The following is a 288,358-nucleotide window of genomic DNA, read 5'->3' as shown; positions in this document are numbered from 1 at the left end:
CTGCTCTCCAGCAGCACCTACTGGAGTCTGCATGGAACTACAGTCAACATGCACATACTTTACAGATCGGTACAATCTGTATCACATTACATTGTGTATAAAGTTGTGTTTACTCACTCCTGCTAATTCAAAGCCATATGTACAGTCACCAACATAATTCCTTTATAATTTGTTATGTGATTAAAGGTGTGAAGACTGTCAAGAAGAACGAGCAAATGTGTGTGTGTGTGTCTGTGTGTGTGTGTCAGAGAGAGAGAGAGAGAGAGAGAGAGAGGTTACTGCTGCAGGTTGAAAAGATGAGGATTACTGTGAAGAGAGGATACTTGAGCTGTATAAACTTTACTTCATCATGTTTTTTAACCTTTCCATGAATAATCTGAGCATGGCATGGAAACACAGTACAGCATGTAGGAGAATTAAGCCAAATTATAATGGTTTTATGCTTATAATTCATTAAAAATACAACCTCCCCACCACCACATGAATTACAGCCATACTTAAAGGTTCACTCTGCTGGGTCAGTTCAAGGAAACATGCAGGGAACAACATTACCCAAACAAAAATCAATCATTATCCATTTGAGGGTTATGGATAGTGACGAAGAGAGAATATTGTGTGCTTGAGTGTGTTTGTGTGTCAGTGAGAGAGAGAGCAAGGTGAGAGAGGGTATGAATGTGGGGCATCCAGAGGGATGCTGAATACTCCTAATGTGCGTAAGCTTGTCTTTATTTATTATGGACATTTAGAGTCAATGTCTTGGAGACCGTCCATGCACGTTACACGCATATTCCCGCCGCACATTCAGGATACGATTATGTGTGTGAAAGCAGCTGCTTCTCCCTCTGAGGACAACAGCCATCACTCTCTCTGTACAAAGAAATAGTGGTTTGTTCTGTTTGCCAACTCATTCTTTAAAACTCATGTCAATTTATGATCAAACATCATGTTGAAAATGGACAGCCTCTGATGAGAATTGAGTAAGTCGGTTTTGTCTACATTTTGTCTGACGCCAGGGACCTATTGTTTCACAAAATATGAATAATTTGTACCTGCAAATCTTCTACAATTTTATTCAAAACTGCATGTGCCACATACAGTCAGGAAGCTTGAGTAGGTAATGCAATGGCACTAATAACGGTCAATTATGTGTGTGTCATCCCCCCAAATTAACAAGCACCAGAGACCTCTTGAAAGGCAATTGTTTTTCTCCAGGTTTCGCTTTTCGCTACCATAGTCCCTTTGGTTAATGACTTGACTTACTTAAGTGATGTTGATCGATTCAGCCCGGAGGTAAACTTGCTGAAGTTACTGTCTGCCCTGCTTTCAGCACACCTCACACCGGCAAGTAGTAAAGACATGAGACTGACAGGACAGAATGGGTTGATCCATATGTATCATATGTGATACATTATGAGTGTGACCTTGGTGATGGAGAACAAGCTATCCAGACATCAGCATTGAGTGGTGCATTTTGTAGAAAAGGTAGTCTTGATGGAGAGGGAATGGGTTGAAAAATAGAGGACGGATGAGAAAGACAACAAAGACAATTGAGCAGACAGAAACATAACAACTAGCAGATAGAAAATATACTTCACAAAAAGATTCATTGAAGGTACTTCAAATAAAGGGTAAAACTGAGTGCAGTTTGGAAGTGTGTAGCATGAATGCAAAAAGGATGAAAGATTTTTTTTAAATTATGTGTGTGAGACCAGTTGTGGGAACGATGTGGCTTTTTTGTCCTTCCTGTCGTCCATTACTGTAAAGCCAAAGGCCCTGAAGGAGCCAGATCCCAGTAGACCACCGTGGTGGTTGTGGGTTTTTACAGCTTCCTGGTCTGTGTGTGTGTGTGTGTGTGTGTGTGTGTGTGTGTGTGTGTGTGTGTGTGTAGTATGCCTGATTTCTGACACTTGTAGTTCCTCATTTAAATTTCATCCTGGGAAAAACTCATCTAAATGAGTTAAATACATGACTGTTGTGTTTTGTTTTTTTCCCCTGTCAGTTCTACCTGTACTTAAACATACTATGAGGAGTTTTTAGTTGGTTATGGAACAGTCTCAATACTATACTACGATACCATACTGGCTTTACTATACTATACTAAAGATCCGTTATTTCTGTGTGGTTATTTTTCATGTCTGCCACTGGGTAGCAATTCCTGTGAAATAATAAGTCATAAAATTAAACTTTTTTTTTTCGTTGCGTTACCTCATGTCGCATGTGTCAGGGTCAAACACAACACTACACTACTGTCGACGACTAACTAGCATGTACCTTTTCTAATCAAATCTAAAGAGCCTTCCAAATGTGTGCCCTCTTAACTTTAGTCATTTGCTTCTTTTCCTCATTGATGTTTTTCTTCTCTTGCACCAACCCGCTTAGAGCCAATCAGCCAATCAGAGTGATTTCTCTCACCAACAGGTCAGTTGGCTGAAAAGTCGCTAGCAGTGTGGCACAGACCACAACAAGTGGGGAAACAGGCACTCACCGGTGGCCAAACATTAGCCGACCACTGACCATCAACTTGATGTGTCAGAGTCCTGACACATCAAGTGTGTGTGTGTGTGTGTGTGTGTATGTGTGTGTGTGAACTATCACAGCTTCAGTCACTACATAAGCTGAAGATTCTAGTGATGAGATTCCTCTCTGGTGTCACAATCTTCCTTGGCTCACACTTCTCAACACCAGCGATAGTACAAGAGGAAGAATCCCTCTCCCTCTCTCTCTATCTCTGTCTCACACACACACACACACACACACACACAGATACACAGGAAGCAGAGGTGCTGGAAAAGCCTCCTTTAAACAAGAACAGTGCCCACTTGCGTATCTTGTACACACTCAGTCTTCACGTTGCTTATATAAATGTGAAGAAAACTTGTAGGACAAAACCTCAATAGCCTTGTTGCAAAGGTTTTTTTTTTTGGCATGTGCACTGTGTGTCAGGATACTAGCATTTTCACTTTCTGATCCAGAAAAAAAAAAAAAAAATCAAAAGCGGGGAGGACTATTTTACTGGGATTCATATATTCACTCTAGACAGCTACCACACCCTTATCAAAGTGTTTTCTTGTTTTGCAACTCAAACCAATACTTTCTCCTTAATGCCCACAAAAAACCTTACTTCATATTCCACAATCATGTAGATTATGATATTGATCGTCCCTCTCTGTAAAAGCATTATAAATATAAAGAGCATTTCTCCATTAACGGAGAGTAGGAAGCTGGCTAATGCTAATGAGCCTCAGAGTGCCCATTCCAGTCCATTAAGGGCTCTTAGCGCAGGGAAATGATTGTGTTTTCGCAGGGAGAAAAACTAACACGGCCACGCACACCCACAACTTGCACACAGGGAGGTTAATGATAAATGGTACTAATGGACTTTCTGTACATTTGAGGGGAGAAAAAATAGGAGATTGGAAAATGGGGGAATGTATTTGTTGGTGTAAACTTGAAATACTCTATTTATTTGAGGATCTAATCTGATCTCTAAAGCATAGCATCAAAGGAGAAGGAGTTTTATGAAGCTCAAAAAAGTTATGGTGATGTCATTCATTTTTGAAAAGTTTTGATGAGATTCACTGCATTTGGTATGTAACTTCTGGGACCTTGAGCCTTGTAAGTATTCATACTGAGAAGTTGCAGTGATATGAACTGACACATGAGGATGCAAGGGCAAGAGGACCTTGACTAAGGAGCAACAGGATAATCCATCAAACAGAGCTGATAAAACACCAAATAATTTCAATCAAATCCTGTCAAGTGAGCAGGGAGACAAACTCTGAGGACAACAATGTGTTGTTTTGGGAATCTTAACAATCATTATTAAAGATTTATGTTAAGCTTATCCAGTTGTTTTCACCTAAATGCTTTGTGCTCACCAGTTTTCGGTGGGATTGGTACAATAAAATAATAAATTATTCTCAGCTTTACTAATCATCAATGGAGGAGGATTTGTTTATTACATTTTCCAGGTCTTAAGGCTTGTAGTGAAAAGGTTATAGTCACAAACACAATACATGGTCTTTGTGGAATCAGTTAAAACAACCATGTATTGTTCAATGAATATCCTTCTTGAGAAAAGGTTTGACAAAGGTCAGTGCATTAAACAAAGGAACAGAGTGAACGCTGTGTAATGAGTGGTGTGTTTGGGGTGGGGGGGTTAGGCTGCTTGTGCTTAATACTGAGTCAAAGGAATGCACATGGGGCTGTGTAAAAAGAGGGGACTGGTGAAGGTGGTGGGGGCAGAAGGAACTACCTATCTACTGAATCAACAGGAGACTGAGCGGGTGAGACAGAAAGAGCAATACAATGAGAATAGAAGAACCAGGGGGGAGAGAAGAGGAAGAGAGAGCGGACAGGGGTGAGAGCAAGCATGTGAGAAACAGCGATGAACCTGGTGTGTTGGTGTGTGTGTGAGAGGGACAAATAAATGCAGGATGTGGGGAGGAGGTAACTACCTGTCTGGAAAATCAGTGTTCCCCTCCGACCTGAAACGTTACTCCATCTGCATTGTTCAGTGAGGGACAGAACAAGACACAGTCAAGAACAGCCAGCAGAGCTGGGGTATCAAATTATTCTCACAGAGGAAAGATTTACCCTGAACGCCCCCACCCTCCCGCCCTCATCTACCCACATTCTCCCTTCTTTTTCCTACTTGTCTCTCTCTCTCTCTCTCTCTCTCTCTCTGTCTCTCTCAGCCCCCCCTCCCTCCCTCCCCTCTCTGCTACCTCTAAAACTGAGGAGAAATTTGAAACAGCGTGATCCCCAAAACATTCCTGCTAAATCTCAAAAGTCAATGCATGTGCCTCACCCCACTGCACCCCCGCCCAGCCCGCCACACACGCACTCACACACACAGACGTGCACCGACAAACACAAAATTATATAACATACCAACACACACTTGCATACATGTTTAAACATGCTCATTAAAAGCACTATATATGTACACACATGCATACACACACACACACACACACACACACACAAATGGACGAGAAATGAGACTAAGAAATTGAGAAGAAGCAGATCTGTGTGTGAGCAGCAGCAGGGAGGTCTGCTCTAATCCAGGGCATCCAAGAGGAGGAGGAGGAGGAGGAGGAGGAGAAGACCATCAACAGAGGGACATCATTCAGACACCTACGTGAAAGTAATACATCCATGGAATTATTTTTTTGTTGTGGTGAGCTATCTCATTGGTTTCAAGCTGCTTCTTCATGAAAGACTGACTTTTCTTTTCTTCAGTCTCTATGAACACTTTTTTTCTTCCTGCTGCAATTTTCTTTGTTATTGTTTAGCATTCTCCTTCTTTAAATTGTTCCCACAGATAAATACCTGAAACCCACAGATGTTTATAACCACAGAGGTTAGTTATTCAGATTGAGATGAGACCTGCATAATCCCCAAAGTAAATCCTGCTGATTAAACTTTGTTCAGATTTAATCAAGTATATACCACACAGTTCTTAAGTGACAGGCATTATAAACCTTCCTGTTGAACAGTGAGCTTACAGTAATCAATTTCTCTTTGGACAATGGAAACAGGAGATGCAGAACGTAATCAGCAGCACCCTCCTCCATTGTCCTTTCTCTATATAAACAGAAGTAATGTTTGTACAACAACAAAGTCTGAAAAGACTCAAAGAAAATGACTTCATTCAACATCATGTCACTCAGTAAAGATCCAATTCCTGCCTTTAGTGATTTTTCCAATAAACTGCCACAAGAATAGAAGGGAAAACATATCCTGGCTGGCCTTTATCCAATACGCTTGTTGAAAACTTGTGAGATGACCTACCACACCCCTGGAATTAACAGACTAGCTGCCAAAAGTGCACACAGACAGACTCAAATGTGTAATATGTGAGTTAAACACCATCCGCTTTATTGGTTTTGGGGGCAGTTGCAATGTGCAGGAGCTTTCACTGCAGAAAGCAGTAAGCCTTCATGATCTGTTTGCATTGCTGACATACTTACCTGCTTCCAGGACATGCACCCTGAAGGCTCTCTGTTAGGACTCATAAATGGTTTTTGCAGTGCTTTTAATGAGGATCAGATGGTTTGGTTGGTTTTATGAATATGTTTACTGCTTATATTTATATTCAGTAGTCATTAAATGTGTGAATGACCCAAAATGGGAATATATTAGATTATATATTAGATTAATTCATGTCTGAAAAACAGATCAGTGAGGAAGAAAAATAAGGTTTGAAGAGATTTGAAATGCAGTTTATCAACTCAGCTGAATTAATTAATCTGACAATAAACTGAAATAGACTGACAAGCAAAAATATATACAGCATGTATTTATTTTATCAGCCAGACAGAAAACCATAATAAATCTGCTAAATGACAAATAAAAACACTTATGGTGCACATGTAGATTTCATATCAAAGGCCAAAAGTGTCATATTTCTCCTGAAGTTTTTGTGCCAGTGACTCTTCACAACACCTGGACTTGGTGATGGTGGAGAAACAGATCAGAAAGTTCAAAGATGTACATAATAATTCTGCCTGGCCAACTTCAAGCAGACAGTGTGACAGTCTTGCAGTGTGGGCGCTTTGTTCCAACATCTTGCGAGTCTCAACACATTTCAGACAGAAACATGGGAAAGTTTCCCCTCAATTGCATCTAAGCAGCTTTCTGTCCATCACTTCAACCGCCCAGAGGTTTCATCATGCAGCGGTAGCCAGAAGAATGTCATGTAGGCATGTGGCAAAATACTTGGGTTTCACCTGGCAAGAGTCCATCCAGGCAATCCACGACTGATTGAACTGTTCCTGTGATTTCATGACAAGACATGTTTCTTTGTGTGTGAGAACAATCGTGGAAATGTTTACTTCACCATAGCGTGTGTGGAGGATCTATGCCAACAGCTGACTCATCCCAGCAGAAGACAGGGAAGTCATCAATGCAGCAAAATGCAGTCTCTCTGACCAATCTATATTCAGCACAAAGTAAATCTGCTGTAAAAACATCCACCGCCTGTGCACTGTAGAAAGCTGTGCTAGGTGGCACCCTTTGAGCCATAGAACAGGAATATAGTGACCTTAGCTTGGGTAGGATCCAGTATTTACATTACATTATCATTAATCTAATACAGAGAACAAATGCAAGAAGAGCGGTGTTAGTCAAATTAAGTTTCTACATGATATCTTAATGATGCATATTGCTGTACTGCTGACACAAATATTATGTAGTCCTTGTAGCGGAATGAAGTTGGACTCAAGGCAGCAGCGTATCAGAACTGCTTGTTGGATGGTGCAGTTGCTTCAGAAACCTCTAAACAATAATAGTTGCTGACAATCTCACATTCACACCCACTTCACGCCACAAACTGCCAACTATGCAGAGGTAAGAAAGAAGCCAGGGCTTGAGCAAAACAAGCATTCACAGTGAAAAACTACAAGTGTCTACTGGGAGAACAAGTCAGAAAACGACACATCAAGCAAACTCTTTCTTTAAACCAATGACTGAAACACTTTAAGATATCTGGTTTTGGAATACTGTTTGTGTTCTGGAATATGATGCATTTATCAATCTAGTTTCCCAATATATTACATTTCAAATTGGATCTCTGTGCATGTCACCATTTTGTCCAATGGCAGAGCCAGCCAGGAGTAGCTCAACACGTAGCAAGGTGGAAAGTAGGAGGTCGGAGATGGTGGATGGACTTGCAGCTCATTCAGACTTTCAGGCAAGCGACCAAAGTTTCGTTCTTGCAATTAATGTTCTTTTTTAACTGCAATGATGATTTATTTCCCCCAACATTGACTGTTTTCTTCTTACCTTAATCGTACCATATTTTACAAATACGAATTTTATTATATTTTTAAAGTCAGGATAGCTACTGTTGACATCCACACGTGACACCTTAAACATCATTTATGAGGGAAGAAAAACTCTTTAGCTGACACCCCCGAATGGTTTTAGTATTTTAAAATAAAATGGATAGATGTAAAGCCACTGGGGACAGATACAGATATAGCAGGTCAGAAAGCCCATATCTCTTTTAATGACAGGCTCAGGGTAGGCTGACTGAGACAGACTGTTTGCCTCGCTGACCAGTGACTAGATTAGAGGCTCAGTTCTTGGGCAACAGACCAAAGGCAAACAAGAGAGGTGGGCAGGGTGGGACGGGAAGGGGACAATCCCAAAGATGAGTGACACAACGCAGCCAGTTGTATCCCATGATTAGCCCTTTGTGTCTAAGGGGTCTTGGCCCTAATCAAAAGACTAAGACAGGGCTAATGGCTAGAAATGATGGCTCAGAATAGGGTGGAACAGGGTCAGTGGGTGGGCCAGACGAGGTCTTTGTACTGCCCTTTCCTCACCCCCATAATTAGTTGACATTGAGGGAGGAGGAGGAGGAGGAGGAGGAGGGAGAGGGGGGTAAGGGAGGGTGAAGATGAAGAACTATAGTGGAGGAAGGGAAATGGGAGACAGAACAGGAGGAGGAGGACAACGGGAGAAATGGGAGAACTGAAGATGCTCATCCTGTAAGATCTCAGGCAACAGATGGAGAACAACTGGGGAGGGAGCTGATCTGAGAGCAGTGGGAATGGTGCAGGGCAGTCAGGCTTGCTACTGTTACAGCACATTTGACACAGAAACACACTGTGTGATAGAAACTGACACGCCGTCACACACATTTCAGCATAACCAAACAAATGCTTAGTCAAGCTGTGAGAAATGCCCTTAGGAGTTCCATACAGCTGCACCAAAGTCCTGCTGTTTAATTCACTATATTTGAATTATAAATGCACCTGCAGCCATCATGGCTACTTGAAAATGTTTACACAAACTGTCCAATGCAGTGGAAAGGTAAATGAGTTCACGAACAGTTAAGATAATCCCATAAATTTTAATTAATCCTAAAAATTTTATAAAATTTTATAATAACTTTTTTTCTCAATGTGATAATTTTTTGTGTGAGGTGATCCAAGCAACCATGGAAAGTCTGGCCAACGTATGCAGATTCAACAAGCTTGTTACTGTCAGTGTTTTACCCATGGTTGCTTGGATCTGCATGATCCAAGCAACCATGGAAAGTAAAAATATTAACATTCTTTCTTTCCCTGCTTTGATGATTTTGATTTTGATGATGGTTCAGGCAGCAATAATTTAACTGAAAAATACACCTAATCACTTGGGCAATGTATTGTGTTGATCTCATGGTAAGATGTGGCCTTGATCAGATGTAAATGACCAAAATGCATTTGGTAATGGGCTATCCTGCATTCTCACCATTTCCACAATTACATTTACATCATTCAACATTCACCCTTTGAAAATAAATTTTCAATCAACACATCATATCAAAGTTCAGAACACAATATGACAGAAATAGTAGAACAACTTCTTGCAAGTTTGATTTATTCCCATCTTCCCAGCAGTAGCACTGTCAGTGAAAAAAGTTCAGTGAATGTCAAAAACTATTGTTTAAAACCCAGTAATGTACCAGCCACGAAGTGACCATGAAGATTCCAGACAGGAACGATTCTGCTGCGGTAGAGAGGCGGGGGAGGACTCAACAACCATCAAATTAGCCTCCAAACACCATCCCAGTGGACAGAGCTGCCAGCCACAGCCTCCGACAGCTCCCAGCACCCTGTAAACACTGTCCATCTTGGCTACCTTTTATTTGAAAGGTGTGACAAACAATGGCAGCCCTGCATTGTAAACATGTGAGCTCATGACTGGTTCGAGTTGCACAACTGCTGGATTTGTCCTGAAAATGTGAGCAGAGGGGAACCAAAATGCACTTTGACACAAAATAAACCATTACCGGTCACTGAGGGAGCTGCACTTCGAGGTCATGGGCTTTGCCAAACTAGATGGGCAGAGGCAAGGGAGGGTCAGAAAGTGGAGGGGCAACAGTGGGGTGGGTTTGGAAAAGGAGGGGTGCTGGCTGAAGTCTCCACTTGCATTTCATTTGAGTAGGGATAGGGTACAAGATCAGATAAACCAGAGAAAACAAACTTTAAGTTAGCGTGGCTCCAGGACATGAGAGATGGTGTTTAAGTCTAAGAAAAAAACATTGCCTTTGCTGATTTTTCAGAAGTCAGCACAGCAGGAGGTTGTATTTCTTTACATGATGGTCAAGAAGCCTCTTAACCAGCTTTGACAAGGAATCATCTTCCCTCCCTCTGCACTGAAATTCAACTTTAAAAAAAAAAAGCAACTCTGACACCAGAATAACATTTATACACCAAGTTTCTTGCAGTGTCAGGATTACAACACAAAAGTGCTGTTCACAGGGCCTCCACACTGCTTAGGAGCCATGAGCCTTTGGTAGCTCAGAGGTAAACAAACCAGGTTTCGATCAGCCAAGATGAACACAAATTGAGTCAAGCTTGCATCTCCTAACACAAGGTACAGTTGTCAGCCTGCCACATCTGTCCTCACTGTTGGATCTTTGCAGTGTGTGTTTTGATTTCATTCCACTTTAAATTTGTAAAATTCATTAAAGGAGTTCCAGGTATAACGAAATATGTAATTATGGCAAAAAGAGTGTCTTTATAAAAATAAAAGAACATTCATCCTCGTTAAACTACTTTATCAGCAGCACATGATGTCTCTGCATGAATCTTTGAATCTTTGAATAAGACATAAAGCAGAACCAAATATGCTGTAAATCAATGTGATGTAGTTGCACAGTTGAGTTTATAGAAAAAAGAGCAGTATTGTCAGTGTCTGTAACAGTGACAGCAGCCGGTTTATTGACTGGAGTGGATATGTGATCTGAGTGCTCTGCAGGGGGACGTCTTGCCCTCTGACCCTGCAGCCCTCAGGCACGGCCCTTGTGCATGCTGGCAGATGTGACTTACTGGAGCAGACTTTCCTGCAGTGTGACAGCTTGTAACCCCCCCACACACACACCACCTTCACCTTCACTCAAGCCCCCCATCCCCATGCCTCTCCCTCCTCTGCATGCACACACACACACACACACACACACACACACATATAGACCCAAACACACAAACTCTGCCTCTGGTGACTCTTCTCCTGTTGCAGCTCCTCCTCTTCACTCCATCCCTGCAATCTCCCTCATCTCTTGGGAGATTCATTAACAGGCCCCTGCTCCTCTGCCCTGGCCAATGATTGGCACCATCAACCACCTATCCCCTCCGCCCCCTTGCTTAGTTGATGGCTCTTCAGCTTTGTTGGAGACTGTACCACAACAGCTGGTGAGAGGGTGAGGAGTGAGGACAGTGTATGTCTGTATTTATAAACACAACAGCAACTTGTGTAATCTATCTTGTTTGACCTTACTGACTGAATTCAAAGGGAGGGAACGGGGGTAAAACACTGACAGTAACAAGGTTTACATGACTCATGATCATCATACTCCACAAGTCCAAAAATCATATTCTCATTTTTTATGTCCTCTCCAGCTAGTCGAGTGAATTCATGGCCTTAAATAATAAAGAAAACAACTTTGAGCCATGTAGTATTTATGTATTTTTATAATTATGAGTGCAGAATAATATGTTTATAGTCCAGATAATGAGAAGCTTCTCCTCTGCCAGCATTGCTCTGCCTCTACAAGCCATAAGATATCATCTTTCTCACCATGTGCATATCTTGTGCAGCTCTGCCGTGGCTAAGTGGAAGGAAAACAGTGAGTGCTTGCCAGAGAGAGGTGTCACTTGTTCTCAGTATTAGCAGAGGCGTAGATAAGAAAACAGATGGGACAGGGGAGGTCAGAGGGCCATGCTACGGCTGACAGGTTTGTTTATTTGGCCTGTCTCTGATATCCTGCTTTCCCCCCCTCCACGCCCCTCACCGTCTCTCCCTACGGCCTGACCTGGAAGTGACCATGCAGAGATGGATCAAGGCCACTTTTCAGCAAAGAGTCAACACTACCCACCCCACTCACTCACTCATTCAGGCCAACTCAAAACACATGGGGCATGTGTGGGCTTATTACCCTTCTTTGACAAGAATAACAATTGACTAATTTGTACTCAAATAGTTGGGCCCAGTTTAGATACTGTAATACTGGAGTAGGGAATTTCAAGCAAAGCATGGGTGACGCCCACAGCAAATATTCATATCAGATAAACGTGATGAAATACTGCTGTCATGTTACAGTGTAAGTAGCAAGTGTATTTTATTTAGATTGTGTTTGATTATTGTAGGAACAAGAAGAATACGTCAAGAGCAGGCTAAATTCCAACCTTCCCTCTCCCCTCCAGTGTGTGTGGGGTCTGAGGTCTTTATACCTGAGGCAGGCCAGAACTGATAACTCAGCCTGGTCAGCAGCAGATAAGACTGTTCAGTGAGATCCCACTAACACCAAGCTAAAGAGGCTCTGTAGGTAAAAAAGAAGATAAACTGGATACAACAGATTCCAGAAGATTCTCTCAGTCAGCATGACCCAGATCGCAAAAAAAAAAAAAAAAAAAAAGATAGGTCGGGGGAAACAAAAAAAATGTTTCTGGGGAGACTCCTGTGACTAATCCCAGTTAACATTTTCCACAAAAGAAGGTTATTAATTGAATAAAATCATTTTGCCGTCTTAATCACAATCAGATCCATGCCAAACCCATTCAGGGAACTGTTGTGTTTCTTGCATTTGTTCTCACATCCTAAATGGCCTTGCTTGAAAAAGAGTACTTAAATGATGTGTGGTCAGTGGCTGGAATTCCAACATGATGCAAGCTGAAAATTCCTAAATTGCGTAATCTGAGACGTTGAATAGGAGTCAGTGTGGATACGGTAGTTGTACAAGACCTTTGATGTATAAACATTCTTTTCACATGATATATTGTTTGCTGCACCGCACGCTTCACAAAATGTCAAAGTGTGCTCTACACATAGAAAAAGTCAGTGTAAAAGCAAATCTCCACTCTCTAAGTGTTCTTCTGCAAGGCACCGCTGCAGTTTCCACATTGTTGTTCTGCAGCTGAGAGCGGATCTTGACCTCTCAAGCATACACAAATGTTTCCCAGAGGCTTCAGCACAGTATCGGACAAGCATTCTGCAAATGCTGTATGAACTACAAAGACAAACATTTTATCAATTGTCTAATTTGACAAGGAAACAGTTACCATAATCGCAACCAAGCCAGGAAAGTAAACTATATTGGTATCTTAAAATTTAACCAATAGAAAAGCTGGTAATGTCTTGCAATGCTGACCTCATTGGTACAATGAAATAAACGTTAAACAAGTGAAGTGAAGTGCAGTGCAGTGAAGTGCTTATGTTTCAGTTTGTGCTCAAAGAAATAACAAAAGGACACCGAGGCTTTTTCTTCATCTGGCTTCATACTGTAATGTTGCGTTTGAATGGCCCCAAGATAAGTGGGATGGCACAGACAGTTTTATAGAAGGGGCACCACACAAGGACTTAACTAACACTTCTTCAAATGTCCCACAGTGGATGGCTTATATTATAATCCCTTCAGTTCTAAACAGACGAGGGGAGATGAAAAACAAAGCAGTGCTAAAAACAACCAAAACATCTGTGGGACAGCCACGCCAAGGCAGAGGGGATATCAAGCACGCCCAAATTCAGCCAAACAGATGGTTCATCTCCGCCATCACTCTCACACACATATCCTGCTGAGGCACACACTCACATACTTGCATCCAAACATCAGGGCTTTTGCCTGGGAGTGTGTCATGGTGCAGATCCAGTCCACCGGCAAAAGGAGCGAAGACGTTTCTTAGAGTGTGCATTTGAAAAATCAAGATGAAACTGGGCAGAACATCAGTGGTCTGTACAAACCTTTAGTTGAGCATGAGAGATTTGTGTGAAGGTTGTCTAGGGATTCCTGTGTGGAAACGGTCAGAATTTCTCACTCTTTCTCTCTCTCTCTCTCCCTCCCTCTCCCTCCCTATGATATGCTCAGTGTGAAGCAGACCTGTCCAGACAGCGAGGGCCGACTCCTGTTTAGACTGGGCCGGCGCCAGTCATCCCCTCACTTTGCCTCAGCAGCGACAGGTGAGAGGCTTCAGCTGACTATCATCACACTCACCACCGACAACCCCGCGACACACCACAGTCAATCCATCACTCTTGTTACACAGAAAGCTTGTATCTCTAAAGTAGTGTTAAGGAATTAAGAAGGAAGTGTTTTTTTTTTCTTTCTTGTTTTCAACTTTTCTTTCTTTTTCTTTTGTGAATTACAAGTGATTACACAAGGGTCAAGGACCACACAACTTTCAAACAAAAGAAAGAACAGTTAAGAAATAAAGAAAGTAAGAAAGAAAAAATGTTCCAAACAAGGTTTCAGCCCAAGTCTCAGCGCTTCTCGGAGACTTAAATTGATGATGTGATTCAATGTCATTTCACGCTTGCAAGATTAAGCGGATATAACATGTTGACATGCAAATGTGAGGTCCCAAAGGTCCAAACAACACAGACTGCAGATGAACTGTAAAACTCTGTCTAATTTAGCACATGTGAGTTGTGGCCATGCATATGCACAGGCACCTGTGTGCCAAATTTGTGCTGATGCACTTATATGCAAAAGCAAGTGTACATTTTCTATGCACATTCATGAAGTATTACTGTTTACATGTACATTCCTTTTTCTGCAGACAGAGGGATGAAAAATTATTTTGCATCCAGTTGGGTTTTCCTTTTTTCTTTAGTTATAGAGTTTTTGCTCCAGGAGGCAAGAACTGGATCAGTGTGGATTTAAAAAAATCTGAGATGTGACATTGTGGAGTTTTATACTTTAGTTGCCCAGAGTGAACTACAGTTTGCCCCCCTCCTGAAGGTGAGTATTACGCTGTTCCTCAACGACAGCTTTACAGTCCTTAAGGTTAATGAGAACCAATTGCACAGCAATATATTACATCTAGACTGATCCCAGTTAAATGGGCTGATGGGTTATAAATATTGGTGATCAGCTGCAGCAAAGAGGGGGAAAACACAAAGCTTCAAAGCTCCACTAATAAACAATTAATCAAAACTGTCCTTACATTCACCCCTTTGTGGGATTGATCCAGGCAACCCTGTCATAAAAAGAGATCACTGAGGAATTTTGGTTTCAGCGCTGCTTACCAGGCACTGACAGAGGACATATATCTGCTTAAAGGCATTGTGAGTGCATGCATTCACTGCATTGCATTTCTCACAATGTGTAGTGACCCAGTCATGCTATGAATAATGTTTAAGTTGCATGGTTTGTTATCACAAGGAAATGTATATGTGCGAGGTATTGCATGAGCCTACATGTAAAATATAATTCATCCACTATAGAGACTCCAGATGACAAAAAACAGGTCATTTATTACCGTGGATGATGATGAAACACCACGTCCCATGTAACAAAATTTGTTTTAGCAATAGAGATGTATTGTAGACACAAACGGCGAGTAAAGAGTGGAGACTCTTACTTGCTGCAAACAAAGCTGGTCTCAAGGTTAGTTATAAAAATAAGACATAAGACAGATCTCTCTCAGGAACGGTGAGTGCTAACAATAGGGTGTGTGGACACAGTCACACTGTTTCACAGGTTACATGGCATGCTCTATTTAAAAAGGCTAATCCAGCCTCACCTCTGCAGCAACCTGGTCTCCCCAGCTCCCTGCTGTGCATGCTCTATAGGTCTGCTGGACACACACACACACACGCACACATATAAATACACGGGACTTGCTATATGCTTGCACACAAACACAAAAATACAGACAGACACACACACATACACACTCACACACACACTCTGAAATGTCCATGGTGACCCACCTCCCTCTCTGCTTCTATTCCCCATTTACAGCCTCTAAAAGCCTTTTCCATTTACCAGTGGGCCTGAGGCTGTGAGTGACAGGGAACAGAATGGACCTTATGTTGTCACTTTCTCGACGCTGTGGCCTGGGGGGAGGCCTGGTACAGCAGTCTGCTCCTGGTGGTGTACTGGGTGGTGAGTTGATAGCACTGTTGGGGGGGGGGGGGGCAGTTGTCCACCACAGACCTGCAACAGCAAAAACACAAACTTGGCCACAGTTTCAAATGTACTTAAAAACTGTAGCCTGAAGGGAGGCCTGGCACAGCTTCCTGTCCTTTTGTATTAAGAATGAATTGAAGTGAAAAGAGATTTGCCTGAGCTGGGTGAATTTTGACCAGACATAAGGAGAGCTTAAGGAGAAACCATGGTAACACCCTCAGTAGAATATTGCCCAGAGGTTGTTTGATTGATTTTGGGGTTCAGTGTGACCATAGTCAGAAGTGTGCTGTACAGTAGAGTTGCTCTGAATGCCCACCACCAAATCAGCTACACGTTGATGTACATTTACAAACTGCTTGCTACTGGATTGGGTTTGGTCCCATATTCCAACTGTGTAATCCTCACTCTTAAATCTTATCACTGCCAATTTCAAACCCTAACCACAGCTTTACAGCTTCTTGCAAAACAGACATGAGACATGAAACAAACTTGTTATTTTTTTAAAGATTCCTTGGAGGGTTTTCCTTTATTTGAGTGTAGAACAGTAGAAATTCAGGCATAAAATACTCGACCACTCTGTCATCAGACACCATACCCAGACATGTCATTGATGCATTACAGTCCTCTAATTTATTGACACTGAGATGACTGTCCGAATAATAATAAAAAAAAGGTCCATTTAAACTCTTGAAAAGAGAAGACAGCCTTCAGGATCAACGAACAAAGTTTGGGCAAACATCTCAAATAGATACTGGTCAATTGTTTGGCCCCCATTCACACTGTGACTGCCTTCACCTATTAAAAAAATATGATTCAGTGATTCAGGGTCTGGTTACTGACTTCTTGCCCTGTGCGTCTGTGCAACCAGCCATCATAGGCCCAACACTGGCTCGACATTCAGGTATGCAGCGAGAAGGGAGACGTGTGACGTTGACAGATGGCTAGGTGTTGACAGTGAGTGGCAGGTAGACTACCTGTTCCACAGTTCACTTGGAGCTTCATTAAGCATTTTGGACAGGTTCCTTTGGAAAGACCTCGTCTGGGTGTAACCTGACTCCCGTCTTGAGGGATACTGTAATGTTTTTACATGAATCGCCCCAAACTATGGCTGAGCGCTCTGTCACAGGCCAGGGGAGAGAGGGAAGGAGCAAGGAGGAAGCGGAAGAGGGGGTGGATAGGTTTGTGTAGCTTGACATCTCTCTCTTCTAATCTGCCTTCATCTCTGACGAATGGCTCATCCCACAACTCACTTTCCATTCAAAACAGGTTCTCAACTTTTTTTTATGTCTCCCTTTCGTCCCCATGTTGTGACAGGCATCTAAATTGATTAAGCTGTGCCCCAGGATCTGACACTACAGCGTGTTGCCTTCTATTTGTTGATTACTATTGATTTTCTTTGATACTTCATTTAAAAATCAATAGCCAGAGCAGAAGAAAAATAGACGCAGTTTACACATACTTTAACATACTATTGTGCAACAGAGGAGCCTGCAGTTTTGGCAGTAGCCGTGATGGCAGCAGCCAATTACGAGGAAAGCTCTTAACAGGTGAAAGAGAGAGGCCCCAGATCGATTCTGAGCTTTCTTCTCCAATCACAGAAAGTGGCCATAAATTAAAGCGCATCTGTTTTGTTTTGAAGACAGCCATGAAGCATGGCTGCAACTTTTTTTTTTTATTTCTTGGTATCCTTTACTTTGCACAGCCCCCACTTTTGAAATAACTGCTCTATGCTCCATCATTAGTTGACAGACAGAAAGGACAAGTGTCAAATAACAGGCAAACAGCGTGCCTACAGAATGATATATCAGTGAAATTTGACCTGTCTCACTACATTTGAATTTACAATGGGAGTGTAAAGTAATGTACAGTAAGTTATGTTATTCTGCTCCTCAGATCAGCCACTCTAGCTGCACTGCTTCAGAATCATTAGGCTGTGTAGGAGCTTTCTGTGTTTTGTGCTCCCCATAAAACAAGAGCACCAAGTTGTCTGTGAGGCTCCACTGAAATTCACTGACATATTTTAAGGCTACTACTTTTATTAGTAGTAACAGTAATAGTACTTGGAGTACTATATGCCATTTCAGTTTTATTAAACAACATAGGGGGGCAATAAAGATGAAAGGCAGTGATGCATTGCAACCAACAAAACTGAAATGCATCCAACTGTTGGACACATTTAAGGTCCACTTGACTCCTGCCTTGTGCAGTGACGCACAAACTTGACCCAGAAGCACAAGTCAGTTATTCACTTTTCTCACTGAGATAAAACTATTTTATCTCTATAAATAATACATTTCCCACAATACCAAAAACATGCACATTAGGTTAATTGGCTACTCTAAATTGCCCCTAGGTGTGAGTGTGTGAGTGTGTGGTTGTCTGTCTTTGTGTGTTGGGCCTGCGATTGACTGGCGACCGCTGGGATAGGCTCCAGCTCCCCTGCGACCCTGGCGGATAAGCGGTATAGAAAATGGATGGATGGATGTTACAAATGTCCCTTTGAATTGAATTCAAAATGAAAAATTCCAAAATATAGGCCTAACAAGAAGTCTAATAATTTAATGTGCCACCTTCTGACCTTTTTTTTCTTCTGATATATTAGTGTTGTTTGAAAAATGTCAAGTACCATTTCCATATTGCACGTTTAAAAAGGATTACATTAATTTGTAAATTAGTCAACAACAAATGTAATTAATTACATTACTCTAGCTCTGTCAAAGCCAAATGCTTTAAAAAAAGCCTCCATGGCTGCACATCTTACATATTTAGAGCTCAAAAATAAAGATTCAGCAAGCAGACGTCTTGTGTTTTGGTTTTATTACCAAACCATTAGTGGTTTAACTATTTGTGGCGAGTACACACACATTCAACAGCACCCCAGTAGTTGTGTCTTCACAGTGAATACACCAACAAAAATCCAGGCTATTTCTGAATGTAAACTTAACAGCAGCTTTTCTATAGCAGTGAAAATCTCTCATTTGTCCTCAGTTGCACAAATCTTTTTCTCTAATTTCTCTCTCCTTCTCACCTTTTCTTGTCCCCACCCCTCCTGTCACCCCTTGCCCAGACTCAAGCATGCAGAACAGAGCAGGCAGGTCTTATCTAGCAGACCAGAACGCTCTGTTCTCAGAGTTCTCACCTTTCACCCGGGGTGAACGTGAGGCGGCATCACTCGGGCCCCCGAGCCCCACGGAGACCAGAACACAACACCATCCTGACGAGCCGAGCTGTATGGAGAGTCAGTGGCATGCTGAAAGACACGAGCTGGTAGAAAGGAACCAGGGAGAACAAACAAGTGACTGACATCATAGAAGATACACAGAGATGACATGCAGACATCAAAAGCTGGTTTGAGCGTGAGGTTGTCGAGTTTAGGCCTTTTCTTCAGGTAGCTGGTGTCAGTGTCTTATTGTGACATACAGATCACTCCAGGTGTGGGGACAGTCTGTTAGTAAAGACCTATATATAAATTGTCTATTATGTATTTGTCTGCATACAATAGGACAACCTACAAAGTCTCTGCTATACAGCTGCTGAAGATTTTCAAAATAAAAGACCCCCAAGTGAGATTAACAGTTGATTAGTGGATCAAATAAAAATAGAAGAAAAGCCAAGACTGATTTAACTTGAAAGTCTCCTCTCAAACATATTGTGTTCAAATAAGTAAATTGTACTTTAAACATTTTGCTTCATGGATTTTATTTATTTATTTATTGATTTTGTAGTTGTTTCTAATTAGACTCTTGGATGTGTTTAAAGGCCAATGCTGTTTCGTCATTTGGACAAGTAGTATCACTACAGTATCACTAAACATGAGCAGACTCTGGTAAACTTTATAACACTATCAGATTGTCTTAAAGATCTGTAAAATTTGTGTGTGCCAGCATGACTGCCTGGTGGCCTGTAGACTGTTGTGTGTTCCAGCAGTAGACCTTGTCCCTGCCCCCTCCAGCAGGACTGACAGATGCTCAGTAATCTGTGTGAAAGGCGATCCACCACTTAATTGGATTGTTTCTGTTACACCTTAAAGAACAGGCAGCCAGCAGACCAGAGCTGAGCAGTCGTCCTCCATAACTGCTGTCCTGGGACCTCAGGTGGACACAGTGGGTGAAGAGATGTCACACGAGTGTTGGGGAGAAAGGAGGCGGGGGCTTCACACCTCTGAATCATAAAACAGTGCGGAGCTCCCCACCCTGCAGAGTGTATTGTCTTATAACAGATGGCTGACATATTGACAAGGAGCAGAGAGTTGATATGGTTGAAAAGTGTGAAAACCCTTGAACATATGGAAGCCTGATTGTCAAAGTTAATGGATATGTTTTTGAGGTGCTGTCAAACAGGTGTCTCATAAGGCTGGGCCTAAAAAGAAGTTAACATACCAGAAAGTAATTCACTATTTACAAGCAGTACTATAGCCAACTAAACACTTTTTAGTCCATGCTGCCACATCTTTGTCTTCAAAGTTCATTGCGAAACACCTTGAAAGTTTTGACTCTTTTGGTTGTAGACATACATTACATTATGAATGGAGTAGTTGGCATTTTTGGAAAATTACCAAGATTTTAACTGAGAAGATTGATACTACTCTCATGTGTGTAAGCCAAATATGAAACCTGCCAGCAGCAGATTAGCTTATCTTAGCACAAACACTGGTAAGAGAGGAAAACAGTTCTGGTTCTGCACGAAGATCATAAAATCCTCCTACTGGCATGTCTAATACTCACTAATTGACATGCTATATCTTGTTCAAATTATACAAAAAATGGTTGTAAGACACGATGGGGTTGGGGAGATATGTGCTGAGGCAGATATTTAAAATCATTTTTCAGATTTTGTGTAGATAAAAAGGTGCACCTCACAGGCATTAGAACGGTATTGATCTGCTCATCTAACTCTGGGCGACAAAGCAAATGTGATTATATCCCAAAACTATTCATTTTAAAGCTGTCCTCTCATCACCATAGTAACCCAAGACATCCAGCATGGGACAGAGGTAGACACACAAAGACAGGGTGAGGCAAAGGTGTAGAAGAGAGAGATTAAAAAAAAAAGGACGAAAGCATCTTTATCTCTCCCTGCTCAGAGTAACATGAGAAGGAGTTTCCTTCCTTCCTTCCACCTCTGGCAACAGTAAAACTGTCCGTGTCATAACGCCCAGCGTGTCAAAATGATATGTTTAACCATCTCCTGCCTATTATCCAGGACAATAGGCACCCAGGATGGATTTCCTCCCAGTGTGAAATGACAGATTCTTCTTCTTTCTTGCCGAGTGCCCACTCGGCTCACCGCTCCTGTTCAAAAGACCGCGACTATGTGTCACCTGCGCAGAATGTAAAGACACGTTAGATAGAGTTTCACGGCAGACCTCTATTCATACTTATGATTGCTTTGTTTGGTGGAGAGATTTCAGTGTCCATAGGGGATGGGAAGGTGGGACCTCTGCTTTATAAATGAGCCGTTGCTTTGTCAACACAGGAGTGGGGTTATCTCAAGCGGCAGCTGAAAGACTGATGGAGTGAGATGGTTATCAGTGAGACCACAGTATGGTGATCGGGCCATAGAGATACTGTGCATATTTAAGAATGAATAAATTAGGAATACAGCAGATTGGGACTGTACTCCCTTTTTCAAAAGAAAAAAAAAATTCTAAAGAATGAAAAATAATGTGATTAATTTGAATTAAAGGAGAGTCAGTTAAGTGACAGAACATCTGCAGCTATTTTGACCGTCAAATGATCATTTTAATCATTTTTCAGTTATTGCGTCCAGCTTCTCCAATGTGTTGATTTGTTTCTTTTCTTTGTCACACGTGTGGTAAACTGAGTAACTGTAGGGTTTGAACTGTTGGTTAGACAAACAAGGATACTGTTTGTCTGCGGGAAACCTTTGATTGCGGGAAATTATAATCATACATTTTTATTGATCAATCATTTATAATTATATATGCTGTATATATTATTATAAATGAATAACTAATTAGTCTGAGAAATAAAAGGCATACTAATTAATAATGAAAATTATCCTTGATCTGTTTATTTGTGATGCCTCTGTTGCCTCACTGAGTGACAAGTCAACAGGTGACTTTGATTTGCCATCATGGTAATGATACTACATCCATTCAAAATGCCTCCACACATTTATTTTTTCTTTGAACAGCTCATCAGTTTAGTCTAAATTGCTGAGCTCGATAATAGATCCAAATGACACACACTGGAGTACATGACATGGACTGCTCTAATTCTTTTTTTTAATTCTTGGTCTTTAATGCCTTTATTTGATAAGAGAGGAGAAAGGGAATACGAGGGGAGAGAGTGAGAGAGAGAGAGAGAGAGAGTTCACAGACCAGCAAAGACATAATATACCATAGTGAGGCTGCTTCATGATGTGTTTATGCCAGAAGAATGACAAGACAAATAGCATATCTGAAGACAGTGGAGGAAAATACTTGAACACTCCAGGTACTTGTGAGTCTTTCATATATTTGAAGTAATATTAGCTGTGACAGACAGAGAGATAGACGCACGGCTGAATGACTGAAGACTTAAGGGTCACAACAGAGGGGCGTGAGGCCACAGATCAGGGGTCCCGTTTCTTCTCCAGCCTTTTCAATTAAGCCCCAGCGCACTGGTAACAATTTATGAACATGACCTTCCAACTTTCCAGCTCCCGCACTCAGCCCTGGGAGCCAACCTCTCCCGCCCCCCAACTACATCAAACCAACCCCATGTACCTCTCTGACCCTCCGACCCACAACACATACCACATCTTGACAAGACAAACTTAATGTCGCACATGTAAAGCCATACATGTGTTATGTATGTACTCATACAGGCACAAATACACACACCCATACACACACACACACACATTTGCACATGCGATCAGGTCTCCTGTGTTCACATTGAGGGGTCAGTGGTTATTTTTCAGCACAGGCTCAAAGGTGAGTAATAAAAAAATCCAATACAGTAAATGCACAGGGTCACCAGCATATCAATATATAATACAGAAAGAGGACAGATGACAAGCCATAAGACGATGGAAAGCGATTGAATTCTCTGTTTCTCCCTCTCTCGCTATCTCTGGATGCATCAATCTGCAGCTGTTGATAATTGAATTAAGAAGGAGATGTGATTAACAAGTTCTTCAAAAAAGCTGGAATTGCCTGCAATCTGACGCCTGGAGACGTTGATGGGCTTCTTTGCGAGCAAAAACTATTTGTGACATCTCCACAGTTCAGCCAGCTGTCTTCATTTTAATTAAAAATCTTTCACGGGTGTAAGAGTTATGGAAGGTACAGCGAGGGCTTCTGGCACCCGCCTGAATGAAATACCGCATAACAAATTGTGTGTGTGAACAGAGTAAGCAACAGCTATATCAATCGGTTGTGACGGAGGATGCGATTTCCCAAAAAGGGGGCATACTGAGGCGGCCAATGCTCAGTAATGCTGGACAACTTTATTGAAACTATGAAACTTTATATGATGTTATGGGGCCTTCTGTCATTAACCTGATCTCATTGCATTACCGATACCTTCACTGTAGAGATGTTTGACTTTGGAAGGACTATTATAGATGTGTGTTTCATATCTTCTTGACTTTTATTCAACCTGAAACATGAAGTCAAACATCTATTAGAAATGTAACATCAAATAGAAACAGAACATTGGTGCTGCCAGTAAAAGGTTGTTAAAGTTTTTTTTTTTAAATTCTTTTGACTTTCAATGCATCTGAAAGCATTTCATCAGAAGAAAAAGCCCTTTTCACATATACCTGTAGGGAACCATGGAGGAAAGCAAATATTTTAACTAAAGCCAAATTAACCGCATTATTTGGAGGGAAAAAAGTATAAATTTATATATAAAACAATAATATAATATAAAAATTTTACATATATTTCTTCCTGCGAGGCTTATGTCTGAGTGCTACTTTGTGTTTATTATATTTCAGAAAGCAGACACCAGATCCGATTACAAACGTAATCATATGAATAACACTACAGCACAGCGAGCGTCAGACACATGAGGATGTTCATCACAAAATTGTCAAATTAGTTCTGATCTCATTGCTTATTATGTCATGGCTGTGCTCACCAATGAATAGAAAAAAGGCAATATGCTATATCTACAATATACAGGCTGTGGCAGTAACTCGAGACACCTGTGTTTAATGACTATGTAGTATGGAGGAGCCATATTTGCAAATCATTTTAAATACCAATGAGTGAGACTTAACTGACTGACCTCATGGCTAACAATTACAACTTATCTTACCTCAGATAACATCACCTCCTTCAACAAGTAAGAGACAAGAAAATATATCTCAAAATAAATCTGTTCTGCATGGGAATATAAGAAAGCTGGGGTCAGCTTTTATAGGCAGTTATTACCAGCTTTTTATTATGCAAAACAAATTTTATCCTCCACAACCGAACTGTTCCAGTCTGTCATCTTTATTCAAGTACACTCTCCCAAGACCTCCATCACACTCCCTGCTGCTCCTTAATAGACTGAGGTCCTTCCGCTGACACCATAACTCACTGACACGTCTCTGCTGAGGCTATTGTTCTCTTTTTGTTATCACGGCACCGGGACTCCACCCTCCACTGCAGTCACGAGGAGTTAAACAATGAAAATGTCACAAATGGAAGTTTTTCATGGTAAATTTTATTTTGCTTTCACTTTGACTTGGTGTCAGCTCAGGCTTCCAGTGCTCACTCTATCATCATGGCCTTCACACAAACAACCACACATCAGAGGGATGCAGCAAAGATCAAACACAGGCCTCGGTCATAATAGGGTCCAGTGCAGTGGGTGTCATTTATGTGACCCTGGTAGGGCAGTGGAAGGGGAAGTAATGAATTAGAGTGGAGCTTGGAAGGCATTAGAGATTAGGCAGCAGAGTGGGCTCCACTGAGGAACGACTGCAAGGTCAGAGGTTAGGAATATACCACCAACAGTTGTCAGACAAGCTCAGCATGTTTATTAAGCAAAGATCTGCGTATTGTAGAATGGAAGAAGGAATGAATAGACCAATTTCTACTGCAAAGCCAAAATCTTGTCCACTTTATTAATTTAGTTTTTCCTTAAAAGATGCAAGCAGTTTATTTCAGGATGGCACGTACAATATGTTGCCAATTATGGGACAATTTCTGGGCAAGATATTTTCTTGCAGTCAGACTGGATGAACACCCAAAAGAAAATTATTATTGTATAATGTCTCAATTAAAATTTCATGCCTGCTGATGCAGACTTTGAAATAAATATGTCAAACTGCACTCATGCTGAGAAGAAATGCCACTAGTAATAGATTTTCTGGTGAAAACACACTAACTGTGAGGAGCAATGTGAGGGAAGAATTAGGAAAAATTACATATTACACACAAGTACAGTGAGAGCAATTATAATTTTATTTACATTTTATTTATTTTTATTTACACGTAAATTTTCCATCTAATTTTATTTTGTGTGTTCAGGATAAAAGGTCACATTTGAGTTGAGTCAATGTGTAAGTAACATGTTGTTTAACAACCACCACCATCCAGCACTATTAAAATCCATCTGATGTGACTCAGACAGGGAGGTTCACCAACAAGGTAGTGTTTTAAAATTTTATTCACGTTATACTGAAGATAACGTGAATAAAATGCTAACTTCTTTCCTCCCTCTCTGACTCACACACAACTCGACAACATATGTAACATAAGGTCGAGTTGTCAACAGTTCCATGCAGAAATGTAACATATTATTTCCTTAAATAACTTGAGTGTGATTTATTCCAGTAGACAGTAACTAACTTGACATGCATTACTTTTATGTATGTAGGATTTAGGGGCAGAAATGGGATATAGTATTCATAAAGATGTTTTCTCACTGGGCCTTTCATTTTGCAAGTATTTCACAAGTTATGCAAGTTATGTAATTTATTCACATTGTTTCAACATGACAGTCATCATTCATTCATTCATTGAACTTATATAATAAAATTGGATGAAAATGATCACAAGTAATTATAATACCTAAAATATTTTTGGATTTTTTTTTTTTTTTTTTTTTTTTTAGCGTGGATCACAACAGAAGTTCAGGTTTTTTGTGTCATAACTCCTGCAGAGTGGAAAATTTATTTAGGTGTGTAACCAATGTTAGAATGTTACATTTTCTAAATTGGTATTTTGCAGAAAGATTAACCTAATATTTTACATGCAGTAACTTTGTTTAATACAATTATAGTAGTTAATGGCATGTTTTATCAAACATTCAAATCAAACTCTCAACACTTCCTTTAAACTTAACCACATACAAGATTCATTGCTTTTCAGATCTGATCCTTCCCCCTTTGAATGTAAAGAAGTGCTTTCAGGATCCTGGCGAGGTATAAATTGTGCAAAACTCTGTGAGAAAGACCCCATTCTCCCTTTGTGGCTGCCTGCCCCCATAGGTGCGATAAGTAAAGCATCCCCATAAATCTGTGGTCATCAAAGAAGTTCTGCTTCCAGGCATCGTAACCACAGACTCTGATATGAGACACAGAGGGGTCAGGAGCGCAGAGCGTCCTGACTCACACACAGGCCGTCAATAACAAACTCCTTACCCGGCCTTCCAGCTTCTTGCACTGGTTCCGTCTGACGCATAGTTTTGTTTTTCTTACAGTGAAACATTACAGCCATCCGACGACGTCGTAAATGACGAGCAAACCCAGACGTGGGAATGTGAGTAACCTTCAGATGTTGGCCAGGCTTGCTGTGATGTCATTTCCTGCTGCATTGACCATAACTGATGACATGTGTTTACTGTAATCAGTAGATTTATCCTTTTGAGTAACTGTGAGATCACATACTGTGAATGGAATGGAAACTTGGATATACATGAAAACAGTTTTTTAAATACTACTAAATGGGCTAAAATAGTTCAGAGCGGCCACAGGTTTAATTTGAAGGTCTGACGTTGCTGCACCGTGGTCATGGCATGTTTTGCTTTTGTATTGTTTTGTAATGAATTTTCTCACGTGTAAGAAAAGAAAGTTTGCCTGTTTTTTATTTGAAATGTATCTTCTTTGACATATAGCTTGTGACAAATAAAACAAAAACCAAGGTTCTTCAAACAGAGGCAGAAAGAAAGAAAGACAATAAAATGTCTTGTTTCATTTGCCTGCCTATTTACATTATCATGTGTCAGGGTCAAATGGGTTTTGTGATCAAAATACAAACTATGAAGCAATATGAACACTACTATTAAAAAATTGGCCAAATTTTTGTGTGCCATCATCATGTGAGGAGGATGAATGGTGTGAATTCTCTCTGCAGCCTGGCTCTGCAGCCATGGCTAATGTCAATTAAACAGAGTGGCTTAGTGACTGTGACCTAAAGATGATCGCTGGTGTCAGCTGCTGGCCAAGGTCATGCCACAGTGTTAACAAGATTTGATCCTCTGAGCTCCTTGTTGCACTTTCCCCGCTTCTCTCTGTTTATCCTTTCTTTGTGTCCTGTCCCTCATAACGATATTTCACTGTCCGGTTTTTGTTGCTCTTGATTTTTACTATACTCTCTCGTTCTCTCCTTCTTGTACTATATATCTCTCTTCGTCTCCCCCCTCTCTCTTCTCTGTCTGCAGGATCGTTTTAATCAACAAGATGCCGGGTGACATTCATTGTCTCACCCATTCCATTTTGTTCCGTTGCAGATAAACGTTCGGCATGTTTTGATTTGTGGCTTGCTGTCTCTCCTCTATAAACATAAAATTAATTTATCACCCTGGTCACTTCATGTTCATTGAATGTAGTTAAATTCTCATTTAAATATGTTCTCCATCATAACAAGAGTACAGGGACCAACCAACCACTATGTCAGTATGTGTGCCAATTAAATGTAAAATCATTACACTTATGTTTGATAATATGGCTTAATGTTTTGCCTTAGGTTAAATGTTTCTGCTGAGAAGCAGTAAGTTAAGATAATGATAAATAAAATAAGCAGCATTCAAAATAATAATATAATAATTATAGTATAATCTAACGCACCACTGTTTGATTATATTTAATTTCCTTTTACCTATCAAGGAAAAAGATTTTATCTTGGCTCATTTCCCTGCTACTGTCAGGATAAACGTGTGTCAAAGGGAAAACATAAATCATGTCCACAATAGGACTTTTCACAATAGGCATTTTGACTTGCCATGGTGGTAAAAGCACGGGTACTGATAATATTAACAATGAATCAAGTCCCAGTAAGTCATGGCAGTGGAACAGTGAACCAGCATGCACAATACCAGGACTCTGAAACTTCTTCTGTGAAAAGTATGTTTGTCACAGAGAGATTAATCACGGGGGCAACTGTGGCTCAGAAAGTAAAGGGGGTCATCTACTGATCACGGCGTTGTTGGTTAAATTCATAACTCCATCTGTCCACACATAGATGTGTCTTTAGGCAAGACATTGAACCCTGGGTATGCTCCCCGGGACATGAGGATGCACAAGCATTCCTAAGTGCAGGTCCCAAGCCTAAAAAAATGTGTCAGGATGGGCATCCGGCGCAAAAAGCCTATTTCAAATCAAATATGTGGATCACAAATCAGATTTCCTTGCTGGGTCGGGAGGGGCCCTGTTTGCCGGCGAGATTGAGACAGATTATCTGCTGCGGTAAAGGAGAACAGCTGGAAGAAAAAAACGAAGAAGAACGCGGTTTGGTCAGGTTTGGTACAAAAACATCTTGGTTAAGTCTGGATAAAAATCAAGCCTTGGGTTAAATTGACTACTTTGTTAAGATTAAGGGACTGTAACATGGTTTAGATTATGGAAAGACTGGGGTTGATTGTTGTTGTTGTCTCTGATGTCTAATTAACACAGCCATCCACCCTGACACATACGCAATACATAAATATAAACATAGTTACAGTTTATCTGTACTTGGACTTTGACACTCTCTAATAACGTCACATAACAAAGTTTTAAAAGCAGAAGGTGTAACTGATAATATTATTGAGGGCTGCATTCTGTTTAGCTTCACTATAGCCAGAGCCCTGCCACTGTGTAAACAGGATTGATGAGAATTAAACGGAAGTTAAAAGTATCACTTACATCTATGCTACGGCAAGTCAAAATACCAGCTATAAAAAGGACCAACGAATTTATTTCTTCTTCTTCTTCTTCTTCTTCTTCTTCTGTTATTTTATCACATTGTGCATCATCTTCAATTATGGCTCAGATGGCGAATTTTAGTGCAGAAATTTGAGTGTTCAACCTTAACAAAACTTTTATTTTTTCTCAGTGAGGCTCTGAGTGTTTCCATGAATCACAATAGCCAGTAGAGCAGTCACTGATCCCACCATGAGGAAATTCATTGATTTTCATCAGACATACAAAAAGCCATACATCCATCTCTCGTAAGTGATGCTTAGATCATCACTCGGGTTCAGTAAAATGTTTACTCAGCTCGATAAAGACATTTTTATGATAAGCGAAAACATTTTCTGTCTGACAAACAGGCAGGTATAGAAACATACAAACACACGCACAATCGTTCAAATACACACACACAAAGGTGCACACTTTCATTAAAAAAGACTTCACATTAAACACAGTTTACACAGAAACATATATGATGTATACAAACACCTAAAGCTGACACACGCACATGTATGCATATGTTGAAGCTTATAGTACACATATTATCCGCACAAAGGAACCTCATACACATACACAGTATTTTGTTGGTCAGACGGTGGAAAGCAGCATTTGTATTATCTCTATCATCATCGTCGGCAGCAGCAGCAACAGCAGCAGTAGCATTAGGGCCTTCGTCAGGCTGTGCAGGTCTCACTCAGATGATGTGATTATCTGCTCCACTGGTCACTGTCTCCCGACTGGTTGGCTGGCTGGAACACATTAGCGACCGGGATGTTTCTGCCTGGCAGAGCCGCCACCCCAAGCCTTGCTGAGACCTGTGTGTGTGTGTGTGTGTGTGTGTGTGTGTGTGTGTATGTGTGTGTGTGTTTGTCTATAAATGGGTGCACTGGCCGACTGGAACTTGTTAACAACCTGGATATTTCTGCATAGCAGGATCAAAGCTCCCGCCACTTCTTTTCTGCTGTGTGGAGGGAGAATATGTTATTTGGCAGTTACATTTTTTGTATGTTATGGTGTGTGCTCTTATACCTTTGTGAAAATTTCTTTTATTTGTGGACCTTGTGTGAAATAGGGTCATTTAAGAAAATGGATTTAGGTCACTATTTGAGACCTGTGATGATGGATTGTGACGAAGTCCACAGAAGGTCCTCACACGTGGGTACTACAAACATGTGAGTGCATGTGTGTAATGTCTATGAGAGGACCCCTGTGGACAAAGCAACTGCACCAATATCCACTCAGTCAGTGAGGCAGTGAGATGAGACAGAGATGAGACAGTCAGACGTGATGGGCTGAGACCTGCTGGAGCTCCCTGCAGGAACACCAGAAGCTCGCTCCCAGAAACAGCAGCACTGTACATACAGCCTTTAACACACCTGCATGCTTCACTGAAGCCACCATAACTGTGAATATCTCAGCTCAAGCTCACTAAACACGAATACCCTACTGAAAATATAATGAAGGGTGCGAGAGTCTAAGATTGCTGGTTTATGATGCAACTGTCTCACGAAACTCTCCGTGTTAGTCCTGCATTTTTTTTTTTTTTTACATATTGCTTGCTTGAATATGACATGAGGGAGTCCATGCAAGAGTTCTACTTAAAACAGCATAATTTGCCGAACTAACCTAAACATAAGTGAAAAATGGAGTGTGTAGCTCGGCAATGAAAGCAGTTCATAGACGTGCAGTTGATGTTCTGCAGAGGTGATCAAGGTACAAACCCAAAAGACAGCGATACAGGGTCAACATAAGCTGTAGACAGAGAGTGACAGAATGAACATATGGGCCAGTTTTTATAGCCTAAGGAGCCGGGTGAACTTAGACAGCTGAGGAAGCTCCCCTGTTATCCATTTGCCAGGCCAGGACAGCCTTCAAGACGAGGGGTGGGGGCATCGCATATCAGACATCATCAAGTGAGCACTCTACATGTTTTCAAATATTCAGATATATTAAAGATTTATTTTGCTGTCATAGCCTCATCACCGAATCATAGGTTAGGATGAATTATTTTCTTTGTGATGTTTTGTGCTTTCTTTGAGACATTATGTAACGGAGGTACAAGGCAATAAATCTTCAAATGCAGATATGAAATACTGCCAGAGAAACACAATCCCACTGACTTAAATGTCTCTAATAGTTTACTGCCTTTTGCACACAATATTTCTTTTATTTTTATCTTCTGGAAAAGATGACAGTCTCACATGCCAACATAGAAGTTTGTCACAAATATATATATATATATATATATGTATATATATATAAGATCCCTGAAACATTGTGTGTGATTTACCAGGCAGTGTGGCTGCTTTGTCTTGCTCTCAGTTTCTGGAAATCTCACTCCTTCCTGAGAATTGATTTAGTCTGCCATATGGGAAAGAGGTTTGCGTGGCAGTAAGAAAGAGATAGAACATTAAACAAGGATATAAAGAGAGCTCAGGATGAAAGGACGAAAAGGCAGGTGATAGGAAAGCAGATATTGGTCCCTGTGTGTCTAAGCCCAGCAGCCACCTTCACCAACTCGCTGTGAATGAGTGCTGTGTTAGCTTCTGCAGCCACTTTTATGCCAGTCATTGACTTCTGGATGGCCTTCACTTACCGTTTTCAGGTCTCTTAAGGTGGCTGTTGCGCCAGACGCTAAAACATTTGTCACCCTCCTCTCTCCTCCCAGCAACTGCTTCCGCTCTATAGACCAATACGCTGTTTAACTTGTGGCAGGTTTCTCTCTGAGGCCTGAGTTTCCATGGGTCTGTCAACAGATTGCCAAGAAACCTGTTGCCCAAGGTGAAAAGTCCACACTTGTGTTTTTGTCTGTTTAAGTTTGCTCACACAGGTCCTTGGCTTTGGTAAATCGCCTCCAGTTTTGGGTTTGTATCTAAAGCCTAACCGCATGTAAGAGCATCAGGCAGCAAACACACATGACACAATATCTCCCTTCATCCTTGTCCTTCTGGTACCTCTCCTTGCAGATACCAAACCACCCTGTACTTGGGGATCCAGGACATGTTTGACATCAGGTGGCATGAATTATTTGCTGGAGCCCTATCCAAGACTTCTTGGCATCTTGGTTTTTTGAGGTGAAATATTTATGGGGCCAGTCCTAGCCAGCGCAGACGAGCACCTCACTGTGCTGCTGTTGTGTATTTGTGAGGAAATGAAGGCCAACCACATGCACAAGGGAGCGGATCTCTCTGCAAGATGAGTTCTGACTGCTCTCTCATGTGCTATCAGCACTGAAGTGTCGAGTATGGTTATGTTAGATGTCAGATAGGTTTAGATCAGGCCATGACGAGAAGCCCTCCACACACAAATAGTAAGAGATAGGCCGTCTCATTGTACTGCAGTCTGCCAGGACTCATATCATCTCTGCTGCTGGATGAAACCTCATATCCCTGCCTCATATCTCTAAAACTAAGGTTTCAAATAGATTAGAGAATTTTGGCTGTTCTGAATCTCACACAGAGTGGGCAATACTCTATTTTATACAGTATACAACTCAGGCAAGAAATTAGGATGAAATACATCAGTGATGTCTGTATTGTTTTATCTTTTTTTTTTTTCCTTTTTATCCTGATGTAAGTATTGGACAGGAAGGTTCTACAAGGTTGGACAGTATAACCTTGGACACATTACCCACTAAAAGAAGCTTGTCATACTGTATAACCTTTGTCAAGTTATCAAGGATGAGAGTACATTTCATGTGGTCTCATTTCAAAAAGTACTTATCCATCCTCTCTATAACCTGACTTTTAAAGATCCCCTCTAGACATGTTTTAAGATACCTAAAGAATACTCTACTTTCAATAATAATCAGTTTGAATTTTTTATCTGTTTGAATGTCACACATTTAACTGCCCATATGTTACATCTTCATTTCTAAAACATAATAAAACAGTAGTCTGTGTCGTGTATATACTATAATATCTACATGATCCATGTAACATCACATTTTTTGAAGATCTTTACAATTATACTTTTCTATCATGCCCATGTTTATTCTAAAATTTAGAAAATCTGACTGTGTCTGTCTGTGTGCTTGATATTGTTATATTATATTGTCTAGTCCTTATCTTCATCCAGCACCAATAATGCTCGCTTGTCTTTCTGGCCATAGGCCTTCACTCAGGCAACACAGTTTTTGGCACTGTTTCCATTTACAGGCCACTGATTCACAACTGTACAGCTCATTAGCCTGGAAGGTATCACTAACCTCAAATTAAAGGCGCGGTAAAGAGCAATAAAAAAAAAAAAGCTATGTGAGGAAACCAAGCAGGTAACCTAATTGCTGAAATTTCTTAATTGTTAACCTGCAAAGAAACCTTAGTGAGACAGGTAAAGCTCATGTGCATACTCATTTACACCAAGCTGATATTAAGGATTCAAGTACATTTATGTTTTATTGTTTATAGATTTTAACTTGCAGCCTTTTAAAATACATTTTGAACAAATGTCTGTATGTTCAAGGTGTTATGGAGGCTGTCTGTCTGAGGAGCATGTGTTTAGTTTTGAAATACTTATCCTCCTGTTGACAGATGAGACCAGAGTTTTTCCAGGACAACCCCAGACTCAGGCCACCTAACAATAGCTCCCCCCAGTCTCATGTCTGCTAACGGGCTGCGACAGGACTTAATGAGGACAAGGAATGGCAGGACTCCTTCAGCACTATGACCGTTGTTGCTATGAAAAGCTAAACTAAAATGGAAGATCTTGTTGTTTTTCAGTAGTTGTAGACGCACACAGGCCTCTGACCTAATTACATGCTTTATGTATTGAATTCACAATACATTCACAGCAGGTTAATGTTTAGTCAGTAGGTAGATCAGTCCAGTGAAAGTTTGGAAAAGAAAGTGTAAAAGTAACTTGTAATAATTTTCACAAGATCTTTTTTTTTTATTTTGTTTTTGAATCAAGCACAGATTTAGTCTCTTGTCAGTAAGACCTGTCAAAATATTTCATTGAGCTATTTGAGAGAAAGCATTTCTTATTCTCCTAATTTTTTGCTCGTTGTCATGAGTGGATTCTGTTTGGGTGGCATTTTGAAGTCCTGCATCGGTGGGCTTCCTGCCACCCAGTCTGGTGTCTCAGTCCACGCTGAGAAAAACAGCCAGACCTGCCTCCTTAGATTAGTATCAATCCCTGAAGGCTATTAAAAATCCATTTGTCTCAATCCAAATGGCAACCAGTCATACACAGCCCAAGTGTTGCTTGTTATATTTTAACCCTTCTCCTCTGTCCGCCATAATGCTGCTTGTGTTACACCAGAGTGTCCAGATAAAAAAAGCAGAGAGGGAGGGCCCATCCCACTTATCATCAAGGTGCTGCTAACCACTTCTACCGATTCAGGTATTAATTCATACAGGGATGTTAGAAATAATTTCCACATTTAAAAAGAGCTAGGGAAAAACGCAAACAACTTTTAACAGTTGTGACGACAACACATTTAACTCATGTGAAATGAAACTTTGAATTTTTACCTGCCCAGCTAATAAGGAAATATTGCTAGAAAAATAACTGAAAAAAAAAATGTCATACTTCATTGTAATCCTTTTCAGCTAAACAATATACATACTAATACTTGTCAACTGGTCACAAACATAAGGCACTCTGTATGCATTTGTAAAATTAATTTCTAGTAGCTTAGTATACAGATGCGATGTCAATTAAAATGACTGGGTACCCCTGGATGTCAGGACTTATTTAATTTAATTTAAATGCAGGCTTGGAATACATTTTATACTTGATATTAGTATTGTTGTTGTTTTTTGAATACTCATGACTTGCACGATGTTGACTGAAGCCACAAGGATTTGAAGCCCATGGATTTAAGGGAGAACTGCACAGATAGGACATAAGTCATGATCTGATGCGTCATACGTTAAGGACATTTATCTGCTATATTTAATGTCACATGACAAACTGTAAATGTTCACAGTGGGTCAATGCAATCTTTCAGTTCAGCTATCTCTTAACTCATCTTTACTCTAATTTACTCACCTGTACTGAGCAGGTGACCTCAGTTTCCTGCCATGAATGTTATTGAAGACTCTATATTTCAAGTATTACATTAGGAGACAAAACAGTGCAGTGAGGATGATGAGGTATTTTACCTGAGTGAATAAGGAAAGAAAAGGTGGTTTATCACAAACACGACAAAGTAGTTGTCATTGGGATGCGTGGCCTGTGTTGTTACTGAGAGACTCGGTGCCAGATCAAGACAGTAGTGGAGAAAATGATGGATGACAGCAATGAGAGGGAAAAGAGAAAGAGATAAGGATAGAGACAAAGGGAGGGTGAGACCGAGAGTTGTAGAGAGCAGGCAGGTTGGAGTGTGCTGGCCGGGCCCCAGCGGAGCCATCGATCCAGGCTGGCCTTACATCAGAGACAGGAAACCTGAGCTGCATGCTTCATCACCTTCCCCACGGAGTCCTCCCTCTCTCTCCTCTCCTCTAAATCGTTCCCCACAACCATCTCCTCTCCTCACCCCTCCTCTCCTCTCCTCTCCTCTCCTCTCCTCTCCTCTCCTCTCCTCTTCTCACCCCTCCTCTCCTCTCCTCTCCTGTGATCCAGGACCTGTCAGCCTCCACTACAGGCTGCTGTCAATTCATCATTCTACGGCCGAGGCTGGCTATGCCCGGCGCTAAGTGCACACAGCCTTCCATTCACAACCACTCATTCATTATACTCCCTGTGCATGTGTGTGCGTGCACTTGTGGCTTTCAGTGTGTGAACTTGTGCACACATCAGTGTATATATAATGCACAACCTGTCTTGCCTGTCTGGTTATGCTATTGTTTTTAATGGGGGTGGGGAGGGGTGGTATTATGGTGGCCAGTGCCATGCGACTTGGGAGTAACAAGGTTAGGTTATCAAATTTGTTTGGGCGTCACAGTCTCCTGTGGGAGTCAGCTCAACCCCCCACACTGCACTACCTCAACCCTCAGCTCTCAGTCCGCTCTAAAATATCTCACCAGGCTAGCATTAAGGGGTCTGTTGTGTAGCGACTTGGGTGTTTGCTTATGTGTGTGCATATGTGTTTCATGACTCTAAGACTCCATTTACTCTACAGTTTATGAGATGTTATCATTTCTGCTCTGTAATTAGCCACAGCAAACAGCAAAGGACTAAAGCCATTGATGAGTGTCTTTGCTGAGTCTAGCAATTTTGTGAAACAGTTTTGAAGTAATTATACAATCAGGATAAGAAAACTTTTAGTTCACTGTCAAATTATGGCACTGTTAAAGTGCTTGGTAGTTCTCCTTGTTTTCCATAGACAGTAATTCTTTATTTCAAAAGCCACACTGAAGGTTGGGTACATGCACCAATAAAATCCAAGTAAAAGACAAGCTGCACAACACAAAGAGGCAGAAATAGCAATATATGAGATACGTGAACATTAAATTATAAGTCAGAATGCTTCCTCTTTCACTCACCCTGTGGAATATTTCAGAATTTACAGGATGAATTGGTATGAAATTTGGTAAATTTGGTGATTGCGTTTCCTTCAGTGTCCACCATGTGCTTGACATTTTTGGTTTTGGATTGATTCCCGAAAATGAACTGCAATAACTGATCCCCTGGCCTTTCATCATCACATCATCCATCAACCATCATCACATCAAAGCTTCATTTTGTCCAATACTTAAATTTATTATTGCACCTCCAAAACAAAACAAAATTCCCACAGCCTTAGCTATTCTTTATGTTCTGCGCCAATTAGCAAATATTATCAAGCTACCATGGTAAAGTAGGATGATAAACATGGCGAACATACCTGTTAAACATCAGCTAGCATTATCATCGTGTTTGGTTCACATACAGCCTCATATATATGCTTAAATGGCTGCAGACCCTTGATACAAAAATTTTACATCTATAAACATTTTGAGTCTACAGCGGAGCTGAAGATAATGCCTACATGTAAATGTCTTGGGAAACCCCCATTTACATTTGTTTTTGAGTCTCATACCATTTTTCAGGCTGCGCATTCTGCACAAGCACTGTGATACTCTCAGCTTTCACCAGGAGACATGAGCCTAATGAACAACCCAAACAGGACAAACACACTTTTTCTCCTTTCTCATACTGTATTGATTTATTCTGTTGATATCATCCTCTCCCTTTCTCACACACATATGTACATTCATATGGTCTGTCCCTCCTCACACATCATCCCCGTCAAGTCTGCATATCTAAAAGTTTAGCTGCGTTAGTGGAGATAAATCCTCTTGAATTCCCTGCCTTCATCTTCATGTCCTCATCTTGTACATCCTGTTTGTCTACTGTCCAGATCAATGCTGATGGAATTCCCTTGATGAAGAAAAAAAATATACATTTTTCCATTAATAATATATGGCCTTAGAACTGCAGAATGAGAGTGTGTGTGGTTGTGTGTGCTAAGGCCTCAGTGTTTATGTGCAATCACAATTGTTTTTTGAAACTATAACCTCAGTATGCAGTTTTGTAAAGCTAAATCTACATATATACCAAATAGTCCGTTCTTAAATCACTCTTAAATTGCACCAGCTTGTTGAATGAACTATAAAAGGGAGATTTTTAAAATTGTTCAGGAAAATGACTATCAACTCAAGAAAACTCAAGAAAATGCACGAATTTGAGGTAAAACACACAGATGTATGAGGGCCGATGAAAGCAGAGCCCTTATGAAATATTACCCAAGAAACCAGTATGGCTCTTCATGGCAGCATGACTAACTGGACCATTGTGAAAGGACATTAGCCTGTCCTTTTTACATGCATGACTACTTGGTGCATTTGGACCCCGTTCCAATAAATTTTTCAAGATCACAGGTAGATTCAGGAACCTGAGAGAAAAAAACGCAGACACTGACAGAATCTGAAAGCCCAAGCATCACTGTCTCTGCAAACAAATTTCTGGGATATGAATAATGAAGAAACTAGCAGAGAGAAGACACAAAAATAGCTGAGAATGTGGCTCCTTCTCCTACTGGTGGCATTTTGTAGGAAAATATGTGCTACCATGGTAGGCCATGGCACAAAGGAGCTTGTCACAACATTATGAGTTTGAAAATGGCTCATATTTGCTTCACATTTGCCATTTTGAATGATAAAAGGCATAAAATTATTTTGAAGGATAAGGCCCTAAATAATATATAGGATAATATATATTTCTATTATCATCAATAAATTCCATAAAAAGATCAAGTCCATCTCAGCCCAAGGCCCATTCATTGCAACTGAATATGTAAATATTGAAAAATTCACAGATACATATTTTAATAATTAACAAAGACTCCAGAATTTCTCAAAGAGAGGAATAAGCTAAATCAGGCTTAGATTCACAGACAGCGCTTGTTAGTAGATTCAATTTGTTATTGGTTTTATTTGGTCAAGTGCTTTGTTGAAAATTAGAAATATAAGGAATATCATCAGACTTATCCTCGAAACAAACAAACAACAAAGTTGTCTACAGCAAGTCTAAAAGGCAGCTATGCCATCTTTGTTCGACTAAGAATCTTCTGGTTAGGTTTTGCTTTGCCCCCCAAGCAGCCACAGAGTGCGTAAATGGTCATCATGATCAATATCTATTTCCTGTGGTCTCAGGTTTCAGAATAATGTCCGTATTGAACCAATGTTTCAGCAGACTCCCACCACAGTTTTTCTCTCCCAGCCGTGCACCGTTTCCGTTGCCAAAGGAGAGAAAATCCCTACTAATAAGATTAAACAAATGATTTTCAGAGAAGCCATTGATCATTCATCTTACTCCGCTGGCCTAACTGGGAGAGCCTAACGGTGCAGATCGGGCATCTGAGAAGGGAATGCGCCTCTAATCTGGTTTGCAATTCCTGTTTATCCTGCACAGATCAGCAGTGTTAACTTAATAGTTGGAAACTCTTGATCACATGGCTTCTCTGAGTTCAAGAAAATCCACCCTAAAACAAAATGTATGTGCTATGCTGGGAATGGAAGAGTTTCATTTGTTAACACAACTGTCTAAAAATCAAAAATGATTACCAGTCTGTCTCCCTGACATTTCAGTGTACACTAATTTTCAGAAATTTACTGTTGGTCAGGTCACTGCTGGGCACTGTAATTCAATAGGGGGTTCATGCTCTAACTGGTTTTGGCGATCGTGTTTCGAAATGTGGGAAAGATTTGAGGATTGACATCCCAAGATCCAAGGAACAAAAAACACATTTCTTGTTCAAAGGTGGGTTATCCCTTTCAAGGACAGTTAAGAATTTGATTTTATCAACAGAGAGCTTTCCTGTAGAGACAACACTAGTTGGTGAGTGAACCACCTTGTTACTACCTCTCCCCATTGGGAATCTTTGTAATACTAAATACGAGCTCATGTAAAATACATTTCTACATAAGTAAACTGAGTTATCGCTCTTATGGGAAACAAAAAGGCCAGTACTCATGCAAATCATTAGTAAGCCAATCAATCAACAGGCTGTGCTAAAAGCACATAGCAGGGAAGGGGGTCCCTACTAAAACCCTGCACGTTTATGTCTTAATCAATTGACGGGTGTACTGGTCATTCTGTTTAAGACAATAAAGTGGTGGATTACCTTGAAATACAGCTTAGCCCATTGACCGGTTCTTTATGATGAAAGTTATAGAGATGTGTGTGTTTCTTTGCTTAGGTAGGCTTAACATTGTGACTGGTGCCTACGTTATACCCTGAATTTCAGGGCCTGAAACACCACTGGAGTAGATCTGATCAAACACAGCCATTGTGTGTGAATGGCTGAGCATACAGAGCCTATAAAAAGTATTCACCCCCTTGGATGTTTTCCCTTTTTATTGCTCTTATAAATAGAATCATAATCAATATAATTTAGCTTTTTTGTTACAAAGATTTACAACAAATATCTTTAATGTCAAAGTGAAGACTGATTTCTGCAAAGTAATGTCAATTAATTCAATTAAATCTGTAATGTAAAATAAGAGAATACATAAATATTCAAGTCAATCACAGCTTTCAAGTCAATCACAGCACTGAGTCTGATAGGTCTCAGTCAGGCCTGCACATTTGGACAATGCAAGTCTACTCCATTCTCTGCAAAACCGCTCAACCTCTGCTAGGTTGGATCAGGCATGAATAGCCCTTTCAAGTCAAGCCACAAATTCTCTGTCAGACTGAGTTCTGAGCTTTGACTCAGCCATTCCAGAACATTCACCTTGCTTCCTTTAAACCATTTCCTTGTAGCCTTCGCTGGATGCTTTGAGTCACTGTCTTGCTTGAAAATAAACCCTCTTCCCCTTTGACTGGCGAAGAACCCAGACAACAGTGTATGCAGAGTTTCTCCCATCTCAGCTCTGAATCTTTTAACTTCTTCAGAGCAGTCATAGGTGTCTTGATGGCCTCCCTCAAAGGTCTCTTTCTTGCCTTGTCACTTAGTTTGTAGCTTGTGCTAGGCAGATTTATACATGTGCTACATTCCTTCCATTTCTTAATGATGGATTTAAATGAATCCCAGGGGATGTTCAGTGATTTTTTGTATTCATCTCCTGACTTTCAAACTTTTCTTGGAGCTGCTTGGAGTGTTCTTTTGTCTTCACAGTGTAATTGTAGCCATGAATACTGATTAAACAGTGACTGGACCTTCCAGACACGGGTGTCTTTATGCTACAGTCACTTGAGACACATTCACTGCACTCAGGTGATCTCCATCTGCTCAAAATGCAACAATAAGAACCAGGCTGCAATGAAGTAGAAGCATCTTCTGACTTACCCCCGCTGAGCTACGGATACTCAGATGTTACAACTCAGGTCAACAGTTTCACTGAGTAAGCAACAACTGACAGTAAACCTGAGACAATGGGAGCTGGCTGTACATTTGTATGTAAATCCACTCCCTCATGACATTCACTAATGTCTAATCCTCATTTGGTTTCATTTTCAGTCTGTCACGCTTTCTCTCTGCCTTTCTATCCTCCTTCTCCTCTCTTTCTGCTCCTGCAGACAGGAAGTGTCAGGTCGGGCCAGGTTATTTCAGGCCTAATTGGGAGATTGATGTTCCTCCAGAAACCTGGCACCTTGACATGCCTTTCATCCTCCCTCATGCACTTCCTCCCAAACGGTAAGAGCCAGACATGTTGACGGCTCACTGAAACACAGACAACTGTTCTTTTTGAGGGCTTGTTTCGGCCAATCAAACGCAGCGATGACAATAGAGTGATAAACAACATCATCATGAGGAACTACAAGCGAGTCAGCAGGTCTCAAAAAATCACTGTTTTTGCTATCCACCTTTATCCCCCATGATTCGATAGCAGCAGACTTGTCTATTACTGGGGCTATAGAAATGCTGAAATGAAGAGAGAGTATCCTTGAATGGGCTGGAAGAATAGGGGCATCAGTCCTGGCTAATGGGGCTATTTGTGGGGAATGTCAGGAGAGGAATAGTGGGGGCAGTGGCTCTATCGTGTCCCCCATCACCAGGCTACGCTGGAGAGGGATGTAACCTGAACCTCACATCCACCACTTCTACAACACAAGCAACAAGCAAATGGGCCAGACAAGGGCTAGTGGCGTATGTCCTGACCAGTGTTCTCTGTCTTAATGAGATGTGGCTCCAAGTGTTCTAGCACACTTTCAAAGGGTTTACCCATTTAAAAAAATAAATAAATAAAATTGCCCTTAAATTAATAATCATGAAGATTTTCATTCAAATCAATGTCTGGTGAGTCACTACCTATCAATGAATGAGCTAACTTGGTTGAGATTGAACCTATGTAACATTCACTGCATTTGCAGTATTACTGGATTTTCACAGTTTTGGCTAGCATTGCAAGTAAATGATTGCTGGCCGAACAAAGAAAAAAACAGTGACTATAAACTATAACACTTCACAAACCTGTGATGTCACACTGGCAACACTGTTTTTGACTCTCTGAGAAGCACCTGTCGCTTATTGCTATAGATGCCACTAAAGAGAGGAGAACAGAGTCAGTATGTTTCAACTGAAGTTTGTGCTGGTTGATACATCTGTCAGTTTTTGTACCTTTGTGACAAGTAATAAGGATTTGGACCTCTCTCTCTCTCAAGCTTTCTTTTTTTTATTCTTTATACAATCAGTGTATATCGTGCAAACAAGCAAGGCTCATCGAATGCCTTCCAGGACATACTGTATGCTGTTTAATGTTATTAATGTATCAGCTGTTATTTTCATGGTAGGGTTTGAATCCCACCATCCAGTGTGACTTTTCAGAAAGCTATAAACACTTTTGTCTTGTGTTTAGACAACACACTGGAATTTACTTGTTTGCTTTTACTGTCCCATACAATGCAATGGAGGTGAACTGAATTTTAAGAAACTCAAAGCATTGAAAATTCAGAACAAATGCTCCTCAACATATCTCTCCAGAAACACTGTTCCATTTACTGTTGATAATTCACCAAATGAGCTGTACATTATTCACTGGACCTAAAAACATACTATATGTGCAACTACAGAAATGTTTTGACACTGTGTTTTGATTATCAGGAGTAAAGGGGATGCTGTTTTTGAAGGGAGACATTGCTGCAGCTCGGTGGATAGCAATATTGGTTAGCAATTGCAATATTAGCAATACTGATTAGTTGGTCTGTTCATCACTTTGGTCCAGTCTGAAATATTCAAACAAATAAGAGATTCCCATGACATTATAGCGCAGACGTGTGTGGTCTTCAGAGGATGATGTATCCGATTGATTCCCTGACTTTTTCACCAGTGCTTCCTAACTCAACAAAGATTGGATTGATTGATCTATAATTGGGTTCACACAGTCTTGTCCCCTTCAGGACAAACTGCAGTAACAGGTGCTTTAGCACGGAAAACACAAGGCCAAATTTGTTTTGGTTTTCTGCTAATGTAAGCTTAGTTAACTCAACCCTGCAACGACACAGCTCTGGGCTTTGCTTTCCTAAAGCCAGAAGGTGAACTGTCTTTGGGAACAGCTACAGTGAACAAAGGTTTGTCTGAGAGCTTCCTACCTACAATGCCAGCATCAGTGGCCACAGCTAGATGCCCATCCATGACTAGATGGGCAGCTGAAATTACCAATTAGTTTACCAATTGGCTGCAGCAGATTCGATTGGTTTGTAATTAATTCTAGTTACTGGCCCGTATAGCAGGACGGATGGCGCCATGCCTTTGTCCCACTGACACACTATCCCACAGAGCCGGGCCTCGGGAGGGGGAGGCAGCGGACATCAATACAGGGCCCTGCAGCTACACAGAAAACACAGAGACAGCCCACTCATGCTCACACACACTTAGACACACAATACTTTACACACACTCGCACTCTGATATGCAAACACACACAGACGGACCCCATTGCAGCGCTTGGCTGATTCCGGAGAAGGCGAAACCTCAACTGCCTGAGAAGGTGCTGACGACAAACAAAGACAAGAGAAATCTTATGTTTCGAGACCTTGACCCCTTCCCTGTGTGTGTGTGCAAGTGTGTGTGGGAGGATGCATGTTTGTGTGTAAAGAGGAAGAGAAAAAGACAGTGACTCCCCTGCATGTGTAGCAACTGGAGTCCAGTCTGACAGGTGGAGAAGGAACTATTACACCTTTAATTTTGACTTTACTGCAATTATTTTTTCTCTTATCCTTACCTATGATACATTGTGTAAGTACATGTCTGCATGTGCAAGCAGGCGTGTGTGAGTCTGTGTGTGTATTAATGAGTGTGAGAGAATGGTGTAGCACTGGCCCAGAGCGGAGGACACATGGCTCATTGATACCTCCCACACTGAAGGTCAAGGCTTCTACACCCAGGAGCAGAGGAGGGGAGGTTGAAACAGATCGATGATCCAGATAAAAATACACTGCACCTCAGCTAGTCCCCTTTATAAACACACGGACACACACATTCACAAACATATTCACACACCCTCAACAAACGACTTAAATGCCATTACAAATGATCCTGGGCTGCTTTTAATGAAAGTGATATCAAAGTGAGAGCAGTGACTGCTGGCTTTTAGGATAACGATACAGTAATGGAAGACCATTAAAAGATTATAACAGCTTAAACAATGAGCTCTCTATTGTTGCTCTATCCTAAACCTCCTGCAATCAAACCACTGTTTGCACTCAATAGAAAGGGGGACAGGTTGGGAGCTAAAGTTACTTCTTCTCCTTCTTTTTCTTCTTCCTCTTTTTTTTCTCATAATGGCACTACACCAAAATCCACCGCACAATGGTCAAAAACTCCCTGTAGGGCAAGGAAAGAAACTGCAGTGGGCAAAGGTGGGCTGGAGGGAGAGAGAAAGAGAATCAGACAAGAGTGCAGCTCATGAAAGAAGACAATGTGTGATTTATGTGAGCAGTGAGAGGAGTGGTAATTGGGAGTAAAGCTCCACAATGCTTTTAGTTAATGACAAGTCGACTAGTGAAAGATGTCCACACCACCACCGCTTCTTATTATAGATGCTGGTTAACAGTTGGAAGAGGGCCACACTGGTGAGCACTCATCAGGTAATGAATGGAGAGCTATGCTGAGAAATAATGGGGGCTGTGGCAGCTACAGAGCAGAAGACAGTATGCAATTTCCTATTCAAACAACCCTCCTTAATGGTCATCTAGTGTAATAAAAGAAGCTGTCAAAAATATTTTGATAATGCTGGCATAGTTCTGTTCTCTGCTGTTGTTCTTTCAGACCCAGATCCCTGTGTCCACTGAGAGAATAATTTAAATTTCAATAACAATTTCCCATTAAATGCAACTGGAGCACAGCACTGCGTGAGTGACAAAGAGCCCTCAAGTCAGTTAATCTGAGAAAATGAATGAGCAACACATCTGATCTCACCACACTCCTCATCATCAGCCATCAACAGCAGAGACAGATGAGTGAAATCACCACAAGAGAGTTAAAATCAATACTGTTGCTATGTTTCACTCTGAGACAGCTGCTGGCATGATGCTGTTTGTTATTAGAATAAGTAAGATCTCTGCAATTTATACGTTAATCTACCTCATCAGAGCACAGGGGAAGACCAGAGTCCTGCTAATCTGAGGAGAAATATTGATGAGTTTTGTTCCATTCACGACCCTATGTGTTTGGCAACAAATTATGCAAATAGCATTCATTAGCAAGACAGTAAGAAGTGCCTTTTGTCATATAATATATGAAGGGACATAAATAAAGACAAGCTAGGAGACAATGTTTGATGAAAAAAAAATAATTATGTATTTATGCTCTGGGTTAAAGGTATCTTGGTCTTATTCAAACAAACTCATTAATCATAAAGGGGATGTCAGTGGAAGATATACGCATAGCAGAGCTAATGCTGACATTTTTGATGATGTTACTAAGACACAGAAGACAATCAAGACTTAAAGTAAATCATCAATTAAGTAAACATTATATCACCATTCATATTACTATGATATATATACAATGGATGAGCAAGCTCATGCTTTGTAAACTGTATTACTATAGTTTTTACACACAGTTTATTTACTCACTCATTCATCCTCTGTGGAACATTAATGTTCAAACTTGTGTATGTAAAGTGCTTGCTAAATCCCATAATTTCAGATAAATTTACTCTGGACCTGGTTTTATGCAGTCAAATTAAGATAAATTTCATACAAACTTTTGGTTCAACATCAGGGAAACACTCAATCACAAAACACAGAGGTGATATTATTATACATTCATCTTGATGCTACAACATTTTACGCATGTTGAAAATATCCCGCTAATGTGTTATAACACAAACAAAACCACAATCAATAGTTTCAGTGTGCCATGACAAGAATCAGGCACAGTCAAGGTTAAATGCATCGTAACAAACAATCGACTTGATGTTGAATGAGATGTCCCCCTTCCAACACGACCATATCGAAACTGCTCAAGCTTGCAAAACATACTGAGAGGGGACAGAGAAAGCGGAGGTTTAGGGTGCTCGGAGCATGCCTGTGGCAAACCTCCGTCAGATATTGTTTGTGTTTAGCACTGAGTTGCATGAAGAATTGATGAAGCTCTCTGGAATGGTGCTACAGTCAGGACAGGGAAGAATCAGAGCATGGCAAAAACTGCATCTCTGCCTCCCCCGTGCAAAGCTCCAGCCATTTATAAGAGCCATCCATTAGCTCCAGCCACAGGGCCCAACTCCTGCACGCATCTGTGGTCAGCGTGGTGAAAGGATGAGTGTGTGTGGGTACATAAGAAAAGGGAGAAGAAACAGAGTTTGCAACATATGCAAAAATAAACGAAAAAAACGAAAAAATTAAAATAAGAAAATAACATAACCTATATTTCATGTCTGTGGAGACTGGGTCAGTCAAGCAGTAAGATGATGAGAACATTTAGTTACATATTAAAATATGCGCTATGGCAGACATATAGGCTCTCACACGCAGTAGGACCATTAGTACTGGTGGCTTGTTTGAAGCCTAAGGCACTTCTCAAATGCTCAGCTGTAAATGTGTGCGTGTGTGTGAATAAAAGTATAAGATAAGATAAATGTAACAAAACGACTTAATATAAAACTATAGGAACAAAGTGCAGACAGAGATACAAAAGCATGAAGACAGCACAGCACAACAATTGTAGTAGGCAAACCCTGCTCACACGCACACTCTCACACACACTCTCACACAGATGATCTTCTTACACAGCCATGGCTGTCTGTAGGCTAACCACAATCCTGCTCCCTGCAGTGCTGACCGCAAAGCAGTCAACAGAGGCACACTGGGCCTTATCCTGCATGACACGCTGGTCGATAATCATGCACACCACCGCATAGCACAACACCACTGTAACTGCTATACCTGGGCCTGCCTGCCTGTCTCATCAAGAAACACGCCTGGATGGAGCCACACACTCACACTATCAGTAATTCACTGTGTGGAAATGAAGATTATTGTTAACGCATTGAACATTTCTACTTACCGTTCAAAGAGGATGTACAGTACGATGAAAGCAGTTTGAAGACAGAGGCACACTGAGTCAGCTGAGAAAATCCTCCTCAGCCACATGTGTGACATGCAGTTAATTTGTTTACATTTAAAGAGCATTTGAAGTATATAGTGTCACCCACCCAAAAAATAGAATATAAATATTTTTAGAATAACAGTTGGAAGAATTATTTTCTGAATTGTTGGAGATGTTGAGGAAGAACATAATGAATGTTGGTGGAGGAGGTAAAGACCATTCTGGTTGTGAAAACCCAAAAATACACTTGACAAGACAGGAAATGATACTCTGATTCTCTGAACAGTTAGTTCTATTGAAATGTATTATTAAATAGGTGTGTATAAATTAAGTTATGTATGTTCTGTATAATCAACCCTGTCATCTTTCAGGTGATTGTGACTCTGAATGACTACAAAGGATCTCTCTAATTCCCCAAATCTCTACAAAATGTAAGTGTACCACCCATATCAGTGCAGTCACACACAGCATTCATGATTCATGAGCTGTAATATATTTTGTTTGCTAAACAAACCAGATAAAGTAAGTCAACAAGCCTGTGATGGAGGTAAAGAACCAAACTGCTAAATCAATGCTTCCATCTTTCCTTCCTGCTATAAAACTGCAGCCTGTGCTATTCAGAGTTTCAGCATGACAATAAAATGCCTGATGGATCACCATCAACCAACCTTGCATAGCACAGAGTGGCACAACAACAAAGGCAAACTGTCATGTTAAGTTGCTGATATAGACCTAATAGGAATCCTGCATCTGTATGCACCTCCAAATTTCTGTTGCCCCATCAGGCTGTTCCAAGTATGAAGTTTGTGAACTGAGCTTAAATTTAGTATGTTATCTTTTTTCTGATGTCATCTGATGTAAGAATAAAAAAAACTGTACTTGTTGCGGTCATATTAAAAAAAATGAATGAAATGCACATAAATTTAAATTATATTTGAAGCAGGGTATGAAAGAGATATTATTGGTATCACAGTGTGTGTGTGATGCAGTTCAAATACAATTTTACCAAGATTATTGATAAATGTTGCAAGACGTTGCCTAAGGCAGCACAGAAAGGAATTCAAGAGTTAAGATCCCATAGTATAAATACATTTGGGCGAATAAAGTAAATAAGAAATATTCTTCCTTTTATTTATTACAATTGGTTGCAACGCTCCATAATAACTACTGCGTCAGTGAAGCCATTCACTGTAATGAGAAGCTTCCAGGTGTGATTGAAACGATGTGCAGGATCATTCAGACAATGGTTAGAAAGTACTGCAATAATTACAACTGAATCATCTGAGTACTATATCCTTAGTGTTTTCTTACAGCATCTTGCTGACTTCCCCATATGTGGTGGGTGAGCAGAAGGCCTCATCATTCGCTGTAAGATTGAACAGAAAAAGAGATGCGTGAGGCACAAAACTCAAACAAGAAATTTAGAAACTCGACAGCCCCCCCTGCTGTTTCATATGTGCATTGGGGGTACAAGTTTGCTCGTGCTTGGAGTCACTTTAATGAGTGGGTAGCAGAGGGTGGCATTTAAAAGTCATAATAAAAAAAAAAAGCACTATGCAATATGGTCAAAGCAGGAAAGTCTATACTTAAACAAATAATTCTTAATTTAAGCATCATTTCTTCACAGCTTCCTCATCAAGCGTACTGTTCAGCCTATGAAAAAAGATGTATAATTCAAGTTTCATGTGACTCTTTCACTTCAAATTGCAGTTGTGGGATTTGAAAGAGGTGGCCATTTAGGAGGCAGGGAAAGTCTAACAAGAGACACTACAAAGTTGTATTACGGGAAATTAAGGATCCAGTGTTTTTTTAATTCACACTTTGATTGCTTTGATTTTGTCTACTCTCTCTTGTGTCTGTTGTTATTCCCTCGACTTAATGGAGGTTCGATATTAAATTGTCGGAGTACCCTTTAAAAGCTCAATATTATTATGAGAATAGAGGCGGATTTATGCATCCAAATGTCCTCAGGCACGTTAGTCCAGGTCCAGGAGCATCTTCATCTCAACCAGTAGAAATATAGCAAATGGCTCATTCCCACATATGGCTTAGAGGCTGACCAATCGACTTTTAAATGAGATAAGTAAAACTAATAAATGGTTAATGCCTGTCCTGAACAGGTGAAAGTTGTACAGTGTGATAAAAATGATCATGAACAAATTGTTGCAGATTAATAAAGAACAGACACTTGGATTTGACTTGGCCAAAGACTTGATGTGGTTTCATTCAGAAAATGGTGTGAACATTAATGTCACAGTTTAGTTTGTTTGAAAAATCCTAAATGATCTTGTAAATTGTACCTTATGTAAATTATCTTCCATCATGTATGATGAATGAGCCAACGGCTGACACCTTGAGGTGGAATGAATACATAAATACAATAAAACCTGTCGTTTATCTGTACATAAAATCACAGGTCATTGTGCACTTTATGGAGCTTTAAACACACACACAATCCATTATCCCCCACTGAGCAAACTAAATCTGTACACACCTACATGTGCATGCCCGAACAGATAGACACACTTCTAAAAAAATCTATTTCTACTCTTTGAACAGAAACAACAAAGGCGTGAGCTGGTCCAGACTGAGTGGCCGTGTGTGTTGATCTGGGCAGACTTTGACTCCCAGATCAAAGGAGTGAAGCCAAGCAGAATCTCTGTCCTCTGTCAGGTGGATGAAACCGCTAAGCAAATTAGTGACCTTCCCTTTCTGGCTTTACAACACACACACATGGACACACAATGCAGACGCAACATAAAAGCACACATACAGGTATGAGCACAAGTAGACATACACAAACAAATGGCATGTGGTGGTAAAAGGCCAGTTCATGAGAGACCAACTGGACCAGAAACATGTAGAGACTGGAGAGAGAAAAGAGAGGAACAGGGGTGTTGAGAAACAAGGGGAGAGACTGAGGGAGGTGAGAGGAGGAAGGAAGATCGTGAGAGGAAAAGATGGTCAGGAGGTGTGAGGAAAGAGAGCAAGGAAGAAAAGGCAGGACATGGGGGCAGCTGAGGAGGACAGTGTGGGTCCCTGTGGAGAGAGTGGCCGCTGGGCAAATTAGCGTAACACCAAAATCCAGTCTGCTGAAGGGACTGCGAGGGGGGAAGGAGAGAGGAGAGGGACCACGGGGGAATTGTCTGTGGCACGCATCCCTTTTACAGGGGTCACCACCAGTACACATCAACCCAAATGTACAGACACACGCTTACACGCATGCAAGCCCTCACACACAATTCTTTTCCTTCATATATATACATATATATGTATATATATTACAACAATCAAATTACTGTATGTGCACACACCTGCATTTTAAAATCCATGGCCATGATCACATTATGTGACATCAGTGCCAGTTAAATATTTATAAGAAGGAAAATCCACACAAGCATGCATACTAGATGTGTGTGTGTGTGTGTGTGTGTGTGTGTGTGTCCATATTGCCTTTATCCCAGCATCCAGAGTATCACATCAGGGAATAACAGACACATAAGGATCAAATTGATTAAGGGTGGAGTTCTTAGCAGTAATTCTGAGGATTAAGTACAGCTAATAAATGTTTCATTCAAAGCCAGGCGCAGATCAAACGTGAGAAAGGCCCCCTGCTTGCTCTTTGGAGTTAGTGTGATTTTGCTCTTTTCTCTCCTCCTCTCCTCCTTCTTCACCTTCTCCGCCTCCCTCAGCTGTTGGTTTTCAGCTGTATTATGACAGCCACTACAGATCGTCTCACTAGCAACTACAGGCCCTGCCCTTGTGCCTACACATCATTAGCTCTCCATCTGTCAGCTTCCTAACAGGTTCCCACTAATGCGGGCCAAGGACTCACTTCATATCCAGCAGGCAGCAGCAGTCAGCTATGGGCTAAGCGCAGTTCAGACATTGTCTTCCCTTTGACTTTTTACTCCTATGATCCTGCCTGTGTTCTCTTCTCTATTCACTTGCATCCTCTTTGCCTATCCACTCCCACTTTCTAACCACTCATCATCCACTAGCTTATAACCTTTCCACTCGTCTCATCCTCTTCTTCATTCCTCTTTCTCTGGACTTGTTCCCTAAAGTATTTGGCAAGATTCAGAGCTGGTGCCAGTGGTCAACAGGGGATTAGCAAGAATGGAGTTTTGAAAATGTGTGAAAACCAGTTGAGTCACACACTCTGCAAGCCACAGGGTCTCTCTCTCTCTCTCTCTCTCTCTCTCTCTCTCACACACACACACACACACACACACACACACACACACACACACACACAAACATGCATATACACCAAACCCGAGATAATCTACTTGACCCAGGATACCAGGGACTAGCACATACACACATAGCCAGGAGCATCACTACGGAGTGCAGTATTGCAAAAATAACATAAATATTAAGTACTGTATGTGTTTCCTCTAAAGTGAGGCTTAAAATAAAAATGAACATTAAATGCACAGAAATGTGTGTCAGAAAGCACAAAAAGATGTAGTGGCTAAGTGACACTGGTCCTGGCAAATGGGCTTTGTGGCTGTGTGTGTAACTCTATCTGTGGAAGGGGAATACAGCCGTGGTTGGGTAATGGAAAGGTCATTTAGCCAATCCCCCAGGTAGGGGGGCTGGTCTGACACGGCTCGTTTGTCACAGTTCAATAACTGCCACTCCAGGGAGTGTGAGGGAGAGAGAGAAAACGAGTGAAAGGGGCAGCAGGAAACTTAAGTGTGTGTGTGTGTGTGTGTGTGTGTGTGTGTGAGTGTGTGTGTGGGCTGCAACCCCTGTGTGTGCGATAGTGTGCACAGACACTAGCAGCACAGCTGATTCCCAGAGCTTGTTCCTCCATTAGAGGCCTCAAACGGGGTCACTGCGAAGGCCAAGCACCACAGACTCAGCCATCACAACGTGAAAACTCGTGAAGCTTGGTGAGGCAGGATTATCTTCGCTCTAACTGGTAGATGTTTGCTTTTCCAAGTGGGGAAAAATGAATTCTTTGAACCCAAAGAAGACTTTTGATCAAGCAGCAGAATGAGACGTAGTAAAGCCTGAATTCCATTTTTACTTGGTTAAATGGTAGAGAGCAGACTACACCTACAGTGGGTGAATAAATAGGTTCTCTATATATATTCTGTGTAAACCATGAGTTTATATGATTTTTATTGTAGTTACATCTATATGCTGATAGAGCTATTTGAAATTGTTTGAAAGTTGTTTTTTTTTTAAACCATTAAATTGATCTGACACATTGGACGCTCATGATACTATATATCACTGTCCAGCGTAAACCATACTTCTCCAATTTTTTCAAATAAACTGAAGGAAATAAACTGATTTACTGCCCTGTTATTGCTTGGAGTCTGGAGAAACTTCTTAAGCTTATTAAATCACGAAAAATTGAATTATCTGAAAATGTATCATGAAATCGAAAACAGACCTTTTTAAAAAATAAACAAAAAGTTTGTGTATAGAAGATAAATGTTTTTCACAGAACAGGAATAAAGAATATGCATTTTTGTCTGCACAATCGAATGATAAATCAAGAAATATGTCTGTTTTTTTAAAAATTCATAAAAATACTAAAGATAAGCTCCATTATTCTCAGTTGGCTGTATTGATTTATGCCGTCCCTTCAACATGTCCAAGGTGTGTGACAGAACGATCCCCGAGCTTTGTGAGAGAGCCAAAGATTTTCACACATCTCACTGAGCGCCTGGTGAGAGACACCACGGTCTGTCCTTCTCCTCACTTTGAAAATCAATAATAAGCTTCTATGTGCTCATTCACGTGTCTCCATGTCTTCCCGGAGAGATGCCCCGAGGCACAGATTTGTATTCATCTCAACTGGATTGAGATATTTTGGCTTTTATGTGCGATCCCCCGTGGAGATTTGAGAACTACTGACTCCGTGCGATGGGTTTGATCCCATTTATGTCTTCAATACTGTCTTTCTTTGAGATTATTAAGAAAGGTCTGTGTCTCCCCCTTGTGGTCGTAACTGGAATGTACAAAACGATAGCAGGATGAAAAAGTTTTGTCTAAGTTTTTGGAGATAGTGTGAAAGATTTTATTGACCTCGTGTGACTGGCTTTGAGGTTGGGTAACAATAAAAGGATGAACTGAAAGGAGAAGGAACAAGAAAAATGCTCAAACAAACTAACAAATGTGCGCTTTAGTGAGATTTGTACTGAACCCATTCAAATGGATGTTATCTAAAATGAACGTGTTAACATACTTGTAAATTATTGCCTTAGTTTAAATGATATAAGATAATGATTTAGGCACACACTAGGTGCTAGCTATTAACTGATAAACCTTCAGCAGTCACACCAGCTGTGACTGTATGCCTGTGTGTGCTTGTCACTTGCCTATCATCAAACAGTGATTTTTAATCTGCAGCAAGCAGATGATATCAGACATACACAGAGACATACAGAATATGTTATCTAAACAGACACTCACAGTATAAATTACCTGCTGATCAGTTTAACAAACTTTTGCATAACTTTTAAACGAGACGTTCAGTCTCAATCCACCACATGGTAGCAAAGGAAACACTGTCTCACATATGGGCTGAGCTGACTGTGGTCAATGACATCATGAGACAGAAGCTCTTCCTCATTCAAACTGACTCACTGACATTTGGACCACTCACGGTTTTAAACACGGTTTATATGGCTAAGTGTCCCATGACCCTCAACAACTTTATTTAAATTGCTGGTGCTCGATCAAGTCCTTCAAGAGACATTCATATTGAGGAGAGCAACCGTGTACAGGTCAAGGAAGTAAAAACTGAGATGACACCTTTGATGTTTAAAGATGCTTTTTGGGTAAGTCCATATCTTTGTGGTGTCATGTTTTGCTGAAGCTGTCCTTGTCAGAAACTGAGAGATTATCAGTGTCTTTACAGTCTTCCATGGTCAGTAAACTACAACCTAATTTATTCATTTTACAGATAATCTAAAGTACCTGCAAAACACAACCACACTTACATTGTTGTGGCCTGTGAAGGTGTGTCCTGTCAGTGGAATTTAGGCACTATGTTTTAACTTCCACCAGTCCTCTGCAATCAGAAAAAAGCACACATTTACACAGCATCTATGTCACATAACGTAAACTAACAATATCAACAATCAGACCAGTATTGTCACTAATCATAGAAGACTGTACATGTTATTTAGTAAGGACATATTTGTTGCTTTCACATGTTCTGATGATTTTATAGTAAAGTGAGTTTTACAGTTCATTTTGCCCACAACTTGTTTTCACTCAGCGCTAAAACTTCCCCCAGTGTGTGAGTGTAATGTGTTGAATTAGCATCTTTTGCTTTTGCCTTATTTGACAATCTACTGTACAGCTGAGAGGCAGTTTGATGAAGTACTGCGTATGTTCCTAAGTCACATAGTTGCTTCTTTTTTGGTTTCCCCAGTTCTACTTCTGCTTTTTCAGCACAGAGTAAGAACATGATTGACTTAGAGACATGTTGCAATAGTTGTTATGCACATGCAGTATGAACCTTTTCTTTGTCTTCTCCTTACAGGGTTCTGAATTCACTTGTCATGCTGGGTATGACGCCGTGATCCAAAGGTTACGAGATGGAAGGCAAATGTGCAAAGATGTGGAGGACCTTTTAAAGTTGAGGTAACACCAGTTTGACTTTTTTGTGATTGCTGTTTAATTAAACATTTCACCAAATATAGATTTTTCCATCAATGACCAGTTCAACACAGGATGACAAAGCCAGCATTTTGTTTGATTACCCCGCAAAGATCTGAGGCTACTGGAGTTTAGTTGTTATCAAGAGACAACAGAAGTTTAAATGAAAAACTAAAAAAATTGAACTGACCATAATCAGTCACATTTGTTTTCTGTTAGTCCCACAGCAAAGCATTTTAGCTCATTTTTTGACAAGTTTCTAAATTATGGTTTAGTGCATTGGCTAATTTCATACATTCATGCTGTGTAAAGAACAGACGAAACATCTGTCTGTGCAGCATAAATATTCAGGGCCGCTGCTAACACTCACTCCCTGGATAAAAAAGGTAGCGAATGATAAGATTACAATTACAAAGTCATATATGGTAAATTTCAAGATGTAGTCCAGTAAAAGATGCATTACACCGATGCAGCAGAAAGTTTCTCTTTATGTTCACTTCTCTTTATCTAACTGCAATGTTGTTTGTGTTATTAAATGGAGAAATTACTGCTTAAAAATTCAAAATGTAAAAGTCAGCATTATGCCCAGTGAAGCTTCATCCCAATAAGCTTCCGTGCCAACAGAGTGAATGGCAAAAGTCTGTATGGTGTCTGCATATCAGGACAAGATACCATGATGCACACTGTGTCCTTTCTGTTTGAGCAGGTCGCTGTTACACAGTTCAGTTTTCCAATTAATTACAAATTGTGGCATCTGTTTCTTCATACAGGTCACAAGCAGAGGAGAAGTATGGGAAGGAGCTTGTGACGATTGCTCGCAAAGCTGGAGGAGACACAGAGATCAGGTAAGAAAATCAAGCAACTTTCAGATGTACTGTATACACATACTGTACATGTAACATGTTGGTAAAGTAATAATGATAATGATAATGATAAAAATCTCTCTCTCGAGTCACCTATTCATTCTCTTGAAATACATTGCAATGTATTTTTGAAGAAAAACATTTCTGTCCCTCTGAGACCCAAAGAGAGCGAGAGAGAGAGAGAGAGAGAGAGAGAGAGAGAGAGTGTGTGTGTGTGTGTGCCATCTACAGCAGTGACCCCTCTCTCAGTATGCAGATCGTTGTCGGTTGCCAGTTTCCTGTTCTCTACTAAAACAATTAGCCACAATTTACCCTCTTTGAACAAATGCCAGTGAGGTGACTCTTGATGTGTAAATGCTCGGTCAGCAGCAGCCAGACAGTTTATTTGTTCAGAGCTGCATTGCGACGTTCTGAGAAAGGAACAAGAAGAAACACGTAACGCCAAGCAAATTTATATGTTACACACACACACATACACACACACACAGACTCAGATATCCAGATGGTCATTAATTTTTCTTGGACCTTAAATGTACATTGTTTTTCCAGCACCTTGAGAGCGTCTTTTGACCAATTAAAAGCGCGTAAGTTTCCATCCATTCAACCAGAATACTACACACTTGTTGCTATTGTTTTTATTAATGTAAAATGCAGAATGATTCAATTTACTGTATTGCTGTTTTTTTGGTAGAAATTGAGAACATCGGGCACTTTCACATCCAGCTGTCAGATATATTGAAAGAGGAGGTGAAAAAGATTGAGACATTCAGAGAACGCCAGAAAGAGCAGAGGAAGAAGGTACTGGGACATTTATGTTGCTTAACAACTGACTTAGTGCGCACCAATAGACAGGGGAGGTATGACAGCTCATTCTGGTTATAGAAGTGGGTCTTGTCTACCTGTTTGCAGAATGTACTGGTGCACAGGTGGGCCTGTTCTGTCAGTGTTGTGCATCACAAGAATGCTGCAGTTAGTCCTATCTGTCAAGACTGCAATGTTCAATTTTTGTTGACGCTGAAAATATTAACCCAACCCTATGGTCATTTAAATGTCTATGAGCAGACAACACTGCTGCATGGACCACTAAACACCCTACAGTGATATCAAAAAAAATATTTCAGTATTTTTGTCAAGTTAGAATAAACTCTGTATCTTTTGTGAAGTTTTTACAGCATGACAGAAAGTGTGGGTGTCATACGTGGATGAAAACATTACACAAAAGCTTGAGATCTGCTAATTCTGACCTTTCTGTTTCCTCCTATAGTTTCAGAGCATTATGGAGAAGGTACAGAAGAAAAAGGCGTCTTTGTACAGGAAAACCATGGAGGTACAGCTGATAGAATTTGAATTAGTGTTTGACATTTCATTCGAAAATTAATCATAATTCATTTTGTCACTGTGAAGAAACCCATTTGATGGCATACTACACATGGCCATCACTGAAATAAACAGCAAACACAGCTCTTCCTGTCCTAGCTTCTGAGGTTTCTGTTTCTGTTTGTCATAGTCAAAGAAGAACTACGAGCTGAGATGCAGGGAAGCTGAAGAGGCAGAACAGGTGGCTGAGAAGACAATTGTTACATCCAAAAACCCAGACAAGGTGCTTATAACTAAATGAGATACTTTACTGTTGAAGTATGTTAAGTGGGTTCATGGTTTAAAGAGATGCAGATACAAACCCTGAAGCTATTTCTTTGAGATCTTTGCCTTTATGCCTCACCACAGAAATGACCATCACATCATCACTTCTGTTCATTCAGCACAGGTTTTCAGTTGGTAGCAGGGTAGCTTTAGTGGTATGAGGTTTCTGAAATTGTGCAAAGTGATGCACTGATGCAACATCTAGCAAGGAGGAACAGAAGTGTGTTCATGTGCATCTGTCATCTTAAGGAAATACCAGAGTAACCTTCCCGTGACATTTCTTATTTTTGACGTGATGATGATTATTTTTAACATTAAATGTCACCAGTTTGAGATCACAACTTGTCACACTCGCTATGCATGTTGCTTCCTGTGTGATCTTTGTTTTATAGATTCGTCACAGGTCCAAGCAATGCAGACAGATTGCCAAGGATGCAGGTAGGACCCAGAATCAGGTTTCATCTTTACATTTTAAACCTGCTACTGTATTTGTGACATGTCTCAATACAGTATCATCAGGCTATCTTTGCTCTATTATTGAGTATTTACAGGATCAGATAACATAACCATGATCACACAGTGATCCAGTAAGTAACGGAACTAAAGGGGAGTTTGGGAACACCTTTTTCTAAGGTGACGGAACAACCACAGTCTCAGATTCAGAACACCCCTGATCTATGGTACTCTAATCTCTTACAGAGAAGCAGTATGCTACCAATATAGTTCAACTGGAAAGTATTCGTCAGGACTGGGAAGAAACGCACAAAAGCACATGTGAGGTACTGTGGACTGCATACCTGTTACTGCACTGCACTCTGACCAAGATACGTGCTTCTAACCGCAGAGCAAACCTCACACCATGTCCCCTTTCTATACAAAGTCTTTTCTCTCATAGCACTTTCCTGCCACTCACCAGTCTTGCGCAGTCTGTGCTAAAAATGGCACATTGAACTACATTGATATAGCATACTTCCTCATATAAGTCAGCCTCTGAATTTGTATTGTATATTGTAGCTCACAGTTGGTACGTCAGCCATGCTTAGTGTGTTTAGACGATACAGCCAGTGTGTAGTTAAAGAAACAAATCAAGTCTGCAGATATTGGTGATACAGTGGAAACCAGTGGTGTGTTCATGTGGCTCAGGTTTTCCAGCAGCTGGAGGGAGATCGTATCAGCATGCTCAGGTGTGTTCTCTGGGACCACTGCAATCATTTCTCCATGCAGTGTGTCAAAGATGATGAGGTGAGCTCACTTTCTTCAGATTTATTTAAGGTTTTAAACTGATACAAACACAACATCGCCAGTTAAACAGGTTTTTATTTACGTCATGTATTTATTTTATTTAGACACAGTACAGATGTAGTAGCAATTTGTAATCAGAATTTTAACTTGATGTTGTGCAATGTTTTGGTTAGAGCACTCTGTGGGTTTGTAGCAGTTTAGGCCACTTTTTAGTACAATGAGTTCAAGTTTTCAAATCTAAATGACTTTGTTTAAATTTTATCAGCCAAGGCTCTGTGGATGGCAGTGTTTCTAGTGTTACTCTGTGGGTTGGTCTGTTGCTCCATCACTTTGGTCCTGAGTGGAACATCTCAACAACCACAACAATGGGAAGATTGCAGTTAAATTTTGAAAACAGACCGTCATGACTCAGGATGATGTGCTATCACAATTAAGCATGTGAACACATGAAAATTGTTAAGCTCATGCACATGATACCAAGTGGTAAAACACAGTTTACCTGCTTAGCATCAGCATGTCATCATTTTCATCACTGATCAAAGCACTGCTGCAGTTTAGTACATTTGGTGACAATATCCTGGTGATTATTTAGCCTGCCTTTCTTAGGCCTACTTGCCAATTCTCTTCTACTTTTATTGCTTCCATGGAATACTGCAATGCACGGTTACAGTTACATGGGGTCGGGGGGGGGGGGGCAGTGGACAGTTGTAACTCTCCAGTTTTAAAATCAGGTTTACGAGGAGGTGAGGAGACTACTGGAACTGTGTGACATCACGACAGACAATAACTATTTCATCAAGATGAAAAGCACAGGATCAAGGCCTCCAGGTGAGCTGTCAGGGTCAGCCTGTGTTTAGAGTGCTACATAGCTTCTGACCTTTCTCTTTTGAATGGCACACATGTAGAAAGCAATACCCGATCTCACTTCTCAAATGAGCAGCTTCTCATTTCCCCTCACAGAGCCAATATCATTTGAGAGTTACTATCAAACGGAGTCCGGGAACAGCAATGGGCAAGCTCATTTCCCAGAAGGAAGAGATGACATGTTGAGGTTTGACACAATCTATCTTTGAAGGAGAAATCAGGAGGACACAGCATTGTTATTGCACAATTTGCCAGTGTTAAGAGGATAACTCATGGATACTAAGTTTGTTGTGGAAGTAAGGAAATGCTTGTTCCTCCTGGTTCATCTTCCTCCAGTACTTTCTTGTACTTTTGACCAATACAAGAAACACATCTAAGAGAATCACATGCAGCTGGTATTTCTGGAAGTCTGTGAGTATCTCCTAAATACCTCTCCTGCCCTAGATCACTCAGGTGGTCTGATCCCCTTCTTGCAAATTCTGTGAACATCAGTGTGGACAACTTTCAGAACTCACAATCAACTCTGACATCTATTGACGAGTGTAAGTACTGCATTTGCTTTGATCTCTCACTGTAGATGCGCTAAAAATAAAATCAAGATAAAGCAGTAAATCATTTTTATACAATTCCAGCAGGCTATATAAATCATTTATAAAGAGGGTGATTTTTTTTCAAACTATTATATATTTGCATAACATCACATTTTTAATGGAATTCAGTGTTTTATAACAGTAGATACAGGCATGAATGAAGAAATGTCACACTTACGTGTACATTTTAACTGAGTGAAATATGAACGTACTGTAAGACATTTGCAATTGCCTGCTATCGCTCTGGCTTCAGCTGAGCTTTCAGATGGAGGATATGCACCCCTACCAGGCCTCCAGTACGCAGCATCAGTGGCTGCAGCTTCAACTGATGAAGACAGCTACATTGTGCTTTATGAATACACCGCACAGGTGATCACTAAGAATGAATTAACTCATCTTATTTAGTCCAAGTCCAAGCATTAATCTGATTGTTAAGTGTGTTTATATAAAAAAAGATAAGGTAAGTATTAGAATAGAAATAGAAAGCCTTAATTGTCTCTCTATTGTACAAAATACAACAGAATTAGAGGGCCACTTCTGATGGAGCTAAGAATGAAATGATTAACAAGATAAAATAAAAGACTGAATAAGAGATTTCAGTGAAAACAGCTTTTTAGTGTCACCCATCTGAAACTAACATTGGATCTCTTTGTTCACACTGACTGGTCAGGAAGAGGATGAACTGTCTGTTCACAGAGGAGACGTGGTCCGAGTGTTGGAGCGGGGAGAAGATGGCTGGTGGATGGTGGAAATGACAGGGCTGAGTGGCCTGGTGCCAGGAAACTATCTGGGCAAAATGTGAACATGCACACACACAACATGAGAATACAAAAAGCCCCCCAAACAGATTGATTGAACCAAATTGAACAGTGGCTTTGTTATTTATTAATAATTTCCTAGTCTTAAAACATTATTACATGGTAACCCTGCTACCTCATTTGTTGTTCATCTGGGACTCTCAGTGTCCCATCACCCTGTGCTTTCCCATACTACACACACAGTACAGTCTCATGGGACTGAAGAATGATAAACCAGCTGCTGTTGCAAATTTATATATTGGCTTCCAATGACATCGCTCTGTCAACCTGCTGTTCAACAATAACTTGTTCAACAATCCAAAGGTTGATCAACAAATCACAAAGAAATAATGGATAGATGGATTTATCGTCTCATTGTTATTACTGATGACAATATTAGCTGTCTTAGCTGAGCTCTGTATTTGGAGTTCAGCTAAGACAGCCATTTTTTGAGGTGGGCACCCATCTCTACAAGTGATCAAATATGTCAGAAATTGCCTTGGACTGTTGTTGTTGTTGTTGTTCTTCTTCTTCTTCTTCTTCTTCTTTTTATAAATTACACATCCTGTCTAAAACAATAGCTCAACTGTATGCAAGGATGAGCCAACACTTGACAGTTGACTAAGTAGCATGTTGAAATAGCGCCTGGTTTGGTTTTGTCTCTTCAGTTCTTAGGTGTGTTATTACTTTGCTTTGTTTTTGAGTGTGTTTGTGAATTAGGGAAGCAACACATTCTGTATATAATTTCATTTTATGTCTACTGTCCTTAAGGTGTATTTTGTGTGATCCCTCAGTAGACCATCAGCTACTATACTATGGTGGTAGCAGCTAAAGCAGATTAGAATTAATAGTAATTTATATAACTGAGCAAACTAATTTCAACTGATGGCACAGATATTTATCACAGAGTCATATTCATACTTTCAGGTGGCTGATGAAATATCAAATCATTACCTCTGTATGTATTGGTTTAAGTGGTAACATATTTACTTTCACATACAACCACATGGATGAAAATAAACAGCCAGGTTGAAATGAGTTTATTTGTCTCCTGTCTGTTCCAGACAGTATATACACAATGTCATATATGTTTCCTGTGGCACAAGCTAAATATCTAGGGGTCAACTCAACAGCTCAAAAATATTAAGACAGTGCACAATTTCACAAAAAATGTAGAAAATAATTATTCTTTATAGCAGGTGTATTAAGAGAAGGAATTCTCTGGCTGTAACAAACTGAATCTACACAAACACAGGTCTTCAGGTAACACTGATAATACTCTTCATAATAGCACTGGAAAGACTAAAAGGTTCATTCACAATTAATATATTGGCAATGCCTCACTACTGAAGCCCGACTGAGAGAACATCCGCACCAAAACAGAATGTACATTATTCACAACCTGAAATTTGTGAATATGAAGAACTCTTTCTATCAAACGTGGCTTTCAGACACAAAACACTGAGATTAAAAACAGGATTCTTCGAAATCTTCTGTCTGTGGTAAAAGGTTTTTTTCATTTTCACAAAATCTGGTCAAACCAAGTTCTTAGGAATAGTGTACATGTTCTTTTTAGCATAGATTTTCCATTTTAACAACCATGAAATATGTCCACAGCTCCAGTCAAAGTGCATACTAGCACACAAGGAAATACATTCCATACAAAACTCCCAACTGTAACATCACACATACGCTCCAAACTACTTCTCATTATTCTCACTGGGGTTGAGGCGAAATTTTAAGAAGCCACAGTTAAAAGACAAAAAAAATCTGCATCAACATCAATAATGTCAATTGGCCATATACAACTCTGGCCTCTGTAAATGTTTCAGTATTTGTAAGAAAAAAAAGTGACCATTTAAAGTAACAGTAACTTACAAAGCATGTCAATAAATAACTGGTTTCCCCTTGAAGACCCTTCCACCCACCCACCCACACACACCACATCATCAGTGTTCGCTACTTTATTATGAATTGTGCAAGGTGTGCTTGAGCTTATATAACTACAGCTGAAATCTACTGTGGACATGTCCAGTGACTCCTTTTGATTTTCTGACTGCTTTGTTTGGCTGGCTGCGTCATTCATGCATAGCTGTTGGTTGTGACCAGCAGCTCATACGCTGGGTCATGACTCCTCCTGCACAGCACCACACAGGCACAGAGCATACCCAGCATCTGCAAGTAGACAGCAAAGGTTACAAAAAAGCAAGAACTAACAATCAGTTCTTTTGTAGCTCTAATAAAGCATCCTGATCTCCTGGATTAATTTCTTTTTTCCACTATGCTACTACAGGAAATAATTATGTACAAGCAAATCATGTTAAAACAAGAAGTGTTATCTTTTCACACACACATGTAAGGAGTGTGTTTGACTGGAACATTATGTGACTGGCCTTGCTGTCTTTGTTACTGCTTTGGTGTTTCTTGGTCAGCTGCAATCCTGCTGAGCTGTTCAACAGGGTAAAAATCCTTTGACACAACTAGGTCAGAGATACTGTCAGCTCAATTTGTGCTGAGAGATTAGAAGAAGTCTTATGTGTGTTTCTTTGCAAAAAGGTCACAGTCTGTTGTAAATGAATTAACCACAGTGTCAACTGCTCATACTGGCTGCAGTCTGGTCTTGTATTTAGGATTACTGTCACCTTTTCCCCCCATAGCAAAGTAAGTCTAGAAAAAAAAAACTCTATAAATCTTACAGTCAACTACAACAAATAACCTGGTCTTTAATTTTAAAGTTTGCCTTTGTATTCACTTGCAAATAAGTGACTTAGATAATAATGCAATACTGGGGATTTTGTCTGTCCTGTCCTGCCTGACTGATCATGTTGCTGGCATTGATGGACTACACTAAAAAACTTCCTGCTCACAGCGCCATTTTCCATGTGAGGCTCCTTGTCCTCCTTACCTGTATAGATGCAAAAGTGAGAGCAGCCCATATGACATACATCATGATCTCCTTCAGCTTCTTCACAACAAGAGCTTCACAACCCTGAGACACAAAATAAATGACAATAAAAGAGTTTCACGACAGGTAAAAATGTCAGATAACCTTTTACATTTTACATGTACTCGTTAAGCAGAAAAATAATAAACAAAAAGAATGTATCCTTGATTTAAACTTGTGTAGTTTCAGTAGATATGCGTCTACTCTTAAGCATCCTGTTTGTACCTCTTGGTAGAGATCTGCTGGTCGAGTGAGAGTGCCGGTGCAGTTACTGATGCTGGGCTGACAGCAGCTGACTGGGACGCTGTTGTTCTTGGACTCTTTAAACCAGCGTGTGTTCCTCCAGTCAGAGTAGTTGTGAATGCCACAGCAGTGAAGCTGACAGGAGAACACAGAGAATCAGTGAGGAAGAAACATCTGCAGCCTGACATTAAGAGTGCAATTTGTTTCATGTTTGTCACCACAGACTTCTCCTCACCTGCCTCTGCACATAGTCAATAGCACGACTGGGAGCATCAGTGTTGGTGCCGTTGTATTCGTTGTAAACCTTCTGGATGGAGTGATTCACTTCATCTTCTACCTGAAACAGATACAAAGAAGCAGCTGTTCTCTGTCTCTGTTCCACGACCACATTTTTTTTTTTTAAGTTATATTAAGGAACAGTTTTTCACATTATTATAAACACTAATTTACACTGTAGGCCCTTAGGCAACACTCTAACCCAAAGGGAGTGGTAATACATGACAGCAGCTAAACAAATCCATATTAATTAATCCCAACAAAGAAACTTCTGAAACAATAACAGCATGCAACAAAATGTCTTGAAAATCAACTCCATATTATATCTTATCTTCGACCTGGAACAAACACAAAGAACGAGGATCATATTTTTCACTTTGGGAACCAAATGCTGCAAACTTTGACCATCTTTTATTTAACTTCCCTGGTGAAATAGGACACTCATTTAATGGAAGGAGTCAGTGTTTACCTTTGCCCTGTATATGTAGCCAAGCACCACCACCACACACTCTGTTACAAATACCAGCAGGAGAATGGCAGCAAACTGAAATGACACCAAATACACACTGTTCAGAGGTGCACCAGTGAGGTGAGTTAGACACAAAGGAATATTTGTCATAATGACATAATGATTTTCAGTTAACATTTTCCCAAATTCTTATGTTGCTTTGTTTGTGCCCTGCACTCCATATAGTAAGAAACAGAAAAGTTGCATGTATGTTCTGCCTCCGCATTCGGCTGATTTTACGAGCCAAGTTGAAGTAGTCCACACTCACAGTTGCAAGACCACAGGAGCTTTCACGTATTGTTGCGCAGCAGCCGATTAAGCCAATGATGAAGAGAAGAGTGCCGACTGCTATTATAATGACAGCCGGAATCAAAGTGTACACGTCTTCAAAGAAATGGTCATAGTCGTCATATGTGATGAACACATAGGCTCCGATGTAGCATAAAATCCCAGCTGCAGCCTGCAGAGAGAAACAGAGACACAGGAGTCGGGGAGAAAGACGTCCTTAAGAATGTGCCTTCTCTTTTTATTGTTTTTATTCCACATTCATCTGTCTTCTTCTACGGGTCTCACTTGATCATTTTACGGTTGCCAAGCTGTGTGTCACAATGCGTATTTTTATTGTTAAAGATTAGTTTGCGAAGATGTGTTTTTCTGTCATTATGATATCCTAGGGATGAAGAACTCGGTTAAAGAACATGCAAAATGTCACCCATTTAAAACGTTTATTCATCTCCTGCAATAGAATAACAAACAGATTTTAACGACTTTTCCACGTTACCTCCATCTCTATCCTGGGGAAAAAGATTCTGGGGACAGACTGTCTATTTGAAGCTAAACCAGTAAGAGCTGTGTTCACATCCTTCTGGTTTTCACTCTTTATGTAGCATATCTAACTCTGTTAGTCTGCTAACTGCATGACACAATCCAAGTGAGCTAGCACCGCTCAGCAGCCGCTTCGGTACTTGGAAGCTGCTGCATAACGTCATAGCTACAACAGACACACGCAGCTGGCTTCCATCACAATATTGTTTGTCCAGCGAGTCCCCCTACAAGTGATCTGTGTCCGTGAATATCTGTCCTCAAAGAGCAGCTCGTCTATCGGCCAACCGCAGACTGCAGAGCATCTCTGGCGCAGTCTGCTAGCCAGCTAAAGCTGGGACTCCATCCCTTGTCTCACTGGGATGCTGCACATTGTTCAAACATTTAGCGTTTTCTTACCCAAAATATGAGATTGAGAAAAACCAAGACGGTTTTGGATGACGTAATTCCACATTGCCCCATGGTATCGTGGCTCTAAAATTAAAACTGTAAGTACAAAATATGTATGTGTGTATATATTATTGCACCTGCACCTTTGCTGTTATGATAATAAAATGGCTTCGCTGGTCCTGCCCCACTGTGCAGAGTCTTCTCGGCTCGACCAATGAAATTGCAGCAAAGAAAAAAAAAAACAAGGTCACGTGCTCCGATGACATCACTGTTCAAAACAAACGGTCTGATTTCAGACGCACACTGAGCCCTGCAACGATGTAACATCTATCACCTGGTGTAATTATGTTGCTTTGTACGTAAATAGTTTGAAGTTTGTGTTATTATTTATAACAAAATATGTGTCCAATCTTTATTGCACAGAAAATCATATAATTATCCTGTACAAAACAATTGAATATGATCCTTCTGAAACGTTATTTAGTTTTACGATACACAGCATAAATAATTTAACTGAATACAATGCGATGTAATCGTAAAAAACAGCTGACAGGCAGCAACGGCACAGAGATGTGTTTGTGGGTTGTAGCCTTTTGATTTTTATGCCAGAGGGTGGCAGTGTAGCACTGATCGTTTTACATTGCCATAAAATATGGAGGATGGAGATGCATCAAGCATAAGCAGTTGGTAAGAAGACCCTAGAACCCTATGATAATCTTTTTGCTGACTATATTTATTTTTATTTATATCAGTAATATATGCACTGCGCCCACACAGTCCACTGAATGTAAGAGACACATGTGATATGACCCTACTTCCTTTATTTAAACCTATGAGACCTGTTTATTTCCTATGGGAGCAGGATTGATCACTCACTTGAAAATCTGAGCCCTAAAGTCTTGGTTTTATTGAGTTAAGGCTTGCCACATTCATCTCTGTCAGCTTTCGGTGTTCAAACTGAGCAAGAGTGAGCACTTACAAATTCAAGTCAAAAAGCCGAAGCTACCAGTGTTGACACAACATACATCCACATGGTGAATTATGCATCAAGCCTACTTCTTGGCTATAAACCGAGTCATTATCAGAACAGAAGAAAACAAAGAAACAAGCAAATGTAAAGGATTATGAGGACAGGATAGTCCCAAGAAGTCCCAAAGGCATAAACATATGATTTTGGATCATATGCTTTCAAGTCATTACCTTTCACAGTTTATGTCAGTGGCTGTGTTAGAGATTGTAAATAGCCGAGGAAAACCACAGATTTATGCACCATACATTATTAAAAGTGATGGCTGTTTCATTAATATTGTGGTGAATCATCTCGGCTTCTCTTTCAGAAAAAGCAAAAGGGCTTGATTGAGTTTACACATTTTGCTTCTCTTTTAAGTGTCAAATGAAAACATGACATTTATTTTCATACAGGTGATTTCAAATTTCCAGGTCAATGTAGTGGCAAAAATTCAAAATGATCAAAAAAATCACTTTTGCAGAAATGCAAATTGAGTTTGCTAGACACGATATCATTATTTATATGGTAAACAGAGTCATGTGCTACTATCGGGTACTATGTTTGTTCAAATTGAAATGCCCTCGCATGACATCTGAAACACATTTACAACCAAAGCTTTAATTAGTGACAGTGCCCAAAAAAGTGCCCAATTAGTGCCCAAAAAACAACCTCTCATATATATATATATATATATATATATATTCTATAACCTGCTATCAAAACATGAGCAAATAAAGACATTACCGATTCATTACTGAAGTAAACGTGTCACCCAGCAGCAGATGACACTGCAGCTATTAAAACAAGCCAGATGGGCAATATTCTCTCCTTCTCAATATTCTCTTTGATAGAGGAAAATAAAATCGTATTTAAAAAAGTATTAGATATAGATAATTTAACCAACTCAAGATGAGGAAAGATAAGCTCACCAATATCAGTGGTGACAGCTGGTGTAACTGTTTCCACACACTGAATATAACCTATCATATAGTAATTAGTTCTTATGGTTATATTGCTTTATCACCCACAACAACCACTATACAGAAGCCACATGCATTACTGAATTACTTTTAATTACTTCACAGCAGAGAGTTTAGACTCCACTTAAATGGCACAAATAGATACAAATCACTGTATTGTATTGTGACTATACAAAATGATCAAAGCACCTTTTTGATATATTCTTTGTAAAATATACTCCTCAAATTATGACTCGAAGATCAAAATCTTTATCTTACGCATCTTAGTTTCCTCCCCTCCTGTTCAAGTGATTTATTTGGGGTGGAATACATTTTAATGATGTTTGCCTGGAATCACTCCTATCATTTTTTTTTCCAATCACATTTTTCCCCTTGGAATTTAAATTTATAATCGTCTCCTCTTTGGCAAGAATTGACAATCCTGTGAATTTAGAGACGCAGAGCTGTTCATTTGTGTGGGCCGACAGAACAAGGGATTACTAGATAAATCTTAGTATATAAAGGAAGGAAGCCTTTATACGAGCAAACATTCAAAGTAAACAGAGGGCGCAGAGATGCTAAATCTCTAAATCTCTCATTCTCCCAGGAGAGTGAGGAGGTATACGCCATGGGAGTTTTGCACACTCAAATTGTGTGGAGACATCACCGGTCTCAGCAGTTAACACTCTGCAACGTGTTTGGATCTGCAATTTTAATTCATGAGAGGACCGTTATATTATCTCATTTACACTCACACACACACACACATTAATAATTATAGTATCAACACAATGAGCTGCCCTGTACAACAGATTATCATGCAGTTGCCTGACATTTCAATTAATATCAAAAGTAAAAGACACAGTGTTTGAAGATGAAATTTCTCTCAGTGGACAATCACAGACTGGTACATCTCATATATCTGTGCTATCAGTAAAACATAATAAGCTATGAAATGCCCTCGCCTGACTTATAACTGTTGTTTCTGTAAAGCACCTAGAGACAATTTTGATTGTAAAAGGTGCTATATAAATAAAATTGAATTGAATAACTGTAAGAAGCCCTGTATTTCAGCTCTTAAGAAGTGTCCTCACTGCAAAGACAGAGGAGTGGTTGGTGCTTTTATCCAGTTCAATCTAATTTTAACCAAAAGGATCACTGAAGAATATGTTTTCAAGTTGCTCACTGTCCTCGTCAAAGTTCTGAATGTAATTTTCAATGCTTTCTTACCGAGCAGGACTTACGTATTTTTCAAATTGTATCCAATTTTTACAACCTACTAACCTACTTGTGTGTACAATGTTCTGCACCTGAAACATCCAGGATTTCAAAGTGGTTGTTGTCAAAATAATGATTGTTCAAAATGTGTAATAATGCAGAATAAAAAAAAGTTTCTTCTCCTCCACTAACCCAGCTTTGGGTCTATATTTAAAACTCTGAACAAAGAGCTGATTAAACTTTTTGTATGATGCACATTTATTGAGAGCATGCATTCAAATTTCAGTTCACTTGGTACACCTAGCTAAAATTATCCAATAATGCAGTACAAAGTAATCAGCTTAATGGCTTTATACCAATGAGGGTGGTCAAATTATTAGAAATGCCTCTCAGTACAATTCAGCACAAAATACAGCCACCAAAAGGACCATAAAGATGAATCAATAACTGAACAGAAACTGAACATTAGGGAACCTCTTTAAAGGGGATATTTATTGTCTGTTGTACTGGATTGTAGTTCTAGCTTGTGTGTGTTCTTCATGCTGAATGTAATGTTTTTTTCTGAGTCACAACTGTTACTGTTAGCCACATCGGGTATTCCCAACCAGAGGTACTTGTACTCCTGTGGAGTACTTCTGCAGTTGCCAGGGGGCATGTGGAGTAGCTCAAATAATATGAAATAAAGTAAAGTCAATGAAATGAAATAATTAGATAAAAGCAATTGATTGACTGTTGAAATATATCAGTAAAAATAATGGATAAATAGTTGGAGCATCCAAATTGTGCCACACCACTGTGAATACAAACCTGACCAAACTGAAACCTGACATGTCAGTTTATATAAAAATATAGACTCATCCACTATATCCACTTTTATGGCTAACAGTTAAATCACATCCAGTTTGAAACATGTTGATTAATCAAACTTGGCTTTGGAGGTACAAAAAAGGTGGTTGGGAACCACTGACAACTTTCACCTCACGCGTGAATAGTGGATTATGGTCTGCATGTTTCCTCCCACCGCTCACTACTGAGGACAAGGAGCATATTCCTCACCTAATGTTAAGCAGCAGACAAGCCATTGTGGGAGGGTTATTGAAAATAGCCCAGCCGTTACCTTCAAAAGATAAGCCCAAGGCAAATGATGGGCCAGAACAGATCATCCCTTTATGCAAAGGACAGGAAAAGTGCAAAACAGAATATCGATCCCATGTCGAAATATTCAGTAAAGTGTGATTTATATAAGCTGCCTACATTTGTATTTATATAAGAGCTATTTCGGAAAACGCCTTTGGCACCAAAGCGGGGAAAAAAAATCTTACTCATGCTGAACAATCAGCTGTTGGTGTTGGACCAAAGGGGCTGACATTCAGCAGACCTCCCCAGAACTGGGTAACTGCGATCTGAAAGTTTTCATACTGCAAAGCCCAGACCGACATATATTTATATGTAATCCATATTAATAGAAACAGTTTAACGATGAAATCTGAGTCATATTTCTCATTAAGGCGGTTCTAGACGTTGCCCTTTTCAATAAGTAATTTTATGTACTGGCCATGATCCTGCACGGACAGTTCAGGACAGCTGAAGAAGCTCGGTGATGTAGCCAGAATGATCAGTGTTTTTAACTGGCACAGAATATCAGGAAACCAAATCTATCAATATGTAATCATTTAACTTCCAAAGTCACAGCAGTGCAAATAATTACTTTATTATTATTTAATATAAATAACTTTAAACTACAGGACAGTGTGAAATGTCATCATCAAAACAAATTAAAAAAAACAAAACTTTACGTGCACTGTAAATGGCACATGAACTGTACGTCAAGAGTGACAGTTACAGCAAATTACAATCATGATGAGCAGGAGACTGTAGATTGTGTCTAGTTCATTTATTTAAACCCACGAGGCCAGGTGACCTCGGATCTGTGATCATGCGTGCCAGCCGTTCGTCACTTTCTGCTTTGAATGTAGCTTTCTAAAATCTTCATCAACAGGTCCGCCTCCTGAAACAGAGTCCAAATATCAAATTACAGAATCGTCATTTCAGTCATCTCTGTGGCAGGAAAAGGGCTTTGAACGATAGCAGTACTCACCTGGTGTTTCGAGCGGCTCTCTTGTGTATCCACCTGCGCTTGCAACGCCACCCGCAGGAACTCTTGGAAAAGCTCGCCGAGAGCGCTTTGCTCCGCAGGCAGCGTGACCTCCAGCGCATCAACGCCCTGTCCCTCCTCTGAGGGCAGCACGGGGGTGTCCATCACACTCTTCTTGCCCATAAAATGTCCTGAAAAAACAAAGAAAACAACTGTAAATCTAACAGCAGACTTAAATCAAGACCCGAAGGAAAGAAAAATCTTTTGAGGATACATTCAGCATCGTTAGGCAGAAAATGGATAAGAAATCTATTACAAAGCAGAAATTTATCACACATAGAAAACATATAAAATCAGATTCTCTTGATTCCACCCAATGCAAACATGACATATTGGTCTACAGCTATTAGATCAGAAGATGATTCTTACCTGTAGCCCAGAGATTGCCCCTTGGATTCACTTTAATTTTTGCAACTTTATTCCTAAGCTCAGTCAGGTCGAAACTGACAGCAGCGGTAAAAGATATGAAGGAAAAGAAAACAAGATAGGTGAATAAGCCGCACTGGCAAACATTATTCAGCGTAAACCCTCTCATCTCAACGCGAGCTATGGCGAGCTGTTCTCCAGGGCGCAAATTGCCAAGTGCCTCCTGCTAGTAGTGGATTGCTCAGGCGCATCCCGCTTTTATACGCCCTCTCGAGCGGGGAGGGCTGTGTTTATGTTGCGTGTACCTTTTATTGAGCCAGCTGCACAAATCCAAAAGTACTCAGTCGTTGACATGGTTTTGTTGCACCGCGTCTCTGGCTGTGCGTCTTTTACGCACCACACGATTCATCTTTAACTGAGGGCAGATGCGAATGTTTGCTAAACACATAAACACAGCGTTCTCAATCTTCTCAGCCACTCAACTAGAGTAATGTGTCATAATGTGTCACTAATAATCACGCAGGACTGATTTATGCAGGGTTGGTTTTATTTTCCCCTGTAAAGGCTGAAGTGATTTTCAGATGTTTTGTGGATAGGTACATGATTTGGATGCAGGTACCCTCAGCAGTGTATAGGTATTTCTGGCCATATTAAACCAATCAAATAACACCCACGTACATATTTATTTCGATCGCTAACGAAAGCTCCATAAACTGGCAAACACTACTAATTTCTTGGAGTTTGTGGATTGTTGGTGTAAATTGTGTGAGCATTAACAAAATGGCAGAGGCAGTGGAAAATGCTTCCTTCTAAGGCAGTACGTATAGAAATTTCCTGCCAATGCCCCCCTCCCCATCTCCCTTCCTGCTCTTAGGGTCTGGCCTGGCCCTCTTACAATGAGCAACATGACATTTGGCCAGTTGCAGCATGCTGCTGTGATCACCATCAGTCCTCTGAGGACAGGAGAACCTGCTGGTTCTTTCTGCTAATTTAGAGCTGATAAGACAGACGGCCTCTTTGTCACTTCAGGGTGCTAAAGTTGCAAGTTTAGTGGAAAGGCTGCAGCTTGTATCTTGCTCTTTTCATAACCTTTGGTATTCACACACAACATACTTGTGATTTCAGGCATTGGGTGCAGCTGAATGTCATTCTAATTAGAAGACTGTCTGACCATCACAGCTTCACCCTCACCAAGTTCACAGATTAGATGAACTGAGACAGCCATGGTTTTATGCAACACCACAATTTTCTTAAAGACATGAGGGATATTTGCACTTCAGGCTCAAAACAACTGATTTATATATCAGGGCCCTCAGTTACAATAATACTTATTGCTGCTGTGTTTACTCAGGGCCTCATCTAGAAGGAGCTCATGTTCGTTCCACAAGTTTGTACCAATATTTAAACTACACAAGTTGACCTAAAAACCAATTAAGTTTCAAGTCTGATGTTCGATTTCCAAATGTACGTTATTTCTTGTTAAATTGCAACCACCGAGGCATGTCGCTTTTGTGACAAACTACGTTAAATAGCAGAGGTAGAAAGCCCCACCTAACCAGTAACATGGTCAAGGTCTCTGACGTCTCATGAGGACTGCATTCAAATGCACCCAATTAAAGTTAAGGTTCAAGTATCTCAATAAAGTTTTAAGTGGATCCATATTAAGATTATATATTGGTCCACCTATGATTACATGCTGGTGTTTGATAGCCTCACCACAATTCACCTTGATTTCAAGAACACTTAAGCACGCTCCCATTGTATAAATAAAGATAAGAGCAACAAGGTTATGCTCAAAGCGCTGATGAAAAGCTCAGCTCACTTATAAAGAGGGCAGCCTGTGCCCCACTGCATTGACCTTTATGTAAGAAAGTAATCAAACAAGCCAGTAGACCATTTAATATAAGTGTGTGAGCAACAAATTATTTCAAATCCTGGGTTCATAGAATATCTGAATGTTGTGAAAATCAATCCCTTAATCATATTTAGCTTATTTCACGGAACGTTTGTCCACTACTTCTCTATAGAATCATTCAGCATTATATAGGACAAGTAACAATCCATATAATGTGAGTCTCACAAGGAACAGCTTAACTAAAAACACAAACTTCCCTGCAAGTCTTTCAAAAACATTTCCAGGAGAAATACTGCTCGTCACTCACTACACAAATACTGAGAGTAGTACACATCTCTGGACATACTTTCTTACAAATTAATTTGATTTTGTATACAGACAAAAACAGATGTAAGCACAATAATCAGTCCATTTGTGCCCCGTCTTGTGGGTTTCTAGATTCTTAGTGCTCTATCGCATGAAAAATGTGCTTATCTCCCACATGGCAGGGTAGAGACTCCCTGCCTGTTGCCCAAAAGAAAACAAGACAAAGAGTTGAAATAGTAGGCAGACAATAACAGATAGTGGATGGTAACCAGATTTCATATTTAATATTGTTCATATTTAGTTGTCATAAAATACTTCACATATCTTTTCCAAAGACAATGGTTCAACAGGAAAGAAACAAGACTTAATTCATCTTGATGAATGCTGTTTCACATTCTGAGGATTACAAATAAAGATCAATTTTAAACTAAAACTAGCCTAGGTCCCTCACAAAAATATTTTAAAGCTCAGATTTTTCAAATGTAAACACCCTATCCACATTTCTACAAAATGTTCAAACAAATGGTACAAAAGAGCCAGTTGGGTTTGACAAAGTCGAACTTAATCCTGTTTTGAAAGGCATGACTGAGGTTTCCTGGACGTAGTTTATCCTCCTCGAGTACTGAAGGCTGGGTATCTCACTCCCGATGGACCAACACAAAGAGACCCAGCATGAAGAGGACAGCATACTGCAGAGAGATTTCATACATTCAATAAATGCAATAAATGACGCAGGTGTAGTAAACTAGTGCAAAGTGCTCAACCAACTTACTTTGAACTTGGGGTAATCATTCATGAGAATGGTAACAATTCCAATGTATGGAACAAACCTGGAGATGACAAAAATGCTTACAGTCAAGAAATATAAGAGATACATAATATGTCAGTTTGGCACTGATAATATGTCCTACAGCATACAACCAGTCTACAACTTAAGCCATTAAATTAAAAACCTCCATGGCTTTTGCAAGCATGAGGGATGTCTCAAACACCACAGAAAGCAAAAATAATGGGCTTTAAGCAGTAAAACACGTCAATATAACTTAAATTTAGAGAAAACAAGTGGGCACATATGAAGGTGATCATCCCTAAGCTAGTCAGCATCATGCAGACCATCTTGTAAGCTGTGTGTGTGTGTGCGCCCCTCCTTGATGCCCAAATCTTAAAAACACGAAGATGTCAATTTGCTGCTTTTTGCATTGGACTTTGTCCATTTGTCTCTTTCCCTTTCCTCTATACAAGTGTTGTTTTTATTGTGCCTGTAGACAAGCTTTAGCAACATATATTGCTTTACTGATAATAAAGACTATCAAATTTAAAACATACTCTCTGCTTTTCCACCAGTAATTGGTTGCAGTGCTTCTCCAGTTTTCCGGCGTAAACCAACCTTGTTGATATTTGTGGCCCCGACTATAGAGCAGATTATGTAAAGTAAGTAAAGTTATTTCTAAACAAAGTATTTACCCCCTTGCTCGTCCCACCACATCTTTTTTCTCCAGCCAGTGTTGACCTTGCTTGTACAGTCCTCTGTCATCCACTGCATTGTTGTCCCCTTTAGTCAAGAACTTGATGTCTCCGTTTTCCCTGTGGACAAAGTATCAGAGTGATTTTAGACCACATTGTAGCCACAGTACTCATTCATAAAACACCTGTGTCTACATGAGGGCCCGTCATAAAAGTGAAATATGGCAGATGCCTCTCTGAGCATTTTAGACAGCTAAACACTATGAATGGCATTCTCAGGTTTGATGCACAGGCCTGGGTCTCAGTGATATTCGAGGTACATCTTATTTGTGACAACAATGCTAATAAAATGTGCATTCATACTTTTCATGGATCTTTAGTACTCTGTGTACAATTGGGATCTCTCTGCCTTCTATCCTGAAGACGACAATCTCTCCAACTCTGATGGGATCCTCTACCCGGTTGGTCAGAAACAGCAGGTCTCCTCTGTGGAAAGCTGGCTCCATACTACCACTGAAATGAGTACCATTGAGATCAATAGATCATTCAATAACATGTCATGTCAGTCTCAGCCTTTGTTTCATTATTCGCAACAACGTCATGGAAGAGTTGAAAAACAACTAAATGTTTGCAGAGTGAAAACATGACACAAACTCACAACAACAGGAAATTGTTATGCTTTCAAAGTCACAAAGACTCTGAACATTATACAACTGGGATTTGGACCAAAAGACCAACGCATCAGGACATCCACAGATATCTTTTTTTTTTTTTTTTTTTTACCAGTGGTTAAACTGCGACTGTATGATTAGAACTAAAGGTAATATGACACAAGAAAACTACATACACGTTTCAGTCAAAAGAATGACTTCACTGCAAGGTTATCAGGCAGAACAAACATTAATTACAGGCAGTAACAAGCCCTGATATCACTGGAACAGCAGTCTAATCGGACTCATCATAACAGTATGACCAATACGTCTGCAGATGATCAACGGCTTGTTTTGTGTACATTGTTACTGTACACAACACACTACTGTAGAACAGCAACAGGCATGCACGAGAAAACCTCATGTGCACACACTTTCACAGAATCTAAAAATGATTTTGTAAATGTTGCAGAAGGATCTTGTTTGATGCACTTGTTCATAAATACTAAAGGAAAGGAAGCGAAAGATGAAGCAGTACCAAAGTTCTCAACCTGCCTTCAAATACTAATATACAGCTGACTGAGAGAAAATGTTTCTCTACTGCTTCAGCAGGTAGCCAACAGTGATTTATTTTACAAACAAATTGCTGTCCTGTTCTGTGCAAGATTGTAAGTATATTTTCATATGGACCTCACTCTTAGGTTCTTCACTGCTCAGGGAAAGTCAGTTAAATGCCAACACTGACTACAATGTCAATTTAAGGCAGAACAATACTCAAAATCACCATGCATATGGCTGACTTACCTGAGAACGACAACAATTGGACTTTCACTGCCGGTGACGACCATCAGTCCCTTCCAGATCATCAGCGCGGAGGAAACAATCATACCAAAGTTCAGCACCTGGTAATAAAGCTACATACAAAATACACATGTTTTTAAAGCACAAGTGTGGATGTCCTGCAATGAAGACCATCACACATACAAACTATCTCAAGACCATCTTGGTAGTTAACTTCTGGACTTTTACATCATACGTTTGAGATTACCATTAAATCCACTGGTGATTCACTGGTAAGCAAATCTGGCGTCAGCTAACAGCTGCCAGGACAATAGTGTTGTAATGTAAGGAAAATAGCTAGCTACACTGAAGTCAGGATTAATGTTTAAACAAGGGTTTTAGCTATCTTTTAGTTTGCAGTATAAAAGAGACATTAGAAGGACACATGTGCATGGAACAGTTCACTTTGTATGTTGCTAACAAGTGACAAACAAGCTGCAAACGTTAGAAAGCAGTCGACGGCTAGTTCCTGTTAGCTCTGAGGTCTCTCACCATACAAAGAGGTGGTCGTAACATCACAGTAAACTAAAGCTCGGGTACATACCTGCCGCTTATTCATGCGACGGACATCGTCAAGAAAGTCTAAAGATAACATTGTCGCAAATGCTACTGGGTACAAAAACAACCTAAATCACATTAATACGTTTAAAGTAACGAGCATATGGATGCACCGTCAAAGCAGTGAAACTTGCATCGCAATCTTCCGGGTGCGCTCAACCGGAAGTCCCGCCCGCCTCTGAGCGCTTTGTTGAGGTGTCAGTTCAGGATACGAGAGAGCACAGGGGTTTTCCACAGCTACGACACTGAAATGAAACGTGTTGCTGGTGTGCACTCGACTGAAAACAGTCAAAGTCTTGTTCATGAGAATGTGAGAGGCTTACATTAAAACATTTTCAGGTTTGTTCAATAATGGGACAACTACTTTGAGTACTTCGAACAGCAGCAGCAGATAGATAGATAGATAGATAGTGTTGTAGCTAGAAGCCATGGAAAGCCATACCCATACCATCTAAGATTTTGACATCTAAACTAATCAACTCCCGTCTGCATCATATCTACCTCATCTCCCATGTCAATTTGTCTTCAGTTGATGTTGTGTTTTATTGGAGCTTGTTCCAAAACAAATTTGCAATAAACTTTTGCCTTACCTATGTCTATTCTAGGGAACCAAAAATTGCATTAAGTTGGATTCGGTTCGTACTTGACAAATGGATATCCAACATTCACTTTACTTGCTTGGCTAGCTAATGATAGCAAACTTTGTCTATAATTTGGTGCTGAGCAGCTTTAACAAAGTTTATTAGTACATTTTTATTCCTAAGAGCTGCCTTCTGGTGACAGAAATTAAGTTGGTGAGAACAGTGAGACTGGACCAAAATACTGAGAAACTCTCAAACTCACTGTCGAGATTTCTCTGCAAATTTGTTGCTATGAGTGATCTTTGTTTTGATAAAAATATTGTTGAGTGCGGCTGTAAAGCCTTAAAGCTGTCAGAACACAAAGAGAGTAGTCTCTCCTTCGATAACTGTAGTCACATGAGGTAAGGTCTGCAATCAGTGATTATAACACAAAGGATATCATAAACCAAATAACCAATATTGAACACAATCACTCTGAATTAATCATTTAAGACATATTAATGGCTGCCTTTAAAGGTGAGTAAACTCTATTCTGCAAATAAAATAGTACGTAATGTAAATGTAGGCCAGTTTACTTTCCACTATCACATGGATTAACACCTGGAACACCTCTTAATCAAATTTTAATAATCTAACAGAAAAAGAAAAATCTGAGATGACAAGTGAAAAGCTTTCATCACCACTAATTATTAACTGCTTTCTTTTATTGTTTACCACGTCTAATTTCCTAGAGGAAGTGAGTCTGACTGAGTAAGTGATAACATAATTAGTGACCACACACCTGAAACCCACCAGACATTTTTGGCTGTTGACTCAGCCTTTGGGGATTATTAGTGACACATGTTACATGTGCTCGAGGCATCATTAAAAAGTCAGGATTTATGCTGGCATTTATATGACTCAGAGTTAATAATGTTTTTCCTTCCAGTGTTTAAAACATAATTTTAATTTCGTAATCTGATCTGAGGCTGTGTTTGTATGAAGTGTGTTTTGTTCTCCCCTGATGCAATGGATTTTTGTAACGGTGTTTAGTTTTCCTGCAGTCACGTGTCTTTGCAGGTACACAAATACATTAATAATGACAGTGGCTATGTCATGTTAATATGGTGTTTTTGAAACGTATCTTAAAATAAGTTGCACCCCCAAAGATTTAAAATTAGAAAAATGTTTTGTCTTTTTCTGCATAGGTTTTTATACTTCTGTTGCGTTCCCACACATTGCAGAGTTTATTAATTTGTTAATGTTTATGTGTGAAGCCACACTTCTGTATTTGCTGAATCTAAGTGCATGCTAAAATCATCAAAGCAAAATGTAAATGCTATATGCAAAACTGAATCTCACAGTTAGCTTATGATGGCTATACAGTCCGATTTCTTCACATCTTTGTGATACATTGGACGTGCTTTGTACAGAGGATGTTGGGATGTAACACTTTTATAACACTTTTACTGCAGCCCTTCACCCCATGTTATTATCTTTATGATAATTAAAAACTCATGTTTTTATTTTTCAACTACATCCCACCAAAGAGACTGAGCAATATTGTGAAAGTCACAATTGCAGAATTCACTAAATCTGTTTAGAAGTTGTCTATAAGGCTTCTTAAATTTCAATATCCCGCACTGCAGATGATAGCCCAGGTATTTTGTTGTAGATATTACAACCTCTTTACACCTAGGTGTCACATGCCTGGGGCACTGTGGTGTGCTTTATGCAAAACATAATTGTACAGGTATTGCTTTCATTTAGCACCATATAGATTATTGTTGCTGTTTCTTGTAGTATCCTCACCCCTTCCTCCTCTGCCATTATTTGAAAGGGACACTGGACAGCCCTACATCATGTGCATATCCATGCATAGAGTGCATTTAGACAACACTGATTTTATTCAGATGTAGCCTTTAAATTCCCCCCATGAGAGGAACTAACATGAGATATGCATCAGAATGTCATTATTTCATAGTCAGCAAAAGCTTACTGCGATATGGAAGATTAACTCACTGGCAGTCAACTTAGTGATGGCGACCCGACACCAGTGGCAGCCAGCGACTTTTGGTGGACCAGAGATAAAACTTTTTTCAAATGCCAACTAGTCTGTGGCATTTAGGTACGTGTGATCCTTTTCATATAATCTCCCTAAATGGTCACAACTACCCTGGCCTGCCAATGGTAATTGAGGTCAGTCAGGAACAACAATGTAAGGTCAGAATCACAGGCAGCCTTGTGAGAGGGTGTATCTTAGATGCCATACCTGCCAGTCGCTGTTCCTGTTTTTCCATTTTATTTAATGAAATCTTCTTCACTGTGTAGTCTCACTGTGCATCTGATGTTGTACAATAATGTCTGGCTAAGTGTAAAGATATTATTATTAGTGTATATTATTCTATATCCCAGTATAACCTTGTGCAGCTTGCCTTCAAGCAGTTTTTCTGCTATCTATTGGTGTTGCCACAATTATCTGTCAAAACTGCTAAAATGAAATGCAAAAAAGATTTTCCGTGGGCAGCAAATTTTTACATATTATCACATAATGAGCCTGAATGTGAGACTGAATGCTGCAAATGTGTTTAATGTGCTAAAGACCCCAGCTCTGAGTGTGAGATCTTCACCTTAACTCAACATTATGTCCTATTAAGTGAAATGGCTTTACTTAGGCTCAAATGTATACACAAAATTTCTACAGTTGGGGACTAACAATTCTCTCATTTGCTGTTTCTTATCATGGGTATTAATGCTGAGATTACTGTGAGTGATCCAGTGCTCTTTATAGCATTCCGTCAGAGCTACCCAGTGCAGCAGGAAGAGCTGTGCCAATGCATTTTTTCCCTGTAATTTCCATGCTTTGCTCATAATTTTTTCTGTAATGCCTTACAGGAAACTCATTTGGATTAAGGTATGTCTCATTGTCTGAAATGATTCCTCTCAGACAAATGTGATTTTTAAAATGCAAAGACAAAAATTTATTTCCAAAATAATATCAGTGTCACATATGCAGCTCCAGTGATTGGTTTGTTGATGACCCTTTACGTATAATACTTTAGATTTTGTGTATATTTTGAGATAAGTACCACAATTTTTTAGATTGAAATAACAAGACTTATTATACTGTATTTTTTCTTTGTATAATACTTGCTTGTTTTTCACTGCCAATCTGAAAACTGCTCATCCATTACTAAATATTTGGTTCATGAAACCCTCCAGAGTTGCATAGAAACTACAGTCAAAACAGTCAAAGACATCATTTGATACTACAAGTAGAAGCTGGTTTGATTTGTCTTATTCTCATCAATGGCACGAAGATTGAACTAACAGTAGATGGCAGGAGTGTCTTGTTTCATAGCAAGCCCTACCTTCTCCATGTTGTTATCACACCTCAGTTACTCTACAGTCAGTCTCCTGAAAAGAGGAATGAATGGAGTCCACCAGGTGAAAAAATCAGTGAATTAACGAGACTCATGGGCCAACAGTCATTCGCTTTTGTTCTAATGGTTTCTTGACATCAGATGAAACACAGGAAAGTCTCTGAATTCCGTTATCCATCATTCATGATAGTGTTGTAGCACAATAGTGTTTTTAACCTGCTTTTCAAGTGAATATCATGCATATTTTATTAATAAATAAATACTTATGTAATGCAGGTTGACCATAATATTTTCACTCTTTCATTTTTTTTCTTTTTCATTTTCACTTTCTCTTTAGAGGAACACTCTCTGGGCAGCTCAAAGACCAAAACTTTGGTGAAAACTCTGCACTGGCAGTCCTTTTATCTCTGTCCTCCTGCCAACACAGGAGGTGTGTCACAGAATAGAACAAAATGGTATGATGTAAAAAAAATATGGACTGTATTACAGAAGGATCATCTACCTCCCACTAAAGTCTGTCATCTCTCCCCACTGGACAACATTAGAAGTGACACTGAGCAAACTTTTCCGTTAAGTGTTCATTTAGCTTCCCAGCACTGTTCACACTCGTGCGTGAGCTCCCCACTTACATAAACGATGACTCACTAATGACTGGAAATCACAAATGATTATCATGATGAAGTTAGCCTTTCACCTCGTAAACACACACGCTGGTTGCGAGCAACACTTCATTCTCTAATATCTGTGAAGGAATCTGATTTGCCCCTGAGTGATGGTGCTATTAAGCATGCAAAAGATGACAGAAGGAGTTTCTTTTTGTTTAACACTTGTCACAATGTGTTATTCACATGTTAGATATTCTTAACATGCTTCAACATAAAGTGTTACAGTGTATTTATTCCAAATGTATATGTTGCTCTGACTCTAAATAATATGAAAACAAATTATTCTGGATCTATGTGTAAACACGTAATGTAATTTTTAGCCGTGTAAGCTGTCAGTCTGTTGGTCAGTCAAATCACTTTGATCCAGACCAGAAGATAATCATGGGCCCCAGAGAATGAATCCTACTGGACCTGGCAAACCCCTGAATTTGACCGTAACACTACCATGAGGCAGATGTTTGTGTACTTATGTAACAAGATGTCTCAGAAGCTACTTAAAGGATTGTACACACTGTGTCATTCAATTGTTACTCTTAAGTCCCAATAGTCTCAATAAATGGAACTGTAGCTTTTATTACTGTGACATGCCAAACTGTACTGATAATCCCACAGGCACTGCTGAAAAATGTCCCTTTGGGCTCACAGTCCCTTTTTCCAGCCACCTGTAATACAAGCTCCCAAAGCCTGTTGTCTTGAAAATAGTACAATACATTGGATAGAATTCTCCAAGTAGATCAGCTTTACATCTTTTGAATAAATCTGATGTAGCTGGAAAAATATAGACAAAAATAGATTTGCTTTACAGATATTGTTTAAACAATACAGCAAGCCTTTTCACAGAACCTCTCTCATGCTATAAATAATGGGTGCATGTCAGTATGATGACAGAAAGAAATGTGACAGAGTCCTCTCACGTAATAGGAGTCACTGAGATAACACTGGGTTATTTATCTTTCTAGATGATATATATGATAAAGAGAGGCTGCTGATGTCAAATAGACTGAGTGGGATGGCTTTCGTTAGAGTGACTCAGCCCACTCCATAATGTGCTAATTTTGATTTAAAATGACATATTTTAAAAAGTACACATCATGCACTTTCACAGCATCTCCAAAGGCGTAATCATATCTTTATTTTACAACCATTTGCATTTCAAAGGTGCAGTTTCCAAAAATGCAGTGCAATGTAGAGTAGCACGTAAACATGACAGGTTACAATATAAAAGCACAGCACCGTTAGCCACTGTACAACAGTGTCATGTGAAGCTACAGTTGGTTTGATACATTACTGAAAAACAAGGCTGTTTATTGCCATCCTTAAAATCATGCTGTGTAACCCTGGGGCTTATTGTAGATCCATTTTACTACAAGTGTGAAAAGATGTTTGTGCTTTTACATTTCACATATAATACCAGTTCAGTTCAAATCTCTTCTCTTGCACATTCATTTAGTGCAAATATCAAACCTGAGATTGGGATTCAATTGAAATACAATGGAACATGGATTGATAGAATACAAACCCAGGAAAGCTACTACTCACCACTACACTGTAGTGTCATGCTCTTTTAGGACATAACAGGTAATCACGACAACATGTGAAGGCCTCAATCCACAATAAATGATAATGGAAAGGAATGGTGGCTGTTAAATTAAATAGTTAAGTCATATAATTTATTAGTCTATTTCCTGGTCTATAAAGGGTTTTAGAGCTCTCTTCAAACTGTCTTCAGCCTTCTTCCTTTCTTCCAGTTCCTCCTGCTCTGCTTTGCTGATTCAAACCCAACAGTGAATCATTTCTGGTTTAGGACTTCAAAATATCAGTGGCATTTGATCAGGACACTGTTCCATTGAGAAAATCTGTGATCTTTCATATGTTAGTGAATTACAATTACTCTCCATCTTAACAACTTTCAGCTTTTTGGGCAGCTTTTTGCCTAGTGGGGGTCTTTCTGCCCTCTTGCTCATCCTTCCTGGGCAGTCTGGGGCTACCAGCAGTTTTCCGTCCGGTCTGAGGGTTAGAGGAGCCAGCAGCCATTTTACGTTGAAATAACGGACTCCTGGGGCCTTTGGGTTTCATTGGCGTCATTAAGGAGTCCATTACCCTTAATGACCTCAGGCCTAGCAGACCACAGAAGTAGTTACACTGGTGTTGCACGACAAACTGGTCAAAAACTTTGGGATTCCCTTGAACAGATAGACCATGGTGCCTGCAGCGACACACAGAACACAAAACAAAACTCAATGTTACAGTCGTGATCTGCAAAAACGCAAATTACCTGTAAAATGAGGTTTTCACGGTATAATTTACAGAAACAAAACAACACAAATATACTGACCCCGTCGATTTGATTGAGATTCCAACATTGGTGATCTTGGTGTCAACACCTGCAAAGTAACGCACAATTTTTCTGTTGTTCAGGTAATACGTTCAGATGTGACAGACATGCCATGTAAAATGTCATCACATTCACTCCAGCACAAAAAGTATAGGAGGTAGAAAAATGACTAAAATACAATTTTTTTCAAAAATCCAGCATAACATAACATAATTACATTTTATCATTAATATAATGCTGTGTAACAATTAGTGTGCAATAAACCTAAAGGTTTTTCTAAAAAAAAAAAAAAAGAACACTTCCCTCGTTTACCTTAAGGTAAGAGTTAAGAGGGTGTCATTTTAAGTAGGTCAGCACAAAAAAAAAGCTTGCTGTCACATAATGGACCACATTAGTTATGGGAAGGTGTGTAATGTTTGCTACTTCTTCAATATCATACTGTGTGAATGCTTGTTATGCTGTGGGATGAGCCTGGAGGTAAATAAAGACGTCAAATGACTGTTTCATTCTTAAGTACATGAGCCCCAAATGTGTGGAAAACATTATTCACTGGCGGCCTACCTTCCAGCCTAGTCAGTAGCAAATTGCCACTGGTCCACTGAAAGATCCAGTGCTGCAGGGCACAGCACTTCTGCTCCACCTCACAGCCAGTCCTCATATCTATTCTGCCTGTATGATCCAATACAGAGTATTTCTGATAGGCTCCTGTCAGATCAGCCTCCACTGTGGCATAAGGGATGGTGTTTGCAGGTCGGTACATCAAGTAGACTGGAAGCACCCTGTGTGACAAAGATTGCTATGCTCTGAGAGACCTATAGAGAGGCTTGTCCATGCTTTGTAAATGAATGGATATTAACTTTTGATGAACTGTCAATTGATTGTACTCACTCAAGAGATGGGCCAAAGTTTTCAATCCCTCTTGCCTCTGCAGAGAAGATTTTGCAGTATTCTCGAGCCAAGTTCTGAATTTTACACTCCTGTAGGTGGATCATTGAAAAATTGCCAGTAAACGTAAGATCATCCCACACCAGTCTATGTATTCAGTCTCCATTTGATTAGTGGCACATTAATCCTATGTGGGTGCAAGAAATGACACTTGACTGATTCTCTTTAATGTTGGATCTGTTAGTTTAATGAATGACGTGCTTAAATTAGAGAAGACAAGATAAGAAGATAAACTACAAAACCAAACACACCTGCTCAACAATGTGCAGGTTCCTGTCTATAAGACCGCTTTCTCCTTTGCCTCCATAAGCGATGGGGTTGCGCGTTTTAATGATACATGTGTTTCCAGACTCAAACACAGGCTCCAGACCATAGATGACCTTTGCTCTCCAAACTTTATGCGAGCAGCCATCACCAATATGAGATTCTTGCATCATTATACGGCCAAAGAATTTGTTGCCCCACACACCAGGGTCACCTACACCCTTGTTGAATATCATGGGTGTCATTTCAATTTCCTCTCCCACTGCATACAGAGGAATGTGTGAATAGCAGTCAGAAAAACATTTTGGCACTGATATTGGAAAAACAGTGATTTACGCATGTAAAATCTCATCTTACCAGCAAGGTCCTCGCATAGGGACATTCCAGCCAAGACTGCAACACAGTGAGAAAAAAAGGCAGAATGAGACCAGTTGCAGCCCAGAAATGCAATAACAAATGGTTATTTTATGACAGATATAAGAGTACATACTATCTGCGCTAAGAAGACAGTCTGTTGAGTCTGTCCCATATTCATTTGTGATTGTGCATCTGTAAACACCAGAGTCTTTGCATGATGCCTGAACAATGGCAAGGTTGACCAGAGTTTCATCGCCTGCACTGAGAAACAAACAAATAACTAATAACCCAGAAGGTTTCAAAAGAGTTTTTTTTTTCCTTTTGAAATTGCATGTGTCTATCCAAAATAGCTGGTCATTCAGGCCTTGCAGGATTACAAGAAAAACTCACTGTTATAAGCAATCACTCATATATTAGGTGGAAACTTACTTTCTTTTAATATGCGCAATCACCTCCTCGTTTCTGTACCATTTAACTGTAGAATCAGTAAGAACATTGAAGAACTGGCACCACATTTTCAAGTGTCCTGAAGCATCTGCAAAGGTTTCGCTCCTGATCTTACGAATAACCTGAGGAGCTGAAGGGAAAGAGACCCAACACAGACCACATGTTAAAGATACGCAATCCTCTATGTTCTAACTATCAATCAACATTCAAAAATACTCTTCTGACATGAAGGCTATTTTACCTTTGAATGGGTCATACTTGTCTTTCTCTGCAGGTTTCCCCTCAGTTTTAGGGGTGTGGATCTCCTGAGTGAGCTGCTGGCTTGGTGCTTGATTCTCAGGTGCCATCTTCTTCCTGCTCAAGAGAGGGGAACGCCTTTCTGCAGGAGAAGTTTGCCCACTAGTGGGCTGCAGTAGAGGTGACTGTCGTGCAAGGCTTGGTGATGGAGAGAGGTTCACAGGACTTGAGGAGGGCTTGATGTTCTGTGTAAAAACATCCTTTTCCTGGGTGACCAGTGGTGTGGCCTCTGAGGCCTCTTCAGGTTTGGTCTTTGGTATTAGAATTTTACGTCGCGCCCCAGAGGCCAGCTCTTGTGCAGTAGCAGAGGGAATGGGAGAAATGCAATTTCTTTTTTTTAATAATGGACTAGCCTCAGGAGTTGGATTGGCAAAGGAATCAGTCTTTAAAAATTCCTCAACAACAGAGCTGTCCTGTTGAATACGTTGAAGATTATTCTCTTGTATATCTGTGCCAAGCTCAGTTTTAGTGGAAAACTTTTGTACACTCTGCAAAAAACTGTTTTTTGTGTTGTATTCTTCTGTTTTGTTTTCATCTCCAAGCATTTCAGTAGTTCCTTTTTCAGCATTGCTGTTGGGTTTCACCTCTGAGGTTAACTTTTGTCCCGTGTCTTTGCCTTGAACAAGTTTATCCTTAGCATGCTCCAAAATAGTAATATTTGATTCTTCACCACTGGACTTCACAGGTGTCACTGTAAGTGGAGTCCCAGGTTCTTGAATGACAGTTCCAGTTTCCTTGCAAATGTACTTAATTCCCTCATCATGTTTTTTGGGACGAACATGAAGTCCTGCAGATTCTGTAGTGGTTCTAGTGTCTACAACAGAGATAGGTGGGATTACAAGAGGTTTTTGTAATGCCTCAGTGGGTGGTGGAGATGCATCTTGAGTCTGAATGTGTTCCTGATCAGTTTTATTCAGTTGATGATAAACCTCCATAAGTGTCTCCCTTATGTTTCTGGGAGGAGTATCGTCAACAGTCACCTCAGTTTTCCTGTCAGGGACTGACTTCTTCACTTCCAGTTTACATTTGCCATCATCATCTTTTAACTCCTCACATGTTTTTGTAGAAACTGCAGTTGGATCTTGTACAAAGTCAGCATGAGCCGGTATGGTGGCCACTGAATTTGATAGCATAGAGTCAAGAGCTTTTATTTGTGATCTTAAAAGTTCTGCTATGGATATGACTTTTGTTACCGGTTTTTGAATTTCTTGTATGTCTTCAGACAAGTTTGTATTTTGTGAAGTTTTTCCAGAGAGCGGAATAGCAGGCTTAGATATTTTTGACTTAGATTTGTGTGATTCTGAACTAGTTATTTCTGCCATTTTTAATATATGTTCATTCTTCTCAGTTTCATTATTAGATGCATCCACATTGACAACATCAGTGTCTTTATCTGCTGCATCTTTGGTTTCTGGTTTCATGGTTTCCATGTGTTCAATATGTAGAGCAGTACTTTCAGTCTCCATCTCAACTATCTTCTCACTTGGGGCCACACTTCCAGGCTGCAGTAATAACTTAGCCACCTCTTTACCCTCTCCTTTCTGACACACTTGTATTTCTGTCCCATCAACAGTTTTTATAGCTGTATCACCTCGGCTTTGCTTGGCTCTAGGAGAAATGTTACACCTCTGAGTGTTCTCTCCACCACCGGGGCTTTGAAGGGGTGACTTCGGCAGGTCTGTAAAAAGGACCATATAGTTTTCATTTGATCCCCTGGAATGATCCGATGTGTCCCGTGTTATTTTGTCAATGGCTGCTTGAAGACCACATTTCAAAGAAGGCGTCTGGATGTCATCTGTCGAGGTATCTCTCTGTAATGCAGTGCTTTGTAGTTTCTGTGCATCCATCGTGCTCTGGTTTTTTGGAAGCTCAAAGTTGACAGGTGCTTCACTCCCGTTCATCTTTGTATGGGCCTGTGTAACCTTGGGACATAAAACAAGCAGAGGTGTCCATGAATACAAACCTTTTTCCCTCGCTATGCAAGACATGGATAAACACATGTACTTTTATAAACAGCAAGCAGCAACAAATAGAGGATGGAATGAAAAGACCTTAGAACAAAAAGAAATTTATAAAGCAGAGCAAATATAGCTATACCTAAACCTTTCCTTCACCTGTATATATTCACATAGCTGCCATATTAGTGTTTGCATTCATGTTCAGAGATAGGTTTGCAAATAAATCTTATAATATTTCTCAAAGGTTCAGTGCACTGAATTTAGTGGCATCTAGTAATGATGTTGCATATTGCAAGCACTGACTGTACATAAAGATGGACAACTTTAGAGCTCTGCCTCAGTGAAGCCAAAACATTTTGATTCAAAGTGCTTAACTACTAACACAGCATACAGTTAGTTTCATAATAAAATACATTCTTCTATAGAATTCTGTCATTGTGAGGTCTACTGACATGTAATGTTGCTATTTTCCATTTTAGTGTGGCCAGAAAGGAATGCGAATTATTTTAAGAGGTGCTTCAGCTGTTCAGTGTTTTGCCTCAGCTCTCACTCTTGTCAGTATTCAGCCATACAGCTGAGGTCAGAGCGAAGACATAAGCAGTGGAGCATGAAGATTCACAATCCAAATAGCTAAACAAGTTAATAAATTCATTTTTTATACTGTGTCAGAATATACTGTAAGTTAGTTATGTACACTTACATTATATGACATCATCACTTATGTCACTAGCAGAACACCAACACGTGACTTCATTCACTTTTACTTTTATAAAGATTTAGTTGGGCATTTGGGAAAATAAATGTGTGCTGCTGAATAAATATCTGCTACATTCAGCAGCTGCTAGCTTAGCTGAGGGAAACAGCTAACTTGCCTCTGTTAGTTTCTGTTGCTGTGTCTAACTTGGTTAATCCAAACTGAAGACTAAAAACAAAAATTGCTATCTAACAGAGGCAGACCAGACTCTGTTTCCAGTCTTTGTGTTTTGCAGGAAATTTGCTTGATCCATGCATTATAACCTATAAAGCTAAATTGTAGGTATAATTGTAAATCATGAGTAATGCTGCAATGGCCAGCTCTCAGACCTTTGAACTTACAATATCAATAGCACCTCACTGATGCTGCGTCTGTCAACATGTGCGTCATTTAATTCTTGTCTCACTGTGGGGCATACTTATAAAGGCTATAAATATTTCCAGGTTACTTGTGTAACTGGTGAGGCCTGTGTTGGCAACACAAAGCACTCATGAGCTCATGTGAAAAGGCTCGCTCACCTCACTTAGCAGGGCTGGCTGAGACACAGACGCATGTTTTTGGCACAGGCTTGTTTCCTTCTCAGACAGCTGATCTCCAGCCCGTTCACATGAGCTCTGAGGTAAAGCGGTCCTGTCCTCACATGGTGTGTTCACTGAGTCTCTGTGTGATAAAAGTGCGCCATTGGAAATACGTGACTTCTTGTCAATATCCATGTTTGTTACATCTTCTGTTTTATGAATGTACTCCTTTGCTCTCCTGGGAGACTGTTGGGATGCTGCTGTTGCAGCACTTGTCTGTAGCAGTGCTGAAGAGATGTGAGGACTTTGACTCTGAATTTCCCAGTGTCCTTCTGTAGCTTTGTGTCCAGGTTCATTCTCGTGTTTTGCAGCTCCTTTATCTACAGGTCCTGAAACAGCATGATCTGTAGATGTAAGAGCAGCAGGAGGTACTGGGGCAGTGAGCTGTTCTTTCTGTGAAGGCACAATTACCTCAACACATACATTTTCATCCTTTAAAGGATTTTCAAGAAGCAGTACTTCCTCTGTTTGTAATTTTGTATGTTCTGTCATATTTCCGGAGTCTGAATCCACAACTGATGATGAACTAACAATGTTCTCTACTTCCATCACCTCTTCTGAATCCCCCTCAGACTGTACTGACTCAATGCAAGCTACAGAGGTGAAGGTCTCATTTTTTATTCTTCTCTCTTCAGATGCCTGCCCGGCCAATGTGTCTGATTTTGCAACTTTGGCACTGTTGGAAATTTTAATCTTCTTCTTGATGAAGGGATGTTTTGGTTGGTAAGTAGTGAATATCTTCTGGGCAGAGTCATATATATATGTCCCGTTCTGGTCACCAGTTTCACTGATGGCCTGTCCATTAGTTACAGCAGACACCGTTCCATTAGCAATGAGGACTGGCTTTTCTTCCACTTCTTCCACAGCTGCCTCCTGCAACCTGGCCTCAGCCTCTACGGCTGTAGCCTGGTGCCTCTCCTCATTGCCCTCATCTTCCATGGAACTTGGCGTACTGAGAAAGGCCTCCATTGTGGAGCGACGTTTCCTCTGTGTGCGGTCTGGACTGATGGTTCGTAGTGGCTCCTGGTTTTCTTTACCTTCCGCTTCCCTGCGTTTGTTGTCAGCCTTTTGTTTGAGCTTGGCAAAGTAGCGCTGGTGGATCTTGAACTCATTCATTGCACCCACCTCCAGGACTCCAGAGCAGGACACAATACCTTTACTGTTGCTGGCTGAAGCCTGGTATATAGCTGCATCTTCCAAAGTGCAACTACAAACAAAAGACAATTTAAGTAGTCCTAATTAAAATTATATCCTAATTATAAAAGTATTAATCAGATAATTGATTCTTGACAAGCAACCAAAACTTAAGCATTGGTGCTGCGTTGACAAAACTCTTGTTCAGGGTGATAAGCTGTTGATTAAAACCTTTACTTAATTTTGGCAAAAACAACAAGGCACTCTCTTAGTATTTTCTTGCTATTTCATAGCAAAAAGATGAAATGAAACACTGTGGCTTTGTTGCCTCAATCAGAGTACCATTGCTGTGTAGTAATCTTATAGAAGGTTTGTAAAGGCTAATACAATATTGATTTTGGAGTAACTTGGTGGGACAAGAGCGGTCTGATATCATATCCAAACATACATACTTGTAAATCTGCAGGGAATGGTTTTTTCCATTGCGGAATATTTCATATTTAGGAAGTCCACAGTATCTATCTAACTGCTCATCATCCTTATACCATATAACTTGAGGAACAGGGTGTCCTGAAAAAAACAGAAGAGAAAACGTTCTGGACATCAGTGCAGGGCAATCAACTTCTGGATGAAACATATCGAGCTGCTTTACAGATGTAGTGCAGTATATTTGTGCAGTCACAAAGTCTAATAAGGATGCTACTTACACAGACTTTTAATGAATTCCACTCTATTACTGGATACTCCTGGAATATATTTCCATTAAGTCTAAACACTTCAGCCTTGTAAAGTGTTACTACTACAGAATGAAGAAGTATTTACCTGTAACCACACATGAGAACTTCACGTTGCAGTTCTCAGACACAGCTTTTGACTTAAGGGTTACTTCAAAGCAGGGCTGTGTTTCCTCTGTCAGCTGGGCCATCATACTGCAAAGTGTGCTCCTGTGTGACCAAAGCCAGCTGGTCAGTTGAGTGATAAAGTCGTTTACAGTCCACACATAACAGATTGTTGTGTAGTGCCAAAGGGAGGTTTTCAGACTCAAGAGAAAAAGAACTGGAGTGACTTAGTGTCTGAATTAAAAATGGCAACCTTTAATAACTGAAGCTGGTAAAAGGTCAGTTTTATTTTTAAACAAATTGTTAAGACAGTTAACCAGATTCTCTATCATTCTAAAACAAAAACACCAGATGTGTTTATTTGTCTCCAGACCCTGCCTCACTGCCTTACTTTCCTCACATTTAAGATGATGAGAGAATGCAGCTCAGAGGCATTTTATGATTAAAACTCAGTGTTTTTATTTGGTCGTTAAATTTAAATTAATCACAGTCATATCAATAATATAAAATAAGACTAAGTTAAGACTCGTCCTTGCTGAGCGTTGAGAAGTTTTTACACATTCTTAAGTGTCTCTTGTGATCTTTGACCTCAGAACAAATTCCTGTTTGGCTTGTCCTTACTGAGTGCCAATTAGTCCATATGACATTAATTATAAAAATGAAAGTCATCACCAAAAATTTAATGGTTCAAAGAACATTAAACCATCATAGCATGTGGAAATGCGGAGGAAACATCACACACATTCCATAAATTGATGCAGGCTTGCATGCATATTATAAGAGCTTTATCATGATGCTTGTATAGATTACGGGCAGTTGATCCATGTCTGGTGTTGACGTCCATTTCAGTGTTGGTTCACTGCACAGTTAAAGAATACTGTTACACTTCACTGCATGTTACTCTCGATTAAACAAGCCAAACAAGACACACTAAAGTCAGTCACACAGCCACACTTAAATGATATACTGGACATACTGTGAGGTTTACAGACAATAAGCTAAACAGCAGTACATAGTGCATGTACTGCTGTTTAGCCTGTTGGCTTTAAGTGTTTGCCTCTTGCAAATAAAATAAAAAAGACAATAATTTAATTGTGTCGAGAGTCTAAAAGAACTTTCCGTTCATCGTTTCAGAAAATCATTTTCCTCACGTGATATCCCTGTCCATTGCAACAAAATTATCTTCAAATGTCATTTTGCAGTGATAACACACATTATTGTGGTGAAGAACATGAGCAATAGTCTTGTTAAGGGCCCACAAAAGTGTGATGAAGAGTCAAAATTCTAGCTATTAGATGTCCATATCATCCTCTGTTGCAAAAAAAGAAAAAAGAAAGAACAGTGATGAAACATCAGGGCAGTAATAAACACTTTCTCTGTCAGCCACAGTAACTTTGATAGTGTTGCCATAAAGGCTGCCCTGTACTACTGAGATATCACTGAAGAGCTGGTCGAACCTGTAGGTATTTTCACTAAATGATTATCACGGACAAAAGAATTCCAGACACCATTGCAATATCTCTAAAAAAAAAAAATTGGGAAAAAAATCCTATGCTGTCAAATCCATCTGTAAGTTTGTGTGTTTTGTTTCTTTTTGGACAAATGAATTACACTCAAAATACGAGTGTACAAAATGAATAGTTACATTTAAAGAACAGTGAAAAGGAACCCGACGAGCTGCTGAAGAAAAGATCCACCACTAACATCTGCACTGGATTTACATGCTTTTATCATATCGGTATTATTAACATAGTAACAAAATTTTATTTTTTAACATCATGGTTATTGATATTATAGCTATATTGTAGTGATGTTTTAAGAATTTCCCTTCAGGGATAAATAAAGGAATTCTGATTCTGATTCTGATGTCATTGCTGGTATACTGTGACACAACCTTCCATGTTCCACGAACAAAACTTTCCATGTAGACGCTGTTGTGAGTGTATCGCTTAATGTGAAATGGGGCCCCTGCTGCATAACTGAGATGCTGTTCTTAATCAACAGTTTATTTAAACACTGGTGACCATGGCGACAAACAAAGAAATAATAAGCCACACACGTACACCCTAGGTTAGCAAAATGTTTAAGTACTGATGTATTACAGAGCACTTGTTGGACAAACACGGTGGTTACAGAGGTGTTTCAACAGATCGCACAGCACAGAACCCGTACCTGTTCTCTGGCCTTACGTTAGAGAGGTAGCTGCAGCCACCAGACCGGCTGCTCCCACTGACATCGTCCCCACTGCTGGATCTCCCATTGCCAAAAGAGGAGCGCGTCGCTACCCTCCGTGAACCCATTTTCCACAAGACAGAGGATTACTCAGGAAAAAAGTTCTCCTGGTGTTGCCACTTATTTTTTTTTTTTATCTTTCCAGTGGGATTAATGAAAGCTAAAAGAGAACAGGGTTAAAACATGAACAATGATCACAAGACCACAACAGAAAGTTATGTTAGATAAACCTATGGTACATTATAACATAGAAAACTGTTTTCCTATAACCAAGATTAAAAACACAAGAAGACTCTCTCTCTAAAAATACTCCTCTGTCCTATTCATTATTTACACTAGCAACATTCAGCAGTCTATTTTATACAGTTAACTCACCATTCACAAGTTTCTTTCCCTCCTTTGACAGATACCCTCCAGCACTGACTTAAGGGACTGCAATTTCCAATCAAACATGAGCATGCGTAGGCTGCTGGACTATTTATAGTTGGCCTGCAAATAGGCACAACAGCACATCCAAACTTGCCTTTGGATCATTTTATAAAAAACAATATCCCAAGCCATTCATTTAGAAGTCTGTACACAAGCAAGAAAAATCCTTTGGAAGTCAAAAAATCTACTATTATTCCAACTCAAATATAAGGTCATCCCAGGTTTGGTAGTTCCCTGAATAGGACGTGAGGATTTTTAAAACACAGGGCGAGCTTTTTCTCGTCTGGTACCAATGGATAATATGCGGCCAGAGAAGAGAGAGAAGACTGCAGTAAAGGATCATATGAGCCTGTCAATCAGGAGAATGACGCCTTCACGTTCAGTCCATTAGTACGAGCAGTGCTGTCTTTCACTCATCCAGTCACACAACAATATTCTCCAAACAAAAAGTGTGCAGTTACAATGACCTCTGGTTACCTGACAACGTTCTGACAAAGACTTGCAAGTAAATCTTTACAAAAATAGCACAAATTGGTTTTGGTTTTTAGAAAGATAAAAGTACATGTTTACAATATAATGGTGAAACCTACCAGGCCCTCTGGCATGCATTGTCCAATGATTGACAATTGCTTTGGATCCCCAGAGAAAAAGCAGTAGGAATAGAACAGCCTTATATAGGCAGGTCCCACCGACTGCCAAAGAGCTCTTATCTCTACACAAGCATGCACATAAACACATTCTTTCTTACGCACAAGTCAGTGATTAGCGCTTTTTGTATTCGACATGTTTAAGTGTCAATTTTTTAAACAGAATTCAATACAAATGTTTGACTGGAATTACCAGTAGGTACCATGTTGCCTTTTTAGTTTCTCATCCAACAAATCGAACTAAATACAGAAAAAAATAAAAAAAATTTACCTATGAGAATTTCAAGTCATCAAAGCCACCTTTGACAATATTTTATTTTCACTTTCTTCTTTTTCACCAACTTATTTTTTTGTCTGGTATGCAAATTGCAAACCCTCCAAATCTCCTTTGAATTGATGGTAACTGGCACAAGCATTACTATGAATTACAGCTTCCTGAGTGTGCTCTCCCTAAATCAACTTCAAAGGTATCAGTCCAAATTTGCTCTCGTGTTACCACATTGGCTCGTCATGTTACACATACCTATGTGTCTTCTGATCAGCTATTTTAACTTTTTTGTTCCATCCTCAGTCCACCTTAGCCTTCTTTAACTCCCACACTTTCCACTTTTCTTGCCAGGAGGATGATATGCTGACTCAATTTGACAACCTTAAGGTAAACAAAATTCTAACAAACTTGAAAATGTAAATATTCTTATGACAAAAAATAACAACGTTAAGAATGTGGAACCTTTAATCCCCCAAAACTGACACAAAGAATGGTATTTCAGAATGGACTCCATACAACACATCCTGCACACCCATACGCACACTGTAGTGACAGACATGTAAGGACGGCAGAGCGGTCAGTGTGACTGGTGCCCAGTCTGCTGTGAAGGGGCTGGAAAACAGTGTTGCCTCAGCATGGTCTGGATATTCTGGACAGGGTGTGTACAGAGAGATCAAAGCACAACAGGGTGTGTAGACACTGCAGAGGCAGACTCTGTTTGATACTGTATCCCCCTTTAAACATATTATCCAACTGCTCATGGATGGGGAGGGATTTCCTAACACTGAACCACATACACAGTGTGAAGATAGTGAAAAATGTGCACTTATGTTGTTGGGTAGGAGTAAAAAGGTTAAAGTGACTGCAGAAATTCTTTAGGTGTTTGATGTATTTTGTTAACCACATCATATTATTCTCTATTTTTCCAAAACAAATCATCACATCAGTATTTTAACGGTCTTCCTCCAAACCAGAATTCACATGGTGTCTGCTGGGGACATGATTTCAACATTACGTGCCCTCGTGCTTTGCTATGTATAGCGCTTCTCAAAATCCTGCTGTGGCTTAGTCTGGCAGATTTATAGAGGGGCTGCAGATGATGCTCACTGAGATCACTACCTCTGGCTTTGCTGGTGCCATTATCTGTCTTCTGCAAATAATAACTGTGCACATTCAGAAGCAGATGGAGGTTGCCGTGAGGCAAATGTAAATGGTCATAATCAGTCATTAGAACCAGAGTGGTAATGGACAAACACAGATTTAGAGAACTGTTGTTGTTCAGGACATGTCCAGAGGTGTGTGTGTGTGTGTGTGTGTGTGTGTGTGCATGCACCGGTAGAGACAGGGATAGACCAAAAGGTATGAAGCAGGTTGGACAGCTGTCAGCTCTTCAGTTTCACTGTGGCATTTATTCACCAGATCCACAGCATCCAATAAATAGCGACCTTTCAGTGTGTGGTCATGAACCTTTCCCTCAGAACTTCCTCTTGTCTCTCACTCTTGCTCTGGTTAAGGTCATTAGTGCAGAGAAAAACAGAGAAAACAGAGAAGATTGTGAGGTCTTTGCTGAAATCATCCTTACTTAACTAACTTCCTTTTGTTAGATTGGTTGGTTGGTTTTGTTGACGCACAGTGCCATCCAAAATGAATGTCAGTGTAGTGTCATTTTTCTGTGCAGTTACACCAACTGCAACGCTTTGTCATGAACAGGTGCTGTTTTTAACTTCTCACCAGGTAAATTAGCCTAAATGACAGAGCTTTAGGAGCTTCTATAATGGGTAACACAGGCACGCCCTCTTCTGTGGGGGTAATCTTTAGAAAGCGTTTTTTTTTTTTTAAGATGATCTAAACTTGGCCCACTTTAAACAAACTCCTACTTCATATGAGAGGCCAATATAGTTTCCTTTGTTGGCTAATTAAGTGGTTGAGAGCATTTCTGTTACTTTGTAATGGCAGTTGATGAAAAACATTAAGTATAAAAGATGTTCCTAATGATCTTACAGGAGCTCTTGGCCTATTACCATGGCTTTAGCTTTGTAGAATTGGGAATTAATTGTTTGATGTTGGTGATAGTTGAGATGAATCTCTACTATCAAAGCTACTTGAAACACTAGCTGCATGGGGAACATGCTGTCCGAATTCAACTGGGATATTCCAGCACCCAGATCCAAAATGGTTAAAGTGGTGAGGTGTCAACACATACAGACGGGGAGAGGGGCACACCAGTGGGTATAGAGACAGTTATTGTGGGGATTTTGATCGTGGATTTATCAATCATTCAGGTGCTGAGGCCAAATGAACATGTTAATAGGACCAAAAGTGAACAAAGCTTGCTGACCTTTAAATCATCGCTCATAACATCTTGGAAAATATCACCTAAATCTGTAATGAACAGTAATTTCAGTTTATACCTGTAAGGCTCTGCCGTGAGAGTTTATTGGCAGGGTGACCTGGTGCCAAGTGGTGCCCCCAAATACCCCCCCCCCCCCCCACATGTATGCACAGTTGGACAGCAGACTGTTTTGATGTTTGACAGATCTCTGTGGAAACTGAGCTTGGCTTTGTACAGGCGTCTGGCCCGCTGGTGAGGTTGTGACATCATCTTCTGGATATTCACACCAGTGTCAGCTTGAAGGAAGCAGAAACAGGAGAAGACTTGACCTCCAAGGACAGCTGTGTGGCCCACACTCTCCCTCTCTCTCTCACACACACACACAACAGGACTTTACACAGCTCTGTGCTGCCCACAATATCTTCAGCCAATCACAGAGAGTAAACATACAGGATGATGTCATATGGTGACTAATGAAACTTTTTCTCATTAATCACTCCACCACACCAAAATTTTTCCTGCCCGTCCAGTGTAGGAATTGAACCAGCGACCCAATCCAATCACAAGCCGCTTCTCCAACCTCTAGATCATGGTTGCATTACATTGTTTTAAGAGTGAAGATGCTGAAAAAAGAACATTTCACAAAAAGCAGAGAATGACATTCTGGTTGGAATTACTGCAGGCTGGAGCTACAATACATAATAACACGAACCTCTTGTGTATTGAATTTGAATCATTACATTTTCCCCTTCTCCCAATTTTTTCTGTAGGTGGAATTATAGTGACCTCTAGTGGTAATAGTGAGAGCTGCAAAATACCAAGGTTGACTATCATTCATAAGTGAATGTTAAAGATATTCACAAATGAGATGATTTTTAACATATTTTCAATTAATTTTACTGTATAGAAACATCTGAGTAGACACATAATGTAAAGAGCAGAAAATAAACATCTAGTTTCTAGGGTGCAACAGTTTATGATTTTGGTTAGAAAAATAATAAGCAGACAGAACCAGTCTCAATACAACCCGAAGTCTTCAAAGGTTTAGGTTTACAAATTTGAACTTGTTCATGCATGAAATATTCTCCAAATATAATTCTTGCCTAAGCTAAATGACACTGAAATATAGTATGAAAAGTAAAAATACGCACAGCGCCTGAAATATAAAATTGTAACAAAGATGAAGTAGGCTGCCTGCACACGTAAATGAGAATAGTCTCTGATCAACCACATTAGCTTCCAGTCTAGTGTGCAAACATTACTTGTTTCTCATTTTTATCTTCGGCATGTCAAGGACAGATGGTGCCTTACGCTTTACACCTAGGAGGGAAACATAGAAAGAGACACAGTAGAGGTTGGAGTTACTGCAAACATGACTAACATTAAATGAGAAAAATCTCTCATATAGGACATGTTTCAGGTAGTACCTTGCTTTTTGTTGGGTGATTCTGCAATGTGTGCAGACCTCTTGGCATACGCTGACTTCATCCTCTGGATGTTCTTCTTGCTGATCACTTCGTGCTGTACAATAGGACGTGGATAGTCTTTTCCCACAATGCATCCTGCTGCCTGCTGGATACTACGTGGAGCTTTCCATGGCTCATAGATATATTCAGCCGGGAACTTTTTCAGAGTAGGAAGATACTTTCTTCAAAGTAGAGAAGAGGACTGGTTATTTAAGCTATACTCAGATTATTTCTGACAACTTGAGCTTGTTCAGAGCTTGTTCATCTTACTTGATGTAGTCTCCGTTTTTGTCTGTTTTCTTGCCAAATGCGACAGGGGAGTAGACTCTGAAGTACTGGTGGAAGAAGGCACTTGCTGAAAGCCACTGCCAGTTTCCAGCATTCAGAGCCCAGTCGCCATCCAACAGAAGCTCCTCAAACACCTTCGGAGGGAGGTGCACAGATTACTGGAGTGCAATGTAACTGCCATAATTTCAGTAGATTCTTGTGTGTAAAGCTGGTAGTGGCAAATGTAGCCCCGAGCTGCCAGCCTCAAGCAGCAACGAGAATCAAGCTACAAAAGTCTGGTAAGATCACTTTTTCGGTCCCCGAGTTTATTTTTTTTTTCCATTTTCAATCCTCAGACCTCGTCAATGTTGACTCAACTGACATCACTTGAGGCAACTTAGCAATTTTTGTGCAGCTCCCACTGCAGCCATAAAAATCTTTTACTACCTTTCCCCCAGTATATAAAAATAAAGTTTGATTTGTAAAATCAGTGCTGTTCTCCTTCATAATAGGCTGGAAAAACATTTTAATGATAGAATCCTTTACATGGGACCCACATGCTGATTATGTCCTTAGTTCTCACTACTTTTAACTATTTTTTTAGGTAGGTCACTACTGATTAGAACAGTCCTTTGTAAAACGATTTCAACCAGACTTCAACAATAAAGACTTGTTATTATGTCGTCTACCACATACTCTACCACACACTCCCTGTGCAGACACCCCACTGGTCTGGATGGCTTTTGTGCTTGTTATTTGGTAAGAACAACATCACACTTAATCTATAGTAGCAATAAAGGCAAGCCAATTAACACACCTTCTGCCCTTCTTCCCAGCTGATCCACAGGTCTCCCCTGGTGAGAAAACAAGCAACAGCATGTCTGGCCAGGTGGTGGATCCAGCCCTCCTGCCTCAGCTGAGTCATGATGGCATCAATGAATGGAAAACCGGTCCGAGCCTTCAGTAAAGTGGAGAGGATTCAGGAAATATTTGTGAAACTGGTAAGCAGAGCATCTAATTAACTGTGTCTAAACTGTTATGAAACTCTTTTTCCAACAGCATTATTTCTCTTCCTTTCTTTCATTACCATTTCAAATAGTTTTATAGGACTCAGTACCTCTCTCCATGCAGCCAGATATTCAGGGTTTGTGTCCCAATCCACCTGGGTACAAACAGAGTTGTCCTCCATCTTGTTAAAGTTAGGGATACCCACACTAGCTGTGTAGAAGAACTCTCTCCACAGAAGCTGGCCATGGAGGGAAACTGGAGGATCTGAGTGCTTCTTCTGCAAACGCCACACACACAGCAGCAACAACACCCAGACTAAGTCAAGCTTGTCAGAATTTCAAAGTGAAGACCATTAATAACTTAACACATTTTCTGTCGTTTCTTTAGTTTAAATCACAGTCTTTCTTACTTTGGTATTTTTTCCATGAAGGAAATTTAAGCTACAATATCAGTACAGTAAATAAATGTTGCAGTCTTGTTCACAGTGCAGCACACTTCCTTCAAAAACCTCTCTGCGACGGCGACACTCACCCCGTGATAGACGTCTGTCAGCCTCCACCAGAAGGTGCGTGCAGAGAGGCAGCCAAAAGTGACATATGGACTGAGAACAGTGGTGCTGGGATTCAAAGAGTTTGGAGAAGTCTGCGGCTTCTCAAAGCTACACACCCATTCCTGAAATCAGATGAAACATGGAAGTCAGAACGAGCAAAAATGTTCGTCAGTCACAACACAATGACTCGATGATCTATTCTTTATTGGATGTTTGGATTGGATTTTGATTTTCTTTGAAGGTGACTTACTGTATTTCATGTCTCAGCAGTGAGAGTCAGAGTCAGAAAGTCTTGTTGACAGATCACATCCTTCAGTCATGCAGCGTCAATAAAAAGTCTATGAAGTTTAAATACCTTTCTTTTCATATGCTCATCCAGTCTCCTCAGAGCCTCCTGTTCTCCTCCTGGATACTGCTCCTCTCCAAGACCTGCAGTTTTCAGGTTCAGCTCCTCCAATGTGGGGATGCCATATTTCTCGTCCTGGTTTTCTGAACAAGGGGTCATCACACCTTTTGACACAAGAAATACATTTTTAGACAGCATGTCTTGACAGACTGAATCACAAGTTTTAGGCTGAAATTTTTAACAAACTGGTTTTAGTGTTTATTTCCAGGCAGACGTTATGATGGCACTATCCAGTGTTGTGTGTAGTACCTTTCATATTTTCCATGGTGGGTGCAGGGATAGGCCTCTTAGGAGGACCAAGAGTCTTCACTATTGCCTGCATACGGTTATAAGCAAGGGGAGCTTTCCCATTGTTTTCCTCAATTACCCTTTGAAGAAATGATAAACAGTCCAATGCAGCAGAAGTGAGAGTCATATGAAATGTATATGAAGTAAGAGTGAACAGAGTATACATGTTCAGCAAGAGCAATACCTGTCTATGTCATAAAGAGTATGTGAGATTTTGTAGATGACTTCGACTCCATTTTTTTTGGCCAGTGTGGTCACTGTTTTGTCCCGACTCAGACTGTGGGGCTCTGTGTCATACTCATAGGTCAGCTTTGTTACTTTCCACTTGTTGAACAGCTTGGGGAACACATCCTCCGGAGTTCCTCTCACCACAAAGAGTCTGAAGAAGTCCAACACATCACACTTGTAATTGCAGACTACACTATACAACTGCCTTATAATAGGATTTTCAGGATCTCTACCTGGAGTTGAGTTTTCTGAGGCTGCAGTCCAGGTCTTTGAGGGCTCCGATGAGGAACCTCCAGCGGTTGATGCCTACACGGGCGTCGTTGTGGAGGTTTGGATCCAGGATGAACACTGGATACAGCTCCTTGCAGTCCCTCAGAGCAGCCATCAGTGCTGGGTTGTCATGTAGTCTGAGTCCCTTGCGGAACCAGTGAACACATGTATGAGTCATGCCGGCGAACCTGATAACACATTAGTTGCAGGCATTTCTTTAGACGTTATTTTATTCCACTTTGTGACCTCCCCTAAGGAAGGTATACGTGCAAAGTTACACATGCAGAAAATAATGTGGACGAGAAGCTAATGGATACCAGGTGCCTCCGAGGAAAAGCTGAATGCGTGTCCAAAAGTGGTAAATATTTATGAGTTTAAATGTTTTTGTTTTTTTATCAAGTGCTCCACATCTCACAGAACTGCTTGCAACTCATAGAAGATCGGGGCATCGACTCGAATTCACAGACCCGACAGATACGACAACGTCAACACGAACCCAACAACGAAACAATCACAAAACAACAAAATGTCTCAGCCTGGGTGAACCCATTGTTTAATTAGAGCCAAATGATGCAGATTGTGAGGCAAAACTTTACCTTAGATGTGCATTAACAAGGTAACACTTCCGCTTGTTAGATGGGTTTCTCTGTTTACTGTAAAAATTTGTGTTTGGTAACCCGCACGTTGACTCTGTTACAAAAGCTGACGCTCTGTTACGTCTGCAGCAAAATTAGCCAATCAGAGGAGAGCTGGTGAAGACGCACGTGTAGCACAAACTGTTAGTTGGACCACCAGCAGATGTCGCTGTGGTGTAAACGATGCTAGAGTTTATTGATCAAAACATTGCCACAATAACTTAATGTGACTGACTGTTAATTGAGAAATCATGCTTTCACTCTACATCCACTACTGCCAGCAGAGCCTCCAGGATGTCTCAGAGTTCAATCGGCGGCAAGTTACGGCAAATTTAATAGGCTATCATAAAACGTGATAGTGGGCAGCTTTTTGAGTTAAAAAATTGCCAGCTCTGTAATCCTGAAGGCCTTTCCACGACACGGAAACTGTAAACAGAACAAGTGGAATATTATTTTTCTGCAGGTCGAAAACTCTACATGTAGCAGGCAGACTATCGTCTCGTTTTGGTAATCACCCCATGTTATAGAACGAGTGGGGGCACCAGCTCATCGTAGCTCGCCGTGATCGTATAGTGGTTAGTACTCTGCGTTGTGGCCGCAGCAACCCCGGTTCGAATCCGGGTCACGGCACTATGAAGATGAGTTCACTTTTCTTGTACGTTACTGTTACTGACAACGCGACAAAACCCCATTGTGGAAAACACTTGGTGAAGACTACATTCATCACTTTCCTACATGGTGAACATTTTATCGGTGAAACATTCATACTAGGCTGGCCCACATACCGTGGTCGTAGCCTAACGTTTGACAGTTACAGTTACATTCAGAATATCATTGCAATCGAAAAACACAACGGAGATTATGTCTATTTTACGCGGACATTTCCCTCATTTACACCACTAGAGGGAGATAGAGTCAAGGAAACTGGGAGACTACTCAGTTAAGAGGTTGGCTCACTCATAAAGACCATACTCTGCAGTTATGAATTACTAGAACAGGCCTATTGGTGAGTGCAGCTGCTCCCAGAAACTGCCGAAATTGGCGATATAAATAGTTTCTTCGACAATTTCAGATTAAATCCGGAAGAGATGCATTTAGGTTCTGTGTCTGTAATGTGTCTTTTACACGATTGTGGCTTTCAGAGTTCTCGCAGCACTCAAGACTCTTATTCTAATTTATTTTAGCTCTATAGCATTTGTTTTTAAAAAGTAGGCGAGCCTACATCTTTTCGAACTTTTTGGCTCAACTGACTCTGGTTACTAATATCATCAGGTGGAAACTGTTTCTTTCTCTCTTTTTTTTCTCCACAACTACCTATCATACCGACACTGTCCTGAGCATGAATGAGACAGACTGGAGACCAACATGTGGAAAATTCTGTATAAAGTCAAAATGTGCGCTGCTGCTGCTTCCAAGTTCTGTCGGAAATATCACGATTAAGCAAAGAGCACGTGCCCACAAAGGGGTGCATGGGAAAATGTGTCTCATGCTTGACTGCTCAGACGCGTCTATTGGCCGCATACAACTTTCCCAATATAAAGGTGATGTATTTTATGATTGTGGTTATTTAATTTGTGTTGATTTTGTATTAATCAGAAAAGAGTAATTTCTATGTATTTTTAGCATGTGTCTCATGCCTCATAATGCAGGCCTACTGTATAAACATGGAGCAATGTTATCACGTCGTTTATCAACTTCTGCAGCAGCACAAAGCGCATTGCCCATTGTTTGACCTGTGAAACTACACAACCACCCCACTGTTATTATTCTCAACCATGTGGCTTTAGTCACGACGAGTACCAGCCTATCGGAATTTCTGCTCCGGTCGTTAACTCTGTGAAGGCAGCATCTCCCTCATTGCTCCGTTGGTTGACAGACTCGCCATTCACCAGCCTTAGCCCGCCCAGCGGCATTAGAGCGGCATGGCAACGGCTAGGAGACGTGGGGGAGAAGGTGTGGTGAGGGGTGACAGTCTAACCGGACCAGTGAGAGAGAGCAGCAGTAGCACTATTTCCACTCCTCACTGACTGAAGACACGCAGCTTGTGGCACACACTGATAAATAACGATGCAACGCCGCCGCTGCTCCACACACTCGCTGCCGCTGACCAGGTGTTGGACCAAACAACAGGGACGTCGTTAACGTGACAGCACATCAAACTTGTATGTATGCAGAGTGTGCCCTTCTCCCTGGTCCCGTACACAGACGATCGAGAAGATGCTGAGCCGACTGATGAGCAGCAGCATCAGGAGTCTGGACAGGGAATGCAACTGCACGGTGAGGCTGCTGGACGACTCGGAGTACACCTGCACGATTCAGGTCAGTGGGAACATTTCCTGTTTCCCTAATCACCTTGTTGTGGAGGACGTGCTATTGACACGTAACGGGGTGGGGATCAGGTAAAATGACTTCCTGCCCTACACGTCTCTCTTTCTCTTCCCCTCTCTCCCTATCCATCAATCTGCTTTGTAGAAAACGTTTTGACTGAAGTGGGTGTCATTCAGTTTCACCCATTTTTTTTTCCAAATGTCGCTTTGTGTTTATGGCTGGACGTCTGTCATCAATGGGCTGCAGACATTACCTGTGTGGACGTCATGACCGCATGTGGCGTGTGTTGCGTAGCAAATTCAAGGATTATTAATCAGCAGTATTTTGTATTTCCAGCTGAAGGTGGGAAATAACGAAATAAAATCTCCTTACAAGCTGTTCTTAATTCAGCAGCTTGTATCCATGAATTGATTTGAATGCATTATGAAACAAATCTGGATAATCTGATCTTGAACGATTTCAGTGGAGGGCTCAGAGAGGATTTCTGCATCCTCTGGCTACATGAGACAGGCCAGAGACACAAGAGGTTTTGGTCCATTACCAGAAGAGGTTTAAGGTTGTTTGGATTCTAATTAGTCTAAGTAGAGGGTGGGCTTCTTAATCAGTCTTCAAAAAGCAGCTGTCATACCCTCAGTTGTCAGTTTGCCCTTCAGGCTGACCCCAGATTTGAACATGGACTAACTCTTTGCTATCCTCTCCGGATGCAAAGAAAAATAGTGTCTATTTTACTGGGATACATTTTCTGAAATAAAGTCACTTAACTACAGTTTTTGTAACAAGCTAAATCCACCAAAAAAACTGTGTATTATGGGGATGCAACCCACTTGCAGCAGGAACTGATCCAAACACTCTTGGGACCTTGAAGGTTTGAACCAGTGTCACAAGTGTATAGGCTGACCAGGGGTTTCCACTGTTAACTTATCTGGTTTCATATCAGTTAGTGAGAGATTAGTTGCCAAAATACAGTGTGGATTAGATTCTTCCATCACTAAAAACAGCTGAGGTAATGCTGTAAAAGGAAACAAAATAACTTGAGCTTCTACTCCAGAATGCATTCATTAAATTTGAATGCATGGAAATGTTTACCTTTAAAACCGAGTGGATTTTCAAGTCATTAAAGTGGCTTTGATCTAAAGCTGTGGCCTGCTAAGCCTTACTTTGCTCATTCTCGCTATGTGGTTGCGGCTGCTTGGTTCAGCAAATCATTAGTTTTTATTTGTTGTAATACACTGGCATTGATTCTACTTCATGGTCACTTCCGAGGCTGTAGTTTGAAGTGCAGTTGTATAAGATGGACTAAGATAGAGTTTATAGCTTGTCTATTTTCTTGTGTGCCAAAGGTGTTTCTGTTTTGTTTCGTTTTTCTTGCTTACTTGGTGTATATCAGTGTGCTTTGTTTGTGCAACAGGTTTACTGTTAGAGCTTCCATTTAATCTGGTAATATCGATTAATTCAGTGCATTGGATTAGTCAGTCACTCAGTGAGTCACTTGCAGACTTGTTTGGCGCATTTCTCTGTATTTCTCGCACTTTGAGTTGTCTCAAAAATCAATTTTTGTATTGACATGGATGAAGACGAGACATGACTGGAGTCGGTAAACAGACTGTGTGTTTAATGTCTGTTACCTCCTTTGTGAATCAAGTGTGAGTAACGTGTTTGGTGTAGCCGCATCGAGAAGTCTGTTGCGTGCATCATCTAACCTGGCCCTTTGATTCGCCGGAGCTGCGTTTGATGCTTGTTACTCGAAGGGATTCCGTTGCTGTTGAATAAGAGATGACAGCACACAAAGACCATTTCCACCTGTTCATTTCTAGGATCTGACAGCAAAGACAAAGCAAGCCTTTCAGTGTCTAACAACTTTAAGTGGCAGTGCTTGGAGGACAGATGAAACAGTGATTTTACGTCAGTCTACAGCTTTTCTCTGCTCGTCCTCAACCTTTCTGTGACTGAATTGTCAGCAAGTAGGAGTGCCATGATTGTTTTTCATGACATTTCATACATCCAATCATGTTTTCAATTTAACACCAAACCATCAAATGGTTGTGGGAGTGACCTTATGATCCTGAATTTAGCCTTCCATCAGTTCCTTTTTGTGAGAAAAGGAAATGCTGTGTCATTAATTGAACTTTTGCCCAATTTCCCAACTTGCCTTTTAGTTTTGCTGTGTTTTACAAGCAAAACATGATGTCCATTTTGCCTTCTGACTGGTGAGGGGAAGACACACTGTGCCTAGTTTCTTTTCGATGCCTTGTGTTTACCAAAGTAACAGCCTACACTTGTTATATCTTGACTTCTGAGCACTTCTTTCACCCAGTCATGATTCAAGAAGATTGATTCATGAAGTGTTTGGCTGTCAAGATATGCTGATCCCACGCTTCTAGCAACTGAAATGCTGAATGGTTAATTTTTGTGAAGTTTTTATTGAGAGGGATTAGCTCTCTATTGGCATATTTCATAGGGGAAATTACAATAAACAACAACAACAACATCGTCATTTTTTGATGGCATTTCAATGTATAAATGATATTAATTATGTTTTGCATAAGGTGTCTTTAAAGCTAAATAAGCCTAGGGGAACATGTCATTTTTCATCTGTGAAAAGGACATTACAGTGGAGCTTGGAACTGGAGCATGACAACTTTGTTGGCTTAGTGAAAATGGGAGCGGATGGCTGCTGTCCTTTCCTGCACACCTTTGAGATGTGGCCCAGAATAAAGGTCCCTCGTGGGGCTCAACAATGGTCATGCTTTCCATTTAGCTCAATTAGCCTTCACCTTGGACTGCTGCTGTTACCCTGAAATCACATAATAGTGGAATGATGGTAGATATGACCTTCATAAATGGGAAAAAAATCTGTACGAAGCCAGTGTGGAGTTGAATAGGAAGGCAATGTTGGTTTAACCCCAGTGTAACCCAATATGATGCATGGTGGAATATTTAACATCTTCATAAAAATAAGTGGCAAGTGGGAACAAATGAAGCCAACTGCTGTGAGAAAGCAGAGACAACAACATAGCAACTAACATAGCAGTCTGAACTCAGTTCAGATTGGGTCATATAGAAAAAGGGAGATAAAAGTGAATGAAATTGCATGGAAAAGACCAAGAAGCAAACCACAGCCAGCACTCCAAGTGTGACAAGCAAAAACACTAATCTTTTCAAAATATTCAGCAAAACCCAGTCTAAGCAAGTTAACATTCTTAGCTGCAAAGCTAGTAGCAAGCTAATGTAGGATGCTGACCTAAATATGTTTGCAAGCCATGGTGTTCTTATCACATTATCACATCTTTGGCCACACACACCAGATGGAGAGAAAGACATTTAGCTCATGCTCGTCACACACAATACCCCAAAAAGCATCAGATTGTTCACGAGTCCAAAATCTCAAGTCCAAGTCAAGGCTCAAGTCTTTTGAGGATGCAACTCAAGTGCGATTTGAGTCCAAGTCACATACTCCAGTCCCCATCTCTGGGTTAAACAGCCATAGTCTTGCACTGTAAATGAGCAGTATATTTCACTGGGTAAATATAATGAGGAACAGGGTTTACCATTAGGTTAAATATTAATCACTCATATCTCAGCATGACATACTGCATACAGCTCATCATCAGACAAAGCACTGCAGCAACCAGCCTGGGAGTACTTTTTGTGATGCGGCTAATGCGGACCATTTGCTCTAGATTAATATTCCTACCATGAACCAAAACGATGTATATCAGAGCTTGAAAGTGAGATGAATGATAGAATAGCAGCTGTCCAGAAAGACCTTCCTTATCACTGTGAGCAAAATGGTTCAGTCACCTGGCACCAACTCAGATCCTTTATGGTCCAGTAATGAAATTAAGACTGTTCTTTTGAGGCCAAATGCAGAACTTGGAAGGAGCTCTTTTTGTTTTGCATTGTGAATGCATTATTAAAATAGGTTGCTCTTGTCTCCTCAGCGGCCTCTCTGCATATCTCATCTCGTTTTCTTCTTAATGTGCACTGCTAAAGTAGGAATGGAGGTTGTAACATATTTTGTTTTCATACATGTGAGAGTCTGTTCTTGTTCTGTCTTCGCAATTGAAATTTGCAGTGAAGGTTCCAAAAGGTTACATAAAGCAGGGGAAAAGTTGACGAGGTTTAACACAACAAATCTTGTCACAGTGGAATATGAAATCATCCATGGTTGCTCACTACTTAGTCTTTATTGCCTTCAAGTGTACATCAAATACAGCTTAGGAACTACTTTTTCCGATACAGAAATGTTATTGGTATCAGCTGCAAAGAATCTCTTTCAAAATGGTTATAATGCAGTTAACTATGGCAATTCTTCGGTTTCCTCTTATATTACAACTCCCTTCACTTGTGAGAGAGGATTTTTGCTGCAGAGAAGGTATTGATAAGACACTGAGGATGTTGATGCCTGTATATTTTATTCCAGGTTACTGTGATCAAAAAGCACTTTACTGAAATATTGAAATTCCTTAATGATAATAGTTTTTTCCAAACTCTTTTCATTGGCGTTTTTTCCCCATTGTACATTTCTTAGATTGTTTTACACACACACACACACACACATTTTCAAGGTGGCGCAACAATCAATCCAGGCTTATCTCCAACCTTTTGATATTTTCATGACCACAGTGCAAAGGTTAAAGGAAAGGAACGAACAGGTTGGGGAGCAATTCTACTTAGGCAGCCCTAAGTTAATCGTTGGCATTTTAGTGGATCTTAGACTTTGCGGAGTATGTGGTCTGTTACAGGCACAACATTACTCTGCTGCCACTTTGTTGATTTTATGAACTGTGCAATAGTCTACAATAAAGGAGTAATCCTTACCATGCAAATAAAGTATTTCTTTTATTCACTCCCCATCAGTAATTTAGTCTGCATTTATTGAATATTTTTTTAATAAATTGGAATTGGTGATTCTTACAATAGGCTGTTGTCCTCACAGTCATCTGTATGAAAATCTCCCTCAGTTCATTACATTCCCTCAGCAGGATGCGTATACTGATATATCTGCAGCCTCTGACTGAGAAGTCACAGTACACTACCATTAGTACATTACCATGCTTCCATTCACTGACTTTATCCTAAAATACATGCAAATGACCCCAGGCTGGTACAGACTAACCACACACAGACTGGTTGGTTATAAATGTTGTTTACACACAATCCTATGTGTAATTTTTTTCTTCTTTTCTTTGATTTTCTTTGGCATGGCGGTGCAGTGGTTGGCACCGTCGTCTCACAGCAAGATGGTACTGGGTTTGAACCTGGGGTCTCTCTGTGTGGATGTTGTTCCCATGTCTCACCGTGTGTGGGTCCCCGTCCCGTGTGCTCTGGCTTCTCTCCTCAGTCCAAAGACAAGCAGATCAGTTTAACTAGTGACTCTAAACTGCCTGTCAGTGTGAATGTCACTGTGGGTGGTTGTCTCTATATGTCACCCCTGTGATGAACTGGCAACTTGTCCCGGTTGTCCCCTGCCTCTTGTCCAATGTCAGAGTTCTAACATGCTTATATTTAGTAGGTAGGCTATGATGTGTACCACCATGACTTATTTGACATGACATATTTTAGACTTCATGTTGACATACATACATTTTAAATCTGTACATTATGAGTCCAACAACGTTGTGGCAGCGCAGTGCTGTCTCACTAGAGTGCTCTTTGAGATTGTGGTGCTTTGAGTTAAATACTAACATGCTCGCAATGCAAACATCCTCATGTTTAGCAGGTATAATATTTAGCATCTTGCTTACTAGCAGAAAACACACTGTACACCTTAGGCTGATGGGTATTAGTTCTGCATGAATTTGCATGGATATAATTAAGTGTACCAAAGTACATTGCAACTCATCAAACAGTTGTCATGACATTTCACTCAAAAACGCAATAAATGTGGTCGAGAAAAATTCAGTGGACAGACTGACATTGTCATCCATAGTTCCGTGCTGATGGCCAATAAAAATACAGAATATTTGGTGGCTTAATGTTCAGATACTTTGAATTTGTAACTATTTGTCAGAAAATTATGCCATTTCATTGACTACAACGACTGTGTAATCAGTCAAACAAAGACAAAATCAATAGGTTAAACAATATGACAGCTTTGGGAAACAGACAGCAAGAATGCTGAGACCTGATTGTCAATGGACAACCGATCATGCTGTGATTTCAGCTGTGCATTTTACACGTTTTAATCTTGGAATATGCTGGGACATGCATGAAGGCTCTCACTTCACTCAGAAACTGCTGTCAAAATGTCTTTGATCAGGGCTCATAGTCTCAGTTCCTGTGGATCTGCTCAGCAGCTGATAACAGGAATGCATGTGGATTGGGAAAGGAGCTAAAGGAGCTAAATGGGAAATATTATAAGGTGTCTTGTCTTCATTTTTAGACATCTAAATAATCGGTTCATTACTGAGACTGTTGATAGCCTCTCTCTCACACCACGGTTAAAGGTGCCACACGTAGCACCCTGAAGTGTACTGATAGCTGTGCTTTAAAAAGAGCGTGCACGCTCAGTTAGCCTCCCTTGATAAAGTTTTAGCATTCAGTATGTATCAGATAGGCCCAGTTAGTGAAGTGATAAATCTCAATTTCACCTGATGCCTTAACATTCAGCGTGTGGCTCACAAGCATGGGATTTTTATTCATAATAATCCACAGACTGGGAATGCTGGTCTCTTAAGAAGATTTTTTCTAACCTGTAAAGGCTTAATATAGAATAAAAGTAGGATGTGATTTAGCCAGAGCTTCTGCTTATCAGTCACGCTGCCAGCTACGTGTCGACCTGCCAGAGACATGTCTCACTGATGTGAAGGCTCCCTGCTAAATAACATGCTAATCCATAATGTGGAGAAATAGTGAGATTAGCCCTCGAGGCTTTGGTGTGCTTTCATGACAGTAATATCTATGACTCCAGTGATGTCATGGCCTCAACTCCAGTCAACACTCTGATTGTTTTAGTCAGCACATATACTATCATTATATTAATATATAGATTGGTTATTATAAGATTGAAGCCAACTGATTAAATCCAAAACCAAACACTTTGCTCTCAGAGTTACTGTAACAAGTTTGTAGAGTATATTGGCTACTTTGTTTCAGTCAATTCCAGTCCAGTTAATGTTAAATTAGTGCAGCGTTACCATTTCAGTATAACCAGAAGACTTTTAAATACTGACTATACTTCAACTAATGACACAGTGGATTTTCAGTAGTGACAGTTTTACACCTTGAAGCTTTCATTTAAACTCATGACATTTCCTTAAAGATATTTATTTACTATGCAAAATCAAACTATTTTCATTGATACCCATGAATGAGGTAGTTTTTGTATTGTTGTTCTGATATCGATGCCACTATGAGAAGAACCTCCAATACAGGCTAAAATGCTGGATCAGGAATCATTGAGTACACAATTCTATGATCCAGCAGATTTTATCCTGTACAAGTAGAATCAGAATCAGAATTGCCTTTATTGCCACGTAAGTGAAGAGATTTCACATTACTAGGAATTTGTTTTGGTGATTGGTGCATACACAGACCATAAGAACAAGTAACATATAATAATAGAATGAAATAAGGTAGAATAATGTAAAACAGGTGGAAGTAGTGCAAGTAGGTGAGGTAAGCAGTGCAAATGGTCAGCGTGTGGATCATGACATGAGCATAGATCAGTGACTGTACTGAAGTGGCTAAAGTGAGTAAGTAGCCAGTATGTTTGCAAATGTGTCAGAATTGGTATCAAGAAGGAAAAAATGGTTTTGTTAGTTTCAGACTCAAAGGTGTTGAAATTCAACCGAAAGCTGTTTTCATCTGTATTTCAACATGTCATCTTTGCTTAATATCCTGAATACATCATTATCCGCTAACACACTGATGTTTCACATACCCAAATAAATGATCAAAAAACATTAAAGATGTATATGGTGAGATAATGTTGTAAAGTACGACTTGCACTTGTTTTCATATGTATTCCAGTTGGGTGTGAATAGATCTTATTTAACCTCAGAGGCTCATTCAGAAATCATGCCACTACTGAGATTGTGAGATTGAGGTTGTTGGCTTGTTGGCTTTCCAAATGTGCATATGACAAGAGTAAATATTTAATGCTGGTTATCTCTGGTGCACATGTTTCTCTAGGGTTTTGATGAGGTCAGCCTATAGAGATGCAGAAACAGCATTTGCCTGCTTAACAGTGATGTCACTGGATTTGCTGTATAGCAGCATCAGAAGGAGATGCAGTTAACAGTGAAAGAAGGCTTATTCTGTGTACTCTTCCTCTCTTTTTGTTCTTTGTCTTCTTCTCTGGATCTCTCTCTCCTGTTCAATGTCTCTACTTCCCTGTTTTGTGCTTCTTCTCCTGCTGGCCCCTCAGTTCCACAAAATCCCCCCTTTGTTCCTTTCCACTTTCATTTCTCCTCTTCTTCTCTCTGTCTTTGTCTCTCTCCTCTCTCAGCCAGTAGCACTACAGCTGAACAGATTAATGAGCTTGCCCTGACTGAACCTGACACGAGTGGACAACACTGCAAAGACATGCTTTACGTGACACGGCAATAAGGATACTGGTGGCATTTCACTGAAGCCTATAAAGCATCACAGTGCATTGTTAGTCAGTCAGAATGCCTCAAGTATGCAGTTGACACAATACAATGCTTTCTTTCTCTTGACATTTGTAGTTCCCAGAGTACTCATTTTGACTAGTGGTTTCTGTGACTTTTCTTCTAGTGCCACCAAAAGGTTCAAATTTGTTGTAGTCAGTGTCTCACTTTGGTCAGCTCATGGTGATGACTCAAGTGACATGGCTTGAGGCAGTTTTCAGATTTTACACAGCTCCCTGTGGAGCCACTAAAGGATATATACTGTATACATTTTTTATGCATAAAAAATGTGGAGTGTCTGATAAGTACAGTCTCACAGAGCTGCTAGCATAGCTTTAGTGATCACTTGTCATTTGATGTGCAGTTTGACTGGAATCTCAACACCTGATTATTCACCTTAATGATTAACAGTCTGGCTCTGGGGACAATGGGATGGACTTTCGGCATGTCCAAAATTTTAATTGGCTGTCTTGCAGTGTGAGCAGTTCCAGAGTCTGGTTTCCCAAACACATGCTACCGAAAGTTTTGATATAAACTATACTGAGCTTGTTTGAATTTTTCTGGAGTAATGTTATACATAAAGGTCTTGGGTAAAACTGTCCTGAGACTGTTGTGATAAAATTGAACTGCACTGCAGAACAGAACGACCATATATTCTGCATCTGCAGCAGATGATGATGCGTCTGCAGCATCATATTTTTTTTTCTCTCCCTACTTTCTCTTTATGAAAGAACTGCACCCAACACTTTCTCCCTTATAGTCAACCTTGAAGACGCAGAATAAACATGACTGGACATAACTGACTGGTGGGTCAGTGTTTATGTTCAGTTTTTGTAGTATAAGTTAACACAACACACATAGCATTTGTGCTTGTCATGCTCGACATCTGTTAGTTTTGCACGTACAAATATATTACAGTCCTTATCAGTCACTTTCTTAAACATTGCTTTAACCAGACCAAACTTATTTTTCTATCAAGCCAAGGTTTGATAGTATGGACATGAATGGAAGTGAACAAGCAATGTGCAATATTTTTATTCTCTGCCTCTCCAGTGATGAAAGAATTACATGTTTCAGTGTGCATTGCAGTTGCTTTTGATGCCTTTAGAAATAAAAATGTGAGAAAGGAATGGAGAAAACTGTCCACTGTTGGGAGACAACGAAGAGGAGCTTTCTGCAGACCACTGATACACCAGGGTGCTCATTCCAAACACATAAGGAAATGAAGAAGTGATTGCAGAAGAGTTGGACATGAGCACATCGAGTCAATCTGTGCTTCATTAGTTTAATTAAACTGGTAATGATAAGTATTACAGATTTTCTGCACCGTGTGGTGTGAATATAAGTTCCCTGAATGGCTCCATTTCATTTTGTAGCTGAAACATAATTAAGTAATTTTGCTGTCATATTTGGGAAGCATCAAGGAGATTGTGGTTTAATGTGGGGAACTGAACAGCAGCCAGACTGTAACCAGCCAAACTAAATCATCCTAGTGCATGTATGGGAGCAGTTTCAGCCTGGGATTATGTAGTATGATTACCATGGAAATGAGGAAGCTCAAATGAAAAAAAAGGGTGGGGAAATGGATGTTTCTTAGTTTTGTAATGCTATATATTGTGTATATATCTGCTATGTATCTGTGTCTCACTTTCTAACATCTTTTCATACATGTCTCAGTTAGCACAATCTGTCACTGCTCCATCCACAGCATTTGGCCCAGCTGCAGTAAGGTGTTAGGGATACACCGTGTCATCAGAGAGCTGCAGCGAGGCTCTGAAGATTAGCAGAATGAATGTGTATTAGCGTCTCAGCACTGGTTGATATTCTTACCCTAGCATAGGCTTTGCAGCAGGGAAATATTAGGCTTTACAGGAACTGGAGAGTCACTTCTTGTTTTCACTGGAGAGCAGGTCCTCTTCCTCTTTTCTCTCTTCTTTTATGTCTGACTTGAAAGGGGAGACAAGGCTTATTTTGGAAAGGCAGGGGCTTGCTGTGGAGTTGGGGATGTCAGACATCACGAGGAGTTCAGACACAGCGGTGATTTGGTGTAGACCGATGGCAACTGCACTGAACTTGAAAATCATTCTGTTGTGCTTTTTGTTCAGACATGGGCCTTATGTGTTATTCATGATCCAGTTCCTACTGGCTGCCATAGTTGATATTTAATCACCATACTAATGATGTTTTCACAGAGGCACTGTTAATTGTTAGTCTGTGTATGCCTTCTCTTGTGTGTTTGCATGTGTGCTGTGTAGCTGTGTGTGTGTGTGTGTGTCAGTGTTAAAGAAAGAGTTAACTTACATACCTGATTTCCCTCAATGCAATATTTGGGTGAAATATAAAGACAAAAGATGGCACCAGAAAAAATGCTGCAGGTGTCATGTGTCCACTGGGTATGGACTGGGTGCTTTGTAAAGAAAAGGCAAAAAGCTTTAATTACACATGGATGCTGACATTCTGTAGGACTGCCTGCTGGCTTGGCACATTGTAGAAAACAGTATCCTCTGCTGTGTGTGTATGTGAGTGCATGTGTGCGTATGTGTGTGTGTGAGTGTACGTGTATGTGCTTTCAGGTGCTTTATGAAGGAAGGTTTACATTGGATAACAGGAAGTGGAGACGTAACACCATAAAGATGACTGTAACCACTCCAGAAATCTCACTGTTTCTGCTAATTACTCTGTAGCAGACTGACAAAATGCAAACGCACTAATGTTTAGAATCAGCAGAGACTTCTCAGTGCAATATGATGCAGATTTTCAGGATGTCAGTTCAGTATTTTTAGGCTTTTTTTAAGCATGTGCAGCCATGTCTGACACAGTTACACTATGAGTCTACTGTTATCCACTGGCATGTTGCTTCTTGTGCATTCTCGTAGACAGTATATATGCATGTGTAGTTCATGGCAATTGGCTTACCATGTACTAATATAGAGTGCCTCTGTTTGTGTGGTCAATCTACAAGTGGGCTGTGTGTTTGCGGTCTGTGGTGTGTTTGTGTGTGTGTGTGTGTGTTTGTGTTTGTGGTTGTCTTGTTTGTTGTCTCTTGGGAATGTACTACTGTAATGTAGGATGAAGCCGCACTCCCCCTGCTGGTTCCACAGAGCCAAGAGTACCGTACAAACTGATCATTATAGCCTTTGTGACATTAGACTGAATTAGACTAAATTAGACTGCATTAATTTCAGGTAAATGTGTTAAACCCAGTGTATGTCATATCATAAGCAGCTGGACAGGCGGACACACATGGCATGACGCACCGCTTCATGTTTTGCTATTTTGACACCTTGTGTTGCCTTTTCAAATGAGTCATGTGTAAAACTATTATTTGGTTAGAAATTCAGCACGGTGGGTGTGAAAGAAGTGTAAGATCGCAATCATTGTTCAGTCTCTCTCACTGTCCTGAGAGTCTCTTTGACTGTGAGAAATGGATGAGAGCTTCAAGGTAAGAAATACAAAGGGTATGAATCAGCAGACTGATGCACTTGTGCAGATCACACAGACTGCACTACTAAATCCTCAACGTTGGTTCAGTTCTTCTGATTTTCCTGTAAAAACATGTGCAACTAATGGTTTGCCCAAAATGTTTCTGTTTCAGCTTTTTACTGGTTACAGTAAGCAAAACATTTAGAATTGGTTCTCCCCTCAACACCACACACACACAAACACACGTAGAGTATCTTTAACAAATCAGTGTATAGTAAAAAGCATTTCAGTGTTTTGAAGCTCCTTTTCATGACTACCTTCATATGATGAACAAAGTCAAACAGTACATTATAACACAACGGAACAACATTATGAGAGAAATGTGACTAAGATGCATTCATACTGTGTGTATGATATTTCTAGTATGATCAATATAACAATATGTCATACAGTGGCATATGTATTTAATGCTCATGTATGGGCAAAGCAGAAGGAGTGAATTTTAATGAGCTCAAGCTGGATGAACAATAAAAGGCAGGAGCAAACCACACATTAACTTGATAAATTCAGTAGGGCTAACGTTATAGCTATTGTCAAAGTTGACTAGCTAGCTTACCACAAGTTATTAAAAATATTGGTCAGATATTCATAATAACCAAAAATAAATGCAATAGCATTTTATTGAGAGATGTCTTATAATGCTTAAATGAAATAGGTTAGATCTTGTAATCATAGCAGTCACACTATGCACTCTAACCACCAACACAGAGAATGCATAGCAGACACTGATGGTCAGATCAGATGATGTCCTGTGTTACTGTATTTTTCTTAAACTCTACATTTAACGGGATGGATACAGCCAGTAATTATCATTCCCAAGGGCAAAGCCATACATCTTCCTTCCGTTCACATCATCCAGACCAGCCTGGATCACCCTCATCGAACACAACTGCACACTCTTTTTAGCTCAGCTCCTCGGTCCACGAGTCTGCTGCTGTCTATTTTTAAACTCTTGCTATAGCGGAGCAACTGTATGTGTGTGGAATATTAAGCACTCTGAATTGCTCTCGCTCATCCCCTCTATAACTGTGGGGAACCGTAGTCATCATCGGTTTGCTGCCATACGCAGAACAGTGCATACTTCAGTCAAGTGCCAGCCAAAGAGCTCTCACTTTTCCTTCCTGGCTCTCTTGCCTTCCCTCACGCACTGTTCCATGCACACACAAACACACAATCAATCTGCTATCATTTACCCTATACTCTCTCTTTCTCTCGTCCACCTTTCGTCATCTCTCTAATGTTCTCTGTCACTTCACTGAGCTTAGTTTGTTCAGTCTCCTCTGGCATGGTAAGCAGCAGGATCAGTGAGCAGACTGGCTAACAGACTACTTTGTAATCTCATGACGTCTTGAAGAGAGCTGCTTTTGTGATGCACAGGGTTGATCAACACTGCCTTTTGTTGAGTGTGTGTGTCTTTCTTAAAACTAGAGAAAGAAAGAGACAGCACGGGTCTGCTTGACCTCAGAGGTCTTTCTTCTTTTCTCCTTCCTTATTTGTAGCTGTCCTCAGAGAGGTGGACAGCATGAGAATGACTCACTGAGACAGACTGATCTCCCGGCTCTGATATACGCTTAGATATTGGCAGACATATAGCTGCTGCCATTTTGTGCAAAATACTGTTCTTTGTATGGCTATTTTGGGTGTTTATGGACAAAGCTTAACAACAACTTAAACAATACTGTCCATATAATTCAGGAAATGTTTAAATGCGGTGGAATAGAGATGTGGTCATGCAGGCAAACAATGAGTCTTGTTGGTGAGAAAAATTAAATTAAATTTAAGTCAGAACCTGTTGCTGAAAACATAGTATGACACAGTACTATGTACACACTATATGTCAAGTAGAGTCAAACCAAGCTAGTCAATATTGAAAACTATTGTTTCTTGGAAGTCCAAACAAACTAATCTTCCATTTCCTCTTCTTCAGGTGTACAAAAAGATAAATCTGCATATGCGTGAGGGCATACCCATGAACTGAGCAACGCAAACACACACATACAACCACACCACAGTGTTGGGCTCATGCCTTCTCTCATTAGCACCAAAGCAGGCAATGAATCTATTCCAGACACATTTTTCATCAATCTCTGCAGCTCCAGTTGTCACAGTATAAAATATTGATTTGGATGTGCACAGAAGATCTAATTGGTTAGATTGACACTCAGCCCTGATGAGATCTCTGTGACTTTTTGTAGGAATCTGACTCTGATTCTGAAGGTGTACCTCAAGTTCAAGAGGCACCTTTCTATTAAGCAGCTTCCATAGCTTTACAGCCTTTTGAAGGTTTTAAATTTACTGGGAGTATCTTTCATGAGGAAATTATTTAAATCCTAAAAATATATGGATCCTGTATCCCTTTGTCACACACAAAATGGTTTCGAATCTTGAGTGCTTCTATTATATTAATATGTGGGACTAAACTTCAAAAATATTTTCCTTAATAATGATCTATGAAGTTTAACACTCCAAATGAAACCCACACAGTCCTGAGTTTTGATCAAATCTGACTGACAGGGCTGACAGCGCTTTACCAAACAGCCCTGACACTTCAAGGTCTGGACTCCACTAGACCTCTGAAAGTATGCTGTACCACCAAGCCATCAATAGCAGATCTTTTAAGTCCTGTAAGTTGCGAGGTGGGGGCTCAGTGGATGGGAATTTTTTTCCCAGCACATCCCACAGATTTTCAACTGTCTTGAGATCTGGAGAATTTGAAGGCCATGTGAACACCTTGAACTCAATGTTGTATTCCTCAAACCATTCTTGAACCATTTTTGCAGCATGGTGGATCACATTATCCCGCTGAAAGAAGACACTGGCATCAGGGAGTACCGCTTCCATGAAACCGTGTACTTGGTCAACAACAATGTTTAAGTAGATGGTTCATGTCAAAGTGCCATCCAAATGAATGGTAGGTTTCCCAGAAGAACATTGCTCAAAGCATCACACTGCCAGCTTACCATCTTCCCATCGTGGACCCTGGTGCCAAGTCTTCCCCAGGTACCTGGACATCCACATGATGTAAAAGAAGATGTGATTGATTAGACCAGAGCATCTTCATCCGTTGTTCCATTGTCCAATTCCGACGCTCACATACCCATTGTAGGCCTTTTTCACGGTGGTCATGGGTCAGCATGGGCACCCTGTCTACACAGCCCCATATGCAACAAACTGTGATGTAACTGTGATGTGTGTTCTGACACATTTCTGTCAGAACCAGCATTAACTTTTTCATCTATTTAAGTGACAGTAGCTCTTCTATTGGATCGGACCGCACAGGTCAGCCTTCGCTTCCCATGTGCATCAGTTTCCTTTTGCTAGGTCCTGTCCACTACAGACCTGGAACATCCCACAGGAGCTGCAGTTTTGGAGATGCTCTGATCCATTTGTCTAGCACACACAGTTTGGCCCTGGTCAAAGTTGCTCAAATCCTTACGTTTGCCAATTTTTTCTGCTTCCAACACATCAATTTCAAGGACAAAATGTTCACTTGTTGTCTAATATATCCCACCCACTTCCAGGTGCCATTGTAATGAGATTATGTTTTTACCTGTGAGTGGTAATAATGCTACAGCTGATCGGTGTATATATGTATGTATATGTATATGCATGCATGTATATACACATGTACATACCACACCTGATTTCAGGTGGGCCCCTTACTTCCAGTGAAGGGAAATCGTAATGCTACAGCATACCAAGACAGTTTGGACAATGCTATGCTTCCAACTTTGTGGTAACAGTTTGAGGAAGGCCCTTTTCTATTCCATCACACAGAGTCCTGACCTTAACCCCATCCAACACCTTTGGGATGAACTGGAACAGAGACTGTGAGCAAGGCCTTTTGGTCCAACATCAGTATCTGACCTCACAAATGCTCTACTGCATGAATGGGCTAAAATTCCCACAGAAACACTCCAAAATCTTGTAGAAATCCTTCCCAGAAAAAGCTGCAAAAGGGGGACCAACTCCATGTTAATGTCTTTGTATTTAGAATGGGATATCATTAAAATCCCCGTTGGTGAAATAGTCAAGTGTCCCAAAACGTTTGTCTATATAGTTCATAAAACAAGTTTTAATTTTTGATTTATTTAATACCTTCACTTCTTCCTTTAAAGTGTTCTTGTGTCTTCTATGATTTTGTGGTTGTCAAAATGGATAGAAACTTATTGTTGAGGGAGAAAAATACCCAAACCTCTGCGTCCCACAGTCGAGGCAAGAAAATATTAACTCCAGCAAATTGTAGCTGGAGAGGTTAGCTTTTTGGGTGAGGAATGAAGTGAAAAAACAAAGGCCCCTGAATTCAGGGCAGCAATTCAACTTCACTTGATGCTGCATATTATACAGTATACTCAATATTCTTTCCTGACCTATTGACTTGCTTTACTACACTGTTTCCTATTTTTCTTTACTTCTGAGATGTTTCAGTTTGTGTGACTGTGAATGATGATGTGTAAGCAGCTATTAAACTGGTCTTCTCTATAGTATATATTATGTAGTTTTATGTTGTTATTTATTTTTAAATCTTTTTTTTTCATCTGAATTTTTTTCACTTGCTACTTATTTCTAATATAAACAGACATGTAATAGACTCTAGAGCTTGAATTCTGTGCCTCAAACTTCAAAGCAAGGGCATCACTTCATTTCCAATGTTTTTAAGTATCTAGGCTTTAACTGATGATGAGATGCAGGCTACTACAAGCTCTTTTTTCTCCTGCATTCTTCCCTGTTGCTTTCTTCCTCTCCCTGTCTCAGACAATGTTTCAATCCTTTATTTCTCTCTCTTTCCAGAGCCTCATCTGGCTCTTAAATCATCCATATCAAAAGAATGAAGAGGTTCTCTGCCTCAATTGAGGGTGAAAACTGATTCAGCTGAGCACATAATAGACAGGATGCTGTTCTCTGGGTTCTCTGTGAAAACTTATCTCCATTTACATTTGCTCTACATGACTAATGTGATGAAAGACGGCGGAGACTTATTTGAAATGCGGGTTGTCTATGTTTTCCTGACTACTCTATCCTAACCAAATTCCAAGCAGCTGTCTGACTGGAAGATTTACTTACTGACAACGCAGGCTGAGGATTTGGGCAATTCAATCACAGCTGTTTTGACAAAATACTGTAGCAAAAGCTGACAAGGTCGTGGTGATTTAGTTTGTAGAGCTAACTTTTCTTCACAATATCCTTCTCTGTTTTGTGCCTTCTTCATGAAGTACACATTTGCTTGATGAGAAGTGAGTGAGGTCAGTTCAGATATCATGTCATGATTCATGTACTATTGGCTGTGTATCGTCTCGTCACGGCAGTACTATGTCCCAGCAAGCACAGTGACTTTCCACCGCCCTTGGATTTTTGGAGATGCCGGGGAACCACGGGTCTCCATGGCAACAAGATTATTACATCACTACTCTCCAGCTGCTGTCGTCAAGCTGGTGTTTGGCCAAGCTCTGCGGCAGCCCAGCAGTGACTCCACACACTCATCACACACGCACACACACACTCTGCTGCACTTGCCGACATCCTCACTTTCAACTCTTACAGTTAGAAAATCATGACCATATGTTCAAACAGATTTTGATAGGAGCTGGTTATTTCCGTGTAGGTTTTTGTGTAGAATTAATAGTTAAAATGTGGGAGTGCCATCTCCCTTAAGTTTCCTGCGTTTGTGTGTCTGCAGTAAAATTAAACAAGAGACTCGTGCATTTTAACTGTGATAATCAGTGAAAAAAAAAGAAAAAACATTTGATGGATTTAATGGTTATAGCTTCTCAAATCTGCCTCTTTGCTACTTTCCTTTGTTTTTCATTAAAGTGAAGTGAACGTGTTTTGATTTTGGACTATTTGAAGACATCATCTTAAGTTCTTAGCAATTGCATGATTTTGTTATGTTTTACAGATCGAATAATTTATTGATTGATTGATAAGATAATATTCTTATAATTAAAAAACACCAGAAGAAAAGGAAAAGACAGAAAATGAAAAGACCCATTATAAAAAATATATAAAATATATATATAATAACCCATAAAATATATGGTACATACTGTTAACTAAATATTTTTTTATGGAGGGAGCTCTACATTACAATGAATCTCTTTGCTCTGTGAAACTGTCTGTCTTCTAGCCTCCTTTACCCCAGTTTGATTTTTGCCTTGGGGAAGGTTAGTTCTTTAAACGTTTGGCACTGTTTAAATGGGGTTAACAGTCTCTGTTAGCCCAATTTTCAGTAGGCTGAGTCCCTCAGGATGCCCGTGATGGATGGCACATGAAAGCAACTTATCTGCAGTTGGCTGTGATGTGCGCATGCAAAGGATGAGGTTGTGATTGGTACAAAAAGGTCCAACAGCATCAGGCTTGTCATTTGTGTAGCTTCAACACAACTCGCTGCCTTTCCCTGACCCTTGTCTCTGCCAGCCAGGTTGTTTCAAGTGCAAGAAGGTTGAAAAATCCACTGTGTCCCTCAGCTACATCATTCATCAAGTTGCCATTACTGCTGCAGACAGGACAGTGTATCCCAGAAGGCGCTGTGTACTTCCTACTTCACCAGAGGTCAGCGTGCCCTTGTCGCCTGACTGAACCTTCTCTGCTGTGACTGTGGTCCCCTAGCCACTGAACATTTATGTGTGCGCAGTGTGCTGTAGGTCTTGGGGTCTCACTAAGAGGAGAGTTGGGCATAGGCTGAATGAGTATCAAGTGAGTGGAATGAGTGCCTGGACAGGTTAAAACAGGTATTGGTAAGCTCCAGGTGAGACTCACCTGGCTGGCTGTGGTTATGGTGCAGTCTCCTTAACATAACTGCTGTTTTACAAGATATAAAGAAGAATAATTGCAATTAAAACAAGTTAAAATAGTCATATATAAACTGTATTTTTAAATACTGTGTTTTCCTTTCATTACATTCATGGATTCATTATCCTCTTGCCCTTGCTTGTCCAGTTCTTATGTAGTTCAGGTACATTGTAGAGCCAATCTAAAATAAGGATTATGATGTCAGCACATATATCTGCAGAACAGTCATGGGTGGTGTGAATTAAAAATTCATAAATTGTCAGAAGTTGGAAGATAATGCAGCAGAATGAGGAGTGAGGTCCAGGCAGATATTCATGTGAGAATATCTGAGACGAGACAGAGAGAAGATAGAAGAAAAGGCAAAAAGGGAGAGGACGGATGAAATAATTACACGGTTTGATGTTAAGAATTGGTAGGCTTGTTCCTTGTTGAGCAGGATTTCTAACCCTTTACTCAACACCTGTTCTTAAAGAGATTATGGTCAGCATCTGTCAGTAGGATTATAGTCACGTGGGCCAAATAATACACAGCCTGATCACCGTATTTTTTGCTTTTCGTGCACCATTTTAAGCAAAAATGTCACAAGATGAAGGATAAAGAGCAAATAAGTCCACACATGGAGGAAAGTGGGTGGTGGATGGGTCAGACAAACAGAGGACTTTCAGGAGACTGATGTTTGTGTCCATTGTGTCCTTTGTGACACCTCTATAACGTAATGTATAAATATGATATGTATGTAGCATATGTTGTATCTTGAGTGTAACGTAAGTAACTTAGTACTTATTTTAACCCATAGGTTTTTCCTGGACCAATTGTTTTTATGCCTAAACCTTACCAAATTGCAACTGTTTCAAAACAATAACTCCTGTATTTATTACTGTTACGATGACAACAAAGGTCACATAACAAAATGTCACCTGACTGCATCTTTTCCAGCATATCCAAAATCCATAAAATGCTTTAGCATTAAATGAAAGGCAAAAATCTTGAAATGCATGTCATGACACGTGAAACGTGGCGTGCTATTTATACGCCATCCCTTGAGATCAAATTGCATAATTTGCTGGTTGGCTTTGATCTCATACAGTATGGGAGAGGATAATCCTCAAGATGTTTGAGGATTACTTTTCAGTCTGCTTTGTTATCTTTACTTCAACCCTTATGTTTTTATCAGAAAAACCTTACAAATCATTAATTGGTTTTGACATTGGTGCTGTACTTTTTGTGTCAAGGCTGTACATGAGCATAGTCTCAGATAAAGAACTTGCATTGTTGTAGCTCTATCTGAACAGGATAGAGCCAGAAGACAGCTAATGATGGACAAGAGCTTCCATTCATCCATAACCCCACCGGCATATCCTTTAGAGGGTCGCAGGGGTCTGGATTCCATCCCAGCCAGACACGGTACACCCTTGACAGGTCGTCAGTCAAATACATGGTGCCATGGTTCCTTTCGTTTAAGCTGACCACTTAATGCTTGAAGAAGCATACTTTTATTCTGGACATTTTCTAAGTGAGGATCTAAATTAGGAGGGAGATACAAATCAGAATCACATGCAGGACTGGACTGAAATGAAGTAAAATACAGTACAATTTAAATTTATTTACAGTATAGCCGTAACTTTGAATTTTTCTGATTGCAACAAATTAAATTAAATTTCAAAGTGGTTAGAGTCTGGGTACATTTGAGATTGTTAGGAAGTTGTTTCCATCCGTGTGCAGCATAAAAGCTAAAAGCAACATCACCTTGACTGGAGTTCTACCAGTTCTACCGACTGATTGGTGAAGATTTAAAGGTCCTACTGGGTTTAGATCAAGATTACATTTTGTGCCAAGATGAACTAGCAGCTTCACTTTAAAAACTTTTTTTAAGTAACTTGAAGCCAGTGTAAATATTTGAGAACAGGAGTAATGTGTTGATTTCTCTTGGTTCCTGTGAGAACTCTGACAGCAGCTTTCTAAATGAGCTGAATTTGTCTGACATTGTTTTTGGAAGATCAGACAAGAGATCAACAGGAGGTATGGATGAGTTTATCTAAGTTTTGACCAGATCTGAGACTTTTAATTCTTGCTGTTTGTTTTAGATAATGGTGATATAATTATTGCCTTTATGTGGCTGTTGAAGCTCAGATCTGAGCCTGTAAAAACACCAAGATAACTAACTTGGGTTTTTGTGTTTATAGCTCTGTAATCAAGCAGAGCATGAGCTAATGAGTTATAATCTTGCTGTGGTACCCAGTTAATGCAGAGTGGCTCTGCTCGGCTGCTGTAGACCTCTATGTGAAAAGCACTCTGAGCATGTTTTTCAGCTGATGTATGTCATGAGTGCAACAGTAATGTGGTTTCTCTGAAAAATTCATCAAAATTCATCACCATCGCTTGAAACAGGATTTAACATTACAGATACATACCAACTAAAAGGATTTTTTTTAAAGGGGTGTTAAATATGGAACAAGGTGGCCAATTCAATTAATAAAATGACTCATTTGGCATCAATTTACCAAGACATTCATCTTAAAATGGATAATTGAGAAGAAACCAGAACAACTGAGAATTGATGTTCTTAAAATTAATTTGATTAATATTTACACCACAGTGCCTATTTTGGCAGGTCAGGGAAGATCAGAAAACCACTGTAAAATAAAATAAAACAGAGAGAAAAGGAAGTGCAGAAAGTATTTAAAGCTGCTATCAATCTTCTACTTGTAATTATGAATATTTTGTTGATTGCTGCATAATTTCAACTAGCTTGCATCAACTTTGACTAAGAAACATCATTTGACTGGATAATAGAAGAGTGTATTTTGATGAAAATTCTTGAGGTTTCAAAAAAACAGGGCAGATAACATTTCCTTTTTGATACCCGACTCTTCAGGTGACATTGCAGTGAAGAAAAGGCATGTCAAATTGCATTGTCATTCAGACTTTGTATGGTTTTAGTGCAATTAGCATTTCCCATTAAGGTCCCTGCTGAAACAGGATCTGATATCTGCAGGTGAGCTGGCTGAATTTTTTTCTTAGTCTGAAAAAATAGTCTCCATCTGATGACTCGACAAAAGCCATTATAATAAAACCCTTGGCTTGTGCGTCATTTACATTTTCCCCAAACTCCTTCTGTACTGTATAGGATGTATGACTCAGCTGTTGTCACTCATTAATTAGTCAGTGAGTTCTGACTTTGCAGAAATATCTGACCCTGGTTTCATACAGTCCCACCTGGATATTTGGATGGTTAATTTGCTCTTGTGGGGACATACCACCATGAAAGTGCTTATGATGAATTCTGGATCATATTGAAGATGGCTGGGTTGTTTTGTATGTCATTAATCAGTCACAATATTCTCATCCTTTGGGGATATTTTTTCCCCCCAGATTTACTCATTTACAAATCTGGGATTGAATTTCAAAGATATGGAAGTAAAGCATTTGTTCATGCTTTTGTAAAGTTGCAGATGGAGACATATCTTGTGGACAGCAGTAAACTTCTTATATCAAGATGGCAGAAAAGAAGTCAGTGAGTGCAAGCACTGTGTGTAGTGAATCCAGCGATCTTCGACTCCATAGTTCCTTCCAAAGTTAAAACATCTGCAAAATCATCACTGCCCTGGTTGGATTAATCCACCAAAGGAAATGTAGACGGATGGAGCGTAAGAGGAAAAAAAAACAAGACTTCAAGTAGTTTATCAGATTTGGCATGAAAAAATGAAATCTTCTCAAAAGGCAGTTAAAGAGGCCAGAGCGTCGTTTTTCTCCAACCTAATTTTAAATAATCGTTCAAATCCCAGGATTTTATTTCAAGTCATTGATTCGGTCACCACTACCCCTCCCTGTGTTTTTATTGTTCCATCTGAGGAGCTGTGCAATAAGTTTCAGTCCCACTTTAGTCAGAAAGTCACTAACATCAGAAATCTAATAAAACCACTTGATCGAATTTTACATACCCACAGGGATATACACTGCTTTTTTAGTAATTTTAAGAAAGTCCCAGATCTTAGAAGATATTGTGGCACACTCAAAGTCAATCACATGCATTCTTGATATTATTTTCACTAAATTTCTCACAGAGGATTTAAATGATCGATTTAAATCTATCGATCCCATTATTTTATTTATCATAAACAGTTCCTTAGAAAATGGTATATTTCCCTCTGCTTTTAAACATGCTCTGGTGCGACCTCTTTTAAAGAAACCTAACCTTGATCTATCTGTTTTTAGTAATTTTAGGCTAATTTCAAAGCTGCCATTTTTATCTGAAAGGCTAGAGAAAGTGGTATTTACTCAGCTTTTAGAGTTCATGTGTCATAATGACCTATTTTAGAAATTTCAGTCTGGTTTTTGATCACTGCATAGTACAGAAACTGCCCTCTTCAAGCTGACCAATGACCTCCTTTTATTGGCTGGCAGTGGAGAGAGAGACCTATTTTAATTCTTTTAGACCTTAGTGCCGCATTTGATGCTATAGACCACAACATTTTAATAAACTATCTGCAGTCTTGGGTGGGCATCCAGGGCACTGCACTCTTTTGATTCTCTTCTTATCTTTTGGACAGAACTTTTGCAGTCACCGTAGGTGAATACACGTCATCCTCAGCCCACATCACCTGTGGTTTGCTGCAGGGCTCAATTTTAGGTCCTATTTTATTCTCTATTTATATGCTCCCTCTTGGCCAAATTATTCAGAGACACAATGTCTCTTTTCACTTCTACGCAGGCAACACACAGATATACCTTCCCTTGAGACCCAATGACCCAAGAAGCCTAGAAGCCCCCACATCCCCGGACACCAGTCATCCTTGGTCCTCTGTCCACCAGTCAAAAACTCACTGCCAGAAACCGAGGTGTTATATTTGACTCAAACCTCAGCATTGACCCCAAAGTCAAAAAAATTGTCCAATCATGCTTCATCCAACTGCGTATGATCTCAAGATCTCCCACGGTCTGATCTCGAAACGGTGATCCATACCTTCATTTTCTCCAGGTTAGACTACTGCAACTCTCTTCTGTCCGACATCTCCCACAAGTCCCTCTCACACCTTCAATTAATGCAGAACGCAGCAGCTCAGCTTCTCACTGGTTTTAACAGACGACACCACATCACCCCTATCCTTCACTGTCTGTTTTAGAATTGATTTTAAGATTTTACCGATCACTTTTAAAGCATGTCTGGGTTTGGCTGCAAGTTATATAAACGAGTTGTTGACCCCCTATGAGCCAGCCCAAAGCCTGAGATCCTCGGATGGGAACCTTCTGGTCGTTCCAAAGTCGAGGTTAAAAACTAAGGGTCACAGGGCTTTTGCTGTACGAGCCCCTCAGCTTTGGAACGACCTTCCCGAGGAGATAAGACTTGCGAGGTCAGTGGCTTCTTTTACATTTCTGAGAACACACTTTTACAGACTGGCTTTTATATGATGTTACCATTACTGTCCCCTTTAACTTATTGGTTTTAAACATTCATCGTTTGTCTATTTATGTTTTGTTTATTGCATTCTATTCAGTGTACAATTTGTTGGTTTTGTTTTTAATGATTGTTAAGCACTTTGGAAACCTGGTTTTTGAAAGTTGCTATATAAATAAAGTTATAAATAAAGCTATTATTATATTGTTGTTAGATATCAGACTTCTATTAGTAAAACATATTGTAATTTGGTTAGTGCAACCATCACCTCCAAACCAAACCTGCACTCGTTCTCATTTGACAACTGAGCCCATCTACCAGACAATCTCAGCTTACTACAATGTAGTTCAGTCTCTCTTAGTTTCTCCACCAGAAGGTGACTGAAAGCAGTAAGAGTCAATAGTCACACTAACAGCTCTGTAAGTACTTTGTGAGTATTAAGACAGTGCTACTTTAAGCTGAATGCTGACATCAATATGTAAATAACATGCTGTTGTTTAGCAAATATAATACCATGTTCATATTATATAAAAAGTCAGGAGACCACCAAAATTATTAGGATTCATCCTCTGGAGAACACAAATGTCTGAATTCCATGGCAATCCACACAAAAGTTGTTGAGATATTTCAGTTTTCATTTCAGTCCAGTATTTCATCCACTGAACCACACAACTAGTGTGGCTAAAAACAATACTCTAGTCTTTTTCACCGAGGAGGAAAGGTTGTTTAAAGCTGTCTACTGACAATTTGTTTTGGAGATTAGTATCAGTCCACATTTCCTCCAAGCAGCAAGGCTGGTCTGATGTGTTTTTTGTGTAAATGGTGATGGCAGAAATCCAGTATTTTTCATTCAGTGGCTTTATGCATTACAGAGGCACTCGATAATATGTTTCCTTTGTATGAGGACAATCTGCATGACAGTCATGTCATTACCTCTCCCCTCCATTTAAAGGACATTTGGAATGCTTCTAAAAGTCAATTATCAACTCAAAGGATCAATAATTGTTCTGTTCTTTACAGAGAATAGAGTCAAATAACGATACTGGGACCTCAAAACCCATTTTTGTTTTCAATTAATCTTTTTTCAGACTTGCTCCCAGGATGGTGGGCTATTTCACTCCAAACACTGCATCATTTGTTAATTTGACATTTTGTTCAATATTGAAGCAGTGGAGCATGCTGCATACATGATCTGTACTCCTTCAGCTGAAACATTAATGCTCATGCAGACATTGATGCTATGAACATCTGGCTTCTTTCTGCGTCAGTCATCCTCCCTGATGGAAGCTTGTTATGATGGACGCTTAGCAACACGTGATCATTAAAACCTCAGCTATCAGCTGCCATTTAAGGCTCCCTTCCTGTCCTCCTTAATGTACAGTGAGAATGATTCAATTGTCGGTACAGAAGCTTTTAATTGAAAGGCTTGTGCTGGTGTCTGTCCTAAGTGAAATGTTGTCCCATTTTCACTCATTCTGTGTAGCCAGGTACACAAGCTCAGCTGCAACTCTTCCTTCGGTGGAGATGTTTACTTTTCACATTGCTATAGCCGATGGAAGTATGGAAGACAACTATGAAAATATACCGCCAATTTTCATTCACTGCAGAGCTCTAATGGCGTATCAGGAGATGATAGGAAGTAACCCACTCAGATCTCTGTGACACCTTTGTTCAGTTTGGAGTGATGGTCTTTGCAGACACTAAATAAGATAATTAGCAGATTAAGATTACATGGTTAGTTATGCTATTTTGAAGTGTAGTTGTATGAGGTACTTATCCATAGTGCATTGCCTGCAGTAGATGTCAGTCAGTATGACCCTAGTTTAGAGAAAGAGGAGTGCTGGCACAGAAGTTAAACAATGTGCCGTTGGGACAGCAGTAAGAAGTATTTAAATGTACCACCTTGAACCACCTAAAAGTCTGTTTTTGATGGGAACCTAAAACCATTATATCCATCTCTGCTCTCTTCAGATCCACCAGACCTCTTTGACAAAAATGACTTTTTTTTACCATGCAGAACACTGGAGTTGCTGGTCCACTGTTTGTGTAATTGTATGACTTTAGTTTTACCCCGAACTAATTCTTTAAAACACCAAAGAATACCATTTACATACACAGCTATTGTTGACAGTCTGCTCATCAAGTCAACTGATTTTTGTTTGTTTGTTTTTTTTTTATTAGGACTAACCATGAATATAGAAGCTTTGTGGCTAGTGTGTATAGTAGCTTTAAAGAAATACCACAGAGAAACCACCTGTACTGCGTTGAGGTGAATTTGTAATTAGCCAGCATAAGATACAGTGGCTACAGTGTTAAAAGGTATCCATAGCAACAAGCATCATCAGGGTCCCCAGCAAAGGAGGTAGCTCTGTATTCAGAAGGTGGGGCCTCAAGACCAATGCCATTTACTGAACTGCGTACCCTCTTCATGCTCAGAAAACCCTTCAAATGAAATAACCAAAATTTAACACTTTTGATTTGCTCTTCATCTTAAGGCTCCGCAGGCCAAAAGGTTGGGAAACAGTGCAATAAAGCACAGATGGCATGTCAGAGAGTCAAATCCTATTGAAACAACTCTGTCTTAAATCCTCTTCAAACTATATGTTTCATCTGCTTTTGATCCTCCTCATTTTTCCTCTTGCTACTGTAAAGGCAAATACTCAGGGGAATAGACTGCTCACTCCACTGTTGTTTTAGACTTTGTGTTAGCTGAGGTTGCCTGTGCTGTGCTGTTTTCCCATATTGGTACCGCTTACAATGTCCTACAAGTGGAGGCTGGCATGGCTGCTGGGTTTAGCTGGGCATGTGCTGTTAGAGGAGGCTTAACCCACATTGGGGCAGAGGGCAGTGCCCTGTGAAATGAGCCAGTCTGTCCCCGTTTGAGATTGTGTCTTTAAATGCTGCCCAATATCCAGCTGTGTGACCTGCAGCTCTTGTCATACTGAGCTCCAGCATCAAGCTGCACTTTAGGCTTCATATTTATTCTAGCAGTCTTATAAGTTGTCAGTCAGTCAGTATTAGTTGAATGGCAAATAAAAACTTGACAAGGTTAGGGGCTAAACTATAACATCAGAATGACAAGAAGTAACGTCAATCGGACAAACAGATAGAAAACCTCTTATGCTGCTTCTGCTCTGTGAAGGCATCCTCTCTTTGACCTGTCTGTCATGTTGGACATTATGGCTCGAATATAAACAATCTGAAGCACTGATCAGGTTTTTGTCCATTCCAACAGCGTCGTTCAACAGCGTCCTGAGTAATGTGTTGTTTAGCTGAGGGCTGTGTGAGAGGAATAAGAAGGACTCCTGGTTGTCCTCTCAGGGGCTCGGCGAATCTCTGCAGCTCTGCAGCTAATTGTCTCCTCCACTATGTGTCTACACTTTGAATGCTGCAGCAGCATTGCTCCTGTCGCAGGCTGCTGTTTGCCCCGTTAGTAATTGAGAAGGTGTTGCATCACGTGAAGATCTGAGGTCATACAATAAAAATAACTTTAAAGAATTTGAACATTAACTAATCTCCCAGTAACTTCCCGCGACCCTGACGGATAAGCGGTATAGAAAATGGATGGATGGATAATCTCCCAGTAACTATGAGGAATCAGAGGGCTTACTTATTATCTTCCTTTACACCCAGGACTTCCTTGTAAGTGTCAGTGTGCCTGATGTGTGGCTCATTGCATTATCTGTCTTTGTGCATGTGTTTGTGTCAGTGCATACATGTAACCTTCATGTGTGTGTTTCTCCCTCTCTCTCTCTCTCTCCCCCTCTGTGTGAGTGTGTTTCGCAAAGGGCTCTCTAGCTCCACTGTCATTAAATGAGAGCTTTATCCTTATTATCCTTGCATCCTCACACAGTAACATAGTGTTTGGGGTAAAATAAATGTGTTGCAGTCCAGCTTATTTTAGCTTTCTTTTTTTTTTTTTTCAAACAGCCGTAAATTTTACCGTAATGATGTTGAAAGAGGAGCATCAGTGATATTTCAAGCTAATTGCCACCACTGTGTTTATTTTTAACAGAATCTAAGTTATGTTAAATGTGTGACTGGGCAGACAGCATTTTGTCAGGTCACTTCAGTAGACAATCAGTACTGTGTGTCAGATAAAATCATTGTATGCATCCACCTTCTGATTAATATATTTTTGCAAAAATCTGGTGGGAAAAACGTCAGTCAAAATCACTTTCAATTTCTCTTGTTAATTTTGATTTTAAGTCCAACAGAAATCACATTTGGTCATTACCATGCCACGCAGAATTCACCTGAAACTGAGCCTTATCAGCATAGTCTGTTACCATGGAAGAGCTCCTGTGTCATATAAACTTGTCTACGGGTCTTTTACTTCTGATTCAGGGACCCCTGAAATAACTCAGTAGTAGAGTGGAGGACAAAAATTGAAGCAGGAGGGTAAAAACAGGAAAATGTGAGCTCTAAAAGACAAAAATTTAATTTGTAGTTCTGGACAAAAGCCCTCTCTGCGTGCTATGAGACTGGACTGTCCATTGGTTTTAGGATTAGCTCCCACTTAACAACTCCAGCACTTTTAGGGACTTTTTGGACATGTAAAATTACACAGACAAAACAAACTATTTCATTTTGTTTGACCTTAACGTCACCATCTACAAACAGAGGATGTTCTCAGCACTTCAGTGTAAAGCTGAAGTGCAGTCAGTCGTTGGTGTGACTGACAGGTGTAATATGCTGTCTTTTCCTAACTGTTTGCACATTGAGTCCACTGAATATGACTGAGTATAGTTCATTCATTTCTGCACATTTGCTGTTTTGCAGCATTTTTTGGACTCAGCAAAACCAATTTTCTGGCTTCCTTTACATCCCTCTGCAAACACTATCTTTCTAGTTGTCATTTACATGGACTCTGGCAGTGTGTTTCACACTTTGCAGAATGGTGGTATGTTAAAGTGCAGTTGGAAGGAGAGACAGATGATGGTCCATGTGTAAACAGTCATCATGAAATATTTCCAGTAAATTAACTTCTTCACTATGTATATTCTAATTAAATCAGCATTCCACAGATTTGTTGTAAATTAAACTGTAGATCTTAAACTCATTTCTACTTTCCAATGTTCATTTTCCATACTTTACGAAGATGAGACAGACTATTCATACTTCTAACAGTTCTTAGTGTTTACATCTACCTTATTTGCTCTTGTGAATGTCCCAATACTATCTGTGATAAATAGATCTGTGATAGATTCACAGATCTACTTCTTCACTTTAAAGGTTCAGTGAAATTCTAAACTTGTGCTAATTTTTTACTTTTGCAAGGCCGACATGGTGAGTGCTCCTCAAGAGGTCTTCCACTAATGGAATCCAGCAGGCTGAATATATTGACATGATGTGACTAGACTTTCATCTAGTCATATGAGCTGGTTTGCAGTAACTCTTGTCATCTGAGATATTTGATTATGACGCTGGAGATGTAATGTGACAGAGCTGGAGGACAACTACAGCAGCAAAGTAAGGCAATGAAAAGTACTGAATTTATCTCCGGGCACTGGTGCAAATCTGGAAAATGAATGTGTTTTGGAGTCAGTTCAAGTCATCGTGAATGTTGATGTTGTTCTCCACAAATTAGCAGTGTCTGTGTGTGCACCTGCTAACACTCAGACACTATTTAGTAGGAAAGGACTGACTGACTGACCCTGCTGGATGTGCTCATGCCCTGATCTGCCATCACTTGGATCCTAAGACAGAAATTTTTCTTTCTCTATCACCTGTGTGCTTTTCTGCCCTTATCATTTCTCATTGTTAAATGTTTCAGAGACAAAGACTGGGGTATGACAGTGTTCCCTTGTGTTTTGTTCAAATAAACAATTATGGGAATAAATTCAGTACTTTACAAAAAGAAAGTACATGTTGTGTCTTAAAATAGATCACTTGAGAAGCTGTAATAGCCTAGTTGAAAAGGTTATACTTTCTGAGTGCTGTCCTGCAGCAGACGGAGTAGACTTTACAGACTAGAGGTTATGGATAACAGCTCAGTAAAAGGAAAGAGAGCCTATGGTAGTGCTTCTTTATCCAGCAGGCACCTGCTTTGACACGAGCACTTTCTTGTCCTTTTTGGCTGTACCAGATTTGAGACAAAGTTTCCAAAAATCTCTTTCTTTGTTAAGGTTTTATCCAGAAATGTCCTAAATTCAATGAGGAAGACCGCTTTTCTCAAACACACTGGCTCTCTCATTATAAAGAAAAAAAATAACTGTCAGCTGCCATTTCATCGTATCTGCAGATCTCTCTACACAGTATCAGAGCTGCTAATCATGTTGTTTTTAGGATTTAAATCTCCTCTTTGCTCGTCTGCCTTCAGCTGTGCAGCACTACTATATATGCTATGAACCTCATAAAGACAACTTCATTAAAGGGTCTAATTGCCATTCAGTCATGCAATTGAAATGGCATTCATCATTCACTCAGAGTTTTCATCTCATAAGCATCACTGCAGCACGTTGGCAATTTCATAACCATGAAATGCACTTAGCATTTTTGTCGAGTCTGATGGAAAGGTGAGAGACAAGGTTCAATGAGGTGAGAGTTCTGTGCATACAGCTTGGCATAAGGTGAGATGGTTGGTATTTTGCTGAATATTGGGTCTTTGACATCACTTTCAGATAAGAATGTCAAGTGACCAAGCCTGAATTCAGTTAATAATCTGTTGATTTGCTGCCCTGCCACATTATGTCTGCAATTTAGTCATATTTGGCACAGGTAAATCAAATCCCACAACTCTGTGTGGATATTGATTAATCAGATGCAGCTTATGAAAGCATCTAAAATCACTGTACCTTCACTCAAAATATTTGATAGTGCTTTAAAATGTAACATCTAACTGACAAATAAAGCATGGAAGCAAAGATAACGTAGCACGTTTGCCTGTATTGTACACCGGTTTCAGTGTATAGGGTCATTAATGTCCAATAATAATTGATGTTTGAATTGTTGTTTTACTATTTGTATTATTTACATACTATTATATGTAGTTAATATAGTAGCCAGGCTTTCAATAACATAACATTAACATAACGCTAACGTCCAGTAATGTCCATTAACATCCAGCTAACTTTAACTTGATGTTACATACATACATTATATTGCCTCTCTTAAGGATATTCCTCTTAAATAAACTCATCTCTATGGTGCTTTGAGTATATGAGTAAAAACACCAAGTGTGCTTGAATGTCTCACTGCCATTGTACATATGATTTTTGTATTGGTATTAAGTTTACCAGAAATACTGGGAACCCAAATATGCAGACTTGAACAGCTGTTGTACAAAAGCACAAAAATCTTTACTTACAACAAAAACTATGTGCTAGTGGTTTATTCAGCCAACAACAGCAAGATCTTGCTTGTAATGTTTTTTTTAACAAGCTTTTGTCATGAGATTCGACCAGCACCACCAAGAGGTTTCATACTTAACGACAGACTTCCAAATTGTTGTTTTTTTTTTTTTTCACATTTGCGCATATGCAGTGTTAAAGGTCCTGTGTGGGTGGTTAATCACTGCTGAGGTTATATGGATGAGATGAATACAGCAGAAGGCTATGCATGCCTGCAGGATAAAACATGGGAAATACACCATTGTAGTATTGTTTGTAGAGCAGATTATAAAAGGAGAGCTTTCCTAAAAGAAAGAGCTGGTATGAATGGATTTTTAGTAATTACAGCACATAAAAATGAATGGTGTAACAACAATCTTCTAATCTGTAATTAAGAAAATTATCATTTTACTGTATAAAGTAAATATAACTGCTCACTACTGCATTATTTTTGGCAGTTCTAATGCAAACAAACATGTTCAAATAGAAATGATTTGCCTGCAAAGTCTGTGAGTCTGTGAGTAAATGGTAAATGGTGATGGCACATGGGCAGTTATGCCACTAGGAAAGTTAGTCATTAGGCATTTAGATCATTAAAATAAAAAAAAATAACTCCAACAATAGAAATAATCTATATAGTACTGTGGAAATACAAGGAGGCTGAAATTAAACAGAAAAAAAACATCAAATTATTCTGCTCCACAGTGACAAGGCAATAACTGGTGTGAATTTTTTCTCTAAAGTTTGATTTGAACGGGAGAGGATCACAGTTAATTAATTTAAGTAACAAAAACTAGATAGACTAGATAGAAACAAAAACTAGATAGAAAATTAACTGTTCAGAACTCAGTGCTTTCTTTATGGCATATGGCTGCATTCCTGCAGCTCATATGATCCCTGAGTGAGGAAATGCGGAAGTCAGAGCCTTTGTTAGATGCATGCACATATTTGAGGTGTACAGAAAACACTCACACACACATAAGAAACACTTCAATCTTAGCAGCCAAAATGGTTCACACAATTTGTCTTTTTGTAGTAAAAAGGGTGGGTTCAAGACCTTTCCTCACATAATGCATCACTTCAGTTTATGTTGAGGTCCTCTGACCTTTCTCTCATCACATCCGCCTACAACAGTGACAATGCCTGTAGGGGAAATAACTGAGATGGCTCAGCATGAGTTCAGATGGTGTCATAACTGTCTGAAAAGTGATATCCTCTGGTTGTGTAAGCTTATTGTGCTCTATATAGATACGGGATTTTGGGTGTTAAGATCAGCTGTGTTTTCCTGAGGTTCTCCTTTCATCCCTTACTGTAAAAGAAGCACAACTACTTTGTTTTTCTCTTAGGTTTCCCTCCTCACCTCTCTGGTATGTCCAGCTTCCTTTATCAACAGATCAGTGCAACAGGGAGGCTGTTTTACTGCTTCTCTGGTTCAGCTTCCCATTCACAAAACCATTCTGGCAGCATCCTGACTGTTATGACAGCACTCTGACGGCCACATTGTCCCCTAAGGAAATAAACCAATTCATCCAATTCACAAGTGTGCTCATGGTGCATTCTGGGGAGCATGAGGAAGGATAATGAAAAACCTTTTGTGTGGAGGATACAGTGTGGGGGATACATTGTCTCTCTATTGTCTGAGAGCCTATTAGTCTGTGTGTGCACATCTGGTATTTGATGAAAGATAACGATAACCCTTGTACGTGTGTTTGTGTTTGTGTGTGTGTGCGCGCGCACCTGCATGCATACATGTGCATGTGTGGTTGTAAGATATCTCAGCCAGGGAGCCACTGTGTCCTTCTGAATCCTTGTCTGGATGTGCAAGCACAGCAGATGCAGGGCGCCTCCTTCTATCATGCACCGTGATCAGTAACACGTTTGACCTGCTGTGTGCTCGGTCAGGGCAACAGTATCGGCTGTTAGCACTTTTTACAGAAAGAACCTCTGTCTGTGGTATCAGAACTCAAAGCCTTTTGTTACAGGCCTGCCTATGGCACTGTGTACAGTGTGCACCCAGTAATAATATATGAGGTTTTTCAAAAATGTGAAGCTGTGTGTTGTGCTCGGTGCATTCTTTCTGTTCTACATGCCACGTTTAATTTGTAGAAAGGTTTTTCTTTGGAATGGTGTATTACGTGATTGTTCTCTCATTAACTCATCTAACTATAATCTCTTGTATGACTTGTATCACACACCTTTTCATGGCGAGTCTGATGTTTGCTCTGTGAGAAATAACATCTGTGCATTAGCAGTTGATGTCCTCAATGGACTGCCACTATAAAGCCTTGAAAACTGAGTAGTTGTTAGGCAAACTGGCCTCTGGGTATTTACTGCAGTTAGCCTCTTACTTAAACCACTGGTTCGATTCCCAGCTCTGGCTGCATGTCAAAATGTCCTTGGGCAAAATACTGAACCTCAAATTGCTCCCGATTGCTGGGGTCCTCTGGATAGGGAGCACTGCATTGCTCCCGATGAGCAGGTCGGCACCTTGAATTACCATCAGTTCATTCATCAGTAAATATAAACGGGGCATGTGTTGTAAAGTGAGTAGTAGACCAGGTTGAGGATGAGTGAGAAAAAGTGCTATATAAATGCAAAGCAAACTGTCACATTGCATGAATGAAAGAAAACATTTTGCATTTGACTCATTTATGGAATTCTTTGACCTTTGATCCACAAACACATGAATAAGTCACTTCTACTTTAGAAAGCGGCTTGTGTTTTCACAACCTTAACGTAACAAGTGTCACAGAAAATGCCCTACTAGATGCAAATCAAGTAGACATCTGAATACAGACGAACTCAACACTCCTCACATCTGAGAAGGCAAGCAGCTGCTGCTGGATGTCACTTATTCATAATATTTTAGAAAAAAAGCACTGTGACTGATGTAATTCACTGTGGCACTTGTGATGTGTCTTCAAGAACATTTCTCAAAATCCTTTTTATGCCAGTGTATGAAATATATAAATATATAAAGGTAAACATATAAAGGTCTGATAATGTGAGAAGCATTGTCCTATACAGTGGCTGTGTGTTTTTTCTTGATTTTCTTATTTCTTCATAGTAGCTACAGTTTATTAATGACTTCTAGGAGAACTGCTTGACATTTGTTGTCTGAAAAGCTGTTATTCTCTCTGGTGAAATATCTCTCACAGGTCGATTAAAATTGATTTGAAACGTGTTTGAAGGTTTAGCATAATAAAAATCAGATGTTTTCTGCATTGTAATGATTCTGGCGAGTTTCTTTATTTGTTTTTTGTGTGTGTGTGTGTGTGTGTGGTTTTTTTGGTCTCTCCCGCTTTCTTTGCCTCTGTGTCTTGCTCCCTCCTCTCTGACCAGCCAAACTGTTGCCATTCATAATAATACAACAGTATAATTTCACAGCCAGACCTTCACCCTCCTCAATGTCTTTAGTCATGGGATCAGGTCAGAAAGTGAGAGGAATGTCCTGCTGTTAGTTACCCGTCAAATTCACTAAAATGTTTTTAGCTACAGCATGGCTCCAAGGAGGTCAATATTGGTCTCTCAGCTGGTTCATCACTTTGGTCCAAACCTAAACATCTAAGCAGCCATCAGATAGATTGCAGTTAATTTTCGCACAAAGATTCATAGTCCTGCCAACTTTGGTGATCCCCTGACTTTTCTTCTAGCACCACCAAGAGGTTAACTGGTTTTGAGTGAAACGTCGTCACAAGCCTTGGATGGATTGCCATTGAATTTGGGACAGATAATAATGTCCATGATGTCAGCATGTAACAAAGTACCACAGTGCCTCGTCTTGTAGACTCTTAGTGTTTTTAACTTACAGAAAAGTTTTATTAATCACACAGCAATCACCACATTAAAACAATGGATGATTGATAATGGAACAACACATTTTAATGACACTGAATCCATCTGGATGGAAGATTGCTTTTCAAACAGTGTTATTCCAAAGGTTTTAATATTCATTTTGACAATGAGGACATTGTTTAAAGTTTTTTCTCTTTTAACATTTGTTACAGTTACTTTGCTGATTTATCACCCACCCTTCTACCCAATGTTTGCCAAAATTCAATGAGACAGGAAAATGGTACGTAGGATAACCCAGACTCCTCTGTTTCCCAGCAACTGGACAGAGCGTAAGCACTCTCAGGTCAACTCTGCATTCATACCACCAATGATGATGGTACTTAATAATAAACTCATTACTTTAACAAATGTATAAAACTACAACAAACAGGAACATATCCAAAGCTGCGGCAGAGTTCACATCAGTTTCCTGAGCTGTGAACACTTCTTGTTTAATATTTGTCACAATCACAGAGGCTTCTGCAGGACCCTATTTATCAGCATTATGCGTGCAACACAATATCATAGTGTCAATGTTACTGAACTGAAGATGATTGATGGATTATTTTTGTTAGCCTGATTTTTATTCGAGTGTGAGCCCTTAGCATGCTCTGCTGTAATGTCATTTCCATTGGAGCCTCTCTTAATAGACACCAGATGGTACAGGTATGAAGGAGTGTGTTTGCAGCCCCTTAACACAGTTGGTTAAAAAAAAAGTAAAATATTGTATTACCGTATTTTAAATTAAGTTTGGTCAAATATGTATATGCAGGAATCACTGAATTTGGTTTATAATTGCAGTTATATGTCTAAATTAGTCGGACTGTAAGGTCTCATGCAGAAAACCTCACATGAGAACATTTCCTTTCTATTTGCAGAAAGTCCCTTGTGATGAGCGGAAATGTTCCAGATTTTTGGCACAGTTGTGTAGTGGATTTAATTTAGTGTCTCCTCATTTATTAAAAGACTCATTTCAGAAAGACAGTAATAGTTTAGTGTGAGAAAAATTACAAGTAAGTATACTGACTAATATCTTGAGGCCAGTATCATTTCTTTTTCTTTATGGAGCTGAAAGTGGCATTACTGTTGAGCTGTCACATGAAATGATGCTGTGCATATTCAATACACCAGAACAAGATTTTGACAGTGTTTCTGTCCTTGATGGTCTGACTGTCAGCTTTGCAAGATACACATCTTTTACATATTTGCATAATTTCTTTAAAATTCAGTTTAACACAATCTCATCATTTCAGCACCTCCAACGCCCACGTGATGTACATTAATGCTACTATCACAGCGAATGGGGACATGTCACACTCGTCAGTAAAGACGATGCAGCACAAAATGACATCAGAGCAAAGCTTCTTCTAGGCAATAGGATGGACTCCATTAGAGGAAAGGAAACAAGGTCGGCCTAAATCAACTTTCTGTTGAACTGTCACAGCTGAGTTAAAATATATGAATATGAATATATGGGTGAGGTACAGCATGCAGGATAAGATATGTCTCCACGTGGGCAGATTGTCAATGCGTTATGTGTCATTAGGGTCAAAGAGGACAAAGTGAAAAACCCTCTGTGTAGATTTCTCTCTGATTCATGTATTTGTAGATTACCTACTGCATTATTTTTCAGAATACTGCTGCAAGAGTTCTCACTCGGACCAGGAGAGTGGATCACCTTAGTTCAGTTCTCAGGTCTTTGCACCCGCTTCCTGTTCGTCAAAGCACTGATTTTAAAATATTGCGAATGGTTTATGAGGCACTGAATGGTTTAGGGCCAGAATATGGGACAGAATGCATTTCTGATCTGCTGATCCTTTGTGAGTCATCTAAAGTCCTGAAATGGTTTGCAACAGGTTGTTCCCAGAATCAAAACAAAACATGGAGAAGCAGTCTTCAGTTTTTATGCTGCTCATATTTGGAACAAACTCCCAGAAAACTTGAAATGTGCCTCTTTCAAAACAGAGCTTAAGACTTTTCTGTTTACCACTGCCTTTCATTAGATTGAGTTTGAGACTGTTTATTTATTTACTGTCCTGCATTGTGCTGTAATTAAACTGAAATGTTTATCTTTTTCGTTTACCTGTTTTATTTTGCCAGACACAACAGCAGCGTTTACCTCTCTCCACAGAGAGCAATGATTCAGCTGCACCCGCACTTGACTTTTGATTTTTTGATTTTTTGGTTTTGTTTTGGTTTTGTTTTATTTTTAACATTTCGTGATCACAGTTTATTGATGTAGTAAAGAAAGACACTTGCTATCTCCTGATTGTTCATTTGTAATTACTTGCTCAAAATAGGTAGTCCACAACATATTTTTCTACATTTTGGTCCTATTCAAAACCTCCTCCTCCAATGTCATGTGATGAATAAAAATGAAAACTAGAAGGAAGGACAGAGAGAACGGGTGCTCGATGGTTTACCTTCTTTTCAAGCCATGCAAATCCCTGCCATTTTCTGGGCAAAAAAGCCTGAGAGACTGCTCAAATGAGACAACAAGAGACTTTGTGATCATCATTGCGTTGTTGGTTTCTCGTTTCCTTTATTATTTGTTCACCTTTCTTTTAATATTCAATTATAATCACTTTCCTTTTCCACAAAGCATTTTATTGCCTTCTCTTTTCTCTTCTCTTCTGTCCTCTCCAAAAACATTTGTTTCCAGTTCGTTAAGGCAGTGGTGAGTACAGTTGCCCCTATGACTTTTATGGGTTTCCTGCTCTCAGGGCCCCATTTCCACTGTCACGTGTCTGTAATGGAGCCCCTGGGAGCTTGAGTCCCTATCTCAACGAGAAAGGATTTACACAAGTGAGCACTGATTGGGAACTTGGCCCAAGCATCACTGAATCCAAGGCAATAAGATGGCAGCCTGCTGACGGAGAACATCTTTTTAAGAGGGTCGTTGTCTTTCTCTCATGCAGCTAAGGGGGGTTTTAGGGACATGTAAGTGAACATAAAAAGGCTGTAGTACAGTTTTATTGCAAATTTACAAAGAAGTATAAAGATGTTTATAAAGAACTGTTATCTGAGATTCTGTCTTTGGGTACAATTTTGGCAAAAATGAAATCCATGGTACAGACTGATACCACTGTGCATTGTGGCTGTTGTTGGGGGATTGTGTGTTTCAGGACAAACTAAACACTCATTGACATGCTTTGCTTGGGGTATTTATGAGTATCATTATTGTCTTACAATAGAGGAAGTGTAGAGTTTCATTTTATCTGTGTGGATGTGTTAAGTTTTACAGACATGAATTTAGTCAAGCAAATTTGTAAGAACAGAGAGGAAGTCTGATCAAAGAAAATCCCAACATCCCAAGCAAATAAAGGAGCACAAATTTTCAGAAAGTTAGAAAACAGTAAGTTTTAAAGTAAAGGTATGACACACACAACACAGATATTTGCTTTCTTGCAGAAAGTTAGACAAAAGGATGGACATCCCTCTTGTGCCTGAGTTCTACATGGAGTTTAAAGCCTGAAGCAAAGGCAAGCCAACCTGGCTATGTCCAAGGTTCTAAGATATGTCTACTAATGTTTATGAAGCTCACTGATCAATGCTTTGTAGTTACTTTGTTTAATCCATGCAAGAACGAAAATGTAAAATGTGAAGTGGTATGTGCGGGATTATTCTGTGGCAAGGGGCAGTGACTTCCTGCAGTATAGTAACAGGAAGTACTTCCTCAAAAAAACAGAACTTTTAAATTCTACATTTTCATTTGTATATGGATTAAACAAACAAATAGGTGATAGCTGATAGGTGAATTAATTCATGAGCTTAGAGGTAGGGATATTTGGCATTTTGTTGGCTGATTAGGGCATATTTTTGCATTTCAAGTAGACCTGACTGGCATGCGAACAGGTCAGGCAGGTTAGGGGATTCAAATAACACTTAGTTTTGCATCAATCTGTGCATGCAAATGAAGAATATTTTACAGTTTTAGGGAATTACATGACTCTTCAACTCAGTTTTAGGGTCTTACCTTTGGGTTCATGGGACAGTGAGATGCATTCCTGGTCTGTTAGTCGGACAGAACAAAAAGATTGCCTATATGTAAATTAGTCAGATATTTAGCTACTGTAAGCATTTTTCTTACCTTTGCATAGTCCCAAAATAGCTGTTTCCTGTCTCTATTCTTTAAGCCAAGTTAGCCAGCTGCTATCTGTAGCTTGTACGAGAGCAGTATCGATCGTCTCTCAATGAAAAAGCTAAAAAGTATAATATTCCAAAATGTTGAACCCTTAAATTCCAAGCAGTGCCTCAGAGGCTCTTTCAGCTGAAAACATTACACATACACATACACATACGTTTGATTGGCAGAATCACAAACTGTCATGCTTAGTTATTGCCTGAAATTTAAGAGAAAACGGCATTTAATTAATGTAGAGTTGGCAGCTTATTCTGCTGATGTGCATAGTTTATTTTAGCTCTTCTATGTGAGAGAGACCCATTTAAGTCTACTTTAGCCTGCTGTGCATATCACCATGTTATTTAAATTCATGATGCCACTGCTACATTGAGAAATTGCTGATACCTGTTGTTTATTACTCTGAAGTGCGCCAAAATGTGTACACAACATATCTGAATAACTACTCGACCTATGTAGAGATGGCATTGTAATATAAATGATTTATTGCTTCCATTAGGCCGTCAAGGAAGACATGATAAATGTGTGAATGTGAATCTTAATACTGTTTAGCTTCTGACTGACAGGAGCATCCACTACAGTCTTCTATTTCTGTGCCTGCTCTCCAGAGTATGGAAAATACACATTAACATATCATTAGATTACAGTAAGCCATTCACAGGCTTTGTTGCTCTCGGCCTTGAAGCAGCAACTTTAAGAACAGTGAAAATCAGCATAAAGATCATGCAGTGGGGTACTGAAATATGGTAACTATTGAGTTGAGCCCAAAGAAGTGAATGTTGTGTAAGACAACTGAAAACCATCCTATATACATATATATATATATATATATACATATCACAGCAGTAACATATATTATCAGATGCTACCATAACAACAGTAACCTTTCAGGACCATTCACTCAGTTGTTGCAGTTTACATCCCCTAGCTTAAAGTGACACCATCATTTATTGATGTGGTGTATCCCAAGCTGATATGGAACCCCTCTCAATAATTAATCTGACGTAAGGCTCGGCCAGGCTGAGGGAGCGCCGTGCTGCTGCTCATGCTACACTAAGGACCACAGTGATCACTTGGCCCCAGTCTGGGTTATTTCCATCTCTCCGTTTATCACTTTTATTACAGCTGTGATGAAACACTGCGCGTGCCTCCATAAAGCACTTACAGGCCTCTGCTTGTTTAATACATTCCTCTCCCACTGACAGGTCTGTACTAATCTCATTTACCCGTGAGTCACTGAGGGTAATATCACAGCTGCCCAGTTACCCTACCTCCCACCCCCACACCCCACACCCCACACTGTTGCCACTCTGATCACTAACAACACATTTCTCATGAAGAACATACATACATGAACTGCTGGCACAAGCATAACAACTACTTGTACTACTAGCAGTTAACTTTGCTACTGCTACTGACACAACTGTTTACTACAATCCAACTTCTTAGCCACATATTTCAACTCCTTCTGTGGGATACTGTGGGATAATAAGGCATCCCAGTCTCTTCTGTGTGGCAGCCTGATCAGCCTGACGGTTGAACCACGTCAACTGGCTTTCTTTCAGTGTGAAGGTACAGAAGTGTTACTCTGAGCTCATTTCTGATTTACGAGCTTCTCACCTTGTCATTAAGGGTAAGCTCTAAACACCCCGCAAATTAAGGTTATTTTGGCTTCTTGTATCCAGAATTTTATTGTTTCAGTCACTATCTAAAGTTCATGACAGAAGGTGAGAGTTGATATGTAATCTGACTCATGCACCAAGAGCCTGGCACACGTAACTGGAACAATTTGCTCATTTGTCTCACACTTTGTCACACCCTCACAAACATGACCCTCATGGCCTTTCGATGGTGAGATGTGAGGTGCCTCATTCTGTTTAAAACCACTGACAAGTGAGGTCAATAAAATAAATCATATCTAATATATCATAAATTATGCTAACTGCTGTTTGTGCACTATGATAATGAGGATGATGTTGCTTCAAGTAGGACTGGATCAATAGGCAGAAATGCTTACCTTCTGACAACAAAAACCAACCGCTGTAGCATTTTATATTTTCAGCTATAAGTCTTTCAGTCTTTCAGCTATTTGACCACAATAGGAAAGTATGATCTTACTCATGATACAGCTGAGGAAGCCCTACTCAGTGTGAGTTTCAACAGCATTTGATGAATGGGGTTTAATTACTCTGGGAAGTTGGTTTGTGCTGCTGAGTTTGATTAATGGAAACAACTTTTTTCAAAACTACTGTAAATGTGGTATGGGACAAGTTTCACAGATCTTAATGTTACATGAGGGCCATCTGCATGATTGTAATAAAAAAAATATATTTCAGACAGGCGGTTTAATAGGGACATCATGAAAACCCATTCGTCATTATGAGGACTTCAGCAGATTAAGAGAGATCTATATCCCCATCTTTGACTTTGAGAGAAACATGAACACAGTCTCATTGGTATATCACATGCAGAAAATAAGCAGATTTCCATGTCCATTCAGCTTGTTTTTACTGAAGTCTGTTAAAGACTGTATGTCAGTTCAGCCTAATTCCAAATGAACCCATTGGAAAACAGGCTGTCATTAAGCTCCTTAATAGGTCCAATTCTGTACAACGTGATGTGATGATATGACAGTATTCAATGTTTAAGCCATGCTTTGTTTACTCTGTGATGTAGCAGTGCTGATTAAACTCCACTCAGTAAATTTGTTTCAAAAAAGCCCAGTTATTACGACCTCATCGCAGTGCTTGGCTGTTTCACATGAAATGTCGAGGTTAATGCATGTGACACCTTCTGTATGATGGATTGGCCATTTACATTCATGAGAGGTCATAGTTTACAGATCTGAAAACCATGAATAGGGCCGGTGTGGCTGCGGGTTTTTGCTCCAACCAACCAAGAGCACACAGTTTGACCAATCAACTGTCTGAAGACTGAGATCAGTTGATTAAATGAGTCAAGTCTGGTGTGCTGCTGCTTGGTTGGAAAGAAAACCTGCAGCCACACCGGCCCTTTGTGGAACAGTTTGCCCAGGTCTGCTCTACACGATAGGGTACATCCTAAAGAATTTATTTACATTCTACTTTCCATATGTTGAATATTAAACAAAAATAAAACCTACTGCAAACCCCATTGGCTGAGTTCTAAAGTATATAGCCATTTGTCTCAGTAGCAGGACTTTTTAATTTCCTGGTTTCCTGATGTTTTTTGCAATAAAAGGGTTTTAATCTGAAAATAGCATGAATCTAACTGTTCCCCCCACAGCAATAAAACCTAAGGGAGTGAAAACTGTGAGAGGATCAGTTTTCCCACACTGAAATCACATGTCCACAAACCACATAAAAGAAGTGTAGTTTATCTACTCACAAACAATAAAACAGTGCTTTAACTGGCAACATATAGTATTTCCTCTTTGTAGCCACCAGTGTATTGCAGCTTGGCTCTGGGTTGAAATCTCATAAGGATGTTGAAGAACACTTAACTTCAGATCGATAATGTTTCTGCCTCTGAGCCTGCCTTTGTGTCCCAGTGGAGCCCTGGTCAGCGCACAGAAGTTCAGTATGCCTCATCTATATGCAACACAACACCACATATACATTAAGTGTTTGGTCAGCTGCCTTTGGGCAATAGAGACTCTGCCGCTCTATTCTACCGCTGTTTAATCGAGCCAGACACTGAGTGTGGAACAAAGTTAGAGTGTGCTTCGATCTCATCGTTACAAACTGCATCAGTGTGCAGAGTCAGGTAAATTACCAGGAACAATAGGATTACTTGCACTCATTTTAATGCACAATCGAGGAATTGAGATCAGTAGCTCTTTATTAAGTAGCACCATTTAAAATCTGTTGTAACATCTGATGAAGCCATTGTAGCAACTGTCTGCTTATGTTAGCTGATGCTATAAAAAGCACAGCTTGTTTTTGTGAGGATTTTTTTTTTTTAGGAAATCTTCATGAATGGTTTTTGCTAATACATTTCATTCCTTCTCATTTATTTGCTGTCGTGTTGGACTGAAATAAAGTGTGTCGCATCTCTGTTTCTTTCGTAACCACTAACTTGGACGTGGATCATGAGCAATTTCTGTCTCTCTCTCTCTCTCACACACACAGACACACACCCAGACATTTAGGCATGGCATATACAAGCACACACTCACAGAAACAAACAGGAAGTAATAACATGATTAATTTGGAAGGCTTTTTTGGGCATCGCTGTAGTTTACACTACAGTGCACAGCAGATGGAGGGAGTGGGAGGTACAGGATCTGAAAAAGCTGTGGATCTAGAGGTTTCACAGGTGTACCAAAGACATTTATTATAGAGCAAGAAGGATGAGGCTCCTTGTATGCACGTGTGAGATTGCACATGGACGTGTCTGCTTCTATTTTTGCTGCTGGGCTATTCAGCAGGCCTGTCTTGGTGAGTCAGGGTGTATGTGGTGACAATGACATACAGACACACTGACAGAGGAGATGGAGAGCCAGCCTGCTGCATGCTGGGAAAGGTCTGGCAAGTGCATAGCTTGACAAAAGTGGACGTGATAGGTTTAGGTTTGGTTTGTGCTTTGGTGTGGTTTAAAGCCTTTTTGTAAAAAACACTAGAAATTTATTATTAATGATGTGCATCTCCTGACTTAACTTGTGTATATAACTCTTTAAAGCTTTGATAATTAATGTAATAGTACCCTTAAGGTCCTTTGGCAGTTTGTCATTACAGACTTATGTTGTGAAAACAAGCATGTTTAGAATCTACCTAGGTTTAATTTTAATCACATCTTGAATTTAAATATTTTATTCAGTGTGTCTGTCCTGTATTCTAGTGCTGGCACAATAACATACAGATGTGTGATGTTGTCAACAGGATTGAAACAAGATGTGCTCAGACAGAACACAAAATGAATTTTTGCTTGATTGCATACAAAGTAAATTTACCACCAAGAATTTACCAAGACTCATACGCTCAGACTCATGCAAATGTTGAAAGTTTTTCAACATTCAGCAGTTGCTTGTATCCTTGAACTTTATGCTTTCCTCTACGGTGGTTAGAGAGAAAAAGGAGGACATGATTGGTTTGTCCATTGCTAGCTGTAGCTTACAGAAGAGGTCCGCTTGGTACATTGCTTTGGGCAAATAAACAATCAGTGTGCCAAGTGTACATTATAGTCAACTAGTACATAACTAGTGTGTGTGTGTGTGTGCATCTTTAAGTAATATTGACTAGAAAGGCAAGTCTGGTTCAGGATTGAGAGTAATTATTCTAGATTATTCATTTGAGAACACTTGATCAGTTGTTGTTCATGCACACTGGTGACAACCAGTCTGGTTAAGAGTAAGGAGTGAAAGTTTACCACTTTTCAGTTAGTTAATTTTGAAATAAGCACCCCTTCACAACATGGCTCTTTTGTCATGAACGATAACAAGTGCAGTATGGCTATGACCATAGCGCAGGTCATCTCGGTGTGCCCTGGAAATGCTAAGCCAATGTTAAGCCACATGCTACCTCGGAGGTGTTTGTTCTGCCATTTGATCTGATACTGAGTGAAACAGAAGTTTGAACGGGCTTCATCACAGACATTCTCACATTGTCTTAAATAATGCCTCTCAAGGGGGATCAGAGGCTATCTGAAAACGTTTCATACATTGAACAATCCTTCTGTGTAACTATTCTCCTACTATCCTCCCTTTTTAATTGCTGTAGAATACTGTATTGGCATAGACTGATCCATCCTGTGTTTTCTCTATTTGGTTTTGTCTTTCTCTTCTCTTTTTCCCCTTCTCCTCTCATATATCTGCCTCTGACTTCTCTGACTCTGCAGTTTTATGTCACTTATGTATGCAGTGTCTCTTCTAAAGGTCACTGTACGATATTTATGTCCTGTGTATGTCCAGAATTCAGTGCGCAACTTTGCTGTGTTTTAAGTAAAAATTCCACTTTTTGGGAAATATACTTATGTGCTTTTGTGCTGACAGACGAGAATAACAATCCCATTCACATATTTCTATTAAATATAAAGCTACAGACAGTTAGACTGGAAACAGTGGGACATGGTGACAATGGCTCCCACCCAAGAAATAGTCCAAGGATTAAATACACAAGATATGTTAATTTGGGAGCATTAGCAATGCTTTTAGATGGATTTTGTTACCTTTCAACACAGGCAGGCTAACTGTTTCCTGTCTTTGTGCGAGACTCTCAGCCAGAAAGCAAATAAGCATATTTCCCAAAATGCTGAACTAACTTCCAGTTATTTTTCATGACTGAGAAGCTAACTTGAAGGGTGTCATCTTAACCATCTTTACCAGTGCCTACAATGATAGGCTGTTATTTGCTGGAACTTCATTATCAAGGAAGCTATTTCTTTATTGTGCATCCTTAAAGGAAAACATGTCTCACATCTGAACACCATGTTTTGTAGCCTCTTTAACACAGTTCTGACTTAGGTGAGTTTGACTCATAGTCAACAACCTGGTTCTGTGCCTCCTCCTTTTAATATACGTTAGTGGCTGAGCTGAGAGTTGAATTTTGCTGGCTATGCAGTCGTAATCTAAGCAGCAGTTACTGGCTCATGTTTAATTATGCATTCAATCCCAGCCTTGTGTTTCCTTGTCCTTTATTGTTGTAAATGAATGATTTGTTGAAGCAGATTCAGCTTTATGCAAGGGCAGGCCTGTTTTCTGCCCTACTCACTGCCACACCTTATCAAGACAACATACCATAGGCTACATTTGAATTTAATTAGCTGAACAACTTGATAGATAAAAAAGATACAAAAAAAAGAAGATACAAAAAATATTCATATATTTGGAAGGGTTACATTTTTGTCCAGCATTGCATGACAAGGACTTCATCTCTTTTTCAGCCTGCCTTTCCTTTTCCTACACCCTCTCTGAGTGTATATTCAGGTCTGTTTCTGCAACAGAAATTTCTCAAAGCTTTCACAGGTGACTGCTGCCTCAATATGAATATTTGATAGCCCTCATATATCTCCCTTGAGGGTAGTGAAATATTAAAACATTTTCTGGTGGCCGTTTGGACTCAAAGGCTCTAAAAAATGGAGTTCCTGATGAGAGGGAAAAAATATGACACTATCAGTATGTTTAAAATGCCTTTATTTTATAATGTGCAATGTCGTTTCCTTTCTGTGCCTGGGCCGAGTGTAGACGTCTAAGTGTTCCCATATATACCAACCATTGATCTGCTGGGGGTTCATTAACTGTGCCTGTGAATATGCAAATATTGAGATGGAGAGGATGAGTCTGTGGAGTACTGTGAAATGAAGTTGCAATTTTGCCTCTTTCCTCCTCTTTAATGACCCTAAATAGCGTGTTGGTTAAATAAATATTTTCATATCATTTCTCTTCTAGCGGGATGCCAAGGGCCAGTACTTGTTTGACCTCATCTGCCACCATCTCAACCTGCTGGAGAAAGACTATTTTGGCATTAGATATGTTGACCCAGACAAACAGAGGGTAAGTATTAATGTAGAATTTTCTTTAATAATAAATTCAACTAGATTTCAGTTGAATTTAATTCAGTTAAATCCAGGGCTGTCCCTGTGACTCATGATTTGGTCTCTTGTTCTTCTTTCTGTCATCTCTCTGTGTTTATTAGAATCAGTTTAGTTAGGATAAGAAGCAATCTGTTGCCACTTGCTCTGTACCTTTGCTGTATTGTCAGTCTTTACCATCTCTACACTTTTACACTCAACACTTTTTTTAGAGTCTGTACATCACCAGGTAGAGCAGTTGTCGATTAAGTCCCCCAGGCAGTGACTGATACTTTTACAAATGTTGTTAATCTATTTTTTCTGCTTCATAAATATTCCAGAGAGGTAGGTTGGCCTGCGGGTCAATTATGCAAGCTGGCAAAAGGCCAGCCCCTTTGATTAATATGAATATCAATTACAGAAATTAATACAGTCCTTGATGAATTTGCAGGGCTTCGAGTAAGTATTTGTTAACTGTGCACTTTTAAACTGTTAGTGAGATCACAAATGCTTTCAAGACTTGAAAATGTTATCCACTTTCCAGATTGTTCTCTTCATCTTCTCCTGATCTAGTTGAATTTTATCAACCGGCTGAGAGACATTTTAAGACAATGTGAATACAGGTGTTGCTAAAAAAAATGCTAATAATTAAAGTCAACATACTGTAGTATCACTGTGTTTTTACAGCTACTCTATTGTGAGCATGATGCCCCATTGTTCTCAGCGTGTCATCATCTCACTGATTAGAATCAGTTGTGTCTTGTTATGTTTAACACCGACAGAAAACAGCTCTATCCTGATTATCTTCCAAACAGCTTTCTTTCATCTCCTCTCTGTATAGTGAGTTGGAGAGGGTCAAAACAAACGGAAAGAAAGGAGATGGGAGTAATTCTACTGTGGCTTCCAACTATAGATTACAAGTAATTATACTTTGCTGCGGAGCAATCAGACCCCGGACCGGCTGTTTAGTGGCAACGCATCCAAAGTGCAGGTATTTACTTGTCTTTCTCTTCCTTTTCAGCATTGGCTGGAGTTTACAAAGTCAATTGCCAAACAAATGAAGTGTAAGTATTTCTTTTAACATCCTTGATTAGTGGGTTAAATCCAATGTCCATATTTTTCCAGAATAATTATGGGTTAAATATATAATGTAAAAAAGACAAAGCAAAAGAAAAAAATCACCCTAATCATGCAGTCGTGCAGGTAGAGTTTCAATATTTGTGTTTCTTTCCCAGCCCAGCCTCCATTCACAATGTGTTTGCGTGTCAAGTTTTACCCACCTGACCCTGCTGCCCTAAAAGAGGAAATCACCAGGTAAGACAGCGTGTTGAGCCGCAGGTGGGGACTGTGGGGTTGAGGGATTGATGCAAGTGAAATTCAGTCTGACAATCATTGCCTCTCATGGCTCTTTCTCTCCCCGCTGACGACGTTTTAAAAGCGAGCTGTCGGACGATTGTAGGCCTCTGCAGTGATTTGTTTAGCATTTCCATTTGGGTTAAACTAATAATTGGATACTGTATAAGCAAAGCATATGAATGGCAGTAGGGTTGAGAAATGCTTTAAAAGAGTGCTCCACCGGTTTAGACAGCTTTTAAAATCAGTGCAGCAGAACAAGAAATGGGAATGAGCGATATTGCTGAAAGATCTATCATGATAAAATTATTCATTTCAATCTATCAGTAAATATTGATGCATTGTAATGAATTATTATGAATAACAACCAGGGAAAAAGGTTGAATTTGACCACTTTACACTGAATTTAACACTTTAATTTTATGATTGGAAAGTTTTATTGTTGAAATTTAGAGGCCTCGCAGACTTGCTGTGTCTGTCTTCACTGTGCTTTTCTAATTAACCGATTAATTAACCGATGTTATTAGCACAACAGCTAGAACCAAGAAACTGTCTGTGGATGATTATGAAATGAATGAAATAAATGTCATTGCTAACGTTCAGTTTGAAAGTGAAGTGGCTTTCACTATAATTTGTTCCCAAATGCAAAACAAAATCCACGCTGGCAAGTTACTCTCGCACAGCCACATCTCCACACATTACCCACAGTGCAGTTTGACCAACATGATGCAGCCAATTATTTGAGGCTATTTTCTTGTGGAGGCACAAAAGGCTTGATACAACTTTTTTCACATATGTAGCAGTACTCCCTACAACCTGTAAACATATGCCTTAATTAAAGGAGTTGGCCTTTACAGGGTATTACGTGGTATCATTGTACATTGATTGAAGTTCAGTTCAAGTTTTATATTTATTTGTGAGCACTGATTACACATAGATCGCAACCGGTGGCAGAGTCACAGGTACAAATAAGACTTGCAAGTTTCAGACAAATTTTGAGGACAAAAAGGGCTTTTGTACACCAATACAGGGGTCACAGTGTTTTGCTTGGTGAAAATTTTTTAAATTAATGGAAGAGAAAACTGTCTCATTCTGCAAATCAGAGCTCACATGATGCAAATTTAGCAAATAGGATAACAATATTCTCTGAGGGGCTGAGTGAGCACGCCGTTTTCTGAATCAGACAAGTAATAACATCCAAATATTTTTACCAATCTTTCCACAGACAACCAGAACATCCTTAGAGATTTTTCTGATATTGTTTTTCTATCTTATTGCAGCTCTGGTTATTCATTTAAGCTTACAAGTGGTGTATTTGACCTCTCACTGGTGGTATCAAAAATTATGTGGAAAAGGTGATGTCTATTTTAAAACAGAATTCAGCACAGGCAACCTGTTAATAAGCTTCCTATACTCAACAAGGGACAATTACATCACACTTCTCTATATTTTGAAAGTCATAACCACAAAAATTGCTGATGTGGAGCAGACCAAAAAAGCATAAAAATCCTCCACAGCACTTGGAGACTGATTTCACTGAACCACTGGGAATGTCTCTGTCTTTTGGCTTTCTATTAACTTCCTTGTCTCATAAAATCTGATCAAAAATATTCTCATATTTCACTGTCATTATTTTGTGCCCCTCCTGCTAGCTTTTCAGATAACTGAAAAATGGAGACGAGCACTGCAGCTTAGTGGAGGCTTTAAAGAATAATGTTTGATTTTGTCTTAGAACTTAGAGTCCTTTCGGTAGGCCTGCACACATGTAGCCTTTCTTACTTTACTGAAAAAATGGGAAATTAGAAAATACTTTTATGATAGTTTTTCATGATAAAGTTAAGAGTAAAAGAAATCTATTAACATTCATTGAGGACACATGAAGACAAGTCACAGGTCTACAGTATCCCAGAGCGCACATGTGAGCCTGTGTGCAGGAGGATTTGAGTTTTCCCTATGAGCTGCAGTGTCATAAAGCTCCTCACCGCCACAGTGCTGTGTCTGGCATCTTTGACAGCTGAACAAACTGCAGTGAGAAGTGAGCCAGAGAGCTACAGAGCGCAAAGATCCCTATAAATCACATCCTCCGACTGGTTGCCACACAGTGAAATCTCTTATTGGCAATCCAGCTCTTCTTGATAGAGCAGAGTGCTGGCAAAGGAGAGTGTCTCCATCTGTTCTGACTGGAAACTTACACACATACATAGTAGATGAGCAAAAACATTGAAGGTAGCAACATTGCATAGATTTATGTTGGTGATGAAACAAATTTAAGGAACTGACCAGAAGGATCCATATTTGTCCCAGTGCACCTCCGCACACTGTCGGTGAAACTTCACACTTCGCTTCACTGAGAATTTCCCATAAATGAACAGAGTGTGTATAATTAATACTACGTACAAAATATCATCAGGTGATGACTTGAGCATTCTGTAATGTAAAAATCTCAGCTCAGTACTGCTATACTATTTATTGCTTTGCTGCTTGGAGAGGAGCCAACTCACAGGTGTTTGAAATGAATGCTGGGTGGGAAAATTGACATATGAGTAGTCTCTAGATATTGTGGACAAGAACAGGAGATTGAGTGGCTCCCACTGGACTTTGGTGCGAGCCAGCAATCATGTTTTAAATTATTGTCAATTCTCAAAATGATTATCCTTTAGTCAAGTTCTGCCTCGAGGGTAGGCTACATGTCTAATGTTCCAATAGATAACATTGGATTGCCAATTCTGCAGTCCTTCATTGCTTTTTTTATATTGTAATTATAGATTAATTATAAATGGGTTGTGAAATAAGCTTAGATTTGAATTGTCACTAGCTGCTTTTTTTTTTTTTTTTGCATTTCACTGTGTGACCCACATGCATATTGTCTGAAGCAGAATAGTCAACACGGGGAAGCTGTCTCATGAGCCATTGTGATGATTTTGTCATCATATTTTTCCCATATTTTTCAATCAATCAGCTGGTTAGTCCACCAGTCTACAGTAATATTCATGGTTCCCAGAGGATGAACCAACTGACTTTGGTTATTTATTTATTTTTTTATTTTTAGAAGAAGAAGAATCGGCTTTATTGACAACATATGTATTTTTACATACACACACTGAATTTTTCCTCTACATTTAACCCATCCTTGCTCAAGGGCTGGCTTGCTCAAGGGCTGGCTAATGTACCCGCTGATGTGCCCTTGAGCAAGGCACTTAACCCCACGATTTGCTCCCCTGGCGCCTGACAGTGGCAACCCACTCCTCCTGTGTGTTTCACTGCATGTAATTTGCTGAGTGTTGCATGTGTGTTCAACCAAGGATGAGTTAAATGCAGAAGAAACATTCAGTGCGTATATAAAATATACTTCCAGTAAAGCTGGTTCCCTTGACTTCCACCATGCGTGTTGCCATGAACACGAATGTTGATACTGATCCAATTTAAATAATGACCCGAATCAGTTTCTCTGTGTTCCACTCCACAGATATCTCGTCTTCCTGCAGGTTAAGAGGGATCTCTACCATGGTCGACTCCTGTGCAAGACATCAGATGCTGCTCTGCTGGCTGCCTACATATTACAAGGTATGATAAAGGAAGGAGAGAGCTACCGGTATGTCCACCACATACGTGTGTGTAATAGCCGTAATGTTTGTGACTTTCTGCACACTCTGTATGACTTCCATATGACCATGGCTTGTTCATAAACACTTGCCAGCTGTGTTCCGTGTGTAAATATATATATATATATATATATATATATATATATATATATATATATATGTATATGTGTGGCATATGCGTACTTCACTGTGTGAGTGTGTGCTAATGTGCACAGGCTCGTATTGCTCTTATTTTGTTTGTTGGGGGAACTTTGAACTGAATTTGTTGTTTTTATCTTGAATTGAAATTCAAATTTTAATAACCATAAGCCCCTTAAATAGCCCTTTTTAAACAATCATTACTTTAAAATTTAATGGATTTCATTGAACAGTCTATGCCTTTTCTTTTGAGTTAATTTGACAGTTTTGTAGAAAAAAAAAAAAAAGCTGATCATTTTGGAAGATGCCAGGTTTCTATTTGACAGTGTTAGGCTCATCGACATGCAGAGAGATGAGATGCATTGGGATGCACACACCATACCAGCCAGCTTTCCTGCCAACTTCTTCTCAACCAGTCCCTGAATGTAAATGTTACTGGATGTGCGTTTGTGGCCCTAAACACCACCAGACAGTGTACTGGAGCAACTTGTGTTGGATCCCGGCTTGCTCGTTCCAAATCCTACTGTTATATATATATATATATATACACATCTGTTTATTCATGGAATAAAATAATTTGATGTAAACTTTAGCATTGGCTAACTGTAGGAAGTAAAGTGTTATGGATCAGTGGCCACCTGAGTCTTCCCTTTTACGTAAAATAAATAAATAAATAAATAAATAAATCTTCATTTGTTGTCTCATTGGCAGAAAATATTAATCCACAATGTCTTACACATATAAACTGGGATGTTATTGGCCGTCAACATCGATGGCTGCCTGAGCAATACCCCCCCAGAGAGCAGGCAAGTCTCCATATAGCTCCTCCACTGTCTGCAACCTGATGTCTGTATTTAGTACACTATAGGATGTTTAAACTGGTTACAGCGATGCAGAGAGCTGGCAGGTGTTTATAACATCTACATCTATGGTGTTTGATAAGGAAATTTAATTTTCAATTACATAAGCAAAATAAAATGTTATCATCAAATATATAAGTCTACCGTGCCTTTGTTGTGTCTTTTCTTCCATTTTCCAGCTGAAATCGGTGACTATGACCCTGGGAAACACCCAGAAGGCTACAGCTCCAAGTTCCAGTTCTTCCCCAAGCACTCAGAGAAGTTGGAGCGGCGGATTGCTGAGATTCACAAGACTGAGCTGATGTAAGGTGACACCTGTCCATGCCCCCATGTACCTGTGTACTCTATCACTTCCTTAGGAGCCACAGTGCAGATGTCTGATAAGCACATATAACTGTTGGTCCTACACCTCGATATATTACCTAATGTATTATGGTGGTTGAAGGGGAAAATGTATTATAATATATATATGTATATATGTGTATATATATATATGTGTATATATATATATATATATATATATATATATATATATATATATATATATATATATATATATATATATACACAGATGGAATTATTTGTAAAGCCCACCAACACTAGCTTAATTTGATATTTTTGATTCTGTCTGACCAAAAGAGGATATCTGACATTCACATTGCAGAACACATCTGCAAGTAAACAATCTGAAAAGATATGCAGAGCTATAGGTTTGAAATTCCATAGCTAATTAATATGCTGAGCTTTCACTTCTGTTGACTTGGTTCTTGTGTGGTTTTGCTTTGATACAGTATTTTTTTAACAGGCCTTACCTTCAGGCCTTTCTCTATAGACTCTCTGATATGTACGGAAATGTTCTCCCTGTAAGTTTTCAGGAAATGACCATCAATTAACCCTGTTTGTTAGTAAAATCTATGTATTTCAGTGATTTGGACTGCTGTTTATCTTCTTCTTTTGCATGCATGCACTGTCACACACACACACACACACACACACACACACACACACACACACAGTAGATACAACACCTCAGATGGACACATTGTGGCTAGAGACTTGATCCTACACTGCCCTCTATCGCTCATTTCCACCTTTTGATTAATTCTATTCATACACCAGTCTCAGTAAGTATTCATGAAACAGAAGACTGATGTTTAATCTTATCTTTCCTTTGGTCAGTCTGCAGTCTCTGAATACAGCAGCTGTAAGATGATTAGTCACTGCCTTAGTCTTTGACCGGAGACAAATAGAATCAGCCAGGTCTCTGAAAAATCAGTCAACTTTAGCTTTCTTTCAGTACAGTGACCATATTTGATTATCACCTGCTCAGTAAATTAAACTAAAAAGATTTTTAGTCATAATAATAATAATAATAATGCATGGTGAGTTTTTTTAGGTTTCCTAAATCAGCAGCACTCCAGGGTGCACTTCTGCTGTTGACAGTGGGTAATGGGAGACATTATAGAGATACTCAACCAATTCGAAAAAGAAATTAAATGATGAAAGTAATGATGAACTGATAAACTGTTGAACTCGACCTCTGAAGGTAATGAATAAACACTTTCCTCATTTTCTCCGACAAAACTAAACATTTGACAGTTCAATCATATTGTAATACTGTAACATCCTCTATTAAACCCACTTTCATATGATTAATACTTAAATAGAATCCTGTGGTAGTATTGATGAAGGGGTACTTGAAATCATCTGACACGGCTGTGGCTGTACATCTTACAAAAATAGTTGGTGAACCACTGCCCTAAATGAGTACAGATGCAGAGTGGATGGTCCATGGCTTCACACAGAAAACATAAAACTTTTCAAGGGCTACTCATTATCATCTCTGTGAGTTTTATCTTATTGGCAAAACCATGACAGTACTGCAATATTGCAATAAATACTCTGAACACTAATCAACAAGCCATATGCTTTTTTTTGTCTCTTTTCCCACCAAAACATCATGAGTTTCAGCTTACTTATCAAAAATGAGCCCAAGCTTTCAATCAAGTGATAACATCCTCTGTGTTGATAGATGGTCATGACAGAAACCAGTTAAAGGACTTATTTTTATTCATTTATTTATTTATTTTCAGAGGTCAGAGTCCTGAAACATCAGAGCTCAACTTCCTCCAGAAAGCTCAGATGCTGGAGACTTATGGAGTGGACCCTCATCCATGCAAGGTGGTCTTGACTACTCAGATTTTTTCTGTGTATATGAGTTGTATTTTTTTTTTTATGAGTTTGTGTTTAATATGCAATTCGAGTCACTTTGTTCTTTTTGGAATAAATATGAGATGAACTATAAAGTAAACCATAAAATGACCTGGTACTGCTGCCTTGAAGATACAGTGTAATGTCATGGTAATTTAAAAGTCTGGTTCTACAATAAGAAAAAAACATGGGATTGTGTGCCTGTCAGGATGTGTCTGGAAACCCAGCTTTTCTGGCTTTTACTCCTTTTGGATTCACTGTGCTGCAAGGAAACAGGAGGGTCCATTTCCTCAAATGGTGAGTACAGATGAACAGCTAAAACTGGAAGTGGTGCTAGATAATAACCATGTTTAGATTAAAGGCCACAGCATGTGTGTTTGCCCACAGTAGTGAGCAAGACTTCATAGCTGTTTGCATTAAAAAGGTAAATACGAAAAGCACCATCTGGAAGGAACTAAGAAGGCAGGAATAAATTTAAGTTTTTATGTCGACATACAATAAAAGTCATCCAGTATAATTTAACTACACTCTATCCTTAAATAACAGAAATGCTTGAGGTGCAAGCAAAGACAAAAGAAAACCAAAAATTTCTCTGAAGAGCTTGCATGGCAAAACTATTACACTGTTTGTCTGATTGTCTTCTAAATTCTTAATACCACAGAGTTCAAATGTAAAAATGCAACACACCCTACTAGGTATTAGAGTACGGTAGTTCCAATGGGAAAACTTAGATATTTGGATAGTGTGTGCATACAGTTTACATTATGTAAAATGATCATGACTCAGTGGAAACTACTTGAGTGCAATGAATTTGTCTTTAGAAAATACAATTTGACCTAAAGATTGTGACTGAGCCACGTGGTTCAGGAGCCAAAAAATCCAAACAAAATGAAGCTTTTGCATCTTTGGCTCCAGTCTGTCAGGAGCAGCACTGTGGGCTTATGTGCAGAATCCTTACAGCAGGTCCTGGCATGTTGCCATACCTGTCTGTTAGTTAAGAAACAGCTTTAAGACCATTAAGAAAATGTCCAGATCGCTGGACATCTGGACACTACTCATTCAGTTATGATAACATAAACACTTATACTATACATTTACTGTTAATCTACCAAGAGTTCGCTTTTTGCTCAGTGAGCAACTTTTCATTGACATGACCGGTTGCCTTTTTGGACTACCAGCATTGTTGTATGTGTTTGCTGTAGGAAGGAAGGACTTGGAGGAAGGACTACATTCATCTGCAAATTTAGTAAAATATGAGTTAAAGGAGTCCACAATAAATAAAACATAACCACTGATCCATACAAGAGGATTTTAATAACCTTTTCAAACAAGGACATCTGAGTCAACCAGCTGTGAAGCTGGCCAGAGCTGCTTGGAGTTGGGCTTTTGTAGAAATCTGTTGTCTTGTACTGGAATCAATGTGTCTAGACTTTTCAACAGAAAAATGAAATACATTTGCCTCATTAATTTGCCTGTGGCCACAATTAATATTTTACCACCTTTATTCGTTTCTGTCACTCCATCCTGCCTTCCTGCCTTCATCTCTCTCTTTGTTCTGTTTATTTGCTGTTTCTTCTGGCTTTGCTTTTTCACCTTGTCTTCATTTCCATTTGTCACCATTTTCCCCTCTGTCTGCCTGTCCTTTGTTCATCTGTCTTTGTGTCTCAAACTCAGGGAGGAGGTGACCAAACTCAAGTTTGAAGCAAAGACATTCCATATATATGCAAATCAGAAGGAGGTATGTGTATGCATTATTAAAACGCTGCCTTTTCTAGACAATGGAGCTCAGCAAGTTAAATGAGTGCGGCCTTGTTTTATGCACAGAGACACTACCACCAGGAAGTCAGTGTAATATGTCTTTAATAGTGAAGTAAATGGGAAATTACTGGGCAAAAATGTGTATTGGTTGTGGCTTTTAGCAAGCAGAAGAGCAAAGTAAAGCCGCTCTCTGAGAATCGGTTAGTATGTGTGGACTGATCCGTCCTAATATCCTGTAGCCCAGAGTGCAGTAAATCCTAGAGCAAATTTTCTCATGACATGATGAAAATGCCTTGGCAATCATATCATGTATGTATGAATTACTGTATGGGATTTGTTACAGGATAAGAAAATCATACTGACATACTTTGCACCTACACCTGAGGCCTGTAAGCATCTGTGGAAGTGTGGAGTCGAAAATCAGGCCTTCTACAAGTGAGTCACAAGACCTGAAACACAAAATGTCAGAAAGGACATTGTGACATTTATGTTCTTTGATGTTTCCTCTTTCCTTTTACTCATAGGCTGGAGAAGTCGAGTCAAGTCCGCACTGTGTCCAGCAGTAATCTCTTCTTCAAGGGTAGTCGCTTTAGATACAGGTATCTGTAATACTTTATATGCACACATTAGTACACACAAGTACATATTTACATATGCAGGACAGCCTTGGCTAAAACTTGCTATAGTTTCTTTTAGTGTTCATGTTTTGTATAAATCACATATTAACAGATTTTCTTGTTTGTTTGTTTTCTCAGTGGAAAAGTTGCTAAAGAGGTAATGGAACAAAGTGCAAAAATTAAGAGAGACCCCCCCGAGATACACAGGTCAGGATTCTCATGAAATTGTTCCATTAAATGGCCTGAAAGGCAGGCTAATGATGATTTATGCATTTTAAGTATTGGTCACATGGACACACGCGTGTGTGTGTGTCTTTGTCCAGGGCTGGCATGGTACCAAGTAGGAGCTGTCCATCCATCACCCATGGCCCTCGTTTGACCAGTGTGCCCAGGACCCGACGGAGAGCTGTGCACATTTCCATCATGGAGGGTAAAACACAAACTCAAAAGAACAGAGAAATACTGGAAAAGAATAACATATGGGCTGAGGGAGTGAGCATGAGGCCACCTTTCTCATTATGAAGCAGGTGTTCACTCAGTAAACCTGCTTGTCTTTTAGTCCAGTCTCTGAGTGATGTGGCCTGCTTTTAGCCAACTACTTAAACGCATTACCTTTAGCTAAATGTTTAGACTTCTCAGCTCACCTGCTAACTGGTTTTCATGCACTCCCAAGCACAGCACCTAGTGTTGTGTGTCAAATCTTTATTTAAATTTGTCGGAGAGTTACTCCAGAATCCTTTCACATATAACTTGGGAACTGAGAATCACTTTCTTAGTCCATGTGACTTGTGTGATATACACACACCTTTAATACACTCACACATACCCTGTTTAGACAAAATAGCATCTCTATGTCATACTCTCTTCACTTTGTGATGTCTTATTCTCCCTTGGATGTGCGCTTTCTGAAACGCACACACACACATTCAACAAGCACCCATCAGCCAGTGACTGTGGGCATTATTTTGACATGAGAAAGTCATCCTGTCAGTTTATAAAGGGCACTTACTGTCCCCTCTTTCCTCCAACAGGCTATTAACCTTTTACCAATGCTGCTGCTGCGAGTATGTTTGCTCTCAGTTGACCAGCCTGGCTTAAACTAAACAAACTTATTGTGTAGTCTGTTCCCAAATGAAAAAAGGTCTTTGTCAAACAGGCCTCCCTGCTTGTCAAAGACTTGGAGAGCAGGCTCTGACATTACACCCCTCTGTTGCAGCACTAAAACAAACCCCCTGTGTTTTGTCCTGTTGCTCTGTCTGTGTCGGTATGTCCATTGGTAATAATATCTCAGCCTGAAAATAGCTCCTGCTGTCAGGGGCCATGCCTTGTGTGTCACAGCTGACAGCAGGGAAGGACGAGGTGAACTGTGGCATAAGTGGACCACATTCCTCAGCTCGTGTTTTTCAATCTCTGTCTTTCCATTTATCTACCACTGTCAGCCTGCCTGCCTCCCAGCATGTGGGGAACCACTGTGGAGAAGGAGGGAGGGCTGCTTAGTTAGCCAGCAGCAGTCGGAGACAAAGCCAGACAGCAGGAAGATAGAGAGAGGAGAGGCGGTGTCAGAGAAGTCAGAGATAAAGAGAAAGAGTGGTGGAATACAGTCAGGGTTACACAGGTGATTTTTGTTCTCTGTTGAACTATGGTGAAGTGTCTGATCCGGATCAAGACGAAGGTGAACGTTCACTTGCGCATGATTAACCATTGCTATCGAGATGTGAAGGTACGTGTGCTATCTTTGGGACCCCGGCTCTTGGGCAAGGCTCTGGGGGTCCTACCGCTGTTCCCCGCCCTCCCCGGGGGCTCTTCTACCTCAGCCCCTGGTTCTGGGTTGGAACAGAGTTCCAGGACACCTTCCAGGCTAGCTGTCCCACCCCAGCTTCATGGCTGCAACCCACCAATAAATCATGCAGGTAAAACCGGGGCTGGCTTTGTCACGCAGGACTTCTAGAGTGCAGTTGTTGCCACATTTGAACATAGTAGCTCTGAAAATTTTCAAGTTGAATGACTCTCTCTTGAAGAACAGTTTTGGAACAATTAGCTGAATATTTCACAGTGGTGTTTCTCTGATGCCAATTATCTAACAATATATTATAGTTGAATGCAGTGGATATCAACATGTAGAAGAGTGCATTGTCATTGGCCAGCTTCCAGAGAAGAGGGGGATCAAGCTGTGTAATGGCACTTAGAGGATGTTGTTCTTATGTTTCATTAAGCTTGGAGTTGCCACTTGTACGTATTTCATATAAAAATGACAGGAAGGAAAAGAACAGTTTCTTATGACAAGCTGGCCAATAAAAACAACTCCCTACTTTTCTTCTGGAGCCATCTGAGTACTTAACATTGGCACAGTGTCCACCAGAGGACCATGTACTTGAATGTTCTGGAAACCCAGGAAGCCAAGCTCACAATCAAAGAGACTGACCATAATTTTGCCTAAACCTATATTTATTTAAGTGTTTAAAAACAGGGGCAGGTTCTATATAGTCGCGCATTTGCAGCAATGATTCGTGCTAAGCTCTTTTTTTTTAAGTTTTTTTTTTAAGTTTACAGAACTGAAAGCAACAAAAAATACGGAATCAGAAAACCATGATGGTGTTTTTATGTGCCCGGAAAGAAATTATTTCTAATTTCTGATAAATAATTAGAAAACTTTTGGGATTGTTTTCATCTGTTAAATAGTATTAATACAGTCCTCCTTCTATCATGTTTGATGTCACTGTAAAAACATTAAAAATGTTTGATTTATTTCAAATTTACTATTTTAGACTGTGAGTAATGTATAATTTTATGTCAATGACATGACAGGGTTTCACCATAGGTAAATTTGACAGGCTTGTTCATTTCAAAGTGGAGCCGTTCTTTAATTTCACTTCTCATTCTACTACTTTTTATCTGTTGTGTTTTTGGGGTAATCAAATACTAAAAATACTACTATTTATATGTCATTGTGATAAGGCAAAAACACAGAGATGCCACAGTATTGTCTAGTACTCTAAGTTTCCAACATGTGACGGGGGGAGAGCTTGTTCATAATAATTTTTCCCAGTTTACTGCCTCACAAAAAAGTATAAGCTGCTGAGTGTGTTTGTTGAAGTGTTTTCTTTAAATACTCTTCCTCATATATTGTCACAATTCGTTTGTACTTCAGTTTTTACACTGAGAAAGAAAGGACAAGCCTTTTGCCCTTTAAGACAAAATGTAACATGTACCCTCTTGGAATCGCACATTTTTCATGAGTCTTACAAGTATGACAAAGTCACATCAGAAATTCTCTTTATATGTCAGCGTGTTGTGCAACAACACCTCCCAGTCATTATCTCCCTTATGAACAGGTTTTCCTCTGCTGTGTATTGTTAGGTCTGGAGTCCCTTCGAGACAGCGCCCACTCCACGCCTGTGCGCTCCGTCTCCCATGGTGAGTCCTTTATGTCCTCTCGAGGCCAGATGGTGGACGGAACCGAGGCGAGCACGTCAGCAGTCATCTCAGACGAGGCCTACAGCCCCTCAGACAGTGTGCTGCCTACGCCCGTGGCCGAGCATGGGATGGAGATGTCCTTGGCCCGACACCTCAATGGTGCTCCATGCAGCATCGACGAGGAGAAGGAGTCAGAGGCCGCCGCATCAAAGGAGAGGCAAGCGGGCGATTTTACTTCCGGCAGGAGAGCAGTGCGTGTGGTCAGGAGCAGGCCATCACCACCAGGCGATGTAGAGGAGCTGAACAAGTTCATTCTGAGCGTGTTACGTTTGTTCTTGGTCACCATCGGACTGCTGTTCGCCCTGCTGCTACTCCTCATCATGCTGACAGAGTCAGACCTGGACATTGCCTTCCTGAGAGACATCCGCAAGACACCTGAATTCCAGCAGTTCCACTTTGAATACTTCTGCCCTCTGCGGCGCTGGTTCGCCTGTAAATTACGTTGGATGGGAGGTTTCCTCATCAGCAAGTGAAGTGAGGTGAAAGTTGACTGAATGGTACAACACAGGCCTCCACTGATGGGGATGGGACACGTGCAACAGATAGGCCAGGGAAGAGGGTGGCAGGAGAGAATAGGAAAAGGATGGCAGCCCTATTCCCAACATCAACTCAGCTTCTCCCAAAAAGGAGTTCCTGTCACGAGCCAGAGCCTTGCTTGTTATGTTTGACCATCACTGCGAGGAAAGGAAATCACATTTTACTTTGGATATTCAGGTCATTTCAAGGCATTTTATTTTGACAGGAAGTCAGCGTAACAGGGATTAATGTAAACACTGCAAGGGACAAACAAGCTCTGACTACAGACTTAATCAACCACAGATAACAGTTGCCTTTATTTTTGTATTAATTTATATGTTGCCACATTATCATAAGACAGAATGACCTGATATGTTGAGGTGAGTGCTGTGTGAGTGAAGTTTGGAGAAAAGATGTGTTGAGATTGGGGAGCCATTCAAGCTTATCTAATTTTTAGATTTTACAGCCAACAACAACATTCATTATTGTCAAAGGCCATTATGGCTGCTGCTATTGAAGACTGCTGTTTTGAGTTGAACCAGTATCTCACGGTGAGAGCAGCACTTACTGAATGTAGATCAGTTGAGTCAAATCATATTTACAAATTATAGAATTTTATAATGTTTTTAAGTTCATGGAATTTGTCACGTAGAGTTACGCACGTGTTAACAGTCTCGGCAAAGAATAGGACAATTAATTTAGCACACTTGTAACTGTTTGACAATTTCCCCAACTTCCCTGAATTGTGATGTTGTATACAACCAACATCTGATTTTTTTAAGAAGATGCCAAGAATTGGTTGCTATTTGACCCAAGAGAGATGTTGGTGCCCTGTTGAAAGGCCTGAATGACAGTTTTTTGTAAGAAGTGTGAACATACGTCCATAAACAGTGCGGTCATGTTACCATTCCTGTCCAGCCATGAGAGCACCAATAAAGTTTTATTGTCCAGTTACTATAAATTAAGGGTAAATTGTAATGATATAAGTAAGTAATGGAGTTGGTAGGGTTACTGATTTTATAATATAGCAGCCAAATAATGCTAATAGCTACAATCAACTTCTGTGTGGAACAGCTGTCACTTTGCCGTAGTTACTTTTACAGTAGTTGTAAAGGCGATGGGACCATTTGAGCTAACCCTGTAGTGACAGTGAAGTCTGGTTAGCTATTTGACTCCCACACTCTGTAGAAGAAGTTTATCTTGATGTGCAATACTGTTAATATATAAAAAACAAGATCCTTTCCATCAAGGGAAATTTGACCTTGTTTTACCTTTGTGAAGTGCAAAGTTAGTGCTATTTTCCCACGGTATACAGTTAGGGAGAGCTTGTTTTTAGTTCAAGACTCATGTTGAGTGGAGGTCATATAACTTTGGTTAGCCCTGCTGTGTTCACCTTGTATCATCATCTGTAAAGGCTGAATATATTTACTTCACGTTTCCATTTTTGTACCAACTGATGTCTCGTTAACACAGAGATTTCCTCACGGTGACTTTTGATGGACTTGAAGCATTATTTTATACAGTTGATGTCTAGTTTTCAGCTTCCTGCTTACAAGAGCACCGAAGATAAGTCATGTTTACGGCCTACTGCAATCATCATCATCACACCTACCAAAGAAACCTCTGTTGTCTGATATTTCTGTCAGTTTGCATCAACAGATGGAAACTCTGATAGTCTGCTGTCCTTCTCCAGCCTTATTACGTGTGTTGTTTCACAGTTTAGCCTGCAGTGGGTCTTTACAGCACAGAACAGTCAGCAAGCATCATTTAAAACCATATAGCCAGATGTGGCAATGTACTATCGGTCCTCTAAACAAACGTGTATGTGTTGATGGTAATCACAGGCTGATCAGCAGCTAAATAACATTACACCCAAAAAACACATATTATTTATGCAACAGGAAGAATGTGTTAGTGAAGTGATTGGCTGAGGGGTTTTGAGTATGTAGGTGCGTATAGGCAGTTTGAATAGTTACTGTATTGATATTCATCTTTCTAAAATAAAACAAAAAAAAATCTGCAGGTTGAAAGTTAGCAAAACTGTGCTTTGAGAGTGCTTTCCCTTTAGTATTAAATACCTAGGCTTTAAACATTGGTTTTATTTTTGTACAGTATTCAAATTCAGAAATCCTCCTTGTATTCCACTTTGTGGTTGGGTTTCAGACTTGCTAAATTACTGATTTAATTGCTTTAATGCAGATGTTACTTGGTGGTTTTTGATTGTGTTTGGTGAAAGGTGATATGTGGGATATGGAAAAGGGATGGTGGGAAAAATAGTCAGAAAATTTACTTTTAACTTCCAATAATTTCTAATTAAAAGACTCATTTCTGAATAATATATATATATATAAACATAATTTAAGCAATAAATGTTACCAATAATGTAATGAACATTAATAACCAGAAACTCTAAACTAATGTTTGTCTCTTTCTGATAGACATGTAAAATGTCTTTTGAATCACCTCATAAGGTACAACACAAGGTTCTAAAAAAGTGGAGTCAGTGTGTAAAACATAAATGAAAACAGAATGGAATTGGAATGGAAAACTTGTTGTAATATCTTCTATGTGTCTCACAGTGGTGAACCTTACCTCATCCTTGCTTGTGACTGAGGTTTTCAAGGATGCTCCTTTCATACCTAGTCATGTTACTATCACCTGTTAGCAGTCAACCTTGTTTACCTGTGGAATAGTACAAACAGGTGTTTTTGAGCAGTACATAACTTTTGTTGTAACCCTAACCCAATTTGTCTTAAGTGTGTTGCTGGCATCAAATTCAGAATAAGCATATATTTACAAAAATCAATGACATCGATGAGGTTAAACGTGAAATATATGTGTACTGTATTTGTTCTGTTTTCAGTCGCGTGTCAAAAAGGATTCAGCAAATGATTACATTCTGTTCACTTTGTGTTTTACACAGTGTCCTGGCTTTTTGGAATTTGGGCTGTAAAACAGCCTGTACATGCAGTTTGAAGGGAATGTTGCCCACCGTTACAAACAATACAAACTACACACAATGTCAGATACTTCTCCAGAATATCTACTGTCAAAAAACATTCATGTAAATCCTGTCTGATTGTTCCCTAATCCTAAACTGCTCTTCCTTGACTCGATAGAAACAGTTTTCTCGTAACAAGTACGGTTAAATGAACTGACAGTAGATCCATGTTCACTGGATTCTGAACAGATTTTAGCACCATGACGGTGGAGTGGTTTGCATTTTTAACCAATTTTAACCTGAATCTTTTTTTGCAATGCAGTTTAATATATTGGGGTTTTCTTGTTTTTTTTTTTGCTAAAATCTGTCTCGGATTACCTGAACTGATGCAGTGATGACGAGGGGTGACAGCTTCATTGACACTCTTGTACTCTTTTACTGGATGATATAAACAGGAAGAAGGCCTCAGATGGGGTCTTACTGTCAGCTTCATTCCTGTACTACGGAAATGTCTCTGTAAGCATGTGTTCTGCATTTATTACCTCCAAACAAGACTGCTTATTTCCAATCACTGACTGAAGGCTGGTGTGATCTATTTATGAATAAATATAATCTATTCTTGACATCTGGCAGCTGGTCTGGTTACAAGTGCAATCTTGAATTCACAGAAGAAACAACAAAGATCAGCAACATGTGAAGTTTGCCAGCGTGTCCCTGCTTGAAAACAAGAGTCAGTGCTAACACACACTGTTCTTTTATGTCACAATGCTGCCATCTAAAGGTGACTATAACACTGTCACTGCTGAAATTGACAGCATTCACACCCAAGTGTTTGGTAAAAAATGCCCATATTTATTCTTTTTGCTTCAGGTGCCACAAATAAAACATGAAATGAACACAATCCATTTTATAACGAGCACTTTTCACAGCTCAAATGGTTTTGCTGCTCAAATTTACTGCGCCACAAACAAACAGTAGACTAAGCCGCTTAATAAATTGCTTGGATTCTGTAAGATAGAAGTTTGGAGGGTAACAAATTGCAAATGTGAGAACAGAGAAGTACATCACAAAGTAAATAACACAAACATATCAACGGCTACATTCAATCATTTACTGCCTACAGCTCCTGGCTACCACACTGAATGTAATTAGGATTTCTCTTAATGACTGACAGAACTGTATATACACACAAAACACATGGTTTAATATTTAGTTTTGTATAAAGAAACTGATCAATTGCATCAAGAGATTACAATAGTCAAAAGCACTCAAAGTGAGCACTTTGGCCATCATACTAAATGCTGCACTGGGTGAATGCCAAGCATCTCACTTGAGGAGAAACACACCATCTCCACCATGAGGGCTGGCAGTTGCAGCATCATGTTGTGGGGATGCTTCTCTGCAGCAAAACCTGACAGCTTGTAGAGAGAGGGGGTAAAAGGAATGCAGCAAAATGCAGATAAATCCCTGAGCCAAACATGCCACCATTTTAAAGTGAAAGGCGACTTAGAAATAATTTTCTAGTGAGATAACATAACAAAATATGAAGCCAAATCTACACAGGAAAGGCTTCACAACAACACAGCATCATCCCTGGAGTCCAGGAATTTGCAGCAGAGCACAGCAGCTCACACTCAGTCCCAACACAGCATGACAGAGTTTGAACAGTTTGTCAAAATTTGGAGCACAGTACAGTATCCTCGTAACGATGCCTGCTAAGCAGAGCATTAGAGGACTGTTTTCCAATACATATTGTGAAAGAAAATTACTTTGTTAAAAATGGTGCATTAACTCAAACTGGATGACTGTTTATGTCGGTGACTATGGCCTAACAAGGGAAGCTGACATTTCACTACAGGCATGTTGCTTAGCTATAGTGTAAGAATAATGACGATATTATACTAAAGCTCTACGAGCATCCAGAGGGAAGAACAAGCAAGAAAAGACTGTAACAACTAGTTTCCACCAGGGATATCCATCTGGTGGGGATGCACTGGTCTCGGGTTTACTCAGCTCCAATCTTGACGCTGAATTTGTGTCTGCTGATACAGAGCAACGATCCAATACCAATCTGTTCATTTCATAAGCTCTATGGAAAGGCTTGACACAAAAATTGGTCTCCTAACTTTGAAAAACAAAATTTAATTACACAGCTGTAAATTTACTGAAATTATATTTATTTTGGAAATAATAATCATGTTGCAGCAACTTGGTAATTAAATCACAATTAGGTCACACACTAGTGCAAACAAACCTGACAGAGTAGATAGCAGTTCATCCAAGCAAGTAAAATAAACAAGTACCTTGGTCCAAACAAAATGTTCAAAATAATCAAGAAACAAAATTCTTTGTAAATGTTAAGTACAAATAGGCGCACAGACATGAATATAGAACTGAACTAAATCAGTCGACCACATCGTCACTTGTATCTCTTTGAGTCAGCATCGGATTAAGATATTATTACAGTATCAGGCCAGTGCATCCCTACCATTTATATTGTATATGCTATACAACTTAACTGTGCCCAAACTATTTTCTTACTTGTTCTTCCCGTCCTACTGAAGGCAACCAGGCGACGGAGGGGGGTCTTGGTTATGCACATTTTGGTCTTCATCTCAATCAGAGAATATGTGCAGGCGCCCTGAGGCATTGCCCCCCAGTAAGGCATTTCTTGTGGGATGGAAAGCTGTGACGGACAGCACTGTATTAAGGTTCTCGCCATCTATGAAGGTGTGCTGTGGCTGGCCGTTTTCATGGAACACCTGCACCCTCCGGGGTCTGGCCATGCTCCCCACCACAAAACAGTCTTCTCGTTTGGGGTCCCACACTGCTGACAGTTTGGTCAGCCATCGGCCAGTGTGCATGTCATGTCTGAAAAATTAACAGTTTGTATAAAGATTATATTAATAACCCTACATCTAGTAGTTTATTTCTTATTTCAACATTTCAATTTTATTTAATTCTTCATTTTAGCGTTTACTCGCTGCTGCCTCTTTATTTTTCAGATTTTTTTCTCATGTGCCATTCAGTTTTTACAAATAAGCTGTGCCTGTCGAAATGATCCAAACCATGAATGACATTGCACCAACCAGGTGCACTTGCATACAAGCTGAAAACGACAACACAAGGGGCTCTACATTAAAAAAAAGCCATTGCACCACAGCCAGTGCATTTACAGGAGGGATCTACGGAGACATCCCCATCTTTCTGTTCCTCTGCAGAGCATTTGCAGTTATCAGTAGACATGATCGATAAGGTGAGAGTAGTTAATCAATCACTCTTGGATGAATAAAAAAAAATAAATACTGAAACTGCTAAAATTGGCAGTCCGTCCAAGTAAAGCGTATTGTGACATAATGTGTTTATGAGAAAGAAAGAAAGCGAGGAAGGGGCACACAGCTCCAAAAATAGAAAATTAATATTAAATTAATATGTGGTGGGTAATGTTGATATTGTGGTCTGCCAACATAAATAAATGAATGTATGGGAGACCCTGGAGTGGACTTACTTGATGGATGTCAGCAAGGGAGACTTAGTCGTCATTGCAGACGTGTCATATATCCTGTGAAAGCGGACAGACAGACATTAAGCTGGGGGTGAATAATAAACAGCAGACATAAAACAATCATTCAAAGTGCTGTACAGGCTTTACCTTATGTTGTTGTCCATAGAGGAGGTGAGAACTCTGTTCCCAGTACAAGGGGAGAAATAAGCACTGGTGATGCTTAAAGAGTGGCCATGGAGCTGGGAAACTGCCTGGCTTTTAGCCTTCTTCAGGCACCTGCTGTCGTAAATACTCACTACCCTGCAGGCAAGATCAGTATGCTGACTTTGTAAAATCAAAAACTCACACAAGATGGAGAAATATGAAACACAAAGATCTTTCTGAAAAATTAAATGAAATCACATAATCACACATACTTGCTTTCTGCCACAGCAAAGTACTGCTTCTGTAAAGGGTGGGCACTAACACAACGCAGAGTTTTGGGGTCCAATGAATGGAGGGACTCATGTGAGTTCCTGCAGAGGAAATTAAATACTAATGCAACATGTTTATAAATACTAAATATTAACTGACAAGACATGATACTGTTGCTGTTGAATACCACGAAGAGAGACTAAAAACTATAACTACTTGTCAACAGTACATTACCCTGCGGTGCGCCTGTCGACGATGGCAACTTCTCCATACCAGTTCCCAACCACTAATGTCGAGCAGTCATGTGACAGGAAGTCGAATGTTTTCAGGCCATCATCAATGTCATACACCTACAACAATAAACACACATCAACAGCTAAAACGGGATGCTTGAAATTTAGAGTAACTGTACTCCAAATTTAAAGCTGAAGTTTGTTTTCAGATGGTTACAGTCTCTCAAATACCAATTTTTAAAAAAAGAAGATTTAACAAAACAAAAGCCATCTCACATCATCAAAGACAGCCTTCTCTACATCCATGCAGCGCAGAGATCCGTCGTAGCTGAGGCTCAGCAGGTGGGTGGGATGAGCCCTGGAGAACGCCATGCAGCCCACTGGACGAGTGTGGGGCTCAAAAAGCAGCACACCATCATCACCCCAATCACTGCCCTGAATCAATATAAACAAGGAAGAAAAATGAAACAAAATGAGTGTGGTTTCATAAGTAGATTTCATATATGAAACATTGTTAAAGAGCATTCATTTATGACAGTAGACTTGCCCATGTTTGCAACTGGGCACATGCTGCACACGCCGTCTCTTTTATATGGAAATGCTTGTGGCTACATCAGGCAATCCTGGGTTGACTGAGTTAATGATCACTTTTGTGCTTAGAAAGATTCTAGTTATAAGGGTCAGTGAAGTCAGTTAACGAAAAGGTATCCTGGATGTGGTCAATTTGCTTCTTAGTACAGGCCTCAGTGCTATGAGTTTGTTTTGGAGTGCACTTTCTGCCCTGTAGCGGTAAGACACCAACTTAACATCATCAAGAAACAGAGTAAAGAAAACACACCAACTTCCAGAGTCCAACTTTCCCCCATTTGTCTCCTGCAGCCATCAACAGGGTGCTGGTGCAGGGGTGGAAGGTAGCAGAGAAGATGCGGTCCTTCACCACTTTGGCCACTCGGTCCTCAGTAAGCCTCATGTTCTTAAGGGCCGAGCGGTACCTGAGAAAAGACACCAGTGTAGATTTGTTATTATGGACTGTTTTTCTATTTCAAAAATGTGACCATGAAAGCAAAGGCCACAAGGGAGTCAATATGTCCACTCTGAGTGGGAGCATTCACTTCATTATAGGCTGAGCAGTAGAGAAAGCAAAACTTAAAATCTTACCCTTTCAAATCAAACTCCATGTTTATTTCTTCTTTTGAATCCTATGAAAATAAAAGCTATTTTGAGATTTCCTAATGGTTTCAGAAGCAACAGAAGTAAACAACTATCATTACACACAGATGCAAGATATTTTCCATAATGTTTTCAGCTTTGAATATATTATGCTAAAACAGTCGCCAGCTAACAGCACCGTATTTAATTATAGTTTTTTTATGTTTGCTAATTGATTTAAGTAACAAAAAAACAAACAAAAAAAACCACATAGAAATAAGAAAAGCTACAGTGTTCAAAATTAACTTTTTTACTCACCAGTCAAGTTGACTAGTCAGTAAAAAAAGCCACCAGCCAAGCATAGTTTTGTTCAACCTGTTGTACATGAGCATTGTGAAGTTCATGAACTATGATTTTATTTTTTAAGCATGTATTTCAACAAGAGGAAATAAGAAAAACAAAAAAAACCTTTCCTGCCTAAAAAAAAAATTGTGGCTATCTGAGTACTGAGTTTACAATGTTCATTTGAATGCACCATGATTTTGCTGTCACCCATGTGACTTATGTACTGCACAGATTGATGACAGACGTCAGAATTTAGGAGATGCAAGTGAAAGCATCATGTCCCTGTGCCTGTGTGCGTAAACTCACACAAAAACAGCAGCCAGCAACAGCATCATGCAATAGAGACTTTCTGTGACATTATTTGGTACAAACAGTCACCTGCCAACGATAGTTTTGCATGATTTACTGGTCAAATGGAAAGTCAACCCACCTTTGGTGCTTTTAATTCTGATGTAATGAAAAAATGAAACATGAAAGGCGAGTTCTACCTCAGAGCAGAGCTCAAGAAGTTGTGAAGGCAGCTTGCTTCCCTCTTCCAAATTAATTGGATCCATGAGCAGAGGGCCAGAGGGCTTCTTGAGTGGTGAAGACTTTAAAGCAAGTAAAATAGCTGGTGTGAGTAAAAACAAGAAATAACAGCAAATGACAGACAAAGACAGACAGCAGAGTAGTGGCATGAAGTACAGCATGATATGTATCATTAGGTTATTTGTATGTACCTGTTCATAGATCAGTGTCCCTCTGGGTTCAGGCGGAAGTGTCAAGATCTCTGCCTCTTTATTTTGGAGACGAAGGGATTTCCGAGTGGGCAGCACTTCTTTAACAGCAGCCTGCGACCTGCTGCCACAGAAACTGATCATTACAATGACATCCAGAAGACCACTATTCTGAAATTAAATTAACTGGAATTGTGGGGTGGGGAGCAAACCACACCCCAAATAGTTTGATTCTGAAATTACTGATACACTTGTTTCAGAAATCAGTTGTCTGTCAGCTCACCGTACCTCATAAGACCCCTCTGCGAGGGCTTTGGTCGTGTCAGCTGCTTCAGCTCCTCAGTTGCCTTGTGACAAGAAGAGCAACAATTAATACCCATCCCATCTGTTCAGAGATAATAAGAGGAATGCAAGATGGCCATAGTGAGCCGAGTGCATCCATATTGGTGAAAAAGACAAAAAACACACTTTTCCATTTCATGAAACACAAATCTGGTTTGTTTAGACAGTACTGTTAAGGGAGTGCAGGGTAGCACTGGCTCCACCTTGATGAGAAATAACAAATCTGCGTTATTTACTGCATGGTACTCTTGATAATGGTGGCTGAGCCAAAAGAGAGTTGAGGCTTGGCAACACAACACTGAATATATATTTTGAGACAAACTTGTTAAATGTCACTGGATGGTGCATCTATTCTCAGTTTAATTAAATTCAGGATATACAAGTATAATGGGATGAGAAACATTTAGGTCTTAAGTCTGAGACTAAAAATATCAGTAATCATTGTAAAGCTAAGGCTCCCTTGATTTACTGAAGGGACTTAGTCCTCCTGTCTACCTACCCGGAATAAGTTGATAGAGGACAGGAATGCTTGGTTCTGTCTGATGTTCTCCAGACGCTCTAGTTCATATGCTGAAAGTCCTCCATGTCCACCCTGTGTTGCACAAGAGATCAAAAGACTGACACGCTGAAGAAACAATTCAATAACTTGGAGGAACAAATACTGTAATATACTCATATACTCTACAGCCATTTTGGTACACGTAGCAACAAAGTTCACAGACATAATATAGTGAATGAAAGAAAATGTCCATGATAAGGATCTTCACACTTACAGACGAAGGCTCCACATCACTGTTTCCAACATCCTCCTCCTCCTTAGTTTTCTCATTGTCCATTTTTGTCCTCTGTCAACAAAATATGAAAAAATTAACAGAAGCAAAGCAAAAACGTCTTTCATGTAACACTGCTGTCTCTTTGCGTTTCGTCTATCTTACCCTTTTCTTCGTGGGTGCGCTGCTTTCAGGAGAATAAATGAGGCATTTAGGTGCCAGGCCGTTTCGTTTTGATCGTCGAACTGCTCCCTCGAGGTCCACAGGAGTCATTTCCTGCGAGGTGTGCATTATTAACAACTAGCTAAAGTAAACAATGCTTCATTCAACTTTTACACGGAAGCACACATTTCAGCGAAAACCACAACACACTGGACCTTATTTACAGTTTAGCTTGCTAATGCAAATGCTATTCAGCAGTTTAGTTGGTGAACAGAGCAAAGACGGACAGAAATAACAAAACCACATCAAAAACTTTAACAACTCACCAACTGCTGTACTTTCACAACAGCGGCGCGTTTCGTTCGTCTTGTCGCCATATTAGTGCACTTACAACAAGTATGAACTACTTTTCTGACAAGACTGCAAGTAGGTGATGAACCCTCACTTCCAGCTGGACATTGTGATGATAATTGAAAGAATTAAGAAGATAACAATTCGCGCCAAGGCAAAATGTTTTGTAACTAGCCACTCCCTCGAGGTTGTGAAACAGAATACTAGCAGCTCATTGGTTAGAGTTTTTACGTAATACGCATAATGGGCTGTCCTTTCCTGCCAAGAGCCAATGGACGTCAATTTTATTGACGTCTCTCCATGGAGACCCCATAGAGAATGTCACCGCCTTCTGGCAAATGTGCGCAATAGCAGTGGCAGGAAGCTGAAATAGTGAAGCTAACACAGATAATTTTTGATTATTCATGAATGAAGAACATACCCAAAGATAACGTTGAAGCATCTGACATCATATTCAGTTTCCTCACTAGACAAACACACTCATTCATACTAAAAGAGCTGTCAAGAATAAAATAATAAAAGGGCCAACAGCTTAAGAAGAAATGGGTTTATTAGAAACAAACAAACCATTGCATGACATCTGACCTGACCCCTTCAGGGGCCTTTTGTATGTGGCCATGTTCAGAGTTTGTTGAAGCTGAGCCTTGCCTTTTAATATATTCTGAAGTTCTGACACACTTGATTTGGTCTCTATGGAACCATGGCCAGCATGCATGACTAAATACATTTCCTTAGTGTAGCTATTAATAACATTAATTTTTCATTCAAAGAGCCCTACAACACCAACATTAAGAAGCAGAATAAATACAAATAATAAATGAAAACAACTTCCTTCCTTATAACAAAAAGGAGCATTCATAGTTACTTCAACAGAGAAACAAATGCAAAGCACAGTAATGAGAGTGTGACAGGAAAATGTTAATGGCAAACCCATACCAGGTTCAGTAGCTCTGAGCATGTAACATGGGATTATGATCATGTGAAACAAACCTTCCATTTTACGTTAAATTGTCAGGATGATGTTGTACATACAGTTTAAAAATCAAACTTCTGGATTCAATATTTTTGGGAACATGAAAGTACAACCTCGCCATTATATAAACCCCATTTATATTGTGTCCGCCAGGCTTTCTGCTGAGTTTTATCAGTCCTCCACTTTGTTGCCATGTTACTCCTTAAACCGAAAGTAGAGGGTAGGAAGAGCACACAGCCAGTCCACACATGTTTTTTCCTCGCTCAATCAAAAAGTATCTGATGGAATAAAAAGAAAGAAGTCAATGAGCCCTCAGAACTCTTCATCACAGTGAAATGCACACACTCAAATACACAGACTATATTTACCCATCAATCCCCCAGGCTGAGCCCCAAGAGTTCTTCACAATCCAATATGGTGTGCCGTTCTCTTTAGTGCCGTAACCCACAGCCAGGACTGCATGGTTCACCTTGTCTGCTGTGTTCTCACACTGTGTGCTAAACAGACAACACTGATGCTTTTAGATCAATAGAGTACATGTCTGCCGAAAAGTATGTGGGCTGCTATCCTCCTTCAATGTCACATTATATCCTGCCTTTGCAAAGATGTGCTGTGTAGCTGTTTCTGTAGATATTTTTATGATAGTTCAAGACAGAGCCATGAATCAGACAAAAATGGACAGAATCACTGCATTAATTCAGCCAATCAACAGCACTCTATCTGCTTGGCACGTAGTTTCAAAATAAGTGTTGATCTAAAATCTTCATATTGCCCTACTGTAAATTCAAGAGCAGGTTGTCTTTTTCCACAAAAAATTGAAATATGTTTTCTGCTTTGATGCAGGTGCAGGCAGATTTTGTTAATTCTATAATCCTACTTCAAGAATACATAACTTCAGTGCCAATGGATTACTGCACAAAAATCTCATTATTGCATGACAAATGTTTCAATAATGCAAAAGGGACTTTGTCAAGTTGAGCACAGGTCCTCTGAATATTTCTAACCACACATGATTTGTGGACAACAGGAAATACATAAAAGTGTTACTGAGGGCCTTAGCTCACCTGGTGTAAACACCTTCTTTGTAGTACAAAAAATCATGTGTGACGTCAAAGGCAAAAGACACAGGGTTGAGCCTGGCCACAGCATCAACCATCGCCTTCTCATCATACTGTGGGAAGACCAACATACAGAAATTAAACAAATGCAGTTAGTAAAATAATAGAAATTCAGTACATCTGACTGTAACTGAAGGTATTTATAACAGTGACACGCGGTCAAACGATTATAAAAAACTTGTAATTGTACCAAAACATCTACTTGTTGTCTCTTCCTCTTTTCAGTTCACTAAACAAAAACATGGTTAACTTTACTTGATTTTTTTACTTGATGATGACGCATAAGTAATTTCTTTATAGACACAATTTCTTATGTGATGTTTACTTAGCACTTGTGCACTCACACTTGTTATGTTGACAACATCCAGAACAAAAGCAGCAGCAAGTGCAGGCTCAAAATGGCAAGAGTCATCCTAAGACAGGAAGAACAAAATTCAGACACTGAAAGTATCTTTTACATGACATGACTACGGTGAGACATTGCTACAGAAAAGTCATACATAGCCTTTGTAGGGATAGTCCTCCTCCGTCATAAGCCCTTTGCTGTACTTGATGTACTCAAAAGCCTGGCTGGGGAGCCCGCTGAAACAATCCATGTTTAACAGGTTGAAGCCTTAAGCACAAGTACTGTTGTTGTCTTCTTCATTTCTTATAATGATAAATTCATGTTACTCACCCCAAGCACCCATGATTGTTGAAGTCTCTGGCACAGTCTATCAACTGCTGCTCGGACTGACACGGAAAACAAACAGCATCACGCATTTGTACACAACCATGACATGACCATGACCTGTTAGTTAATACTACAGGTTACAATCATGAAAAGAACCAGGCTGTAAAACTGAGATTTCTTCTGCAAGAACATCAGCTTACTTATCCATGTGAGAAAGAGGAAAGTCCTTCACGTGAGCACTACTGGATGAACGAGTTCAGTATTACTCAATAACTCTTACTAAATAATGGTCAACCAGATCTCACCAGAGGTATTAGTTTCCCAGTAGCAATAGCATTCACAGCCTCCAAACAGCCCGTGGTAGAGAAGGTCCAGCAGCTGCCACAGTGACCCTAAAGACGCAAACACATTAAAACTCAACCTGTTGACAGGTCACTTATGTTAAAGGGGATGATGAAAACAGTAGTATAATGTGTTCTGTGTCTCTGGCGAAGCTTTAAAGAATCAAAGAAAATGACCCCGATGATGTCATTAGAGTTGTGGCTACAAATTTGCAAAAGAAAGTTTGTGATAAAAACCGAGTGCGTGGAAAACAAGAGCATTCACATTGATTTGTCACATGATGAGAAATGAAGGAAATTCTCTGTCTGTCCGTCACAAGTTACCCAAGTCCTCCTTTAAACTTCCATTACAGAATGTACTGGTACATTAAAAAGAAGCTGATCACTAGCTTTGACTTCTTCCCACTCCGTTTGAACATAAATAAGTGTTAAGCCTTGTTGTTTCATTGTTTTTCTTCTTCTTTTTCTTTTTTTGCTTATCTATGTTAAAAAATATAACAAAATAAAAAAATAAAAATAAAAATAACAAGAAGTCACCCCTGCTGTTGTTTTTTCTGCTGTCTTTCTTAATTTGTTTTGATCAGCTTAACTTCCTAAAAATTTGCTTGTTCTTATTCAGCATCACATTTAATTCAAGTAATTTAAATAGGACACATGCACTTGCTGTTTATTGACATGTCACGCAAAAAATATTGTAATTAACTGGTTAATTTACATTTATTCGTTCGGCAGATGCTTATGTACAAAGCAGCATACATGAAGGACAAGCCTTCCAGAACAAACCCAGTTACACTCAACTCCATTAGCAGGGAAATGAATTAACATTCTTAAATGAATCTCCTTGTCCAAATTCTTCTCATAATTATTCTCCCTGTAGATTTTGGTGACGGGGTTTTGGCCGTTCAGCTCCACATTATGATACCTGGTTCTTCACAGGGGTCACAAAATTGCCTTTGGTCCTCCAGTCTACAAACTCGGGGTAAGGTCCGCTGCTGCTGACATGACTCCCTCTAGTGGCTGAGCAGTTCTACAAGACACCAGATCGCAAGACTGCAATAAAGAACTAAAAAAACACATGCGTAAAAGTGACAGTCGCACAAAACGTGTTATATTATAAGGTGTATCATACCTGAGGCTCTGTCAAAAGAAATAATTTCCTGAATTCCTCAAATGTCATGTCTGAAAACTGATTCAGGCCCACTAGATTTGAACAAGAAAAACTTTGTGAGAAGAGATCCAGCAGGGTAGGTCTACTCTCTGTAGTAATGATCTATACATTACACATTATGAGGCAGGAAGTGGTACAGAAATGTGCTGTACTTGTGAAGGAGTGATTCCCGGCATTGTGATGTTCAATTCTCCTCTTATTCGCAGTGAATATGTGGAGCCGGTGGGAAAACTCCTCAGGGTCGTAAACTCTGTTATTCTGCATGTGAAAAATGAAAGCTTAATGTCTCATACACAGAAAAAAATAAGAATCAAAAAGCTTGTTATTGAAGCACTGGAAATAAAACAATTCATAAGACTGAGAGGTATAAATTTTCAACAAAATTTGGTTCGGTGTAAATACCTGCAACATCCACTGTTTGAAGTGATGTTCCTCTGACAGGACACAGAACGAAGGACAGTCAGCTAATAAAGCAACACTGAAGCCACTCATGATGGGAAATGTATCAAAGCACATTTACTTAAGTACAAATTTGAGTCTCCTGTGTCTGTCTTTAATGTTTACTCAACTGCATTTATCTGGCAGCTGCAGTTTCTTTACAGATTAAGATTTTCATGCAACACATTTCAAAAGTATTATAAAATACTACGCATTTTGTAGATTAAACTCCCAAAGAGTTTCGAAAGTAGTTGCTGGCTCCTCCAAGTTCAACAGAAAAGTGATTGTTGTTGCATTAGTAGCCCTGCATAATAACACTAAGAGGGTTTCTCCGTTGAGTCCGGTTACTTTGGATATGTGAAGTACAGTTTGCCTGCTTTGACTTGAGCCCTTTCCATTGTTACGACAGCTCTTGCTACTTTTAGCACCACCTTCACATTAATGAAGGAGTTGAATACGTTTCTGAAAAATATCTTAATCTATCAGATGATATTCTGGTTGCTTCGACGACATAACGACGAGCGACGACTAATTAATTAACGTGTCGATTAACCAAATATACGAAATAAGACTTCACGAGTGTTTACTTACCTTCGAGTGAAATTAAAGGTGTGAAATGAGCTAAACTAAAAACTGTGGTGATGACCCACACAACAGCGAACGCCATACTTTCCTCCAGCGGGCTCCAACAGGCAGTGAGAGCGTCACATGACCGCATGACAGTGAACACTTGACGCCCGCTTCCTCTCTCACCCCTTTCATCTCCCCCTCCAGCAAAGCTACAAGCACAAAGCCTGCGGACTCAAGCAGCTAGCTCAGTCTGAAGTGCAACACAAACATCGCAGCCTGGGAGGCACTTCTCCCCCTGAGAAAGAATAGATTTATTAACAAGAGGTAATCAGGAAAGAATACACTTTTATACAAAACTGGAAATACTACTCAAGCTGTTGAAACAGACTTAAAGATAATTCTCATACCACTGGGTATTGCTCACTGCAAACATCTGATGTGCCTGTTAGAGGGTAACGATTCATGTGCAAGGGTGGGGTTTAAATACAGTACACATACTGTTCTAGATATAGATTTGATCTGAACACGTGAAAGTGGTACATGCCTGCCACTTAAGCGTTATAGGTGATTTTTTCCCTATACAAAGCCTGTAAAAAATACCTATAAATATTCCAAGAATAAGCACAATATTACTACTGTATAGTTCCTGCTAACACACTGGAATAGACAGGATACAGAATGTGTTACACTTATAAGTTGTTTTCAACATTTGATTTAAAGTATCATACACGAAGAAGTTATTACAGAGTTGAACGATCATAAGGATAACACATTTCGAGGGATATGTTTTTAACACATTGCACGTTAGGAAATGCATCAGACTGCCTGTACACAGTAATGTACACAGCAAATATTTCTGCTTCATTGGCAAATCGTACGACAAAATAGTTTACATACTTCTGTGGTATATAATCCATTTCATGATTAAGGCAAAACCATAATGCACTGGCCAAAGAGGATTAACCGTAAAAACTATGCTCTTAGTGTCTGAGCGTAGAAGCTGGGAATTTAACTTCCTGAAGTGGCTCAATATTGATTACATCTGCTACATACACTGCCCGGTGCTTATACTTTATATACATCATGGTACCCACCAGGGGAGTGAGGTGATAATAAGCAAAGCATAAAAACCCTTCTCTTCAAACTGAAAGCATGTGCCCCGGCTCAATCAGAAACCAGCAGGTAATCTTGTATTAGTTTGACTCCAGTTCTTCCAAAACCCTAATCTTTGTCATTCAGCAGCTACATAAAACATCAGAGCACAGGATTCAACTTTAGCCACAACAGCAGTCCCACTTTTCGCCTCCTTTATTTATGAACTTTGAAAAATAATTTATAAAATCTTATTTATTTTTTTTTAATGTTTAAGATTTTTCATGAAATCAAACCACATTTTTGATATTAGTATTTTTCTATAATAAGCATTCCATGTATTTACATTCAGTAATCAGCAGTTTTCAGTTAGTGGCAGAGTGAGCCATTCCCACACTGTATTCAAATCAGCCGGGACCGACATCTTAAAGATGATAACTAAGTGACTGATCATGCAGCTCTAAGCAGATATTTGTATTAACTTTTAAAATCTGGACTTGAAGACAAACGGGCTGAAGACATGATTGCTGGACTGATCAGGCAGATTGTTTGTTGAAAGACAGCCACAGTTATGAGCAGTTCTCTCTTTGGCTCTGACAACTGAGCAGAAAAGTGAGAGTTGATCATCATGTGTCAAATGTGACCACCATCTCTCCTGAATTAGAGCCTTTTTATTCTGCGCATTCCCATTAGGACATGATTAAATGTCTATATACTCTCTCATCTGCTTATTCTGGGTTGAATATAACTTTATCATAAAATGGTATTAAAGACAATAAATAACATATAAATATTCTGTTACTATATAAATAAAACCTCTCCGGGCTTCTACTCAGTCTCTAATAATGATTATACACGAGTCCATTAGGGAGTACATCTAGAAGGGCACAGCCTACTGTGTCTAATACAAATAATAGCATATGTACATTATGATATATTGTTCCTGTACACTCAATATGAGGGTTGAGAGAGAGAGAGAGGGAGATCCTCTTCATGATGAAGTTTTGGGCTCAATTCTCAGAGATGCTTCATACAGACTCTCCTCATCCAGCGCTGTACTGCTGTCCAGCAAGTACTTTATAACCTGAAACAGCAATGCATACACACAAACAGTGTGGTTCAGGGCTTTTTTTTCAGATTCAACCTTTAGAATAGATGTAAATGACTGCATGAACACTTGCTATTGGTGGAAATGTAAAATATTTCTCCAGTGATCAGTTCTGCTGGCTGCTTCGGTTGGAAATTAGTTGGAAATTCTACTCTTTCTTCTCTAAAATTTGTTTACACTAGACATGCTTGAGTAAATCTACCTTAAAGTATTTTGACTGAACAATGCAGCCTTATATCAACAGGCTAACAGGACACATGATGAGAAGAAAAACTGGAATAGCATGGCGATACTAGTGAAGTGATAGTCAAGTGGCCACAAAACAAGTAATCAAAGACTGTAGCTCCTGAAAAAGTATCAAATACACGACAAAACAAACCAAAACAGATAAAAAATAGTCTCACCTTTGGCTGATAATCGATCTTGTAAGCCGTTTGCTGAAACTGCCGTATCTCTCTGATAATGTGAGATATCTGAAGGCAAATAAAATAAAATCATATAAAACTTCACCTCGTTGATTCTTTTGTCAAAAAGTTAAAAGTCACCAAAAGAATTAATATTTTCCACTTTGTGCTGAGGTTGCTGACATGAAACAAAAATGACAAACTAGATTAAAACCAGACACAGCATAATGTGCATGTTATCGGCACTCTGCTGTTCTTTACCATTCTCATCTTGGAGAAGTTGACCAGGTTGTCCTCGGTGTAGTTGGGTGTCCCCTCCTCAATGAAGGCCAGGTCAGTCAGGTACATTCCCAGGTAAGGAACGCAGGGAGGATCACAGCTGAGGAAAGAGGCTGGGTCAGTAATAGAGATACCGGGAGAGGACATAAACATCACATTACCATCATGTGTGAGCACAGGGAAGCCACAAGCTTTAGAAACTCACTTCTTCAGAGCTTCTCTCAGGTTTTTGAATCGTCCCTCTGATGACACTAACTTCTGTAGCTTGTCGATCACAGTCTTTGTCTGGAAAAAGAATCAAAACTGTTGCAGCCAGCAGCTGTAAAAGCAACTGAAATCTTCTGTTTATCAAGGTTTTATAGAATGAGGACAATGTTAATCCAAATTTTCATTATCAGCCTCTCTGAGAGCATATTGTCTTTTTTTCATCCACAGCTCACTTGTGGATGAAAGAAACTAGAATCACCAGCTCATGATTGTATGCCTCTGCACCCACAGTCAACCTGCATAGATGTTTGTCCAGACTCATATAATATACAGTATGTAGTGGCTGACAGAGAGCCTCATCACCTGAAGCTCATCGAAACATAACAAATTGCTGCACAACAACAAATTCTAAATCCTGGGTGCTTGGCATTAACCCAGCACCACAGTCAACGTAATTTCATGGTGGACACCCAATTCAGTATCTGATTAAACGTGACACATGTTCACAATCTGCCTGCCTGAAGAGAAAAGATTATGATATCACAATGAAGTTGACCTTTAACCTTTTGGATATAAAACATCCATGATGATCTTTATCTTATGGCTATCTTATGGTTTGTGAGGTCACGGTGACGTTTGACCTCCCAGCACGTCTAATGCTCACTAATTAACATGTTATATCTAATTTATTTAACCCACGCAAAGTGTAAAATGTTGTTGTGGTTTGACAGAAAACCACTTCACTGATGGAGAAACATATTAGAAATGACTGATACCTGCTTGGAGACTTTGAGCCAAGTCTTCTTGAGGCGAAAGATGGAGCTGCGGTTGAGAGAGGATGTGATCTCCAGCATGGCGTTGTAATTGTGGAGGCAGCGACAGATGTCAGCCACCGCCACCCATTTCTCGATCACTGCCACTCGCATGTTGACGTCATCCCATTGCAAGATCTCTGTGGCAATCCTGTTGCTTATCTGACCAAAGAAACGAAAAGTACATGGTGATTACAATGACTATGATCTATTTAGATTAGATCTATCTATCTATCTATCTATCTATCTATGTTTTACATACATCGTTGAAATGCTTGGTAGTTTTCATGATGTATGGAGTTCTCTCATTCTTGTCATTCTTCATCCAGCCCTGTCCAAAGAACTCCCTGCAAAAAAACAAAAACATGTTTTTCAAATAAACAGCAATGAAAAATACACTAACATTCAGTGCCTGCGTTTCTGTGTTTGTACACATGCGTTTGCACTCACTCGTATGGGATGACCTTGAAGACCATGTGGTCCAACAATGTGAGTTGCTCAGCAATCTCCAGGGCAGAGTGGTTCTCAAATGGCTCAGTCTTAGACTCCTCCATAGCCTGATACACACACACACACACACACACACAGAGTAAAGAGCAGTTTAACATCTGAAACAAAAGCTATTCATACAGGTCACACAGTAATTTGAAGAACTAAGAGGCTTTTGATACTGAGTTAGGCTTTTGTAATCTATCTCTTACCATCTGTTTGATCTCTTCCAGGGTGACCTGGTTATCTCCTGGGTCCTCCTGAGTGAGAGTCCTAAATCCATAAAGAGGAAAGTGCCATTATTTGAAAGTTTTGTCCACAATTGCCAAGACATAAATGAGTATCACTTGTCCGAAACTACCCAACATGACATACAAAACATGACATGTTCTGTTCAGTTTTGGTTGGTACTTTTGAGCTCCACAGGCTGAAAATGTTTAGTCACAATTCTGTGACGGAAATACCCTCTGCTGAAACTTTTGTTTCTATAGTGTGTTGACAATCAGATGTGTCATATATGACTGTATGAGCGATCAAGCGATGATAACGGGAAAACAACCTGATAATGTTGGCAGCTGCCTTTCTTTCCTGTGTCAGGAGCTCTGGGTCATGCATCACCTCCTCCAGAAAGCCAATTACCCGCATCTTCAGCTCTGTGTTCAGCTCAAAGTCCTGAGGAACAACAGCAGAGTCATTACAGAAGTGTTGTTTTTCTTCTACAAAGGCGCAGAAAGATAGAAAGTAACAAAAAAAAAAGACAGAAGGAACTGGTGATCTGTACCTGCGAGTGTTTGGAGACCCAGTGACGCAGCACATTCAGGACTCTGTTGGTGGCAGCTCTTCTGATAACAAACTCTTTGTCCCCATTCCTCTGGTCTGTAGGAAAACCTGGTTTAACAAAGCTACAGTCAGACTGAATTCCTACACCATTGAGCTCTCAGTCAAACACTGTTCAAGAGGTATGAATGTACAGAAACCTTAAGCATTTTTGAGGCCTTAACCAGAGTCATAGTTGTATCCCTATTATTCGTTCTTTGATATTTCTCTATACCAATAACTTTATATATATAGCACCTATAAAAAAGTCAGGTTTCCAAAGTGCTTAACAATCATTGAAAATAAAACTGACAAATTGTATGCAAACAGAAGGCAATAAACAAAATACATAAAAAGTAAAAAATAAAAGGAAAGTTAAAGGGGACAGTAAAAAGACAACATCACATAAAAGCCAGTCTATAAAAGTGGGTTTTAAGAAGTGATTTAAAAGAAGTTATTGACCCTGCAAGCCTCATCTCCTTGGGAAGGTCGTTCCAAAGCTGAGGGGCTCGGACAGCAAAAGCCCGGTCACCTTTAGTTTTTAACCTCGACTTTGGAACGACCAGAAGGTCCCCATCCGAGGATCTCAGGCTTTAGGCTGGCTCATAGGGGGTCAACAACTCGGTTAAATAACTTGGAGCCACACTCAGAAGTGCTTTAAAAGTGATCAGAAAAATCTTTAAATCAATTCTAAAACAGACTGGCAGTCAGTGAAGGGAGGCTGAACGAATTGGAGGTGTGAGAGTGAATTGTGGGAGATGCTGCACAGAAGAGAGTTGCAGTTGTCTACCCTGCAGAAAATGAAGGTATGGATCACCTTTTTGAGGTCTGTGGGAGGAGTGGTTTGAGTCTTGAGATCAGTTGGATGAAGCAGGATTGGACTTTTATTTTGACTTTGGGGTCAAAGCCGAAGTTTGAGTCAAATATAACACCTCGGTTTCTGGCAGTGAGTTTTTGACTGGTGGACGGAGGACCAAGGATGACTGGCGTCTGGGGATGTGGGGGACTAGACAGTATGATTTCTGTTTTTAAATTGTTGAGTTGAAGAAAGTTTTGAGCCATCCAACAGTTTACATGACTCAGACAGTCAGTGGGAGCAGCTAGGATTGTTGGGTCATTGGGTCTCAAGGGAAGCTATATCTGTGTGTTGCCTGCATGGTGACACACAGGGAGGCCCCCTGGTGGTCATACATCACTGCACTGTTTACACCTTAGATCAGTGATGACTGCACTTTATGTCACAATCTTTTCCCAGATGTGTGGCTCCATAATCCAAACAAAATTTAACAGATCAGATCAGATTAATGTGTGTCATTGTGGTCATCATACAAGTCAGTCAGTTACTTTTCATTTATCTAGATGAGAAGGACAATAGCAGACACTTCCAGATAGTGCTCAACAAGCCTCTCTACTGGTCAACAGAATACCATCCCCTCATGTGACTGACCAGTGCTGGCGAGCGACATACGACGGTACTTCTCCTTAGTAGGAGTGCCTTCGTTGGCACCAGCTGTGGCGATGGCGAAGGCCGAGGCGGCGGAGAGAGCACTGCGATTATTGTCCAACTCCCGGCAAGATGACACCACCATGCCATTATTGAAGGAAAACAGGGAAAACTCTGCAGGGAAGGAAACAAAACCGAGATATTTAAAGATTAAAACCCTTAATTACCCTTCACTGTTGTTATAAAAAGTTTAAAGGGTACTTCCACTGAATTGACATTTCATATTTACTACATACACCAACATCAAAACCCTTTCAGTGTACATTTCCAAACTGACAGGATTAGGGTTAAAGGGAAATTGCTGGTGGTTCACTGATTTCGATTAAAGGCAATTTGATTCCTTTTGTCAAGTGCCTTGAATAGACTAAATGTCTTTGTTTTCATCGCCTTCCTAATAATCAAACGAAGTTGCTGGCCAGGGGAGGGCAACAGAGAGCTAAAACAGACCCAGCACAGCGTGTCCTGCAGCTCGTGCAGTGATGGTGTACTCTCCGGTGTGTCTGCCTCCCTCCTCCACTCCCTCCCTTCCTCCCTGCCTTCCTCCGTTCAGCCGGGGGCGGTATAGAAGAACATGCACATCGTTGCTAAGGTACAAGGTTTCCTTCCACCTACTCACATAAGGCACTGGCTTCCCTTGTATCCAGGACCGTGGGAAGTGAACACACTGGGGATGAATTGTACCTGACTATCTATTGGGTGGATGCTCCCTCTCCGTGCAGTATGGGGAGGGCCAGGAGGCTGTGGGTGGTTTGTATTGAGACCTTATTTGGCTATAGTTATGCTTGTCATGTTCTGAAAAAAGTTTGCTAAACATAATACTGTAGCTGGGTTTATTTTGAATTACTCTTGTCACCTCAGCCTCTTTGCACCTCTCACACGCACAATCTGACGCTGCTAGATGGTAAAAATGGATCTGATGATAAAAATCACCCTGACACTTAAGCAAAGGTGTTATGTAAACATCAAGTTTAAATGGTTGTATGTTCAAATGTATTGAAATGAAAAATTATGTGTCAGTTTATGAAATACACTGCCAATGTTCATTGTCTTGCTGAGAAACAGATGAGATCAATACCACTCTCATGTCAGTACAGTAAATCTGAAGCTATAGCTAGCTGGAGGTTTTCTGACAAGTTAACTCGTAGTCTGCCAGCTGGAGTGATTCATTCAAGCACTCAAAGAGGGTGTAACGCAAGAAAAGCAGGCAGAAAAGCTCCAATGTGCTTCATGTTACCAATGTTTTTTTTTTTTTATTATTGACATGATCTGTTATTATTGATTTTATTTTGTCATATTCGCATTCGCCAAGATGCTTTGCTGGCAAGCACTGTATGTCACTAGCACTAAGAGCTTAGGTGCCGTAGTTTGCCAGCTCTTAAATTCTTGCCAAGTTAGTTAATATTCTTGCCAACTCATTTGTTTCTAACTGGTGTGTTGGGATTCAAATGTAGATCACGAGGTGTTCTAAAAGGGCCTCAGGTACAGAACAGCTTAAACAGGACAACACTGGATCCCAACACACTGATGGAGAGACAGCCATACTGTACCAGAGTTTTTTGACTTGACGTTCTTGGGCGTCGATGGTGACTTGGGAGGGGACATTTCTGCTTCTGTTTCGTCACTCTGACTTGGGTCCTCATCACATTCCTCTCTTACAGACAGATCTAGACAGAAAAAAAAGAATTTCACAGTCTGGACAAAAGACAGCGAAGAAGAAGAAAAGTACAAACATAACTGCTGGTTTGGGCTTGGGGGGTCTGAAAGAACTGTGTATTTTCTAATCTTTATGGTCTGTAATCAACAACATTGTCGAAAAGAGAGGATTCCCGTTCAGTCTCTTCAACTGTCTAAAAGAGTTCATTATTTTATTTTACCCAAGATATACATCAGTACCACTCTACAACCTTAAGACACATTGAAACTGAACAAAATCCCTTGGACAGTGATCCTGACCTTGCTTGTTGAGGACAGACTCTTCAGCCTTGCCTTCAGCTTTGGCCTCTCCATCGTCGGAGATTTTGCTGGCCATGGTGCTGGACACATAGAGCTTGTTGATGTCAAGAGTGGTTTTACTAAAGGGTGACATGGTGGAATGCATGCTTGCATAGCCATTGGGAGAACAGCTGAGAGCAGCCAGGTCCAGGGCTTTGCCCCCTGTGATGATGGGAATGTTCAGTGAAAGCTTGCGGCGGCGGTTGGGCGAGGACGTCTTGGTGATGGAGAGGGGAGGAGGGGAGGAGAACTTGCGGCTGGCACGTGGCGACGTGGGTGGTTCGCCGTAGAGGAGTTTGTTGTTCTGGCTGCTGGCAAAGAAAAGCTCCAAAGAACTGCAGGAAAAGAGAAAATGAAAGAGAAAAAATAATGAGAAAGACAGACGAATAAACATTGAGAACAGCATCTTCATTACTAAAAAGCAACATTTTTTGGATCATTTTTGATTTTGGGGCAAGTGTTCTCAGTGATCTGAATAGGAGAGGGTGGAAAGGGGAGAAATGGTGATAATATGGCTGTATGGTGGTCTGTACACAGAAGCAGAGAGGGATCACATTAACCACAGGGCTCTTTGGGAACTCCTGCCTCTTTTATTTAAGCTACATTGTTTAAGACAGCATCCTCCTTGCACTGAGAGCCACCCCCTCTGAAGGCCTATAAATAGAATGTCAAGTGACAGTGTGGGAGGCACGGGTGCTGCCAACAGCAACCAGCCCAGGGGAGGCCCAGAGAGACATGAGGAGAGACAGAGAAACAGAGAGAAAAGGGGAGACAGACAAAGACTGAGAGGGAAAGTGGGAGAAAGAAACAGAGGTACAGTCAGCACAAAAAAAAAGACAGGGACAAAAACAGTGACTGAGAGGGAGGCAGTGATGGAGGAGTGGTGTGGATTCCTCCACAGTGAAGGCTGCTGGCTGGGAGTGGGCGAATGGGAAGCCTCCAGCCCTGTATGGTGTTAGCTGCAGCCATGTTGCGTCTCCTCACCCAAATTTGAAAAACAGTTAAAGAAAACAGATGGGAGGAGCAAAGATGGGAATCTGGTAGGGAACGGGGAGGTTGGGAGGATGGAGGAAATGAGAGATAGAGAGAGAGGGAGAGGTAGAGGTAGAGATAGAATGGGCAGTCAGAAAGAAAATGAAAAAGAAAAAGCAAAGCAAAAGTGGAGAGTCAAAAGAGGATGCAAGTGAAGCAGGAAAGACAGAAGATAATTAAGCAGGAGAAGAAAGAGGAGTGAGACAAAAAAAATGGAGGGAGGAGGAGAGAAGAGAAGAGGAGAGAAGGGTCTGGGTGCAAAACACCACCATCAATATTTAATACCGTAGAGTCACTGCAGATGATGGGCGAGAGAGAGAGAGAGAAAGAGAGAGAGAGAGAGAGAGAGGGAGGGAGAAGCCGAGGAGAGAGGGGAAGGGAGGGAGAACACAAAGAGAGAGGGAGAGGGTGGGGTCCCGCAGCAGAGTGAAGGGTTGCCATGGTGACAGTGCAGCGGAGACAGGAATGGTCAGATTTGTGGAAAGAAAAATAAAAGTGAGAGAAAGCAAAAAGGTAAAGGGAGGAATGAGACGGAGGGGGAGGGGTTAGGGAGAGATGGGTGGACACAGGACCCAATTAGACAGAAGAGGAATGGATATACTGTAGTGACCTCTCACTGCCTTTCCTCTAGCCACCTCTCACTTGGACAGGCTATGATAGCATGATGGTCTGCTTACAGACAGTCCACATGAGAGAAAAGACAAATCCAGACACCGAGGAAGTCCTACCTTTTCACTGCACCATTACAGCACTTTCACTGCATCCTCAGGAGAAAATATGTGGAAACTGCAAACTTTGTTCCTTTTTCACAAGCTGCAGGGATTGAGGTGAGGTGCTTGAACGAGTTTAGTGTAACAAACCATTTCAGCTCTGTTGTTTAAAAGCATCCACTTAAACCCTGACAGAGAATATGTGGGGAAAGATAAAATTATAGAAAGTTTTGCAAATCTTTGGTATGAACCAAAGTTTAATTGAAACTTTGACCAGATGGTTTGTTAAATGACTGGAGAGGATCAGAGGATCACCATAACCGACAGGATTCACCATGTAGGGCCCATGCATGTCTGTACAAAATATCCTGGCATTCCAGTTGCTATATACATGCAAGATATTTCACTCTGAATCACTAACTGAGGTGCTGGTGTGGCTAAACACATCATAGATCACAGGGCAGACATCTTTCATGATTGACAGATGCTGCTACCTGGTAATCAGACGAATATGAATATATGCATTTCTTCTGAACGAGAGCTGCAGGCCTTCCAAGGATCCACAAAACAAAAGCATATTGGAAATATGAGGTTGCAGACAATTGAAGACATTGCATTTTGGGGTAGTAAATAACCAATCTGATAAAACAATGCGTACATGAGTATGCAGAACAAGACATAAAATACAACGCCAAGCTACCACCTTCAAACATTTCATTCTGTTAACCTGCAATCAAAATGGGGTTAATGCAGACAATTTCTCATGAGTCAGTCATCACTCAGGGGATCACTTACCGTGCAGGGATGGCACTGATGGGCTTCTTATAGATGGTGATGAGTTTGTCCAGCACTATGTCAGCACTGGTGAAGACACGGTACGAGTGGAGGAAGGTGTTCAGGAAGTCGATGGAAAGGAAGCGCAGGTCAGTCAGCCTCTCCAACAAGCGCTCCACGCTGGCATAGCGGATCTGCAGCACCTTGCAGGAGTTCATCATCTTGCTGAAGCGGATGTCGACATCGTCACAATACAAGCTGGTGTCTGACCTGCGTTGGGGTTTAAGTGAAGTTAAGAATGTCACAGGGGCTTTAGCTCCCAGTATTTATGCAGCCTGCCTCCAGTATGTATGCCTTTGTGTACATGTGTGTGTCAGTGGGGGGGGGGGGGGCCTTTATTGTTGCTATGTGTAGAGTGGTTTGCCCACTGGAGAAGAACTATACAAATATGAAATATGTAAAATCCAACAATGTTGTGCCTTGCATGCAGTTTCATACTAAACTGTACAGCCTGTGTGACCTTACTACCACCTCATTGTCTACCACAGGCTGTAAATGAATTGAAGAACTCTAGGCTAGAAAGGGCCCACTGAATCTGGAACCTGCAAAGAACTGTAGACATGTTGGAGCCATTTTTCAGATGGATTCAGGGGCCTTCCTTGTGGTGGCTGAGTATACACACACATGCACACACACACACACACACACACACACACACACACACAATAAGAGGTTGCTGTCTTCAGCTACAACACTAACAGTGGAGTGTGTGTGCTCTTGTAATTTTATTTTTGTGAGAACTAATTCTGAAACCTTGACAGCGGGGAAATATCCAGAATATGTTGTCTATTTCCACTTCTTTAAAGGGCTCATTAAGGGTTAATCCTCGATTTGGGGGCTAAAGTTCAAACTACGTTTAGGGTGGGCTTAGGCATGCAGTTGGTGGTTAAGATTAGAGCCTAGGGAATATGTTATATGCCACTGAGGGTCCTCAAACGTATGTATGCGTGAGTTTGGGCACACATGTTCTTGCATTTGTCAATCTCTGACTGTGCATGTATGATATAGGTGCACTCCTGTGTGTCCGACTCACTTAATCATCTGCGGCACTGTGACTTTACTGTTTTCCTCGAAGGCATTCATCATGAGACCATTGCAGCGGATGTTGTCAATGCACTGTAAGGCAAGCAGAGAAAAGGCTCTCTGTGAGCATAACGAAGCAAGATGGAGAGTGAGCCCACAAATATGTGGACCAGACAAATTTCTACCCTTTGTGGTCATAAGCCACAGTGTTGTTCCTCTTCTAATAATTTTAATGGTAACATTTTGTTCTGAAATGTATTTAATCATGCTGTGTATATATAGGTGTAGAGTAACACAAGGCTTTTCCAGGTTTAAAGCAGCCACAGTAAGCTCTAGTTTTATGTGTAAATTCTTGTCTAAAGACACATACCTGGCTGATGTCGCTTGTCCACGCTGACTTCTCCTGTCGGGATGAAGCCACCAGGATGACAGTGTAGGGCTGACTGTCTTTGGGTTCTACTATCACTTTAAAGTCCAGGTGCTCTGTGTCCTGGCCACTCCGCTCCCCTTTGGCTGCAAGGCACAAATTCAACAACTTTCACTTTACTGTAACAGGTAAAAATAATATATACTGCGAGCAAACACCATAAGGGAAAAGACAAGATAGGAATGACAAAATAAAGTTTAAAAAATGTGTGCTTCAGACATTGGTGTAGCTCAAAACTCTGAGAGGGCAAAAATCTAATTTTAAATCATGTTTGTATAAAGAGACTTGTATTTTATAGTGATTTTGAAACATTAACCATCAAATCATCAATGTTGAGCTCCCAATAGAGTGGAGCTCAACATTAAAGGGTCTCGTAATCTGTAAAGCTTTCCGCACTGAGCTAAAAATCATTCTTACCTGTCAGTATCTGCCTGCTTTACACAAGCCTTTCCCTTCAATTTAGTCAGTATGTTATCAGCAATGTGATTACCTTGCAGTCAACACTATTCAACCAGTCAACAATTAAGACTGCGACTGATTTGGTTAAATTTGATGGTGAGTCAAGGAGCAATGTCTTTACAAAGAGAATCACAGCTACTCCCAACACAACAGCTGCTGTGGGAGTGGAAAGGGAAAAGGTTGAAATGATGCAACTACCAGAAGTCAGGACAACATTAGGAACATAATTGCTAATATTTCATTGCGTAATCTGTATTGAAAGGAGTTAAAATTCAGCCCTCCCCCACAAACACAATTGTGAATTATCCGAATACGTCCTCTACCAAAATAATTTCAGCAATTTTCAAACAAAATCACAAACATCAAAGTGATTTATCCACGGAGTGTCCAAGAGATTGTGAAAAACTTTACATTTCAGCTACTATATACAGTACATATGCATTTTAACATATTCATGTGAACAAAGCCTTTGAATATACTCTCTGTAGTAACTTACACTCATCATCTGTGCCCTCTGGCTCCTCCATCAGTGTGCAGTCTATGAGAGAGACCACTCCATTCTGTGAAAGGGTTGAAACGTCACACACAGGCTTCTGTATAGCTTTAATAAATGCTAACAAATGCAGATGAAAACCTTACACACTCTGTAAATGTCTCCACCAGGGAATGATTAACTCATCATATAATCCATGTCAAACTGAAGATGTGACAGCAACTGGAGAAAAAAATCTATGTGACCACGACCATCTGCATCTTTGGAGATCAATAATATGTACATCTTACTGGAATGACTGGTTTAATTGCTAATTATCAGGTTGCATCACATGTCAGTATATGCTTTGTTTGTGTACTCTTATTTAACAAGATCCCCAAACTGAATGACCAATTTCGCGAGGGTTGATCTGTTTTATAGGATCACTGAAGAAAAGTTTACCACAATCCTTCAGTCCTACTGTACCTTAGTGATGTGAAGTTTTCCCCCGGAGCCACGGGTACAGATGATGAGATGTTTGGAAAAGAGGAAACACTGTCTTTCTCCTTCTTTCTTCAGAGACAGAGAGCCCAATCGGCCTCTCGTGATTTTCCCTTTCTCGCTCATCGGCACCTGGATCAGAGAACCTGTGGAGTACGACACACACACACACACACAGGAAAAAACACTTGAAATATGCTCTCATCTTTTAATACTGACTTTGACCTTCATCTTATAACTGGTGTTTAGCCCTCATGAGCTTTTCGTGGGAATAAGAAAATCACATGTGGACAGTTAAAAGCGAAATGCGTAAATGTCTACTCCTGGTGTACTGCATGCCATTGTCTAAATTTTCAAGCTTTTCTTTGCTTGTAGTATGCTGTAAAAGTATATAGAGTAAAATATACAACAGGCATCAGTTTGTGCATACAAAAGATGCAACATGTAACCCTGGGAACATTGGAATGAGTTCACTTGGGGTTGTTTAAAAATGTCTTGACATGAGCTGATTTGGGTAACAAAAGTAAAGTAACATTATTATTTTTTTCAATGAGCAATGGATAATGAGCAATTGATTGACCTTGAATAAATTAAAAAATAAAAAATTTCAGTTTTCAGAGTGAAGCCTACATGACCTTTACCCTCAAATGTCTTTGTTAGCAAAGTTAGCAAACAAACAAATACAAAAAAATCACTGTTCATGATCTCAGAATCATTGGCATGTTTTCACTTTCAGTGTTTTACCGTAGCCTGACTGTGAAACAAACATACCTTGCCTAACAAACGTCTGACTGGTGTCCAGCAGCACTTCACAACCCTCCACAATCATCCGCTCGATAGCTAGATTCTTCCTGATGTTCTCCGTCTCACTCACCTCATCATGCATGATTCTGAAAGTACAGAAACACACTCACAGGTAAACTTCAGTTCACTGGCAATAGTGTTTACCTGCACAAAACCACTGTATGAATCTGACTGATCCCTATATCTATCAGAGTTTTGCATGCTACTGTTTTAATTCATGCCGTACTCACAGACTTGTTCTTAGGACTGACAAATATATATATATAAAGTAAATATTTTTAATTGGTGATGATTGTGCCAAACAAGACCAACACACATTTTTTAGCTACAAAAAAAAATAAATACAAATACATTCTCATGAGCACAGTATTCAGTGTTAAAAGTGTCTCTAATCACTCTTCATCATTCAGACAACAATGATACAGTGATTAAAAACTTTTCTTCAGACTCCACAAAGCTCTACCTGGAAAGCTCCTCCAGTTTTGACTTAGCGTAGTCCAAACTGTTTCTCTCCACATGTTCATGTGGGGTGTGAGCCAGCAGCTCATGTAATGTCAAGATGTAACGAGGAATCTGGGGGAGAAACAGAGAGTGATGTTTGAACTTCCTATTGTATAGTGTCTAAATAGAGGTGCAAATGTCTCAATGATTAACAAATAGAACTTAAATAAACTGGCCTCTGCAGAGCTATAATAAAGGTCCGACTTATAAGTAAGACAACATTGTGTGATTTGAAAAAAATATGCAGGCGTGAGGCATCCGGCCATCTTACCTGAAACATGGGGTATGTGAGGAAGGTCTCCAGTGTCCTCTCCTCACAGTCGGGCTTGGCCTCATACTGCTTCAGCAGCTTGTCAAAGTCTCGGTTCTGTTTGCAGTGGGCCAGGATCTGCAGGCTGTACTGGTGGTTCCTCACAAACTCCTGGTAGATGTTTAGCATGGGCAGCAAGATGTCAAACAGGTCAGCTGTGAAGAGAAGCACACAAAAAGTTTCATTCAATCATGCAGTATATTCTGTGTATTGAACATAAAATGTTTTATCTATCAAAGATAAGACAGAGACAACCAATGCGCATGAGCTAAAAACGCAGACTTTTGCACAACTTTCTGTCTACATCTAAATTCAGAAAGGGGACATTTTACTGATCTGAATTCAGCCTAATCTGTGCCGTCATTAATTTTTACAGAAAAATTTAGTCTCTCTTACCCAGCACCAGTGTGGGCCAGCTGGCGATCCTGGCCTTCAGTCCCTGGTAGAATATCTGATGGAGGAACATGATGGTCTCACTGATAAAACAAATAAGCAAAATGGCGATCATTAGCTATTATTCAACCTTCTCCTGTTCAAAACCGTTGGCAGCTCCCACTGTGCCGAGTCACACCACTACCACAACCAGTCCCACCACCAGCCACCTGTTAAGGAAGATGCTGCTGACGTCATCGTGAGTGATGGGTGGCTTCTTGGAGCTGGCGGCCATGCGCAGTGGCCGCAGGAAGTTGTTGACCAGGATGTGGAGTTGCTGAACGTATTCAGCCTCAGCCTCCAGCATGCTGAACACCACCTGGTTTCTCTTTCTCATGCTTTCAGCGTGGGGTGAACGGATGTAATCCTGGATGATGGTTTTCCATTTCCTGCGGCAAATCCAACCTCGCAGGAAACTCTGGACCTGTGATGACAAAGGTTAGCGCTCAAAAATCGCTGCCAATCACTGCTGCTCTTCTTCTGTGAAATGTCACTTAATATGGACCAAAGATTTATATTCAGGCCTCCTGGTAGTAAATGTTAAGATTCACAAGGTGAAGAGGAATGCATGGCTTTAATAAAGTCAGATTCAGATTCTGTATCTTGAAATTGGTGTTTTGTACTGATAGGAGGACAAGCAGTAACAGTAGCCTGTTTACACATCCTGCAGACATTAGCATTTATTTGAAGCCATGTTTTCTGATGATCTGACAAGTTTAAGGCCAATATTCTTTCTCTTTTACACTGCTTTGGTCTACATCAACCCTCTTTAGTTGCTAAATGATCTTGTATGTCCACCAGCTAATGACTAATTTTGTTTAAGAGTGAACCAAAACAGTGAAGGTGTGAGCCGGAAAGACCAAAACACAGAGGTCAAAAACACTTGAACACTCTGTAGAGCTGAGTGGAAATGGAGAATCTGTTGACATTTATCTATTGGTTCATCACAGCTTTTGCAGCTGTAAAGGTACTGGCTTTCCAAAACTTTCCAAACTCTCTGGCTTTATTGGGGAGGCAACAACTTCAGCACAGACAGAACAAGCCGATGGTTGTAGCAGATGAGGTGCTCCCTGCTATAACTGCCATCCTGCATTTCAAAATGAAAGTTAAAAAATAAAACCTGCAAGTAGCCAGCTATGATGTAGTTTTTAAAAACCTGTTTCAGAGACCATACTTATGCCAGCTGGAGCAGATCAAAATGCCTACACATCCCTCCTTTCCCCTTGCCTACTTGGCTTTCCTCTTAGCATTACTTTACTACAGAGCACCAGAGTGATCAGATCTCACCTTTTTGATCTTCTTGATCTCGGTGTCATCTTCACTGGGAGGTACCTCTGGGTTTGACTGGATCTTCTCATTGTCTTTGAGCAGTCCAGCAATCTGAAACAAAAATAAATTGCACTGGCTGAGTGGGCTCATACTGTACGCAGCTAAAATCCTACTGATGAACTTGGTTATATCATATTCTCTCACTCCTCTTTGTGTTTTTATTATCATTATGTTTGATTCTTTTTTATTTTTTTATTTGGCCGCTTTTACCATCCATTAGCTGGTTTCAAAGAATTTATATGAGAACAAACTGTACCAGCTGTATCAAAATGTTTCCTATTTTATTTTATTCAATCTTGTTTCATTTATGCCCATTAGAATGACACAGTGTATGAATAAGAATATACAGCTTTTAGTAAAGAACTGAAATTAAACAGAAAAACCCAAAATCCATTACTGTGACCAGTTCAGCCATGAAAAATAAGACAGGTGATTATTATTTTCTGGTGTAGACTGCACTATCACATACAATAGAGGCTGATTCATGCATATTGAAAACATTCAGTTGAATTGGTGCGAGGCATTAGCACATTAAAAAGAGATGTATTTGATCTAGTTTAGACTGAATAATTAGGATATAAAATGCTCAACAGTACTGCAGAGCTCTAACAAGGACATCCCTCAGGCGCTGCGAGCTACGATGCTCTCACCACACACTCACAATGTTTGTAACGTGACCTTTGTCCTGTGTCCCCTATTTGTCTCAATATGCCACTTTCATTTCCATCTTTTCTCTTTCACTGTCACCACTCTGTACCATTCAGTAAGATAGAACACACACACACACACACACACACAGAGGTATTACTAGCATGAAATCACAAGGCAAGTTACCTCTGATTTTAACCGCTCTATCTCGATTTCCCCATCCTCTATCTGTTGTCGAAGTTGCTTGGCAACTGTTTTCTCCGTCTCCACTATTTGGAGTAGATGGAGATACTTCTGCATGAGGGTCTCATGCTCTGTAGCCAGGTTCCTGTAACTACACAGACACACAGACATTGTAAGGACCTCATTAGCACATGTTTCATGCACTCTCCATATATTTATCAAAGCAAAAGCAGACCTCTGATCAGCATGTGTTTGAACCACAAACCTTATGTCCACATCGAGCGTGGGCACTGAGGCAACCAATTCTTCAAATGTGTGTGGCCTTGGCAAACCATATGTAACGGCTGTTTCTACATGTGCAATAATACCATACATTGCCCAGTTCAACAAAGGGTTTTGTTTTAATTTGATTCAATGTCCCAAAACACCTTGCTAACCAAAAACGTGCTGAGAGAAATAAGTAGCAAAAAAGAAAATGAAAGCATCAGAACAGATCACAACAGAAACCTCTGAATAAAGCAGTATGATGACGTGTAAACACGACTTTTCATTCCCCTGCTGTGTATGACATGCTTACAGACCAACTTGCTCCTGTACACTATGTGTTGCTGCCTGCACTGAGCACTAATCAATGTACCTTTTAGTGAGTCCAATCAATTGACCTTTCACCATACAAATGCATATTGTACATCTCGGGGCTCCAAATCTACAGAGTATATGATATTTTTATGTTCATTTTTTTCATTATAACAGTTTCCTAAATTATAAAAATAACAGGCATCCCCCACAATAATCCACTTGAGGGAATCTCAAAATGGTCAGTACTCTGTCTTACAGGGCTTTCACACCAAAAGGGCAAGTTCGACATTAAATAGAGCAAGGTCATTATTTCCAACGGAGAGAGTATCCACACTCTCTCTCTCTCTCTCTCAGGAAGCTGAACAAGTCATAGTGGCTCACACTGTGTTCATTATCAATCAGGTTTCGTGGCAAAGGTTGATATAAGTTTAACCCTGACGCCAAATACACAGACATCTATATCGTGCATCCAATGGGATTAAGGCAGTGACAGGAAGTGACAGCAATTGTGGAAGAATTGTGGAAAAGTTCAGCTTGTACATCTCTAAACTCATAATTTCGATAACTGATCCGACTAGGGGTTGTGTTAAAATCTGAACCCTAGCAGGATATAATGTAATTGATGTTACACACACACACAGATACAACACAATCTTTCTTATGGTACTCTTTTGAACATCCTCTGCTGAACGAGTGTCTGTAGGTGAGAGGTCATGTGTGAGAGGTACCTGGCCTGTGTGATGGCAGCCACCCACTCATCACAGTCCTTGACGTCCTCTGTACGCAGCTCCAAAGCCTTCTGGTTGTCATGATTGAACGTCACAGTGAAGTAATACTGGCAAACAACATAACAGAAAGAGTCAAATATTTGTTCAGCATGCAATAAGACAGTAAAAATATAAAAGGGTTTCAAAGTGAAAGATGTAGAACGTTTTTCTTGAAGAGGGTTTTCAAAGGAAGACTTCTGAAACAGACAAACATCATAATTGACCATCTTTTGCTTAAACTTACATTGTTAAAAACTGAAGTTGTATGTATACACACACACACGTCCATGTGTTTGAATGAGTGCAAGAGAGAGCTCCTGAGGGAAAAGTCTTGAGAGATTCATTATAAAGCCTCTGCGCATTCAGTCTGTAACCTGGCAACTCACCTCTGAATTGGTGGAAGTCTCTCGACCAACGCCATGTTTTGTTTTGTTTTGTTTGGCTTGATTTGGCTGCGTTTAATGACACAAACACATCTGGGTCCTCACTCCTTTTTATTCCGTCACCAATTATCCCCAGTGACCCTACAGCCTTAGAGGTTCAGTAATGACAATTATGGCAAATGAATGTGGAATTGTTTTCTAATAGGCTTATCAGATAAAAATCCTCGAATCAACAAAGTGGTAGTCATCGCAATAATAGTACAAACAGCTTGTTTGTGGTAGAAATGCATCAAATTATATAACACTGATGCATTGTAAATAGACCCCCACAAATCCAATATATTGGATTTTTTATCCCTCCCAAATGCCAAGAGCAAATCATTTGTGAAGGGGAGTAATGTTCCATATTTCCTGATGAGCAGCAAAATGGGCCTTTGTCAATAATGTGCCTCCCATCTCTCGCTTCCTGTGAGCTGGTGTGTCAAGCCTTTTAGGCAGCTATATTTAGTTCCACGTTACTACGTTTTTTTGCCACAGAGACATAACTTCTTGGTAAGAGAGACAACATAGCCAGTAGCAAATTCTTGTTTAAGTTTTACGCACAAAAGCTATTTAATATCTGGAACAGAGGAAAAGAGAAAGGATGTAACATGTTTACTTATGGACTGATGATGATGATGATGATGGCTTCAAATTATTAAAGTTCAGAGCAATTAAACTGCGAAAACCTCTGAATCCAGGTGTAAAATACAATTAAATACTATGGATTTTTACAAGCTCAAGCTAAAACATCTGTGCCGACAAAGAATGTATAAATAGAGAAATATTAGATGTTAAAACAGTTAGATTAACAGTTTGTTCGTCAGAGGTATAGGTCTAATTGTAGAAAACGTGCATGTCTTTCTCTGTGAATGATTCTGAATGACCTACATAACATAAAACAAACAGAGGAATAACACGGGTGATGGTGAACACTGTGGTAATTTCTGTATTTTGTCATTTTCATTCAGGGAGAACATGCAAACTCCACATAGAAGGGCCCAGACCAGGATTCAAACCCGGAACCCTCTTGCTATGAGACGACAGTGGTAACCAGTGCACCACCGTGCCGCCCTTCAACTGAAACTCAATAAAGGGAAATAAATGTATTAACAGATGCTCATTTCAGACACATTTTGATTAATAATGCCCACCCCCCCATTAGCTGGCTGATGTGCCCTTGAGCAATGCACTTAACCCCACCCGGTTGCTCCTGAAATGGCAGCCCACTGCTCCTGTGTGTTTCACTCCATGCTGCAGTCAGTGATGGGTTAAATGCAGAGAAGAATTTCGGTGTATGTAAAAATATACTGACAATAAAAGTTTGAAGTTTAAGTTTAAGTTTAAAAGATATTCTTGAAAATTATTTTGTTTACATTAAACTGGCCACGGTCATGTTGTTTATATAGGGTTTCTGGACAACCAACAATTAGAGTTCATTCATTAAGTGTAGATTTAGTGAAAAAAGACTTCCTAAAATCATGATCCTTTGTTTATTTTTGTAAATGTGTAAACTAAAACAAGCATTTCCGCCACCTTCTCCAACACGGTCACAACCACCTAAGATGACGCGCCTCACATTTCTCATATGCCTATACAGTATTTGCTCTATTTGCCAAGTCAAGCACAATTCTGAGGCATGTTGTTTGACATTTCATTGGCCCCTACAAATGCACTTTTTCAGATGCAAATAGGGGTTGCCATAGTAACTGTGGGCTTAAACGTAGCTCTCCTTCTAAATGGGGAATAAGAACATTTAAAAAGTAGAACACTCGACAGAATACAATGAGAACGAAGAGACAGACAGAGAGGGAGGAAGAGAAAGATCTTCTGCCTTTTTGAGGAGTAAGGGCTATAAAAAGCACTGAAGCCCTGCAAGGTGGCAGTTGGTTTGGTATCTATTCGCCGCATTGTCCCTCTCCCTGTCACACACAGATAAGATCCAGCACTCGCCCCAGCCATTCCTCCAGCAAGCTCTGACAGTACAGTATGTGCACGAACTGCCACTAACATGCTCAACATAAATCATCTGTTGTCTTATGCATATGTAACAGGTCTACATATGCATTAAACTGAAGGAGTGTTGCCTTAGATGACCTCTGCAGTCTGCTCATTGACTCAAGTATCCTTTTTTTTTTTTTTTTTTGCAGCGTGGGGAAAGTGAAAAGGATACCTGTATGCCCTCAGACACCTGGAGTGCAGATTATTCTTTCTGTCCTTGTTTCACCCTTTTATAGATCGACATCGGCATACGCGGGAGGACACAGAGAGCCAAACATACACCGATCAGCCGTAACATTATTGCCACTGACAGGTGAAGTGAATAACATAATCTCATTACAATGGCACCTGGAAGTGGGTGGGATATATCAGACAACAAGCGAACATTTTGTCCTTGAAACTGATGTGTTGGGAGCGAAGAAAAAAAATGCCAAACGTAAGAACTTGAGCAACTTTGACCAGGGCCAACTGCAGCTCCTGTGGGATGTTAAAGGTTTGCAGTGGACAGGACCTACCAAAAGGAAACTGATGCACATGGGAAGCGAAGGCTGACCTGTGCTGTCCGATCCAATAGAAGAGCTACTGTCACTTAAATAGATGAAAAAGTTAATGCTGGTTCTGACAGAAAGGTGTCAGAACACACATCACAGTTACATCACAGTTTGTTGCATATGGGGCTGTGTAGACAGGGTGCCCGTGCTGACCCATGACCACCGTGAAAAAGGCCTACAATGGGTATGTGAGCATCGGAATTGGACAATGGAACAACGGATGAAGATGGTCTGTTCTAATCAATCACATCTTCTTTTACATCATGTGGATGTCCAGGTACCTGGGGAAGACTTGGCACCAGGGTCCACTATGGGAAGATGGTAAGCTGGCAGTGTGATGCTTTGAGCAATGTTCTTCTGGGAAACCTACCATTCATTTGGATGGCACTTTGACATGAACCATCTACTTAAACATTGTTGCTGACCAAGTACACGGTTTCATGGAAGCGGTACTCCCTGATGCCAGTGTCTTCTTTCAGCAGGGTAATGTGATCCACCACGCTGCAAAAATGGTTTGAGGAATACAACAATGAGTTCAAGGTGTTGACTCGGCCTCCAAATTCTCCAGATCTCAAACCAGTTGAGATCCCATCCACTGAGCCCCCACCTCGCAACTTACAGGACTTAAAAGATCAGCTATTGACGGCTTGGAGCCACAGCATACTTTCAGAGGTCTAGTGGAGTCCATTCCTCGATGGGTCAGGGCTGTTTTGGCAGCAAAGGGGGGACCTACTCACTATTAGGTGGGTCCTCATAATGTAATGGCCAACCGGATTTATTCCTGACACACATTATGTAAAGGCACACGTGCTGAACAGAAGACTGTGTTATGCTAATTGAAGGCTTTCAAATTCATTTAATTCACTGTTGAAATAAATTCACCAGAGCAGCCTGCATGAACAGCTGTCATTGTAGATGTCGCTCAGTCCATAATTCATCCCCAGAACAGAGCGTGCCTCTTTCCTCACAAGGTTTTAAGGAAACAGACTTAACAGTGAGCAGATTTAATAGTTTATGCCATAGGACTACCAACAAGTCCTGATCTGCCACATTTAATCAAGGTCGGATTAATATTAGGCAACTAAAACTGGTTAACAAAAAAAAAAACTACTTGAAATGGACAGTCAAAGTTCACACACTTCATTACTAGAAAAAAACAAAGTCAAGAGTAAAGTGAACATAGATTTAATTTTTCTGAATAGTCTAGCACATCTGTATAGTCCCCTCTTGGTGACACTGATAGTGATCCTGACAGATCTGCCAGCAAAGAGCACAGGGCAAAGTGTTTGAAGAACATGATGTGACTACAGAGTTCAGCACTATGGACAGTGACATTCTGGTTTGGAGGTTAAGATCTCCCGGCATTCCCAGTTCCAGTATGACCCCGGGAAACTGGGGCGTTGGGGTTCATGATCAGGACAATCTTGAACACACCAGTGTTGAGTGTTCTGAATTTTGTAGAATTTTAAATAATTAAACATCTTGTTGCATTTCCTGTAAGTTTTGCAGGTATACAGAAAAGGCGTAAGAGTCTGCAAGGCCAAAAGTCCAGGTTTACCAACATTTATAATGAAAATCTTCATAAAGACACCCAAAATGATAATTGGCTGTCAAATAAAACTGCTCTCATCTAGTGGTGCAACTGCCGAATTAAATATGTTAATGAAATTAGTGGAAAAGGCGACTACCTGTTTCCCTCGTGAACAAAGCTTGTGATGTCTGGACAGATAAAATGACCCATCACTGGCACTTCTGACTTCAGATCTTTATGAGCCCTGCTGCAGGGAGAGCTGAAGAGACTGCAGCTGGCAGAGCACATTTCAGAAGGTGACTGCAGTCATAGCTCACAGCAGCTTGACCACTTCTCTGGCTTTTAAATGCTTTTATGCCACAAGGTTCATTTCTTCCAGCAGCATCCTCCCTAACCCCTCCAAACTGTCTCGCTAGAGGCAACCATGCTTTCGCTGAGATTATTCCTGACTGTGTCACACTGGCATATAAGAAAAAAAAAAACAAGTGGAAATTGTTTCGCCCTCACACATGATAATCCATGGCACTAAATTCCCGGGGAATTAAAACGAAAGGGGGATGTACTGAGAGACAAAAGCGTGCCTGGGACATTTTTGGTTTTCATTCATGCCTGTCGTTAACAACCCTGTGATAATGAGAGAGCTATCAAATGAAACAAGCCGCTATGAACCAGGGAGACGCAGTTGCCAAGGTAGGATGCTATTAATATCAAGAGAAGGAATTAAATCAATACGTCAAAACGACAGGGAAGGGGCAGCTCTGTTCCGCAAGATGGCAATCTGCAAAGTTTGGATGCTGTTTAAGTTTACTCCCTGCATATGAGCCGCAATCCCTGCACCTTTGAGATGTCTAAAAATACAGTCTCTTATATAAAATTCAATATGCTGCAACAAATACTATGATGGTGACGAGGAATGGAGGGAGGAAAACTAGTTTCAGTGTTTGCAAAGTTTGCATACGGGATCGCATTTATCCTGCCGCTGTATATTTCCGTATTTCGTGCGTTAGTTACATTTGAGGCGAGCTGCGACGCTATTTTAGTGCAGGATCGAGACAATCAATCAGTTAAGATGACGCCATTACGTAACATTGAACGTCAAGTGAACATCTCTGGAACATTGTTCGTGATAAATAGGGATCAAAACAGCGGCTGTGTCGTTTATACGCAATTTTGCACTGTCTATAAAGCACCCCCTCTCATGAATGTCGCCTTAACCGAGAGGCAAGTAAACGGAAGCGAGTTTCTCCCACCAAAAGCAACACAGCAAACAGCATTAATCCGTTCACTGAGGCAGCCTGCCTTTACAGTGTCAGTCAGTCACACTTACGGGAGCCCCTCGTGTGATCAGTACCTTACCTGCTTCTCTAAGCATTCCTTCGCTGACAGAGATGGTTTGGGTGACGGTGCCCTGTCACAAACGCATCCCTCCAGCAGGTACAGTCCGGAGGGGCGTGAGCTGGAGTCGTTCTCGAAATAAAACAGCATATTCTGCAACAAAGCGAACCACTTTGAATGCCATTTTGTGTTGTCTGAGCTTTTCTTACTCAGGCAACCTCGCCTCGTCCCATCCTTCTTCGCCAAAAGAGCCAGATACGTGATGTGGCCATCATTGAGTCTCATTCCTTTCTGCATTTTGCCTGTGGATCCGAAAGGAATTTGCCGGGATGCCTGCTTACATGTTCTTCTCTTCTCAGCACCTCCGAAGCACAGTCAGACTTGGTGGGCAGCAGCCCACTCCTGTGTGCCCATCCACAGTTGCCACACCAATGTCTGCAAGAAGAAGAAGAGGAAGAAGAAGAAGCAGAAGAAGAAGAAGAAGAAAAGGGGATGCACGTAAAGAGTCAAAGTTACGCAGTAAACTGTACGAATTCCACGCTGTGAGCATACTACAACAAGCCCAGACGCGGTCTTGGAAAAGCCTTCCTCATGAGCCCGAGCTGCTCATGATGAGGACCGAGGTGTCCTCGTGCATAGCCTGCACACGTGCACACAGGCTCTCTCGCGCGCACACACAGCATCCTGCTCTCATCGAGCAGGGAAGCGCAGTCACGTGACCTGTCCCCGGAGCAGCAGCGGATTTCAGCACCTTGGACAGAAACTCCGATGGGCATCACAAAGGAAGCTCCTTCATAAGGAGAATCCTGAGGCGGAAAAAAGCTTTTCAGGCCTTGACACCCTCCCTCTCTCTCTCACACACACAAACACACACACACGCTCACACTTACACTCACGCCAACACCTCTGATTCTTTCTCGGCGTTTGAAACATAAATTAGTTTCATTTTTACTAGTTAACTGATTTTACTAGTTTTATATATATAGTATTTGTTCATTTTAAACAGTTCTTCACCTGTTTTTCACTCCTTTAAACTGTTTCTCATACAGCTGGAACACAAAATTCAATAATCAATATGATTAATAATGTCTAATCAATGTGATCAATAATGTGTAATCCCAAGCATGAAACTTATTATCACATATTTATTAATTAATACCAATGAGGACATACACGACATCATGACATCATGACATCATGACATCATGCTAGAGGGGAAAAAGTAATACAGCCTGAAACAATAAGAGGATAAGACAATGAGACTATGAAGAATATCAGGTGTTAAACTAAAGATACATGAGTGAGTGGCTGCCTACCCACGTTTTTACTCCACTTTATTTGTAAACTGTAGTTCCTAGTTACTTTTTAGGATTTTAAGATAGAAAACAAGGTAACTGTATAAAATATGGTATGGTAAAATAATGTTTTTTTCCTTCTTTCTACTCCCACCCCATCTAACGACACCCTAGATCTGTCTTGTGACCCTTTGGAGGGACATTGGAAAACAATGATTCAAAGTTCCTAATTATATAAAGTAGTTAAAACTAGCTTAGCTTTGACCTGTTACAACACTAAATGTTACACTTACTTCCAAGTACATATTGCTTATTATATTTCTGTTCTTGCTTAAAATCTGAAGGCAGAACATTTACTTTAATGGGTTATGTTCACATTGTTGTATTAGTGCTTTTGCTTAATAACTTTAAACAAGTGTTAGCTTTGCATGAGCACCACACAGTGACTGGATGTCATCCAGAATAATGACTATAATCTTTTCTGATCATATTTTTTTCTTTCTAAAAAGTTGAAAATCTTCCCACACTGCCCCCACAAATCTCTGTCCTTCTCTTCCTCTTCATCCCTTACCTTTCAAGTAAAGCAAATGAGGATAAATGTGTCACAGGAGCACACTTCCTCTGGCGTTGCCCATATTCACACTTCCTGTGTAATTAAAGGGCTGAAAAACAGTTCACCACCCATGCTGTCAGGGAGACAGGTAGCCACTGACAGAGAACACTCCGGCAACAGACATATCAAGTGGTCTCGGCCACTTTGTGCTTATGTAACTACCGTAGACTGTATTAACATTTTTTTTTTTAATTCTCTGCTCTTTGCAGCTTCTTGTCTTTACTCCCACAGGTGAAATTCTCTCAAGTCACATTTACTGTATGTTTACAATAACTTCCAGCCATCAACACAAATGTACTCCATGGCCCAGTGAGAGCAGACTTTGTTTTATTCTGACAGTAATATAATTTGAAATAATCCAAACTAAACCTTTGTCCTTGTCTCTTTCACTGTCTCGTCCTGCCTCTTTTATAGAACATAGCGAGCACAGAGTTAACAAAAGCCTTTCAGTGCTGTCCACTGCTGGTGCATTTACATATCTAAAAGGACAAGAGAGATACTCATTAGGGCTGGCCCGTAATTAATCCTGGATTAGCATATTGGGGCTAGGACACACACAATGGTCTGTTTCATCACAGGGTGTTTCACAGTGGGATCACAGTGCTTTGTCTGTGTGGGATCATTAAAAAGATCCACAGAGGTAACTGGGAATAATCGAGTGAAATTCGACTGCTCTTGTTGCCTGATTCAACCAGCATTTTGGTCTATTTATTGAAGAGAGGAGAAGGCAATTCCCCTTTTAAAGTCTTTCAGTTCATTTTTCCATCTGTTTTTTGGTGACAGGTACAGTGATGAGTGGCAGGGAAGTGATGGGAGAGAGATACAGCACTGTGGAATGAGCTGCAATTCAACCCCATGCAGCTATTAGCAGACTGAGCCACCAGGACGCCCCAGGCTCAGCTCTGTTGCCGGGCTCCTCAGACTGGGGTGGTAATGAGGCAGTGATTCTCTTCTCTGAGTGGCACTGATAGTAAAGATTATTTTTATGTCTTCCTATTATAGGCGATATAAAATTAAAAGTGGCACAGAAGGTTGGAGAGACAGGAAGGTGACATTTGACAAAGGTCATGAAGAGGATTCAAACCCTTGAAAAGGTGGCCAGTCAGAAAGCAGCTTTCAGAGGGCGGAACCCACAGCTTGAGGTGATTTTTAGGCATATTGTGCAACAGGATTTTGTGTCCTTCTTTCTGGATCATTCATCAACAAAGCTGGGGTGAAAGTGAGTTAATAGAAGGAACAGAATGTTAAAGAGTACCTTAACACCCATTCAAAATCTTGTTATTGCTGAGTCCACCTTGCTGCAATGATCTGCATGTATACTCCAGGACCCTGTGACAACACAAGTGTTGCTTTACAGCAAAGCAAACTCCATGGTGCTGGTGTTAAGTTACTCCTAAAAGCTGCATTTCCTTGGCCACTTAGTGGCAGAAAAAAACTATACACAAAACAATGCTCTGTTTTGGTCTCCACCAGCCTCTGAGAAAAATATCTTGCTTTTTAGTTGTTAGATTTCTTCACCAGCTAGTTGCCAACATTCTGTGTCTGATGTTTGGTGCTGGGCAGATAGCATACAGTCAGTTTATGAGAACGTTCTGTTACTTGCTGCTGCTGGAAACGTCAAGCCACGTCATTACAGTATTATTGTCTGAATGGTTCATAACCAGTGACGACAAAGGTAGCACCGCACAGGTTTTCACTGGGTCGGTATATCTTTTTCATAAGATTTGTTATGCATTTTACAGATGTTCACATTGTACAGCTGTAATATTATCTTATGATAATGAAATATTGAAGTGTTTTTTTCCTTTATTGTCTCTGGCAGCTGATAATAATCAATATTTCAGAGCAAGATTCCAAGGCTGCAGTTTTTTAATACCTAAAATTGTCATTGCTTGCTGCTACCATCTACAAAATCCAATTTTAAAAAAACAATAATATAATATGAAGCCTTAAATGTTTATTCAGCTCAGGCTTTTTTGTGTAAACTGACCTCTGAGTACTGAAGTACCTGAATACTTGAGGCAGAGGATGTGCACTTGCTTTTTGTCTGTCTTTTGTAATATGTCTGAACACACTTGAGGGCCAGTGAGGAGACTGTGAAGATCATGACAATCCTTTCACAACTTCATCCTTTCATCTGAAGTCACATCCCATGAGAAACCATCTCAATGCAAAGGCTTGCTGGATTATGGAAGCATTCTTGACACGTAGCTAACATATATCTGTGAAATACCAGTTCTTTACAGTGCGTGTATGTTCATACCTGCAACTTTTATACATATTCTATAAATGTTACTAAAGAGAGAACTGAAAGGAACCATCATGTGTCTTGATCGTGTTGTACTTATTATGATACATTATAAATTAGGCTTTTGTAGTGCTACAAGAATATTTGTATCCGTGACAGTGAGCACTGCTCAGTTTCTCTGGTGGCAGATTGGCCAGTGTGGGCAGCTTTCAGACTCTGGGGTTTGGCCACAGCTCTACACACTCTGCTGTGTGCCAGGTACTGCATGCAGGGTCGCCACCTGGCTGCAGCATGCTCAGGCCAAACGGCACAAGAACTGACCAAAAGCCTGAGCTGTAAAAGAACACAACCACCGATCTCACCCACATATTACCTACGCTGCCCCAACAAATACAACGCAAACCCAAGAAGAAGAATGAAGTGGTAAAAGTGCAACATTAAGGGAAAGGAAATATGTCATTTCAAATATTTCTAGTTCAGACTCTGAGATCTCAGCTTAAAATAAACCTGAAGCCAAACTGAAACTATTTAAAGTAAACTGAGAAAAGTGTACACTGTAAAGTACTTTACTTTTAAGTATCTTAAACTGCATCCAGCCCTAAAATGCAGTGTTCCCATATGTCCCAACAACTGCCTACACTAACCCTGCCCCCTACCCTCAACCACCCTGTTCACCCGAACCTCCACTGTGTGACATGTCAGAGTGGCATCTGCCTCTCTGTCTAACAGGTGTCATTCCCACCAGCTCCTCACACTGCAGCGTTAAACAACTGGCCCAAAGATATCGTATGCTAATATCATGCAAATGCCATATAGCAAATCTGGAGGTGAGGCATATTAATGACAGGCAAAGCATCATAATATGCCAGAGAAGTGCACTGTCCTTGAGAAGCAAGCCGCTGCAACTTCAAATGTTACTGAAGGTCACAGCACATCACTGGAGACACTGCTGAGGCTTCAGGCAACATCTGCAGTGACACGTGGCTGCACAGAAACACGCATGAGGTTGTGTGTGCTCAAGAACATGCACACATTCATGTATTTGCACCGTCCACCATCACACACATACACACACACAGAGTCCCGACTGTGAGATGAAGGAGGCTGACTCATGAAGGCATGTGTTCATTATTATAATATAGTCAGTGTGGAAGCATCTTTAGCAGATCATGCTTTGAATCAGATGAAATACATGATTTTTAAAGACTCTCACGGCTTCATTATGTGAAGTTTGGTTTGCAATGTTATCACTTCACCAGCTGATTAAGACTTGACTTGAATTTGTACTCAGTCCACACATATGCTCAGTGTCCAGAGTGAGTGAAACAGAGTCAGAACTGTAGGAATCAGCAGGAAGAGGGTCTTCACCTCCTCCTGCTGGTTCACTAAAGCTCCTTCTGCCCCAGGGGTCATATGTTCCCAGTCACAACAGTTTGATATTTGTAATGCTTGCTCAAACCTCTATAAACAGTATCCTTACATTAACATTACATCACAGGACTATTTGAATGTGAAAACAGTCACTTGTTTTGATGAGTTAAAAACCCACCGTACACTATTTGCTGAGCAGATTGACACACTGAGTGACTAGCTGGTGAACATAGTGGAGCATTTAGCAGGTAGAGGTAGAGTGAATGTTGGGCTTGCTGTATATTCATCAGGTGGAAAGAAACAGGAATACAAATGAATGCCAGTGTTGCTTTGATTCAGTTGAATGTGTCAATATCCAATGGTTTCCTAACAAGCTTGCTGTATAATTTTTATAATTTTAAAACTGATTATATATCAGTAATAATCAGATTTTGTTGATTCTTCTCAGTCACTGATTGTGATTTTCCATCAGCTGTTTCTTTCACAACCTAAGCGATGATTACATGTAACACTCATAAGGGCAAAAAGCACGACTTTGGATCTTTATGATAAATCCGCATCTGACATTTGCTCACCATAGGTCATATTTTGATCAATAAATCAATCACAGCTCTTTATTTGCATTGTGTTAAATGAAAAGGGGTGATTATTCTGTTGCTGGATTCCAGTTTGTAACCAGATAAATTAGCAATGGGACTTTCCCTTTTAAACTTTGGTTATCTTTGAACAGGCCCACCGGCATACTGGGGCCCGTAGGTGACACCTGGGACACCTTGATGTTTGATACTGCTGTGGCCAAATTGGGACATCTTGCATAATGTTCTCCATCTGACTGTGAGAAATCACAATTATTTTGACCCAACATTTATCTGGGATCTGCACCAGATTCCTTCAGAGAAAAACAGGGCTGCACATTTTTTGTGACCTAAACCTTCTGCCTTTCGTTTTGTAACCTTTATCAGGCACAATTTTTCTGATTGTACAAAAAATTAAACAACTAACATATCTGTCTTGCAAATGCTCTTCTCGCTGAACTGTATCATAAATGTGAGTGTTGCCTATATTCTGTATAGACTCTAAAAGAGCTCTTTGACTCAATTGTTGTCAGATCTAACACTGGTGCAGCAGAGCATCAAAGCTAAACATGTGGGCAAACAAAGAAATATCACTGAAGCAAACCTACAAAGGCAAAGCTGTAGCCTCCCAAGCACAGATGAATCCACATGTACTATAGATACACACACACACACACTCAGCAGGCACATACTCACGCAAACACACAGCTATACACACACAACACACAAATAAAAGCAGAAAGTGTCGTCAACTGTTCAGCTTCTCTTCTGTCTCATTCCTTTTATAGAAACTCTTTGGTGGAGAGGCCCAAAATTCGATCATGCATTTTCTCTTGACTGAAGCCCTCCATATTTAGAGAGTCTATTTGTGGCAGTGTCTCTCCACAGTTGCCTTTGCCGTGCCCTGAGGAGAGAGGGAGTGGGGGGGATTAATAAACCTTCCAGAGTATGCCTCACTTAGTTTCAGAACTGTAGCACTCACCGCCTGCAGTGCACAACAGCGCATGAACATGCTGATAAACTGGAAAAGGCACGTTGCCGAGTGTTGAACTGGAGGAACCTGTGCAGTTTTGTTAAGATCCCTCCTTTTTGCTGTCTCACTCATCACCATCAGCTCTTTTTTGGCTGCTTTGGAGATATTTGTGTATAAATCCAGTCCTGACAGACATAGTATTGGTGATCTCTGAACAAAAAATTGCCAGTTACTAAATGATCAACTCCTGCAAAATTAATAATATACTTAATAGTAGTTAAGATATTGCATGAGAAAACTAATTTCTATAATTAGATTATTTCTGGGGGTATGCTGAGATTAATCTTTCATCACTCTTCTCCTTCAGGGTATTTTTTTTCTTTTGTGAGGATGAATTTAATGTTCTATGTAGAGCACCACATGTATAATAATCCATTTTCTTTATTATACTAAGGGGGAATGTAAATCAGCATTTAGAGTCAAACTCCTTTTGACCCTTTGTCTTAGCTGAGATACAGTTATGTCAAACTAGCTGCATCACAAATACAGATAAACATATGGTCCCAGCAAACCAATAGGTTGTCAGAACAGGTCATCGGGAAGCAAGGCACATAGACATAATGAATGAACAGGTACTTTGTGATACAAGTGGATATGGAAATAGCTAACTTGTGCTGTTCAGTTAAGAACTCTGATGGTTTAGAGCTAAAGACGAGCCACTAGAGGTCGCTGTTTATAAGATTCATATTACTGTAAATCTGCTAAACACTCAACTGACCTCAAGTAGTGTGCACTGTGTGTGGTATAAGATTTACTGGTGCTTTACTGGTGTTTCAGGGCTACAAAACATCGAGCTGGGAGGATGGCTGCACCTCTAGTTATATTAGCTATAAAGTACTTATGTGTATGTTTTTAAAGTGATTATAAAATACTGGAAAATAGTTGTTGTTAGTAACTTATAATACTATAAGGCCATAAGATTTAAATGGTAACTGGCAGACTGTAACTGAAATAGAAATGTGCTTACATACATATAAATCTCCAGTCAATTTCAAATATGAGTGTGTGAGATTAAGATCGTTTATTTAGGATAAAAAAAAGTTTTTGAATTGTTGAGCACCATGTAGAGAGACAGAGAGATACAGGTAAAACTGCTATCATTAACCGTGGATGTATTCCATCTGTTTGACTTCCCTGGCTCTGTGTACACTGTTTCACAGCCATGACTCAGTGGGACGCTGAAGTTTAACAGATCCGTCATTAATGTTGTTAGTAACATTAGGAACACTGGTGCTTTTCTTCCTCTAACAAGTGAAAACGTCTGTGCTTATTTCTTTTTGGTTTGTTCACATATTGCACTGCACAGCTTTTATTCTGTCAGTGTGAACAGAGAGCAGGAAATAGTGCACAAACACCCTGAGCTGACTAAAAGCAATAATACCATTAATTACTAGATCTCCAGCCATCATTACAGTGTTATCAGTGATCCAGGTGTTAACAAACCATGGAAATGAACACAAAGACTCCTCCTGCACCATCACATTCATGCATTTTGTACATTCAATTTGTTATTCAAATGAAATGTGAGTGAGATTTTTTTTCCCCTTCTATTCTTGACTCGGATAAGGAAAATGAAGAAGAAACTTGAGCAAGGGGGGAGGAACCCACTCATCCAGGATGGACAGACTCTGCTGCTGGACTGTTGAACACCAGCTGATTAAAATAAAATAATATTACTCATTCTTACATTTTATGTATGCACCAATCACCAAGACAAATTCCTAGTAATGTGAAACCTCTTACATGGCAATAAAGACAATTCTGATTCTGATTCTGATTCTGAAGAAGGACAGACGGCCAATATACAATACACGAGAGGCAAAATTCAAGAACAACACTCACACACAGAGAAGAGGAGACATAAGGTGCTGAAAGAGGACAAAGCAGAGGACAGGTTGTAGTAAAATGGGTTGCATGACAGTTAATTTAAAAGGGACACATCTTCTGATTTTGTTTGTTTTAATTTCTTTATTTTAATGCATTTGAGGTATTGTACCACAGCGTTATTGTTCTATTTGCAAATTGTTTTTTTTGTAAATCTTGTAAATCTAATCAAAGCATTTTAACCTAATATTTGTTCTAACTCTTAATTCAGTCTTTAAGTTCTGTGTCAGCTGCTCTCTTAACCACTGCTTCTTGAATAGTATTAAAAAGTGACGCATAGCCTTTCAATGTGTTTCCCAAGTGTGAGTGTTTCCAGCCTCTTACAAAGTGATTTCACAAACATGACTGGTGAAAAATGTGCTTCTTAATTATGAATGTTCATCATATTTCATGTGAAAACGTGTTGCTATTCATGCCAACATTGTTCAACCTTTAACTCTGGTGGATGTGCTGCCTTCATAATATTTGGCCTGCTCGTTCTTCCACAGTGCCTCCCACTGTGGACATATGACAACAGACAGTCAGTTAGCACACACCCTGACAAACACCTACAAGCAGTTAGAGGCTGGCTAATGCACTTCATTAAAACATATTGACACATGCGCAAATAAGCACATAGATCCACATGAATGAGTACAATGTAATCTCCCACAGTGCATTTGTGTCAAAAAGAGCTGGTAATCATGTTCTAAGGACATGAAAGAAGAAAGAATGAAAGACAAATTCATTATGAAGATGTAATATTTAATGTAATTCTACCTTTTTTCTTAATGCTGCATTTTTGTGTGCAGCAGGCATGGCTAAAGAGTGAAGAGCAGGATCATATGAAATCTTTAAACACAAACAGTGGCTAATGAGGAGGTTCTGTCTGCTGTATCAAACGCATGTTGAGGCTGAACAGCTGATGCCTCGAGATATCCAACAGGATGTGCGATCTTGCTCCAGAGAGGTGCAGTGCTGGCACAGCATTACACTGCAGACACCAAGATACACGGGACAAGTGGAAACAGAAGCTGCAGAGATGCCGTCTATCCAGCAGGTGTCAGAAAGTCCTCGCCGTTTTCCTAAGAAATGTCTGAACGGAAAGGATTTATGACATACACACACATAAATATTGACAATCAAAACTGTCCAATTGAAAATATCATTATAGACGAGGTGTAGAGAAGCGGCAGGGTGAGAAGGACCAGTTAATGTCACACTCACTGAGGAAGAGTGAACGAACACAAAGTCCTTACAGGCTTCCCTAACAGGAAGCAAGCAGCCAATATGTTGAATGTAAAGCTCTGCTAATGACTTTTTTTCCTCATACATGTAGTACACACCACTCCACTCTCAGTCTGCTACTGGTAGAGGATAAACAACATAAAAAAAAACAATGACCCACTAAATCTAAAATAGCTGACCACTTTCAAAATTACTTTCAAAATTAACTACGGTACCTATTAGGTTATCTAATTTACAAGCTGAACTTCCATAAAGTTGAACTGAAAAACCAACAACTCACTTCTTTGGTACAGTATAGCAACTAATCCAATACACTGTGATTTTCCGAAAGCCACATTTAATGCAGTGAAGAGTTTTGTCCTTGTGTATGGAGGATGTAAAGAACCAAAATGAAAAGAAAGCAAGTAAAGAACAAAGTGAAATACAATACACATTGTGATATCTGTTTCTGCTTATGTGTTGATTTATTGTGTCATAATTAAATGAAAAACATGATCGGATTGATTGTTTTCTTTTGCATAAAGTTACAGTGTGCTTTGCATTTCCTTCTCTGTTTGATTTGCTTTCATTTAGACATTTTATGGTTTCCACGGTGATGGTCAATCATATGAATGTGAGTCACTGAGTCTGCTGACTGCTCTGTATGGTAATAAGAGCCAGAATTACATTATACAGAGTAAAACATTGTTGTTTTGTGATGCTCCAGTATTTCAAATTGTTCACAGTGCATCATTTAAGAGTGGTGTCCAGGTCAGAATAGCTCTACATGTCTTTTCATATAAACATCATTAAGCCTTTAGAGATTCATTGTGAAGCTTTGAGAGCAAAACCAGTTTTGGCAATATTTCCACACAGCGCCCCTATTGTCATTTTTGGAACATAAGCCATATATTCCATATGTTCTTCAATAACCTCTCCATATCAGCTTTGAGATTTACACAATATAATATGTTATATGCCTTCACTGCTTTACAGTTTCTGTGGAATATTGGAGCAGAATATTGTTACAATCATTTTGCCCAAACTTCAGTTTTGTTTCCCAGGACTTTACCCCATGTGTACCCATTATTTATATATATATATATATATATATATATATATATATATATATATAAACCTACTGTTTCCTCTAAAATATCCAGCTGTTGCTCCCTACTTCCTCAGTGTTTTCTTTTACTGTACCCACATTTAAGTACCAGTAGGAAGAAATATGTGTTTTATTGGCATCTGATTCATACAGTGAAATTACACTGTAAATCACAGGCTGAATCATAAAGTGTTACTGGTTGCATAAAAACCTCTTGGGGTTTAAATGTAAAGATGTAAGGGGAAAAGAAGAATCTGCTGTGAAACAACACAAATTGTGTTTTTATGTTGCTAGTGCACTTCTGTTGAATCAGCTGGTTTTTAGCATTTTTGATTTTGCATTTGTGTGTGTGTGTGTTTATTATGGTATTGTATGGTATGGTTTTGTTATCGTGTTACGGTATTTGCACTGTTTCTGATTCACCCCACTCTTTCTTTGGCTTTTTGCAGCACATTTCTGTTGATATAGTCTATACTCTGTGTGTTCAAAAGCACATTTTGGTCACTTGAAGGACATTATTCTATATTTCAAGGCGCAAATAGCATAGAAACAAGAATTAACAACTGTGTACTGTGGAAGTCTGAATGAGGCGATACTCAATTACAATTACAAGTCAACTCAATTACAAGATAAGTACTCCAAAAGGCAGACCTTTGCTCTACAGTTTCTCTAGTTGTGACTCAGACATGCAGATAAATGAAATTAATTATCAAAGCTGACCAAGTCTAAATGAATCTCATAAAACCTAAAGCTACTTCCCAAGTATAAAGCTGTGACTTGAGTCAGTTTCTGCAATGTGACTCAAATCTCACCAGAAATAAAAGCCAAACATTAGATTAATCACCGATCTTTTTTTCTTTCTTAATTAACATTATATTGAATTATCTTTTGCTCTCAGGAGATGTTGTTGGGCTGAGATTAGGGACATAATGAACAAAGACCATGGGCCACACTGAAATACACAACATGAGTGTCCCTCCTGATGGGAAACCAGTTGATCCCTTCTTGTTGACTCTTGTAGACTGTAGATTGATTCTTTTGTTCTGCCAAAACACCTTCATCACTAAAACCTCAGGTTTTTAGAGCTGAAAAGCGTTGGGTTTTTTTCCTTTCACTGTATCATAAGGCAAACAGTGTCCATTCTGTCACAGAGACACTGACAAGTAAATGCATTTCTTGCCCTCTAGTGTTCAGACTGTGACAGTGACAGCAGAGATGTGTTAGATCTCAGTTCGCTGGGCTTGCCATTTCATCTGCCAGCTCCTGATGTGTGCTGGCAGCCCTCCATGATCACATTTCACCCTTCAGTGAACAGCAGGGGTGCAGCACAGCACAACAACAGCAGAAGCTCCGGAAGCTCCACAGTGTTGCTTCTCATCTGTTCAGTCTATCAGTAACACATTAATTTCTACATGCCTGAAACTGGAGCTCACACTGTGTTGTTTCTCCCACACTGTAACATAATGCTGTGACTTTAGCCCTTATCATTATTATGGTTATTGTTGGTGTTATGTACAGCAGTCAGCTAATTTTACACTGCTCATAAGGCGTTTCTGCCCAGAGTGTCACACTGGCTCACACTCACCAGCAGGTAAATCATGTTACATAAGCCACATCTAAGCAGTGTTGGACATATTTCAAACAGGTGAGCACACACATACAAACATGAAGCTGCAGTTTCTCATCAAAGACAGAGTATTTCATATGTGGCATGACCTGTGACCTGAGTGCTGTGTGGTCTGTCGGACTAATGATTGATCTGAAAATGATAAGAAACTTGGGGATCATTTAGTGCAAATGCAGCAGCTACAGAGTTACACATTTCAGCCGAAAACATATTCTGTTTCATTATCTCCTGTATAGAACTGTACACCAAATCTGCTGTAATTGTTATTATCCAAACATGGACATAAGTCAAACAAAGTCTAAAATTTAGAGATCCTTATTCAACATACCGATGTTTGCTGAGAGACCAAACATGACAAAACCAATATTCCTTGAAAACAGTGTTCAACAGCAGATTATCACTTATTTCATCTCCTGTCTGATCCAATGAGTCTCACTTTGTTTCTAACACCAACTGCCTTTCATTATTCCACAATAAGCAAACACATTTTCCCCATATTTGTAAAAGATCTTTATTTTACTGCTGTTGTTATGGTTTAAGATAGATAAATTTGACTGACTTATCACATTTTCCATAGACATTACAATATTATTGTTATCATGAATTCTTTGGCCATAATATTGCATAGTGAAAATCTGATATTGTGACAGCCCTACTGTCACTCAGCTCAGTGTGTGAGAAGAGAACAAGCAATCAAACAAATTAGTTGCAGTGTAAAAGGCAGCTCTCAAAAACAAGCACCAAGGTGGACTTGGACACCTTTTCAAGGATTAAAACACCTCAACAGCCGTTACTGGCCTTTAGATGTTGTCAGTAATAATTACTAGTAGTGGTTGTACCGGTACACATTATTTTTTTTATTTTTTATTTTATTTTTTTATTTACAGTTTTAGTATGACTTTGTCAATTGCACTAGAAGGCATTGCAGATGGATCAAATCACATGTCTTTCTACTTTCTCACACAGACGGCATTACGACATTGGTGAGATGTTTATCTTGCATCCAAAATAGATTTGTCAAAACACCTGTAATATGATGTGAGAGACTGAGTGAATTGAGTGTTCATACTCCAAAAAAATTGTGATAGCAAAACACATCTCAAATTTCCAAGTCAATAAGGATAAAAAAACTCACACTCACAGATAAATACATAGGAATAATGTTATTTTAGGAGTTTTAATAAGAACTACAAACAGGGCAGTGTGTGCTGAGCCCTGTTTACTGCTAGTCAAAACCGTCACTATAAACACAGTCAGCCTCCTTCTTGAGGCCTTATCAAGGTAATATCATAAAATAATAATAATAATAATACATTTTATTTATGAGTGCCTTTCTCAAAACTCAAGGGCACTTTACAAAGACAAAACAAAAGACAAAGACAACAGATAAAAGCAACACACACCATAAACTGGGGCCATTTAGTTAGAGGGAGTATGCTATTTTTAAAAGGTGCTGGATTTGAACCAAGGGAGAGAGTCAATGTTACGCATGTCCAAGTTAGCCAAAACATCCTGTTCCACATTATCAAAAATAGGGTCCTCAAGTACAGAGAGAACACACATGCTTGGCTCTCAAGATTAGGTTTGCTACAAAAACATTGTTGTTTTTGTTGTTGTTGGAAAAGCCTCACAACAGAAGTGTTGAGCTCCGGATATTTGGCTGCACTCTTAGACAATCATTGATAGACCATAAATACTTCTGGCTGACTCAGCAGATCTGCGTGTGACTGATGTGCATGTATTATTTTGAGTCATAATTTAAGCTGCATGATTATGCAACTCTTTAGTTTTGGAATATTTTTTTAGGTTATTTTTCAGAATATTTTTTATGGTTGCACTTTGTGTTTGTTCCCACTTTAAATAACTGCAAAGGCGTGTTAATGTCCAGGATCCATTGACGGAATCCTGGTTTATGAATGGCTTACAATACAGTAGTATACAGTATGATTGTGGTGTACAAAACATCCATGATGCAGCTTCTTGCAGAGTGCCACTATGCCAAAATTAGCATCAGGAAATTATGACCCCCGAGACACATACCTATTTTCTCCAAGGCAATGCGCGATACGTGAAAGATATTGACAGCAGATGATGATTTAAATTCAAATCTTCAGATCTCGTTGCACAGTCCTGCCATTGTGCATTGTGCATTGCTTAGTGGACACTCAATTAGAATGAAATCATCATTAATGTTATCAGCTGCACATGTGCATTTCTTGCTATGAGGTCAAATAAAAAAAAAAAAAAATTATGAATGAAGTGAACATATGGCAGCCAAAGGACGAAGGTGTAGAGGGGAGCAACATATATTTTTATGCTATGATCTTTTCAAACCATTTTAACAACCATAAGAATAGTAATTTCAGGAACTCTGATTTCACCTTCAGATTTATTAACTCTCATATGCAGAAATCTGAATAACAGTAACCCCCTTTTGAATGGTTTTTCACTTGTCACGGTTAAGTAAGAAAAGCACAGATGTGACCAGTAAGATCACTGATTAAGTCAGCACTCAGTATGTCCCAGTCCCAGTGTCAGCAAGTCATGACAGTGACAAAGCATACACAATATGGCTAAAAGGAACTTGAGCTTTTCCTACTGAAACATTCAAACTGAAGCCATCACATCTGAACTAAATTAACACTCCAATCTCCAGGTCCAAACACTAAACAGGAACAATTACACAGCAATTACAATTTCAGAATCAATAAATTGGAGTATTTTTCTGGTGTGGTTGTAGAAGATAAAAGAAAGCCTTCTGCAATGCTGGAGGAAGCACGCAGGGACATTCCACTGGAGTCCATCCAGGAGAGGATTCAACAAACCAGGGGGTACGTCCCCCTGCCGCCTGGCTAGAGCTGTCTTTGCATGCTATGTGTGGATGACATTTTATGGCCTCATATGTATCAGTCTGGTGTACTACCGTGCAGTCATGAAATAAACTCTTGGAGTTTATGAGCTCTGTCATGCTTTTGTGATTTGTACTGATAGCAGTTGAATTGAGCAGTTGATTCAAAGCATAAATATGTAAGTCCTTTTAAGCACAACAATCTGCTTTAAACTGAATTCATTAGTTTGTAAGGTAAAATATGTAGTCTGTGTTTTCTGTTTCATTTAGATGAAGAATGTGTGTTTGACTTGTTATGTAAGAGGTTGGTGCAGACTAGCGATTGATTTTGTCCTATCATTTTGAGAAAGTGATGCATAAAATTTGGATGTGAGCACTGTGGTGGGAGCTGCAGAGCCCCGGGGGCCAGGAATGTGTCTGCCCTAATCCCAGTGAGGGACAGAAGATGTTTTAGCAGATCCCCTCTGGTCCACATGAGTGGCCCTGGTCTGATGTTCCCACAAACTCCGGAACTGGATAAAGAGAGGCCGGCGCCTGTTTGGTTAGCACCAAACTTTCACACTGACGAGAGGAGCTCAGCTAAATAATCGACAACAATGCCAGCAGAGATGGCTCCAGCCCTTCCTCTCCTGATGGTATGTTAAGACATCACAAAATATCAAGAGAACAATGTCAAACCATGCATAAGAGAGCTGCACATTAAATCTGCATGCCACCAACAGAGCAGTGCTATATCTATGTAAATGTCGATCTTCTAAGACAAAGTATTCTTTCTATTAGCATGAATATTATTTATATTCAGATAATTTAAAGTGCTTTGGTGTACAAAATAATTAAACAAGAATTTCAGACTCAAAACCTTTTCCTTAAAATGAATTTTGAATTTATGCACCACTTCATGTTTTGGATTGCTTTACATCTAAAGGACTTTGTCAGTGTTCAGATAAAACAGTAAGATTATTTGAATTTTCCTATTTGAATAGAAATGTGCGAGTTATAACTCCCAGCTTGAGAATCTGATGGGAAGCGTGTGATGAAATGTCCGGAGCAGCACAGCGTGTGCTAAGTCAGGTAGACAGCTGACTCAGCGCCACCCCTGTTGTCTTTGTGCTCGCTCAACATTGTCTTTATCCCCGGCGACAGAACACAGCCTCAGGGGCCAAACACCCCTCACAACCTTCTGAAAATCCTCCTTCCTGCCCAGGCCCTGCAATTCTTACAGACACTCCTGATCCTGATCCTGACCCGCCCCCTATTCCTCTTCCCACAAACACCAGCCACAACAAACAGCCACTGCTGTATATGTGAAAATGAAATACTTCAAATATATTTTTCCTTATTAAATTTTTAAATTTGTAGGAAAGCCATAACTCTTTGCCCCAAACCTGGCTTTCACATTTGATAAAATGCAGACAAAGTACAGAATTTACCACAAAACTGTGTTATTACATCAAATTAAATATTTCATGTTTTATTATTTATCTGAGCTATGCATGAACTCATGCATTGTCATGTTGTTTGTTATTCAAGGACAGAAAAAACAGAGAGAGTTCAGGGTTCAAAGAAATGGAGTGAGGTCAAAACAGAAGACTTACAAAATTTTCAACTCAATAGCACCTCAAAGATGACGATGATGAAAACGTACCTTTTAGGTTTTACATATGTAACATTGTTCTGCTTGTGTCATACCAAGCAGGTGTTCCTGTTAGTATGTCTCTCCTTGGTGAATTACACCAAATTTAGTGATTACTACTCTCTGCAGCCTGCCTTACTCCTCACCATTGGCAGAATATAAATAAGCACATTTATTTAAGTACCTGAAGTACATAAGTGTAGTTATAGTATTTTATGGCACTTAACAGTTCTATCTTGCCATATTGATACTGCATTTTCTACTCCACTGTATTTATCTGACAGCTTTAGTCACTCATTCCTGTTCAGATTACAATTTTTCATACTCTTCCTCCCCAGTGAAAATCTATATTTCCATTTGGAGGTTCTCAAAGTTTCTTTTAAACTTAAGGATTATGTGTTGCTTTATTTTAAGCCTCTTGGATTGGCTCAAAATGCATTGTCACCAAGCTGGAAACCCAGCTGTTTTTCTGAGCTCATATAAAGTTGATGTTTTTAGAGACACGTGGTTCTCACAGGACAGCAATGCAACAAAATATGATGATCTTATAGATGCTTTGCTGTGGGTTAAACGAACCAACTATATGTAAAGCAGTTACAGCGAGATTAACCTTAAACATCCACAGTAGTAAAATGCAGAATACACATAAATGCAGCAGTACTATTAATGCAATAATAATAATTTTATGATAATAAAATACTGACAGGGAACAGTTTACAGCATAATCTTTGACTTTGATACATTAAGTACATTCTGTTGGAAATACTCCCTTACTTTTACTTAAGTAAAAGGGTTTGAAGGCAGGACTTATTTTTACAGTGTGACATTAGTACTTTAATTTAAATAAATATTTTTTGTGAATACTCCTTCACGCACAGTCCTTCACAGTCACATGAACCTAACACAAAAAAGACAGTATATGACATGTCAATATATTTAAAAAGAACAAAAATGTTTTTCTCATGCATCTGCACACAACCCATCTACAACTGCTGAGTAATTCATACTTAGGGTTCTTCATTACAGGATAACTTGGATTATACAACAACTATCAGAAGTAAATATTCTGACATTATTAAAGCATTATTAAAGCATTTTATTTTATACAAGTAAATCATGTTATCTTACAGAGTGGGGAAACACACAGGCTTACAGGCCTTTTTTTTTTAATTAAACAGGTTGGGTCTGATGAGAACTACAACCAAATTATGTGTAGGTGACTGGCGACACAGACAAGCTTAGTCACCGCAGCTGCTCTCATTCAGCTCAACACATGCACAGACTCGTCTAAGGTAATCATGGCATGGCCTGCTCTGCTCAGCTTTAGGCCAGTGAACGCTGCAAACCTGTGTTTCCACAACTGCCTAAGGTGCACACTGTTTGCTTCTGTGCTCAGACAGAGGATAGAGGGAGGGAGAGAGACACAGGGACCCTCTGCAAGATGAAAAGTCATAAAAGGAGGTGAAAAAGAGAGAGCGAGAAAAACATTAAGGAAAATGGAAGAGAGAGGAGCCTGCATACCAGAGGGGCATACAACACAAAACTATACTCCACACATATTCTCGTTAAGATTTTATGACCTCCTGAGGGAGAAAACAGCCAAAGATGATCTGAGGTTCTTTGCTGGGGGGGGTTGGAAAGCACATGCCACTGCCTGCACCTGTATGCTGACTGACTCCACATATAAGAGTGAATAATGAGATACAACTGTGGTAGTCTGTGGCTCCCAGAATACTTTTCAATAGGATATGTGACATGCAACAATACAACAATGCCAAGGCTTTGCTCCCGGATGGAATATCAGAACTTGAAAGCAAGTGGCATACTTTAAGAAAGAACTGCAGATGCTCACAGTATGGGTAGAAAATTGGTTATATGTGCACCTGAAGCGGGAGTTATTTCCTTCTCCCTCTGCAGGGGCCCCAGGGGGAGGAAAGGGGAGAGCGAGTGGTCAACAGAGGTCTTTCTAGGAGCAGCCGAATACCAGAGGAGCTGACAGGTATGTACATATTGGAATGTGCTTCTCAGCCACACCTGTGGGGAACACACCCTCCGAGCCTGGCCTCTCTCATCCCACTGGCTGATATCTTCATGATTGACAACTGGAAGAAGTATTTGGCTCCAGTCCACAAAAGCCAGGGGGCAGGTATGGCAAGTTCTGAATATGAACCAATGGCAGCCAGTGAAATCCCTCTGAGCCAGGCGGGGCTGCCGTGAAATAAAACTCATCAATGGGGTGTGTCTCAAAAGTTTGTCAGTAGTCAAACAGCAAAGGGCAACTGCTGCAGGAACCCACTTTGACTGGTGAAAGCGTAACTAGTTTCTTGTTGCGTGAGGAGGATCTGAACGGCTTTTCAGCTGGCAGAGATGGTAGAAAATCCACAACAGGTTTACCTCTTCTGAGGCTGAACGATGGAACTGAACCAACAGAGTTCATCCGTCCCGACCATGAGAACTCCTCTTTCAGGGCCAGGACTTTGGACAGGAAAGAGATGTCAGCTCCAGGTGGTCCATGGATGGGGACTTTTTAAACCTGTCAGGACTCTGAACAACAGTGTCACGGAGATACAATAGCTGTTGTGGTGCTGTGGTCGCTCACATCTCCTTATCACTTTTCCAGCCCAGCTATTGATTCTGTATCCGTTGGACGGAGAACTGATAAGGGCATGTGCATGACATTATCTACACATACTGGAGACAGCATCTGAGTCAGAGAGACTTTCCGGTAATTAAGTCATTCAGTTCATAATTGATGATCATGTTGAAGACTGTTAATAATTTTTGCGCTTTAGATGTTTGCTTTGAAGTTACAAATTACTTTTCAAAGATGTACGAGTTGATAAAAAAAGGTTGTACGCTTCAAAATGTGAATTTTTGAGTGTCAAATAGGAACTTGAGTAACAACGCTGATACTTTAGTTTGCATTATGACCTATCCATCTCTGATTTGTTGATAATTAAATGATCTTAAGCCTTTTTTAGACGATCTAGTGTTGGTTACATTGAGTCCTGCTTTGAACCGAGGACTGAAAAGAAGAAAGGTTTGTCTTTGCATTTCTGTCTGTCAGTGGATTCCCTTCAGGCAGCACACCTGGTTTTGAATCACATTTCCCAGAAATATGACAGAAAGCGACTAGGCAGCTTTCTGTGATGTATTTCTTCAAAACGCAATCTGGTTTGGGACACCAGCACAGCTCATAATAATTAAAGTAAGACATTCATGCAGAAAGTCGCTTTATACGTAAGCAGGAGCAACTTTTATGTCACCACTTCCTAGAATGTTAATGCTAACATGATACAGCCTGACTGACATAATCCATTAAAGCTGAGTATGATGCAACTGCTGAACTGAAATACAAAAATTACGTGAGTAATTTCAATACAATGCCAACGTACTGACATGACTCTCACACCCAGAAACACGCAGCCTTGGCATTTCTACACTTTAATCACAGCTCAGTGAGTAGACAGTTTCAAACAGGAGAATATGTCTCATGCTTAACATACTGCACAGTAATAAGTGTCTTGATACAAAAAAAGATGGATCAACACCAACCTGAGAGATAGGTGTATGAAAATTCATAGGAAGTGATTTGAAAAGCTTCATGTGAACATAAAAAAGTGGTGTGTGTAACAGCTGAAGGATTATTTACTCTTTAACATGAGCTATTTCAACAAATACCATTTTATTTTATATTCCAGGGGGGAAAAAACCCACTTCTGCTGGTTATGAAGTAACTCTAAAAGACTATATGTTTTTGTTTTTGTGGATATTTTTTTACAGCCATCACTTTCCATCCATAAAGACATATCTAGCAGTTTTATTGTGCCTGTCATTTAAATGACAAATGACTTTTAATCAGATGTTTTTCGCTGGAAATATTAGACTGCTTATGGTTCTCATTATGCTGTATTTCTGTACTGTTCAATTTGAGTAAATCCCGATAACAGTTCAATTTTTATCTAAAAGGCAATAAAATAAAAGAAACAAAACACCAAAAACAACCCTGTCATGAAAGAGCAAACAACATTCACTCTGTAAAGATCAACACACAGGCGCACACAGTTTGGCCCCCCGTAAGCTGCCGGGTCTTCTGGGTCTGTTGGCTGCTCCCTAACTGCTCTCTGTCTGGAGACATCCACCCCTTGTCTACACCTGGTGGAGGATCCTCTCTCCCCTGGAAAGTAACAATCCCCTCAATACTTGTAGGCACAGAAGACCACTTCCCATAACACTTTAGCACCACTTCAACAGTCTGCCTCTTCAACCTGCACACAAATAGACTCTCATCTTCTTTCCTTTCTAGTTCATGGGAAAATGCAGCATTGCCTTGCAGGTTTTCATGGCTCTGTTTCTGCAATGATTGATTATATAATCATTTTTACTGTATTTGGGCAACTGTGCTACTGTTGTTAAATGTCACGAATAAAAGCGGCAGTTTGAGTCTTAAATGTCTTTTGGAATGTATAGCACAAATAATATGAAGAAAAAATGAGAGCTTGTTTGGCCCTTAAGCATTTTGGTTTTCAGAATGTAAAAATAAAATAAATGTATGATAGTATTTTCTCATTAAAAAACAAGGATATAGCATCAAACCACGTTACTGCAATAATACATTTTGACAAAATAAAGACAAAATCACAAATTAAAACTTCTGTACAACATGATCAAGTAGTGATTCTTAATGTATGTTTGTATTAACAAATAAATATAGATATAATAATACATAATAAAAAATAGAATGTAAAATATATACACAAATGTATTGGGACACGTTCATGCTAACGGGAATGATATATAGCATGGAGTATAAGACAAAGCATGAAGTCAAATGTAGTAATATAGCATGACGTGAGAGAGACATTGTAGAGGGACAATAATGTCAATGTCCCGAGTGAGTCAGGCACTGCAGAAACTGTGTGTGTGTGTGTGTGTCATGATGTGAAGTCAGTGCGATAGTCACAACGTGCAACACTAAATGCCTTCAAAGAACAACAGTATGTGTAAAAATAAATAAATAAAATCTGTGGGTCTCATTTCTCTCGGCGATATCCAAGACCATCTCAGTCCCAGTTCCAGCGTTTGCACTCAACTGATCAGGACTGTTTTTCCATCCAGTCTGGCCTTGGTCCACATTCTCCCAGCCTGACACCTAAACAGGCCAGTATGGCTGCTATTGATGGAAAGGAAAACAATAATATCAAATGTAGTTTAATTTGTAGTGGTTATCTTTATATTTGCCTTTTTATTGTATTGTGTGTTGTTTGATTTCATGGTACTTTTTGATGTGACATGAAAAGCTCTCTGTAAAACTAATTCCCTTACAGGAGAACAAGTTCCTGAATTGAAGCCCTGATAAGGAGATTTCACATGGTTTGGGTGGATCAGGTTTATTCATAATTGTGAACAACTGAAGCACTAAAATAACTGCCCTTTCCTGATTCAAGTAGCTATTACCCTGACATTTCTGGATATCCACAAAGTAAACAGCAGCCACAACGAATGTGTCAGGATGGAACAAAGCTTAACTGACATACAGATGTTTCCACTTCAATGAGAGGTTACATCAGGTACACCATTATTACATTCTCACTAGTAAAAGTTAACTTCCTCTGTACTGGAATATAAGGACACGTCGTATGAATCTCGAAGCAGTTCCTCAACATCTTTGCGTATTTTTGCATATTTTCGGTTGTTAACTGACTTACATAACTACAAGCTTAAATGGATTTATTATTGCAAAATTAAAGTTTAAGAAAATTTGTTTAGAATAGCACTATGTGTTTGGGAAAATGTCAAATTCTGTCAAAACCACCTGATCAAGAAGGTAGTACTCCCTCATGCAGGGAGTACTACAGTACAACAGAGTCTGTTTATGTAGCCCTACAACGCGCGCGCGCACGCACGCGTTGTACGCACACGCACACACACGCACACATACACACACAAACAGCACTGCAGTACAACTCGCCCACGCACACATTTGACACATGTGACAGTGCAACATATTATTATGCAATTTTACAAATTAAACTAACCATCACTTAAGCAACATTAAAATGCTGCTCCCGTCAGTGCATTAATAGCAACCTATCAACAAATTCTGACACAAATTTTGTTGTTTCCGTACTTTTATAAAGTGGGGGTACACGGGGGTTAACATCTAAATGGATTTCTGGATTTAAAAAGTATGTATATGTTACATTAAAGTGCTTTGTTGTATTAGCAAAAAGACTTAAGGGACTGACCTACTTTAAAATACTGGACATTTATTTTGAAACATAAACTTCATGACTGGTCGGTTGATGTCAGTAGTTTTTCGCTTCATTGCTTCAGCTGGGTTTAAAAATGGTTTGTCTTACATTCAGAGATTATACTGGGCCTTCTTTGACAATAATCTAGATTTCATAAAAGAGGGCAAATTTTTTAACCAAAAAATAAACAAAGCTGCCCCGGAAGTTCTTCGTGCTCGTGCCACGTCAGAGCTACAAAACTGTTAATATCGCTGCTTCAGTATCTGCAACTCGCAGCGGTTCACTTTCTGTTTCCACCATGCTGTGCCTGGGACTGGGCTGTTTGCTGCTGAATGTGTTTGTGGTGTTTGGGACCGAGCTCACGTTTGAGCTCCCTGACAACGACAAGCAATGTTTTTACGAGGACCTAGAGAAAGACACGAAATTTGACATAGACTTCCAGGTAAGTTACAGTGAAACCTCCGTCCCTTTCACTCTGTGTGTCTACAAGCAGAGTGCTAAAGTTAAGCTACTAAGCTACTGAAGTTAAGTTATTTGAGTAGTTTGTCTCATGCTCTTGGAAAGGAAGAGCATACGTGTTTTAGTCTTTACATAATTTCAAAACTGTTGTTAGTATGATGCCCTTTTGGTAACTCTAATGACAGCCTGATTTATTCCTTTACCCGTAGTTTAATACCACAATTAAATTTAAAAAAATGTTTCAAATGTTTCCCTTTAGCCACTGATACCCGCCTAACTGGTTTGTTGCATAGCCCGTTAGAAGAGGTTGAACACTGCACTGTCCATATGTTACAACAAATGTTTCATGTGTCCCAACTGTTTTGCCATGCATATGACCTGTAATCCACACATGCCTTTGGCTTGTGTGTTTTCTCATCTTTTAGGTCATTTCAGGAGGAAACTATGACGTGGACTGTTTTGTCACTGATCCTCAAAACAATGTCTTGTATAACGAAAAGAAGAAGCAGTATGACAGCTTCTCTCACACCACAGCTATGAAGGGCGTCTACAAGGTCTGCTTTAGCAATGAGTTCTCCACTTTTACGCATAAAATAGTGTACCTGGAGTTCCGCCATGGAGATGAGAAACCTCTTCTTCAGAGCATGACAGGTGCTACAGCGCTGACTCAGGTAGGTCTGACGCATTTGAAGTTTGAAGGTGCTCAACAAGGGAAAACCTTTAAACTGTGGCTGTGACACTTGGCTGCTCCCTCCAGTGTGTGAGAGGGTATAAGTGAACTGAGGCAGATCACTGTTAAAAAAGCAAAAATCGACTTAGGTAGTGTGGAAATGGCTTCATTACAGAAGATCACATTGCACAACAAACCACAGACATATGTGAGAAGTGCAAGAAGACCTCAAGCAGGAAGCGCCCAGCTGAGTATGGGGAGAACCGAAACACCCACAAGAAGAGCTCAGATAGCTATTGTTAATTCCTGAAATTTTCAACATTTTTTCATATCATTAGGGATACAGTTATCACAGAAATATTGTTATTTTATGGCTATTTTGGTCATCCCACCTGAAACACTCAGAGGTGGTAACATCCCCTCTTTGCAGAGTCAGTAAGTTTAAAGTTTTGACAAACTGGAATTAGAAAAGTCAGCTATTTTATTAGAAGTGCTGCAGCTTTCAGAACACATAATAAAACATAAGACTGAACAGGTCAGCCTACATTCATAGCTCCCTAGTTATGGATACTGTAAACTCTACTCTACCACAGTTTATCGGATAGTGTAAAGTATATGCGCCATTTTTGCCACTTCAGTTCCTGACACTTGCAGAAAAAGTGTAGGTTGAAGTGAATTTGATCCAGAGTGGATGTTTGCTTACATGTGCGCCGCCTTCTACTGTTTGTGTTGCCCAGGGCCTTTGCTGTGCTCTTGATTAAACTGTGTTGATCTTTCTGCTCTCAGTTGGAGTCCTCTTGCGTCTCCATCCATGAGATCCTGAAGGTGGTGGCTGACTCGCAGACATGGTACAGGCTGAGAGAGGCGCATGACCGCACGAAAGCAGAGCATCTCCTCGAGCGAGTGACCTACTGGTCCATCGGAGAAACCGTCCTGCTGTTTGTCATCGGTATTGGTCAAGTCGTGTTGCTGAGGAGCTTTTTCACTGAGAAGAAAGGCTCAGTGGCAGCCACCACTTAGAACTCACAGTCTTGATTCTCCCTCAGAAAGGCGAGGAAAAGCTTCGTCAATGTGAAGACATTATCTGCAGATAATTACACATCTTGTAGTATTTTCTGCAAACTTTCTGTTAAGGGGGTGGTTGAGGAAGGTTTCTTGTTCTTTTTCTGCTTATCCAGTGCTGAACTTGTGTTGAAAATTGAGATTGACACTTTTCATCCTTGCACAAACTTGATTATTTATTATATTTTTATAGAAGTTCGATATAAAGCAGGTTTAGTTTAGGACCTATCATGGATTTTCATCTGGATACTCAGCAAATGTCAGAAACAACTTTTGTTTCATAGTGTGTATTATGTTTGTGTATGTTATGTATTACCTTAATTTATGTGCAAAACGTTGTTGTTGTAATCTGTAGGTGCCCTGTCTCCCTCATGTCCTGTGTGTCTCATACCAAGTGCCTTTAAGAAAATCTTATTTTTCCCGAAATTTCCTACTAAGGTGAAAGTTTACTGTGTTAATTTGTCTGTTACATGCCATCCTGTTGTTACTGATTGACTGGATTATCACTTTTACATTTAGGTTTGATTAGGAGGTTTATATCATAAGGAGATGCTTTTAATGGAGATTAAGTGACCAATTATTATGTTATATGTTATTATTTTCACCAAGAATGTTATGTTTTCTGTCCTACTTGTTTATCTGTGTGTTTATTATCTGTAAAAACATTTCAGTAAAAGTGAATGGGAAGTCATTTTTGGTGAAGATGAAGGTCCTGTTGTTTGTTTTTTGTTTTTTTGTTTGTTTTTTTTTGTTTTGTTTTGTTATGTTTTTTTATTTTACCTTGCCAGATTATCATTTGGATTTTGAGCATTTTTGGGATTTTCTGGCACAACGAGCATCGAGATGTAAATTTAAACGCAGGTTCACATAAAAATGTCATTTTAATTTTAAAACTTTTCATAAGAAAACATGTTTAGAAACTTATATAATTCTGCAGCCGTGGCAGATACCAGCTCTCTTAGTTTTGACAGATGAACCACGCGTTACAGGAAATGACTGACCAGCTCAGTCCCCCGTATTAGCATCTTTTACCATTTCATATCAGGATGGAAAGAAATACATTAAATGAGTTTGCATGTTAAACAGAAATGTATTGCCTGCTAATCCAGTCCTCTATTTAGGCCAGGTTCGGGTTAGCAGATTCAGAAAAAGCATTAAGTGTCCACACAGTGGATAAAAAGCTTTCAGACCAAACTGTGTTTTCATAGCGGGTCCTCATCGCGGTGGTCAACAGGATAAAAGTAATTAGCTATAATTAAGTGGGGGAGGGTGGGGTTTAACATGCAGAAGAATGTTAAACTCTGGGAGGAATTTTGTCTCTACATATAAATGTCTTCCCACTTCCAGTCCAGTCACATTCTTCATGGACAGCAGAGTGAAAACCAGGAGTAGACTGCTGCCTGGACAGACTGCATGTTGTGTGAGAGCTGAAAGGAAAGACTTGTTGAAGCCAACTTGAACCTGAACTCACTGTAGTCTACTCAGCTAGCACACTTTAAGAGGAATTTTTAAGAATGAACTTTTTATTGTCAGTATATATATATATTTTTTTGCATACAGTGAATTTTTCCTCTGCATTTTACCCATCCTTGGTTGAACACACATTGTGCACACACACATACACACACACACAGGAGCAGTGGGCTGCCACTGTCAGGCGCTCGGCAACCCTCCAGTCACAAGCCACTTCTTCGACCTCTAGGCCACAGCTGCCCTCAGCATCTGCTCAGCACGATGCTGGTGTCGTTGCAGTCAGAGTGCTCGACCCAAGCTGGGTGTAAATGAAAGAGTAGGTGAAATAACCCAAAGCAACAGGAATGAAACATGATGTAGATCACCTAGTAGGTGACAGGGGTTCATTTTTAATAAAGGAAGATGTCCCCATGAGGGCACCTACCCTATACCAAACATCTATAGTAAAAACTACAACTAACTATAACTATAACTAACTAACTGTAGTCATGTGTCCCCCAAAATATTTTGTTACAGAAGTGGCTTAATCTTGGGATGTATTTTCACAGACACTACTGAATGATCACAGAAATATTAATAATGCAGGCAGGAGTGTGTCTCTGCAAATACACTTTGCTACTAGTCACACATGAAAGCCACACAACAACATATATACATCCCAAACTGAAAGAAAGTGGACAGGACTGAGACATAAAGGTGCAATTACAAAGCCATCAGCTGCCTCAGAACCACAGATAGTTCCATGGATTTATCAGTTCACCGCACATTTAGGCTAATGATCCATTAGCCATAGGTTTTAACTTGCACAAACCTCAGTCAGATAAAGGATCTGTGAATCAGGCCGGCTAAACTAACATATTATACTAAACAGCTCCTCTGGACTCTGGGATAGGAGGAGATGGAGAGGAGAGACGGCAGGGTAACAAGGGGGATGCACTTTGGTGATTTTATTAACAAGGGAGATGGCATATCCCCAATTTCCCAGCCTGGGATCATTAAAGTAGATCTATCTATCTAAATAGCCTATTTAATATAACTTAAATTAAAGGAGAAGCTCAGGCAATGCTCAGCAGAGACATAAGGAGGACATGGCAGGACAGATGGGACAAGGCTGGATATCAGCTGGATATTACAGGGTGCATTAGAGGAAACAGGGAAGGAGACACAATAAATTAGACTGCAATGTTCGTCCACACAGAACTAAATAAAACTGCCAAGACAACTATATCATATGAGTGCTCTGAATTTAAAGAGAATGTGAACATATGCTCCTGCATGATCCAAAGTCCTGGGAAAGGAGGGATCGAACTGACTCAAGAGACTGATTGGCTGATCGAGGGACTGGGACCTTGTGAGTAGGATCCTCTGGGAACATCGGGAGATGGGCTAGAACTACGTGGGCACACAGAAAGCAGCAGTGGAATATTTATGAGTGATACTATTGTTTAAATATTTTTTTATCTACCTCATGACTTTGTGCAGGGACTCCGGCACAGCAGGTGGCGGTTTGCCTCTAAGTTGACACTGCAACTCGTCATAAAAGCTGCAGTGGCGGAGGAGGAGGAAGAAAGGAGCGTCACGAGTTTACCGGGTTCCACCGGTCTGTCGTTCATTCATTTGAACACAGGCTGCCAGGCTGCAGTGACAGTGGTCTCACCTCACACTGACAGCACCTCGCCAGTCGCAGTAAACATGGCGGGTTACATCAAAGCTTTGACGGCCGCGTCCAGATGTGCCGCTGCTGCCCTTTCGCACAACCCCGCCGTGCTCTCACCGGCCGCCGCCTGCCCTCACAGACTCCAGCGGAGGAACTGTAAGTCAGCTGTCGACCAAAAGCGCGACTAAATGACTCAAAATTTACTTCCGCTCGTATTTTCAGCATCACTGTGGTCACATGGCCGTGTAACGTACAGTGTGGACAGAGCGAGTGTCGTAATGAAATGAGTTTTAAGTCGTTCGGGGCAGGGGAAAACAAAAAGGAAGTCGATGTGGCTGACGAGTTGGCGAGCTGCCATCAATGAATACCGTGACAATAGTAAAACAAATATAAAAAAAAACCCTACTTATTAAATTTGAAGTGTTTTCATTCAGCACTCGATTGACAATAAAGACTATCTATTCTATTGCAAATGCATTAAAATTCATCGAAACGCAGTTAAAACAACCCAACCGACACCCCTAAGCTGTGAGAAACCAACAGAACAATAATGAAATGACTCATCCTCATTAAAATGTACATGATTTATTGTAGATGTGAAAGCTGAGAGCGTTGATGTATTTATAGCCCACAGCAGGTTCATGGAGCTTCTGTGTGTCGCAGGTACAAGGTAACACAGCACTTTGTACCATTGTGTCCCGCCATGTCACTCCAGGTGCAATAAGGGCTCGACAGGTAATAACTGCTATCGGAGCCGCCCTGCAATCACAAGGTCACAATATCTGGTGGAGTTTTACTGTCTCAGCAAGGACGAGCTCTGCATAACAGAGTAGTGAGAGGGATATAAAACAAAATGTGTGTGTGTGTGGGTGTGGGGCAGTGCAGACAGGTGTCACAGGCAAGAAGACTTGTTGATGAGCTTTGCCAAACAGACGTGAGAACAAGACTCCTGCCCGAGACCAGGAACAGTCGCGCATCACACCAGATGAACTCAAGAACCAAAAATAATAATCCAAGGCAGTGGATTGAGTCTAAATCACTAAAACGAAACGTGCATATCATGACTGGCGACCATGACGGTGTGTGCAGCTGTCACGGTTGTCATAACAACACTGTAAACATGTTCTGTAACTGTGACTTTAAATGTTTCAGATGCCACAAGACGCATCAAGGTGGACCAGCCGGTGGTGGAGATGGACGGAGATGAGATGACTCGCATCATATGGGAGTTCATCAAGGCGAAGGTAAAGGAAGACTGGCTTTTCAGTTCATTAAACAAGAGAGAAGCTGTAGGCATATGGGTTTTCATCATCCAAAACGCTACGTGTGTGTGTGTGTGTGTGTTGCTGCTGTGCACTGTTGTCCTCATACACATAACACATCTTCATCCTGTACATGTACAGCTTATCCTGCCCAATGTTGACGTCGAGCTGAAGTACTTTGACCTGGGTCTGCCCTACCGTGACCAGACAGATGACCAGGTCACCATTGACTCTGCTCTGGCAACTAAGAAATACAACGTGGCTGTCAAGTGTGCCACCATCACCCCGGATGAGGCTCGAGTTGAGGGTAAGTTCGACTCATCTTGTTTAATTATATGGAAACTGTGCTGGATCTTTACTTTGTGTTTTACTAAATTTATGATTTCTATTTTTTCCCCAGAATTTAAGCTCAAGAAGATGTGGAAGAGTCCCAATGGAACCATCAGGAACATCTTGGGCGGCACAGTTTTCCGCGAGCCAATACTTTGTAAAAACATCCCTCGCCTTGTTCCCGGGTGGACACAAGCCATAACGATAGGCAGGCATGCTTTTGGCGATCAGGTAAGAAATGCAAATGTGTGTTTGCTCTTTTAAAAATAACAGAAGAACAGTCTCACATACCAGGTTTGATGTTTTAATCTCACAGTACAGGGCCACAGACTTTGTTGTCAACCAGCCTGGCAAGTTCAAGATTGTGTTTTCCCCAGCTGATGGAGCCCAGCAGAAGGAGTGGGATGTGTATGACTTTACCTCAGGGGGCTGTGGGATGGGGATGTACAACACTGATGAGGTAAATCATTTAGACGTGTGAATGCCTTCTCTTGTTTATGTAATATTCTGTGATGTGATTTCTTATTTTTCATATCTGGACCTTTTTAATATTATGTGTTTTGCCCAGTCCATCAGTGGATTTGCTCACAGCTGCTTCCAGTATGCTATCCAGAAGAGGTGGCCTCTGTACATGAGCACCAAGAACACTATCCTCAAGGCCTACGACGGGCGCTTCAAAGACATCTTCCAGGACATCTTTGAGAAGTAAGACGCTGAACAGATAAGGGTTCAGACTTGACACTGAATATAATGGTCATCGCCGAGGAGACCTCAGACATTTTCATTTTTCTGTCTTTTTTTCAGGAAATACAAGCCAGAGTTTGACAAGCTGAAGATCTGGTATGAACACCGTCTCATTGATGACATGGTGGCCCAGGTCCTGAAGTCTTCTGGAGGATTTGTTTGGGCCTGCAAGAATTACGATGGGGATGTGCAGTCAGACATTCTTGCTCAGGGTAAGTGTAGTAGTTGTTGTATTGGCCCGTTTTCTCTTCTGTGCTACGTCTCAGTTTTGTTTTTAGGGCTTCCGAATGGCCTTGTGATGACAGGTTGGTCTGTGTGTTCTGTCCAGGTTTTGGCTCTCTAGGTCTCATGACGTCAGTACTAGTGTGCCCTGATGGAAAGACTATTGAGGCCGAGGCTGCCCACGGCACTGTCACCAGGCACTATCGAGAACACCAGAGGGTAAGGTCCACCAGGACCAGGTCACACTGCTGAGAGTGTTTTTACTTTAGGAGCAAATAATGTGTGTGTGCTTGTACTTTTACCTTTGTTGGAACTAGTCTGATGTTTAGACCTTGAGAATGAGGAAATGTTTGCAAAGTGATGACATTTTTGCCAGATTCTTACTGGACTTACTCAGACTTGAGTCATGGTGTTAAGGTTTGAGATAAAATTTATTTTGAAGTTGTGATGGTTTGGAGCTCTTGACGTAAGTATGCCAAACACTACATGCTGTGAAACTGTCTGGTAACCCTGACTCAAATGAGCTTTCCCAAAAGTTTTGTAAGATCCTCCACTTACTTTACAAACACTCTGTGTTTGAAGCCAGTTTGAAACTTTCATGCTAATGAATTATTCAAATGATAGAAGTGCACTGAAATATAAAGCTTACCAAGCTGGGCTTCCCACGGCTTTAGTGTAATCGTAATTGCACCCATTCTGAGCTTCTCTTTGCCTACTGCAGAATTTTGAAAAAGGCAAGAAAGTTGTTTTAAAGAGCAGGAAAAGGGACTAGTGTGAAAAAGAGCAGGATGGACTCTTAATATTTTTTTTCTTGTTTGTAAATATTAAAATAATAAACTATTAATTACAGTGTTTGGTGGTGTGTGTAGGATGTCTCTGTCAGTTGTATTAGGTGGTAAGGCTGGACAGCGTCAGAAAGATTATACTGTGATAGAAGTCAAGATCATAGATTATTTTCGCATTTCATTTTCACTGAAAAGAAAATGCAAAAAAATGTCATGTTGTAATGGTATGTTGTAACACTCTTCATCCAAAAAATATTGCCCTTAGCCATATTGTAAGTTTTATAATATTTGAAATAACTGTTCAGCCCTGTTAGGTGGGGTACTTTTCTTATTCACACAGATAACTGGCTAAATGTGTTCAATGTTATGTCATTTTGTGATAAATTGATGATGGAGACCTGCCATTTTATACGTTTTCCACTGAGCAAATCCATGGCAGAAGAAGCAGGACACTACTGTCTCCATTAACAGTAGCATCAAGAAATATGCATGCAAAGTAACCACATGCCTCAGTAACTAATGTGAGCCCTTTCTTGTCTTTGTAGGGAAAACCAACCAGTACCAACCCCATTGCTAGCATCTTTGCTTGGACCAAAGGGCTGGAGCACAGAGGCAAACTGGATGGAAACCCTGACTTGATAAAGTATGTTACCTGATTTTTAGTGTTATTTACTCATGTGACATATGTTTATTTAATCACACATTGTACTTATTTGCCACTTCACATCGTCGCCCTCCAGGTTCTCCCACACTTTAGAAAAGGTCTGTGTGGAAACGGTGGAAAGTGGTTTGATGACCAAGGACCTTGCCGGTTGCATCCATGGCTTGGCCAAGTGAGTAAACGTTATGTAAAGTGTGTGTGTTGTGTTATTAGGTTCCTTTTTTGATGTTCTTACACAATGATTTTATAACTTACTGTGTAATTGTAAACCGCCTACTGTGGTCTTGCAGCTGCAAGCTGAATGAACATTACATCAACACATCAGACTTCCTGGATGCTATCAAGACCAACTTGGACAAAGCTCTGGGCAGATGAAGAACAACTAGATGACTAGATGTTTTTATCATTCATTTGTATGATCCTTTCTTATCCAATTTTGAAGGACCTAATTTTCATATTTTTCTTGATATTTTTGTATTTGTATCACAACAGAGACATTACTGTGCCTGCAGCCCTCTGCCTTTCCTGTTGCCAGTGGTCACGTTTTGTATTGCATCATTAAATGATTGTACTCTTAAGAATTAATATAAATGCTAAGGTTAACTTAATAGTGGTAATCTTAATTTAATTTAATGGTAATTTCAGAGAAGTTTCAGTCTTTCACATTTAAATAGAGGGTACCTCCAGAGAACAGTATGTACAAACAAGGACACCGAAGACATGTTTTGTCAGAATGAATATTAAAAAGAATGGTGATTGCTAGTCACTCAGTAAGAAGTGTACAGAGTTGTCTTTCTCTGCTTGGTTGTCATTCTGTCTTTAACTTCAGTGCTGTTAGCTGCTACAATGGTAAGGTTAACATTATGCCTTCTGGAGGAGCCTCGAGAATTAGAAGACACCAGGAAGGAATGTGAAGTAGTGCTCAACATAGTGTCATAACCTCTCATGTTGGACCAGTTTTAAATCCACAAGTCCTCCAGAGGGCACTATAGAGGTTACCTCACTGGAGCTCCAGACAAACATTGAATTCAGATGTTAAAGTCGGAATCACTTAAATGCCATCCGCATACTATTTCATGAAGCTGTTTAATTTCATGCACTTTCATGCACATAGAAGCCTCTGTCCAGCGGTGTGCTCGTGCATTGCTGTACGCACATTAAGTATGCATCATATGCATCCTGCAGTACATGGCAATGAGAGTGTTGGCTCCCGCAGGAGACCAGACATGATGGCAGTACTGTACGTCACCAGCAGATGTCGACATGGGCACAGTGAACCAGCTGTGTACTGAAAAGATGCACAGGTTTTAACTCTATAGCACACCTGTCAACAGTCAACAGTGATGGTCAAAAAGAAACTGAGGAATGCTGCAGTAGGACAATTTAGATGGTGCCAGATAAATTGCCAATCACTGGTTACCCAAATTCTAGCAATTTGTCCCATCATCTGTTGTCCTGGTTTTCATTGTGTTGTCCTGGATAGCAACCTGTAAGCAACCAAATTAGACAAAAGGAAAAACATGCCTTCATGAAGTGTATGAATAGGATCTCATCAGGGCTGGCTGGTGATCTAATGGAAGGTAAGCGGAGTATGCAGATAAATAGACTGTTTGATATCACATTATCCTTGCTGTTCATTCCCAGTCTGCCATTTGCTACTCAGATGTCCGGACAGAGGTTAACTTCATAACTGAACCACTCACCAGGGAATATGCTAGTCTTTCTCTTGCAGTCATCAAAGGAAATGACCAAGGTGCGTCTATCACAAAATTACCAGAAATTAGCATTTAGATTACCTTTTCTCACCTTTTTTTTAATTTCCTTCTGGGGGAACGTTCCCATGAAACCGCTAAGTGCTAAAGAACGTCCCACTTAATATGATGTGCAGCCACAAAAGAGTCATCTGTGAGCAAATTGATCAATCATGTCCTAGGAAATGATTTCCTGTTACAGTATAATCCGTGCACAATGCAAAGCGTCCGTGAAACGGTGTTGGATCATTGCATGAGTGCGGATTTTAACACGGGAGGGTCCTTACGGGTGTTGACTTCAGCTTCGAGACCACAGACATGACCCAAACATTACAAAACAACTAAGTGTTTTAGGCAAGTCACCAGCTGACCGCATCAAATAATTTAAATAACATGCTGAAGAGAATTGATCACGGAGTCAGACTGTGGACTACATCTTATTTCACACTGTTTCAGAAGAGCCTTCACTGTTTCACTTTGAGAAATGTTGGAAAAAGTTTCATTCTGCTTTTTTGCACTTGACTGATAGTTAAAACAAAAACATAAAAATCAGAATATTCTTTCGTCTCAAGTAAGTAGTTGAATAAGCAATTAAATCTGTATGCTGTCAAGCACTGAATGACAACATTACTGAGGATTCATTTGAAGTTTGGACTCGCAAACATCTGCTTGTTGTCCATGTTGGCAACTCTCTGAGGCTGCGCTTTGATGCTAACGTGATGCTAAGGTTTCCATGGTGATGATGCAGGTTATTTATTCTACCCATAAATAATCAGCCCAGTAGTTGGAAATTTACACTAGGGGCAATCAGCCACTAATGTAAACAGCTAATAGAGGCCATAATATGAAGCCATATTGTGCTCATTGCAGCATCCACACACTCTGATCAAGTATTGTGCATCTTTAAAAGTTGTTCTGTGATCTGCCAATAGACACAGAGAAGAAGAAAAAAAGAGGAGGAGGAGATGAAGAAGCACAGCATGTGTTGCGCTCATGAAATCTAACTGCTGCTCCTGCACAGAGCCATGCAGTGCAAACTACGCTGCCGTTGTGGACAGTTTTTAAAGTTTCAGAGGAAGACAACATGTTTGCGATTTGCAATACATGTTTCACAAAGTTTCTGAAAGTCTGCGGGTTTTCGCAGAATAAATTATTTGAGCTCAGGAAGGTTAAATTATGCAATTTAGCCTTTCTTACCCTCAGGTGTGCATAAACTCTAGTTTATAAAATTGTTTGTTATCTTATCCTATCAGCCTAAGCAGCCAATTTTCTATTGGTATTGACTGGAAACAGAAAAATCCATATCGTGCATCCCTCTTTAGGATTTTTATTTTTGTCCTGTATTTTTGCCTAAGGACAATCTGTAGCTGGTCGGAATGGTGGAAAAGTGGTGGACTACCTGTCAGACTGACTAGAGCCCTAACATGGCTAAAAATACCAGAGCATAGGATTACCCCACCAAACAGTGACAGACTAAAACACCAGTCTCCATCGTTTAAACTAGAGAACCTTTATTAAATAATTCATGGTCAATTTCCATGAGGTCTCAGTTTGATATTTCCCATTTCAAAAAAGAACTAAAAGACCATTCTTCTGGCTTAGTGTGCATATCAAGGCTGACCTGCATGGCAGATCAGGGGGAGCTGAGCGTTTTCCCCAAAACAGAAGGATGAATAACAGGACTCAGTCAGTCCACTTTCAATTCAGTTATTCAAAATGTAACAGGGGACTCCAAACAGATTCTTTTCTTCTTTTACATCCACAGACTGGAATTGACATTTGCCTTGTTTGTTTTTTTTTGTTTGTTTGGAGGGTTGAACGTGGTTTTCTGAATTAACTGAATTGAAAGCAAAGTGAAAACAGCCCTGAATTTAAGAGTGCTGAAACAACAAACAACAAGACTGCTGATTCTCTGAACAAACTGCTCATTCTTCAGTTCGCATTTGAACTCAAAACTGTGACATATCCTTATCAAGAAAACTGCTGTTTACCAAAAAACCCAGTGAGAAAGAATATCTGTTTGTGTTTAGTAATATTGCCATTATGGAGGTTTGCAAGATTCTACAATCTTACTTCCCTCAGCTCTTCTCCAAGAAAGGCTTCACAAAAAAATGATGGGTCTCAGTGAAAAAGTGCTTTTGTATTGTTCACTCAGTATTTCAAAGGTAGAGCAGTATATTCACTTCACAGGACAGATTATTAATGTTAAGGTAAGCCATGTGAAACAGAAAACTGCGGGTAAACACACTGCATGTTGAATCATTTGTACAGTGAGGGGGCTTTACATGTCGGTAATATTGTTTCCTGGTAACAGCCGACATGAGACAGTAGCAACTTTGGTAGGAAGTGCCCTGCCAAGAGAAAGGCTTTAATGTCCCGTGCAAATAGCACAAATTCATTGAACGACTGTCCTGTTCAAACTGAGGGTAACTACAATTAGGAACTGTTTAGTAAGAGCATTCAAACTTATGAATATGTTGTGACTATGTATCAAAAGTTCGATATACAGTGATTAAATAGCTGACACGGTGGAAGCTTAGTTGCAAATCTATCTGGCACTTTCATTCAAAAATATAAGGGCATACATTGGTTGTGAATGACAAAAATGGCAAAATGTTAAACTAATTTCTATCACATCAAATGTAACTGATGGCTCTGCTTTTTTATCTTTTTTTTTTTTCTCAGATAACTGATACATACACACAACATACAGATTCGACTGTCCGCCAATGAGTCTTTTGAGTCGGTAAGCGCAGTAATCCCAAAAAAGGAGCTGCAGAGTGCGTCAACAGTTCCAGTGTCTCTGCCATCAGCAACAGAGCTGAAACGTCTCCTGTGAAGTGCATCTCCTTCCTGGCCTCCCATCGGAGTCCGGCAGTTCTGGCCCTTCTGGAAGGAGGCCAAAACTAAATGAAAACCCCTTCCCCAGTGTCTCCCGAAGCTTTTACAACAACTCTGTAATTTCCTTCTGCCTTTAAAGAAAAAAAACACATGTTCGCTGGTCCATCACCGCTCAGGGTGTAGTGTAGGTGCTCGTATCCTTCCCGAAATTATAATACTCCTCCATGTCCTCCATGTTCGCCGTAGTGAGTTTAGTGAGGTTTTGGGAGCCACCATTGTCCATATTCTCTGGTGACGTAAAGCTGAAGTTCTGTCCTTCATACTCCCCCTGACTTTCCATTTCTGGAAGAACTTCTGCAAACAACAACAAAAACAAAAGACGTGTTTACGAAGTACAGTTCCAAAGCCACAAGCACAATCAATGTTTTTGAAGAAACCGCTGGGCCAACATGAGCCATTAAGGTTGCACTCTTTTTTGCAATTTTTCATTGGTTTAATGTTAACCAAAATGAGTTCTTGGCTTCAGTTAATAGCATTTAAAGTATTATTTCATGTGACCATACTATAAAACCTCTTCCCACAACTGTTATATATAGTGATAGTGTTCGGTTTTAAAAAGATATACAGAAACATCTTGTGTGTAAAATCCAAGTTTGGCAGAACTGCACACAGCAAGCAGCCGACTGAAAAAACAGGTTTTCAGGGATACGTTTGCCTGAAATACTTAATATAGCAGTAATTGTATTCCATCAATAACTTAAACTTTGCATGAAAAAGTGAAAAAGTAAGAAGAAAATCAATAAAAAATAATGAATGCAGCAAGAAAGAGCCAGTATAAAAAAAGAAAGTATCAGATTGTCTGCAAAGTAAAACTTTTATCCAAAATAACTTTTTATTTAAAATAAATTTGCTGTTCTCATGAGGTGACACATGTGCTGGACGTGTGCATCTCAGTCCAGTTCCAAGTATGTTGATATATTCAGGCTGGTTTCAAGTCTATTTCTGTGTGCACTCTGACCGTGTGTTATTATTAAACACAGCTTTAAACATTGTTACAAACAATGTTAATTACTTTATTTAATTATTTTTTTTAATTATATATTATATTTAATTATGTAATTATATTTCTGGGCATGTGTGTATGAGAGAGTGTGTTTTAGTGTTTCTATGTTGGCTTCAAAGTGGCTGGACCAGAGCCAGGCCAGACCAGCAGCAGGTTTATGATCAGAGGGTCATCGGTGTGGAATAAATAAAACTAATATGAGACAGTCCAGCAGGCCTCACCTTGTCCTTCTGGTGAGACGTCCATCCCGTGCTTGACCTTCATGTGCCTGCTGAGGTTTCCCTTCAGATTGAACTTACTGGTGCAGTAAGGACACTTGAAGGGCTTGCTGCCGGCATGTAGATGCATGTGGCCCAGCAGGTTGTACATTCTGTTGAAAGACTTGCCACATACCTGAACGCAGACACAAACGCGTTTATATACACACGTCAAAGTATCTGCCCCACGATGGTTGCCTTGAAGCTCTGGGGTTTTCTCCCACCATCAGAATATGAGCTTCATTGTCGCAACACCAGTGACATCAAAGTATATAACTAACTAACTTCCTTGCAGCATATTTTCTCATCTTTCCTCTTCACTTAATCCTGTCACATTAAATTGGACTGAACCGCCTTAAAATGTGCCATCACATTTGGTTTCACACCAAAATTAATAACAAATCTTACTGCTGCTGCTCCCACCCTGAATAAATTAATCAAGTCCAACTACTCACCTTGCATTTGAATGGCTTCACAGGCAGATGGACGATCATGTGGGTCTTCAGAGTCTGTTTCTGAATGAAGCTCTTGAAGCAGACGTGACACTGGAAGGGTCTGACGCTGTTGTGGATGAGCATGTGCCTCTTCAGGTTGGCTGACAGGGTGAACTCCCGTGAACACACGTCACACTTGTGGCCTTTCATCCCCTGCAGCATCAAAACACAGGTAAAGGCTTAATCATTCAAATATATCAACATATATATATTTAATGCTTAATTGACAGATATTCAAACTGTAAAGGGGAAGTGCGACAGTAGAAGGGAGGGGCACAGATGGTGAGACTGAGGCGAAATACTGAGTGAAAGGGACAGGTGCACACCGGGTTCTGAAAGCAATGCGAACTTAGTTTGACGATTGATATGTCCAGTTTATCAACGGCAGTTTTACGGTGCAACAGTGGCACACAGCTCATGGAGGCTCACTGAAGGCGTTTTAAAACCTTTTCAGTATCAAAACTGGGTCAAAGGTGCTTCAAATCTGAACACGCCCTTTGCGACTCCAGAACAGAACTTGTCTCAGAAATATCGCGTTATCTTCATTATCAAAGAAATCCAGTGACAGTTTTCTGCACATCCATAAGTATACTGCAAACAGGAACTGCTAATGGCTAATTCAACTTTTAATGGTGTCAATTTGCAAAATGTAAACAAATATAGGCCAACAATGTGGCTCAAGTTGTAGCCCTCTTACTGAATCCATGGCCGCATTGTGGTTTCTGGGACAGTGGGAGGGGGGCAGTTGTTTCCACTTTGTCCATTACTCTAATGGACAGAACAGCTACTTAGTTGTTATTATATCATGTTAATACAATTAAACAATCTACTGTAATGGCAAGATGATGCCAGTGGCAGTTCTGTATTTTAAACTAATGGTATTCACATCCTGCCTGACATGTTGCCCATTAAAATCCACAACAGTCCTTGCAGGTGTACCAAAACAAATCACAGCAAAAAAAAGGCCTTTCCTACACATTCTTAGTTTGTTACTATAATATTCACTGCATGTGACAGGAAATGTATAAACACTGAGAAGCAGGTCACAAGAGCAGACAATTCACAGCATCCAAGGCCTCGACGTTTGTATAAATGAATGTGCTGCTGCACCATACACTCAGTGTCAGCAGACAAAAAAGCAGGTCTGCGTTATTGAGAAGAACAAATATGTATCACAAGTCACTAGTGCGCCGAGAGACAGCGTTTGTATGAGCAGATAACTCTGGCAGTCCACCCTGTCTGCACAACAAATGGATATGTTGCTGTTGTCCACCAGGGGGAGCAGTAAGCAGACAGCTGGCTCACATACAAGCCACAAAAGAGAACGTCCTCCATTCATCCATCCCTGTTTTCTCTAACCGCTTATCCTTTGCGGGGTGGTGGGGGGTTGGAACCCATCCCAGTTACCATTGGACGAGAGTTTGGGTACATCCTGGACAGGTCGTCAGTTCGTCACAGGGCTCACACACACACAGGCACTCACAATCACACTGACAACATCATCTCCACTGACAATACTGACTGTTCTATTATTCTGATGACGAGTGAGGCTTAGGATTTTTGTTCAGTTGAAAGTAATCATATTTAGGCAAATCTTTGGGATTTCTGCATTTTCATTTGTGTGATTACTATTAGAAACTAAACTAACTATATTATCCATCCACCCATCCATTCTTCTGTTGAAATGGAAAATGCAGTTTCAGATAAAGGTCAAAGTGACACATGTTGCGTATTTTAGAAAAACAACTAATCACCGAGGCCTCAAGCTGAGAAGGAATTAGGGAAAATGTAGTCCTGTGGATATATTAAATGAACTGCAATCTCGCAGTGGCCTCATCTCTCTCTTCCTCACCTGTGTGTGTGCATGTGTGTGTAATTACGCACATGTGTGTAGAGCAGGCAGGGGGCACCGAGCAATTACAGACTTTTCATTCAGACGAGGACTCTAATGAGAAGCACGTGAGGATGTTCAGTATTGTGGATCTACAAAATCAAATCCTTGGGAGCACTGAACGGACATATCTGCTCCACTTGTCATTTCTGTCGCCCTTTTGACTGTTTAAGTTGAATTCTTCCAAAAGAAAATGAAACTAGCATGGTGTTATTAAAGGGAGATGCTTTTCTAACCTGACCTGTGTGCATGGCAAACTGCATCTTATGCAAAAGAAATCTGTCATTAATCTGTAATCTGTCATTAAAACATATTTTTACAAGATTTTACAGCTTACAGGAGAATTGTCTGGAAACAGATCAGTCCAAATTGGTTAACATGAACAATTAAGGTAGAAACTCAGCTCTCCTCTACATGTGTGAAATGACAATAAAGCTCCTTGAATCTTGAATGTCCCCAGGACACACAGCTTGCTCTACTGTACAGCGAATGGGCAATTAATTGTACTGCAAAAACGAGTACATATACTGATTCAGACCTGTACCTTGCCATTTCATCATTTAACATTTATGCTGGAGGCTAACTAGGAGTTTATCTCTATTAGAATGGGATATTTAGCTCAAAGAGTTTTTAATCACCAGTACCTGACACAAAAGGGTGCAGAGTATGGATGCCTGCCCAGGTAAGTGCTCTTACCTGTCCACTTCACTCATATCACTGTGGGTAAAAACAGAAGATGCTCTGAGGCGAGGCCTTTGGTCAACAGAGGTGTGGTAGCCTCACTTTGGTGATCCCATAGGGCCTCTTTTTTGTATCCGTTTGTTTTAGCTTTCCACTGTCTTTTCCTTTTACATTACAAGAGCAAAACCCTTCATATAGTCTAATGACCTACACAGACAATGTTTACAGTGTGTCTGCAAATAGAGGAGTCTGGAAGTCTGGATGGTAGCTGAAGTGTTTGGTGGCGGTGTCAGTACCTTATGAGTTAGCGAGTGCTGACGTAGGTGGTGGAGCTGCACGAACTCCAGGCCACACTGGGAGCAGGTGTAAGGCCTCGGGCTCTGGTGCTTCAAGAGGTGGTTCTGGAGCTGGCTACGGTAGGCAAACGACTTGTTGCACTCGGTGCACTGGAAAGTGTGGGGGCCCTGGTGGCTGGTCTGGTGGCGTTTGAGGTGGGCGTAGGTGGGGAACTCCATGCCGCACTGCGAGCAGACGTGGCAGCGTCCACGCTCGTGTTTCACCTCGTGTGCTCGCAGCTCACTGGGATAGGCGAAGCCTCGGCGGCAGAAGCGGCAGCTGTAGGGTTTGACGTCGGTGTGCTGGAGCATGTGTCGCTTCAGGTGGCTGGTCTGAGTGAAGCCCTTCTTGCAAACGGTGCACTTGTGGGGCCGTGTACCTTGGTGGGTCAGCAGGTGGGTCTGAAGATGACTGGGCTGCTTGAAGAGCTTCCCGCAATGTGGACAGGCGTGCGGTTTGATGCCATTGTGGCCCAGGATGTGTGTGACCAGGTTGTACTTGGAGGTGTAGGATTTATCACACATGCGGCACTTCCAGCGTTTCAGGCCATCTCCCACGTCTACACAGTAAGATTCATCAATCTGGATGTTGATATCTAGCCGGTCAACTCTGCGGCCGCCGTGCCGACGAGGAGGCTGCGGGTGCTGAGGCTGCTGGTGCTGCCCTCCTCCACTGCCATCCGTCCACATCATGCTCTGACTGCCGTCTTCATACTCAGCCCCCATGCCCATTTCTGCCGAATCATAGCTGCCTACTTCACTGGTCTGGAAGTAGCTGCTGATGGCTTCCTCCTGCTGTGTGGGCTTCATCATATTGTTGCCCTGGTGTTCTACCTCTTCTTCATCCTCTCTGCCACCTCGACCGTGGCCCCCCATAGGGCGCTGGCCCGGCAGTCCTCTGTGGCCTTGCTCCCCTCCTCTGTGGCCCACCTGGGGGGGCGGAGGGTGAACATGTGTGTTTGCTTGCTGCTGGTTGGATGCTTCCCGTTCACACTCTGCACAGTTTTTGTTGGTGCCTCTGAGGGTGGCTGGATCCACTTGCACCAAACCACCTCTGGGAGCCATATTGTTAAGCATGTGGACACATGAGGACATCCCAGAGTTCACCCCTTCCCCTTTGACATGGGATGAGGACACATCACCACCTTGCAGGCTGTGACGATCAGGGCCAACCATTTTCCCGTCTGGATGTTGTGGGGGCCCCTGTTGCCACCTCCTCTGACTGCAGCTGGGTTGCATCTGACCGTCTTCTCCTAAGTTGTCTCCCAGGTAGTCTCCGTTGGCTCCGATAAGCTGGTCTGCGTATTCGTAGTCGACTCCGTCTACTGGTGGTGCAGGGGACTCTTTGGGTTCACCGGTGTAGAAGCCGTTAGGTGCAATGGTAGCTCCAAACACTTCATTCTGAGAGATGAGACCTAGCACGGCGGCCTGGGCCAAGGACAGCACGACTACTGGATCTGTCTGTGTGCCTATGTCCACCAGCCTGGCCATTACCTTGGGCTCACATCTACCCAGGCGCCGGCTCGCCTCCTCCTGGAAGACAAAGAGACACATTCACAAAACATCAGCACTGCAAGGAAGCGATTAAGAATATCTCTGACCATAGTCAGAAAACTGAGTTTGTTATGACTCATTCTACTGCATGGCGTTCTGGAGAAAAAGAAACAAAGCTCTTTTTATCACCGTCTTAACTTTAGCTAAAGGTTTTGTTTTGTTGTTTCGGCCAATTTCTCAAATTTAACTTGTGAACAAAATTGGCATGGAAAAGCCAAGCAAGCAATCGACAGCACAACTTTCTCTTGACAACTTCAAAAACAGCCCACATCTGTCAATACGGGACACGGCCTGCAATCTAAGCTGTTATAAAAGCAGAAAAGTAATGACAATAATTTGGCAACAGCCAAACTACAGCACCCTGCCCTCATCAACAGTGAACCAATAAGGACAAAAGGGTGTCTGGGCTCATCATCCAATCAGAGTTTCTTTGAAACAGCTGTCGACAGAAAGAGAAAGAGAGAAACAGATTTTGACTTTACAGAGCCTTTTACTGCATCACTATGAAGGATACACAAAAACAGAGAATGTTTCCTCCTACAGAGACTAACCACATCCCAAATCAATGGTTCTGGTACAAGACGTCAAGCTGAAACAAGACTGTCCAAAGGCAAATCTTTAGATCTAGTGACTGAGACGTAGGAACTATGAAAGACACCATCCTAATCCAGCGTGCTAACCATGTATGGCTTGTGTGTGTGAGTGGGGGGGGGGATTAGATGGCCTACTGATCTACACACAAACACACACATTCAAGTGCAAGAGGAAAAAAGAGGAGACAAAGCTGAGCAAGATTAAGAAATTTAAAAAAAGAAAAAAGAACAGAAAAAGCAGAAAGAGAACTGAGGGGGGGGGAAGCAGAGAAAGAAAGAGGGAGGGAGAGAAGCAGGAGAAAGAGAGAGAGAGAGCTTAGAGCAGGCAAGAGTCTGGTGGGGGGGGTAAAAGGTAGAGGGAGAGTGAAGGAGAGATAAGGAAAAGGGGGGCAGGAGGGAGGGAAGGAGGAAGGCTGAGAGAGAGGGAGAAAGACACCGGAGAGGGAGGGAGGGGAGAGCTGAGTGAAAGAGTGAGAGGGTGAGTGTGAGGCAGCAGTCAAAAGAGAGCAAAGGAAGAAAGAGAAAGAAAGATATGTAGAGATGGAGGGAGGGAGAGGCAGTGAGCAACCAGGAGACAGGAGGAGAAATAAAATGAAAGCCAGACAGAATGAAAGATATGAAAAAAATGTGAAGTGAAACAGGCGAGCGGGAGAAAATGAGAAAGAAAAGGAGTTGGGAAAAGCTAAAAAAAAAAAAAAAAAGAAAAGAGGGGAAAACAGAGAAGGCGATGAGTTAATCTCAGAGGCAATTCTGAATTTGTGAGAAATAAGAAATCAGCAAATGGCAACTTTGAAAACAAAGAAAATCTACAGACAATCACAGCATGTCTGAAGGTTTTCTACCTGCCTTACAGCTGTGAATGTGATCAACCCATGTTACCCACCACCTCACTAAAGCCACACTTAACATGCTATGAGTGAGAGCCAATAAACTCACCACACTCCTCCTGCTGTGAGGTTTCAGGTGCTTTAAGGATCTCATTCTTCAGTGCAAGTGTTGAGTGAGAATAGGCTCTGTTCACCTCCTATTTATACGTGAGGGATGAGGGTGGGCGGGGCCTAACACTGCCCGCCTCCACCCCTCTTCCTCTTCTTCTTCAGCACAATTTCAGTGACTCTGGTCACACCAGCACAAACACAGACCAGATGCAAGCAAGCAAGCAAACAAACAAACAAACAAACAAACATTCTTCCCATAACTGAGCGTGTGGCCAGCAGGTCTAAAAACAAACAAACAAAAACAACAGCTCATATATCACTAATGCACAAGTCTCCTTGATAGTCTGGTGATAAATGGGCTAAGTCAAAGTCAGAGTCACAAGACACACACATACATACCAGGAACAAAAATAAAATCGACATCATATCAGTCTGAAATTATAGATCCACCAGGCTGCCTCCCGCCTCGCTCGCCCTCCTTTCTTCCATCTCCATGTGTCATTCTTTGTCTTTGTTTCTGCCTTTCCCCGTCTCTCCTCCTTTATCTGTTTATTCCTGTAGCTCAATCTAAAGCTGAGGCCGTTTCTGTGTATCCTCTATGCATCTCTCTTTCTGCCTGCACCTTTGTATCTTTCCCTCTCTCATTTATCAACTGAGCCTTATGAGTAGGGAAAAGTGTTGGAAGATTGTTTTGTGCACAGACTTGGATGCAAGTATGTGATAGGAGAGGAAGAGGATGAGGAGAGAGAAAGAGATGGAAGGTGACTGACAAGGAGATGAGCGAATGGAAGAGAGAGAAAGAGAGCGAGAGGGAAAGGAGGAGGGAGTAGAAGGAAAGAATATTGAAGGAAAAGAGAGGGGAGGGGTCGATGGGAGAGATGGAAAGAGAAAGAGAGAGAAAGAGACAGAGGGGGATGGGAGGAGTGGAGCAGAATGCAGTAAAAGAATAAGAAGAACTGGAAGATGGATGAAGGGGAGAAAGAGATGAAATGAGAGTTAAGAAGAGAATAAAAGGTATTGAGCTATTCTCAATGATGCAGGCCAACGTGTCCCTCTCTCCTCGCCTACATCTCTCTCTCTCTCACACACACACACACACACACACACACACACACACACACACACACACTGACACCTCAGGAGACATCAAGGTTCGACTGTGAAATACTTCCATCTCTTTTCACATCATCTCGTGACCATCGTACCGCCAGCAAAATTAGGGACGCGTGGAGCGATGAGATAGCCGTGGAGCTGTGAGACGGTGCCAAACGGTGGCCTGAGAGTCCACAAAGGTCATGCATTCCCTGCCAACGATGAAACTGAGACGACACAAAGGCTGCAAGTTACCCGGGCTGCAAACTATGGGAGGAAATGAGAAAATGACACGTCCTCCCAAGAAATGACTAAAAGTACATTGCATACAGAAAACCTACGTTCAGGATGTTGTCTTTGGCTGGTGTCACACATGAAGACTCGTGGAAAGGTGCAAAACAGACGAACCAAAGGCTCCTGTCTGTTGCTGTAAACCCAGAACATGAATTGTGGATGCTCGTGTGAGTGTATGATAAAGATGTGTTCTCTCTCTTTCTAAAATGTTGTATAGTCACAAAATTGATTTCCATAAAGTGACCATCTTTCCTTTTGGTCAATCACGCAGCCTTCCATGTAACAGAACACAACAAAAAGATTGACTTCACCTCTGTTTTTAAACAGACTTGTCTTTATTATGGGCCTGCACGCTTGTGATTTCTTTTAACATTGCCCCTTTTCAAGCTGGAGCAGTTTTACATGGCTCCCGTGAGAGATGAACAGAGTGAAACACTGAGACTCTAGGTGCAGGGGTGTTAAAGAAGATCTGCCTCATGTTCAACAAATGAAAAGACACAACAGATCACTTTGAGAAATCACTGAAAGGATCAAAATGTGAAAGAGACAGTGAGGAAAATGGATGGGAAACTTTCAATTTAAAGAAAGCATTAATTCACAATTACAGTTTGATTGATTGTAGTTGGAAGCACAGCATTGTCCAAAATGTCTTGGTATGCTGAAGCACTAAGATTTCCCTTCACCGGAAGTATCACACGTGAATTTACTAATAAAGGGGTGTGTCTGGATACTTCTGTCTATGTGGTGTATCTCACTGTTTGATATGTGTGAGAATTCAGAAATACTGCAAGAGCTGAGACGTGAAGAGTGGGGGTGTCTTGCCTCAAATTTCAGTCTCACCGATTTCCATGTTTTCACCTAGAAAATAAAACGTTATACAAATAGTTGACATTCTCTGTGGTTGTGCTAAAACCCACCTCCTGTCAGTCACAAGCCGCTTAAGCACAGAAAATGCTTCCACTGAATATAGCCTCTAAATAAAATTCAGCTTCAGTTTTACAATATTTTGCGATAAGACACGTGGATGAAATTAAACAAAAACCCTGGTAACAAAACTCCACTCACTGCTCTTCTTGTTGATTTCTTTTGCATAGTTCACCTTTAAACTCAGTCAACAATCAGTCAGTTCCTTTATATTAAATTATTTAAACTTTGCCTTTACAAAGTTCTTATCTTCACAGAGATCCATTTTTCCATTCACAGGAAAATAAACAGACCATTCTCCAGTGCAGCTACACAACATGCCAAGGGGTGTGACTTAAATGTCTCAACTAGAAGAAAGCCTGCTCTCTTGGGTCCTGTTCCCAAATTCAACAACTTAACATTTAAAATCTGTGATCTGATCAGGGGAAGCCAGCTGTAAACATGAGCAAGATTTTACCCAGAAGATTTACACAGTTTGGGATCCAGTTACTTTGCAGTACACGCGAACAGCACAACAAACTTCCCAAACATATTTAGATTTGTGCTTGCAAAAGAAAAAAAGAAAATTGTTTCTGATACAATGCACAGACTCTGCAAAGCTGTTTTCCATCTGTAAAGGGTGAGAACAAAATGTTTCAGTCAACAGCTTTCAGCAGATAAAATCAAAAATCATGAGATGGAAATCATAAATCGAGATACATTCTGATGCCAGGTATAAACTGCTGCCTGACTCAACTCATTCTATATGTATCGAGACTATGTCCCATAGAGTCCATCACAGAGACCCCGAAGGAGTTTGACCAAAGTCATTTGCACAGGCAGCTTTGCTGGCTTAATTAGAGCAATTAGAGCAAATCAATTGGAGCTGCCAAGATCAGTCTATTAACAGATCCAAAGTGAACATATGCCATCTATTTTGATAATCAATTGTTGTTTCAGTCATTTTTAGAGCAAAAATGTTAAACATTTGCTGTTTCCGGCTTCTTAAAGTAAGGACTTGCTGCTTTTCTTTATCATTCATTATATTCAGTGAAGGGTCTTTGGGTTTTGGGCTGATGGTGGACAAAAGAAGCAATTTGTAGATGTCACTTTGGGCTCTTGTGATGAGCATTCACACAATTTTGGGTACACATTTTACCCATGGATCGTGTCTTGACCTCTAGCTGTGATCCTGCTTAACAATGATGGCTGTTATTAGCACCTGTTATATGTCTGCATTCTATTTCTGCGTTATATTCATTCATATTTTGTCTGTCATTTTGACATGGCAGAGGGATCAACATAATACAACAGCCATACGCCTCCGTCATCACTTCTATGGAGAAGAAGCCAGTCAAAGGTGAGAATCATGTGAAACAGTGATTCATCACGACAGGTTTAAATGTGGGGTCATAATGGCTGAATTCACCGAAAGGTGACAGAAATAAAAAAGTGATCAGATCTGAATGGTAGATTGTGAAATCCAAAAAGCATCATCTACGGCTTGATAGAATTAGAGGGTCTGTGATTGGATCACAGTTAGGCAACTTCTTACCTCATGTTTTCATGTACCCAAGCTTGTACCTTTGAATTTTTATCAAAAAACAGGTAACACATAATATGAAAGTGACTTTCATGTCCAGAACCCGATGCCCTCGGAATAACTCATTTCACAAAGGAACTGGCTCAGTAGTACCAAACACATTCCAAATCACGGCGAGATCAACAGCAACACCCGCAGTTTGTTTCCAGCCGTGCAGAAGAAGCGGCTCAGTTTATCTGGCCGTCACGTCTGTGAATGTAAGAGGTGAGGCATTCACCTGGTTCATCTAGTTTACATTCCTCTGAGGATGAAGACTGTCAATTGTGGTCATCATTCTGGTCAACCAACTGAGTCACTTGTTGAATACAGACCAACAGAAGCAACCACTACGTTGGGGTAATAGCTAGCTTTGAGGTAGATCGTTGCAGGAGGCAGGCGATTAAATTTGGGCTAATGTGAACAGCGGAGGCTAGTAAATAGCACCAAAGACGAACGGGTTAAATAAGAAACAAATATGTAATGATGGGGAGAGAAGCTTTAGGTCAGGATACAGCTTTTATTGTCGGTTTCTGTCCCTAACGTGTTTGTTTTTTTCTATGAGAGAAAACAGTTTTTTTAATAAAGTTTGTAATATAAATGTCAAGGGGGAGTGTGGTAAACAACAGGATAGAGAGAACATGGAGGAAAGAGAGAGGGAAACAGCAGAGGACAAAATGGGGGCGTAATAGAGGAAGCACAGAGAGAGAGAGAGAGAGAGAGAGAGAGGGAGAGAGAGAGAGAGAGAGAACAGATGATTGCATGGAATGAAAGAGGGATTGAAGGGAGAGGGAGGGGAGGAGATAAAGAGAACAGGGACGGGAGGGGAAGTGAGTGAGCAAGTGAGGGACTGAGTGAGTGAGTGAAATGTGGAGTGAGAGAGGAAAGGAGAGAGACAAAATGAGAGGCAGCAGTGGGGGAGGGGAGGATGTAGAGGGAGAGCAAGAGAAGCAGGAAAAAGAGAGAGAGAGAGAGACAGACAGACAGACACAGTCATACAGACAGAGAGAGAGAGGGAGAGAGAGAGAGAGATACAAAACAGAGAGAGACAGAGAGAGATGGGGCAGAGAGCAACGTGAGAGTGAGACAGACAGAGGGAGGGAGGGAGCGGCAGTGTGCAACGTGAGAGAGGAGAAGAGAAAGAAAGAAAGACAGAGAGAGAGAGAGAGAGAGAGAGAGAGAGAGGCAAAGTGAGAGAGGAGAAGGAGGGGTAAGCATGATGTTTGAGACCCAGAGCAAGAGAGAAAAAAAGAGAGGGAGGGAGGGAGAGAATGAAAGAGGGAAAGAGAAGGAAAGAGAAACAGGGAGAGGGGGAGGGGAAGGGAGCTGGAGAGAGAAAAACAGAAAGAGGTAGACAAAAAAAAATAGGGAGCGAGCGAGGGAGAAAGAAAGCACAAAATCTATCTTGCTCTATTTTGTGGTTTAACAAACATGGCTGCAGTGAGGAGAAGCAAAGAATGGCACTGTGACATTACAACATACCAGCATCATTTGGAATCACTGATGTTAATCATGGCAGGGTGAAAACAGCCCCGCTCAGGTATATTGTGATGTGATGGGGAGCTAGATCTCACTGAGAGGCCTCGAGTCTGTTATTCTTGTTAACACTGTTAACAGTGCTGTGATCTTTTATTCAGCCTATATTTGTTTACATTTGGGCAAATTGGCTCTATTAAAAGTATGCCCAATGAGCTACTGGCAGTTCCTGTTTGCAGTGTACAAGCAGACACACAGAGAAATATTACTGGATTATGCTGATCATAAGGGAAACTTAAAAACGTGATGATTGCCAAGCATGTTCTGGAGTTACGAGGAGGGTCTTTGTTCTATTATTTCTAAACAGATGTACTATTTGTGATGGACCTTGGAGATGACGAAATCCTAGGAAAATGTAAGACACATTGGCCAACAAGTCAGGAGCACAGCCTCTGACTGGTCGATGGACTCATCCTGGGATTGCCAGTGGACGACTGACAACCGGGCCAACAACCGCTTTCAACATGGAAAAATGGATAAATACTCACAGAAGACATTCACTGTCACATATATATCGTTGGTTGGTGGTTTCATTTTACCAGGGATAAGATCACTCTGCAGCCCTCATTTGAACAGCTCATGGTTAGCTTCTGGGCAACAGACGGCAAGTCTCTCACACGCAGTGTTCCAGAGATATTTGACATTACTAACATTATGGTGAATATGACCCTAGAGTTAACTTCTGCGGTATGTCAGGCAACCGAAATCCTTCATCTGGTGAAAAGATATAGCATCAGTAAGAATGAACAAGTTCTAAAAAGTGACAGTGATGTGACTTGAAACAGTTAAAAGCACTCGGTTGGAAATCAACACCAACACCACCATATGATCAAAATATAAAATATATGACAAGAGAGAACAGTACTCAAGTCAGGAGATAATCTGGGCTGAGGTATTGGAAATACATAGATAGATACAAAATACATAGAAACATTCTTTAACAACGAAAAAACATCCTTATCTTAGGACGTCTTATCAAAAAAAAAATCCCACTACATTAGTGAAAAACATGTTCGCTGGAAACGCTGGATGATTAGGAGCAAAATCTGCCCACATTTGAAATTCTGGTGATATTAATACAGGCAGACAGATATCATCTCATCATTGTGAGCTCTCATGGGACGAAGAACACTCTCATGCAGAAGAACACAGGAGAAAAGCTGACTTCACAGGGTCAGAAACATGTCTTTTATATGAAGAGTCTGGATTATTCACATGGATGCTAGAGCAAAAGGAACGGCAGCTGTGTCAGCACTACTATATTTATAGTTAAAACCCTGATAATAAGTGTTGAGAAACTTGTCTGGTGAGAGTGACATATTTCCTGGGGCACAAACATGGGCCTAGAACTGGTGGGAATGGGGGACTGCAGGGCCCTCAAGGAGCAAACAAATATACAAGAATTAATGGCCGTGGATACAGGAAGTGGCCCATAGAGAATTTCAATGTACAGGGCCCAAAATTTTTGGGCTATGAACCCGAGCATGAACATGACATGAAGTGTGGACGGGCAGAGCAGCGATTTTTTTTGTGCTACCCAGAGTCTGTCGTTTAGCATGAGACTTCACTGTGTGCATACTGAGTTGAACCAGTTCATGTAGCATTCGGAGGAATAGGTTACCTTAACTGGTCCTGAATTACCTGACTAAACCCTTTAAGTACAGGACCATGGATACACACGGATTTTTGACTGATTTTAACATGCAACATACAAACACCTTCAAGGCTGCTCTGCTGTGTCGCACTGCCTGTGCTACAATGAGGTATTTATTTACTTCGTTTTTAAACAGATTGAGTTTATTACAGTTTTTTTTGTAGATTTTACTTGCTGGGGGGCCGCTGGCATAAAAACAGATGAGTGATGTAACAATAGAGATGAGCAACACAATGGCCGTGCACGTGCATGCAGTTTCAGTTTATTATCATGGACGTGGGCATGCAGCGGCAGACGTGTGACGCCACATCTGTGCCTGTCTTTCGGCCATCAGTGTAATCTACTGTGTCATTAGAGCAGTTGATTATTATATACTCCATTTTCTTTTTTTAAAGCTTCAAAACAACTCTCACTCGTACATGACATCATAGTCTTGGGGTGGGAGTTTAGGAGTGCATTAAGTGTAAAAATGAAAAGCGCTCCAAGGAGCTCAGCAAATTCTCCTCTCCGTATTCCTGTGGAGTGGTCCATGTGTCGTCAGCTATGGACAGGCTGATTTCAGTGATGACACGGGAGCTCAGCTTTTCACAGCTTCCACAGGCCTAACTTTGTACAGGCCTTATTACACCTGAACTCAGCATTTCTCAAACTTGTACAGATGGCATTTGACACAAAGATGGAGTTTGTTAAAATTCTGCTGCAATTATTTTATGTGCACTTCACTTTTGATTTTTTCTCGTCTTTAAAGGTTTTGCATTTTTAACACATCATTTAAGAAACACTTTTACAATGTTAGTTTTAGCCTAATTCGTGTAAGCTCTCCATAACCATCTAACAGCAATGCTAAATCAACTACAGTGTGCTTCATATCATAAGCTCATGTTTTGTACAATTAAAGGGATGTAATTTGAACTCATGAAAGGTTACACCAGTTCACTTCACACACACACAAAAGCATGCAAAAACTTAAATAGTGAAGCAAACTGCTTAAGTAGGTACAGCCTTGTTTATAGCTTTTGCGGGTTAATCGAGGTGGTTGCTACAGAGATGCAGAAGTAGTACATTCATACTCTATTTATAGCAATAGTAAATACTTGTAAATATTGGACTCTAGTGCTCACCACCATTAACAGTTATGAGGCATGAGAGAATCGACACTTGTACACTTTGACACAGTCACATCGCACTGGATTGAAATGAAAATTCATGAATAAGTGAACCTCGATTATTAACACTAAGTTTCTGCATACAAGTTAAAGCCTGTATAAATTAGCGGAGGACTATAACAAATGCTAATTACTCTGTGATATGACGGCACACTGAGCGGTTTGATGATGATGAAAACGATGTGAAGCACAAGCTAAAGCGCAGTCGTAAGATCTCAAAATTGAACGTCGGACAGCTTTCTCCATCACCATCGTCCAAACAGCAAGTGAGGGGATACCTTTAGGAAAAAATGGTGCTCATCCCACTAGCAGAGGAGGGAGAACCACTAAAGCTGTTGTTGCGCTGGAGTCTTGTGGTGACACTTTAAGATGTTTTTTTCCCTTTAATTTCTCATTCATCCTTATGTTGCTGCCCATGTCCTAGCACACCTTTGAACTTAATGACCACTGGTCAAGCTCAACTAACAACAACAACTAACAGCTGTTTGAAAGTCAGTACTATGAAATATTTGACCCCACACATAAAACTCAATGCAAGCCCACAGAATCAACAAAAATAACAGTATGCTGGATCCCACAATACTCAGCACTGTGAAGGGATGAGGTCTTCTTCTAAAACGCAACCAATGACGACAGCAGCTCCGGTACACAAACAGGCATTTTGCAAGGTAGAATGGAAGACTGAAGCCAAGCACCACTTGCCATGAGTTGAACTGTACTGACCTGTAGTTCAGTGACACATAAACCTCTCACTTTTCTCTGAAAAAAAGTAATCTGAAACCCACATCTATGAATGTGCCATCAAAGCTTACTGCAGGAATAAATGTCAAATTTAAGGTAGCCTATTTGGAACGCTTGAGGTAAGTATACATTATAATATATTTATAAAGAGCTGGTCCCAAATTCCCAAACATGTGGTGTGTAACATTTGATCTTTGGTCTCGCTAAATGTGAGTGAAAAATGGCTGCAGGATACACACTGACACATGCTCAATTTTTCCTTTTTCATGCAGTAAAATGACTGGGCACACCAGTCTGGTTTTGTTTAATGTTTACGAGGACAGCAGTCCAAACCAACCTGACAGGATTAAAACATCAGTCCCAGATTTCATTTGATTCCTATCATGTTTCACAAATTCACTTACAATAGAATAATAAAGTATCAAAGAGCCATCCATCACACAGAATCACTGCGAGTGGAATTATGAGAAAAGACACAATTTAAAGTATTAATAAATGCTGGCTCTGTTAAAGGCTGCTGTGGGCCCCTCATTTTGTTCCAGTGCTTTGTAACTAACAGTTTTCAACTTCATCACTCCTTTCTCCTCCTCTCCCCATCAGTCTTTCCTCAAGTTTCCATGGATACACCCCCCCCCCCTCCCTTTTCCATCATTTCCTTCTTATCTTTGCTCTCTGTATCATCTCTATCACTCCTTCATTCCTCCGTTCACCAATTCCTCTCTTCCACATTTGGTTTAACGCACATGTGATGCAGTGTAAACCACCTATTCCTGCAAGGAAAAACACTTAAACACTTGGTCACTTTCACTGCTGCATGGAAAATATTTAGAGCATTGCAGTCCATTCACTGAACCTTCTGAGAGAGAAAGTTATTAAGAATATTCTATTACAGAATTGTGGATTTAAGAGTTCATTTACCAAATAAAGCAAAATCTATGTATGGTGGGAGTTGTCTAGAAAACGAGTGGTTTGTACAACATTATTGTCATCATTATCATTATTATCTGACCACTTCAGAAAGTGTTTATAATTGCTTCAAATGGCCACACTGCAGACCTTAAGAAAAGCCAACCAGCTGCGCGTGTGCGCGTGTGTGGCAATGCTGATGTCCACCACCACCACTACTTTTCACAGCCTTAACGTAAAGCCATATCATATCAGAGCAACAAAAGGCGTCGATCAAACCGACACTGTAAATGTTATACAGTCTTCATAACTCCATCCACAGAGATGTAACACAGCTCAACAATCCCCAGCATCACTGGCGTGAGTAGTGCAATGTCTCGACTGACACAGAGAGACACACAGGAAGAGTGTGAAGGGAATGAGAAAACAGGACACAGAGACGATAAGAGAAGGAGACAAAACAGAGAGACGTCCATTTACACATACGCACAGTGCATGTACACAGACGCACACAAGCACACACAGCTAAAATTACATTCAAGAGGGCATGAACTAGGCCACTGCTCTGCACTATGCTTGAAAATGGTAGTTAGCTAAGTGAACAGAGGCTTGCAGAGACCTGAACGGTGAATACAAACAGTGTGTACTGAACGCAACACCTTCATCGTCAGTCCAAGTGATTATGGTCTGACCACTACTCAACAGAGAGGCTAATGATCAGGATGTGAAGAGAAAACAGTGAGGAGCAGATGTCTTTATAGATGTGAGCAGAACGTTCCAATTTTGAAGTACAAATAATTTCAGCCATAAAGTAGCAAACAGATTGTGCAATATCACGTTCTGTTAAACAACAGCAAAATGAGTTAAGCAGCTTATCTTTCTCGCAAAGAGAATCTGGCAGAAATCATGAGAATTCACTGACAAACTGACTCACCAGACAACTAGTAACAACTTCACACAGCTTCAAAAGCTGGCAGGGACAGCATTTAGCCAGACGAGCAGCAAGACCACAGCAGACCACGACTGGCACCTAATAAGTGCTACATACTGGAGCATGCTCCATACTCCTTCTGCATGCACTCCTTGGGGCAGACTCTGAATTTAACAATAACAAAAAAAACAGTCAATACACAGTGTTATTTTTCAGTGCTTCACTTATCTATCAGCAGCAAACAGACATCTCTCTTTGCAGCTGTTTGGATTCTAACAGAAAATGAACACAATTTCATTTTAAGCATATAAACATCAGCCTGTTAGCAGCTCTGTGAGGCTGCACCTGAGCTTAGCTCTGAGCTAAATTCTCACACATTCACAAAGACAATTTTCACAAGCAGGTATCATGTTAAACTATGTTCAACATCTTAGCTGAACACACCTGCTAATTAGCACGAAACTCAAAGTATGGCTGAGGTTAATGATTTCTTGGACAAACGTACTATTTGACCCACAACGATCATCACAGTTATCAATGTCATCCTGAGGAGGACATGAATGTGTGTATCAGAATTCAGGGCGATCCATCAATCTTGTCAAGACATTTCATGCAAACCACAGATGTTAATGTTATGGTGGCACATGAGGAAAAGTGACAAGATCACCAAAATCAGTAGGATTCATCTTTTAGAGACCATGCACGTCTGTACAACATTTTGTAAAAATCCATCAGCCTGCTGGAGACCCTTAAGGAAGAGTCAGGAGATCTCTGAAGTCATTAAGATCCATCCCGCAGGCACCATGAATGTCTGTATCACATTTCACAGCAATCCATCCAACAGCTGTCAAAATATTTCATTAAAACATTATGATAGGGCGAGAAAGATCAAAAGATCCCCATTAGGATTCATCCTCTGAGGACCCTGACAATCCAAAGTGGTAGACTGGTGGAGCCAACACATCAAGAACCACACCAGTAATTACTGAGGTCAGGTCATTACTGAGTCAGGTTAAATCTAGACCATATTTTGCCCTCTGTCTCTAATATCCAACACCTATGTATTTCTCAGTAGGGACCAAACTGTCCCTAAAAGTAATAAGAGCAATTAACCCTCACCCTGGGGCAGCTGCCTGAGGGTGAGGGACACTAACAGACTCAATAGAATCATCAAGAAGGCCAGCCATGTTGTGGGACAGGAACTGGACTCTCTGACAGTGGTGTCTGACAGGAGGATGTTGTCCAAAATGAGGACGATACTGGACTTTCCCTCTCACCCTCTCCACAATGTGCTGATCGGCTACAGGAGCTCGTTCAGCAACAGACTCATACTGCCACGATGCACCACAGAGCGACACAGGAAATCATTCCTGCCTGTCGCCATCAAACTGTTAAACTCAGCACTGTGACGGACACACTCACTTATATATACAATGTACATATTGGCTTTTTTTACACATGTACATACCTGTATTTTAAATTTTCTTAAAAAATTTGAATACAGTTTTTGTAATTGTAAATACCTGTACTTTGAGATTTTAGTTTTTGTTTATCCTATCTTTATTAAGTTTATCCTATTTTTTATATTCTGCACTTTTCTCCTTTCTTGGTCGGGAATACTGCATGTGCAATGTCTGTAAAAACAAGAATTTCCCTCCAGGGATAAATAAAGGAATTCTGATTTTTTTTTTTTGTTTTAACAAGACTGTTTCTACTTTGATTCACAAACATACCAACACCTCTACCAAACAGTCAACTTTTAAGCAATGGGAAAATAGCACTTTTTTTGGTGTTATGTACAAACTATTACATCTTGTAGGTCCTTTTCTTCCAGAAGGCCTAAGTATTGTGGCAGTCAAATAGGCCTACACATTACACTCATACTGCACGTACAAACTGGCATTACACTGTGGAGGTCGTTCAGCATGGCTGTACCCACCAGGCCCTACACATTAGGCCTTTGTGCTTCGAGAAACATCAGCCTCTTTTTTAAACCCCTGCCTGCAGCACAGCCAAGCGCTGCAATGTGCTGACACCATCATCAGCTATTCTAAACCTTTTACCAGCTATACTCCCAAATCCTGATGAAGAACAGAGGAAGGGAAAAGAGGATAGAAAAGACCATTTTCCTTTGACTTTATCTACAAGAGATGTGTCTAATTTTCAGTGATGATTGGTCCAGTTTTGTTTTAGGAATACTGTAACTATCCTAATGCTCTGTCTGGCCCTGCTGGACCTCATTTAACACAGTCACCCTGTCACTGATGATCCATGGACGAATGGCTCATGATCCCCTGAGTAGCATACAGATTGTGTAGTAGCAGCAGCAGTATAATAACACATTATTGATCCAAACTTGGGGAAATTCATTCATCACTGTACAAGTCAAGCTGGCCAAGAAATAAACTTTACAGTTAAAGTTGGAGGCATAAATTCTGCAGCCAAAGAATGTGTCTGTGTGTTTGCCAATGCCTTTTGTTGATTGTGACAATTTTTCTGTATGATATTATTAAAATCAAATTAAGTGATCATCATACATAAAGAAATACTTTTCAGTCATCTTCAAGAAACCCTTCAACACTATAAACAAAGAAGTCTGGTGCAAATACGAGAGCGTAATACCCGAGTTATTTATCACTGGGCACAAAACATGAAAATCACAACATAGAGAAGATCGGACAGACCATTAACACAGGGTTAACGCAGAAAACAACAAATATAGCAGCCAGCTGAGAGACAGCAAGTTTGCAAAGCAAATGAATATTTGGCGAGATGCCTTAAAGCAAAAACAGACTGGAGATGTTATCATCAAACAGGGTAAGTCAGAGAGCCTCCAAATTGCTTTCAGAGAGGCGGAGTACTCCAATCATCCACTACTGGTCATCCAAAAGAGCGGCTGGACACTTCAGGAGAAAAGAAACAAACATGTCCACCAGATAGAGGTGGACTCCACAGTGACAATACCAGACCTGTGTCACTTGGCCAACACTCATAAGAGGCCAGAAAGGCAGACCCAAAAAATGACTGGAGCTGTTCAGTCGAAAAGCAGCAATGAAATACGATCTCCTAATGTAACACTGGAGAAGGGTGAGCTGGGCAGAGGTGGTTGACGCCCTGCACTCCCCACGGCCACTGAGATGATGAAGTCAGTTAAGTCAAAGTGTAATTTCAGGATGCACAACTGCTCACACTGACAGCAGAAAAAAACAGTAAGTACAACAGTAAGATCGGCATGGCAGTGGTACCTTGATGAGTGATGCTGAGTCACTTGAACATTTCCATCCAAATGACCATCAATCAGATGACCCATAGACCACAAGGGGAGGATGTCTTTTTAATTGCTGCCGGCCAATGAAGTGCACTGACACTGAACTGCATCAGAGTGCATCTATAGGCCCCAGGCTGCCAACTGGTATGCACAGTATGCAGCTGCCTTGCTGCATGCAGTGTGCTATCCACATTACACGATTAGACGCTGCCTGTCAGGTATGCAAAGGGTCAGCAGTGCTATTACTCTTTGTGGCTTTGCATTTAAACCCATGAAAGGGCACTGAAGCAGTCCAAAAATAATATGTATGCCAACCCAGACAGCCACACAGGACCTTCACATCCCCTGACAGCAAGCCCGGGATGCATTGCCCTCATTAGTGCAGTGGACGATACCTGTGGCCTATCAATGATCTCTTTCAGCCCGGTGTGAAAGAGTCAGCCAGCTGGTGGTGTCCTGTCTCCCCCAGAGGAGCGAGCAGCCCGGGCTACAGGTTATCTGCTGCAGTGCATCTTCCCGTTGCGGTGTCAAAATATCCCCTCTGCACTGGATTGTGACCAAAAATGTGGACTTGCCTGCACGCTGCGTGCACAAAGCTGAGCAGGGCGAGCGTTATCTTCACAGTGGGATTGAGGACACGTTTCGCCAGCTCAAAATAAACCATCATTTCCCACCCAAAACTTGCACTGTATCTTTAAAAGCAAAGGCCGGACAACTTAACAGCAAAAAACTTTGTTGAAGACAGGCCTACAAGAGACATCTTGGCCTCCCGTGTCTCAGCATGAAGAGGTGGGTTGTGTGTATGTGCAGGGTAAGGACTAGTGATGGGGCAGACCCGGGCTGTGTGGCCTGGTGTAGCCCCTACTCCTTTATGCGTCTCTTTCCCCATTCTCTCCATCCCCCTCTCGACGCCATCTGTTTGTGGCATGAGAGAATGTGGAAGTAAAAAAAGAAAAGACGACATTTTGACTGTAGTTGCTGACCTACATCGACCATTTGTTTCCATTATAGCGTAAAAACCCGCGCCGAAAGACACCCGTCCAACGCGTACGGGCAGTAAAAAATCGCCATACATACGGCGCATACGTTTTCTAGCCTGCTCAGGAGGAATTTAATAAGTTACGGTTGAAACACTCCTCCGCCTCGCCGGGCCGGACAAGTCAACGCTCCACACACATTTCCTCTATTATCGTCAAAGGAAGAGAGACAGAAAATCTCAACTCACCTGATTCCAAAATCGGTTTATGGTGGCGGCGTGATTGTGGTTAATTTTAATATGGGAAAACAGTTACAACGGTGGGTCCCCGTTGTGTGTAGCAGGAAGGAGGGAAGGGAAGGCGAGAGGGGCTGACGTGAATGAATAAACAACCGAGCTCCTCCTCAACGCCACAAGTAAAGGCGGAATGTGGCTGACTTAGTGGAAATCACCACCAGCCGCCGAACATCCTCTTTATTTAGTCTTTATCAATTAATACTTGTGGTTTTGAATGGCTTTGCAACCTTTCATGTCGACTGTTATACCTGAGACAAAAGATTTTCTTTGGCCCATTTAATGCCTAGTTTTTCGCTAACCCATGTGACATTTTATTATTGCATTTTTGTTTTAATTTATTATTAAGTAATAAAAAAACTATGAGTAATTTTTACTGTAAAACACATTTTGCAAGGCATTAACAAAATCCACCAGGTGGCGCTATATCTGCACTCTTCTGAACTTGGCATGAAGTCCATTAAGATTCCCTCGGTTTTAAGAAATACAGAAATGCTTTGTTTTGAATAGTAATTGTAATTTCTCCATTATGATTTAACAAAACGTTTCAATGAACTAATTACATATTCTTAAAAGCACGTCTACTCCTTGTCTCTAATTGAAAAACACAGAATTTATGAATATGCAAAAGCCTGATTGAAAGTCCATTCTCTGAGTTCAGTGTGTGAAGCAGGGACTTCAGGTTTCCATATGACATTTGCAAAGCCACGACTGGCTTCCAAACATGCTGAAATGTCACAAAATCCCAACACAAAAGAAAAGACAAGGTTTTGTCAAACTCTTCACTTGCATCATTTTGAAGGTCAAACATCAATAAGCAAAGCATATTGTCGAATGGACGGGGACCAGCTGTTTGTACCCAAAACGAACTGTGAACATCCACAATGTGCAAGACAGCTTTTTTTCCCCACAATGTGGGTAATAAGCACACACACACACACACACAAAGTGTACTTTGCCTGTTTCAGAGAAAAGCTGTCACGTATATACTGACTGTTTAGGATGAGCACACACAGATTTTCTCTTTTGTCTGATTTGATAAATAATCATTTAAATAAACACAAGTAAGAAACCATATCAAGAAACTAGCCCCTGATATTCCCAAATGCCTCATCCATACCCGCGTTGTTTATTCCATGAAGAGCTGTCCTCTTTATCAGACAGTGGTAATGTTTTGATTAGATAGATGTGATTATTTGCTGCATTTATTAATATCCTAAGAGGAATGTACAATTCGGACACTAGATGGCACAAGCATTCCACTGATGTGTGACTGAGCGTTAGACATCTACTTACTGTGTTTTATGACTAAGATTCTTTATAGAATTAATCGATGTTAATGTGGAAATGACTACATCATCTTACAGAGCACCAAAGTAAATCACAGCATGTCCACTGATCACGCTGTAGGTCTCCCTCTTTAGAGGCTTTACAGCAAGAGAAGGAATGATGCCTGATTGATCCAGTTAATTTGTTGCTGGTGATCAGAAAATAACTGAGGCTTGGTGTTGTACAATAGTATCACAGCTGTGCCTTCCAGTCCTGCTGTACTGTGCTATCAGTCTGCAGCCTCCTGCAGCCTGTGATTATCCTGTGTTATTGACAGAATATCCTCTTTTACATAAAGATGCTGCCGTGCCCTTCAGTATCCAGAGGCCCATCGATAGAAATGCGCTGTGAATTTAAATGTGTGCGGGTTAGTGGTCTCAAACTTAGGTTCAAACTGTGTCAGCAAAGTGAGATGAGTTTTTATTGATTGCTATGTGTAACAACTGTCAGAGGGAATATCTGCTTGTTTTCCCACAGGTAGAGAACAGATCTGGAGCATACAGCAGACAATGTGGGGGTGTTTGGGAAACTCACAGGGTTAGAAGTCGTACTTCCAGATATTTAAGGCTATCTCACATCTTTTTGTTATAGAAATATGCCTCTGTCTTCATCTCAGTTGTTGGCAGAAAAAGTGCTGTTCACATAATATGTGAGGTAATGTGCAGCAGACGCTTCAGCATTAACACACGCTCCTTTTTCTTCCACGCCAACATATTAATATTCCAGTCTGCTACTGTTGGTTCATCATGATGCGCTACCATGATAATTTGACTGCTGCTGCTTTTCGCATTGCAGAAATCTGTGCTGTGGCATCTTTGAAAACGGTTTAAAAATGTTGTTCCTGTGGGTGATTGATTTAACAGCAAGGCCCATCTCCTCCTCGCCTACCTCCTCTCTGCCCTGCCTGTCTAGACTGTGATTACCATCTGCTTCATCACTTTGGACGGTCCACTGTTTACTGTGTCCTCTCTCTCTCCCTCTCTCTCTCACACACAAACACATCAAGATACTAAAACAGATTCTTGTCAGACTTATTTGGCAAAAAATCCAATTTCCTTTCATTCAAAGGGCATTTATTAGTAAATTATTTGAGACTGGTGTCCATCCTGTTAGTACAGTATTTCCAGACTGATGTAAGAATAGCATAGTTAGTGTAGAGTTTATGGCTGCATTTATTTCTCAAGATCTGAAACACATTGCACAATGATTAATCTAAAACAGATATACCCCTAAAGGAAAAATACAAAGTCACAGAGAGAATTTACCATATGCTCCTTGTTATGGCCTCAGCTAGCAGAGACCTGTTTTGTGATCCAGTATAATTTCCTTCTGAAGCTACACAAATTACAGCCAGTGGTGATGTCATCTGCAACCCAATTGTGTAACAGTGAATTCAAGATGGATTTTGTGACGGAGAATAACAGGAATGTGGGCAGTTTGTGCAGCATACCTGAAACATAACAAAAGGAAATTTAATTTTCATGATTGTAAAATGCTCAAACTACACTTTTGATCATGATGAGCTGCATACTTCATCTGTTCATAATTACATAATGGATCAGAGCTTTGATTCACATCTAGCCTTGGGACCAGGATACTAACCTTTATCAGATTTTCTGTTTTTGTTTTTGCTATGATAGAGCACAGCTCAAGCAATGGAGATGTTGATCTGTTGGCCATTTGGTTGACTACTTTGGTCTAGATTGAAATATTGTAGCATCAACAGGACAGATTACTCTGACTTGAACATTCATGGCGCCCAGATGATGAATCTTACTGACACTGGTGATCCCTTTACTTCCTCTGGTGGTAGGTTGACATTTCTGGCAGCAACAACAACAACTCTAGGATGCTTGTGTTAAAATGTGACATTCATGTATTCCTCAGGATGAATTTAACGCCATCGTCAGGTTAGTTTGTCCAATACTTTTGCTAATTATCAACTGTTAGCGTGCTGATGTGCTTAACAAAGACAGTGAACTTTCATGGTAAGCATACCTGCTTAACACTGGCATGTTAACATTGTTATTTTGAACATGTTAGCATGCCAACTTTAGCATTTAGCTCAAATCACTACAGTGCCACAGTGTAGCCTCAGTGAGCAGCTGACGTGGCTGCAGAATTTTTACCCTTGTCCTATAGTGATTTATAAAGAAATTACTCTTCCAGTTAAATTAAAAATCCAGTCCATTACTTAGGCCTTAAGATTAATATGTATCAACTGTAATCAACTTGACCCAGCTCACCTCAAAGACAATACTTATCAAACACTTAATGTCATATCATATTTAATTACACAAATTTAAGGGGGCATAAAAATGAAAGAGCCCACGGTGCTCAATTTGTTAGACCAATGGATTTTAACTTGAAGTTCCCATGTGTTTGCTATTCATTTAAGTCAACGTAGTACTCTGTTTTCCCATTTACTTGACAGCGTGTTTTTATAGGGGTGTAACAGTATTACCTCATTCGTCCTCTGACAACTTGCTCCAAGCCTTCAGTGATTGCCAGAGATGCACAGGCAGGGCGTGTTGGGGCAACTGAAGTTCACATGTTCAAATTCAAACCAAATCCCCTGAGAATGCACAGGCTATTGCATAAGACCCTCTTTCAAAGAAACATCCTGTGTTGTCAAGAAGTTGTTAAAACAGAGAGCATCCTTTACGTTTTCTAGGAAACTGTGCATGTAGTCACTGATGAGGAATTAACTTCATCTGCAAATGTTAGAGACATATTACATTGTAGATATTGATATCTTTATCTAATTTTTTCCCAAGAAGGTGTTGTACACACATTCCACTGTACTGTAGGAAAGGCATGTGAACTTTGACAGAAGTGTGAATGCCGCAGTAGGGTCTAAGTGTCTTAAGAATCCCACTCCAGTAAGGGTTTTAATATATCCGAGGTTGCTCTCACCCCCTGATGAGAGACCAGTAATTAACACAGTGGCATCCTCCTTCTACATGACATACTGCCCCCACAGCCCACTGAACCATGTTCTTGTGACTATTTCAGGATGTACCACTCCAGATAGGTTTGTTCAGGAGTGTACAGTGTTAAATGTATGAAAGCATGTAGACAGACTGTCCACAGACAGACAAGAAGACGGGAGACAACTGGGTAATAACCGCAACACATGCAGACTGAGTGCCATCATGGAGGTCCATGCTATGGTTGCTACATTTGTACCCTTTGAATAATGAAAAACAAAAGAGAACGCTTGAAGACAGAGTCAGAGAACACTGCAACCGTCCACTGCAGTACACTCCCCCTCTGTTACATGATGAAAACACTTGAAGAAAAAATGATCTCAAAATTCCTTTGAGTTTCTATTGAGTGCTTGTTTTATGCTTCTTTAGCCAACATGTGGTTGCGTCATTCATCAGGTAAATGAATCAAATTATCCCCAGGTATTGCGAAATACAGCATATCTGAGCTTTAGAGTCCACTTAAAAAGGGGAAGCTTAAAGGATTTACATACTGTCACTTTACATTGTTATGTTTTCAGCTAGCAGTAATCAATATGGCATGCACATTCTCCTGGATATTAACATTTTGCAGTGTAGCTGATATTCCAAAACACATCCTTTAACATCCATTTGAATAAAAGCTTGTGCACATTCTTTCATGACACATATCCTACAGGAGTATTTGCACCATAACATAACATGCCTCCCACCTTGCATCAGTCTTTGAGAGTTTAGAGCTGTTGAAGAGCATTGCTGATGTGACATCATGAATTCAGTTGTTAATTGTTCCAGCTATCTATACTACCATTTCTTTTATGTCTAGAATGTGAACGGTGTTAACCCATCTTCCTACGGGTTCTCTCACTGTAGATAGCTCATATGAGCAATGATATTTTGATAAATACATCTAAATAAAATTCTTAAGATTTCAGTTGTGGTTGTTTTGGCCAACTCTGACACAGTAGTGCAAAGACTAAACAGTGATCCTTTTATTATCCGAGACTATAGAGAGGCTGCTCACTGCAGAGCCTGCAGAGTCCAGCTCCACCTGTAAGTCCGGCCACACATGAGCTCAGGTCTGGCCCCACCCCTCCTCATCACAACCTAACCATCAGGTCCAGAGAGAGAGGAGGCGAGGAGGACCCATTTGACTCTGTGCTACCTAGCGTGTTGTGTTGTTTCCTGTAAGTCCTTCATGCATTTGAAGGCAATTTAAATGCAACATGGGAATGGTAGAGTCTGGCATTAACATCAAAACACAACTGTATGGAGAGGAAATTACTGAATGTCAGGACAAGGAATAGATATTGCAAATGTCATACATAAAATAGAATTAAAAATAAGGTTTGATTTCATGAAAATGTAATAGATGACAGCACTGGGCAGCTCCCTCCTCCCTGCTGCTGTGAGACTGTACAACCAGCACTGCTCCTGGCAGACCCCATACACTCTACAACAAATGAGATTTCACTAAATCACCGTGCAATAATCCCCAATCCTAGCGCAATACAGTAATTTTTTTTTCCTGCCAACTATTCAAAAATTCTGTAGTTCTGTAAATATTGTCGGTGTGTTGTGTGTTTTAAACAGTTTCTGTTAAAAAGGGTGTAAATATCCTCATATTTTCTTACTTTATATATCTATTTTACTTGACCTACCCGCACCTTTATTTTGCTATCCTTGTGGTGCTGTAACAATGTGAATTTTCCCAGCACAGGAATAATAAAGGCCTATCTTTAAGCAATAATGATTATTTCACATTAAATGTGTTGTTGCACTCTGCTTCTTGACAGGCCATCAGTGTGCTGTATTATAACTAATGTAGCTTTTTCCTTTTTACACGTTAGAAATGGGTCCATGTCTGTGAAGGATATCCTCATTACAGTGTTTGAAATGGCACTGAGGCGTCAAGTTTCCTTGAAAACGGCACTTTTAATCAGCATGGAAGGCAGACCACCAAACACTTCATTGTTCTTGCGCCGTTTTTTTTCCCCTCACAGATTCTACTGGCCATTCCCAAAATGGTCAGTAGAAAAAACAAGCACAAAACTTGTGCAAGCTCATGGCATTCCTTCTCAGTTCAATGCAATAACATCTGCCATAGGAGTGGCTTAAAAACGACTAATATTCTAATCCACAATAGCATGCGCAAGGGTGCATCTGTGTACCTGACAGGAAATCATGTGATACTGAACTGTAGTGATATGGGCCAGTGATTTACCATTTATCAGACCACAAATGAGATAAAAATTAGGCTGCAAAAACAAAAGGTGCTAAAGCGGAGCGTTTCTGGGGCTGGGCCTTACTTATTACTGTACAAAAACAACAACATTCACTCTTTGATGTCCTTCAGCTGCTCTGCCTCAATATACAGTGATTTACAGCATTCCCTGTTGGGTAGATAACTTTATTTGTTGCTAAAGTATATGCCTTATTTCATATAGGCAGTGGTCTTCCCCAAGCCCTGAAAACAGACATTTAGGTATGAAATTGGTAGACTTAAACTTTAAGGATTTTAAGGAAGTAAGAAAACAATAGCTGGATTTGGTCACAGTGGCAATATGATGCATTTTCTGCAGTATTATATTTTTCTATATACAGTAAAAACCAAAAGACTTCACATGCTTATTGATCCTTGTCCAGCTGGAGGATGCACTTGGAGGATGCATACACCTCCCTGAAAGCAGAGAGCAGCTTATGTATAAGAAAGTAATCTTGTTCTTCTGAAAGAAAAGACATGAAGTTGTTTGTGTCTATCTGGCAGGCCTTAATAGACCTTGTGATTTGGTGGATGGGTGGATATAAGCTGTGCACCTGTAAGGGGCTGCTCCCTCGTTCCTTGAAAAAGATAATGTTTTGTAGCCCGAGGTGAGCTGCAGCTAGTACAGGTGCAGCCTCCTTTTGATGTAGACAATCTGACAGGGGGAAATTCACTCATCTGTATCCATCTGACTTGTTGAAAGCTTTCTTTTGATTTCACATGGGTTTTACAGTACCTTTTGACATTAAACACATTTATTCTGAGGTACATTTCAAATCAAGCCAATGGAAACAGATAGTCTTTACAACAGGTGATCCATAACTAAATATTGATTCAAGCATAAAAATGCAATGGCCTCTATAGTTACTGTGACTCTATGATTATTTGTTTGATGGGAAAATGTCACAGTATTCCAGGCTCCATAAAACAAGAAGGAAACATAAAAGAAGTAGATTTAGAGCTTACTAGAAGTTAAACCACATGCAGCTTTTGGGCTGAGGGGGTGTTTTGCTTGGTTTGACTACATAGAGGAGCAATTAGTGGCCTTTTGTTCACAGCAGCTGACCCTTTCCAGCAACAACAATAAAAATGAAATCAAATTAAAATGTAGTTGTATTTTTTCACATTATAATGTTGAGGAGTGGCACAGTGTGTTAGTGGCACCTCACATCATCAAGGACCTGAAAGTAGCTTCACCAAAATATATTTGTCCAGAGTAAGTTGGATACTGTTTTTCGATGCTTCAGCCGCAACAAATAGAATTATTTTCACCCTCATTGTGCTGAAGTTGCAGCATTGATGATAGCAGTGATATTTAAAAAAATGATATATTGATATTGTGTTAATATAACACATGATAATACTGTGTAAAAAAATCCAGCACAGATGTTAGGCCTTGTGTGCCTTTTGTTCCTCAGGTCATCTGGTTGTCTTTTCATTATTCATCAAGTGTAATTGTTCTTTTTGTACGCTTTTGTGCAGTTATGTTTACAGACTCTCACTACTCATGTGATGAGTGTAAATCATTTGTCAAGATTTTCTATAGATATTGCAATTATATTTATATTGTGAATTATTTTGGCCATGATAATTGTGTAGTAAAACTATGATATCACGACAGCCCATTGTTGCAGCAAATATCTCAGCAGTGATTATCTTAAATATTAAAAATCTCTGCATGGCTTTGGGGTATCTTTGAAAATACATTTTCTTAAATTTTGGTTAACCTTTAATCAAGCCTTTTTTTTATTGTTTCATAAGTAGTAGGAGGAGAAAATCTGGTCCAAACTAGCAGCAGTCTAGTGAAGGTCACAAAGGCCACATTTACCACACGAATAAAACTATGAGACAGGGCTTTGGACTGACTGAATACAGCTGTACGTCATACTTAAGAGATCTCGAGTGTCCGAAGGAATTTGCAAAATCTGTTGGTGCTATCATTCAGCTGTTTATGGAGAAAAACAAGGATCTTTGTTAAGCTGCTTTTCAAAGATTATTTCATCTTGCACATTCTATTTTGCTAATTGCCTGCTTTGGGTTTTAATTTGCTGGCCTTTTATTTCCATTACTTTGCTATCTTTTAGTTTTTTAGCTTTTCAGAGGACCTGCGGTTCCATATAGACAGCAGTTAAAACCAAACAAAAAAGGATTACCCGTTCACGTCAGCAAAAGGCACATCCATTAGAAGTCATTAAAACACGACACTGGTCACTGACTCATATGTCACTGAGACGCATTCCTGTGTGATAGTTTCACACATGCTTTTATGTATCAATTAAATCCCATCAGTCAAAGATTATCCAGCATCTAGCAGGTCAAAAGATGAGCCTTGGATGATGGTTCAGCACTTCCTGTTAACAGTGACTCACTTCAACTCTCAAAAACCCATTGTATTCATTAGAGAGAAGTGAAATGTCTCTGTGGTCTTGTTGGTCACATCTTCCTGACTTTATTGTGGGAATTGGTGGGTTTTCTCCTTCTCTCTCAAAGGTGCATTAAGCTCTTCTAAGTCTCCCACATCACTGTGATGTTCAGTTTTGATGTCAGAATTTGTGAGGTCAGTGATGCTTTAAATGTCACTTTGTGGTTTAATGGTACCACAAGAGAACTGTTTTGTCTCTAGGAAATTACAGTTTGACTCTGATTTAGTGTCTTTCAATAAAAAATTATTACATGCATTGTCAGGTTTCCCAAAGACAAACTTTTTGATGTGATGCACCAAGTGGACCCAGAATTTAATTTATTCATCCTCTGTCTTGCCTAGAGGTCTTTAGGAGGAATGATAACACCTCCAAAGAGACTGCACTCAGGTTGGTCACCAGCTCTCACAGCTGAAATGCAAGCATGAACGAGTACCTCATCCCTGAAACACTGTGCATTTTGCCTTAAGTCCATCCACTCATGTTTTGCATAAAATCATATCCAGATATGTATGTATTATTTTCAGCCATTCTGTTACTTCAGAGCACTTGCAAGTTTTTTGTTTGTTTGTTGTTTTTCTGTTCAGCATAAACGATAAAGATAAAGACTAGAATAAACACCAGAATATAAATGATATCCCCTGATTATTATTGAGACACTGGTCCATGGTGATGTTACGGTATGTCAAAGGTACCCTGTAGAGTTTTTACAACTAAAAACAAAAACAATTTTAATCATGAAGGGCCACTAATCAATATTTTTTTTAGCAATGGATCAGATGATAGTGTGTATGACAATGTTCAACAAGTTTCAGCTTCTTGTAGCTCCTTGCTTTGGTTTTATGGGCTGCAGTTTTAGAGCATCAGTTTTGACATCATCTTAAAACACAATTTAGCATAGAAATCAATTCATCTTTATCTTGAAACATAAACGTAAACTGAGGAAAATGTTTAAGTACAGGATATGACACATTTCTGGAAAATTGCTGTGTTCATTCGTTCTGTCATACATTGCATCATATCCGTTTTTCCACCCCTTGGCTGACTGTATGGGTGCTGCATGGGCTTGGCCGGGTGAGCAACAATGACCCTCCTACTTCTCAACAAGGTCAGAACTCAGCAGTGTATGAGGGTGTTTGTTGTCTGCTCTCTCCTGGCTCTCCTTCTGTCTTTCTTCTCAGATGTGTCAGTCCATCAATGATTGATGTCTCCCTCTGGGACTTGAGTCATCTTTCACCTGCAGCCTGCCTCACAGCTGTTCAGTGAGCTCAGCACAGGCCCGCATGCATGAACACAAAACTCTGCACAACATAATGTGAGCTCCTCAGAGGCTATGTGGGTTTTGGAGAGTCCAAAGGCTGATGTATCACATGTCTCCACCTCTACATGAATCATGTCACATGAGGTATTTCTCTCCCCACTAAGTTTATTCCTGTCTGTGTTTGTCTCTTCTTTATAGATTGGGAGGAGATTCGGCAGCGACAGATCAGTCCAGGTGCTAGCTTTGCCTCATTTTTGCCACTTGCATCTTTGCATTAGAATCAATGCTATTAGTCAATATATGTTTCACCCTTTATTGCCATTCCCAAGAGCACAAGAATAAAAAGCCACTTTTCAGCAGCAGAGGCTGTAATTCTATGTTGTCAGAGCCTATTGTACTGCAGAAGCTGCATCTGTCCTCTTGTATTGTCTATTGATGGTGTGGGAGCGACAAGCGCCTCAACAGGCACAATTATGCTGCTTCACAAACCAGAGAAAGTACATCTCCCTACACATGGATCAGCATTTTCTAGAAGCCAAAGGTGAGGAAAAGCTGAATAAATCTGTTTATCCTCTTCGGCTGCACACCTCAAAGCTTTATGCTAACACTCAGCTCCACAGTGCCCACAGTTAGATATTCATGCAGCTGTGATGAGCAGGTCATCTACTGTCAGCACTGGCTTAGCCACAGTATCATTCCTGTTTGTTTTGCCTTGGTTTTTGGTTTAGGGCAGAGATTATGTTTGCAGAAAGTTTTAAACCAAAATCCTTACTTTAAACAGACAAACCTGACTGTGTTTGGAAAGATGTCTGCAGAGCTTGTGGAGAAGTGACCAAACTTTCAAAGATGTGAAAGCTAATGACAATATTTTGTATTTCTTCTCAATACAATGTGCAGAGCTCAATGGATGCTTCACAAGGTAGCCCATGGCAACATGTTTTGAATGTGGTTGCAATGAAGAAAGTTCCCCAACCAACACATCAAAGTCTACTTAATGTGTTGAAGTTGCATAAAGCCTTTCATGGCGTCAGTGGAAGCTCCACATAGTCTGATTAATTTGTCTCAACTGTCTCACTTAAGTCAGTGTCAGTTGGGTCAGTTTGGTCTAAAACAGTCTGTAGGTGCGGAGTTAGAAAACTTAGCAGGCTCAGCCTTCTCATCAACTGTGCTTGGGGTGAGTGGCTCAAGGCAACGTTAGCCACTGCTAACGTAACACACCCAGATGTAAGCAAGCACACAGCTTCAACACAGAAGAAAAATGAAGTGACACCCTTTGACTGAATCTCTACAGCAACATTTGTTATGTAAGAAGGCTGTGCTACTGACGTGCCAAACTGTTGCCAAGAGGAGATATGGTAATTCATAAAAAGTACAGTAAAACATGATGCTGGTGTACTGTTTTAACTCCAACCTGCTAAAAACACAAAGCCAAATGAGCTTGTCAACACAACCAAACAGCACAAAAACACATACCTAACTGTTATGCAATGACATGCACAGTAACAATGTTAGGTGACTCATGACTCCACAGCAGCAGATACGAATATCCAGGTTGTTTATTCCAGTTTATTCAACATCTCTGTTTGGAAAAACCCAAGGTTCAAAGACTGGAAAGTCAAGACATTTATGACAGAATCAAGTTTCCTTAACAATAACGCAAAACCAACAATCAAATCAGAGTTGCTTTACTAGAACTAGACAAACAAATATCAAAAATGCATGTGAACTGAATCACTGTTCTACATGGCTGGTCCTGAATCAAGTGTTTCCTAGAAAACTGACACAATCCTCCAGTCCAGCTGGGGATAAATGTGCTCTGACTGCTGAGCACAGTCCCAGGAGCTATTTAAAAAAAAAAAAAAAAAAAAAAAAGGGTGGGGGGGGGGACACTTTCACATTCCCACAACATGTCATTTTAGTGTTTGTGGTCCAAAGTTGTGCTTCTTTAACCTATCTCCACAATGTGCTGTATTGACATGGGAAATGAAAGGAATCGTATGTTCCTCCTTAATTAACCTTTTCACTGTTTGATATTGACACATTGTGTTGTGGAAGAATAAGAAAAATTAATCCATTATAGATTATTCATTTCTCCACTGACTGACCGTGAGCAGACTTGTTAACTGGGAGAGCTCTGTTTTCCTTTTTACATTTTTATTGACTGAAATGGTGTGCAGTGGTGAACACAATGTCAGGGGGAAGTATACGGAACAAAACAGAGTAGAGAAAAAACAAAAACAAGCTGTGGGAGCTGTTGTATGCTGTTGTATAAGTCTAGCAGGCTCAGCAGCAAGTCTAGCAGGCTCAACGGTTAACTTATAGACTACATCAGTTCAACAAGTAACCCTGCAAGCTTCCAGCCCCACCTGTGGTTTGGCCGCTGCTTCAGTATGTTAGCAGGTGTTTGGGCACTCTCACCATTGTGGGACGTGATTTTCTGTTTGTGGCACAGGCATGTTTTCTGATCAAGAGTTTCAGCATTTTTCCTGTTCATGATTCTCCTGTGAATTCTAATTTGCAATGACTTTGTTTTGTTTTGTTTTTAACTTGGAAGTAATTTCAAAGCAATAAGGATACATTTACTATCGTTACTATCTTTCTATTAACCATAATAATTCGACATTATAGATGTTCACAGGAATTTGAAGTTTCTGCATCAAACTGCAGGCCTGTTGGAATTTTATGTGCAACCTAAGAAACACAGAAAAGTGCAGAAAAATGCATCATGATGTTACTTTACGCATTAACCACTGATATACTTTTCTCTGATAATTTGTATTTGAAACCATCATTGCTATTTTAACAGTCATTTTAACAGGTTGTCAGATTGGTAGCAAATTGTCTCTTGATGACTTTGATTGTGTTATACTGAAGGTTTTATACATGGCACATTACAGCATATATCAAAATACTCAAGAAAAGGTACAGCCTAAAACTGAATGCACAATAGGAGGGTAAAAATACTCTCCACCCTTGGTGTGAAGTCAGAAGATTGTTTAAAAAGGCACATGCAGCCAGAGAGCAAGAGCAGCCAGAATCTGTTCCCATTTAGGCAGGAGGAAGTTGACCTCATCAACTTGAGAATTGTCAGATGGCTGACATCATGGGGAACCTATCCATAGCACTAATAGTCCCCCTGTCACAACTCAAAGAGTTTCCTCTAACCCTTGGTGGTGTGTGCCTCCTCTTCAAACTGGGACAGTGACAAAATATGTCTTAAATTCATTCTTGCACTGGCCATTGGACAAAACACTATTGAGTGGCATCAGGGGCAGATGCCTCAGGCTCCCCTTGATGTCACATTAGTGACAATAAGACAATCAACTCCCCCTGTGGTGCTGTGAATGGACGTCTGCCACTGTTTTCTTCTCGGTTCTTATGAGTTCATTGCACTTAACATTTAACAAGGCCCAATGAGGCCAAGGTGACCCTTTCACATGACCCTGACAGATTATGCAGCCAACACAGAGGTGGGATGATGACGTTTTCATGGCGCATTTCCAATTGGCTGGAAGATATGCTGTATACGATGTCTCTTGTTAGTGGTGGTAAGAGGGGGAGTTGTTTAAAACATCTACCGATAGGAATAGGATACCATTCGGCAAATTTTACCAAATACACAGTTTAATTCATAGAGGAACTCATTTGCATATTGATTGATTCACTCATTCAGCCAGTCATTTACAGCCTCCCTTCCTGTCTGCAATCCCGCTAAAAAGTGCTTCACATCTATGACAACATTTGTCCTCAGTGAAGGAAAACCTTTCGTCAGCTTTTTCCTATTTCCCTTATGTTCCCACTATGTCATCAGTCTTGTGGATGACTGGCTGCCGAGCTGATTAATTGGCTGGCTGGCTACTTTGCAATCAAGCTGCGATTGTGTGACTGACTGACTGACTGGCAGACACACAAAATGAATGACTAGCTACAATTTGGTGGCTCTTTAGCAGACTGACCGTCAAGGTGACCGACTGTCTGGTTTGTTGGCTGACTCTCTCATCATCTGCTTTCACTTAAGACTTACACATCACATTTAACTGAGTTAAAAGATGAGACTGGCATCATTTGACGTTTTTCATCAATTTCACTGTCTGACTTCCCTAGCTGTCTGCTGCTCTCAGACCCAAACACAATGGTCCCTACTGTTCAAAATGGGTGTTTATAAATGTTTATAAAAGGATAAATATTTTACCTAAAACAGCTGGGCACTGTAGTTTTTAGCAAGCATAATTCAAACAGGAATAAATAGTATTTTTGTTTGCATCTACTTTTAGCAGGGAATTAATACATATGTGGTGCTCCAGTGAGTACTTGCTGCAGGTACGTAGGACTGACTCAGATTAAACTAGAGCACCTATGACACTGAAAAGGCCTGTCTCACTCTTTTATTTTTAATATTGTTTGTCCAACAATGGAACTGTACATAGAGGATTAACATACAGCAGGCTTTGGATACACAGACAGTATTTGTTTGAAGGATCAACTGTTTTTTGTTTTTATTCATCTAGAGTCTCAATTTAAATTATTTTTACACTAGTAATTTTTTTGTTTGTGTTTGTTTTGCTTTGAAGTGCTTTTTTTAACTTTTTTTTTCAAAATTCTCAAATGATGTTAGATTGTTTCCTGTGTAGCCTTTAATATTTAATGTTATGGAGAAAAGGTTTGATTAAAACCAAGTTAACATGAGCTTTAAAATGTGGGATGCAAAATATCTGACTAAAATATCTTCACATTTAGTCCATGATGTTTCATTTTCTGTTGTGCAGCCTGCAAAAGGGAGCAATCAGTGGGCTAAAAGCAGTCAACAAGATAATATTACACAGGTTCAGAATCTGAAGCTCTGAATCCCATATAAGGTTTGGGTTCTATCTTGCTTTTGGGAAAATCATTCTGCAAAGCTTGGGAGTTCTCTCAGAACTGTCAAATTGATCTCGTTCGTATAAAGCTTTTGGTTTAGTCATTGTTTGCTTTTATGATTGAGTAATTATCTCATTATGTTACTTGAGTGGTTTGTTCCTTTCATTGCCAGTGCCAACAAAACAAACCGTTCCAGAAGATCTATCTGTCTGTCACCCTGGGCGGTCACAGTCAGGGATCTCTCCAAGAAAACTCCTTATTTGTCCCTTTTCTTAGCTGCCTTGTGGAACAGGGTTAAGTGATGGTTTAAGGCCGAGAGACATCCTGTTTCTCTCTTCCTTCATATCCTTTTCACTCTCTTGCATGTGCTGTGTCACTATGAGAAGCATCTTTTTTTGACTCTCACTGCATCTTGAAGTTAATAAATGCCAGTTTGAACAAAGAATTTGCACAGGCCAACTCAGAATAGGTTTTATACCGGTAACAGGATAAACCCTTCAGTGTTTGTGTATTGTTCCTGAAAAGGTAGTGTAAAAGAGGAATTTCAGGCTGCACCTGCCTGTCTGATTCTTCGTTCCCCTAAGTTCTCAGAGGCCCTTGACCAGAGAGTCTATTAAACTGGAAGATCTTGTTAAGAACAGAACAATTTGTTCTGCTAAAGGGGAGACAAAACATACACACACCGACAAGTAAAAGTTCCTTCAAGACATAACCAGGCAATTAAAGCTGATGAGTTACAGCTGAGGAGACAAAGTGTTAACCATTCTCCTGACACTTCATTAAATCACTTGAACAGAGCATGGAAAAAAAGCCCCTCGGTTGTATGGTTAATGCTATAGTGAAATCGGGCACAACACTCCCAATGACAACAACTGACTCCCACCTGTCACACTTTGCATATCTTTTGCTCTTGATTAAATGTTGTAACATTCTAGTGCTCAGAAGAGTTTTTCATTTGAACAGAGTGTCAGACAAGGCAATCTGTGCTGGTATTTTCTAATGTTACTTTTCAATGAAGAAACAGTTTTGCCAGCTGGACAATTTTGGCATTTTGTAGACTCTTCAGCCCAACTCTGTTAGAAAACCTGTTTGATGGTTTCACAGAGCAGAGAAATTGACATAAGACTGAAACTACTTAAGTCTTTGTGCCTGTCAGCTACCATGCTTGAACTGACCTGAAAATGCCTAAACCTAAACTGCAACGCATTTTCGTTTAGAAAATATGAATGTTCAGAATAGCAAATGAAGGCAAATGCAAATAAAGCTGTGTTGGTTGTTTAATTATGTAAAAGTTGCCTGGATGTGAACATAAACCTGAATTAGTTAAAAGTATATGGATTTTTTTTGTTCTGTTTTTATCGCAAAGTAACTGAATACTGTGGTAAGTAAAGTTAAATGAAACCATTCACAAAAGAAATTCATAGGATGCTGCCACTGGGCGAGAAAAAACCAGGAGTTATATGAACAGACTTCACACACATACAGTAATGAGAGAAAAATAAAGACACACTCCCCACTCCCCTGGTGCGTATGTTGCTAACTAGCTTACAGCCAATGTAGAATTAATACATTGGCTGATGGGCGAGAGTAAACACAGACTCGACAAACACTCCAGTGGAAAATCTCCTATACTAATGCAAGAAAAAAAAAACATTAGGTGTTCTTGGGTGTATTTTTAAACTTTGGGGAGAGCCAGGCTAGCTGTTATCCCCAGAATCCAGTCTTTATGCTAAACCAGTCTTATTGCCTCCTGGCTCTGTTTCTGTTCTTTAAAGCACAGATATGAGAGCAATATCGTTCTTGTCATTTAACTCTCTGAAAGAAAATTTCCAAGAATGTTGAAATATTTAAAGCTGGACCTTTTTGTCCTCAACAGCAAGCTTTAGCCATATGGATTCGACAGGTTGAAAGCAACAGAGACACAATGCATTTGCTCACACTTTATCATAAGCAACACTAATCTGTTCTCCAAATGATACAGCACGTCACTGTGTTCCTTGTTTGGCCCTCCCTTTCATTTGGACCACCTTATTTGACCTAAAATTCAGGGATGTTGAGCTTTGCCAGCGTTTGATCTCTACATTTCAGTGTTCAGGAAATGCAAGTTTTGCAGTTTTCAGCACCACATACGTATTTTTAAGGCTTTAATCAGTTTGAATGGAGCTATTTCCTCATTTGTGGTCCTCTAAGTGTCTCACTGGGGAGAGAAGACAAGGACAAGCATGTACCTTTTCTATGCACAACCTTAGTGAGTCCTTCTTCAGCTGCTTGGGGGCAAGAACAGAAGTCCCTGTGTATCTAGGGAGAGGGGGAGGGGGGAGGAGGAGGAGGAGGAGGAGAGACAGAGAGAGGGAGAGAGACAGACAGACAGACAGAAAGAGAGAGAGAGAGAGAGAGAGAGAGAGAGAGAGGCCTGGCCAAAGGGCTGCCAAGGCAACAGGGAACAGTGCAGGCATGGTGCTGAAAGAAGAAGAGGTCTGCGTTGATAGGGATAACTGGAGACGCCAGGGGACACCTTTGTGCATTAAGATACTGCATACTCCATTTAAAGGGGAAAATTAAAAAAAATTAACCTATAAATATTGCTGCTTGGACAGTGTCTGAAATTGAAGAGCCCAGTATCAGGGAGTGTACCTCACGGGCGGACACACAGCATTTTCCGGTATCAAGAGCACAGCAAATGGGTACTTTCATCTATTTCTCATGTGTACTTTATTAGATGCATGGTCTTCAATGTGCTGAAAATGAACACACTTGGAATTATGTGCAGTTATTTGTTAAAGGGTAAAATACATCCTATAAGAATTTACACTGATGCTTACAAAAAACAAAAATACAAATCTTAAAACTCCACAATACTTGATCATTTTGTTGATCTAAAACCATCTGATAATAGACTGCTGTTATGATCCCAGTGAGGATGAACATGCCATGTATATAGTTACTGAATGAAGTGTTGTCCTGCCTGTTTCCAGGATCTAAATGCGGATGAAAGACAAATGAAGATAATTTGAAAACATGTGGTTCATACGAGTTATCTGGACTACATACTGTAGGCGTACTGTACATCTAACACCAGCAGCCTCCATCTGATCAACATGATCAGCTGACACAAAAAACACTGCAACTTTTGCCATGAATCCCAGTTTCAGGACCAAAACCAGGTTCTGTCTATGCTGTTAAAGACTATCACGTATCAGGCAAGTTTATGCATTTGTGATTAAGATACTGTACTGTATAACTGCAACATCACTAGTTCAGTTCTAGGTGTATACCTATATTGCATGTCTTCCCCATTTTTTCTGCCCTCACAACTCTGTTCACTTTTAGATATCAAATGAAAAGCAAAATACTGAAAACTGAATGAATGTGTCTGCTGAATGTATAAGTACGCTCATGTTACATACTACCTGCAATACAAGACCATTTCAAGTCACATTTCAGATATCAGAACAATCTGTTCACTGTCTGAGATCCTCCTTGTGTCAAGCGTAAGCAAAATCGCAAAGTGTTTGTGGGAAATGTTGTGCCTTATTGTTAACTGCAAAGTGTTTCCTCAAGCCGAGCCACAAAGCTTTGTTTCCTGGTTTAAGGTAAGATTCTCAATAAATGATGAGTACCCAGCCTGACTGAGAGAGACATCCACAGCTACCTCAGCTGTAGAACCACTCAACTTCTGGCACAGCATTTCTCCTCATGAGGCTGTTGGAAAATGACAACCACTTTATTGTACAAGTATTAATATCATGGTGTCCATCCACTGTCCTTTTTGTTGCTAAATAACAAAATGAATGATGGCTGAATTCCATTTAGCTGCTTCAGTTTCAGGGTCCTGGTATTGTGCATGCTGGTTTGCAGTCACACTACAATGGCTTACTGGTACACTCGCAGGACCATGTGCATCACCTGCGCTTTTCCTGTAAAAATTTATTGTTTAACAAATTTACCACAGCAAACATTTTTCCCATGAATGCTTATTAAATGACAAGTTGAGCAACATGGTACCAAATAACAAATCTATCCTATGTCATACAGCCAGTCTAACACCGTGTGTGCACTGCAGTACTGACAAACCATCCACTGCAGTTTGGCCTGCCATTCTAATGTCAGCAGTCTTAATTAGTGTTCAGTTTCCAGAGCCTGGGAACCCTACCATCA

General features: G+C 40.3%; 13 protein-coding genes, 1 long non-coding RNA gene and 1 other non-coding gene across 21 annotated transcripts; 6 read left to right on the top strand and 9 right to left on the bottom strand.

Moving 5' to 3' along the window:
• The first annotated feature begins 13,569 nt into the window (after window positions 1-13,569).
• LOC124058587 lies at window positions 13,570-19,508 on the top strand. Its single transcript, XR_006843333.1, has 3 exons — window positions 13,570-13,725; window positions 13,862-13,953; window positions 18,975-19,508. It is a non-coding gene; the product is annotated as an uncharacterized LOC124058587 (long non-coding RNA).
• Window positions 19,509-53,531: 34,023 nt separating this feature from the next.
• LOC124055316 (proline-serine-threonine phosphatase-interacting protein 1-like) lies at window positions 53,532-61,564 on the top strand. Its single transcript, XM_046382063.1, has 15 exons — window positions 53,532-53,746; window positions 54,457-54,557; window positions 55,343-55,417; window positions 55,985-56,019; window positions 56,127-56,233; window positions 56,700-56,762; window positions 56,943-57,035; window positions 57,469-57,514; window positions 57,776-57,855; window positions 58,220-58,318; window positions 59,050-59,146; window positions 59,279-59,369; window positions 59,627-59,724; window positions 60,026-60,141; window positions 60,443-61,564. Exons 1-15 carry the CDS (start codon window positions 53,714-53,716, stop codon window positions 60,572-60,574), a joined length of 1,266 nt encoding a protein of 421 aa, XP_046238019.1. The 5' UTR covers window positions 53,532-53,713; the 3' UTR covers window positions 60,575-61,564.
• Window positions 61,565-61,594: 30 nt separating this feature from the next.
• Window positions 61,595-65,946, bottom strand: tspan3b (tetraspanin 3b). 2 transcript variants are annotated; one of them, XM_046382191.1, is made up of 7 exons: window positions 65,762-65,946; window positions 64,809-65,000; window positions 64,502-64,576; window positions 63,992-64,093; window positions 63,739-63,891; window positions 63,475-63,558; window positions 61,595-62,744 (listed from the first exon to the last, which is right to left on the bottom strand). In XM_046382191.1, the coding sequence occupies exons 1-7, from the start codon at window positions 65,822-65,824 to the stop codon at window positions 62,652-62,654; spliced, it is 762 nt and encodes a 253-aa protein (XP_046238147.1). In that variant the 5' UTR covers window positions 65,825-65,946; the 3' UTR covers window positions 61,595-62,651. The 2 variants fall into 2 exon arrangements, with proteins under 2 accessions (XP_046238147.1, XP_046238232.1); XM_046382276.1 differs by lacking the exon at window positions 65,762-65,946 and adding an exon at window positions 65,322-65,755.
• Window positions 65,947-70,630: 4,684 nt separating this feature from the next.
• Window positions 70,631-71,700, bottom strand: nmbb (neuromedin Bb). The gene is made up of 3 exons (XM_046381928.1): window positions 71,463-71,700; window positions 71,037-71,224; window positions 70,631-70,946 (listed from the first exon to the last, which is right to left on the bottom strand). Exons 1-3 carry the CDS (start codon window positions 71,626-71,628, stop codon window positions 70,893-70,895), a joined length of 408 nt encoding a protein of 135 aa, XP_046237884.1. The 5' UTR covers window positions 71,629-71,700; the 3' UTR covers window positions 70,631-70,892.
• Window positions 71,701-73,875: 2,175 nt separating this feature from the next.
• Window positions 73,876-77,312, bottom strand: sec11a (SEC11 homolog A, signal peptidase complex subunit). The gene is made up of 6 exons (XM_046381810.1): window positions 77,119-77,312; window positions 76,539-76,648; window positions 75,448-75,597; window positions 75,085-75,204; window positions 74,393-74,450; window positions 73,876-74,309 (listed from the first exon to the last, which is right to left on the bottom strand). Exons 1-6 carry the CDS (start codon window positions 77,167-77,169, stop codon window positions 74,259-74,261), a joined length of 540 nt encoding a protein of 179 aa, XP_046237766.1. The 5' UTR covers window positions 77,170-77,312; the 3' UTR covers window positions 73,876-74,258.
• A 5,537-nt stretch (window positions 77,313-82,849) lies between these two features.
• On the bottom strand, window positions 82,850-94,947 carry alpk3b (alpha-kinase 3b). 2 transcript variants are annotated; one of them, XM_046381664.1, is made up of 14 exons: window positions 94,256-94,947; window positions 93,821-94,040; window positions 91,632-91,753; window positions 91,262-91,379; window positions 89,616-90,882; window positions 86,330-88,307; window positions 86,071-86,218; window positions 85,775-85,902; window positions 85,642-85,677; window positions 85,272-85,546; window positions 84,964-85,052; window positions 84,637-84,854; window positions 84,076-84,124; window positions 82,850-83,946 (listed from the first exon to the last, which is right to left on the bottom strand). In XM_046381664.1, exons 2-14 carry the CDS (start codon window positions 93,946-93,948, stop codon window positions 83,640-83,642), a joined length of 4,863 nt encoding a protein of 1,620 aa, XP_046237620.1. In that variant the 5' UTR covers window positions 93,949-94,040; window positions 94,256-94,947; the 3' UTR covers window positions 82,850-83,639. The 2 variants fall into 2 exon arrangements, with proteins under 2 accessions (XP_046237620.1, XP_046237652.1); XM_046381696.1 differs by lacking the exon at window positions 94,256-94,947 and having other exon boundaries at window positions 93,838-94,034.
• Window positions 94,948-98,516: 3,569 nt separating this feature from the next.
• Window positions 98,517-102,788, bottom strand: cry5 (cryptochrome circadian regulator 5). Its single transcript, XM_046381561.1, has 11 exons — window positions 102,636-102,788; window positions 102,003-102,227; window positions 101,726-101,920; window positions 101,503-101,621; window positions 101,203-101,357; window positions 100,829-100,969; window positions 100,407-100,574; window positions 100,107-100,247; window positions 99,293-99,444; window positions 98,984-99,204; window positions 98,517-98,876 (listed from the first exon to the last, which is right to left on the bottom strand). Exons 2-11 carry the CDS (start codon window positions 102,215-102,217, stop codon window positions 98,815-98,817), a joined length of 1,569 nt encoding a protein of 522 aa, XP_046237517.1. The 5' UTR covers window positions 102,218-102,227; window positions 102,636-102,788; the 3' UTR covers window positions 98,517-98,814.
• A 444-nt stretch (window positions 102,789-103,232) lies between these two features.
• trnah-gug lies at window positions 103,233-103,304 on the top strand. The gene has a single exon. It is a non-coding gene; the product is annotated as a tRNA-His (tRNA).
• Window positions 103,305-104,541: 1,237 nt separating this feature from the next.
• On the top strand, window positions 104,542-170,147 carry LOC124054751 (FERM domain-containing protein 5-like). 2 transcript variants are annotated; one of them, XM_046381139.1, is made up of 14 exons: window positions 104,542-104,993; window positions 151,933-152,037; window positions 153,076-153,118; window positions 153,290-153,368; window positions 156,874-156,971; window positions 158,187-158,310; window positions 160,101-160,188; window positions 160,427-160,515; window positions 161,893-161,956; window positions 162,320-162,411; window positions 162,501-162,575; window positions 162,732-162,800; window positions 162,917-163,023; window positions 165,951-170,147. In XM_046381139.1, exons 1-14 carry the CDS (start codon window positions 104,892-104,894, stop codon window positions 166,538-166,540), a joined length of 1,725 nt encoding a protein of 574 aa, XP_046237095.1. In that variant the 5' UTR covers window positions 104,542-104,891; the 3' UTR covers window positions 166,541-170,147. The 2 variants fall into 2 exon arrangements, with proteins under 2 accessions (XP_046237095.1, XP_046237179.1); XM_046381223.1 differs by lacking the exons at window positions 104,542-104,993; window positions 151,933-152,037; window positions 153,076-153,118 and adding an exon at window positions 152,818-153,045.
• A 206-nt stretch (window positions 170,148-170,353) lies between these two features.
• On the bottom strand, window positions 170,354-177,703 carry wdr76 (WD repeat domain 76). Of its 2 annotated transcripts, none has more exons than XM_046381346.1 (15): window positions 177,487-177,703; window positions 177,164-177,274; window positions 177,002-177,073; window positions 176,728-176,820; window positions 176,175-176,233; window positions 175,890-176,010; window positions 175,659-175,760; window positions 174,835-174,875; window positions 174,515-174,668; window positions 173,953-174,111; window positions 173,678-173,793; window positions 173,446-173,544; window positions 173,177-173,329; window positions 173,033-173,086; window positions 170,354-172,395 (listed from the first exon to the last, which is right to left on the bottom strand). In XM_046381346.1, the coding sequence occupies exons 1-15, from the start codon at window positions 177,535-177,537 to the stop codon at window positions 172,140-172,142; spliced, it is 1,641 nt and encodes a 546-aa protein (XP_046237302.1). In that variant the 5' UTR covers window positions 177,538-177,703; the 3' UTR covers window positions 170,354-172,139. The 2 variants fall into 2 exon arrangements, with proteins under 2 accessions (XP_046237302.1, XP_046237396.1); XM_046381440.1 differs by having other exon boundaries at window positions 175,890-176,007.
• Window positions 177,704-178,043: 340 nt separating this feature from the next.
• Window positions 178,044-182,943, bottom strand: LOC124054692 (pro-cathepsin H-like). The gene is made up of 12 exons (XM_046381029.1): window positions 182,814-182,943; window positions 182,187-182,218; window positions 181,937-182,042; window positions 181,746-181,816; window positions 181,539-181,643; window positions 180,581-180,667; window positions 180,279-180,334; window positions 180,103-180,184; window positions 179,947-180,015; window positions 179,549-179,655; window positions 178,853-178,981; window positions 178,044-178,762 (listed from the first exon to the last, which is right to left on the bottom strand). The coding sequence occupies exons 1-12, from the start codon at window positions 182,938-182,940 to the stop codon at window positions 178,687-178,689; spliced, it is 1,047 nt and encodes a 348-aa protein (XP_046236985.1). The 5' UTR covers window positions 182,941-182,943; the 3' UTR covers window positions 178,044-178,686.
• Window positions 182,187-209,048, bottom strand: LOC124054627 (ras-specific guanine nucleotide-releasing factor 1-like). The gene is made up of 29 exons (XM_046380898.1): window positions 208,368-209,048; window positions 202,468-202,574; window positions 201,164-201,311; window positions 200,288-200,380; window positions 199,171-199,424; window positions 198,965-199,044; window positions 198,530-198,723; window positions 198,221-198,330; window positions 197,725-197,843; window positions 196,939-197,099; window positions 196,477-196,540; window positions 195,465-195,607; window positions 195,105-195,187; window positions 194,033-194,281; window positions 191,457-191,830; window positions 191,051-191,167; window positions 189,447-189,617; window positions 187,965-188,071; window positions 187,743-187,855; window positions 187,396-187,456; window positions 187,145-187,251; window positions 186,957-187,041; window positions 186,659-186,856; window positions 185,881-185,960; window positions 185,658-185,775; window positions 185,397-185,465; window positions 183,200-184,968; window positions 182,814-183,087; window positions 182,187-182,218 (listed from the first exon to the last, which is right to left on the bottom strand). The coding sequence occupies exons 1-27, from the start codon at window positions 208,641-208,643 to the stop codon at window positions 184,876-184,878; spliced, it is 3,774 nt and encodes a 1,257-aa protein (XP_046236854.1). The 5' UTR covers window positions 208,644-209,048; the 3' UTR covers window positions 182,187-182,218; window positions 182,814-183,087; window positions 183,200-184,875.
• A 23,217-nt stretch (window positions 209,049-232,265) lies between these two features.
• On the top strand, window positions 232,266-234,923 carry tmed3 (transmembrane p24 trafficking protein 3). The gene is made up of 3 exons (XM_046380781.1): window positions 232,266-232,483; window positions 232,926-233,171; window positions 233,957-234,923. The coding sequence occupies exons 1-3, from the start codon at window positions 232,340-232,342 to the stop codon at window positions 234,188-234,190; spliced, it is 624 nt and encodes a 207-aa protein (XP_046236737.1). The 5' UTR covers window positions 232,266-232,339; the 3' UTR covers window positions 234,191-234,923.
• Window positions 234,924-237,259: 2,336 nt separating this feature from the next.
• Window positions 237,260-242,140, top strand: LOC124054514 (isocitrate dehydrogenase [NADP], mitochondrial-like). Its single transcript, XM_046380656.1, has 11 exons — window positions 237,260-237,518; window positions 238,515-238,606; window positions 238,766-238,931; window positions 239,025-239,185; window positions 239,271-239,414; window positions 239,523-239,659; window positions 239,759-239,910; window positions 240,027-240,139; window positions 241,251-241,348; window positions 241,446-241,538; window positions 241,657-242,140. The coding sequence occupies exons 1-11, from the start codon at window positions 237,398-237,400 to the stop codon at window positions 241,739-241,741; spliced, it is 1,362 nt and encodes a 453-aa protein (XP_046236612.1). The 5' UTR covers window positions 237,260-237,397; the 3' UTR covers window positions 241,742-242,140.
• Window positions 242,141-244,604: 2,464 nt separating this feature from the next.
• On the bottom strand, window positions 244,605-269,511 carry znf710b (zinc finger protein 710b). 3 transcript variants are annotated; one of them, XM_046380520.1, is made up of 6 exons: window positions 269,060-269,511; window positions 264,570-264,730; window positions 250,641-252,212; window positions 247,734-247,925; window positions 247,243-247,414; window positions 244,605-246,312 (listed from the first exon to the last, which is right to left on the bottom strand). In XM_046380520.1, exons 3-6 carry the CDS (start codon window positions 252,168-252,170, stop codon window positions 246,131-246,133), a joined length of 2,076 nt encoding a protein of 691 aa, XP_046236476.1. In that variant the 5' UTR covers window positions 252,171-252,212; window positions 264,570-264,730; window positions 269,060-269,511; the 3' UTR covers window positions 244,605-246,130. The 3 variants fall into 3 exon arrangements, with proteins under 3 accessions (XP_046236476.1, XP_046236390.1, XP_046236306.1); XM_046380434.1 differs by lacking the exon at window positions 264,570-264,730; XM_046380350.1 differs by lacking the exons at window positions 264,570-264,730; window positions 269,060-269,511 and adding an exon at window positions 253,763-253,835.
• Between the last annotated feature and the right edge of the window lie 18,847 nt (window positions 269,512-288,358).

Source organism: Scatophagus argus, chromosome 1 (assembly GCF_020382885.2).
Source record: "Scatophagus argus isolate fScaArg1 chromosome 1, fScaArg1.pri, whole genome shotgun sequence".
Taxonomy (NCBI): Eukaryota; Metazoa; Chordata; class Actinopteri; family Scatophagidae; genus Scatophagus; species Scatophagus argus.
This window is presented reverse-complemented; position numbering and strand designations above follow the sequence as displayed.

What these genes read in the sequence shown, in the direction of transcription:
- LOC124054692 (XM_046381029.1), bottom strand. Translation starts at nt 182,940, where the DNA reads ATGCGGTCATGTGACGCTCTCACTGCCTGTTGGAGCCCGCTGGAGGAA. An exon ending in TCAAACAGTGGATGTTGCAG is followed by an intron (nt 182,043 to 182,186) that starts GTATTTACACCG and finishes TTTCACATGCAG; the next exon opens with AATAACAGAGTTTACGACCC. An exon ending in AACAATCATGGGTGCTTGGG is followed by an intron (nt 180,185 to 180,278) that starts GTGAGTAACATG and finishes GGATTGTTTCAG; the next exon opens with CGGGCTCCCCAGCCAGGCTT.
- znf710b (XM_046380350.1), bottom strand. Translation starts at nt 253,807, where the DNA reads ATGAGATCCTTAAAGCACCTGAAACCTCACAGCAGGAGGAGTGTG. An exon ending in CTCACAGCAGGAGGAGTGTG is followed by an intron (nt 252,213 to 253,762) that starts GTGAGTTTATTG and finishes TTTGTCTTCCAG; the next exon opens with GAGGAGGCGAGCCGGCGCCT. An exon ending in TGAAGCCATTCAAATGCAAG is followed by an intron (nt 247,415 to 247,733) that starts GTGAGTAGTTGG and finishes GTCTGCGTTCAG; the next exon opens with GTATGTGGCAAGTCTTTCAA.
- LOC124055316 (XM_046382063.1), top strand. Translation starts at nt 53,714, where the DNA reads ATGACACCTTTGATGTTTAAAGATGCTTTTTGG. An exon ending in GAGGACCTTTTAAAGTTGAG is followed by an intron (nt 54,558 to 55,342) that starts GTAACACCAGTT and finishes TTCTTCATACAG; the next exon opens with GTCACAAGCAGAGGAGAAGT. An exon ending in TTTATGAATACACCGCACAG is followed by an intron (nt 60,142 to 60,442) that starts GTGATCACTAAG and finishes CTGACTGGTCAG; the next exon opens with GAAGAGGATGAACTGTCTGT.
- tspan3b (XM_046382191.1), bottom strand. Translation starts at nt 65,824, where the DNA reads ATGGGGCAATGTGGAATTACGTCATCCAAAACCGTCTTGGTTTTTCTC. An exon ending in GCTCCTGTGGTCTTGCAACT is followed by an intron (nt 64,577 to 64,808) that starts GTGAGTGTGGAC and finishes GTGTCATTTCAG; the next exon opens with TTTGCTGCCATTCTCCTGCT. An exon ending in CAGCAGATCTCTACCAAGAG is followed by an intron (nt 63,559 to 63,738) that starts GTACAAACAGGA and finishes TTTGTGTCTCAG; the next exon opens with GGTTGTGAAGCTCTTGTTGT.
- nmbb (XM_046381928.1), bottom strand. Translation starts at nt 71,628, where the DNA reads ATGAGAGGGTTTACGCTGAATAATGTTTGCCAGTGCGGCTTATTCACC. An exon ending in GGGCAATCTCTGGGCTACAG is followed by an intron (nt 71,225 to 71,462) that starts GTAAGAATCATC and finishes TTGTTTTTTCAG; the next exon opens with GACATTTTATGGGCAAGAAG. An exon ending in AGAGCCGCTCGAAACACCAG is followed by an intron (nt 70,947 to 71,036) that starts GTGAGTACTGCT and finishes ACTCTGTTTCAG; the next exon opens with GAGGCGGACCTGTTGATGAA.
- cry5 (XM_046381561.1), bottom strand. Translation starts at nt 102,217, where the DNA reads ATGACTCATACATGTGTTCACTGGTTCCGCAAGGGACTCAGACTACAT. An exon ending in CTCAGAAAACTCAACTCCAG is followed by an intron (nt 101,921 to 102,002) that starts GTAGAGATCCTG and finishes GGACTTCTTCAG; the next exon opens with ACTCTTTGTGGTGAGAGGAA. An exon ending in ACTCTTTATGACATAGACAG is followed by an intron (nt 101,622 to 101,725) that starts GTATTGCTCTTG and finishes ATTTCTTCAAAG; the next exon opens with GGTAATTGAGGAAAACAATG.
- alpk3b (XM_046381664.1), bottom strand. Translation starts at nt 93,948, where the DNA reads ATGGGTTCACGGAGGGTAGCGACGCGCTCCTCTTTTGGCAATGGGAGA. An exon ending in ATTGCGCATATTAAAAGAAA is followed by an intron (nt 85,903 to 86,070) that starts GTAAGTTTCCAC and finishes TTTGTTTCTCAG; the next exon opens with TGCAGGCGATGAAACTCTGG. An exon ending in ATCTCAATCAAATCGACGGG is followed by an intron (nt 83,947 to 84,075) that starts GTCAGTATATTT and finishes GTGTCGCTGCAG; the next exon opens with GCACCATGGTCTATCTGTTC.
- LOC124054751 (XM_046381139.1), top strand. Translation starts at nt 104,892, where the DNA reads ATGCTGAGCCGACTGATGAGCAGCAGCATCAGGAGTCTGGACAGGGAA. An exon ending in ATTCACAAGACTGAGCTGAT is followed by an intron (nt 158,311 to 160,100) that starts GTAAGGTGACAC and finishes ATTTATTTTCAG; the next exon opens with AGGTCAGAGTCCTGAAACAT. An exon ending in GACCCCCCCGAGATACACAG is followed by an intron (nt 162,801 to 162,916) that starts GTCAGGATTCTC and finishes GTCTTTGTCCAG; the next exon opens with GGCTGGCATGGTACCAAGTA.
- tmed3 (XM_046380781.1), top strand. Translation starts at nt 232,340, where the DNA reads ATGCTGTGCCTGGGACTGGGCTGTTTGCTGCTGAATGTGTTTGTGGTG. An exon ending in AATTTGACATAGACTTCCAG is followed by an intron (nt 232,484 to 232,925) that starts GTAAGTTACAGT and finishes CTCATCTTTTAG; the next exon opens with GTCATTTCAGGAGGAAACTA. An exon ending in GTGCTACAGCGCTGACTCAG is followed by an intron (nt 233,172 to 233,956) that starts GTAGGTCTGACG and finishes TTCTGCTCTCAG; the next exon opens with TTGGAGTCCTCTTGCGTCTC.
- wdr76 (XM_046381346.1), bottom strand. Translation starts at nt 177,537, where the DNA reads ATGGCGACAAGACGAACGAAACGCGCCGCTGTTGTGAAAGTACAGCAG. An exon ending in CCTCTATCAACTTATTCCGG is followed by an intron (nt 176,234 to 176,727) that starts GTAGGTAGACAG and finishes TCTTGTCACAAG; the next exon opens with GCAACTGAGGAGCTGAAGCA. An exon ending in ATGGAGTTTGATTTGAAAGG is followed by an intron (nt 174,669 to 174,834) that starts GTAAGATTTTAA and finishes GTCTTTTCTCAG; the next exon opens with GTACCGCTCGGCCCTTAAGA.
- LOC124054514 (XM_046380656.1), top strand. Translation starts at nt 237,398, where the DNA reads ATGGCGGGTTACATCAAAGCTTTGACGGCCGCGTCCAGATGTGCCGCT. An exon ending in CAGACTCCAGCGGAGGAACT is followed by an intron (nt 237,519 to 238,514) that starts GTAAGTCAGCTG and finishes TAAATGTTTCAG; the next exon opens with ATGCCACAAGACGCATCAAG. An exon ending in ACTATCGAGAACACCAGAGG is followed by an intron (nt 240,140 to 241,250) that starts GTAAGGTCCACC and finishes TTGTCTTTGTAG; the next exon opens with GGAAAACCAACCAGTACCAA.
- sec11a (XM_046381810.1), bottom strand. Translation starts at nt 77,169, where the DNA reads ATGTTATCTTTAGACTTTCTTGACGATGTCCGTCGCATGAATAAGCGG. An exon ending in GTACTAAAGATCCATGAAAA is followed by an intron (nt 75,205 to 75,447) that starts GTATGAATGCAC and finishes CTTTGTCCACAG; the next exon opens with GGAAAACGGAGACATCAAGT. An exon ending in GTGGTGGGACGAGCAAGGGG is followed by an intron (nt 74,451 to 75,084) that starts GTAAATACTTTG and finishes TGTCATCTCCAG; the next exon opens with GTTTGTTCCATACATTGGAA.
- LOC124054627 (XM_046380898.1), bottom strand. Translation starts at nt 208,643, where the DNA reads ATGCAGAAAGGAATGAGACTCAATGATGGCCACATCACGTATCTGGCT. An exon ending in CTGGCCCACACTGGTGCTGG is followed by an intron (nt 198,724 to 198,964) that starts GTAAGAGAGACT and finishes TTCTCTTCACAG; the next exon opens with CTGACCTGTTTGACATCTTG. An exon ending in GGCTCAAAGTCTCCAAGCAG is followed by an intron (nt 185,961 to 186,658) that starts GTATCAGTCATT and finishes TTCTTTTTCCAG; the next exon opens with ACAAAGACTGTGATCGACAA.